This window comes from Myzus persicae, unplaced genomic scaffold, assembly GCF_001856785.1.
Source record: "Myzus persicae strain clone G006 unplaced genomic scaffold, MPER_G0061.0, whole genome shotgun sequence".
NCBI lineage: Eukaryota > Metazoa > Arthropoda > Insecta > Hemiptera > Aphididae > Myzus > Myzus persicae.
The window spans coordinates 1-249,466 of record NW_019103868.1 but is presented as its reverse complement, the minus strand read 5'-3'; the positions used below and the strand labels follow the sequence as shown (position 1 = coordinate 249,466).

The 249,466-nt window shown below is 29.2% G+C and overlaps 9 protein-coding genes, 2 long non-coding RNA genes and 1 pseudogene across 12 annotated transcripts; 9 read left to right on the top strand and 3 right to left on the bottom strand.

Annotated features, from left to right (window-relative positions):
* Positions 1-9,282: 9,282 nt before the first annotated feature.
* Positions 9,283-11,159, top strand: LOC111035665 (ras guanine nucleotide exchange factor P-like). Of its 2 annotated transcripts, none has more exons than XM_022317362.1 (2): positions 9,283-9,441; positions 9,602-11,159. In XM_022317362.1, the coding sequence occupies exon 2, from the start codon at positions 9,604-9,606 to the stop codon at positions 10,177-10,179; it is 576 nt and encodes a 191-aa protein (XP_022173054.1). In that variant the 5' UTR covers positions 9,283-9,441; positions 9,602-9,603; the 3' UTR covers positions 10,180-11,159. The 2 variants fall into 2 exon arrangements, with proteins under 2 accessions (XP_022173054.1, XP_022173055.1); XM_022317363.1 differs by having other exon boundaries at positions 9,283-9,505.
* A 51,660-nt stretch (positions 11,160-62,819) lies between these two features.
* On the top strand, positions 62,820-65,227 carry LOC111035658. Its single transcript, XM_022317355.1, has 4 exons — positions 62,820-62,974; positions 63,400-63,468; positions 64,245-64,406; positions 65,013-65,227. The coding sequence occupies exons 1-4, from the start codon at positions 62,918-62,920 to the stop codon at positions 65,073-65,075; spliced, it is 351 nt and encodes a 116-aa protein (XP_022173047.1). The 5' UTR covers positions 62,820-62,917; the 3' UTR covers positions 65,076-65,227.
* Positions 65,228-67,814: 2,587 nt separating this feature from the next.
* LOC111035663 lies at positions 67,815-69,850 on the top strand (annotated as a pseudogene).
* A 1,717-nt stretch (positions 69,851-71,567) lies between these two features.
* LOC111035660 lies at positions 71,568-74,762 on the top strand. Its single transcript, XM_022317358.1, has 4 exons — positions 71,568-71,691; positions 71,807-71,992; positions 73,904-74,113; positions 74,206-74,762. The coding sequence occupies exons 1-4, from the start codon at positions 71,641-71,643 to the stop codon at positions 74,266-74,268; spliced, it is 510 nt and encodes a 169-aa protein (XP_022173050.1). The 5' UTR covers positions 71,568-71,640; the 3' UTR covers positions 74,269-74,762.
* A 5,362-nt stretch (positions 74,763-80,124) lies between these two features.
* Positions 80,125-82,536, top strand: LOC111035662. The gene is made up of 4 exons (XM_022317360.1): positions 80,125-80,239; positions 80,349-80,540; positions 82,168-82,377; positions 82,453-82,536. Exons 1-4 carry the CDS (start codon positions 80,189-80,191, stop codon positions 82,498-82,500), a joined length of 501 nt encoding a protein of 166 aa, XP_022173052.1. The 5' UTR covers positions 80,125-80,188; the 3' UTR covers positions 82,501-82,536.
* Positions 82,537-84,087: 1,551 nt separating this feature from the next.
* Positions 84,088-86,303, top strand: LOC111035661. The gene is made up of 4 exons (XM_022317359.1): positions 84,088-84,215; positions 84,295-84,483; positions 85,446-85,664; positions 85,756-86,303. Exons 1-4 carry the CDS (start codon positions 84,165-84,167, stop codon positions 85,795-85,797), a joined length of 501 nt encoding a protein of 166 aa, XP_022173051.1. The 5' UTR covers positions 84,088-84,164; the 3' UTR covers positions 85,798-86,303.
* A 26,923-nt stretch (positions 86,304-113,226) lies between these two features.
* LOC111035655 (bone morphogenetic protein receptor type-1B-like) lies at positions 113,227-131,844 on the bottom strand. Its single transcript, XM_022317353.1, has 8 exons — positions 131,386-131,844; positions 115,969-116,153; positions 115,547-115,888; positions 115,288-115,480; positions 114,922-115,219; positions 114,695-114,853; positions 114,434-114,605; positions 113,227-114,369 (listed from the first exon to the last, which is right to left on the bottom strand). The coding sequence occupies exons 1-8, from the start codon at positions 131,456-131,458 to the stop codon at positions 114,229-114,231; spliced, it is 1,563 nt and encodes a 520-aa protein (XP_022173045.1). The 5' UTR covers positions 131,459-131,844; the 3' UTR covers positions 113,227-114,228.
* A 5,613-nt stretch (positions 131,845-137,457) lies between these two features.
* Positions 137,458-139,470, bottom strand: LOC111035659 (ubiA prenyltransferase domain-containing protein 1 homolog). The gene is made up of 2 exons (XM_022317356.1): positions 139,092-139,470; positions 137,458-139,005 (listed from the first exon to the last, which is right to left on the bottom strand). The coding sequence occupies exon 2, from the start codon at positions 138,984-138,986 to the stop codon at positions 138,003-138,005; it is 984 nt and encodes a 327-aa protein (XP_022173048.1). The 5' UTR covers positions 138,987-139,005; positions 139,092-139,470; the 3' UTR covers positions 137,458-138,002.
* Positions 139,471-147,779: 8,309 nt separating this feature from the next.
* Positions 147,780-150,009, top strand: LOC111035664. The gene is made up of 2 exons (XR_002604669.1): positions 147,780-148,167; positions 148,252-150,009. It is a non-coding gene; the product is annotated as an uncharacterized LOC111035664 (long non-coding RNA).
* A 10,133-nt stretch (positions 150,010-160,142) lies between these two features.
* Positions 160,143-173,738, top strand: LOC111035668. Its single transcript, XR_002604670.1, has 2 exons — positions 160,143-160,301; positions 171,708-173,738. It is a non-coding gene; the product is annotated as an uncharacterized LOC111035668 (long non-coding RNA).
* A 5,446-nt stretch (positions 173,739-179,184) lies between these two features.
* On the bottom strand, positions 179,185-184,848 carry LOC111035667. Its single transcript, XM_022317364.1, is given in 2 exon segments — positions 179,185-182,693; positions 184,762-184,848. Coding segments are annotated over 2 exon segments (3,438 nt in total). The 5' UTR covers positions 184,815-184,848; the 3' UTR covers positions 179,185-179,308.
* Positions 184,849-192,496: 7,648 nt separating this feature from the next.
* Positions 192,497-235,914, top strand: LOC111035657. Its single transcript, XM_022317354.1, has 4 exons — positions 192,497-193,011; positions 215,181-215,801; positions 231,387-231,612; positions 234,438-235,914. Exons 1-4 carry the CDS (start codon positions 192,867-192,869, stop codon positions 235,105-235,107), a joined length of 1,662 nt encoding a protein of 553 aa, XP_022173046.1. The 5' UTR covers positions 192,497-192,866; the 3' UTR covers positions 235,108-235,914.
* Positions 235,915-249,466: the final 13,552 nt, after the last annotated feature.

Here is a 249,466-nt window from a genome sequence, read left to right as displayed (position 1 = left end):
ACTCTGTGCGGTGACGCAGGGACCCGTATATTCTTTATATTCTATTACATTATTATTATTATTATTATTTTATACACATCTTGTACCGTTTATATATTGAATACACACACACACACACACACACACACACACACACACACACACACACACACACATACGCGTGCATTACGTTATTATCTTCATTGTAATTACTTCCGGTCTGCCAGTACCGTTTTTTGTATGTGGAGTTGAAATTACAATTTATTAAGGACTGCTTGTTCGCGCATGTGTTTGTGTGAGTGGATGTTTTGATCAATCGCCGTAGTCGTGGTTCCGGGATATTCGGCGGACGCCAAAGCGATAAGAAAAGAAAGACAAAATATTGTTTTTACAGACGACCGGCGACGGAGGGTTGACCTAAAAAGAAATTAATTACGGTTTTATGGAACCAAAAACCCTTGACATTTCTTCGGAAAAAGTATATTCGTTCGCCTACACCCACCCCCCCCCCCTCCCACGACAACAAATAAATATTATCCAGAGAACATAAGTATATAATATTTGTGTATACATCAACGAAGTTTATGTATAAAACCGTTTATTCACGAAAGTTTGTTAATTTTCGGTAGTTCACGCTAAAAAATGCCAATCGTCTACACCACAGGGGAATTTTACCGATAAAGGCCAAAATAGTATTTACGACTTGACGTATAATATAAAATATTGTACAGTTATTCTACAGCATTCCATTACGGCTGCAGGCTTTAGAGTTAATAATTGATTTTTACGTCAGATTATGTATTATTATAATAATTATTATGCGAAAGGTATTCTAGTTGAAAACACGGCAATAGGCAACAAATACAATGCAAAGAGCTAATTAAAAATGTATTTTAATATATTTTCTAGCACGGGATTTGGGAACAATGGTTAAATTTAAATAGTAATTAACCGTACAGTATAAACAGGTTACAGCTATCAGCTATGTGGTTAGTCCGTTTTCATATTAGGTATATATGCCATTATTTCCAATTCCAACAATAGTAATACGACGTATGTAAACTATTAAGTATGCCCACCTACATACAATTTACAATATCTACTGTTTTTTGTGCTATAGATAATACACCTGTAGCATCATCAAATCTTACTCAGAATAAATCTAACTCCTCTTTAATATACACGAACAACTACATAAAACACATTTTTAATATTCGAGCGTTGAATACATTAATTCTGATTAGTGATTATTATGCTTTGAAAGCATGTTATACAAAATAGCCAATCATTGTGACATCAATCGTAGGTGCAAATAGTGAATATTTGGGTGGCTGAAGTCCTACTAATATTGAATGGGATCAAAAAAAAAAATTACTTAATATTTTTGGGGGCTTAGTCCTCCCTTTAGCACCTTTGTAAAAAATTGAAAAAAGAAGTTATTGTTTTATTTTATTACGAACATTTTTATTTTGTTTTGAGTAATATATTGAGTGGTAATATTAGTATCTATACTAAATAAGTAACGGAACGACTATGTATTGACATTTTGACTAAATGAAAAATATTTGTGCTGTTGAATTGAATTTGGCAGCGTGTTTCACTTAAAAAGCATAACTGATGAAAATAAAGGACAGCAAAATTGAAGAGCCAACAGTGTCCAACAAATTATCAAAAATATTCAAAAAATTATTATCTATGTGCAGCAAATTAATAACAAATGTATTTAATATGTTTCATATGTGTCTTTTCTGACTTATGGATGTTATGCTCATTTTAAGAGGGGCTTATAAATATATTATAGGTGAGTATATATTATTTATTAAATATTTTGTTCGTATATATCGTAGTTTTCAGTCTTTTATACAATTTATATACCTATATATAATATCGGCATATAGCATTGTTAGCTCAATACATATATAATATAACCTATGCATATATATACATTTTTATATATTATATATAATATTGCGTACTTGTATAGCAAAATAATAGTTATTTTCTAATTATTAGAAAAACGTACTTTTTTCATACTGTTGTGTACTCTGTGTACATGCTTGAGAAATAACCCTGTATTATTTATATTATTTTTTGTTATGTCTTACACTCACATAATATTTCTATTGCTTTTAAATTTGCAAGCAATATGTACCTCAGTTATAAAAACGAAAATTAAATTCAACTAGTATGCGCATTTGTATCCGACATAATGTCGTAAAGTATAAATAATTCTATAGTGTCTAGTGAGGAAATATCCGCAAAAATAGTATAATAATATTATGTTCATTTGGGATGTAAAATCATTATAATATCATGACTGACCCTTTTTTCCGTACAGATCACAATATAATTTATGCTCGTACTATAAAAATATAAAATACAATACTATGATAATGTATGGTAACATTATATAAGATTACATTATATTATGCTGGTTATTCCGATTTTGCATCCAAAACGAGCGTCGTAGACATTTTTCACGGAGATAATATCTATAGAATTATTTATATACTCTATGATAATAATCGTAAATACTATAGTATGTTATGATGCTATCCTCTTTTAAAAAAAACTTAATTAAAATCTTTAGTGAAATCATGAGTATTTTGTTCTATATACAATGCATATTATACATCTAGTTTAAACACTTTATTTTAATCTATTCGTACACAATGCGTAGTAATAAATTTCAGAATTTCACTATTGGAACACAAATAAAAGCTATCACGAATATATTATTATATACGTACTTAGTAAATTGTACTAATTATAGCGCAGCACTGAGAGACCAAAAAAGTACACGAAGACAACACTACAGCGCCGTTTTGTAATTCCGTCTCTTCTGGCTGTAGCTGAGAAGAACAACGGTAGTTATACGTGGTTTATAGCCAATGCGAACACTCTTTAGACATTTGTAGAATTTAAAGGAATTTCTAGCACTAGTTTTCTTGTTTTGATTTACGACCGGATGTACAATATAATATGCTATTTTAAAATAAGAGCGTTGTGGTATGCGCGAGAAAGTTTTTTCATTGCATATTTTAACCTTTTCGTAATATATATATATATATGTTGTATAGGTTAGGTTGCATGATAATAAAATTTGCTAAAATTAAATTGTTTATTCAATTTATTATGCTGTTTTGAATTTTTGTCAATTGACGTAGGTACCTTTTTTTATTCTAACAGATAACAATAATTAGGTAGGAACAATAAATTTTAATTTATCGGGCTTCATTTTTTGTTAAATATTTATAGAAGTAAATGTTCATAGTTACAATAATTCAAAATTTTATTAAGTACGAAAATCACATTAAAAAACATAATATAAATTATAAATAGGTCGTAGACTCGAAGATATTTTTATGATTCAGCAAAAAATGTTATATTCATTATATCAGTATTTTTTTTAGTTTTATCAGTCAAAAGTAGAAGTTATCGAAGATAATAATATCATTATCATTGTTTTTTTTCATATGTTATTAGCACTTATACTTTGGCTTAAAGATAAAAAGCTCCAAGGTAGCCTGGGCACCGATAAAGTGGCAAAAATATTACTATTTAAATATTTTGAATTATTAATAAAATGGATAAAATATGGAATACAAATTTGAAAAAGTTTTTGAAAATACCATATTATACGATTTGTGGGAGGTTTTTACTTTTTTCATTCTATAATCTTTTAAGCCCGTTTTATGCTATATTATATTATATTATATTATTATATTGAGAGTCATGACACCCCCCCCCCTCCTTCTCATTCCCACCAACACACACTCACACGCACACTTCCGGTATTATATCACACAACACCATCGCCGCATTTATGTATCACCCCATTTTGGTCGTGCAAAAGTTCAAAAGTTAATTTTTCATTAAATCTGCCTCGCGCCCGTCGTCGCTGTATTGTTCGACGTTGTTCCAAGCGTATACATACTATATACACACAAACGGCTGATGAATGAACGAAAAACAGATTTCCCGGGGACTCTACGGCGGCACCACTGGCAACTGTTACACTTAATTTATATATAGATATATATGCATAACATTATGTATTTATGTGTATATATAACGTGCGCGTTAACCACGCGTTCCACCGTTTTGTTTTCGGTGGAATTTTTTTTCCCCCGTCTGCCTAATAATAATAATAATAATAATAATATATTATTTCGGCGCGCCGTTCACCGCACGCGCCTTAGCTTCAGCGGCGGTGGCGGCAAAGTGTAATATTAATTATTAACGTCGGAGCCACACTAAACTATATATGTAATAATAAAAAACGTGTTGAACGGCCTCCACCGGCGTCAGGAGGAAATAATAAAAAACCACGAGAAATTAAAAAGTCGCGAGGGGGTCGGACGGGCGCGCGGCCGAAAAGAATATGGCTCGCGTTTAAAAGAAACACGGCTGCGGCCCTCGTATAATAATATTTTCGGGTGCGACCGCCCGTACTACGACGACAGCGACGACGACGCGTAATTTGAATCGTAATTTATCGTCTGATAATAAAAGTAGTATCATATTATTATTATTATTAAAAAAAAAAAAAAGACAAAAAGAAAACTTATTTTTCGAGAAAAAAAACTATACGGCATGGTGTATACTATACAATATTTCACTCTTTTACAGTCAAATATATTAATGTAAAATTCACATTATTAATTTATATTATTACCACTATTATCGTTATTCCTTGCACCATTGCGCGAGACGTGTCGCGTCGGCCGCCGTTCAAAGGTGAAAATTATTATTAGTACCTATAATGTATACCTATACATTTTATATAAATGCGTATAATATTATAACATCGTGAGGTGTATAGGTACAATCCATTAAGTGCCATTATGCGCGTTGTGCGTTTGTGTCGTTCCCCGAGCGCCGCCGGTCACATCAAAGGAACGGGTGGTAAATCAATTTATTTGTAGGTAAAGAGCACTACGCGCGACCATTAATGCCTTATTATTATTATTATTATTATTATTATAGTCATCATCAAAAGCGCTGCGGTTTTCGACGGACCCCGCGTGGTTTTCTTTTTTTTGGTTTTATTTATTTTGATTTATTATGTTACCACTTACCGCGGATGTGCGCACGGTACACGGACGATGCAATTCACGGCGTTGCAGTCTCCCACACCGTCGTCTACATTTGAGTAGATAATAATATATTAAGCATAATAATGAGAGATAATTTGTCTCGATCGGTAATAAATCATACTACCTATACAATATTATCTTATCTGGTCAACTAGATAATTAAAAAAAAATGTTATCAAATGAATTATTATCTTTACATACGTACATAAATGTGTTATCTTAACTAACTGTTCTAGATAAATAAATGTTAAGTATCTACATTTTTTTGCAAGACATTTAATCCGAAAATCGAGAACTGATACACTGCTGTAGTTTCACTACTTTTTGAGTTTAGGACAACATATGAAACAATAATAATACCGTTGGCGTGGTTTATTAACGTAGTTAATAAGCATGCCGTAGAAGTCGTGTAAAGACTTCTGCGGCATGCTTTTGTACTAACTCAAAACTCTAACTTTCATACTTGGATTTGGAAAACACACGTTTATCGAACAAACACTTAGCATTTCGATAAAATTGTTATCGGCCACGCGCGGCGTTTAAATGTGATTGATGATAAATTAAAAAAAAAATTAAACGTGAATGTTATAAGTTATAACAATTGCTATAATTACATTAACAAAAACAAAAAAAATTCATTATTATTGTTGTCTATAAAAAATGAGAGTCAAAACTATAGCCCCGTTGTTTTTATATTTTATACTACATAATTGTAAGGCTTGACTTTTTAAATTTAGTTAGTATCCTATTTACTATAGACAAAATACTTTGGTGTATTTTCCAATGTCTCTGTTTAAAATATTTGTTTTTATTCTATAAATACCTTTGTTACATTAATATTTAATAGTTTTTACAGTCATGTAACGAAAAAGTATTTCAAAATATGAAAAGTTGTTACTCGCTTGAACCATATTTTAAGTCTTGTAGGGCATAATATAAATAATATAAAGTAAAATTTTTTTTTTATCAACAGCATTTCGAGTTTCATGTGGTTTTGTACAGTTTTGTTGCAGTAAACATTTTTTTTTGTTCTACCTATAAGTTCGTAATAAAAAAAAAAAAAAATAAGAAGACAATCCTGTCAATTCAAACACTGTGCTCTACATTGGTTGTTTAAATATTTAAGAAGTTACTACTTCTACCTGTGTTTGGTTGTTTTCTTTTAGTATGATTAAAATTATTTATAGCTGTTTAACACTCAAAATAATAATAATAAAGTCAGATTTTATTTAATAGCGTTAGGTATGATTTGTATAATTAACAATTATTTCTAAGGAGTCACCAGACAATAGAATAATTTCCAGTTTGTGAGTTTCACAGGCTACTTTAGTATAGTAATATTATTGAGTATTTGTACAGTTTATAAAATAAAAATTAAGCTAGCTTTGTGTTGGTACCAATAGTTTTTATTTTAAAAATATTAAATGTTTACTGTTTAGGTATAATTATTCAAATATAAACGAGGGGTTTTTTTTAAACTAGAAATTATCTATTATTTAGATAACAATTTATATTCTAACCATCTTTCATCTTAAACTAGATAATGTATAAGTTATATTTTTTTGCATTTCTGATCATATAATGACATAAGTCAAAATAGTCGGCTGCAATAAGCACTATTCGCCATAGATAAATTGATTTTCAATATTGTTGCAAGAGTGTACGACATCCGGAACTGCAGTTAAATATGCAAATTTTTATCACATGAAACTTTTCGTTGTCCAGAACACGCCGTAGAATTTATGCACAATTTATTAGGTGAAAAGTCGAAGTGTAGTTCAAGTATTCGAGTGTTGTGTATGAGAAAACCTATTTTTTCAGTATAATATTTAAAATGCATTATAGTTTGGAATATTGCAAAGTATCTCTTAAAGACGATACATTCACATACACATCCACTGCAGAAAAATATGCATAATATTATATAAGTACCTATATCGTGTAATCCATTAGGCATGAATGCAGAATTGCAAAACATCTACGATATTTTCATGATTCGAACTATTGTGAGTTCAAAAATGAAATGAGAATATAGAAGAAAGTAGAATATTACCTATCAGTTATTATGACGCCAATATACAATACCTTCATTTATAAATTATAAGACAGGCAGTGAAATGTAGTTGGAGCTAAATTATGACTTTCCATAGTTATATCCTAATTAGCTCCATCATACTATTACATATTCCGATATTCGTATATATTGTATATTATACAAACGAGACACAATAATGAACGAATTAATTTCATCGTCCGTCACTAGATAATTAATCTATTTCTGATATTTTGCGTACTTATTGCACGTACGTTCACAGTGTTCCACATATAATAATTATTGTAGGTACTATTGACAAAACGCTCCTCAAATTCCGACACGCAAAATATTTCCCGAGAGGCCGACGTGTGGCCAAAGTCATTCGTGTCGTGTACGTTTTTCCTTGGAGTATTGAAAATTTTTCGACTTGTTGTCACTCATTACTTGTCATTCATAGGCCAAAACCCATAAGATCATTTTTAATATAATTGGTAGCGTGGAATAGAAAATATACAATAAACGTAAGATGAAAATTTCAGTAGATATATATTTTTAAATTGTTGTCAAAAGTTTATGTAGAGAAACTATGAAGTTTAAAAACTAGATATGTTTATTCAGATAAAACATAACATAATTAGGTAGGGAAAATTGTATAATTTAAGATTATTTTTTTCAAATACGTTTTGACTATTGTCCAGACAATGGTGGTAAATGTTTTAAGGAGCACAGCATAGGCAATTTAATCTAAGCGTATGTACATAGTAACTACTATATTACTAGCATTATGATAATCACTATTCACTGAATGGTACCATTTTTTAATGCTTGTTTTGTATATTATACACCTTGCGTGTATTTGAAAATTAAATTTATGTATATAACAAATAACGATGGAATTGTTGTCATTTGTCTTACCCTTAATTATTGGTTTTCAATTGTTATTTGGTGTAAATGGTCCATAATAAACCTTTATACACTTCTATTCTTGAAAAAATTGTTTTTGTTTGTCGATGATTCTGCAGTAAATATGCTTGATTTGTTTATTTTAATTTTTAATATACCAGTCCACCATATTTATTGATTTTAATTTGATAAAATTAAAATGTTCCATCTCTGTTACAATAAAGAAGTAACACTTACACTTAGTTTGATTGTAATCAACTTACTAGTATCACAGCACAGGGAAACAGTGACTATCTTATACATATTATTATTGAAATAAATTTAAAAAAATTCAAGAATAACTAAAACATCTTTTATATGGTGTAAAAATAAGAAATCCATTAATACATATTATAGACTAAATTATATAAATTGTTTTATCGTATTTATTTTTCTCATTAAATTCTATTTAATATATGATATGACATATTATTCGTTTTCCTTAATTTGTTACTAATATGTGTAATTTAGTAAAATTGAAATACTTTACTATATTTTAAAACCATTTTGTTAATCTATTTTTAAAAGATAAAATATAATTTTATCGGTGTCATTAATATTGTACCAGTGTACCACATTATAAAATAATAATAAGAATAATAATATTCTGTCAAACTACTATCATAATAGTAATCACTTCTAAGTTCTAGCTATCATAAACGGAAACTAAAACTACATTCAACAAATCGATTTTCATTGTTTCTTCAATATTGCTACTTACTTTACTAATCGTGATAATATATTTTATTATGATAAAATGATACTTAATACTAATGATACTGTAATTATGTATTTTTTTTTTTTAAGCCAATAATATACCTTAAATAACTGTCCCAACTTTTTTTCACTAATAGTCTAATGTCTACTCTGTCATCATTGATCGTTATAATAACTACAATATAACATTAACATTTTAAATAGCATAAGAACTAGTTTTAAAAAACCATAATAGCTAGCAATTTTGATAACTCAAGATAAATCAATGAAATGTTTGTTGCCTTTTTTTGTAGCAGTATTAAATTCATACGATATAAAATATTAAAATAATAATCTGCTGTCAAATTAATAAATTATTAAAATAGTTATCTCTTCTCAGAAGTTATCTACAACGGAAACGAAACGAAAACTACATAAGAAAAAAAATCGATTTTCATTATTTCTTCGTGATAAAATAATTGCCACATTAATAATCGCGATAACATTTATAATATACTTTTATTGGCTTAAGACTGATATTTGGGAACATTTCCGTTGTGTGCGAAGATAGAAGACAGTCCGCCGCGCGCTGGTTATATTATTATTGTTTCGCTTCGACCGGCGCACGGGCAGTACGAACGAAACATAATAATAAAGTCGTCTCGTCACTCATCAATATATAAATATTAGGTACCTATGTATTATTTTAAAATATATATTCTTTAAATATTTCTTCTAAATTAAATTCGTTCTCGTAAGTTATTCTGTCTCGTACAAATTAATTATCAAAGTCCTACCTAACCTAACCTGATATTGACAATCGTCGTTACAATTTTTTTCACACTGACAGCAATGGAAGTCAAAACCGAAATCGCCGGGTCGGACTATACCCACGCCACCGGTGCATCCAAGGCCGGTTCGGCATATATGGTGCAGCGGAAATATTCCTACGACATTGGTAACGGTAACAGAAGCAACAACGGTCGCAGTTACAACCACATAGGTAAGGGCTCCAACAACAACAACAACAACAACAACAACGTCGTTGACATACTCGACTTGGCCGTGCCGCAGTCCAAGGTCAGGCCAATCGACCGGCTGTTGGACAGATACGACTGGTCGTCTGTGTCGATGATGCCACTGCTGCAGAACTCCGATCGTCCGCAGAGGACGCAGGACGACCAACCGCTGTCTCTACCAGGCCGATCAGCGCCGTCACCGCCAATTCGACCACAGGCTCCAAGACGACCACTGCCGCCGCGCCCACCACCAACGCGACCACCGAAAAAATGTGCCTTGGAATTTTCCGACCTCGAGCTACCTGTAGTCAGGAAGTCTCCATGGAAACGCACACGTGAGTTGGTGAGCAGTTTCTTCGTACGCGCCGCCGCCGCTGTACATAAGGTGAATTGCTGTTGGTCACGCTAATGAGATAAAATCGGTAAGACCCTGTCCAATTATTGTTATAATCGTTTTTTTATTATTATTTAACGGCCCCTTCCTAAAACAATTTGTATTTCCTGCAGTCGTTCAAAAAAAAAAAATTGTAATTTTTAGTTTTAAAGTATGCGTCAGGGTATCTATTAAGCTTGGGAGTGGAGTGAGAAACTTATAGGCTTGTACAACTCAAAATATTTATGTATATATTATAAGTTTATGTAATTTTTTAATTAATAATAATAGTCGACGGATAACTAGAATTCAACAAAAATATTATTAATATACACGCGGTTTGTGTACAAATTAAAAATAAATTATAGGTACATTAATGGTTTTATTATTTTTACTCAATAAATCTATATCATTTTGTTTGTGTTCGCCCCGTGCGACAGTATATTTTTATAATTCATAAATTCCCATTGAACGCATCAAATCTCACGCACAAATCTCATCGGACTTGTATTACCTACATGATAAGATAATACAGGTGTAGTATTATGTTATATGACTTGCAAGCATACTGTTGGCATACTGAATGTTTCAATCGAATTTCGCGGTTGTCCGGTATACTCTGTATATTCAATCCACGTGCAATATACAGAGTGGGCTGCAGTGTTATCTACACGTCCTATAGCCTCATAACTCATATCATTATTATAGAGCCTTTGAAAAAAAACCTCCACAGTTACCGCTCTGCATATTTAGACTCGGCGTGTATACTCGACTATAGCTGAGTCAAGTCTCCGACTGCGCGCAGTGCGTCATCCGCCATGATAATTCAGTTCGTAAGATTCTTAAATACTCCATCTCCGCTTCATTCTGTTCCATATAGCCACTTAGTTTATCGGTTTTCATCGTTTGTTTCAACCGTGTTACCAATTTTTTATTTTAAACATTTTTATTTAAAATTCTACATCATAATATTATTATTATCTCCCGAATGGTTCCGAGTATTATTTTTTCAAAGCTTTGCGTATGATTAAATATAATGTTTAATAATAAAGCAGAAGTAGAATATTATTCAATGTCTTATATAAATTGTATTATGTATTATTATCATCATTAAATTAACTTTTATGACAAAATGTTTTATACATTTTATCATCAAAACTATTATATTGTGTATTATTATTATTATTATATGGACTTGACTACTTCAAAATGTTTTATACAATAATTTTTTTGAACTTATTTGCATACCTATTATTAAGTATACACATTTATATAGTATAAATAAATATATATGTATTTTAACATTACAAGAATTAAATTACGTCTTTTTAATTTTTATGTATCAAAGATTGAGTAACATCATTGATTTTATAAAATAATAAAATCAATGGTAACATACATTTAAACTAAAACCATAAAATATGCTAAGTGATTTTGTATCAAGAATTCTCTTAATTTACTACTGTACGTATCAAGGTTATTTAAATAAAAACTAGAAGCTAGTAGCAACGATTAACGATCAATGTAAAAAAAATATATTTTTATTAAAGAATCAATACACTAAATATGCATTTGTATTTAATCGAAATACGTATTAGCAATTAGTACAATAATTACAAACAAGATAAGAAAAAGCGAACGACACGAACATAATGATACATCAACCTTTTTTTTTTTATTTCCATACAGCGAATTTTAAGTTTGAAATAATTAATAAATTAAATATAGCTATACTGATAAAATATAACCTAAATCAAATTCAATAACATCTACAAATACTAAATTTGGTCGATTTCAATAAATTAATCATGACAAATACTGACTGTTGTCAGTAAATTAAATATTTAGTCGGCTATATTATATTATTAATATTAAATTCTGCGATATACGTAATAATGTTGGATGAAGGTTTAATTAATTCGATGTTATTGCAATATTATATTACCGTTGATAAGTATCATCGTAGAACAAATTATTATAATTCTATGGTATCATGCTATTCTTAATTAATACAATCCATACTTCGCTACCAGCCAACCGGTAACTGCTACCTACCTGTTTACGATATATTTTACCATAGGAAATGGTTATGTAAAAAAATAATATTGATACAGGATAAAATATATTAATATAGTATACCAATGAAAACGATTTAAGTATATTGTATATTATAATATTTTATATTTATATTTATGCAATATGTGTACACATTATTTTGTTTCTTCTAATCGCTTTTAACACTAGTTATTAGTGATCTATAAATTAAAGCGACTTTAAAAAATGAAACAATGAATAATTAAAAGTATATAATAATAAATCAATTTCAGTGGCATTATATACTTATATATTTTAATTTTTATCATCACATCGTGCTTCATGGAACTGTATGTAGCGAGTAGTCACAATTTCAAATTCTACTATATTATGGTAGTACTGAAAATATTCATAAGTATCTTAATCCTTAAATATCCTTAATTGTATTATTAGATCAATAAAAACATTGGTGAGTTGGTATCTATCACTGCAACGATAGCAACAAGAGTCGTGACTGACTGAGTGACAACTGTATTATTATTTGAATAATTATGTATTTTATACACGTATAGAAAGTTATTCTTAAATATAAATATGGAAACTTGAAACAAAAAGTGTTCCGGGTAAATTACGTGCGATACATCATGCATTAGGGATTTTGCAAGGGTCAGAATGTGGTGGTGGGAGTTCAAAAGAAACCGAAAGGGTTAAAACTTAAAAACAAATATGAAGAAACAGTGTTTTTTTAATTAGTTTACAAACGTGACCATACAGTTAGTGGTCATAGCCATCCAACAACATACTACAATACACACACACATATACACAGATTCGTGTGGAAACACGTTTCCGGTGCTGTAATGCCGTCGACAATTGGAACCGGAAAGCGGTCAAAAGGTTTTTTTTTTTTTTAATCGATTTGAAGAACATAATAATTGTTATAACTATTGTCGTTGTTGGGTAGTCCGTGTAATTTCGGCGTGTCTCAGGTGTTGGGACGGTAAGCCCTACCGATTACGCTCCTACAAAACGCCACTGGGTCCTTCCTCGACCGGCGACCGACCCTCGTTACTACCTCACCACGTCCACGTAGCACGCACAAAAGTCTTTCTAATCGATAAAACAACGAGCACTTCCACGCACACACACTCACACCTACACAGGCCTCCGCTGTTTGGTTAGCTATATATTCCTATACCGGTCCCCGCGTGGACCACCCCACCGATGGTTTGATATAATATATGTATAACGCGTTTTTAGTATAGTCGTGCCACACACGGACGCGTCGTATATTGTTTCGTCGTTTGCGGCTCATTTTTTTCCTTTCTATTTTCTATAATATTTTTCTTTGTTTTTCGTTTTTGCGTCTACCCGGATAAACTATATTATTATATTATATTATTATGTTGTCTGTACGCCGCGCGAACGAACGATAATATAATACGATCCTTTGTAGGACAGCCGTGGCCCTACCTTAAAAAACCGTTTTTTTTTTTTGTACCCTTTTTCAAATATTTGTTTAACGACGAGGGGGGACGCCCGTCATTCGCTTGCACATCTAGAGGGGATGGGAGGTCAAAACGACGGATATCTCACCGGCATCCGTATTCTCTATCAATTGACGGTTGCGGACACCGTGCAGTTAGGTTTCGATAAAAAATTAACAAGATCGATAAGTTCCAGAAATATAGGGTGGCCATTGTATCATGTTTAATAATATTGTTGATCATAAAGTATGGTTAAATCGATGATAATACATGCAGGTATACGACGTACAAATTATGATTTATGATTATTATTATGGTTTGGGACTGATTACTTGGTTTCACAATACATCTTAGGTATATGTAGGTATATGTATGTATACCAAAATATCTATAGGGTTATGTATTTATTTTATTAATTCATATTTAAAACGTGTCGGTCCATTGTTATTATAAAGGCCACGAGTTTAATTATTTTACTCAATGATGCAATTATGTTCAGCATTTGTATACTATAATGGTACAAACTACAAATACATGTTTGGTGTATACCTGCACAAAACGAATTAAATATACTATGTATACACTTTTACGTACTTTTCAACCGGAAAATTAAATAAGAAGATGACATGAAAATGGCCCTTCGTGATTATTGTGAGTACATAAGTTTGCATGTAAAATAGCATAACTAACTGCTCGTTATGAGTTTGATTATTATTTTTGTTTTTCAATCACGCGATATGCGATATTATATTTAAATAATCTCATGATAATTAAATACAAATATAAGCTGTACAGCGCGTACTTTACTTTTATAATAACTCCGTATTATTATCTGTTTGGGATTATCGCTAAATGAATATGTATGTTATTTATTAATATTTACATGTTAGACCTTTTGATAAGGATGATTTGTGATGGTTAAATATTATTAAGTTGGGTGTAATTAAATTATATTTACAATTTTAGTACACGAATAATCTACATGAATGGAAAAACAATTTATATATATATTATACAATAATTACACAATTAAATACAATGATAGTTAATACGACAAGAAATATTCAAGTTAGTGGTGACGCTGTGTCAAAAAAGCCAATTTCACCAGTATAATAAGTAGAACATATAATATTGAGTAAAAAAAAAAAAAAATGTAAGTATGCTATAGAGTTAAGAGTTTCACCCTTGAAATTGATTAATGATTGGGAAATTGATTGCACTAATTGGTTGTATATTTGGATATTACGAAGAACTAGGTAGTTAAATATTTTAAATTTTTAGAACACCTCAATTATTAATAGTTCCAGCCAATATAAGCTGGTTAGTAAGAAGTGAAATAGCCATGTGTTAGCGGTTGGGTAAGAAATTTAAGTTATCTAACAAATTTAAAATGCGTCATTGTACATTATGATACAAGTTGACTCAAATTACTCTTGGTAGTTGGTATGGTTATAGCATTCCACAGTGAGACACACAACCACATACAAACGTACATAATGTACTTTAACTTTATGTGATTTAGATTCAGACACATCACAAATATTGTTTCTTACTGATTTAAATAAAATTCTCATATTTTTAGAGTTCTTAATATCTTATATAAAATTGTATTTAAATTTTAAACTCATTGTCTAGTGTTAAGATGTAATTCGAAAAAAAGAATACTCTATTTATAAAACCATAAGTATCGCCAATGGTCTTTAATTTGTTCTTAGTTACTAGTTTACAGCCAAATATATAATAGCATACATTTATACGAGAATAAGTCAGATGCCCAATATATGCGGGAACGCTGCACGGTACCTATGAATATTAATCATAAAAGTTGAAAACTTGTCTGAATCAGGCATTCAGCATAAAGTAAACCACTCTACAAATTGATTTAAATCACTCTAGGGTTTGAGACAATCGTATAAAGAATGTATTCACAAAAATAATTACACGTCATCAGCAATGCATTTAAATACAATAGTTAAATACGTTCCTACTAATATAAAATCTCGTGTCCCGCGTGCGTGTATTTGACTAATAATACTTACCAAAAATGTTTTCCCAGAGAATGATTAATACCAAGTTATCATAATTGGACTCGTTCACGATTTGCACACCATGAACATATTAATATATTATTATTATTGTAAGAGGGTGAAACGATAACGTTTTAAAGGGGTTTATTGTATAATTGCTAACATAAATTTGGCTGGCACGACTTGACATACGACGTATATATATATATATGTACTGAATATAGAACATGGATATTATAAAAAATTTAAATAAAACTATGCTATATTATGGGCGTAATATAATTAATATGGCACTACTGGCACCTTCCTTGATGAACAATTTGGTGGCTATATACCTAATAATTTCTATAAACGAGCGTCTTAACGTATATACTATAGGTATACGCGTAGTTTTAATCCATTTTCTTCGTGAAAGTTATTTGTTATGGTGATTGGTGAACATATTATAAAGGGTTTAAATGTATTATATTAAAGTTATTACGTATGATTAAGTTATCGCAATAAATAATTTCAAAATGTACACACTTATAATTTATAATCTGCAAAATAAGCCAGTAAAGAGGATTAGTATATTTTGTTCTTGTTATGAAATAAATTGATTATTTAATTAATTTTTGTATGGAAGTTATTGCTTTCAAAATTAAATTGTTTTCTTTCTACTCTAAATATTATCTATGTGCTTTTAATATAATATATCAGCACTAGAGAACATTTAAATCAATGAAAACCAATTCTATTAAAGTCCCTAGAATTAATATTTCCAGAAGTCCGATAAAATTACCAAATTTGTAAAAAAAAACATTCACTATACTATTGATCACCGCTGGTTTAAAATTTGCATTGAAAAATTAGTATGCAAGTATTATTATGATTAAAACTTATTTTATTTATAAACATATGACCACACGGCGTTATGTATAGTCAATTTGGGTACACCATTGTCGTGGGTTTGTTTTCCAGTAGGTAACTGATAAAAATATTTTATAACATGCAATTTATTATTTTGTCAATGTGTTTCAATAATACAGTAATTGTGATGATGACAATGCATTGTAGCTATTCAGGTACAACTCAAGTAGGTACACACATACAAGTTGAATTGATTGTTTAGCTGTAACATAATAACAAATAGGTATATATCAATGTAATATAATATAATAACAGTACAATAATATTTGATGTATTAAATGATTTAAATACCTACCTGAAAAAGATCAAATGTCTGTTTTTATTTTCATAGATTAAAAACATTTTTTATTTTTTTTTAAATGGTCAACTTTTATGAAAGACCATATTATAATAATATTTGACTGGTGCGTTATTTGTCTCGAAAATGTATACGTATTTAATGGAATAGGTTTAGCGAACAATTATTTCTCTCCCACTACATAGCACAGCTGCACGTGTGACGCACAGTAATATATATTTTATCAGTATGATATATTTTAATATGATTGTCGCATTATTCATAAAACATTTGCCGGTTTTGACGTATAGTATAATTTTATTTCCTGGAAATGGATAGCACAATGATAGCGTTTATATATTGTCCTTTATGAAAAACTACCGACGAGCCGGATCATTATTACACAGAGACTAGAGAGATATTGTGATAGACTTATGTAGCTAATTTTTTTTTGTCCATAAAGACGAAGAGAATTTTTTATTTTTATGTATGGTTTATACACGAAGGATATTAAATATATTTTTAAAATTTCTTCGCGTTTCTAAACCTCATAAATAATAATAAAACCACAGAGTTTTTTTTTTTTTTTTATTCGCAGCATAGCTCACGGTTTGTGCGAGAATCCGTTAGTTATCGTATATTATACGATAACTCATTAAACGTTGAATATAAATCGAATATTTTGATCTATTATTATTTATATTGCGTTCGGGTTTACGCAATGCGTCCGACTAGTTCTCGTTCGCGGTTTATTTGTGCGAATATACTACCAGACGAATCATGCGCAAACCTCTATACGCATTACTGCGCCATTACCTACCTAATATCGCAATCATTGCCGCAGTTGGTACGTGAGCTATAATAAAATAATACCTTTTATCAAGAAAAAAGAGTTTTTTATTTTGTCCCAGTTATTGTATTGAAGTACCTAGTATCAATGGACACCAACTCCTTTAAAGTAGTCTTGTCTTTGTAACTCTATTAAATGTATTACTTATTATATTGACTGTACAATGATTGTAAGTATTCTTAAAAAAAGAGGTTGTGATACAAGTTGAAAAAAATAGTCTGACAGCACACAAATCGCTACATGTTTTTTTTCAACGTATTATAGTGGTGTATTCGCGTATTTGTTGTATCTATTACGCTAAAGTCTAAGATTATTTTATTACGCAGTATTATCATAAGACTATGTAAAATGTCTATTTTCATGTATGTAGATAGATAGTGTTAAAATATTTTGAACATTGATTGAATTTAGTGATGAATAACCATGTATTAAAATATAAATAAATAACAAAGTAATATAATTTTAAGAACTTTAAATGTGGTTAAAAAATATTGATGATTTGTGTATTTTTTTATAATTTTAATTAGAATAGAATAATGTACAGTTAGTGTGTACTATATATCAGGTGTTGAAAAAAAATGTGTTCATACTTAGTATAACAGCAAGACTGAAAGGAAATCTGGTATTGAGCTTTCAAACCTGAATCAATAAATATTTAATTAATTCATTGAAAAAAAATCAAGCATTAATGCTTATTGCTTACTGAGTAATAATTTTTTTCTGGAGCATAAATATGAAGTTTTATTTTTCATTCAGTTGCTCATTATTCTAATACCAAAAAATGTATTCAAATTACCTCCACAAAGTATATAGGTACAATATAGATAATACCAATAGGCAATAATACTAGCTTTTAGAATATCTGCTCTTTCTACTAAAAAAATAAATAAGAACAGGGAAACTGACAAAAATGTATAATGTAATATAAATATATAACTTGTTTTAAAAATTTAGAAGTAGAAACCTAATAATAAAATAATTAAGTACTAAACACCAAGACAATTATAGTAGAAATGACACTTTGTAATTAATAAAATAATTACAGTATAAAGATTATCTTCTGATTATTATAATAATAAGTTCAATCTTCAGAAAAACGTCTTATTCGGTCTATTTCAATATTAATTGGATATCATTTAATAATCATAGGGTTTTTTTTGTATAGAAGTATTGAATATTTGTCTATATTCTACGACGGCTGGAGCATTATAGATACAACGTATTGAATGAGATAATATAATACGAGTGAATAACGTTCGTTTATAAAATATTTTGATGGGTCTATATATTCTTTTGGATAAGTATATTATGCCACTTCAACAATCAACATGCATAATTGTCAAACTAATATTATATTATTCAATCACTACTGTTTTGCTCAAAATCTAAAACTCGCGTGCTTCTTTACTTCAACTTCAGTGTACACTATAATATTATTCTTAGCTCGCTCTCCGATATTATGAAAACACAATATCGGTTAATTTACAAAGTGAATATTTTGCCGCGTTACAGCCAAAGCCGCTTCTCTTATTGTTACACTCGAAACTTAGTTCAAAATATAAATAATAACATTCATTATTCTTTATTACGCGCGTATTGTTCTAACAAAGTGCGCGTAGCATATTATATTAAATTTCAATTTTAATATTCCGACAAACTTCAATCACGTGCGCCACTTTAAAATTACTTTTCAAAAATTATTCGTTCGATATTAATTTTAAAAACTGTTTAACGTAAAAAACGTACAATGTTTATATTACTCTGAACAAATAACAATGATATCGTTATTTCGGCGTCAGAACAAATGAAACACGGCTAAACAAAATATAATAAAAACGAATATCTGTTGAAAGTTTATAATATTGTTGTTGTTGGCGCATTTCATTAAAAATACGAAGTAATTACGAAGCAATTGTAAATTATTTGTTTATAAAAGCAGACGAACATTATAATAATGATGGTAATAATAATATTAATGTCACTGCAAATATTCGCGAATAAAAACGTTCTATGACCATTGATCGAAATCGTCTTTTAATATAATAATAATAATAGCGTTTTGCAGTCCATCGCACTGTTCGTGGATAAAAGGCAATATTGCACTGTATATATTATTATTATTATTATTATAGTCGCATGCGGAGACCTTTGAGTAATACAAAAAACCTTATTACCGATCTACAGCGGTAGTGGTATATTATAAAGGCATAGTGTGGTGGCGTGTACCACCAGCGATTTCAATTTATACGGATCTTAAAATATATAAATATATATAGTATAAAATAAAAACCAATACCCGACGTACACGGAGTTTCTTTTGTACTCTACGCGTGGTTATTGACACGGAAAAAAAATGTTAAATTCGTATTGAAAAGAACCCACGTGTACCTACTAGAAATATAATATTTTGAAAAAAAAACTCTTTATAAAATTGTGATTCTGTGTTGTTGTATAGCCTGGTTGTTCAGGTATTAAAAAAGAAACAGACGGCTTCGCCGCAATTTTATTCCATAATATTTAATAAACTCCCCAGTGAATTCTCGGACGAAATAATATAATAATATATTTCGCGTTCGCTCTTACTGTAGGTAAACATAATATTATAGTGATTTTAATTCACCCATGGAATTTGTTTCTTAAATATTTTCCTTTGCTTGTACACGAGCTCTCTTTGCCTTTGCACGACCTAGACGGCCGGCAAGTGAACAGTGTACAAGTTTTTATTTATACGTCATGATTTAATATAAACATACAATTTTAAATGACGATAAAAAAGCGACATATTATCCATTCCTTCCGATTTTCAAGTATTTACGTATATATATTTACCATTTCAATTCTAGCACTGCACCAAGTGCGCCATAGTTTAATGTGTACGTAAAAAACAGTAAGGCTTTTGCCTTCTTGTTTGTGTATAGGTGCAGATGGTACAGTATACAGTACACGCTATGTGTACGCGCAATTCAAATGTATTTTTAAACTATAATGACAGCTAAATACTTCATGACGAGTAATTTTATTTGTAGTATCGGTCAAAAAGATACCTGCAGTAAGTTGTATTTGCCTAGAACAGTTATAGTTATAGTCGTAGTTGTAGTTCGGACTCGGAGATCTTATAACAAAAGTTGGAAATTTAATTTACCTATGTTTAGACGGGTATTTATATTGAATTACAGCAACACGCGCGTGTTTCGTTTATACTGTATAGTATATATGTTCTCAACTAGAATGTTTTTTTCTCTAATAATAAACTTTTTCCTCTAGTAATTCAATTGACAGTTTTAACATTTATGTTGGCGAAACTTGTGAGAATAATAAACACTGTCTCGAGCGTCCAAGTAAAACAAAAAAGTAGAAAGTGTCAACTGCGATATACCAATAGGTCAATGTAATAGGAAGTTTTGTCGAGAAAGGCCCTGCAAACGTCAGAACGATGGTGGCGCGCGGGTGTCTGATAAGTGTCTGGATCGTAAAATTGAACGACGTTAATGTGACATTCGACTCGGTCGTCGAGTGCCACATTGAAACCCTTTGTTCGAAAACGAGATCGAAATATAATACGCGAATGTTAGTGCAGAGCAATCATATTTTATAAGGCCTACGTCATGCGTTATTCCCATATGTGAAGTGAGCGCCAACCTGATTTCAGCAGTAAAAGGTATACAGAATACCGGTTACCGAAATACAAATAAAAATATTGGTAATTGTCTTAAAGGGTGGATGCCATACAAGTACCTCCTCGTAATAAATAGTTATTGTTTTTATCCGCGTGGTACATGGGAACGTACCGTGACCACATTCAAGAAATATAGTTAAACCCGTTTTGCGTTCAACACACTTTAGAATTCTGCCTTTTGTTAATTAACGAACTCATTAAAATATATCTGCAATAAAAAAAACCGTTAAGTAACATGGTATTAAAATGCAAATCATTTTTTTTTTTACATAAGTAAGTACTTTGATACCTACGTTACTGTTCTAGTGATGATTTATTTGAAAAATGTATTATTATTATCAATATTAACGAAACTCAAAATTGTATAGGTTAAGATAATCATGTTTTTAAGTATTAAAAATATGAGGAACTATTTCAGAGTTCTGACAGTATTTGCTTTAAACAAATAGGATAGAGCTAATAGTCGATTATACTGAAACATTATTTTTCTTTATCATAAAAATGTAAAAATATTTTTGCTGTTGCCCGGTTCAGTGCGCGGGGGTGATGATATTTGATTTTTAGTATTTACTCGAAACACAAAAAATCCAATGCGTGTGATCTGCCGCCTTAAATGTATTATTTCGGTATCATTTTTGGTTTCGTTTGTTCTGTGGTTGCAGCTGTTCGACTGTATACCGTGGTGACGCTGTCCGTGTAACCACTCTTCGTTTTGTACCTTTTGATTACGTTCCGTCTGTTTTTTTGCCGGTCGTTTATCAAATCGTAACGGGTAGTATAATATTATACACTATAAATTACCAATGTGTATGACGCGTATATATACGCACCACGTGCACACATCACGTGACGTACGGGTGAAATTGAATTCCACAAAACATTATAATGTAGTTGCGAATAACACTACGCGTGAGTATTATACACCTATAATAATATGCTTTTCCGCACACGTGAAATAATAATAAAAATTGCACATCCAATGTCTGTTGTAAGTATCCAGCTGTAGCAGGTTTCAGTCCAGAATCCAACTAATAATTCGTTTAAAATTTAAAAGCAGAACTCGTATTATTTTGTTTGTATGTACTTACTCTAAAGAACTCGCAGAGTCTTATAATTTGACAAATTTGATGATTTCTTGAATTATAACATCAAAATATATAATATTAAACCTAACAATGACGTATTACGTGTAGTGATAAACTCTAGAATTGAAAAGAGAAATAAAAATATATATGTATGTATTATTAAATTATGTTGTTGTTGTTGTTGTTGTTGTTGTTGTTGTTGTTTATTACTTGGTCGAGAGCATGAAAGGGACGCTATATAGTTAATTAAACAAAAATAATCCGATCTGGCTTTCGTGACTTTTTAAGTAGGTACATTTGTGTGTGTGTGATTAGTTTGTGAGTAAATAGCGCACACGCGCACCACGCTATCCCACATATTATACGAATACAAACTTAAAGCCAGATTTAGGACTTTGGAAGACATTTTGTTAGAGCGAATAGACAAGGGGAATTTCTACCACTGGCTTGGTTCCATCGACGAAGGAGTTTGAGGGCTATAACGACCAAGCCAAGTTCTAGATAATCGCGATAAACGTGTCTCCAGAGAAATAATTACATGGGGAGTGGATGGTCGTCATTAAAATGCAATGACTTAAAGCCTCGGTGGATACCTTATACACATACTCGAGCAATAATTATATGCACTTCATTAATCCTTAGGTCCGAGTCGTCCGCGAAGAAGTCATCGCATAGTCTCTACTGAACTAGTAACCTCAACTGATTATATTTTTTAGTTTATCATGTTATGAAGGTTACCGCACACTTTGATCATCGTCGTTCATGAAATAAAATTCCTAAATTATTATTATTTAGAATTTTTTAAACGTCTAATAATATAATATTTTCTGTAAAGACGAAATGCAGATTGTAAAATGTATGAACGAACATTATAACAATTCATTTTTAAAGCCATCTAGATTAACACATTTTAAATTTACTAAAAAAAAATATCATGACTTAAAGCATAATACCGATTTAAAATTTAAATAAACATTAATTTGAATTTTACCAGATTACAGTGTAACTATTATAATTTAAAAAATTTAAAAGTAACGAATCAAAACGTATGAAGCCTTAAAATCATAATTTGAATTTAAAATTCAAACCAAAACACATTTTAAATCTTAACATATGCCTTTATAAATAGACCACTAGACCAGACTATACAAAATTATTCAATATATTATCAGCAACACTGTTATGTAACGCAATCTATACCATACAAATGTCATATTTTTTCTTGTCTTATTAAATCGGTCATTAAAATGACATAATATGCTTATAATGGATGATACATGCGAGTAAAGGGTATATAAAACGGGACATACCATTATGTCCTCTGCAGTGAAGAGCTCAGATTACTAACGAATTAGTGAGGATTAAACGTTAAACGAGTTTTAAGGAGGTTAGCCCTACTTGTGTATTATTCTTGTACCAAGTAATAACAGGTCCACATAAATGATAAATCATAATTAAATATAATATTAATGTTTATGAAGAATCCTAGTCCACACGAGATTATTAATTTCTGAAGAATCGTGTGTAAATTTGGCTTTGGATATTGTGTTGAAATGCAGCTCACTATTATTAGAATTAGTATGAAAAAAAAATAATATCCCTAGGTCATACTTGACGATCCCGTAGAACATCGAGTCACTTGCCCACGAGATTTCATCACGACGAATGAGTGATTCCTTCTGTAATAGCACAATAATTAAGTCAAAAAACCAAAACATAAAATTAATGATAGGTTAATAACTGGGACCATTAATCTGCCGACACTGCTATCTAATTTCATTAAAGGATACTCCTACGAGCTTTTACGGTAATATTTTATGACGGTTGTCGTTTGCAATAAATTCTCTCGTTTGATCACTCGGAACTGGACTGTTCGTGAGATATTAATATTATTTACATTTTGTATTTTAACACATGTACTTCAGTTCCATAGGATACCAAATTATATATTTGTGTTCTAATATATAACACCATAACTGTCGCCTGTCAATTTACATAAGCTGTCAATTTACATAAACTGTTAATTACACAATTAACAATTAAACAAACTTACTAATGTGCTTAATTCAAGTGTAAAAATAATAATATTAATAAACAGCAAAGTTATTTTTAGTACCTAGTTAATACGATCATAAAAAAAGAAACTTTCACATTATGTGACTCCCCAACTTGTAATATAATTACCCTCTGACTTAACATAATTAATAACTAAGTCACGCTTTTGTTTTTCAGACAAATAAAATAAGTTTATAATTTATTTAAATCAGTGTGTTATTGCGTTAGTATAGGCATACAATATTACTTATATAAAATGCCAAATAAATAAAATATGTGAAGTTTTGGTACAATCCACAAAATTCAAACATTTCAAACTGATAAGTATAGCGTTTCCTTAAAATAAATATTTATATTATTTTTAAATATTATATCAATTAGTGTTGAAAATATACCTAATACAATTTGAATGGGTTATATAAAAGTCTAACATGAATTATAATAATATATCTAATGTTTGGTAGGTATACTTGTATTGTACATTGTATTATTATGCCATGAACTCACGGAAAAATAGTTAATATATACACCAAACAAGTTACTTACCTGTATTAATTGAACATATAAAATATAATTTTCAGAAGACAAACATCAGTGCATTTTAATTTTTTAAATCACTTAAAATATTGGTCATATTATGGTTAGGTTAGGTGTCTATTATAGAACCTCCTTATAGTATACATAAAATTACTATTAATTTGTCTATGCTAAGCCATTTCAAGAATAGATTCTATAACAGGACTTGCGCAAAGGACAATAGTAAATCATAGATATGCTCATTACTGTTGGAATACTGTGAATAGATAACTCGACAATAAATATCGTCGATCGAGGAGCGCTTCAGTGCACATTGGAAATTACAAATACTATGATAAAGAAAAAAATTTGAATTCTATAATAATGTGTGAGATAAAGCTTATAAATATTTATAACTCATGTGGTCTCATACAAAAGCATTAGAGGTAATAAAAAGAAACAACATTTGTTTTGCAAAAAAACACATGGAGTGAGCTAAGATGGTAAAAATCTTGAAATGAAAAATGTAGAGAGCATCAGTTTACAACCTACAAATTAAAATGTTATTCTAAAATAAAACAGTTGTTTTTAAGTTAGCAATCTTTCATTAAATTGATTAAAATAACAATTTAAAGTTGTCCACTTTGAATACATATGCACCTAATTATTATAATGAAATGAATATTTCTTTTGGAGGTACATTTTCTTATAACTACAAAATTGAAAAAATAGTATGATAAGACAGGGGTAAATTTTACACAATTTATAATATAATAATACACAGTATACTGTGTACTAGTTTCAATAAAAGTTTAAAATTTTCAATTTTTCAAAAAGAGTAAGCGAATCTCGAAGATCAAACTCCGATTACAACAACAATTTCAAACTATGATTACATGGATTATTCTGAAGATGACATACAATTGGTGGTAGTGGAAGAACATACCGTCGTACCTGTCGTGCATTACTAGTCACGACAAACACATAGTATACGTATACGATATACTAATAAACACTGTGATGCAAACAACTAGTAGACGATGTGGTGGTTGGTTGGTAAAAAATGTTATCCATCGAACAACCACAACAATTATTTTGTTTAATATCTCCCCACACATACGACGACGTCCAGGCCATATTTATATCTACAAATAGCGGTATGTTTGTGGATTGAACGTATCAATCACTCCAGCGGAGACGGGCTTCGAATATATTAATCACGTTTAGACAACGCACGAATCTTCATAGAGAAAGAGAAAGAGATATTAATTAATTTTTCCTTGTGTTTGAGCTTCGCAGGTTGTCTGATGACGATGGCTCGTGCGATGATAGCTCGGTGTATCGTATATCGTTGATGATCTAATCGAATTCTTCTTTGACGTATAATACTAATGACATAGTAGATATACCAACTCAATTATTTATTTATTTATTCTGCTTGGTACTATATTAACCATAGTTATTCCAAGTATTGTTTTAATTTAATATATTAGGTATGTATATTGTTGTTGTTACATTCACATGCGTATCTGGGTCTCCACTATCGGAAAATTCGTGTGTATAAAATATTATTGCGATTCAGAAAGTATTTTGTGTAGTGTACACCAATGGACAAGTAGAATAGACCGGTACAATAGATTATTTAAATTTTTGTGCTCAAAGAAGTTTAATTGTTGCATTGAAATAGTTAAAGATTTATGGACTTTTCTCGTATAATAGTTAGGATGAAACAAATAGTTTGTTTTTTAGTTATAGGTATGTATATGCATATACTAAACGGTTATTGCATCATTTCGAAGACTAAATGGTGGAAATATTAAATTAAAGAGTACTTTTTAATCACTTGTAAATGGAGGACGTTTTTAAAACATCTCAAGTCTATACGAATGAACATTATAATGAAAATTGAAAACTATAATTACAGTATGCAATGCATTCAGTTATTGTCAAACTAATGATTGTAATGGTGGTTCATTAGATATTCTATTATTCGAGAGTTTGAGCATCCTTCTTGAATCTAAACTCTGGTATTCATATCCATATTAACATAACACTGTCGATTAGAAATTATATTGATTAGTGTTCAGTACCTATTATAAATTTCAAGATTTTTTATCACATTATGATGACCATCATACAATATAATGTTATGATCGTTGAAGCTAGACAAGCCTCTGTACATAAACTAATAAAAATTGTTTTAAAAAGTACGTCAATTATGTAATTTATATCTCACGTCTGGTGTGTTATCAAATTGTAAAATAAAAATATTTACGGTAGTCTCCTTAATATTAATTATAATGCTCGTTAGGTGAGACACATATGCAGAAATTTGACATAATTTTAGAGGGGACTGATATTTAAAAACACACGCTATGCTTACAAAAATCACCTCACCTTAAATACCAAGACACATGTGTGTATTATATTAGCATTTGTGAACTCTAACTTTAAAGAGATAAGAAAGATAGATGGATAGCTGAAAGATTGATTTTTTGTTGTTTAACTATACATATTTTTATTGAAAGTCGCTAGGTATATACTATGCATATTATAGTATCAGTGGCCATTTAGTATGATTTACGGGGTTCCTTCTTGCCCCCCCCTCCCCCCGTGAAAATATATTATCCTAACTGCTTTCACATTTGATACTTTATTTATTTTGTTGAAATGGCAAGTATTTAATATTATTATGCAACCGCAAATACAATAAAAGCTCTATGATTTAGTTATTCGGTATTTTTGAAATTACTATAAAATGACAATGTTAGAGCCGTTAGAGGTTTACCTGCATAAAATATCACAAAAGCCAACCAGAAATGACAAAAATATTATGTCTTTAAATTTGGAGAGAACAATACCACATGGGTAACTATTACGTACATGAAGTCCCCCCCCCCCCACACATTGACCTATCGACTCCGGACAAATTGTAAAAAATTGTAAATCTATTGTTTTCACAATTATTTACATTGGATTTAAAATTTTTTACAATTTGTCCGGAGTCGATAGTTCAATGTGGGGGGGGGGGGGACAACTTCACGTACGTCACGGTAACTGTCCGAAAAAAACGTATTTCGAAATACGAGTATGTTTCGTATGCTTCGTCAATTCGGTTCATCGATCGTACTGTATATTATTTCCGAAGCAGCGGTAACAGAAGCAAAACGAATCACCAAACGAAACATTTACAAATGAACACGGTCGGTGACGTTTTGTTTTTCGATTCCGACCATTCGGTATTGTAAAATGTGTATTAATAATCCTATGGCCTGTGGCGCAGAGTGCACCAGCCATTATAATATAATGTAATAATACATAGCGTACGGTATATATAGTGGTCGTCGTTTAATGCCTTTGGTCTTTGGATATCCTCGAACGGTACGCGAAATTAAAAGAAATAAAAGTGAAAATCGGGGTAAACATTCTTAATGAATCGGCGGACCCTTTTGTTTAGAGCCGTAAGTCCCGAGGGGCGGCGTGAAACGAACGCATAAAACCATACCCCGCTCCCCCGTCGACAGTCACCACCCCACTAAAATGCGCCACTGCTTCGGCCACGGAGGCATCAATTGTTTTCAACATCTCCCTCACTCTACAATATGCAGGGAGTTTCACTGCATTTTCCTTCTTCGATAATTTTCATTTTAATAAATATTTTTCAAATATGGTTTTACAAAATTATTATTTTATTAGACAGCCACAATATTATCATAATTATTAATAGCCACTTTTGTTTCACTTAGTCACTCAAAACAAAAACTGTCTTTTTATATTATTATTATTTTTAAAGCATTTATGTTTTATTTTAATATTGTCTATGATAATAATTACTAAATACCATTAAGTATACAACTAGTTTTGAAAGGATTATAGTTTAGGCGGGAGACTGAAGAGGAATGTAAGTATAGTTGACATAAAATGTACAGTTGTTGGTAATGTCTTTATTAACAGTGGAATACCCAATGATCAGAAATCGATACGACGACCAATTTTGAAAGGCCCATTTATTTTTAGCTCAAATGTGAATCTTATTAATCTTAAACATTTCAAAAAAGTGTCATTTTAATTTGATATCTTAAAAGTAATGAAGTTTTGAGTTTTCTATACATTTTCAAGTTCATATAATATACTAACAATTTATAAAATTAATGCTCTGAAAATAGAAAATTAAAAAAGAATCTAAAATTAGTAAGCGTTCAGTAATATTGTCATCTAATATTTTTTGTTCCTTACAATTTAAATTTTAAATCATCGTTTAATTAAATAAATTTCAAACATATTTAGCAATGCAAAAACACACAAATTTAAAATCTACATTTTGTTTTAATGGATTTTAATGTATATGACTAAGAATAACAAATGAGTTATTTAAATCTATCTAAATGTAAATTAACGTTAAAAGCTTTTAAGTCTTAACATTTTTCCATCTATGATTAAATAAAAAAAAACTAGCAAACAAATCGTTAATTTTTAAAATTATGTAATTAATCGTTTTAATGGTAACCGATAGAGTTCTTGTGAGTATTATTTAAATATAAGGAAGTCAGTCTGTTAGTTAACATTATTTTTCTACTTGGTGCAAGGATAACAAAATTAGTAATTACAGCACATGAAAGCTACAACTATTGATGCCCACAGCTTAATACAATTTACAAAGAAAATGACGTAAAAAAATTAAAGTCTTTAATAATTACACAGCATTATATGCATTTTTCATATTTATATTATAATTCATATGGTACATTAAAATGTTAATTTTCAAAAATAAGACATAGTGTTGTACCTACCTATATAATTTTTTGTATTTAAAAAGATAAAAACATTTTTAATTATTTGACATTATGACTACTGTACATTTTAAATTTTTTGATATTCTATTAAGACATTGATTTATTTAATTTTCATATAATTAAACAGTATGTTGGACTTCACTTATACTATCAAGCATAGTATAATATTGAAAAAAAATGGAGTACTTTGATTTTACGTTTGTATAAATGAAGTATGGAAACGAACATTTGAAAGTTACTTTTACCTTTACAAAATATATTCAATAATTTTACCTTAACTTTATTATTTATGAATAATAATAGATATGCTTTTGGCTCAGCGATTGAAATAATGATTAACATTTAATAGTAAGTAAAAGTAATAAGTATGCCTGTAAATATTACTACGGTTAAAATGACAAATATTAAGATTTTTTTGCAAATATACACCTAATGATATAAATAAAATATTAATTCATGGGTTCCTAAACAATTATACATTACATCATTGTGTTCAAAATAAATTAATTTAAATGTTTAACATATTAAATTGTATTGTAGGGCCACTAGAACCGAATAACTCGATTTAGGCATTTCAAGGAAATTCGTTTATATGACACGATCTGCGTTTTTCAATAGCCTCAATAGTCTGTTTTCGCACACATGTTCAATCAATCCCGATTCCCTCACGATCCATATCAGCCAATCGTACATAATTATATATACCGTATAATATAATTACATTTTATTCATCCCTTCTTGGACACACATACGCCCAGAAATTCACCGTTCACTTCTGAAGACCAATATTGCAATACCCGCTGGTTTATGTTCCTCACCGCAACTCTGGTCCTTCTTGTTTTCAAACCTTATTATTATATATCAGTTAGGAGGTCCCCAAACTCCCTTCATTCCGCTTAAAATCACACCGTAAATAGCACTCTCCACCACTGCCACCACTCGATCGCGATATGTTCGCAACCCTTTCATCGACCCATTATCACTACCCAGGGCATTTCCATTTCGCCCCGGCTAAACTTCTCCGGCGAGCTCCTCCTGCTCACCGACAATGACAACAATCGGTAGGATCCATCTTAATACTCTTTCGTGTATTTCCATGCTCTTCTGCCGGCGAGGCTGCACGCGCGTGAATCACACGCCCCATTTCCATCGGTTCAAAACGATTTCAGATAATACACGCACGCATGTTAATAACGTTAATATATGCGCACACCACGCAAACCACCAGAACATATTATACTAATATTATGTTAAATGTAATCTGTTTTGAATTTAAAATATTTTTTTTTTTTTTTTAACAATTTATGTATTTGATATATTATATGTTGGTACTCAATATGTTTTTTTATCGAATACCTGATAGCGTTTATACAGTTAACAACAGTTAGGTAGTATACAAATTTGTTTCAGCGAAAAGAATCGATAACATAAAAAATTATATTAATGACGCGTTTACCATAATTATCGGTTATGGCACTTATAGCTAAATTTATACATTTGAAGCGTGTATGAAATATTTTTTCCCAGAAAAAATACCTTTATTGACATTTTATGTAAAAACTGAAAAGTAACATAACTTAAAAGCCAAAGCCATAAAAAAATGAAGTATTTTCTTAGTATTATTTTTTTATAGAAATTATATAAGATATTTGAAATATTCTTGATACAAAAAAATCCTGTTGTACACTATTATGAATATTAAAATATTAATCCTATAATTTTTGTCTTCGATTAAAGTTTTTGTTGTGATATAATATATTATGAAGAAAAAATGAAATCGAAATAAAACTTCGAATATATACGATTATTCGTTCTTGGATTACAAGAAAATAACAAAACTGATTTTGACTAGTGTTTTGTAAATATTTCCATTTTTTTAGTAATTTTCCCAGATTTTTTAAATGACTGCGTTATTTTCACTTTTTACACACCAAAGTACAATTAAATTTTCTACTTAAAACCACATTCTATATTGAAGATTTCTGGTATACAAATTGGAAAAAATGACAAAATATTGTCAAAACAATAAGTCATAACTCATTCAATCGACAATCACATGTGAATATTATATTAATCACTAAGTTCTGAATCGAAATATACAAATTAATCAAAGTACATAATTGTTTACTACCTGATTTGATTTGATTCTGATTGTATCAGGTTTTGCAAATATTATATTATTGACTGGGGTAACTATATTTTCAGCATCAAATAACATGTAGTAGAATGCTGAATACAATTATAAAATATTGATTCAATTATATAAACAACCTGTTTAATTTCCACCTAGTAATCATATCATTATTATAATTTAATGTTTAATTTTAGATTAGGTTATGTATTGGCTTTACAATGATGTGACTTTATTTTTAGGTTTAATTTTTCTTTGTTTTTTTTTTTTTTTTTTAGTTCAACATTACCTTTAGACTATTTGTTCTAGTAGTAAATTTTCGAAATACATAAGCGCAATTTTTTTTAATGAATTTGAAGTTCAAAACTTTACTTGAAACGTTATTAACATTTTTATATTATTCGGTAGGAAGGCACTGAAAAACAAATAGCATATTACATTTTAATAGCTGAGGCCTCAAAATATAATCAGTATAAGGTTTTAAGTTCTAATCATATAAAATTACGTACTTCAACATAAAATAACATTTTTTTTCATTGAACTATTTTTGTTATTATGTTGTACCTAATTCAAAAAATATTTTCATTGGGTCTTGAAACTTTCCACAAATACACAGTGATACTTTAAAATATATTGACTAATTATATACGGTTCATTGTTTATAGCTTATACCATAAACATAGTTACTGCTTTCTACTGTACCATAGTATTGACTATTGAGTATATTGACCTATATTAATTAATAAGTAATTATCTAAATAAAAACAATAATATAATATATTAATATGATGTAATTTAAATTTTAAAACAGTTACTGCGATGTTTTAGTCCAAAATTAGTTCAACCTACCGTATCATGAAAAATAAATTACTAATAGTAATGAAAATTAATTACAAAATATACTTAAAAAATAGACGATGACATACTGTTTCGGTTCAGAATTTTCGAACTTCAAATTCGAAACTTGCAATATAGCAAAGGTATTTAATAATCGCCTGAACACCGGAAAAATCATCGAAAATTCATGGAAATTGGTCAGACAGGTGTAGGTACTTAAATTATCGGACGAGCGCGTTATCTATCGCTTGCACTCGCGGTGTCCAAAGACAAATTACACAGACACACAAGCACATTCGACAAGGTGTACACACGTAAATATTATATACATTTTATATGAATAAAATGTATATATTATATATACGTTTCGTGTGAATAAAACCACTATGGTTATAAGTTTTATCATCGTTTTTAATAGGAGTTTTCTCGACGGAGGTTTTATAATATTATTTATTTTGAGGGGGGGAAAGGAAATTGATTTATGAACGCACACGTGGAACCTGATACGCGTGGAGCAGAGTAGTGGAATCGCTCTCCTCTCTCTCTCACTCTCTCTCTCGGTGGCACTTAAGCCACCAGCGTTCGGATGATTTACCGACGACCGGCATTTGCATAGTACACTAGTTAAGCTCTTAACGTGTCAGTCAATTTGCCCATTCCCGCCACACTTCCAGCAGACTCGAATGGACCACGAAGTGGGCACGTGCGGGGTGGCATGGATACACGGGGCAGGCTGCAGGCACTTCTGGAGCACGAAATTTCGCGAAAACTCACTCTTTTACTACAACAACAGCACCACAAGCTGTGCATACACACCCGGATCGCACAGGACTTGTGGGTGGACTAGGGTATCGCGAGAACAATTTACTAATCGTTTCGTCCGAGCCACGACCGCGTGAAGACATGGAAACATATTTTATCCTTATTATTTTATTGAACATTTAAAAAACTAAAATAGAATGACAAGGTGCATGTTATATTTATGGAGGATTTGACCTTAAAACATTACTCAGCAAAAATCATCCTTTTCAAGTACTTATACATTATGGCAATTGTTGATTTATTTCATACGATTCGATTAGATAAATGTAGATTGCTTAAAATAATTTGTACATGACCAAAGAAAATCATATATCTTTAGATAATGTGGCATTTAAAAAGCAGTTATTAATAATTATGTTATACAGCCATATTAAAGGTACATATTTTATCACGAAACATTTGGCTGGAAAATTAAAAAGTAACTGTATTTAAATTTACCAGAATACAGGTAAACTAAATTGACATAATGGTTTAAAAGAAAATCGTAAAAAGTTTAGGTCTAAGTTTAAAATAAGTAGAAGTTTAAATAATCTGACCTAAGCTAAATTAGTGAAGTTTTCAAACTTTGAACCCTTTATTAAATATTTAAAAATAATACATCCAACCATTTTCTGAGAATCGAACGAATATCGTTTATTTATTTTTATTTATTTGATCAATATAAAATATAAAATCGAGTGTAAAACTCACTATAAGACCCCGGAGCCCATTGTCACCGACCTAAGGTCATAATGTAATCCAAATGGAACAAATTACGATTTTCTAGAGACTGAGTTAACTCCATAAAATATTAAACGACTACTTCATGGAACTGTAAACTGCCGTATATTTTTGGATGAAAAAGAAAAAATTCAAACTTTTAATATGCACTAGAACCGAAAAATACCTCAAAGAAACACTTCCATCCGTTCAAAATAGAATATATAAATATCATATTATAAATGATTTTATGTATACCGTATAAAATGAAATCAGTGTCTGATTGATTTTTCTGTTTCTTTGAACATAATTATGTTTCTCAGTTTCCGCTATGTCAATTGATTAATTAAAGGTTTAATTTATAGACATTTTAGCAGTAGGTAGTACCGCCATACAATATATTTGACTCGATGGTATGTTATATGAAAATGAAAAAAATATATATCGACGAACTAAATGGTCCGGAATGGTGTGTTTCCGATATTACGCATTTCGTTGGAATTCCAACTGTAATTTTACCCACCTCGTTACACACTCGTAATTGAAAACAGAAATACAAGAGAGCAAAAATAAAATATACATTTACCGGGATGTCATATTTTATTATTAGTTGTATGATAAATTGTATGGTATTATAACAGTAAATTGAGTAAAATATAAAATAATATACCTATATAGTTTACCTCGCTATGGGCTGTGGGTATATTATAAATTATAATATATACAATAATATACATTATTTTTCTCTATAAAATAATATATAGGCCAATCTCGTATTATTTTGAGATCAAATATCATGTCTATAAACAACAGTAAAGATACTCCTTCGTTACCTAAGGTTTTTGTTTGATGGAGGTATAAAAGTTAATTTATATATGCACGTGGAGTTGGCTCTTCCATTATGGTGATGTATGTACCTACTTATATTCTTATTACCCAGTTACTTTTAGAACAAATTATGTTCTGCAGTGCACTATTATAATAGTAGGTATACATCAGACATACAATTATTGCAAAAACATAGGAAAACAAAAAAATCTCTAAAAAATAATTTAAAATAACGAGATGACTTATTTATTACTAAATGATTTATTAACAATACAACTATTATTTATTAATATTGCGCTAGTACATTTTATTAGTTTTATACATTCATAAACTTTTTTAATTTTGAGATTGAAAGTACAAACTATAATACTTAAACATATAGCTTAAAAACATTATGGCCTATAACTGTAGCAAACCACCTTTTTTTATTAAATTGTAGTACATTCATTATAGTTAATATAAATTTTAAGCTATCTTTCATTTTCCATTTAATTTTTTTCATGATAATTTTAATTTTACATCTATTATCTTAGATATAACTACTTTTAAAGTTACACGTCCTATTGATTATTACTTAGATCAGTTTAATTATTTAAAAATGTGTGTTGAGTTGTATACCCATACTCATACTGTTATTGGTTAATAATAAATGAGGCAATACGCATATTACATTTTATCTGTTTAGTCATTTTTTCATCTAACCAATATTTTTAGCTCCTCAAACTAAATATAAAAAGAAAAATGCCCTAAACAACCCGAATTTACGGTATTTATAGTATAATATTATTTATTAGTACCTAGGTAGGAAGTACCTAGACTGACCCCTATTATCATTATTATTCACAAAGTGAAGCTACTTAAGAGTTAAAACAATTAAAAAGCTACCTGAAAAAGTTATTAAATGTGATAGATATTATTTCACATTAGGTATTAAAATAAATAATTACTATTAAAAGAAATAATGAAATATTGATAATAGATAGTGTATTATATACACATTTTTTGTTCTTTTTATGGTGAATGTGTACAATATAATATTTTAACAGATACATATCTATGGATTTTGGATGTAATATGTAATGTTTATAACTTTATATCCACCTACGTGACACATGTTCATAATCATTAAATTAATTAAAACTAGCAATTTTCTAATTGTTTTTTTTTAAATTACCTATTCATAGAAAGACTACCCTGATAAATGACATGTATTGGACCTAATCAGTATATTATAAATTGTATAATTCATTACCTAAATCTATATCATAGCTTAAGCCATATTATTCTTATACCCAGGCTTAATAATGGGGGGTTGGTTGGAATTTCACGAATCTGGGTAAAGTGTCCAAAAATAAAATGTTAAAGGTAGAAACACACAGTAGTCACTTCACGTGAAATCACACATTGTCATGTGAGCTCACGTGACAGGGAAAAAGTGCGGAGTGCCATTTTACATATTATTTGAATTCATCAGAAACACACTGTTATCATGTCATGCTTATCACGTCACGTTACCAAACTCACGCGTGAAATCACGTCTCTATTTTAGTATTTTCACATTTTTAGTATCATGGAAATAATCTGTTTGTAAAATGCATGTGTTATTCAATTTTAGATATAACTTTAACAGAAATAAATATAATACGATAAAAGTATAATACTTTTAAACTATACTAAAATGCCTTAGAAACAATAACCATTATAATAATATATAAATCGATAAGTTCAATTAATGATCAGTGATCACGATATAAATTGAACATGTCAAGTTTATCAACAGTAGCTAGTACATTAGTACTTATTAGATACTACCTTTGTCGTGTCTACATTGTTGTGTTTTTTTTTATCTGAAACTCAAAAAAGGTAAATTAAATGAGTAATCACCATGTCCCATGTAATATAATACAATATAAACATTCGAATCACGTTTTTTCTTTTTACACAGAAATCGTGCTTAATTACGATTTTATCGAATGAAATAATTATGTTTTCAATTATTTATTTATTTTATCACGAGAACACACGCGTAATCTTCAATAAATACCTCCATTTATATCGTGTACCGTTCTTATTGATTATAAAATTGGTATATTCAAGTGTTTTACTATTGACTGCAATACTTACATACCTAGGTATGTACTACTAAGCTGTGCAGGTCATTGAGCACGGTATTATTTTAATAATTTTACGACGAAGCACGTTTATCAAGTTAAATGCAATCTTGATGTTGAGAGATAGGTTAGTAGCTTAGTAAGAAATATTATTACTTGTAAAGAACTGAATACTTACTTTAAATATGTAAAAATATTATAGCACTCCAGATTCCTTGTGGCATATTATCATTGTATCTATATTGTTATAATTGTTGTACTCGTATAATTAATATATTTATATTATACCAACCTAGGTATTAAATAATATTTAATATTGTGTTTTATCATAATTGATACATATTACCCATGGTATAAATACATTGCATTGAAAATTTAAATAGTCAATGTATTTTTTGATTTTACCGTGGCTCCACCACTACCTCACACATAAAAAAATCTTGATTTCACCAACTGCCATTTTATTATTACATTTATGTAAAACTTAATAAGAATAAATTGATATTATCTTCAAGCTGGGAATGACGTTGACGTAGAAATCCACGGTTATGTTAGTATGTTACCGATTGACATTTGTATTCCAACGACAAACATAGAATGATAGAATAGGTTCTAGTCTTGAGGTACTTTGACTATCCTAAATAAAACGAATAGGTACGTGTAGTATTCGAATTTACAACTATCATACAATGAATGTACTAATTTCTTATTCACGTTTATTGCCCAAAAATGATGAGGATAATGTTTTATTTTCAATAAATAAAAAATTGACATAGTATAAACATTTTCAAAAACTCTTGAAAAAGAAATAAACTATCTACCTATGTGAAAATTGTGCTGTATTTAGTGTTTAAAAGTTTTGTGAAGTATAAACTTTTAAGTGAAACTTATCAACAGTAAATATTAGCTTATAAATATATTACGCTTTAAGTTGGATTTCTCAAACTAGTAGGTATTGCTTCATATAATATCAGAATATTTAGTAGGCTCTAGATTTTATATTTGATTTGCTTATGTTTTTATCAAATGCCATGTAGGTTGCTAATTTTCTATAATAAAAGTCATAAGAACCAAGCTCAAAAATCTTTTATTCCTACTTATGACTGTTGATATAAGCATATTAAGCTATTGAACATGTTATTATATAATATTATTCTATAATGTTATTCTATATACTATTATATCTTATACGTAGTTTGTATGTTACATAATATGTGAGTACCAATAATACTATTATTCAAGTATCATTAATTTTGCTCAAATTGTTAGGTTTGTAACTTTATTTAATTATAATATACACATTATCTATTATTCTAAATAAAACAATTTTTTTGATTTATATTGTAACAGAAAAATCGAATACTTATAAAATTATTTTCAATCATATGCGCACATTTTACTTCCACCACATATTATCTTACAGCGCAAAGAACAAACACTACAAACATGATTTGTTTGTATCAAATAGTACCTAAATCTCATCTGTACGAAAAATTATAAAATACATACTGGTATGCTAGTTCGGTAATTAGACAATTTTAGTAATAGGTGTAATATTTATTTTAGTGTCTTAAAATGTTTCTAATAAATTTAAGGGATAAAACATTTTTATATTTTTATAATCATTGTTTTTTAATCAACTGTAAGATTTAGTTTCCAGCATATATAAACATTAAACATACTTCAGAAAATCTATATTAAATGAACTAAACAATAATTTATATAAACTATCTTCTCGTATAATATAATGGTGGAAGGGAGTATAGGCACATAATTTTATTACTAATTTACAAACAGCTTATATCTCAATATTTGCATTTCGTCAACAAATAAATGGAAATGAGTTTTTTTTTTAATAATAAATTATTATTTTAATTTGTGAACTTTAATTATTGTTAACTCAACTATTATTATAATTTATTAATGTCTTAACTGGTAAAGCCATAATATATCTATTTAACGCTATAAACATGTTAAATATCTCGCAGCTACTAATTTTTGAATAAAACAAGAATATATAAATAATAAATATCATTATAATTACAATATAATATTAATTTCTCTATTTAATTTTTTAAACAAACATCCACATTAATTAAGTTTAAAGCTCCATCATGTGTATTCATCATTATTCAAGTACCATTTTACTAAAACATAAAAGTCATTTATTCAAATATGTACTTTGTACCTTTAAATTAAATATTCATATCGACATTTTAATACTCAAAATCTACCTATCCCTTGTTGTGTACACTGTATTTTATTTAAACATAATTTTATCCTCACAAAAACTTAATTAATAAATGGAGTATTTATTTTTAACTTTATAATGTTATAGATTAAATTATCAGTGCATTGACATATTTTCATAACATTTGTTGAAAAAACAATTAAATAAACATGTAACCAAAGTGTAAATCACAATTGTATTTATAGTAATATAATAATATCTCATAAATTATACATAGAGCAAAATTAAAAAAATTAATTTCTAAAATCAAAGTTAATTTTAGCAACAATTTTTTTACGAATAATGCATGAATAATTTTATCGTCAACCAATAACCATAACTTATAATATTTTTAATATAATAATGATACTATTCAAATTAAGACATAACATTAAACTCTAAGCAGAGGATTCAGGCTTTTGCCATTTATATGAATCATATGAGAGGCTATGATATTTTTTTCAGTTATATTAACAAAGAATCTAAAATATTGTTGTGCAAGATAGATTAAGAGTTCAAGAGTATAATATGTGCTGATCATCTGATATTTTTCAGATCATTTGTTCATTTATCAATATTGAGTAATTTTGCCCAACCACTAAAATACTAAATAATTTAGTGTAAAAATTGTTTCAAAAAGAAAGATTTTTGTATTTAGTTCATGAAATATTTAAAACTTTATTATTAATTTGTCTTATTCGTTAATAAATATAATATTTAAAAATTAATTTATAAAAGCAAAAATGTTTTTAGAACACAGCATAAATGAAACATGAAAACAATAATTAAATTATTCTTCTAAGATGAAATAAAAAACTACGAAAGAACCTTAGAAGTGGTTTGTTAATAAATACAAAGTAAAAAATAATTAATATAGCATAAAATAAGAATACAGAGTCTAAATAATGTAACGTTTATTTAAGTTATCAGAAATAACTTATAATAAAGAAAAATTATTGAGTAGGTTCATAGTCTCTAAACAATTTACTTTTAAATAAACTTTAAATAGGTAAATTTAATAATAAATAGTTCAACGAGCTTTGATTGAGCATTGAAAATATAATACTAAGTAAAAAATTAAATATTTTTTTAGGTATTAAAATTATAGCATTTTAAATGCAGCTATATGATAAAGTTATAACTTCTGTACTTCTGTTATACTACTATTTTTAGAGCCTTAAACTATATTGGAAAATTAAAATGATCGAATACTTATTTTATATTCTTAATAGTATAAGTACTGTTATAATAATTATGCTGTAATTAATTTTTTTTCTTTTATAGTTATTAAAATAAAATTAAGTACAATCGCTATGCTACATGTATATATTATATAAAGTATACAACTGTAATTAAATAATAAATACTATGTTATACTATTAAACGAAAGATTACTACGTATGAAAACTTAATATTAATAGTTATAATGTGAAACTAAATTAAAAATAACACAGCAACAGAGTAAATGCGTGTAATATACTCATCTGCTAAATGTATACTTAGGTCGTGAATACCGTATGGTAGTGTATAATATTATAAATCGAAACGCACACGAAATCCAAATACCTAACCATAAAAACGCGATCCAGTGATCTCGGGCGAGGGTGAGATATTTGTTTGTCGGGTTACATAATATTATTATTATCATTATACACACACACGAGATTTATCAATAATAACAATTATCCGCCTTCGTCTGGTCCTGGTGTGTATTTGATAGATTTACGAGTCAGGCGACGCCATAATACAACAATATCACAACGTCCGACGGTTAGGTCTTACGATATAACATAATAACTCATTATTATTTACACCGGCAGTGCCATAAGCCACAGCGGTCCGTCTTCCGTTCATTATTACGTTATAATATAATATTATTATTATTATCATCTTTTTTTTTTTCGTCGGTTGTTATTATTATTTGGTTTTAATACTCGTTTGGACTTTATACAAACATTTATGACATTGTTATAGCGTTATGTAAATCTCGGTCGGCAAGATAGTCCCATTTTAATGTGTTCGGGTTTGCGATGACGTGATAAACGCACATCCATCAGTGGAAACGAGCGGCGCAGCGGGAGAGGCGCGCCACGTCCACTACAACCGGTTGTCTCGCTCTGGCATCGCGTGTTCCTCGGGAGCCCGTTTCGTCCCGGTCCCGGTCCCACATCATCCAAGTCCTGGACCGTAATAATAATAATAATATATAACTCGTGAGGAATAATATACTACGAGTATTGCGTGACGACTGCCGCGCCACTAACAAGTAACAAGTTTACACGTCGTCCGGCGGCGAGCACGGATCGAATAATTTATCGCCTCATCAGTCTCCGCCGCAGACTAAAAACATAGACAAAATATTATTGTGTACGTTCGAGTGCACTATACGGTTGAAATATTATCAATGCGGCTTAAATAAACACCATTGTGTCTTGTTTAAATTATTAGGCCTGGATGAAATTTGAAACGATTTTAAGACCTACGTTTTTAGAAGAAATCGACACATAGAAAAAATTGATACCGAATAATTAAATTTAGCGTATCATGTTATTATAGACGAATATATGTAAATGCGGTTGTTGAACCATAGAAATACAGTGCAATCTGCCATGCTAACTAATCGTTATGATTAGGTATATAGTAAACGACGACTCGTGTACGGATTTTATACTTCTATATTTCCTTGAAAAACCTGATAAAGTTTAAATACATCGTTCAAATTACTCCACACAAGCAACAATAAGATGCGTTATCCATTTGTCAAATGTCTTCAAAGTTAGGATTATCTATACTATTATATGTAATACACACATATTGTTGATAAATTAGATTGATCAATAATTGTTTTTATTATTATTCAACTGATATACCTTATCTAAATTTTCCTCAATAATGTTTAAAAGGAATAAGGTTCATACAGAAATTAGAAGAATACAAGTAGACGAAAGTTTTAAAATTATTATATTCAGTATTTAGTAAACTGTAATGCAACTTATTTCCCGAAGTTTATTCTATTTCAACACATGTACATAATTAACATTTATGTCGTAAAAAAATTTAAAACATAAAAATGTTTAAAAATATTATTTTTTTTAAAAAAACACCATTTTCTCGGTAAAAACTTCTCGACATAATTACTGTAGACACTTAAATGGATCACTTTGTAGTTTGTAATTTATATAGGTATGATATATATAAGTATATAACACTTTTTTTAAATAGTAAATACTTTCGTGACATCGTTTAATCAGCGTATATTAGAACAGTAATATTTACTTATATACATACATTACTTATTGTACATATTATAATATATAATATAATAGTATACGTCGAGGGATAACCTCGAATAATGTAATCATTGTATATTCCAATTTGTTTTAAACCCGGTTCATTAAGTACCGTGGGTTTCGGGTATGTGATGACGACGGTCCGTTACACACGACTGTGATTGAGTCGTTGGATTGGTCGCACCACTCACACTGCACTCACTTACAGGTAGTAGGTATGCACAGATTATTATGGTGTGACGCGTCCCAGGACCCAGGTGGACGTGGCTTATACGCAGCTTGACCCGTGTCCAGAGTCACAGGTGCCGGACCGCAGCGGAATCGTGCGTGAGGGATTTGTGCGTTGGTTTTGGGGGGTGGTGGTAATCGTGTCTTCCAAAAAGGAGGGTTGCCAGTGACCACGGCAAGCAGGGTGACGCTCGACTGGACATGGTTTTGGTTATTTTTTGTGTCGTCCGCCGAAGAGAATACAGCATGTAGTCAAACAGTTTCTGTCCAATATAATATAGGTACGCTGTAAGTCACAATATATATTTATATAATATGATCCGGTATACTACGTGGCTTTAAACGAATGACCCCTCAGTCCGTCCACCAGGCATTGGCTGTCACTTCGCCTTATCTTGTAATATTATTATACACATTATTTAATCGTATAATAGAATTGTTCAACACTTTTACAGTTGTACACTCAGACATTTTATGACCTACATATTATGGCACATTTTATGCACCTACAATCTACATGTTATATATGATATACAAAATTATAAATAGTATACGTTTAAAACCTTACAACTATATTATACAGCGAATTTGATGGGAGTAACTTTCAAAAACAAATTATTGTCTTTCGGTCTGCTCTATAATGTATCAGGTATCTATTCTGTAGGTCATACCACTAAAGCGATATTCTTTCAAGTTAATCTCGATAAGTGTAAACTGTTAACATTAAACGACCACAATACTTATCCAATGGACACAAAGGAAGACATTGTTTCGAAACAAACCACTTTAAAGTGCTGCAGCTGTACATATTATACAACATATATATATATATATATGCTGCTTGAAAACACAAAAACTACGTTGCCCTTTTGTATTTATACATTATTTTATACGGTAGCCACTCATATAAGTTATATAGGTATACACAACCATACAACACAAGCAGAATATACGTGTACCACGTAGAGAGATACCAGAAAACCATTCAGTGTGATTTCTACGTCATTTTGGCAGGTGGGTGGCAATTTGTGTACATTGGCGGTAATTTTTCTAATCCGGTTAGCGTGACTATACCCGACGGTGGCTCCCCAGAGAGGCCATCTTCCGTCTCTCCTTTTTTCTCTCTCTCCGCTTTGATAAACGACTCGGATCCAACGTTAAATGTTGTTAAATTAATCTTTTTTTCCGATTACACGCGTATATATATATATATAATATATACAGAGTCAGGCGCGTGAGTAACGGCTATCGAAATAACTGTATAATAATAATAAAACGTTCTCCGTGGTAAAAATAAATCCGGACATATTTTATGACATTTAGATACCTCTTGATATTTGTACGACTAATCCCACACACAACCACATTGTCCGAGTACTAGAAATCGTTTTTCTCAGTTTTCTGCCGTTCACTGTAACATCAGCGCATACCAAAGCCTTTAAAGCTGCAGAATAACGCCAGTGATCATCGGCATAATAATAATGATCCACAACGTGTTCGTCGGTTCAGATTGAAACTTTGCCGTTGTCACTTTTTTCAGAATTCGATAACCTTTACGAAATCCATGACTATACCCCAACCCCTTCACCCACAATACACCCTCCGACATTTACCGTATTGTTTTAACACGTGGACCGTAGTGTCGCACGTATATCGTAAGCCGTTATTTCGTGTACATGACGTCACGCGTATTCGCTTAAGTGCACCACTCGGAGAGTAAGAAAAATCACATCGCGTCGCCACCGATCTCTGGAGCGGAAAACCCCTTATTTCTCCCCATCGAGCTTACAAATACATAATGTTCAGGGTGTTTGTAATTTTTTTTTTCTTCCGTCTTAATTTCACAGTCCGGTACGCCCGGGGCCGGATCGCGGTGTATGTAATTTGTACGAAATATATTATATTATATTATACTGCAGCGGCTACAGATGTCTCTAGTTCGTTTGGGAGAACTGCAACTGCGCACTGATGCAGCAACATATAAAATAATATAAATCAAAACGCATAATAACTATTGTGACGGTAAACGGTCGCCGACTTTACGACTTTCGTGGAGCAAAAGGATTTCCGTACACGCTGTTAATAATAAGGTATACCTACCCTCTTCCGAAACGGTTTCGCAATGCACGGCCGTGACTCATCTCTAGCAGCGGTGTGTCCCTCGGAAGGACCGACTTATGGTTTGTTGATATGTCGTATTATTTATACATGTATGACATATATATATACATAATATCGAGGGGTTTAAATGATTTCAGTATCTTTCTAGGCTTTTTTTCCAACCCTCCCTCCCGGCAATCCCTTGCGGGCGCGCTCCGTATAATCTGATTTGGAAGGACCGCGCACCGAGAATGTTAATCAAGAGGACCCCAGTTGTTTATTTAATTTCGGACCGCTACACCACGACGACACCACCGCCACCGCCACCGCCACCGACTGTCTGTCACGGATAGTGTCGCTCGCTACACTTTCGTTCGGTCTTTTTTTTACGAGCCCCATAAAAAGAATCCCTTTCTTTCTTCCTACGAGGAATCATTTCAGCCAGGGTTCCTTTTGAAGTACCCGTATATTGCATTATTTACGGGTGCGATAATAATGTGTATAGCGTTATTTTATACGAGTATAAATATAATATATTCAAATAATAGATTTTGGAAAAAATATGTCTACTGTCGAATGCATATTATAATAACTGAGTATATATAAAACGCACTGCGTGTTAAATTGAATGTGAAAATAATATGAAAGAGAGCGTTGCAATTGTACACTGACATTTTTGCAGTAAGTGGTAGTTCATTATAAAAAGTATTTTGTTTTTAACCAAACGTCGTTTTGCGAGAAACCCGAAATATACAGATGCTTGCTGCTGTAACCTTTCGGAAATGTATTCATTTTTTTGGAGGGGGTGTATTTATGTATGTGGGTGGAAAACGTCATAAGGTATTAAAAAACGATTTTCGCTGTAGTAAAAATCTACATATTATTATTCGGTGGAGTCGTCGACTTATCACCATAAACACAACTCGATGGCCACACGACCGCGGTATAATGTACTATAAGACTTTAGGGAATTAGACTTTAGGGATTTCCTTTCGCATCGGAAATCGTACAAAACAAAATTGTTATAAATCGGCTGAACGACCGTCGGTCGGCTGGTACTGTATAGACTGTAACGATAACATATTATCATTATTATTATTATTATTATTATATTGTTATACTTAGACTGTATTATAGAGAAACGATGCTGTGCGTCCAGACTAGCTATGATTAATGCGACAGCGTCGGGTGGAGGACGTGTTTGCGTGTATGACAAACTGGCTTAAAAAACGGCGGCGGCGGACAGTGTGCGTCCGCGTGACGATGAACCATACCGGAGGATTATAAAGTACATATACATAATACACACACACACACACACACACACACACACACACACACACACACACATATATGTAACGTGATAAGTCCCGCAAGTCACAGTTACAAAAAATAAAACACAATAATATATTATTTCATCGGGTTTCTGACACGGGGGCCTGACGACCGACTTTTAGCTACGTACAGTAGTACATCAAAAGTATTACGTACGAATATAATATTATCAAAGCAGCATAGCTGGTCGAGTGGACCAGTTGTTTTCGACGTCTTCGTGCGAGTTGTAACATTTCCTGGTTGGTTAGAAACTTCCAGTTGTACCTCAGTCAAACTAAGTGTGAAGGTAGAAATGTCATCTGATTTCTGATGTGTTTATGTCATTCAATCTTTTGGTAGCACAACTGAAATTAAATTTATGTATTTACTCTGGAGAAAATATTAGCAAATATCAGTTATAATAAAATATAATATATTTCGACCAACATTAAATTATTATATTTTAAATTGTATACTGTATAATTACTCATTATAATTTAAATGTATAGTATTTTTATACTTAATAGTAGGTAGGTAAAATCAAAGCGAAAGATAAAAAATATAATTTTTCTCCACGAGTTAACAGTTAAATATTCCATGAATGGAGAGAATTAAAAAAAAATAAGATTGTTTACTTTATCTGAACTAATATTAAATTAGGTATTATAAAGCGACTAAATAAAAAAATATTATACAAGAAAACGAAAAAGTAATAACATTGTAATAATCTGTTTTTTATTAATAAACGTTTTCACAATTTCGAGAACGAGATATTAAAATATTTATAACAATAGATTAGCAATGCAGTTTTACGTTTAATTATCGAAAATCGCTGTAATTATTAAAAATACTTCTTAATTTAGTTCTTTTGGAATCTGTTGGACGTAAAACAAAAGCTATTTATTTTACGATTTTGTGTGTATAATATCATTGTTTTCGGGATACACTTTTTCGGTCTATGTGAATGCTCCAAAAGTTTTTTGTAATCCTTCGATTAAACAGAAAATATAACCAGGAAATAAAATAAATGTGATTTTTATAGATGTCCCTAAAATAAAATCTCTGGATCAGATTAACTTAAGTAACTTCCTTTTTTTATCTTTTAAGCTTAAACTAGAGTGGTTATTAGTTAGAGTTAAAATTTCCATTTTTTTTTTTTTACAATTGTTGTTTGTAACATAATTTTTAGAAATAAGTTTATTTAAAGAAAAATATTTATTTGGTTTGTTGAATTGATTGGTCAGTCCATAAGATTTTGTGTAATTGCTCAAGCATATTGATTTCTTTTCATTTTGTTTCATATTTAAGCCTTTCAGCTAATAACTAAATATTTTATTGTGTTTCACCGTTTTTACTTTCAGATTATTCTTTAGCCATCAAGTAGCCACGAAATACAAAATTATTTTAAAACACATAATGATATAGTTGAATCTATGTAAAATTATGTTATAACACAATTTAAGTTTAAACGTGATTTAATACAAAACAAATATTAATAGTATTTGCAGTACTTAGGTAATAGAACGTTTAAAATACTATAATTAGACACGTATGTGATTATTATCATTACAAAATTAAAAATAAAAAGAAGATTCCATATAGAAATTTGACTCACATTTTTTTTTTTATAAATTATTCATAAGATTTTAAATACTACAGATACCTATATCTATTTTTCACTGTGTTATGTTATTTTTACTCAATTTAAAAATAAAATAATTTTTTTCCATATTTTATAAAATTACAAAACTTTAAAATTTTAGTAAGGTTAGTTTTTGTTGATATTATTTATATTACTTTAGTGGTAATATTCCAATATAATAATTATAATCACTTGATGTGTAAGGAGCATGAACCCAGGTGTGAAACGTGCCTCAGCGAACTCACCGTCAAACATATATTCTTAGAATGCCCCAACTACCAGAACGCCCGAACAAAATCAAACCTAAACGCAATTTCACTCAAAGGAGTATTCAACTACGGAGAAGCAAAAAGAATATTAGACTTCATCAAGATAGCCGATCTTACATCTAACTTTAAAACAATTGATCAACAATACTACACACAAGCTCAATCAAACATATCATAAAAAAAATAAAAAAATGTAGCCTAACTTTGTAAACCATTGCAGGCTAATAAACGTTGTATTTGAAGCCTTAAAAAAAAATAATTATAATATAAAAATATATTTTGTTGATTTTAATTTTTTATTTAAATGATTTTAATTTTGATGTTTTATCCCCTGTGTACAATGTTGGACCTTGCTTTACATATTATTAATATTATGAGCTAATAATTTTAATTTGGTCGAAAATAATGTTTTTATAAATAAAAAAAGTTAACCATGCCTTGTTTGTGTAATGCTAAAATACTTTTAGTCTGTACCATCCACAAATTTGTATTTACCCAGGCTTAATTATTTTTATATGTTTGATTAATTTCACAGTATTAAACAAACAATATTTTATTTCATCATTAATCAATGTATTTAAACAATAATATTGGTTTCAACTTACAGTCATTGAACAGTACATTTAATTATATAGATGAATTTAAAAAAAAAACAATTATATATATGTTTGATTCAACTATATCAGATTTAAATATGGAATATCATAATATTTAATTCTTTCAGATTCTGAATAAAGTGATGATTACATTGGTTTTACATTGGTTTGATTCTGTGTGTTTTCTCATCTTTATTTGCTTGATAATGGAAATCATGAATAATATAATAACATAATATAATAATTGTTTCCTTTTTTTTTTTAAGTCAGAAATAAATAAATATTATTCTTAAAATATTTGAGTGAACCCTAAAAAACTTGTTGATAAATTTAATATTTATTTTCTAGTATTTTCATTCAAAATACTTACTTGTTCAAATTAACATTAATATCAACACATTTTAATAATTTCAATTTTATTTTTTGTATGTTGATTATATCTACTAAAGTAGCATATGTTAACTGCATAATTATAAATGTATAACCTTGTAATTTGTTATTAAGTCTAAAAAGTAACGAAAAACATGTTATACATAGATAAAAAAAATAAATTGCCCATAAAGACTGTAATTATCTGATAATAGATAAAAATAATTGTAGCTTTATTAGGATTTTAACAAAATGATGAAACATCATCGGTGGTTTATCGTGTACAAAATAGTTTTTGTCACCATCTAACAGCATAGATAAAATCTTGAAGTAATTATATAATAAATATAACTATTTACAAAAATGGGTACGATATTATTTTTGCGTCGAAAAACTTGCGATATTATCAATATTTATAAATATTTATTCTTTGGTGCGTAAGTATCTTTTGATAGATATCGTTGACTATAACTCACATGTCTTTGAAGGAAATGTTTTTTTTATCGACAAATTATATAAGTCAAAACATTACGATCTGAAGACATTTTAGATAATCAATGAAAATAAGAAACATATTGTAATATATCAGCTTATTTTAAGTCCACTCGTTTTAGTGATCTCCATATTAAATAATAAGGCACAATTAACAGTATTAACTGGTAAATATTCAATACTTGCACAAAATATATAAAAGTCTTCATCTCACAACGGGCAGTATAGTCGTATAGATAAAACCTTGCTTAGTATCACTGCGGCTTGCAGGTTTCATTCAAAAATTATAAATGTAATTATTTCATCCATCTATATGAGTAAAGGGTACGGGTTATGTATATAATTAATATTGTAAGTTTCAAGTATTTACTTCATCCAAATTCTTCAGCTAATCTACTCAGTATATCATATAGAGATATAATGTAATCGTTAGATAATTTTGGGCTTCAGTATAAATAAATATTACACTAAAAGTGTTGGTGACGTAGTCCACGGTCGAATTTCCAATCACTTAACCACTCCGACAGAAAGTAAAAGACAAATGGTGTAATAATAATAATAATATAATAAAAAAAAAGGTAAAAATGCTTTTTTTCCTGAAAACTCAACGTCATTGGCCTCTGCAGTGCGTCCTTTTCGGGTGCCGCGAGGGGGTGCCGTTTTATTTAATTGCTGACCAGTGGTTTTTACGGACCTTTTCAATCGGATGATTTCCCACGGGCCGTTTACAAAATACACCAAAATTCCCTATGCCACTGAGCCTTCGGCATCTTCCTTGTTCGTTTATGAAAACCTTGAAACTTTATCCAACGCTTGAGGCTATATGATGGGCATGTGTATGTATAACTAATAATGTAGTTTTGCTTAGAGATTTCACCACAAAAATACACACGAGAAAATGAATTACGAGTCCTTAAACAAGGAATAAGAGTGGGTATAATAAGGTAAAGTGCTACGTGCTCTATCCGCGGAACGGGTTAGGAAGTAATAACTAGTAACTAATATCAGTTTACGTGAACAAGTTTAGCCGATTGTTGTGGTGGATAGGTACTATGATATGATTGATACCTTCGGTGAATGCTGTAATTTATGATCGCAAAGTATTGAATGACTACATACAATGTAACATCTCTGCTTTAGGAAGTTTAAGATTTTATTTCAGTCTTGCCTGCCGTATTCTTGGTTCAGAAATAATGCCTTGAATGTATGAGTAGGAACATTTTTACACATCTTACAAATAGTGGATAATATTGACATTTATAATTAAGATACACAATAATAAAAACATTATGGGGAATATAACGAATCAATAATTATTCATTATTACAAAATACACAATATATCATTTGCAACTTATAATATGGGCATAAAAATCACCTAAATACTTCATTATCGAAAGAAACCTGTTATTTGAGATTATAAAAAGAGCTTTTCAGTTATATGTCATATTATTATACAATGTAGATTCTAGATCTAGTTATCACCCTCTACGTAAATAATTGTATTGAAGTACGATGCATGATTGTGTATATGTTGTATAAATATATACCTAATTTCAAGTACACAGTTGGCTGCAGTAACTACACACACAGCCTACATACAATATTACATTTTTACATACAAAAATTGAGTGCAATTGTGGATGTCGTTGTTCTATACCTTTGTAATGATTATTACAATTATTATTGTTGAATTTTATTAAGGAAAAAACTGTATGCATATATGTGTGATGTAATGGTTAATTAGTCATGAAATAACTTTTGTGTTTGTATCAAGTGACAATGTAATTCAGTTTGATTTAGAATAAAATATGACTAAAATATTTAAAAGATAAAACTGTCTTTATAATATTGAGAAATATAAATGTGTGTATTGTGGGATATACATTTACTACATATACCTATTATGTATTATATTATAAATACTTTAAAGGGTTTAAGCCCCTAAATTCTTCGTGGAAAATAATTCATTAATCAAAACCTTTGATAATATATGTCACGCGAGACGTTATATTAGTTATTCGACGAGGGTTGTATACACTTATAAAATGGGTGTTCTATTGAAATTATTTGTTAATCATTTTTTTAGACTGAAACGTGTGGAACAAGGAACAATTACGTATATATAACAGTATTATATTGTTTTGTTTTCATGTCGGGCCTTTTTCGTAGATGCCACCGCTGTCGTCAACCACAACGATGAAAGAACATTAAGAGCAACAATACAATAATAATAATGATGATAATAACATAAAATACACTATCATTTTTTTTTCTTTTAAATACGTATTCTAAGTAGGTACTGAATTTAATAGATTATTGAAATTAGCATTATTTCTGTTTTTCTATTAAAGAAGATATAATAATATGTTGAATCTTTTTTTTACTCTTTTACTACTTACTATTTAATATTACCAAATACAAATATTTAATTGTATGAACATAATATTTTAAATATTGCAATAATTTTACCCAGTATCATTCCATGTTATCAGTAGGTCTATATCAATATTTTGAATTTTCGTACAGAACTTTCTTATGACCGTGTTTAATTATTTAATTATTTTTTTCCGTTTTCACTTAGTCACCTGTGCTGTGTATAATATTGTATAATATTTATGTAAAATAACAATCAGATGTTGGAAAGTAAAAGTATTAAGAAATCGGTGCAATATTTATACTTACTGAGTCACGGAAGATGAGTTCGTTGCATTAGGACAGCGAGATTTAAACAAGACAAATTCCTACGATGGGATAATATTAAAAACTATATACGCATCAGTGAAGACCTTTCAGCTAAACTGGGAGAACGTGCCCTGACATTATACGCAGCACTCGTGTTTGTTGAACGACACTTCGACATATTTTAATATTTATAATGTATAAAAGATGATGATCGAGTGCCCAAATCATGGACACGAATATTATGATAGTATTACATAAATATTATGGCGACAGAGAGGAGTTTTGTATAGGCAAATAATTTAACAGGGACGCGTATAACAACGTAGTATTTGCGATAAAAGAATCGTAAGCAATATCAAGGAAAATGAAAAAAATCTCATAAAAATATAATAAATAATATATTTGACTAAACAAATCAATTTTTTTTTACATATTTAGTTGTATTAAATATAAAAAAAACAAACAATACATTCATTGCGACATCGCTCCGTTCAGAATTTTAAAAAATCTAATAAAAAAGATTATAACCGAGGTTCGTATGAACCAGTATAAAATAATCTTAAAATGTAAATATTATGAATTTAGAAATTATAAAAGGTTTTCAAACATTTTTTTCTTGCTTTTTGCATCCACGCATACCAAAGTTGAGAACCTCTGGCTATTTAGAACATAAAATAATTAATCATTATTCACTTTCACCAAAAAATATAAATTTTATTCAATCACACGCAGGAATAAAATTAGAATATACCGTGTACGAAAATAACGAAAAACATGTGGGTCGATGATAAAGTTTAAAGCAAGTTAGAATACACATAATATTTAATACCTAAAAAATGCCAAAAATAAGTATAAGTTCTCGGTTGCTGTTGTGAAACGAATTTGTATGATAATTTATTCAACCGTTTCGATAAAAACACGCAAACTTCTATTATACTTATAAGTCTATACTTAAGTCTATATCTAAGTCTAGTCCCTAAATTAATAATTTGCTTCCTCGGTAGTTAGGAGGATTTTTGAGTCGGTTTCGACCGTTTCAAGTGCTACCGCGAATTCGCTCCAGAGACACGACGTTCGGGCATTATACGAGTATAACAGTGGCGTTATTGCACAAATATTTTTCTTTGTTGTCTAGACATCCCCAGTACGGCAATACGGTGGGTAGTTTTACGCAGCTGCCCTAAATAATAATAACATAATAAGAAAAAAAAGGTATTTGAACGAAAATTCAAATTCGTTTCGTAAGCCAATATTTACGTCTTTGCGTCGGCCACGAGTGGTTGCAATGTTTTTTTTCAATCAATAACGTATTTTTTTACCCCCTTGGCCACAACCACCCACTGGGTGAAAGCGAAAATTATATTTGTACTTTATTACATCGTTATTGTTTTATACTTGTACATTTTAAACAATTATATTATTATTATTCAGTGTTTTTTTAGTTTTCTATAATATGGTTTATTGCCATTTGTTAAGAACCCAATATTGACAAACTTTATGACGTTGCAAATAATACACTTGAGACATAAGCGATTACTTTTACAAATATTATTTCTTCTTCGATTAGTATAGTAGGTACAACGAATATACTCGTTCAAAATGATATTTCAATAATATAAAATTAACTGTAAAACAAAGTAAAAACAGAAGAATTTTTTTACTTCAAGATAGAGCAATAATCAAAAACTGTCAAATTAATTCATTCTCTTTTGGTTCTTACCAATAGTACTTAATAGAATATGTTTTTCCCAACGCATCTCCAAATATACTGTCGCTTTCAAATGTTTTATAGCGTTTTGCACGTTGGCGAGTTTAACGCGAAAACTATTATATTAAAAATTAATTTAATTTGTGTTAATTTTAAACCAGTGAAGAGTTCAATACTCAACACATCTCGCAAGTGTTATGCAATTTCACCAACTGTGTTAAGCGGTATGCTTTTAATATATCATATTTATTTTATATACTCCCTCAACTTGCATGTACCACCAATGGCTGTTATAAAATGTACTTACCACGTAATTGTTATAATTTCTTTAGTAGACTTTCAACGTTTTGTGAGTTAACTATTCGATTTGAATGAAAATGATTCCATATTTAATCATGCTATTTCATTATTTCGGAGAATAACGAGATTAAAGTTTCATATACAAATTCGTTCGGTCCTATTGTTTTTATTTTTGACAATAAATCAACAACAATCAATTTGCATATTATTTGGAAATGCGCACATACAATATTTGTTCGCAATCAAGTGAATCAGTCATCACTTCATTAGCTCAGCTGAAAATAATCGTCAATACCTATATTATTATTATATTAATGGTTTCTATTTTTCGCCCAATATTTCACTCCAACAGAGTTTTTAGTAATCAGCCGTCATTTATTGTACATTATACATTATATATTTTGATGGGACTGCCTTCGTATCAACAATTTGAGCCGACCGTAATTTTCAAAACTCTGAATCTATGATTATATTCACTGTACTGCTCATTTGGTTGACGTACAACAGTAATATTTTGGTCTTTCATTTAATCGATTTCAATTTAATCGTTACAACCAGCAGTATATAATAACATGTATGTGTAGCCAGGTAGGTTTAATAACTAACTTATTGCAGACCAAACATATTGTTTATTTACTTTAACGATGCAAACTTCTTCCCGAACGCAAACTCTTCAACTCGTCCGCTGTATACCAAAGTACCGATATTATAGAAATAAATATAAATTCAGAGGAAAATTTAAGTGCCATTTATTTTTATTATTTATTTATTTTTCCGAAGAGAGAGCAATCAAGAAACTCGATGGTGGTATCGTTTTACGCGAATTGTCTATTTGTATGGTCGGAAACCATGTATATACTCACAATCGTGTATAGAAACACATTAAGACGAGAACGTTTCCCGATCAACAATTAATGTTTGATAGGACGTGTTCAATATAGTTAGCTCTCCCTCTCAGTCCATTCGCCAGCGATATTCGTCTTCGTTTACGCGTTCACGCAGAACGTTTTAAACTCATCTGGAATAAAATCATAACAATGTCTGAACAATAATATATATACAGTAATTAAACTAATGTTTATCTTGTCGATCAGAAAAAAAAAAATCAATCTATGAAATAATTTGAGCTGTAGTGTTACGTCGCAATTAATTATAAACATGTATTTCATCGCCCAGCATCAAAAGTTTGTTCATACCAAGCGCGTTCGTGTTATGTGTACACGTTTTATAAATATTTATTTTCGCTGCTGGTGCACACTGCAGATAAATACTTTGCTTGTAACACTCAAATAGTCGAATATAAATAAGTATTATTAGCTTAACCAATTAAATGTGACTCTGCCGAGTGTCTTCCATCCGGGTACAAGGATTGCTTCACAGTGATTTTATAATTTTTCACAAATATTCTTACCGTGCAAAACCACGAGTTGTAATAGTATTCGATAAACCCATTTTCAGAAAAAAAAAACAGAATCTCACAAAAGCTTACGCAGACCATTACGATGGGTATGTCACGGCCATAAAAAAAAACAAATAAAAACAACAAGAACACATCGGAAAAATAAGATCAAAGCGGTAGCGGACGGTTACTGTGGTAGCCGTCACGTGGCGACCGCCTGTTGTCGGATGACGGATAATCGTGTCTGATCTCGTCAGCGTTCTCGTCGTCAGTTCTTATGACGGGTGCTGGAGCGGCCGCCGACTATGATTTACACAGTTCGTATAGTCAGTCGTCATTGCCTCCCGCCGGGACCCATCTTGCGCGTGCCGTCCGAACGGTACAAATGGTGAACGTGAAGTGTCGGAGCGCAGTAGGTACCGGTATACTCGTTCAGTAGTTACGTCTTGTCGCCGAACAGTTCAGCAGCGGTCTGGTATTGTGTCTGCTCGCTGAGTTGAAGTCATTGAACGATGTGCGAAATGATTTGGGTTCGATGACCAGACGTGGGTCCATGCACCTCGGTCGCACCCATCTGCCGGCCACTGTTTTGTGACGCGACCTCAGCGTCCACGTGTATGCGTTCACCAGCGGCTTGTTCGCTGCTGTGTTACATAATGCATTCTATCGCCAACCTAGTTTCAACGGAACTGGACGAGACGTACTGATGGTGATCCTGGACGTTTTGAACGTGTGCATCGGATCGGAGATAAGTAACGTCAGTCCGCACAGGCAGTCGCGCGGGGTCGTGGGACACTTTATTATAGACGTCCCATCCAAACCGGGAGATCGATGCCCAGCTCGCGTCAACACGGCCGGCCGGCCCAAAGCTGTACACTATCAGCACAGACCACGGCCGTAATATGTATACGGGTCACCATCGGCATGTTAATTTCGGGTCACAGCCATAGCGGCAGTGCTGAACAGGCTGTCCCGGCATGTGAGAAGGTTTGCGAGATCATTAATCCGTTCTGGTACGGGCCATCGATGTCACGGAACATGGTGGCCAGCGGCGTGCATCACGCGGCCACAGGCACAGACTGGTAACCGCCACGCACTTGATACTCGGCCCGGGTTACACGTCTACGAGTACGCCCAGCCGAGTTGGCCCTCTAATCGCTGTGCTTGCGACGGTTGCCTCGCACGTACATCTTGGCCAGACACTACAGGCTGTCACCGGACGGCATTGGTTCGATATCTGTTCACCGCCGATCACCATCACTATGGACAGTAGCGCATCAAGCGCTAGTCTAGCTGCGGGTGGCCTGCACTGCGCGTGTCCACCACAATTAATTGAATTGTTTTTCCAGTTGCGCCTGAAACATCATAATCAAATTACACCTTAACCTTAACCTAAGTCCAATCATTTGAACGTTTGTTGATTTATATTAGGTACGTATAACAATATTATGTCCACGAATCGGTTTCGCGTGTAATGAAACATTGAAACGTTCATCGATTTGGCTTATTTTCCTTCAGTTAATTAATGATATTATTACTTCGTGGTTAATAAAACATTTATTAACAATTGACAGTTGGGTATTGATAATTAGCTATAGAAATAGTAGTTGAGTTTATAATCATGACTTGTTTAATGTAGTCGAATAGAAAAATATATTTTTTAATTACCTAGATTGCAGTTAGTTTATATAAATACTTGTAAATATACTATTATTGTAATAATAAATACTTAAAATATTTATAGAATATTTTTATATAATATTTAAATATATGTAATTGGTATGTATAACCAGTATTTCAATCAAAATGTTTTTTATAGTTTTTAATGATTGGAGGGCCGTAGTTAATAAAGAAGTGAACCATTGGTGATTTAACTCTTAAAGTTTGCAGAACAAAAATCAGTACCGGAATTGATTAAACAAAAATGAGTTGTTGTTATTTTAAAAAATAAAGTTGATTTTAATATTGGCACGACTGAGAGCTTACAAGTTGTAAGCTCATTACAAAAATATTGAGAGTTAATGAGAAAAATAACGCTGTTTTTTTAATTCAATTCCTATTGTGGATTAAAAAAAAATACCACGCGTTCAACGGTACAATAACTTCTGGTACAGGCTGTAGAGTTTACACATACATTTTCGGAAACAAGGACTATAAGTCTACGCGGACCAACTATGACACATACTAATATACATGCAATACTGTAGTTATATATTAATATTATAACTGTGTCCGATGGAAGTATGAACAGATATATAGTTGATGAAACTTACTACTACTACTATTACTAATAATAATAGTTAATATGTGTATGTCGTGCGACACACGTTTTCATTTCGTGTACGAGTAGTGGGCATACGTAACAATAATTTCGAACCGAGAGTATGAGTTCATTGTTCGCATAAAGCATAAACTAATATTTACGTGAGTCCAAATCGAACGGCTGATGTGAAGAACTTTAACTACAGATTCTACTTCACAAGTAGTGAGCACGACAATAGAATTAGACAATAATCGGACCATATAATATTGAGAAAATGAATAATATTAAGATGTTTAACAATTGTTTGAGTTCTCTATTCCGGCCAATGGTCATGATTATGACTCATGAGTCATGACTTACTGTGATAGCACCAATGATAATTATTTTATTTTTATAATAATAAACGGGTTTGAAACTCATTTAAAAACGTTTTCAAATGCCAAATTACATCATTACAATACTTACAATAAGTCAATAACACTCATAAAAGATTATTAAATTAATTTTAAAATTATGATAAATATGGTAAATTTAAATCATTAAGGTTGATTATTTGAGATTAATATTTAAAAATATTATGAGTACCTATAATATTGTTTTAAAAAGAAATAATTTATACTCATTATTCAAAATTTCAAATGATTCCTTCAGGCAAATTGCCTGACAACAAACCTACATTTTTAATAATAGTTTATTATTATTATATTGTGCTAAATGTTTTCAATAATTCCACGATCGAAAATTAATTAAATAGGGTGCTGTAGATTCTTAAATGTTTTCATACCACTGTTTAGTCGTATACTATAGTTCACAATTTATTTGATATTTTTTAAAATGTATTCTACGTCAACTACATCAAATTTATTACGAGGAGACTGTTAAAACATGTCCATTTCCTCGTGTCATGCTCGTGCCCTCCACCCGATATTATAATATTATAAATTACTATAGCGGACTTGGAAGCACCTGATAAATAATTTTAAAACAAAATTGTGAAAATATATGTTAGTAAATACTAAATATCCCCAAAATTTTTCGGTTTAATCGAAGTTAGGCCATTAAACAAATTGTGTAAATGATGAAAAGGTTCGAAAAATAGAATACTAACTATGTGGACAAAAAGCAATTTCAGATTAAAAAAGGGGAAGGAGCAGTGAAATGGATACGAATTATTCAATGTAGGTATCAGAAAAAAATTTGTTTTTCACAGATCTATGAACTAACTTTATTAAGAAAAAGAAAATGTTTTAATATTTTACTGCAAGTTAACGTAAACAATTAAATACTACATGGAACCATTGTTGTATACTGTATTACTGTGGGTTAAATGTATGGGTACCTAATTTAAATTGTAAGAGCACATTGATATATTTCTTCTAAAGAAGTCAATAACAATGTAAATAAAATATGTTTAAATGATATGTAAATCAGATTTATAACATTATGATAATATGGTAACTAATTGGGTTGTATTAATTTTATTTTTAAATGTTCACTTTATAAATTGTAATGCAGGTAATATTATCCATAGTGTATATTTAATATTTAATAAAAATTATATCATTGTAATATTGTATCAGTTAAGTAATAATACACAATGACATTAATTGTAGATAATCATGACGAACGCATATTGCGAATCTGGCCGCGTCTTAACCTCCTTCAAAATATATCATATTGTAAGTAACATGTAACCCTATTATGTTACTGGGAGAAGAGCTATTATTATTCTCTTCTCGACGTAGGTACTAGGTGTATACCTACATGACGTGGAATGAGTAGGTATCCAGTTTTGCTCTTTAGTCTAACATCATGCCCGGCTGTGTATGTACCTTTATAATATATATTATACCTATACGTTGTATTTAATACCCTGGTATAACATTATAAATAATGGGGACTGCTACTGTAATGTAGGTACAGACGTTTACATCATAATTAGACGAAATTACCCTAGCCAGTGTGATGGGGATGGTCGAGGGGTTGAGTCAGAAGACTCGGGTTATTATTTTACAGTGTAATGAATCCCCAAAACTTCTTAATTAAACGACCCTCAAAAAGCAACGAGAAGGCAGCCGCGGTGGCAACGGAATCCTCAGAGACCTGACTCGGCTCGTTATAACATTCGTAATCCGAATGATACGGGCGCGCTAATGGAATTCAAAACTGTTGTCTCGTCTTTGCGGCCTTTGTTCTGTAGAGAAAACGAGTACAAAATCTGTCCTAATATTTCATCACGACGACGTCACTACCCGCAGTACTGCAGTAGTATACGGATCTATGGAATTAGTGTTGAGTGAGGGTTGTGGGGAGGAGAGGGGGGGGGGTGAACTAATGAACGTGTAAAATGTTTAGCTTCACAATAATTTAGAAATATTAGCCACAAAAAATAGTTTTCACATACCTACCAACCTCTCAGAGTCCCAATTTACGTATAACCCATTTGTACGATTACGACTATGCACTAGCGAGTGTTTATCTTTGTTAGCTACTTAGGTAGATAAGAACACGAGAACGGTGGCCCGTCATGTATCACCAACTATGGTGTTGGTGAGTACCGGTCCCTGGTGGACGTTTGAACAGCCGTGAAGAGGTTCATCTTTTATACTTTCGGGATATATAATAATAATGAACCAGGGAAAGAGAGGAAAATAAAATTGCGAAAACCCTTTCCGTAAGCGATTTACGTTTGTGTACACGCGTCATGTGTATAAAAACACAGTTCGGCTTTTAAACCATAAAACGGCAAAGGGTACGACGACGTATATACCTATAGTGCTGGTGTGTTTAATGACTTTTGCTACTTAGCGATATTCTCCGCATCCACGATCCACTGCGTATAAATAGAGGAAAACTATATACACACACACGGCGTCAAATCCAATCGCGTTTGGGTTTTAATTAAAATCGAACAGCTCCTAGGGAGAATAGCAAAAATAAACTACAGCAGAACAAAACAAACGTTTTTCGCGACAAAGCCCGTTCAACGACGATTCCAGTCTATACATAGACCTTTGATGCCCTGGTGTACAGTTATGGATATGATAATGTGAGCCCGACTCATGATGTATGGGCATATATGTATGTTGTATAGACACGCAAACGTCATATATTAATATTCTTCAACGCGCGCCAAGATCAAAGGCATAATATATAATAATATCGTAATGTATCACGCTCACCACTCCTCAATGCCGTTTTTCGTCGGCATGCCAAAAGCTTTTTTCCGAGTCCCGTGTGTTATGGTCTCGTAACCAAGACGACGACCGCGACCGTGGTATGCCAAGCCTTTGCGACGTATAGGCCCATTTAATTCGCCCGTTTTATAGTGTGGCACCATGTCGGCGTGTAATTAAATAAGGCATTTTGTATAATAATAAAATAAATAATTTACGAATATAGTAATTAATGGTCTTTTGTGGGGGGTGGAGCATTTGCCAATGTTTTAAAAATGCTCCTCGCTCCCGGTCAGCACGATAAATCTTTAACGGGCTTTATTATAACAAGCACTGATCTAAAAAAAACACGCTAGACCCAAAAATATAATCGTCAAAAATCGCCACGTTTGTTGATAGTTACAATCATAATTATTTTGTTTCCGTTTTCTGACTTAACCGTCTTTAAAAATCAATACAGTAGTTACCTACGATTTGCAACGTGCCTTAATATCTCTTTTTCGTTTTTGGTATTTGCGTTTTTAACATACAGACAGTTGAAAATATTTAAATAATTATGATTATTAAGCTCATTGAGTTGTATGCACATTGCACATAAGATACGTAATAAAATAATGCAATGGTGAATGCTGGATTACAATATTTTTATTTCATTACACCAGATCATACTTATTCAATACTACATTACCCGGCCTGCGTTCATGATGCGAGTTATCAAATATTTAAAAACTTACGAGTATTATGGCCTTTGTCTTTATGCGGCCGGGTATACGAATAACTTAGTATTCGTTATTATAACTGAAAAGTACATATTTGTTCGGAACAATCTGGTTATAAAACAGAAGTATAATATATTTGTTTATTTTCATTGATAAATTAGGTCGTTGTGTGTTTACAAATATTCACAAATGACAATAATTGGTTTTCATATTACATAATGAACTACTATGAGCAATAACTATAATGAGCATAATATTCTGAAATTAAATTTCTTCTCAATGATTAATGTTGAACAATTTTTTATCTACCGAGATTTAAATTAATATTTTTTGATAATGTGTTAGGTAATTTCAGTTTTTAGTACAAACAGTATTAGATAAGATTAGTAATAAATACGAAAAATGTTACAATTTTGAAAATATAAAAATTTAAAATTATAATATGGGTACTATAAAAAAAATTTGGGGTCAACGAAATTTATTTATATCCATCCAAAAACATATTAGTTGAAATTTAATTTAACCAATTTTTATTTTTGGTATGTGTATTATTTGTATCCAATTATTTTTAATTTACCATATTTTAATAATATTAAATGTTCACTTCTAAGTTCTAACTTTATTTAATTCAAGTAATTGAGTATTAATGCTATAAAAATTCAAATTGTTATCAAAAACATTGTTGTTGTAGAGCCAATAGCTTCTAACTCCCACTAAAAAAGTTTTTTATCTACTGAATAATTATATTACCTACATAGTATAACAATGTCAACACATAAAGCATATTGTGTTTAGTTTCAGTACAATTTAGTAGACAATTCGTATTGTTTAGGTGAAACTTCAAAACCATTAATCGTCATGTCATTTATATTGTGGTTGGCTCTGGTTTCCACTGGATGTCTAGTGAATTTAGAGGTAAATGTTAAATAACAATTCACTATTAAATTTGTCGTCAATATTAAATTAATTAATAAATAATTGATTCTTTTGAGCAATGAATATATTGACTAGCTATACAAACAAACTAAAACAACGTTTTACTCATAACACAAAAATAATATGTTTTGAACTTACAAGACGTATTACATTTTACGGAATATACGTTTTATGAGATACTATACAAGATAATCGCTGGGATTTTATATTTTTGTTTGTTTACAATTTGATATTCTATTTTTATTATAAGCTTACATTTGAAATATATGATGTCAATGTGACATGTTTTCAATACCTTACCTCCTTAACTATAATATGATTGTACAATTTAAAGAATTTATTGATTAAAACTCAAATGGATTATATATAATGTTTTTTTAATAGATTTAATTACATATTTGCAGGCTGCGGAAATTGCTGAAAACCATATTCTAACGCCAGAAATACCTGTGCAAGACAATTCAATCATCGAGGTAAGGAGCATGAAGTTAATGACAAATCATTTCCAAAGAATTTTTTAAATAAAAAAACGAATTTCAGATAACATTTCATTTAACATAGTTGTAATACTGTACTATTTCATTTATTTCATTAATATTTGAAAAAAAACATCTTCGTGTCAAATCATTGTCGAAAAACTTAAAAATAATTGCATTGTTTGGTATTATAGGCTATAGATTAAAATGTTTTATTGTTTTACGCACAACACACATAATTCGAAATACTTCAGTATTATAGTCTATATAATAATAAATTCATATTCTTTTGAAGTATATTTACTTTTTTGACTTTTTTAAGTGTGTTTAATTTATGACATAAATAGAATATTATACATTTTATATCTTTTTTCCATGCTCATATTAATTTATGGACCAGTTATGGATTTTCCCTAACTTAATATTAGGTGACTTTAGTCTATAACATTTGTTTCTAAATTGTTATCTTATTATAATCTACTTGCTATATGCCTATATGTATTACAAATGAACATTTCAATACTTAAAAATATTCTTAATTATTATGAAATGTTTCTATCATAGTGATAATATAGTACCTAAAGCGTTATAACGCCGTGTCTAATATTATGTCACTTTAAAATGCAACTATTTTGATATTTTGATGCCTTAACAAAAATATACAAACCAGATGTTATAACAATATTACATTATAATATGTTGATATATTTTTTTTTTTTTAAATATGAGCAATTTAACAAATTAATATTTCAAAATAATTGTTGTGACTATAGGTGCCTAGGTCAGTATCTAAAAAAAAAGGGAGACAACTTTCAGATTTAGATTCACTATTCAAATTCATTAATCTTACTACTGAAGAATTCATGAGAGATTCATCAAATGGAGTTATGGACTATAATTCGTATTTGGATACTTTAAGATATGCATTTGTTGAAGTAAAGTAACATTATTTTGTACCTTAAATCATACATGTGCATTGTTCAGTGTTGTCGCATACTCGAATATAATAAGTATTCGAATGATTTTGTTTCAGTGTTTAATACTTTTTAGCATCAAATATTTTTAATGGTATTTGAAATACTTTAATTTTGTCAAAAATACTTTTAGTTTTTCAAATATATATTTTTTAAATATTAATAATTGTTCGGAAATGTCTTCTATAAATATTATTATCCAAGTAAATATTATTAATATACTTCAACCGAATATGTAGTTAGTAACTATGATAAAATATATAAACTAACATGACCTAAAAGTTTGCATACGTGTTTTGGCTAATAATAAAAAATGTATTACTTAATTCTTCGATATAAAGTATTATAATGTAAATATTATGTATTTAGTATTTTGAAATAGTGTTAAATTAAATCAACAAATTGAAAGCTAAAAGTATTTTTAAAAAAAGTATTTCAAATATTTTTTAAAGTATTTTAGTAGTATTATAAATTTATTTTTTTAAAGTACCTTTTACAACATTGTAACAATGTGTAACATAAAAATTATTACTCTAATGAGATTCTTTTTGTTTTGTTTTTTTATAGTATAAAAAGGCCAATAGGGTTGAAACCACCACTGAGCACAACTTTGTTAGTTACGGATGGTAAATCAACCAAAAAATTGTCATTTATAAGAATGTGTGTGTGTTAACTTTTGTTTACAATTTTTAATTTTAAAATATAAAAATGTATCAATAGTTTTAAAAAAAATCATCATCCCTTAATTTTCCATTAAAGAAATAATAAAAGTAGTCATTTAGAAAAATATAGTGTTTATAAGTTGTTTTTATTATTTATTGAACGTACCTATTGATTTTTATGATCAGTTCTTATTTTCTATTAATATTTTTGTTTCAACATTTCAAAAATTAATAATTTGAGGTTCCTATAATATTAGATGTGTTAAATATGTATTCACCGTTCATAAACAGAATACAATACCTATATTTGTTCAATTGCAAATATTGAAATATTTATCCAAAGGTTAGAGTTGAAAACGAAATTGTGTTAATTTGTAAAATAATATAATCTATTTTATCTTCGTAAAATTATATATGAAAACAAAAACGAAATAATTCTACATCATGGGTCTGAAATAAATACAGGGAAAATTGTTTTTTTTAGAACATGTATTTATTTATTTATTTAACAGGTGTTTATACAAATAATAATGTTAATGGTCAATTAAATGATTGTAGTACCTATGAAAACATCTTGAACTCTATATTTTTACATTGACCTATATCGTTTAATTCACTCAGTTAATTATTAAGCCTTGTTATATATAAATTTTCATATAATCTACATGATATATATAATTAAAACAGTCCCTATTGTATTTAAATAAATTATCGTGTACTTGAAATAGTAATGATTTAGATACATATTTTTATTTTTAATTAATTTAAGGAAGTACCCTATAGTAGACATAATACATAATAGAACTACTATTTTGTAAGTTATCACAATGTACATGTTATTAAGGTGTTGTCAAGATTAGGTATTAATGAATTCAAATATATATATATGCATAATGAATTATGTTACATTTAGAGATCCTTATTTGTATTATTACTTATACATTATAAAGTTGATTTTCTTATGTATTTATTAATTTCAATTTTATTTATTTAAAAGTACATACATTTAGTAACATGAGAATTTTTCTTTTAATGACGTTTCTATGACGTCATGATAGATGCGTACTCCAAGATCTAAATTCCTATTACTATCATCGACACGAATTTATCTAAAATCAACTATTCGATTACTTTTATCGCTGACTATAGTGATTAGAAAATATCAAATATTGACTTTGAATTAGATTTTGTTGTTTTTACTTCTTAAGTAACAACTAAAAAATATACAAAAGTAGGTTTCCTATTTTTATCTTACTATTTTCTAAATTATTTACTTACTCATCAAGTTAAAAAAATATCTTAACTTTCCCAGTCCTAGCGGTATTGTTTGTTTTAAATTACATGCATTGATGCATTCATTCAGAGAATAAAATATTAACATAAATGAAAGTAGGAACAACATAAAATGTATGTTAAAGCTGTCATGATTATAATTCAAATTTAGGTGGCATGCCTATACCTTAGGTATAATAGGTAGCAGGTAATAGGTACTGGTTATTGTAATTTGTAAGTAGTTAATATAGTTACTAATTAATATCTTTAATATATAAATAAATCTTATTTTAATTATTTTTTTATATCGAAAATATTAATTAATATCCAATCTAATTAATTATAATTTATAATCAGACGAATTAACTATGCTTAAATATTACCTATCTACTCGATCCACTTTTGCAATTAATGATATCATAATTAGTGGCAAATTCGTGGTAGGTATAGTAATTTTGTTAACAATCTTGCGACTTATATTTAAAGTGTACACAACAAATCCGTATAAGGGGTTTCGTAACAATTAATCCAATCAAAAATATAGGTACAAGGATTAAATATAGGACTAACATTAAAATGATTTATAAATAGTTCGTCCATTTTATATTTGAATCGAATTTTAATAAGAATAGTGTATCTTTTGAAGAAAACAGTGGCTACATTTTTAATGATCAATACACTTCAAATTTCCATTCCCAAAAAAATATGGATTTAACATTGTTAAATTAAAAATTATTATTACCACTTTATCCTTAAAAAAAAACATGATTTATTATAGTTCCGAATACTTTCGCACCACAATGCCTGAGATATAGATAGTAGATACTAAGTTGTGATTTTAAATTCATAGTAATTAAGCAGAATGGAATTTAACTAAACGATATGATAAAAATAAAAATGAAATAAATTATATTATGGTGTAACTGAGTAAAGAGTAAACACTATTTTTGAATTTCACTTTTTATCGTCACCGTTTACGGTATACTAATATTATTAATTCTGATGACTAGCTCATTCCAAGAATACCAGGTACTCATGTATCTCTTACACTGATTTCCAAACTCCAAAATTATGTTAGTTCAAAATCTAATCATTCCAACGTTCATAACTGAAATTCATCGTCAACGGGCAATAATTTTTCAACAATAAATATAAAGCAATGTATTACAACATGATAATTATGTAAATAACCTACGCTGCAGCAATAACGCAGTGCGTGCTACGGTTTGAACGATAGAAAGGGGATGAGTGCCACTTTGAGAACACATGCAGTAAAATCTGTGAAATATACGAGTATTATGTGTATTACGGTGTTTTATACGATATTTATTATGTGAACACGAGCGGACAACCGTCCGTTACAAAACCAGAAACAAAATAACAGTACCCAGTAAAAAGGTATATAAAAAATAAATACAAATACATATAGGTACACCTATATTATATTATACAAGTTTAGTCTTCAGTCTGTTTTAGTGAACTGTACACATTGGTCAAAGCAGATAGTTTCTAACCGTCATGGAGTCCGTACTGTGGTTAGCCTTGATTTCAGCTGGGTGCATGTGTCTGGCTAGTGTCGCGGTAAATATAATATGTTTAACTTAACTATTTATTTATAATATACCTAATTAATTAAGTATAGTAAATTAATTTGAGGAAATGAGTTCACTTAACAACGAAATTACTGCATACAGCATTGTAAAATAGATTTTATAAATCGCGTATATGATTTGTATAACTTTGAGAATAAAGAACAAACATCCTCTAACATAGATTAATGTTTGTTTTTGTTGAAAAAAAGCGTTAAAACAATATTTAACTGTATCGAGCATAACATAAAATATAGGTTGGTGCAACATTTTTTTTACATTACCTAAACTACGTTTGAAGATAACTATAATGTGGACTATTTTAAACATAAAAAATGTTTGGATTTGAATTGTTATTGTGTCATTTATGTCACAACATATTATTTAACATACTGTTCAAAAATATCGGCCGTTTTAATTTAAACATATGTTAAATTAAAAATAAATGAATACTACATACTTCAATATTAAAACGTGTCAAAGTACATTTTAGACAAAACCAATGATTTCTACGCAATATTATTATCCTTTCATTTTAAATTACATATTTTTTTTGTCTTGATATTTTAGAGTATTTATTATTTTTAATTGTATCGCTGTTATATACACTTTTAGAACAATATATTCTATTATTAAAACGCAGAGCACGTTTATTTCGGTTTCCTTATAGAGCTACCTATATAAATTCATAAATAATCATTTTGATATGATTTTACGACTAAATGTTTCAATAATTTCCTATACGTTTATTTACGAGCCTCGCATATATTACTTGCACATAATATGAAGTCTAATTTAATACCATACGTCCGATATGGACACTGAACCATCATTTCACTGAGTAAATGTATGGCAGAAATACTCATAAAATGATAATCGTCTTGTTTTTTAAGAGAAAAAAATTAATAAATTCATTAATAATTAGTAAACATAAAAATATTAATTCGAGTGTTTGATGCAGGCTGGTCCAGTTTCTAGGAAAAACACATTCGTTGAACTAGACGCACAGCTACTGGAACGCATTGAACTGACCACTGAGGAAATAGCAAGGAATTCAACAAGAGAATTCGTAGACCACGAAATTCAAGCTATGATTGATCTGTTCATTGGAAATTTAAACATCACGATCGTCGACGTATGAAGGCTTATGTGCAGTACACTGCGGTGTAAACGTTGTTTTTTTAATCTAAATTTAGAAACTTTCAATTTTTTTTTTTTTGTAGTTAGAGCAATATTCCATTCACCGGAATAGTTCCAATTTTAATGATACGCGAATGAAAGAATTTCAAAAAAAAGGATTGATAATGTATGAAAACACTGCAATCACCATAGAGTACGTAGTATACAAAACCGGTGTTCTAACAAAGTCTATCGAGGAACTTGAACAGCTCGAAAAATATATAATCGACGAAGAAAAAGTAAATATTTCTACTTAAACGTACTATATTTCATTGGTATTTTGTAATCTAAAAAATTCTGTTACTATTTATTATTTTTTATTTAGAGATTAAAAGATATTTCTAATAATTTACTACAAAAAAAAATAAAATCAGTTTTGGACAAAATACAAACAACCAAGAAATTCGTCGGTAATCACGTGGACCATTTAAAAGAAGTCAACGACATATTAAAAGGGCTTGGTGAAAAACTGATGACAACGTTAAAAGTTTCCAATCATTCAAAATAATATTGATTAGTCTAGAATAATCTAAGAGAACATCACGTTATGTGTTGAACGTAAACTTTATACTGCTACATTTAATTATAATTTTGAATAACATTAAGTTAGAATAATAAGAGATACAATAATCAATAACAATGATTGAAATATATTTTTTTACTGTATGTTTAGTAATGATACAATATTTAATATTTTAAATTTATTAAAAAATTAATGTTTATCTTATTAAACTTCATGATTTTAATAAATTCTCGCGGACGCAATACTGAAAAACAAATTAGTAGGTATTACTATAGAAATTAAATATTTTTTATTTTAAATCAATATTTATATAAATATATCATGAAACATACTTATAATAATTAACTTAATTATAGGGCATATTATTAAGGATAAATAGTATACAAATGGAGAAAACTTTATTAATTTTTAGGTTTATGTATACGAGGTGTAACTATTTTTCTGACAAATGAAATAGCTTATGTTCTAATCAATATTACATTTTGTTATTATTTATAGACACTTGCGTTACAAATAAGTACAGCATGGAATTTTTTTTTTATTTTTCAATACTGAAAATTAAAATGTTTAAATTGTGTTTAATCTTTTTTTGGAAAAATTCAAAAAAGCCAATTTGTGTATCTAATTTTTAGAAAAATATTGATGGTCAAAACATTTATTTAAGTAATAGAGTTTAAATCTTATAATTTTTTAGAATATCAATATTGTTTTGAAGTAAATTTATTCAAAAAGTAATTACTTTTTCATAATATTCTTTTTTGGGAATTTTCAGGCACAAGCAAATGTTAAATTATTTATTAGACACAGGCACGCTTTTCAAAATTTTGTTCACACGTTTTATTAAAATCAATTTTTCGGGTTTTTCTGTTTCATCCTGTAAATAATGTATATATAAATAGCTTGTGAGTTACTTTAAATGTAACAAATTAACAATTATTGTAAGTTACTACTTATAGAAAATGTTGACCATTATGTATATTTATGCAATTTAAATTTTAAACATAACAGTTATATATATTGAAAAACATATGATAATTATCCATTTTCTAATAATATTGAGTAATATAAATAATATAATAATGTATAGTTATCATATTGTCAATAACGACTGCTGCCATCATCGTTGATATTTGATACGTCATTATGCGTACCAAATGATAACTACTGTACTCTCTAAATGTGTTAGGTATATTGTTTAATTTCGTATTACTTAAATACCATATATTAATATAGTAAATATATATTTTATTTTAATGAAATATATATTTTGTAGTGCTAATTGTTCACCAAAGCCAAAAATATATTCATGGCCATTAAAAAAAAAACTAGTTTAAATGCATTAATAAGAGTTATGGAAATCGACTATATTTTTATTTGCATTATAAACTCAAATTATTTCCATTTTTGAGATCGCTATAAGTAAACATGGTTTATTTTTTTTTATTTAAGAATTTTAATCAATATTCTATTTTTAAATTATTTAATCTAATCTACTACCATTCCTTAACGCAATTGTTGATCAATTTTTTTATAACAAGATATTTGTTTAATTTGTAATTTTTATACATACAATGTTTTTATCAAGAATTAGCGATATACAGTGGTCTAATCTTATGCAACTTTGGTCTTGTATTACTATTATAATATTTTTTAATATAACATAATAAAAATATTGTATTATTTACACATTAAAGTTTCATTAGCACACATTATGAATACACGTGTAGGTTACATACCCATGGTAAGTACAAAGAATATTAATACGACTAATGATATTAAAAAAATATTTCATTTGTATCTTAAACTACTCAGATAAAATTTTTATCTAATTAAAATAATAATGAACATTTTAATCAATTAATATAATAATACTGCATTATTTTTATTATTTAAGTGATAAAAAGGGGAAATAGTATAAATATTGACTTCGTGTAGCTTACGATTATCATTCAAACTTAGGTGTCATCAAGATGAGGACGTCACATCTCTACGTTATCTTACTAACTGCATTGGTAGTTCAGGAAAGTATTTAAAAATAAATATTTAGTGTTATAAAATAAAATATATTATAATTTTTTGTTTTTATTTAATTTAATTTAATTGCATAGTGATAAATAATGATATTTGGTACTATAGATTTCCTCTGAAACTACTGCTAAACCTGCTGAACTAGATACACTGTTTAAGAGTATTCTATCATCTTCATTTGAGATTGTAGCAAGGCCTATCGTGGATTTTGTAAATATAATACCAATCGATGTAGAAAAATACTTAACAGAATTCACTTGGAAATTAAGGGACTTTATAGAACAAGCCGAAGAGGTAATTCGTAATATTTTATAACCTAAAGAGAATAGTGTACCTATGTATTGTCTTGATAATTTTTCTGTATTTAAGATAAAAATATATTTCTAAGCCTTTATCTAAATAATTTTTTCAATGTAGTTATTGTGAATACTTCAAATGCACTTTAAATTTGATCAGAGTACATATTTTTATGTTTTTAGAACTCATCCAAATTGTTAAACTATTTAAAATTGTAATATACGTAGTAGATTGTCCCGAATATATTTCATATTTACATATACAGGCATAGTATGGGCGTATGGTATACAATGCATTCTCATATATCAGTCATATCGTATTTTCGACATGCATTTTATTTAAGGGAATCACCGGACTAATTTATATTTTTAATCTTATGTTTGATAATTAATCTTTGTATTGGAAATGTTTTACAAAAGTTTGAACTTAAAATATATATTATATCAACGATATTTTAATATTGATCATTTGAGTGATAAAAACTTAAATACATTACTGTGAATTCATAGAGCAAAAGAGCAAACGGTGGCCTAGAATGTTTAACACTCAAAAGTTGCTTGTCTTATAAAACGATTTCAATTGCTCGTGATAATAGATTTCTTATTTGTTTATTTGAATCGGAGATGTTTATGTGTTTAAGATGATAGTGACATTTTAATTTTAGTATGACCTAAAACTTTTCCATAACATATAAAACTATTAGAATAAATGTAAAAGCGCGTTGGAGCTCATGATAACTCGGAACTATGTGCAATCGATTTTATAATATTTATACCTACTGTATACTAATCTATAAAAAAAATTGCACAGTTTGTAGGTACTACGTCTCATTTTAGTTCTCGCCGTTGTCTCAAACGAAAGATACGTCTAAGATAGAAAAATAGTTTAAATTATAATAACAAAAGTCATATAGGTACTAAAATTGTTAAATATCCAAAGAGCATACGTAGAACGTAGACCACTCCCGGCATTCTCTCTTCGTCTCTATCCTCTATTATCAACTCAATCATGTTTTAAAATACTCAATGTCTCGTTACTCGTTGTCATAATGTAGTAAGTATTGTTCGGCTTCTGATTTTTACAGAAACGTTTAGAATATCTATAATAATTAATCATTTCACTTAAGAATATAATATAAAACATTATTTTTATACTTGGACTACCTTTTACAGTACATGAATTAGGTTTATATTGTAAAGTGATGGATCCTTTCCATTGTAACATTTGTTGTTGCACAAGGATAATTTTTATGATTTTTCTAGTGATACTTTAAGTTGTATATACGTCATAGAGTGTAAGATGTACACTTAAAAGTTTATATATTATATAATTTTAAATTTTTTTTGTCATTTTTATATTAGAATTTCTTCCAATATTTGATTGCCATTCTAATAATGTTTATATTATTAGATGATTTGTACCTACTAACTGTTGTGAATTTCACAATTATAGTTTCTATACTATAGAATCGTTAATTTCTAGCCAATATGTACCCAATTACAGAGTCTACATAGGTACTCAATTAAAGAATTTTTATTAGATAATAGTAGTATTGTTATACACAATTTTTTTTAACTATTGGAAGGATAAATTATTTTCATATTTCTGTACTTTTTTTGAAATTTGTAAGTGAAACATCTAATGCGGCGTGTGACACCGGCTGTTGGCGTGGTGACGAGTCATCAAGCGCGTGTACTCACACACGTGAAACATCTAATGCGAATTAAGATTCAGAACAATTTTTTTTTTTATTTGAATATTTTGTTTTTTATTATGCCATATTTATTTCTTTTAATAAACCATCCCTCTCAATTGATATGAATATTTACTTTATAAAATAGTTTCACATCTGCCAGCTAGAGTACTATAGTGCATGATGGACAAACATTAAATAAAATATCTTTTAAGGATTTTTTGAATACGATACCAAAAGAAGACAGACAAAATAAAAAAAAAATGATTGGATACATCCAAATAACATTGTCAAGAGCATTATCAAAAGTAGAAAAATCTGTAACAACCGCAACGAACGAATCTTTTGACGCATTACCAGATAATATTAAAACCAAATTACTTGACATAGGAAATGAAATTGATGACTTCTTAAGAAAAATATGGGTAAGTTTAGATGTTTAAAATATATCATGGTTAATATTTAATATTGTATTCAATTATTACATACCTAATAAAATATGTTTTTTCGTGTACAGATGAAAAATAGGAAAGATTCAAAAACGTCACAAAAAACCCAAAAAACACCCGAAGATTATTGAATATTTAAAAGGTACCCGATAAAAAATAATTGAAAATCTAGTTGATACAACAAATAACAATTCAATGTTCACTTTTAATTATATTAGTAGTAATGACAAATGATCTATACAAGTTAAGACTATTAAAATATTTTTCTTAACACGGACATTGTATATATTTATAATTCATATGTTTTTAAATTATATACGTTAACTTTATTTGTAAGGCAAATGTTATAAAAATATTGATTAGAATACTTAATTATAAAAACTTTTTGATTGTTTACAAAAAGCTTACATTATATTTAATTTCAGCTATGTGATGAAAATTGCAACTTATAACTTTATAAGAATATTATTGTTTTATTTATTTATAATTATAAAAATTCACAAGAAAATAATAAATATACATTATGCAATATTTTACATTTGTTAGTATTTTCATTAGAAGAATGTAATTTGTGTTGAAAAAATAAAAATATTTAGAATTACTGCCTGGTAGTAAGAACCCATTATGTTCAGAAACTTTATGTTTAGTTATATTTTGATATATATATATTAAATTATAAAGTTGAAAACGTACAAATTATATGGAGGTTTAAAATGTATAAAATGTTTTATTTGTATTTAATTTGTATAGCAAAGGATTGAAAATTTAAAACTAGGTCCCACATAAGTAGAACATTCGGTAGCCAAAGAATCTAAAAAAATATATAAAAACAGTTTTTCTTATAATTATTTTTAGTTCAACTTTGGACAAAATAACATATTATAACCAAGAATAACGATTCTAGTCATTTTCTAGAATTTTAAAAATACGATCATGGGTAGGTACATAAAACTTTTAGAATAGGTAGGTATATTATTATATTTTATACACACAATGACATTTTTTAATGAAATTTATTCGGAAAAAAATGAATTTAACTTACTGTAATACTAATGGGTAGTAGTAAAATAAATTAATTTACTCACAATATTATCATGAAATATACCTAGGTAGGTAAATACTGAATAGTAATATTATAGGACGACAGACCGTCTTCGCTCATAATCGTTTTTCGTATACAATGATTTTATATCATTGAATTCAATTTTACCACATACATTACAAATATAATGTATTTTACCATCAATAATACAGTAGGTGGGGGATGAGGTGACCGAGTGGTCTGACGCGTCCGCTGCGACGCAGCCGGTCGCGTTTCTATCCTCGGCTACCGGGCGGCATTTTTCTCCGGACAAGTCGCGGTGACCGGAGAACAAGTGCTGCCATCCCCCACCCCCGGGGCATGGCAGAAACCTACGGGTGCCCCATTCGAAATTCTGCCAAAAAACAAACACACACGTGTTCCCCCCTACCGTTCCAAAATATATATACAATACAAACTACAATACAATTCCTACTACAGCTAATGGCCTCAGTTGCCGAAGCTTAAGTTCAATAAAAAAAAAAAAAAAATACAGTGGGTAAGTTAAATTAATTGTTACCAAAATATTGCATTTGAAAATTATATTATATGTGTATAAAATATAATAAAATACTTACGTAAAATGTTCAAGTACTCACGAATATTAATTTTAAATTACAACAAAATAACTAAAGTCGTTGCTTGTTTTTTTTTAAATTTTAGTTTTTGTTTAAATTCCTAAATAAATTAAAATAATTTACCAATGTTCGTGGTTCTGACGATTTTTATCAATATTTGAACTTCAATGCGTATAAAAAATAATTGTACCTATATATGTACCTTTAAAATTGTAGTATTGCTGTATAACAAATTTAAGGGCATTAATAAAAAAAAAATCAGTCTTAGGTCTGTACATTATATAGTTTATACAAATAATAGGTAGACAATTGTACTAAAAAGAATAACAGAGGAATTAATCAATAGAAAGATAATTGATAATTGAATATAATATACATAATTCTACTGTACGTGTGTATGTCACTGAACTCCTCGTAAACGGCTGGACCGATTTGACTGAATTTTTTTGCATGCGCTTGGGTGACGACCTGGATGGTATAGACTTACAATTGGACCCGATAGGTCCGACCCGGGAAGTTGCTCGAACAGGGATTTTAAGATTTACGGAAGAAATATTTATTTTTATACGGTTGCTATTGGTTATAAGAGAAATATAAATATATTTAGTAGAAATTGGTATTTTTTTTTTTTTGATTTGTTGGTTACCTGCAGTGGTTTATCAGGCAGATCAGGTATAAGCATGCATACAATTTAATTTTCGCACATTGCCTTCCAAGGTGGCTGAGTTGCACTTATCGCTCATATGCCGCTCATCGACGTGTTCGCAACCCACATCAGGTAGGCATATGCTCGCATTATCACCATCGAGTTTCATATAGAGTTGGCATTTTTAACGGGCAACAAAGTGCACGGGATCAGCTAGTTTATATGTATATAATAATATATTATCATAGTAATATGTGTATTGACAATTGTCAATCATGAATATTATATTATACAATCACCCAATATATTATGGATCATAATTAATACGTGTTTCATAAATTTCACTTATATATAACACATGTATACATAAAATATTTTATTATAATTTATACTATAAATTATTTTATATTGAGTAATTTTTAGTTGTTAATTATATATATATAGTACAGTTAAAAAACATAAGACATATAGGTGCACAGCCATATAGGTACAAAATTTATACAAAATTTACATAACTATAAAAATAATAATACAATAACTCAATACAAAACAGGTTGTTGTACTTATAATTTGTCAATAAAAAATATATGGTAATATAATTAGTTAATAAAAAAATTATTTGTTATAACGTTGCTTATATCTTTTGGAAAAAATGTTTAGAAACACTTATACATTTATTACTTGCCCATTGGGAGGTAACTAGTAGGTACTAGACCTTTTTTCGTTTATGGTAACATTTCGGGTAAGTCGTACTCGTATATTCGGGAGGCAATTGCCAATTCGTGTATGAAATATTGAACTTTTTAACTTCAGGAGGTAGTAAAAACCCCATCAAAAGCTTCCAAAATGATGAAAGAACTGAATAAGGTAATTTATAACATTTGAGTAGACCTTAAGAATTATGATTGTTATAATTATTATAACGTAAGTATTATTTTCAAACATGAATAACAATATTTTAGCTGAATTGAGTATTACATAACACATAGTTTGGTGTACCATTTTCTTACATCATTTCAAACACGTTTGAATAGAACAATACAATGTGTATTATTTTTTATCATAATAAATGTTTAAATTTATATTGTTATTGTGTCTCTTACATCACAACATATTTTTTAAGTAGCTATTCAAAAATATCGGCCCCCTTAAATTTAAAATTTATTAAAAAAACATATTTTAATATTAGAACTTGTCAAAGTTAACTTTGGGACAAACCCAATGATATATCATCATTATTGTTGATAATGCAATATTACCAGACTTTTTTTTTATTAGGGGGGGGACAGGTGGCAACATAAGCCATTGGGCGAAGGGTGGTTGTTTTTGGTAGGTTTTGTAGGTTTTTATGTAAGTAGTGAGGTAACAAGTGTTTGTGTGTCAATGGCAAGGATGTGTTGCTAAAAACCTGGGTGGTCACCCATCAGGGAGCAACAGCAAAGCCGGCTGGTACTTACACTCGGAGCGTTTCCGCAGATTGAGTTAACAACCGCGTCTTATCAAGCCACATATAATACTTTATCGAGGAGGTATCATATTATTTTTAAATTACATTTTTTGTCTGTCTTGATATTGGAGTATTTATTATTTTTAATTCTATCGTTGTTGATATACATTTTTTGAACAATATGTACTATTAAATGTTTAAATTCTCATACATTTATTTACTTGCCATGCATATATTATTTGCACATAATAATATAAAGTCTGATATAACATCATATGTCTGATAGTGACTCCGATCCATGACGTTATACCTATATGATATAAATATATACATAAACGTTTGATAACTATAAGATCAATTTTTTCATTTTTCAGGTCTTTTTGTTTCATTCTGTATACATAATACAGTAAAACTCACTTAAGACGCTTTTTAAGGGACAAACTCTTTGGAGAGTCTTAAGCGGAAAAGCATTTTATGCAGGAATGAAAAAAAAAAGTGATTGAAGAATGAAGTTAATTTTTTCAACACACTTCTTAATGTAGAAGGAGGTATCCTCAGCTCATTAGCAATATCCTTTTGTTTTTTTTCTCGATCAATCCTTTGTCACATTTTTTCAAAATGTTGAGTTTGTCCAAAATCGATAGCGCATTACGTTTTATACCACTAGCCATAACGAAATAACGATTGTACACTTGTGAACGATCTGCACTTACTAAACCTCATAATTCGATAAAAAAACAGTACAATATTTATAATAGGTAATGATTGCGATAAAATAAAACGATAAGAACACGTCAACTAGTAAAAATTTTTTTTTAGTATAAAAAACCTACTAAAATTTATTGTAATCTACTGAACAAAAGAGAGTTTTATCCGATGTGATAGACAAAAATCGAGCGTCTTATAACAGGTGGTTTTTACATTGCTAGTATAGGAAATGTCCAGTTCTATACTATTCAACATATGATAATAATCTATTTACTTATTATATGGCGTCATATATATAATATTTATCATGTTGTTAATAACGACTGCTGCTATCATCGTGTTAAAGATGGGTAACTGCACGTGTTTGCCACCTTCGTTAGGTATACATTATGCATTTATTTTATGTGTATAATAAAATGATCACAAAAGCTTCGTAATAACATTGAACAAAATATTATGTTTGAGACGTCATTACGAGTACTAAGTACTATTTTTTTTTTTTATATCAGATAACTTCTATGCTTTAAATTTGTTAAATTGTTTAATTTCATATTACTTTAATACTATTAGGTTAATATAATAAACATATTTTTTTTTATGTTAAATATATACATATATAGTGCTAATGGCTCAGTCACCAAATCCAATTGTATTTACTGTCAGTCATTCAAAAAAAAAAAAAAATAGTATAAATGCTTAAGCTGATTTTATTTTTGTTTTGCATTATCAACTCAAATTATTTCTATTTTTGAAATAGCTTCAAGTAAACATCTTTAAAACAATGTTTTATTTAAGAAATTAAAGAAATATTTTAGTATGCAATTTTTAGATCTCGTCAAGTACCATTCTTTAAAGCAATTTTTGATTAATTTTTTTGCAACCAGATATTTGTTTAGTTGAAAATTTGTATACCTCCAATGATTTTCCCGAGAATTGGCGATAAGCAGTATTTTAACCTTTATGCAATTTTAGTCTTTTATAAATTATTATATTATACATATTTTTATTATTATTCATGGTTAAGTATCAACTTTAACTAAAGTTATTAGCTTAAAACGATACAAATATTAGTGATATAACAGTAAATACATAGGATTCACTAGATTAAGTTGTTCGTATAAATTTATTTGGGAAATGAAATAATTCTATGGCTGTTGTCTTCAATAGGGCACAGATCTTCGAAGATACTGTCTGAAATTCCTAGGCTACTTATAGTTTCCACGTGGTTTCGACAGTGCAAAATGACGTGTTTGTTTGTAAGCGGTTCTTCTTCTCCGTATTGTATTTCGTATATCAGCATATGTATATCAAAGTTTCGTCAGCACACATTAGGAATACCCAAGTAGATTACATACCCATGATAGGTACAAAGAATATTAATATGACTAATGATATATAAAAATATTTTATTTGTATTTCACACTACTCGGTTAAATCGTTTATTATCTAATTAAAATAATAATGAACATTTTAATCAAATAATATAATAAAACTGCATTATTTTTGTTATTTCAGTGATAAAAAGGTTAAATAGTATAAATATTGATTTCATGTAGCCTACGATTATCATTCGAATTCAGGTACCATCAAGATGAGGACGTCACATCTCTACGTTATCTTACTAACTGCATTGGTAGTTCAGGAAAGTATTTAAAAATAAATATTTAGTGTTATAAAATAAAATATATTATAATTTTTTGTTTTTATTTAATTTAATAGTAATTAATAAATAAATATGTTTGATACTATAGATTTCTTCTGAAACTATTGCTAAACCTGCTGAACTAGATAAACTAATAAGTAGCATTCTATCATCTTCGTTTGAGATAGTGGCAAAACCTATCAGCGATTTAGTAAAAGAAATACCAATCAAATCAGAAGTAGAAAATTACTTGAAAGAATTCACGTGGAAATTAAAGCGGTTTATGGAACAAGCCCAAGAGGTAATTCGTAATTTTTTTATAGTATAATTATAGAATAGTGTATGTACTGAATTGACAATTTTTTCTTTATTTAAGATCCTTTATGAGCCTTACAAACACTTCACATAGGTACCATAAAATAATACACTTATTGTATTTTTAATAATTTGAAATCATAAAATTATTTATTACATTTAATTTATGAATCCCAATGTACTTTATAAAACTAAAACAAATAAATTAAAACACCATACTGCTGCAGCATTAATTATGTTATTTGTATGACATTTTCTTTACATTTTATCAATACACATATTTTATGTTTATAAAAGTCATCCAAATTATTAAACTATTTCAAATTATAATAGGTATAAGTAGTAGATTGACCCGAATATTTTTAATTTTTATGTATACATTGCATTACAGGCAAAGTATGAACGTATGATAGAGGTACAATGTATACTCAATAAGTAGGTATTTACTCATATCATATTGTTGATGTGCATTTTATTAAAGAAAACCATCACCAGATTAATTTATATTTGTTAATCTTATGTTTGATGATTAATCACTGTATTGAAAATATTTAATTTAAGTCTCAAAATAAATACCATTCAACGGTATCTTAATATTGTGTATTTGACTTGTCAAAATATTACTGTGACGTCATACAACCAAACAGCAAACAGCGGCCTAGAATGTTTGTAATTCTAAAATTAAAACAATTAAAATTTTTCATGATAAGATTTCCGATTTGTTTGATTAATATGAGATGTTTATACCTCAGTGACCAGTGTGTTTATATGTAAAGTATATGATGATATTGCCATAATAATTTTAATACAACTATTAGTGTAAATGTTGTAAAAGTGTGTTTGTACTTTGTGCCCACGAATTTGGCTTGTAATAAAGTGATGGGATTCTTTTTGTGGTTGCATTGATTGCAGAAGTACCTATAATTGTTATTATTTTTCTAGAAATATGTGAAGTTGTATTTTATACGTTATAGGTAGTGTAACACATTCGCACTTTTAAAATATTATATACTTTATAAATTGCTTTTTTTGTCATTTTTCTTTATATTACAATTCCTTCAACTAGTTAATCGCTATTTGTAGACGGATTATGTTATTAAATTATTTACACGTACCTATGATTGTAATTTTCACAATTTCGATTTATTTACCCTATACTAATAAGTAATAGGTACCTAATTAAAGAGCCTGTACTCTATAACGTATCTATGAAGTTAGGTATCTATTTAACTGGCTATACCGATGTTCAAAGTTTTCTAAATCTTATCAAGATAAGTTTCTTATTACATACCTGATTAAAGAATATTTATTAGATAGTATAATGTGTATATTAGATATAGCTTATTTGTTATGTATCATTTTTTTTAACTATCGGAAGGCTAAATTTTTCTTATATTTCTAAATTGATTAAATTTTATTAAATTTTTGATTAGCATGATTAAATTTTTATATTTTGAATGTAAATCAACCGTAGTTCTAGACTATAACGTGTATAATGTACCTAATACAATATATAGACAGAAAATTATAAAATGTACATTATAAAGTAATTGTTTTAAATCTACTATAATGCATAATGGATATATATTATATTTAATAAAATATTTTTTAAGGATTTTTTTAATATGATACCAAAAGAAGAGAGAGAAAATAAAAAAAAAATGATTGGATACTTGTCAATGTATATGTCGGGAGCATACTCAAAAGCAGCAAAATCTGTAGCAACCGCTACGAACAAATCTTTTGAAACATTACCGGATGAAATTAAAACCAAATTACTTGATATAGGAAATGACATTAATGACTTCTTAAGGAAATTAAGGGTAATTTTAGTTGTTTAAAATAAAATATATTATTATTAATATTCAATTCAATTATGATATGTTTTTCATGCACAGGTTTCAAATATGAACGACTCAAAAACATCACAAAAAACACACGAATAATAACGAATATTTATAAATACACAATCAAAAATAATCGAATTTCTAGTTATTATAACAATTCAATGTTAAGTTTTTATTATATTGGCAGAAATTACAAACTATCTACAAGGAAACACTGATATTGTATTTATTGGTGTGTTTTTAAATTATATACACTAATTTTATTTGTAAAACAAATTTTATAAAATATCGATTAGATACATCTTACATTATATTTCACCTTAGCTAAGGGATGAAAATTGTAACTTATGATTATAAGTATTATTGTTTTATTTATTTATTTATATAAAGTCACAAGAAAATATACATTATGCAATGAATAATATTATTTTATAATTGATTGTATTTTGTACCTAAATATTTGCACCTTTAAATTTAATAATTTTAATACCTTAATATTTAAAATCTATTTCTGAATGTCTATTATCTTCAGAAACTTTATAGTTACATTTTGATTATTTTTAAATGAAATGTTATACGGTTATTTTGATCAAAAACCAAAATTGAAGTTAAAAAAATTACGATTACGTTTGGTGATGTGAGAGCTGTATTTTCATTGACTTAAATTCTAATGGGGAAGTTGGTTAATCAGTTCGTTGCCACTTCTGTAACATTATGGAGGTGTCATACCACTTTATAAATCTTGTACTGTACATTATTCTAAGATGTGGTTCACAGTCTGATGACAAATAATATAGTTATATAATTACTAATTATAAATTGAAAATTATATTTATATTCGATTCAAATATTGGATGGAACCATTTGGTTATTTTGTTATGTTTCTCAAATCAATATGTCAAATACAAAAATTATATATTAATGCCTTTTTTTCATGAATATTTACTTGCGCATAAATAAAGATTGCGCAAATAGCTTATAAAAATAAAAAATATAATATATTTATTCTATATTCAGTTAACAACTTACGTTTATACTAGAAATGTACTACTGAAATTCAATACTAGATATGAAGAATAAAAAACAAAAAGAAGTAGTTAAAATAATTAAAAAGATATAAGAAATATAAATAATTTTGTTTCACTTTTTCATTCAGCTTTAATTATATAAAGTTTAGGTCTTATAGTATTAATAATTTCAAATTGTATTATTTATAAAATGAACTTAAATATATATATATATATATATATATATATATCGGTTATTCTCATGTTGTTACATTAAACACGTAGAGAATATTATCACTTCTATCCATGAAATCACCTAGTTAAATAAAGAAAAGGTTAAATTTAAATATATATTTTAATAAATACTACTAATATTTATATAAATACTTACTAACTATTTAGTTAGGTCAATATGAAAATATTTTAGGACATCATATCTCTCAAAATCTTGAATATGGCGCAATTGAGTATATTGTCGGGGGAGGACGTAAACAATTTAATAAAATAAAACGATGGCAGAGGAAGTAAGCAATATAAATATAAAATACAAAATAATACCAACGGCGGACGTAAATAATATAAGATTTAGCAATGCCATCGAATGTGTGGCAGGTATAAAAGAAGACATTGATTGAGTTAAAATTGGTGGATAAAAAAAAAAGTTTTCAAGGTTGTTTTTATTGAATATATAATATGGTGGGTACTCTTTTCAGTGAAGACGTTTGAGCAATTTATTCGTTCGAATTCGTTACTAAGATGAAGACATCAAGTGTTTGTGTTCTCGTGATATCGGCATTAGTGGCCCAGGAAAGTATTTTTGAACTTTTACTATATGGGTAAAAATTTGATTTTAATTTTGTGAATAATTATAAACTACAATGTATAGGTTTCTTCTGAGGTTACTGAGCTCGATCAAATGGCACTCAATTTGTTCCATTCTTTGGTTGATATTGTTGAAATACCGTATAGAAAAATTGAAAATATTGTAAATCCATCTGAAGCTGGTGTAAAAAAAGAACCATTTTTATATGATCTAGGAATCAAACTTAAACGGAAGAAGGAAGAAATTGAAAGGGTAATGATATTTTTTAAGTAATTTACTTAACTATTCAACAAAATAAAATACAATAGTATAATTTTTTATTTAATTGTATTCATAGCCATATTAGAAGGCCCAAGTTGTACTCTTTGTTTTTGTTTTTTTTAAGAAATCGTTAAAACCAAAAATTATTTGTGAAAAATAAAATGTTTTGGCAAAGATTTCCACGAGTAATTATAAATGTTCTATTTATAGCTATACCTATTTTAATATGCTGAGTTGTTAGTCAAATGAAACTTATTGTAATATTGTATAATAATACAATTATTTACTATGTAAGATATAGTACATGATGGATTTATTTCCATCATTCAGATAATTTGTTTTTAACAAATTCAACATTAAAATCATCAAAAATCAATACTATTTATAATATATTGTAAAATACTTCAAATTTAATAACTGATTTTTAAAACTGAAAAACTAAAAAAAAAATATTTTACTTTAATTTATGAATACAAAATATTTAATTATAATATTTTTCGTACCTATTACATATTTAGGTACCTACATAAAATATGAAATGTTAAAAAAAATGTACAAGGTATTGTATTATTTTTTAATACCTCGCCATGTTTTTAACCGTCATTATTTTTTTTTCCAACTCATTATTTTAAAAGTTGATATTTATAAATAATTGTTGTATGGTTGTATAATTGTATTTATGTTGTTTAAAATATTATACATACTTGAGAGAAAATTTAATTTAATTTATAAGTGCTTCATCATATCAATATACTGGCATTCTTAAAAGTTTATAGTATAACACCTAAAAAAAAAAAATGTAATGTAGCCAGCCGTCTTACACATTATTATTCTGCAAGATCCCAATTAAAAATAATATAGTTATTAACTATGAAGTATAAACCACTGTAATAGTAGATAGCAGATTTACATAAGGTCATAAATATTAAATAGTATTTAAATGTTATTTTAAGAAATACGTAGAATCACTATCACCGGATACTAGAGAATTGCAAAAGCAGAGAATAAGAGAATATAACGATATTTTGGATAGAATGGTTTATTCAATTGAAGGTTCTAGCAAAAAGGCCAGGAGTATGGTGAATGAATTTTTCAACAATCTACCAAAAAATGTTCAAAGCAAATTAATTGGATTGGGAGGAGACCTAAATAATATTTTACATAAAATAAAGGTAATTCAAATAAATATCTTTAAGCTTTGAATATTTAATAATCCGTAGATGGCTGGTAGTTGAAAAATAATGCATACAATTTTTGTTACAGGAAATGTCCAAAAATGATTCTCCAGCTGCAAAAAATAAATAACTCCTCTTCAAAATTATTTGTAAAAATCAGCTGATTATGGCGTCAATATTATAAAATCATTTTATTACCCATGACAAATGATTACTGATTCATATTTATATCATGGCTTTATTTATTTACCTACATGTACTACACATAACTAATAGTTCGTTTTCTTGGGTAGAAATCAAAATTAATGTGATAAAAATAAGTAATAAAAAGCAGATGAGCTTTTTGTAAATATTTCAAGCAATAATGTTTCATATTTAAAGCAATACGCTTGAGAATGATTAGAAAAACTGATAATAATTTTTCTTTTTATACATTTAAATAATTATTTATCATCTGTAATCTATATGTACTAAAATAAACAACGTATTAAATAAAAAATAATTGATTTATTAAATTTGTTTTTATATATTTGCGTAATACAGTAACACGCTAACACGGGGATCTAGAGGATATGTAATAAGGCATTGAGGCTAATGTAAACAATATATTAAATAAATAAATGATTAACCATTCAATCATTAATTTTTTTATTTTCTACAATTATGAGATTGTTATATTGTTCAGGAAAGTATTTTTAAATGTTAATTTTGTATGACAAACTAAATCTTATTTAAACATTTTTAATCATTAATAATAGCTTATACATTTTACTATACTTAACCTATATTTATTCTGAGGCTACTGAGCTTGATAAAATAATTGTCAAAGTGCTGGAACCTTTAGTTTACCTAGCGCAGATATCTTTCTTAGAGTTAGAAAAGGAAGCTCCTGTAAGATCGCTAAGGGATAAAATTAAAATGTTTTTATATGGGTTCTCATCAAAAAGTGATAAGATAGCAAGATAACTTAATGAGGTAATTATTTGTAATATTTGAGTGCAGCTTAGTAACTAATTATGATTGTTATAAATATTATAAAATAGGTATTATTTTATTATTATTTTTTTAGATATGAATGTACATTCTGTTAAATTTTAGTTAGGCTTTTAAAGTTTAAAATACACAATCCAAACAATGTATAGAAATAATATTGTTTAATTTTTTAGCCATGCTAATTATTATTACTTTTTGATGATATTAATGTAATATACTTATCATATCAGTATATCACTTCTTAACAATTTAGTTATGAATATAATTATAAATATTAATATAATATATTATATATATTATAATTATAAATTTAATTTATTTATATTTAGTTATTTAATTTTTCATTATCGATGTGATAGAATCAATTAATTCCAAAAAATCTATTTTCAAGACTCATATTACACAAAAATATTTTTTTTTATAAAAATTAAACGTGTATTGTGTAACTATACACATTAATTTAAATCAATGTATAACTGTATACATTTTTAGTAATAGTGAGTAGGCGAGTGGCATAAAAATTATGTTAAAGAAAATCACATTTTGTGTCTTGTTACCTAGGTGGCTTTATAAGACTGTAAATTAGTAAATTAAGTATTTCCTCTTACAACACATTTTGAAGTTCAATGGACAAGTTTTTTAATTAAGCTGAAATTTAAACTAAACCGATGTTCAGGTCAGGTCTATTAGGATGACGATTGCAGACGATTCTTCGTAGATTCTCGAATCGCAGAAAAAAAAAAATATTAGAAAAATTTCTGTATTTAACATACCAAATCAAGCAAAATACTTATTAATTAAGAAATCTTTCAATACATTGTAAGAGTATATGCAGACCAAATTATTGAGCATACGGGATACAGGACATCGATATTTTGTAAAGAAAATGACAGTATGTCTTGAAAAAATAAATGTTTTAGTAATTAATGTTTTTGAATATTTCTTGTTAAATACGTAAAATATGATAATGGAAATTCGTCGAACAGAGAAATACGGTGAGAAGCTTAAGTTCGAAGTAATATTGTATAACATTTTATGTACAATTAAAAGGTATATTATAAAACTATAAGTTGTTGTCATACAAATTTATAAATATACATATATATTTTATTAGTAAACAAATGTAAAAAATACAAGAAATAACAAAACTATTACTATGGAGAATTTTTGAGATTATGTTATTCACCGGTTGGTGGTTTAATACGAATATTCAATATATAATATTGCTAATCAATAGCCGTTTAATAATAGATTTTTAGGACCAATTTCTCCAAATTCAGAGCCCAGGGGCAGTCCAAGGCTTCGACATTGGTTCAGTGTCGGCTTGGTATATTAAAGGGCTCCAAAAGGTCCACCAAAAATGTCATCTCATCAAATTATATGAATAGCGCTTGTAAGTAGTACAATATACTGTATTTTAAATAAAGGTTATATTTTATATACTATTTAAAATACGCAAAAAAATTAGGTTGACTGCATAGATAGAGAAAATATTTACGCTACAATTATATGAATTGTGAATAGTATAAATAATACTTGATATACAACATTACAATTTAATATTTTATAATCCTATACAATTGATTGTACAATTGACTTTCTTATTTAAGTATGTTTTTTTAATTGACTAGGTGAGTTTACGATATATTAAAATTAGAATGCTTATTTTTTAAATTTTGGGGAATAAGATGGCACTTTACACAAACACGGCCGTTGGATCCGGCTGCGTTCGCAACCTGGGTACTAAGTACAAATAAGACACAAAATATTGATGGATTCACTAATCACTAAATATTATATGATATAAATTGTCCTCTATAGTTGTATCTATGTACATTTTATGTTAAGATAATCTAATGTACACTTAACCAATGGTAATAAATAACAATTGACATTTAAGCTAATATTTATATATTATATTGAGAACAATATTTTACTATTAGGTATATTCATTGTTTTTTGCTTATTAAAATTGATTGTAATTATTATAAACAGTTTTTAAATAAATTAAATTGCGTTTTATTTGGAATGACATACTATCTATGAATTATAATTATTTATGATACTGATTCATTAAAATATTTTCATGGAATCTTGTAGCATTTAATATATTATAAGACCCAGACCGTATAGTATCCACCTAAGGCATATTGTGGTAAATATATGCACTGTTCGATATACATCTAACCATGTTTGAGTGACCAAAATACCATAAATTAACCGGTTTCAGATTGGACTTTAAAGTAAACAATTGAATAGTGTGACTACTCAGGAAGAACAGATAATACAACACACAAAAATCTTTATTAATATAAAATACAAACACAATTTACATATTAAAAAAAACATTCCCCGATCGTCATGTTTACCTGTACCACGAAGGACTCAATTTGTTTTCGACATCCTAATAGCCTCAAATATTATTTTACATTGTCCTGCCTGAGTTTCTTTGCTTCATTGACCTAGATTGACAATATTTATTATTACTATATTTTATAATTTTAATTGGCCCATACAACAACACTTAACTCATTTCATTGTACATAGTAATATTTTTTTAGTGATTTTAATAATATTATATATTATTCACTTATTTATGTTTTATAATACATTATTTTATGGTGTGTTAAATAAGTGAATGTGGACTGTTTGTATAACATTCTTTATCTTTGTATAGAAATGCGTATTTCATCTTATACGCTTTCAACCTTTAAACTTGTAAATAATGATTAGTAAGTAAGTTATGACTCGAAATTGTTAGTGCCTAAGTTATAGACTATAGCTACAAGCGCTTACAAATTAATCTAATATTACTACAAAAATAATGAGTGAATTTAATACGTGTATTAATTATTGTAAGTGTACAGCAGTATATATGACAGAGTATCATGAATAAAAAATATAAAACGCAGTAAGCATCCATCGCATCCCATAATGGAATAAAAATAAACAACAGTCAACATTGTTTTGTGAGAATGAAATTTCTGATTAATGTGCGTTCTATATACGCCAGTTATCTCGATCCACATTCAATGAGAGCTGGACTGCTTAAGATTTCCAAAGTTTGGGAACACATAAACTTGGTGAACTTTAAGAACTCCTTTTCGCCACAGCAGCGGTAATTAAAACTTATTTTCATAATACAGATTCTATTAAATGATAGCGGGAGACGGATGGAATATCTGCTGAACTCTTTTTCGACAAAAGAGACTGAAAAGACCTTTGTCGATCTTTTGAACGGGACGGACCCGATTACAAAACCAAAAATCCCTTGTACAGCGCGAGGCCGAGTGAAATGCGTCGCTGCTTCGGCAGAACCCCCTAGAGGTTCGTACACACCACAGGACCGCATCAAAGCAATGTGGACATGGAAATTAATTTCCAAAATCCAAAAAGTTTCTAGAGACCGAGATTCATTAGTTTGATTTTAATTGGTGCCAGACAGAAAAGCGCGAACCTGCTAAGATGCAGTTATGAGAGGATTTTCTGAGATAGAAAAATAAACGTTAACAAACCACATCAGCCGGGGAGTCTGCTTATTTTATGTATATTTGCAATCTACTATATATTATATTATATTGGTACCTACTTAAATGGTTGAATTCAAAAATAGACACATACACACATACACACAAACAAATATTTATATATACACGTTATTACCATAAATCGATAGGACCGTTCAGTCGTACACAATATACTCGACAACTGCCGTCTGTCTGTATGTCTGTAAAGATATTCATTCAACACTCGAAATGCTCTCTTCGTCGTTGTGTATAATATACGACAAATTCGATGGTGCGAAAGAAAACCCTCTTTCACCATTTATATTATATTCGTTGAAAATCCTGAATTTAAAATAAATCAACATATTATATTATGGTATCAAATATATGGAATGTCCTTTCTACATTGTAATATGCTCGATAATATGTATATTATTCCAATTTCGTTTTTTCGTATTGTTAATAGTCAATATATTTTTCTACACTACTAGCATCAGTAGCAAAACCAGAATGTTTTCAAAGGGGGGGGGGGACGAACTATTACAAAAACGTTATTAATTGGTAATTTGTTCATATTATTTATCTAGATTAAATAAATGTACATAAACATAAATTATTCTATACAGCCCAATGGTAGTTGAGGGGGGAGGAGCTGCTGGTAGCGTTTCTACAGTTTGCAAGTAGCAACTAGATATTGCAATACAATAGTTTCAAATACTGTTATAGTACTATGACTGAAATTGTGGATTTTAATATCTTAAAATTCTATAAAATATATTGAATATACAACATTTTATCCGATATAATAGTAAATGAAAACCAGGTTATTAGATAGCTCATTTATAATTGCTTTCAATTAGAATGAAGACATGTAGGTAGGTTGTAGGTACATTAGTTTGTTCTTACAATAATTATCACAGCTGCTTTATATGAAGTTATAAATACATTACGAACAGGAATTTATAATTTTGAAGCTAATGTTTGCAACGGTATAAATCAGTTACTTATCTTATACAAGCACTGTACGAAACTATTTTACAAATTTAATTTAATTTTAAATAAAATGTTTCATAATATATTATTAACATTACATGTATTATTGAATACATTAACATTTTACAACCATATTAATATTATATTATTATTTGCATAATATTCAAACTCTTGGAAGTTGTATACTATTAAGCTTGTGAATAAATTTATGTCATTTGTATATAATTACCATTTTATTTTATTAATAGTAAATAATTTAACACACTTTTTTTCATTCAATTTTAAAGTTTCCATTTGGTAAATGAAAAGAAAGAGATTATAATATTTAAGTAATAAAATAATTAATCAAACGAATTACTTAAAAATGAATAAATAACTAATGGGTATGATTTTAATTTAACTGATTATGAGTTGAATATTATCAATATTTTTTTTTTTTTTTTTTTGAGCCCGGCAACTGTGGCCATTAGCTATTAGTAGGTACTGTAGGTTTTTGGAACGGTAGGGGGAACACGTGTGTGTTTGTTTTGGCAGAATTTCGAATGGGGCACCCGTAGGTTTCTGCCATGCCCCGGGGGTGGGGGATGGCAGCACTTGCTCTCCGGTCACCGCGACTTGTCCGGAGAAAAATGCCGCCCGGTGGCCGAGGATCGAACCGCGACCGGCTGCGTCGCAGCGGAAGAGTCAGACCACTCGGTCACCTCGTCCCCCATTATCAATATTTTATTATAACATATAATATTAAAATCGAATTACTATCTTTACATTGTTATTGTTCATCACATAAATATTATTGATAAAAAATATCTTTTTTTCTCACCATAAACATAAATCATAATAATTTTTTTGAATATAGAAGAATAATTTAACACATTTCGACCATAATCATTAATTTGGATAAATACTTTATTATTTATAGTCATAAATTGTGGACTTAAAAGTCAAAATTCGTGTATTGATCTATTGATTTAGAATTTCCTAATTATTAAAAATGATAATTCTTCAAATAATGCGCTTAAATGGTTCTTCTCTTGAGATTTAATTTTGAGCATTATGGATGGCTACATTTGCGTGCATACAAACATAAATTTTCAAAAAAATCAAGTAAGCATCTTATGATTCTGAGCTCAGAAAATATATAGCACAAAGATTTTTAAATGTTACTATATTAACATTAAACATCTTTGGTACTTATTCAAAACCTAATACCACACTACCATGTATTATATATATTGTGTATCAGGTAAAAATCGTTTTTATTCGATGTTTAGAGATAACATTTTACTAATTCAATTATTCAAGTATTATAAATACTAACATTTAAATAGAATAAATATTAAATATTCAAATATTTAGCAATATATTGAGAAAGCAAAAGTAGGTTCAACAAAAGTTTCTTTAGTCTGATGGCAATCTAAAATTAAATTATCTAAAAAATTAAAATATATTATTATATCAAATAATATACCTAATTTAGTTTTTTTAACGTAGGTAGGTAGTAAGAAAAAATTTACTTAACTTAGGTATTCATTATGATAAAGCATTTTCTTAAAATTTTACAATCCTCTACTAAAATGAATAATACATCTGTACCAAAAATAAATTATTGTTTTCTAAAATAAACTTTTTTTCATCATAGTAGTATTGGTTTTTATAACATTGTACTAAGTGTATACCAAATAAACCCAAGTTGTAGCGGAAGTTTATTTGGTACACATTAATAACATTTGGTAGTCTTGTTGAATGTGTAAATATAGTGATATAATACACATGTACTTGGATGTAATCATGGCCCATAAAATCTTCCTGACTAAACAAATATAATATAAACACCGGCTTTTCATTAAACTGTAACTAAAATAACATTTCGATAAAACGTAAGATTTTCGTAAACGAAATAAAATCAATACTTTTCGTCTAATGTCTCAAACTTAAGTGTGTTATACACCAGTAAATAATAATAATAATATATTCAATACCCCATACAATTATGTTAACATTGACAATTATTAAATATGATTAAACATCTATTTCATTAATTATTAAACATTAACACATTCACAATTATTATTAATCAAGGTATGTAATAATTACACATATTGCAACACAGTACACACCAAAAATATAAACTTGTGAAATAGGTTTAACAATAAACTATAATAAAAAATGTTTATTCAGTCTCAATACAATATTATGTTTGATATGTCGTGTTTCACAAATCCCACAGACCAAAGACACGAAATTATATTTGTCCATGATCGTATTTTTTAATAGTGTGTTAAATGTTGATGGAGTTAAAACTGTAGATACCATGACCGATGACGACTTGTCATCGTTATCGTGCCTTTGTGAAAGTTTGACTGAAAACCAAAAGAAGCGCCCGTAAGCACTTTGAACAATTTAGTTTCTCGTTGCGTATCTACGTGTTTTTTCTCTTTTTATGTTTGTGATCTGATTACAATTTTTGCGAAATGACATCGACATCCCACCTTATAGATATAATCAATGGATCATACACGTCCGTTATTTTCTCTCGGTACTGTTATTTTTTTTCTCCCATCGGCCGGAGGTGCAGTAATGAAAAATCGTCTTTCGCGGCAATTATTATTCTTAAAAACGTCAATCACGTTTAAGTATATTGCAAATACCTCTCGGAGTTATTAGGAAAATTGCTCTCGGGTGTTAGTGAAATATTTACACGGCAGAAACGGTGGGAGGGTTGTTTTCAATAACGTTTAACATTTTGAGAAATTAACGGTAGCCCTTTTACAACACTGACATATACACATGCACACTAGTGCACACACACACATATATACACACACACACCCCACACAAACGCGATATTATTATATAGGTACATAAGCGTACGTGAACACTAACACACAGGAATATGTATAAGAGATGCCACGGGGTTGGTTTTAGTGGAACCTTTGGGAGTCGATCATTTGTCAAAGTCTTTTTGCCTCGTGTCTCGTTCTTGAAATGTTGATAAATCGACACGACCACACCCTGTCTATCATGGTTAGTATAGAGTGTAATTTCGACCCACCCACTCACCCCTACCAGCGCACCACAAGCCCGAATTCCTGGGCGTCGTCACTCTCATATTATTATTATTTTCTCGGTGTTTACAACGTTTTAAACATCTAAAACGCTATATACCGTAGGTATATCATATTTTGTAATGACAAAGGCATTATTATCATTGCAGTTCTCGTTCAACTCGTCCAAATTCTTCATTTATTGAAAAAATTGTCGACTTCCTCACTGCTGTCATAATAGCATGTTGACGGTGTTATTAATTTCCGAAACATGGATTTAAAGATAATAAACACGTGACCCGATTATATATAAGAATATTTTAATGCTTGTAAAAGTAAAAGCTAAATTTTTTGAGATTCAAAGATGTAGAAAACTGTAGGTACCACTAATACACAGTTTTTATAAAATAGAAATAAAATATTTATACAAACTCAGAACTACGAACACATTTTTCTTTTTTTTTTTCATAGCAAGTGAAGTCGTGATATAAAAGCGGGTAAGTGAGTAACCCTTTGCTGTACATTATGTGTCTATAGAAATAATGTAATGGATAAGTTAAATTTGAATACAATGATTTAAAATAATTGTATAGGTACGAAAAACGATTATGTGCGAAGACGATCTGTCAGCCTATAATATTACTAAAAGGTATATTTTATGATATTATTGTGATTAAAGTAATTCGTTTTACCATTAGTCATTAGTACTACAGTAGGTTATATTCATTAATGTCGAAAAAATTGCATTTAAAAACATCATTGTGTGTATAAAATATAATAATATACCCACTCTAAAAGTGTCAAGTGCCCATGAATAGTATTTTTAAATTACAACAAAATAACTGCAATCGTCAATCTCGGTTTTATTATGTAATTTCGTTCAAATTTTAACTTAAAACAACATGCATGAAAAAGACTTTTTTATATTTTTTGGTTACAAAATAGACTACTTATGTGGGACCTTGTTTTAAATTTTCAATCAAAAAATTTAACATTTTAAAAATGTTTTAATTCTGATTTGGTAAATGTTGTCAAAATTTGAACTTTAAATAATTACAAAAAAAATATTACTTATGTATTCTTAATGTTTTTACTTTTTAAGCTGATGATGCAATAATGTGTGAGGAGTCTTTTGTTAATTTGTCAAGCTTTTTGACCCAAAAAATAAAATTGTATTGACATTTAAAAGGAAAAAAAAAATTAAAAAATTGTTTTACTTTAAAACGCAGTGTACCTATACACATACACAAAAAACACATGTAATTGTAAAATTGCATACGCATTGTTTGCTCCGATCAGAATCAAAAAGACTTGACCTATAAAATCGATATCATTTTTCGTACATACAATGATATTATACCGTTGAATGTATTAATTGTACCACTGAACAGCAGTAAAACCCACTTACCCGCCTTTTTTTGTTAACTTTTCATGGCCCATCACACACTCACACCAGCATAGTTAGTGGAGCTCATTATTCTGTTAAAATAAATAAAAATGTCAATACAAAAACTATATTTTGTTTCTGTGGAAAATTTTAGTTTTATTGAGTGTATCAAGTGTTAAATAAAATGTAAAAATGTATTAAACTATTATATCAAATATAATTATATTAAAATTTTTTTTAGTACTAATGCACATCTACAAGTACATTTTTATTTTTATACATTTAATAGCCAAAAATAATCAAAATATGTTTTTTAAAGACTTTAAACGATTTAGAACAAATTTAGAACGAAAATCGTTGGAAAAAATGTGGCTTAAACTGACCTAACAACTTTAAAAAATGAAAAAAAAAAGTAGGTACGGAGAAATAATAACAAAAACAAAAACACCAGACAACAGACAATAAGCAGGGGGAAAGTACGTGACGGAGAGATGCATACACCATCGGTTACCTCATCACGGCCGAGTGAAGTCGCTGGAGCGTTTCATCGACAGTCATGACCAGGCCCGATCGCCGTGGCCGCTGGAGACGGTTGACTACTGTGAGCGGTTCGTCCTTGTACTCGTCGACCATGTGCTAGTGCTGAAGACGACTGATGTGACCGGTCGTGACGGTGACCAAAAACACAAAGCAAGACAGGAGCTATGGGTGCTGCGGAATCGTCGGTGACCGGTGGGCGGCAGTGGGATTACCACTGGTCAAAAGAGTGAGAGAATCGGCGGACCTTACCGCAACGTACCACGGCCCTGATACTCCGCGATTTTTACCCTGGTATCCTGTCGTCTGCGTCCCCGAGGTAACCGTGTCACTGAAACGTTATCAGTTTCACCGAGTGACGCTGACGTCCGTGTTCCTAGTTCAACTATCTATATAGCTCACTCATTTTGCTTTGCAGTCCCCATCTCTGCGACTCCGTCGGTGCACTCGGCCATCGCAGTGGTACCCTATTCGGTGAGATATCGCTGGGGCTACGATACTTTCATTAAAATTATATAATACGTAATAGCCAATAGGTACTTGTAGTAATTGCTTACAACGAATTTACAGGTTTTAGAGGAACTACGACATTCCCGTGGTGCCACACATCCCAGATTCGCAGCATATTATGTAGGTAGGTAGTCTATTCTCTAACAATATATTCGTCGAACATCGCATTCGCAGAGACCGCACGAGGGTGCAATTATAAATGTATATATATATATATATATATATTTATGTATACTTGTGTATTACGTAGTCAATTTTTATCCCACTGGGTTTTCAAATAGCATTATTTTGGACGACGACTAAAACAATTTGCATCTACAGTAGCAGTCGCAGTGGCACGTAATTGCAGAACGACGTGAGTAGAGGAGGTGTCCCGTGTTTGTCTTGGTCGGGTGAAAGAGGGGACTTACTTGATTGCGTTAGCCCAAAATTATGACGGGTTTTGTCGGCAAATCGAGTTAGCATAACATTATGACAATATTAACCAAACAACCAAGGCCCGTTAACATTTTCCACTACCGTCCCCAAGAAATTATTATCTGCCTCCAGTATTACCCTTTTTGAAAGCCAAATTGATATTATTTTTGTTCGGGTCTCCGGTGTTCAAACGCGCTCAGTTAAAATTAGTCACTACTCTCTATATATGTATATATATAAAAAAATGTATAATTTGAAAATGGTTCATTATGCAAAGTTATTACATTATAGTTAAGACGTGTAATATTTTAAATAATTAAGTACATTGTCCCCAATTACTATCTAGTAAAAACAATCCCAAATCTTAAACTTGCAAACTTGGTTAAGCGAATGTGATTCTGTACGTCGGTATACGTTTGTTTTAAATTTTAATCATTTTAATCAATTTTAAAAATAAAAAATCAATCAGCATTTAAAATTAAATATTTTTTTTTGTTTTAAATGCCTTACAAATTTCAAACATTATAATTACCTACCATAAGCATTTTATACTCACAAAACGTTAAACTAAACAACTAACCCGAGTTTAGTTGAAATTATAACTCAAGTTTATACATAAGTATATAGGTATTACAGTGTTATGCTCTACAGCAAGACGATTGAGTAAACTTTTAAAACGTTCCATAATTCATAAATAGCCCGCGGCCATAAGAATCAAAAAGTTGATTGGTATTCAATGTAAAATTTAAAACAAATTAATAGTTCAAGTTTAGTTTTAACACAATTCCCACGTTTCAATTACAACCGTAAGGATATTCGAACACGGGGCTTTGAGTTTTCAAGATGAATTAATAATTCAAATTGGTGAGAAAATTAAACCTATATAATGTATATAACCAAGCCGGCCATTTTAAATTATTTAGTCATAGCAGGGAAACCCTGTATTATATAGTTACATCATAAATACATAATGCGTTTCGAGATATTATGAATTGTATTTATATTTTATTTATTGATTTAATTGTCAAGCATAAAATGCATGTACTTTAGAAAGATTTTTGTATAATAAATAAGTATAATTAAAAGCACATGCATTAGAAAAAAAATATAGTACAAATTAAACAATTCCGGTTATAATTTGTATAGGACTATAGTAGGTACAAGGCTAATAACAATTTTCTAGAATTTTTTTTTATATTTATATATTACCTACATGCATAATATGATATATATTTAGATTTTTTACTAAAACAATTGAGGGTCTACTAAAAACTATAAGTTTAAATTTCAAGTAAATTTGTTTGGTGCGTAGTAGCTACATTTTTATATTTTTACAGTAAATATTTTGATACAAAAAAATTAAATTAATAAATTGTCAATTTTTAGTTCAATAAATGTATTCTAATACCTATTATATTATATTATTATGAATTATAATACATTAGTTCTGCTATTTAGTCACAGCATTAAATAATATTAAATTAGCAAGTTTATATATTATTTTATCTACTACATTTATTAAAGTAAGTACCTACATGGTTACATTTTCTATACTCAATACAAATAACAAATACCACACATGTGTTACCTAATTAGGTACTAATTAATAGTTTCTTAGTGGTATAGTAAAACAGTTATTTGTATCAAAATGATATATGCCTACGAGAATCATATTATTCATATTAATATATCATCGTATGTTATCAGATTAATCAGTATAATATATAACTAGTTATTTATCATTTATTTCATACTTGCGTGTTATTCTCCAAAAACATACAAGCAATAAAAATATTGAGTCATAAAAATATTACTTAAATATTAAATTGAAAAAAATTATCTCTTGTATTACAATTGAATCGAGCAAATTCTTTTCGTGGATGAAAATGCTTTCATAACAACTGTTACAGTTATATTAAAATTGATTAACTGAAAAATATTAGGTGGTAAATATAGGAACCACTAACACTTAAAGGGTTACGAACATACATTTTAGAAAAAAATACTTGTATCTAAATCGAAATTGCTTTGGCTTTTTTGTCTTCTACATCCTTCTGTTACTTGGCTTAACCCTCTCTTCGGGACGACATGAATGTATGTATTTACTGGCAGTTAAATTCGTCTGTGTATGTTATACTTACATTTTATACTTCCAAACCCATTCCAAAACTTATATATGGATATGAAAGCTATTTTTTCTCATAATTAAATTAGATAACATGTTGTATTGATTACAGAAATTCACTAGCGATAAGTGAAATATTTATGAAAAATAAAATAAAAAGTTTTTTCTAATATCAAAATGTCGACGCATAAATAATTTAGGAATGTGTCATTCATTATCGGTCATGATATGGCCTGAAATTTATTGAGCTCGGATCACTGATGTAGATGGTTGTAAAGTACCTAGTACAGTGAATTAAAAAATACAATGGCGTTATTTTACATTTAGTTTGTGATTGAACTATATTTTATTTAAGTATGGGCTAAAAGTAAATCGTGTACAAAGTTTTTACAGGTAATAAAATATATATTGTATCGTATAATATATAACATTTTAGATTTTTCCGGACTTATAATAATACTTATAGTTGATGCCAACAACACGGTAGAAGCTGATGTGATGGCTGCCAGTTTCTCTGGTTACCGTAGTAATTGAAATGTTTTCCAAATTATCAACATTTTATTCTTCTTAAATTGCTTTGTTTAATAACAGTGTTATTTATTAAAATTTAAAATCAGTCTTAAAATGCACTGGCGTAACTGGGAATATAAATAACGTTAGGGGGAAGGGGTTTAGATGACCTTGTTTGATAACAAAATAAGATATGTCGATTGTGTGGAATAATTTTTTTTTAATTTTCAAATTTTCCTTAGTTATCAAAATTGAACTACAAAATGTTTTGTATATTTTCGATATTCTGATGAATTTTGTCAAAGTTTTAACTTAAAAAAATTCGTACCTATAAATCTTCAATATTTCACAGTTACTAAGAAAGCAACTTCTTATGAATCTCGTATTACATTTCCAAGCATTTCGACCAAACGAACAATTTTTTATTGACATTTGTTGAAAATTGAAAAATTGAAAATGTCTATAAATAGCTTAAAATTAGTCAAAATATTTTGAAAATGTTATCGTGTATAGAAAATTATACAATAAACATTTTGTGAAATTTCACAAGTTTTAAGGGAAATAGTAACTTTATAAGAACACGAAGGCAACGTTTTCAATTTTCATAGATGTAAATATGTAATTATGAGAGAAATAGTGAAATAAAAAAATACAATAAAGTTTGCAATGTTTTAAATGTAATATTCGTTGTCATAAAACTACCCCATGTTCAATCAAATAATAAATTGCATGCTTTGAGTTCGAAATATTATTATTTAATATTTACTATATTTCTTCCTCTTTTTTTGTTATAATTTATTATATATATTTTACTATTGTTAATTAGAATGAATAATTTTTACATTATTTATATAATAATATACTTTCCTTCGATCAACTTTTTTTATTTTTGAAAATTTCTTTCGTTATAGGGATGTACAGATTACGAAACAAGTTTCGTATTTCTAGCTTAGTTTCATTTTTTTTTGTTTGTTTTTTTTAAATATTTCGGGGGAGAGGAAACATATAATAATACATCATATTTGTTGTTCAAAACATTGTATTAAAAATAATAGTTGTTTCCATATAATATAATATTTATATATTTCCATATAATATATACCAATTGCCTTTTCATTTAAATATATATTCATATATAGGTTGTAAACTAGAGCGCTTTTATTCGATTTCAAAACTGTATATTATTTACGAATTAAAATTTAAAAATGTTAAGAAGTGTTTCAATTTCTGAAATGGTGTAAGTCTTTTATACCTAATATTATATTCAGAATTTTTGTTTTAGTTTATAATTAAATATCTAGAATCGACTGAATGTCAAATGGTTAATCATTATTTTTTTTTTCACCAAAAAAAATTCAATGGTAAAATCTTTAAGAGATCGTTGTAATTGACACGTCGTAGATTTAATATGGGTAATACGCTGCTGTATGTTATACGAAAATGACAACTTGTTCTAACTATGTATTATAATATTATACATACAATATAATAGTGTGTACAATGTACATAGCATACTTCATGTTTTCTACAATATCACTATATAGATAGGGTCGTTATAATATTATGGAATACATCATTTATTGTAATTCCCGAAGTCACACTCAATCGGCTCGCGGAAACGTCTTATCAGTATAATATTGTTGTCAAAGGAACCCGCATATGGGTGGTTTGGGAGTGGGGGTACGTGGCAAGGAAACAATGCTGCTATACATGCGTACAAAGTGAAAAGCTAAAAAGCTCCTCTGAACTACTCCTACCATATACCTACTATGCGTTTATGGCCGATAGGGAGTCGTATACAGAGGGTGTATATTTTTTCACGTACTCACCTATACCACCACATGTATATTTTTCTGTGCATGAATGTGTGTGTGAGCGTGATATCGATTTGACTCTATTGTCTTCGGCGATACCGACTTTGCTATAATGTATATATGATAGTGAAACAAAAGAGGCAAAAAGCACAGTGGACGGAAAAAAGTTTTCACTGTGTGGTTCGTTAGGGCCTCTATTGAACGTTTCTTTTATTATTATTTGTATTATTGTATACGTTATCCCTCTTTTCTTCCACCATTATTCAGATCTATATATATATATATATATATATATCGGAATTTCCCCAACGGTTTAATTGATGTTAAATTGAGCGGACCGGAGGGAGGAAATCGTTGCTGTATACCTACTCGTAGCTGCGAGTCGGAGGGGATTTGGATTTTCAATTATACATTTATACAGTGCCTATTTTTTTAATTTATGTTCAACTTCGTTGACAACCGTGATTCCCATTTTAACAGGTCTGGTAAACGCCCGCTTCGCAATATTTACCATACATAATATTTTAATAAATTGCCATTCTCTCGTTTATAAAACCACACTGTGTAGCTCAAATTAGACAGAGAAGGTTTGATACACGCGCTCTGAAAGCTTATTATAATTTATAACTAAAATTCTTTTGCATCTCACTAAACAGCAATAATTTTAGAAATACCTATGCTCTTCGTGTATACACTAATTTAGAACCAAAGTTGAAAATAACTTAAAGAAAATATCAGAATAGACTCAGAATATTTTACAATATTAGATATCACATAGTATCTAATTGGCCAAAGAGAACGCTGCGGCGACTTCTGTGAGGTTCATATAATAAAACAATGATCATCATCATTGCAAGTACATTTTCTTCGATTTGACGACTCCCATCATCAGAACAGAGAAAGTGCAAAGCTTCCGAAATCATTGACCAAAAGTCGCTCAATCAAGATTCCGGTCCAAAACATCAAATTCAATATCACCATCAAGTTAACTACAAACCATAATGTCTGTTAGGGTCTTAATTCATAACTGATTATTAAGTCGCTTATAACATGTCTTATGTGAATTTTGTAACTGTATATTATGTAATCCATACATAAATAAATATCTGCGAATCACTCAAAATTTCCACTCTTCACTTGCTTGGTAAAATACAATATTTATGAACCGTTTGCCAAAATCTAGGAAGGTGTATATGGTATGATATGGTATGTAAATGGTACATCAGTATAAATAACAATTAGTATCTCACTATAATGAATGTAAGTACATGTAAGCAACAAGATACATTGCAATTGCAATTTTTATTGCTGGGTACAAAACACTATTTGTTTACTATTAAAAGGGAAATATTATCATATATTAAACTTAAAATTGGTTTATTTAATAACGTAAAGCTATTGGGTCTTGTTAAATAAAAACTTTAGTTAATCCTTTTCAAAAATGTTGGAAAATATACCTAGTACATTTTAAAGTAGTGTTCCAAGTCCCACAAGCTTCCTGTATATAATATGTAAATAATAAGTACGTAAATTCGAGATTCGATCATATATCACTTTATTTATTAAACAAATTAACCATAGGACTTATAGGATATTATCAATTTACATTGTTAACATTCGTAATATTGTTAAATTATCAGTTTAAATATTAATTTAATTTTACTTTTGAATTCTCATCTATACTTCTTTAATTTTTTGATATTATGCAAATTCAATTACTTTACAATTAATTATCATAAATTATTTCATCAAATAATAGGTATAGCTAATAATATTATTCTGTCCTGTTTTTCCTACATATTTCAATTACTTGTAACTACAATTTGTATTTGTTTTTCCAGTACAACTGTACTATTTACCCATATAGGGCATTATCACTAAATGTACATTTCATACACTTAAGTTATTATTATTATTAATACTAATAGATTACTAAAATTAAAAATTTTATTAATTATAAGTTTATGAACTATTTCACATACAATATTTATCTCACTCTCACATAAAAGATGTATAATGTAACGTACCTATACATATCATTTATAGTGATTAATATTAAGATATTTTAGTTTATTTACTGATTATAAAACTAAAATAAAAATATTTCTGACCATATGAAATAATACCTTATTGTGAGGAGATGGACCATTTTTTGTTTTGTAGGTATTTAAAACAGGAAGATAACGGAAGAATTCGATATCTTTATAGTGTTAGGGGTAATTATTATTAACGCGCTGGGACGCATTTAGGGGTGAAATGCCCATTTAATTAAACGGTGGGGGACGTGTGAACTCTGTGGGTGAAATAATGCTTCTGGATGAAATTTATTATGAAATGCTTACGAAAGAAAATCAATACTAATGATTAACATTTACCGCAATTTTGCAGATGAATGAGTTTTCTGAATGTTTAATTTGATTGTATGATGAAATTCATGTTGACAACAGTCAATCGCTTTCTGGTCATTTTCTATAACACTTATATTACAATAAAATGATATTATACCAATTAGTTAAAAAATTAAAACATTAACAATGGCAATTTGTTTGATTCATTCAAATTTACAAAGGCTATTTTAATTATTATTTTTTTGTCAGTTCAACATCATGAGTACAAAATGACTATATTCACATTATCTATTAAATTATACATTATACATAATAACGAATTTGTAGTGGCCAAAGGGCGTGCCCGACGGATGAGCCTTAGACTGGTTTTTATACCACCTTTGATGAAGGGCTAAGATAATGCAATATTATAACGAACAATAAACAGTTACTATAAACAGTTACTATCTACTAAAGCATTATTTTTTTTTACCTCAAACTCTGTAGTATAATAGTGATTAATGATGATTTTAAACTCTTATAGCTATGACGATGATTTTTCATTGAAGAAATTTTTAAGCTCGTTTTTGGTTAACACTTATAGAACATAAAAAAACTTGGGTAGTTATTTTAAAAACTAAACATCTAAACTGAAAATTCAAGACAAATAGTCCTTTTTTCATTTTTTATTCCTCGTTAAAATCTACTAAAAACTGTAAACAAAATGTTTTCAAGCATCCGTTATAGGAAGGTAGTTGGAACTCTTTTTAATTTTTAAATGAATGAAGTTCAAATCAGTATAATTTTTGAAATGTTTATCTTCACATTCAAGTAAAAAATAAACCATAGCAGCCAAATCTACTATTCCTGAAGAGATTTTAGTCTTCAATTAAAATTACATTCAGTTTATTTGCAAATTAACGGGAATATCATTTTAGCCATACTATATTATGCCATACATATAGATTATTACAGAAAATCTCATAGGAAAAAAATACTTATTCTACCTAATTTTCACTATAAATGAGTATAAGATATTAAATTTTTTATCTTTTAATTATCTTAAATAATGTATACGTATAATAAAAAATCATTACATCTCTCAATACAAGAATGATACACGTAAAAGTAATGTTTATGACTTATTAATTTTTACAATAAACCGTCAACCACCAAAAATATGAGACTAGAGAAGTCGCTTTGCTGTATACGAGTAGTACATTTCTAGTGTACCTCTTCTTGAGTATGTCACTGTATTTTATTCATGTGTTAAATTTGAATTCGATGATATATCATTGTGTGCGAAAAACGATTTTAATATTATATATTAAATAATTTCAAGACATTATCGTTAATATAATATTTGTAAGCACAAAAAATAAATCAATTAAGCATAACATTCATTATTTAATTTTACGATTGAGTACCAAAAAATAGTTTTAATACGAAATTTAGCCCCCACGTATTTTATGTTTGGTCATATTCAATAATGGGGTGTAGCACCTATATCGAATTTTAAGCTGGAATTCACAGAACGCATTCTCGAGGCCTTAAGGTTTGATTAAAACCGGTAATTCTTAGTACAATCCAATAATTTGCTGAAAATACCAAAAGCATGCATGGAACGTAATATTAAATTAAACCTGAATCATTTGAGTAGTTTATAGCGTAGCTTCGGAACATCGTGTTTGAGTTTGTATAATACTTTATTATATATAGTATTATTGCTACTAACTAATAGACTATTGTGCATTTGTACCATCTTGTACCACGGGCCAGCGAATGACATTTTCCGTCATTTACCATGTAGAAAAATGCTAATTAATTTGCGCCACTACCCTCTAGTACAGTATAGCAACCAAATATTAATAAATATCTATGTCAAAGTATGACACACTAATAGCATAATTTTTTATAGAATACAAGGAGTCCAGTATGCAGAAAGTATTTTAATAATCATTTTCAGATTGTGTTGTGTTGATTGTGTATGTGTGTGTGTGTGTTAGGTACATTTATTATATATATGAAATATGAAAAAAGATTAAAAACAATGTTATGCATTCCTATTATTTAATACTCGTAATATACAAATACAATAATGGTTCAGAGCCGTGTGTACCTAAATTAAACACCTATACAAATTAAATGTTTACTTACACAAGGAAAGCTTGAAGCAATTATTTTAATACATTGTTAAATGTTACACTGTACTTAAGCAAAATTATAATGAAACGTTTCATTTTTAAATATTTTAGTATTATAGTGTTTCAAATGTGCAGGGTCCAGGATATTCATGAGACCTCACGTACTGTTTGTGTTATTCAAATGTACACACCGGATATTACCTCCTTAAGTACATAATATAACAGTCACAATAATTCTTTGGAGATGAATTTTAAACAGCAAATTGTATTTTAAAAAAGGAGTATTTACTGTTCAAGTAGGTACCGTAATCCAGTGGATAAATAACAAAAAAAAAACCAAATGGCGTAGGTAGCTAAAACTATACCATATAAGTATACTCAATAAACTAGATAGTAGCAACGTGTAATGGTGCAGGTTTGAACTGAATCAAGCAAGTAGATTTTTAATTGTGTCGCTATTGTTAATTTTGAGACTCACAATATAAAAACATTAATTTTAAAAGATGGCTTTTTTCATTAACAAAAAAAAAAAAAGAATAATATTAGTAGCAGTAATAATAATCTGTAAAGGAAGTGGTTAAGTTTGAGAAAAGAATGTTTTAGCGAGTGGACGATTAATGATACTAAGGTTTCGAAAACGTTTTGCCAAGTTTGTTGAATGACGGAGCAAGCAGAAAAAAATCAACGTAATTAATGAACTCAAGTCTAATCGTCCGAATAATTCGGTGCAAGGTAAAATGAAATAGAGAAAAATACACAAGCAATCCATCAACGAGACCGGGTCCAATCAATTAAATTAAACATTGATAAGGGATACCGTTGATGCGTAAACACGTTCGATTCTGCAAGGTGATTTTCTAGAAAAAGCTTTTTCAACTAATTGATTGGTGGATTATTTATTATTAAATTCAACTGACGGTATCTTGTACTGAAAGCAGGTAAGTAAGTGATACAAAAGACGATTTAACAGAACTGATATTAAACATTTAACCAAAGCGTGAGTTTCATTTTAAACTGTTTGATTTAAACTCAAGATATTATTTATCTTAAAAACGGTTTATTTTTCAATTGTTTGCCTTGTTAATAAGGCAGCAAAGAAATATGGTTTTTTTTATGAAAAAGTATACAGTATACTGCAGTCCAAAGAGTAGTATATTATTTTATTGGTATTTTATTTTTACTATTTTATAATCGGGCTCAAGAAGAAGAAAAAGTTATGTCTCACAAAAAAGTGTGAGCACAATTTAATTTATGTATTTATGTAATTTTGTAATTTGTGTAAAAAATTACAAAAATACAGTTAACATTAAATTCAGGAAAATGTTTATCAATGAATGCAAAATATAAGTCAGGAGATATTAAGGCATATCATAAATTGATTGTAAACCATCATATTAATTGTTCTTTAAATTCTGCGTAGTCAATGACTATATATTCTATATACTATATACCTATGTCAGACTCACACAAATCATTATATATTTTCCCATCTGATCACATTAATTCTTAGGTTACATTTTTGTTTTTTATATAATAAAAACTAATACCTACAATAATAATGAAATTATCTTATTTAAATATTCAAAAATCACAAAATATTTTAATGTTGTGTTTTTTTAATATTGGATATTTCAGATATTTTTTATTCATTAAAATTAAATGATCTTACATAAATAGACAATAAACTAAGGCTTGAATACTAAATAATAATTCTAATGTTTCTACACCACTCATAATAAACATTAAAACTTAAACATACAACTTCTAAATTGTAGTTTTTAAAAAATCACACTGTCAACATAGTTGTATTATATAGTTTTTAGTCTCCAAACATTGACATTTAAATAAATAACTACTTATTTATTTTACTCTTTAGATTTTGATTTATTTAAGATAAAACAAATATTTTTGATGATTCTGTCAATGTATTATGATATTTCAAAGGGTTTCTTTTTCCCTTTTGAAATACTCATTTGGAATAGTAATTAAGAATGCGACGGATTCAATTAAACTGTGTGATTAACTTCTGGACCTTCAAAAGAATTTTTTTCATTTGTCGACCTTTTAGGTTCTCTCCTAACGGATAATTACAAAACAGTACCTAGTAAAATATTCTGTACCCTTCTCTTTTAAGTCAACTGAAACGAAAATTCAAAAAGATTTAATGCAAATAGGACAAAATAATGTGAGTAATTTGTATGTTTAAAGAAACAGTTATTTTTTAAATTTACTTTAGATAATGCATATATCATAGTACGTAATATTTTTAATAAAAATATAAATGTGAATCAATTGTTATTATTTGATTTACGTATTATTCTACATAATACTCTATATAAGTTATACGTATATAGGAAAAAAGAAATAGGTAATTTTAATATGAACAATAATACGGATAAACGTAATTATAGATACCTACTGAATAATGAACTTCATCGTGTATTATAAACATTTTCTATGATAAGCTTTTTGTTGAAGATGTTGAACTATAGGTAAGTACTATAATATAAATATTATAATGAAAAAGTAAACAACTACAGCTAGGTATATAGCTAAAAGTCAAAACGAATGCGTTATTTTTTAACTATGTCATAATGTCATATTGTAATTGTAATGGAACTAAGAAACTTTAATAGTATTTTTATCTTTTGATATTTACCAATTGGTACTAGTTTAATACCAGTAATTTAGCTATATTTCAACATGAAATTACCATACTAAGCCCTGCAAGAATTAAAAGTTGTATACAATTTTAACACCAAAAAAATTATGATACTATAGGTTTATAGAAGTAGCAATTACTAATTAGTACTGAATATTAGTGCGAATACCTACCTACGTATAATATGAATGTGACACAAATATTTGTATTTTCAAACAATCATAGTTCTAAAAATAAAAGAGACTGCAATTTAAAATTTAGATGAAAGAGTATTTAAGTTACAGATATTTAACTTAAATAAAACAGCAAATAGATATCTACTTACAAAGTTAGAGACTTAGAGTTACCTTAGCTATCTTCGTTACTACGACGTAAACATTTTCAACAGATAATATTCTGGAAATTGGGACATTTATGTGTCAAGAACGTTCAAGCCAAAATGCGAAAAGGATAAATTCCGTTACTCTAAATGTCTAGTTTGTAAGATATTTTAAAAGCTTTTTCTTCTGTTCGTTTCTCTAATGGTCATCACAATTCACAGATAACCTCGAGAATAGCTACCAAAAGCTTAAACCTATTTTTACTTTTTTTTGTCCACCACAGAAAATTACATTTATTTTATATATATTTTGTATTTATCCCGATACCTACTAATAGGACCTACTTAACAACATTAATTCATCACCTAAACACAAATTAAAATTACCTCTTCTTAATGTTATGACGGGCATTGGGATTTAGTATCTAATTTTTCCCTGTAGGTTACTATTTTATGATTTATTGTTTCCTGTGCAATGGCTACCTATTAATTGTGTTATAGCATATTAAAATACTTTATACAAATACTGGAATACACCATATTAAGCTCAAGAACAGACAATGTTTTTAAAACTCTTTCTATGTTTATTTCCAGTTGCCAGTGTGTACTAATCTACCTATTTTAAAAGGTTAACACAAAATGGAATTATTTTTATCTGGGCGGGTATTTATTTAAATGTGAGTGAAAATAGACAGTTGGAAATATAAATGAATAAAACGCTCTTTATCGTACTAAATTTAAAATACATTAATTTATTCTTATTTAAATCATATGTTTCTTTGTAGATGTGCCAAAATATATAGGCAGTAGGCACGAGGTACCTACTAAAATATTTTGTTTTAGTGGCAATAAATATTAATAATTTTTATTCGTATATTGCTCGTATAGGTATAATAAATTATAATAAAATATAGCATACATATAAATTGCCTCTTTCTACGAGACTACATATATATATAGGTTAATACTACTATTATTTAGTAACATTGTAACTGCCACATAATACATTTTAAAGTATTAAGATATTCAAAAATTATTCAAAATGTCAAAGCCAACACGTAAAGTGTAAAAATACGTATTTGTGTTCAATATTTTTCAAATAATCTAAAAAGCCTCACTATTCATGTTCTGCCATCTAGCGTTAAATGTATATCTTTAAAAGAACGCCACACCCTTATAAGTTGTCTCTGTCTTACAAACTCGTAATGTAACAAATTTAAGCTCAGCAGGTCACTGTTCATTCAGTTAGTTTGGAATTTAGGATGAATCGACTTATTACGAAACTTGATGATAAGAACATTATCTGTATTCCTATGTTGGAATAAATAAATAATATTTTACCTACTAGGTACTAGTACTAGTTATAGTAGGTACCTACTACCTACTGACCACTACATTAGCTTTGAGACAATTTTGTCACAATAACCCTCTCACTACTGATTGTGCACAATAAAAATATAAAAGCAATTTTTGGTTGGTTTACGTGCAGTTATAGTTAGTTATAAATATAGAAATTAAGAAGAAAAAAGTATTATAGTTTGAAATTTTTACATATTATTAAGCAATATTTCAAAAATATAATAAAGTTGTAAAATCTAGAACTGCTTGTTGACACAGTAAAGCCAATGTCAAGGTTACCTACAATTTATGTTCATTAAGTTGAGTGGGATTGGGGGAAGTAGCAGTTACAAAAAAAAAGAGCTAACAAAAATATAATAATACAATTTACTTTTTTAAATATTAGTGAGGTTAGCAAATATAAAAAGATATATCATTTTTATCGGTGCACCTAATGTCTGACTTAACATTTTGAACACAGTGGGGCTATAATAGTACTGATATAATTATACGAATGTATAGGTATTGTGTATGAATAAAATTACAAATTATTATTTGATTAGAAATCCATAAAAAATTGTCTCTTTGTAATCGAAATTTAAAAATGTAAAATAATTGTTCTACCAATGGCAAAGAAAAAAGTTTTCAGAAAAGTCACTTCAATTTTTGAGTGTTTCTTAAATTATTGTGAATTTAAGTTCAACTTTTTTTTTATTATTACACCAATAACAAACTTTGAGGAACCTTATATTAAATTTTAAAGTTGTCCAAGTGACAGTTATTTATCAATAATAACTGAAAAATTCAAAAATGTCTTGTATTTATAGTTACTTAAAATAAGTAAAAATATTTTGAAAATTTAAACAAGTATGAAAAATTCCCTTATAGTATACGTTTCGTTTAAAAAAAATCTACCATATTGCTAGCACAATTTAATTTTAGATAAATCAATTGACGTACATATGTGGTAAGTATTTTAAAGGAACAGTTAAAAGAATCATGAATAAGTTATTTGCAAATAAATTGTTGAAACAATTTTAATACCTAATCGGAAAAGAAGAATAAATAAATGTTTGCCCCTGAGCGTTTAAATTATATTGATCAGTATAGAACAAATTGTAATGTGTATAGTTTAAAATATACTGGTTTCAGATGCAGTAAAATAACACACGTAATTTAAAAACACTGTGTCTAGTGGAAGATGTTATATTACCTATGTATGTATTGGCACAAGTGACATTCAATATGAAAAAATGTTTAATAGGTAGGTACCTACTAGAGTTTGAAAATCAAAATGCATCATACACATATTTTAATTATTCATTAGTTGTATTATTTTAAATTAATAAAAGTTAACTAATATTAAATAGTTGATATTTTTAACCTATTATTTACTGGTTAACACCAAAGTAATAATATGAAGTTATTACTTAGTATTAAAAAACGACATTGACGTTTGTATTATTTTATCTCATGTATTTTATGCATTTTACTCTCAAAATTAAAATATGTGTCTACATATCGCTTTCAAGTTTCGGTGGAATCTCTGATATTGTGTGTGTACTGCGGAATAAATCAGATACCTAAAACTGAACTTAAGTCTGAAAATATTGTGATTTATTATGAAAAAAACCGTACAGTCGTACAGATCACAGTATGTTTCTTGTTCACGTCTTATTTACTAACTGACATTTTAGAATCTTTAATCGATTGTGTCTTTGCAATTACTTCGTCAAATGCCAAAAATTGTATTATAATTTATGCTATGTAAATATGATAAAACCAGAGATATATAAAATAATACACATTTTTATAACAAAGAGGTCAGTGTTTGCGATTTGTTTATTGAGTTAATGAAATGTGGTATAACAATAACCAAAATAATTTATAATTTTAAATTTCAATTACAATAATATATAAAGTAAGTAATATTTTAATTTTTTAATTGTTTATTGATAAAGATGTGGTTTAAATATTAGAAGCACAAGCATATTTTTTCATGAACTATTAAATAAAAATGTTTTTGTAAATAAATGTAATTGTTACTATTTAGAATGAACATAAAAGGGATAAAAAACATAACAGGGATACAGTGCATAATGCATCACAGTTAACCTACCCATTATACCAACTAGTTTTTAAAATTCTAAGTCAAATATGTATTTTCTTTGAATATACCTGTCGAGCCCGAAGTTAATGAATAATATATTAGGTATTAATTTTGATTACATTGAGTAGGTATATTTGTTATTTTTAGATTTTAAGCTATACCTACAAGAATATGCTCATATGTCTTCATAATATATTTTTAAATACCTATATTGTTAGTTTCAATACACAATGCAATTTTTAAAATATTTCAATTAATTATCAGCTTTTAATTCAATAGAGCTCTCGCTACACCTTACGATTCATTTTAAATATTTTTTCAAAAAGCTTGTATTATAGAATGAAGTTTTAAAAATATTGCATTTAAAATTAAATTTAAATTTTTAAGGATGATCGAATGAAAAATTATTTATCAATGCCAGAAGTCTGCATGTACTACATTGTCTTATTGGCAGGCGATAACTATACACGGTATTATGCCGGTCGTCAATATTTAGTTATAATAGTCAATAACAGTAATAATATATTATGATAAAAATAAATTATAATAACATAATAATATAATGTACATATTATATGTGTATGTTTTTGGCAAAAGTTAATTCAACTTACTGTATATTACTATATTAGGTACTATTATACTACATTAGAGACTAACCAGCTTTCAAAAATAATTTTATGTTTAATAAATTACTTTGTCGTTTTAATTCACGATTGGTTCACAAGCAGACGTCAAAGTAGTATTCATATATTTTACTATTCATTCATTATTCAATTCGTCCAAGTCATTAGTTATAATAAGTAGATAAATAAATATGACAATATAAAAGGTATACACAATTTATTTATAATTATATAAAACAAAAAAATTGTACAAGTCTTTTACGGGCAACACAATTGACGTTGCAGTTTAAAAAATGATTTAGTCTTAAAAACACAAACGTTACTATCAAAAATAAATTATAGGTAAAGTATATTGTATACATCTATACATTTTACATAAACTTTATAGGTTGACTTGTAATCTACTAGGTAAGTATACATTTAAAATAAAAACAATTTTATTAACAAAATATTATAATGCAGTAAATAAATAACAATGATTGTTTAATGTACATAGTAAAAAAAATAATCTATAATGTATAACTATATTGTATTAAAATTATAATTAATATATATCATAAAATTATAGAAATTCAATATTAAATAATTAACCGATCTGAATTGGTTACACAGCTTTGGAAACCATCTATAACCACAATTAGTTACACAGAGAGTACATGTCATTTGAGTGATTATAGGAAAATGTAAAAATTAAATTTTAATTGAATAGTACACAAAAAAGAAAACAATTAAATCAGACACATGTATAGTCGACATTTTTATGAAATTTAAGTGATAATAAAATAAAATTATGAGGAAGTAATTTCTTTTAGTGATTTGCACACTGTTTACTATATAAAACAGTAACAATACATTTTCACCAAAAAAAAATGTTATAGTTAAAAAATAATTAAAAACGCCTATTGAAATGTATATTAACTGTAAAATCAATGTCTACTGTATAACAGTAATATAAAAAAAAAAACACAAAAATAATCTTAAGGATAAAAAAAATATTTACACTGCTATAACACATTAATGGCACACATTTAAAAGCTAAATGTTAAGTAGATCAACCGATAAAAAAACATCATTGTTGTTCATTAAAAGTCGACAATAGCAATTTAGTAATATTAAATTTAATTCTATCTACACAGTCTTGGGCAAAAATTTAAATTTCTACATTTCAGCTTTTATTGCTGCAAAATTAAATTTATTCTGTATTATACATGATGAATACCGTTTTCTAGGGTTTCACTATCTTCGAGTTTGCGCAGTGTCTTCATAACTCTCAAAGCTGCCAATCTTACATTTGGATTTTGATGCCAACAAAATTGTATGATTTCTGATATCACTCTCAATCTCTGAAATAAAAATTATGAAATAAAAAAACAGTAAAAATAGTATTTATATTATTTTTAAACTTACATTATCACATTTCCATCGAATAGGTATGTCTGGTCTAGCTCCTTGAATTATCAATACTAAGCGCATATCATCCACAGAAGGATCAGAGCCAACTAGATTGGCATAAGGCAACATGTATTCATCAGCTTGAAGCATAGGTGATCCTCCAACTGGCCAACTTTGTCTGCTTCTTCTATAAATTAGGGAATTGAGTACAATTTTAGATTAGCAAAATGGAATAATTCAAAATCAAAATTTAAGTAAAATTGTAAAAATACTTGCCTACACAATTCCCAAAATACTAAACTTGCTGAGTACATATCCGCGGCTTTAAATGCGCTAAATGAAGTCACATCAATAGTGTCATTGACAACTTCAGGAGCCATATAACGTCTTGTGCCTACTCTTGAGTTGGGAGCGATGTCAATTTCATTTCTTCGACTAAAATCATATAAAAAGAATTAATTATTATAGGTTCAAAATATATGTTGAATAAAATAAATAAATACCTATCATATCGGACAGCTAACGCAAAATCAGCGATACAACACTCTCCATCAGTCTTGACCAAAATGTTTCTAGATTTAATATCTCTATGGGCAATACATGGCTTGCCGTGAGTACCATTAATTGCCTCATGTAAATGTGCTAAGCCACTTGCTATTGATCGTGCCATCACGACTAGCTGAGAAGTATCAATAGTATTCTCTTTCAAAAAATCATGTAAAGAACCACGTTTATGATATTCCGTGATTAACATCATCTGAGCACCTCCAGCACTGACTTTCAAATCAGCCGCAATGAAACCTTAATTTTTTTAAATAACATAATGAGTTTACACAATTGAAATCGGTAATATTAATTGAATAACTTACCTAAAATGTTATCATGTCGAAGTAAAACAGTTTGGTATATTTCTGTTTCTCTTAACCAACTTTGATCATTAATAGTAGTAAAAATTTTCACAGCTACATGTTCACCTCTCCAGTTAGCTAAACATACTTTACCAAATCTACCCTCTCCAATTTGCCGTTCTATTACAATTTGTTTGGCAATTGTTCTTTGAACCTAAATAGTAACATTTTTTTAAAAATAATATTCAATGTTTTATTTTCATCTCATATTGATTCTTACAAGTAGTGGAATCCCGGAACCAGAACCAGATGAATGACCAATAAGTGTTTGCAACAAGTTACTGTTGCCAGTTATATAGCTGTCAGTAGATGTCAAAGCGTACAGCCGATTTTTCTCTCTTCTTCTATACCTAAGGTATATCCAACCTATGATGATTGCAGATACTAGGAGACAGATAACCATTGATAACATAAATGCTATGTAAGGTACAGAATTAATATGAACTTTGGGTGGTACTGTTGTTGTACTGTGTGGTATATACGTGGGTCTTATGTCTTTATTGCACATGTCTGAGTTGCAACACTGAATCGCTAGGCCATACAAAGAATTGCCACCTTTGCACTAGAAAAAATAAATAAATAAGAACGTAACAATTGTTTATAACAGTATGTCTGTACACAGCAATTTTTAAAAATAATTACTTGTAGGAAGCCTTGTTCACCAGCTGCAAGACACCCATAAGATACTGTTGGTTCATATTCGCCGGTTTCGTCGTTAATTTCCTCACGCACAGCACTAAAGCATTGGGAATAGCGTGAAGTCACACAAGTTCCATTTGTCTGGCCGTCTGGGCATTGGTGTTCGCAATAACACGTCAATCCGTGGACTAAAAGTTTAAAAAAAATGTCGTTAATAAATATTTAAATTTAAACAGTTGAATAAATTAGGGTACAATAAAGTATTTGTTAAATGTTTCTTCTCATTAAACATCATGTTGTACAATAACAGATTTATTTAGTCGTTTATGCAAAATGTATTTGAAAATAAATGTTTGCAAAAAAACTGTTAGTGTTTGAATTACAATTCAATTAGGTACCTAACAAATTAATGTGTTAAATAAGAACAATAAAAATGTTATGAGACGATCAAAGAAAGAATCAAAAAATATTTTCGTATAGTGTCGGCGCCATTCGTTAAACAAAGACTAATAAAAACCGGTAGCCCAGATATTTTCATTAAAATTCATCTGGACATTCATTCCGTTATACAGACAATACATTAAATATGATATATTTATTTTTGATCTCAAGTTCGGTTTTTTTAATCTTTATTATTACCACCTAAATGGTTTATAGTTCCAAAAAAAAAAACAACATACCTAAGTCTTATTTATAACATAAAATATAAAACAAAATAATGCATTCGCGTATTCTTAAGCTATTGGTAATTGATATATGTTTAGTGATGTGAAATAATTAAATTAAAATAATTTGTTTATTTTAATATCTACGAATCAATCAATTTTCATGACAGTTATTTTTCACATACAAAATTATTATAAATTTCATAAAATGTGAGATTGAAATATATTACAACAAATGTTATAAAAAAATTAAGTTAAATTACTTAAGTTAGACAATAAATATTATAAGCCTCGAAATGTACATTTAAGTTTTTCTGAATATTGAGCCACAAAAAATGTATTTAACTATATATCTTGCATTTAAAACTTAATATACGAGCAAACGAACGATGAGAAATCGTTTTTAGTAGGGATTAAAATATCCTATTCAAATCCTCCCCCTACTTTAAAAATAATAATAAAAAAAAACACCTGTTGCTTAGCCTTATAAATATTAAACATCATAAAAGGTAAAGAGAGTGCAGGTATAAAACCAGACACAAAGAGCTGTTAACCAACAACGACGACGTTAGTGCTATATATAAAAATTCAAAATGGATACGCAGTATATGCGTTTGGGTCAATCCAACTAACCCCTTTTACATAAAAACGTTGAATAATAAAAACCTGGTCTGTCTGTACAGTGTACGCACTAAGATAAGCGATTTTAAACACCACACAGCCATCCTATGAGATATTACAACAATGCAACTAAATCTGTCACACCTAAAAAAAACCATTTAAAAACTCATGTCAGAAAAATATGAATACGTGTTATTCATATAATATGAATATTTTATACAGTAATTTACATAATTTATGATTTATGTGCCAGTGGGCGGCATAATGGTGTTACCGAGACATTTAATTATTAATCGGTTATAAATCGCATGAGGGAGAGAAAAAGGAGAAAACGAGAGAGACTTGAATGCTCGCATAATATGATTTTATATTATATTAAACACGTAGGAGTCAGTCGGTTCGGCGGATGATGCGAGAGCGAGCAGGTAATTTTTTATTATAAACCTTAAGACTAATTAAAACTGATAGGTTTTTCGTTACCTGCGTTTAGGCGTTTACGATTTTATTACTCTAGGCTCAGTACATAAAACATAATTTCGGGTGTGTCTACGAGACCCACTGGTTTTTAAAGAAAATAATATACCGTAGAGACTTGAGCGTTTTGTTTTAATGCTTATAATTGAACAAAAAATATAATATACGGGTTTTAAGTACATTTTGCTTCCTTATAATAACGTACACACGCCAAGCCGAATTGAAAAACGATATATAAATGCCTTATATACCTAAATAATATTATGTATTATACTAGTATAGTCGAACACACGCGGTCAGTTATTTAATTTAGAAAAAAATGTAGACCTAAATATTATTAAGGGAACAATTGACAACAAAATATTTGATTTTCGAAAATACTATAGGAACACACGCAACTCGTTTTTAAGAAAAATAATATACCAGAAACTAGATCATTTTGTTTTATTGCTTATGATTGAACAAAAATATAATATACGGGTTTTAAGTAGATTTTGCTTCCTTATTATAATAACAACGTACACACGCCAAGCCGAATTGAAAAAACTATATAAATGAGTTATATACCTAAATAATTATATGTATTATACTATTATAATCGAACATAGTCACTTATTAAACTGGAAAAATATCGACCTAAATATCATTACCTATATATTGATAACAATACCATATTTAATTCCCAAAAATACTATTGGTACACACACTTGCGTCAAAAAAATAATTTTAATAATATTATAATAACGTATTCGGACGGGAGCGGCCGTCCGGTTTCTGGGGGTGTCAGATTACGGTCGTTGTCGCATTATAATAAAATCATAATATTAAAATACTTTATAATATTCTAATGTAATAACAAAAATAATAATATTAATATCGTATGTTATTATTTTCCGGCAAGCCGACACGCGACGGCTGGACGCGTCGTCGTCGTCACACGTCGGAGGCGTCGAATCCCCCGGCCGAGGAATAAATTCCAATCCGTGGACCGTGGTGGCAAAGGTGTCGGGTGTCCAAGAAACAATCGCGCGTTACCCCGCAAACACCACCATACACCCGATGCGCACCGGTTCCCCCTAACCGCCCACCCATCCATCCACCCACCGACCAGCCAACAAACAGCGGCTTACGAGAAAAGAGCGCGCACGCACACATGCACACAATGAACGCAATCGCCCCCGCCACGTCCCTTCACGTCCGCTGCGTGATTTGTTGCGTTGAACCCTGCCCCCCCCCGCCACCGCTACATCAACGGTGGGCCCGCTCAAACACATGCAACACCAAGACGGTCGTCAACGGGTGACAGCGACGGCGGCAGCAGCTGCGCCGACCGACACGACCGGTTTCGTTTTTGTATATACGTTTTGCTCTCTCACTCGTTCTTGCCGCCTCTCTCCGTCTACGTTTCTCTGTCCGCACGCACAACAATCTGTTTTCGTGCATCGGAATCACGTTCGACGGGCGAGGCGGTGAAGACGGGAGCACCGTCGTCGCACGCACACAAGCAAATCTTTCTCTCGGCGACCCCTCTCGGTACGACCAGCGGCACAACACATGTGCACCACGCCGACGACGCTACGCTGCGCACAAAGTACCCTTATTATTATATTTTATTATAATATATTATACTACGTATTATTATTCCGACAATAATAAGTGTTCGGTACCTGTTTAGGAACGTCATGCAACACCCCAAGCCGGTGTATAAACGCTGCACACATGTTCCAGTGTTCACACAGTTTATCTGAGAAGTCCTAATAATATAACGCGACCGGGTACGACACGTACCAATTTAAAATAATATTCAAACGAATAGCCAAGTTTTTTTGCCGACGACATAAACCGCCCCTACAAATCATATAATTAAAACTATTGCTGCCGGTTCGAAAATACGATAATGGTTTTACTTTTTTACTGTTTTACTTTTCTTTCGTATATAACGAACCCGGTCGGGTTTATTTCAGGTTTCATCAATGTTTTCATGCTCCAAACCAACAAACTAACATACATTTTAATACTGTGGGACGAAACGAAACTATTACTTTAACCGTGTAAAAAATGAAATATCTTTGTTTCTCTTAAATCTTAATGCATATAAGTTAGATTAACATAAATACAAATTTGACAAAAATACAACTGTTTTTAATAAACTTTTAGCTTAAAAGTAATATTTTCAATAATAATATGCAAAACCAGTAAAATAAAACTAAATAATTAACAATGCAGTCTGATTTTTGTTTAATGAAAGATTATTCTTCGACCGGTTAAAAAAAGATAACAAAATTATATTATTTTAGGCACAGTTCGCGCTTAGCAATCGATTTTAATTTCCACCAACCTAATTAAAATTAGTTCACCAAATACTTGTACGATTTGTACCTAATAACTAATACATTATAATGCTATAATAATTAACGTACAATATGTAATATAATACTTTTTATATGGGTGCTTTATTTATATATAGTAATGTTATCATAATTCATAATGATCAAAACAGAAAATAATATTAGGGTTATCAATCCAGTTATTATTTAATAATAGTATATATTTTCCATGTACAAAAGTACTATACGTATTTGGCCCAGGAAAAGTTTTTTTCTTGAAACAAAAATCGATATTAATTGATAATCAATACAAAGATGGGATTTGAAAAGAAGTAACAACGTTAATGTAATAATATAATCAACTGTTTTAGGGGTGGATAAAGCTATTAATTATACTATACCATACTTAATACATATCGTAAACAATATGGGACATTATAGTAGACCAAGTAAAATAATAGTGTTAAATAAGAGCATTTAATATTATTTCAAGCAATTACACATCTTAATCAATTATTTAATTTAATATTTTTTCTTAAAGTATAAATTACAATTTAGTATGTTTAAAGGACACATTTTTCATGATTTACAGAAATAAAATAATAACTAGTAAATAGGTATTTATGAGTAATGATTTTGGTTTGTAGTTTTAGTGAAAACGTACAAACCTGATAATTATAATATTATGAGATAAAATTGAACATAGTACCAACTACCTACGCATAATTATTTTTTTTTTATCAAGAAAATTATTTCTATGTATCGTTTGGTAAAACTTAGGTATAGTATAAATTAACAATAGTATAATTAACAATTTAATGACATATTTGTATTGTAAAATAAATATTTTCAATATTTATCTTAAACTAAAATAAAATTCCAAAATACCGTCAAAACCTTTAAAAATTCAGAAACGTGACAAATTCAATGTAGTGGCTCACAGAATCGCGTAGGTATGTGTAGAACTCGCAGTGTCAACGACACCTGTATTTTATCAGACAATAGGATACTATGTACGGCCAGGTGTGAGTACATTATCAAAAATACAATACCTGCCATCTTCTCTAGAGAAGTCTCGGTCCATCAGCGTCTTGGTAATTTATTTTGATGTTTTTTTCGATGGAAAAACGTTAGTTTACGGTCACGCTTTGTCCGACAAACTACCGAGTGTTCTCATCAAACTCCGTTTCATTGTCATTGAAATATCATTATAAAGGGTATTTTTTGTAAAAAGATATATTAGTGTTGAAAATTGGAGGTAAATCCAATTACAACTAAAGGAATACGTATAGTGAATTTGTGTTATATACTACTTATAGTTTATTGGCCAATATTCGCCACACAATTTCAAAAGTAGAGAATGTTTACTATTCAAGAAGAAAATTGTGTCAATACTCAATTTACGGATACAAAACATGATGAAGACCATAACAAAATTAAACTTTTAATATTTTTTACAAATAAATAAATGATTTAAAATGTAACAGACACTTCATGGTAAAAAAACAAAGAATTCAATATAAAATAATAAACAATAGTAATTACTAATTAGTAATTGATATTTACGATATTCAGTGGCTTATTTTCAACTTTTTTCCAGGGAGGAGGAAGTTTAAAATGTTTACACATTTAAGTGTATCGACCAATATGCATATTGCCTATATGGTTATTCGCTTCATACCTGTAATATTATTTATTATTTGTACATGAAAATAATATGGAATAATTTTTTTATACCTAACTAATATCCAAAAAAAGTATCTGAAATAGTATCTCATTTTCTTATTGTTTTGGTTCTGGAGGTCCAGTAATCCAGGACCCCTTCAGCCTTCACCAAAAATAGAGCACAGGATATTCAGTATCTTAAAAATATAATTTGAAAACCAGTGAAAACGCTCGGATGTATATAGTCCAGGTGTACCTCATCATTAGCAGATAACTGCAATGAATATACTCAATTTGAATTCAATGATAAATATTATTGCATACGAAAAACAATTTTGTCTATCAGCCTATATATTTATATGTATATTTATTATTACATATTTATTGCTTTTTTTCGTAAATTATTTTTACAATAGTATAATAAGGTAGGTTTAACTAATTTTTCCATACACAAATCGCATATATTATAAATTATAATATTATATTATATAGTATCAGTATATTACTACCTGTTATTTAACTGCGTAGAACAGTGAGAATGGGTTCGTGGTTTACAAAGTTATTAAAATGAATCTAAATATTTTAAATATCTTATTGTGTATAGTAAATAATAATATACAATATACATAGTGGTGAAAAGTTGCAAGTCCATACGAATAATATTATTTAAATTACAAGAAAATAACTAAAACCATTATTTTTTGTTTAAGTATCCGATTTTGTTGATAATTAATCTTGAAACTTCTATAAAAAAGGTGTCTACTAGACGGCTTTAAGCTAAACTGTTTTCTAATTTCTTCAAAATGTATCTCCGTATAATTATAGGTTGCATAAACAATGCAAAAATACGTTGAATTTTATATCAATAATTGCAACAAAAAAAAATCTTTGTCAAAAGCCGGTTTTAGAGTAAAATTACCATTTTTAACTCATTTTTCTTTTGATTTTCTAGCGATAACTTTGAAAACTACTTTTTACTTTTAATCTCTCAAAGTATCAATAAATTCCAAAATTGCTATACAAGAAAGTATTTAAAATTGAAAAAATAATTATTTTTACTTCTCAAAAAGGTGATGACAGTCAATTTATTTTTGTGAAATCTATCAATAACTAACGTGGCAAATATCTATAATAGTTATAACTTATAATTTATAAATATGAAATGAAAACCATGTTGAAAAAATACCTACTTTTAGAGATTAACAGGATAACATAGTAAAAATAGCGATTCTAAAATTGAAAATCTATGTTACGAGTTACGACAACATAAGGGATTACGCTTTGTGAGTTTTTTTTTGTTTTTTTTTTTTTTTGAAAATGTTCCAAAATTATCCCGAATACGTTGAAAAAGTCACGTATTTGGCTAACGATCACGAGCCGATTCTTTGACAAAGAAAAAACCTTTGATATTCATACCTATTAAATAATGTTGACTATATACATGGCTATTCTGTACGATGACCTTATATATTACCAGAGCAAACCTTTATAATCCAATTTAAACCGAATACGAGGCGTACAGAAGAGAGGAAAAAATCACGTATTTGCCGACACCTCATTTTTATGATAAACAACGGGTTTTTTGGGTCAGCCATCTTACCAATTGTCATAAGCACGTTCGAAACACGATGGTGTCATACATTCATACCACACACGTACTATAGTAAATTAAAGTATTTGTTTTTTTTTGTACAATTTATAATATATACATATATATATATATATAACATGTAATTAAGATATGGAATCTTGTATTGGGGAGATTTTTAAGTATTGGCTGGAGGCTGAGTTAAAAAAATAATAATAATAATAATAATAATAAAGACGAACTGTAACGAAATGTTACATTAAACGTTTGGTTTTTATCAAATTGAATGCCCGGCAGCAGTTTACGCAAACGGTTAGTTGACCATAACGAGACAAACGTGTGGCCGACCGGTTTTCTATGTACCTATTATACGCGAGTATATAGTATATTTCTCGGACCATCTGGCACCAACTTACACATTCGTCTTCTCTTTTCTTCTCTACGGCATCACAATTATTCAACGGCAGCCGGCCTAATCCCGAGCAGTGTGCGTGCACACACGTACGGCGGCGAGTCATACACATATAAATGTTTTGTGCGTGTGTGTATGTCATTGCAGGCGTTTTCCTCCCATTATCGGATGCCACATCTATCGCGCGCATCACGTATATATTATATTCACGTACGCATATAAAAGTCCTCACAGTATTACGATCGGTATAAAAGATCCACGGCCCGCGAGATGGCCGGAGAGAGGAGGAAGAATAAAATAAATAAATAAATAAAAAAACACATATTATATACGTGTAGCCGCGTAGGCATACAACGTGTGTATGGACATATATATATATATATATAAAATATAATAATAATACTCGTTCGGAACAATTCTCACATTGTCACGCAACGACTTTGTATGCACAAAAGGATTTGTACGGCTTCGTTTTATACATATATATATATTGTATATAGATACTACATCGTATTTTTAAACAATTTTTTATGGCAAAACTGATTTGATCTGGTCTCCTGTGAATCCGGATTTCTCAAGGATCGCGAAACCGCCGCCATCTCAGAGAACCTAACTGCAGTATTGTGGATAAATAAAATGCATACGCTATACGGTATATATTACATCTCCGTGGATGAGAATATAAGATCCTATCCTGGACGCATATGCTTCTCTCACGTTCAGTCACACACACGCACATACCCCATATGGAATTATTTACTAACAGCTTTACACCGTAGTCGTTAACAAGGCAGATATTTTTGCAAGCAAAACGCGGCCGTCGGTTTTAAAAGTGTGAAATATTTCAATGCACATGTGACACATGTCCGTATTTGGAATTTGCGTGTCTTTTTTCCTCTTTGTATAACAACCAACAAATGTTATTTGTGTTATCGTGCAAGACGTGAAATATTATTATTAAAGAAGAATAACATTGAGAATGTTCTACATCGAAGAAAAAATACCAAACTCCGTAGTACATAGAAACGGTCGAGACTGCAATTTAATATTTAGATTACAATATACGCATTTACTTAATACTATATAATTACACACATTCGTATAATTACGTTCGTTAATCAAAATGATTATTGAATATCTTCTTCGTCGATTGATTTATGAGTGTAGATTTATTAAATACTATTATATTATAGCTACACTGACGTCGTATGTGTATATTATATTATTATATAGTGATTACTACAGCCGCCTGCCTCAATCTGTCATTATAAACACTTAGGATTTTGACACTTATTAAACCCATTGTACATTAATTGTAGACGTTTAAAAAACATAAAAATAAACGTGAACCCGTAAATCGTGTTGTACAACACCTGCATGTACAGTATACACGTTTTACAGATGGTCTATCGTGTGTTTTGAATGCATGTACACGAGTCGTAGATTTAAATTCCAAATGTACAATGACGACTACATCAACACCGCCAACCGCCAGCGCATATTATAAAATATAACAACTATTAACCACTAATAAATTGTTATGATTACCATTGCGCTGGGAGTGCCAATAACTTGGGAGAACAACCCAGCGCGAGTTCTTAATTATTGTTAATCATCTCTCCGAATGATTTCAAGTGTGTACACACTAACATACTGTAGCCTGTAAGAGCATATACTTTGAATAAAAACATTAGAGCTCCGTGCTCGTGCAGATATTTTGCAAACGATGCCGCGTATGTAGTTATAACAAGACAAAAGGTAAGCACTATGCAGTATACAATGTATATTTTATAAATAACTTTTTTGAAGTATATCGCTACATTACACTATGTCATAAAGGCATCACGCAGCGATTTTTCGTAGATCGATAACAATAATAATATGGTATATTCGTTATCCCCCGGTGACAACGATTTTTGCGCGCCCGTCCGTGACGGAGGCTGACGACCGACGGTGCCTGCAAGCGCGCGTGGGCTGGCGGGGTTCATCGTGGACCAGACTCAGAGCCCGTCGTGCCTACACGTGTCGACGAAGTGACTTTAGGGCGCGGAAGTCGTCGTACGACGGACGGATGCAAATCGTTTCTCATAAATTCCGAGATCCAAATCGTACATTTTTTTACCATAATTTCCTTTCGTATTATTATTATCGCGCATACATAATGATACATTACATATTATTAGCCCCGCGGAGTCGTGACGGGCGCGCGTGGTAGGCGTGAACCGCCCAACACCTCGACGCGATTTACGCCAGGCGTACACGGTGCGTGTGCACGTACATAATATTATTATACACGACACGATGGTGATTATTATTATTATTATTATTATTATTATTATTACACGTAGCGGCGGCGGAGAAACCACGTCCGCCACCGAGGGCCGGGTGTGCGTTGCCTGAGGGGAGGGTCAAGGACACCGTCGTCGGCTGTGGTGGTGTTGTGCTGCTGCTTCGTACCCGACACCGCAGACTCCGACGACTCGTTAAAAAAAATACGGCGCCGCACGTTCATATCATATATCCAAAAAATCCTTCAAACCGCCGCCGCCGTTGGACCCATCGAGCAGTACGCGCGTCTGCCGCCCAAATGTATAGTATAATTATTACAAAATAATATACTGACTAACGAGTGTCAACAATAACAAAAAACTGCTCTTACCGAAATGCACCGTACTAACGAGTGAAATAATAATAATATCTAATAACATTTCGTAGGGCTCGGAAGTACTATATGAAATTTAATTAGCCATATGAATGTAATCAATAATTTAGCAAACGCTTAAAACAGAATAAACATAAAATATCAGTCAGCAAAATAAATATAAGGCAAACAAAATGCCTTAGAACTTCGTGCAATTATTGTCTGTTCATTCTTAAATTTTTGTAATTTTCTTGTTAATTATTATTTCATACAAAACAATATGATTGAGCTCTTCCCTTATTTAATATAAATAAATAAAATAAAACATCTTTTTAGAAAAAAAACAAAGAAAAATTCGATATAAGGGCGTAGGTATACCTATTATAATAGGTTATCGTCTATTTGAAATTAATGATAAAAATATTTAACTTTTAAAAATTGACATCATGTTGAAAATAATAGTTAAAAATTGAAATGGTTATTTTTTTAATTTGCTTATCCTTATAAAATTTTAAAACGCAAATTGAAACTAAATCAACAAAATGATTTAAAGACGAAGGACCGTTCTAGCGAAGTCCGGATTAAGTTAACGGACCCTTAACCGGCGGAATTCTGCCGGTACCTAATAAAATCTGTTATATCTGTTATGTAGTCAACATGTAAAATATAATATTTTCGTTTTCGACTGAAAGGATGATGAGGTTAAAAGATATTGTTATACAATCATTCCCAAAAAATATAATACCTATGCAAATGTTACATAGGGGACGAATTATTAATATGTAAGTCTATCAATCTGTATTCTACGTGTGTATATTTCGAAGTCATTAACCATATTATTGTTATTGTATTTCACATTCATCGGGTTTATTGGAACGAACATCTCAAACACCAAGGAAACCCTATTACTAAAGTATAATGATCCGTTACATAAGAAACGTATCTACGTCGATCTGTATGTAGTATGTTCTAACGCCATACGAGTGTAAGCGCAAGCGTCCGCACTCTACGTACGCCAGAAGAATATAATATTTTGTACAAAGACAACGAAACAATAACGTCGTTTTCCGAGATAAGCAAACTTCGATTAAATTACAATAATATAACCATATATTATGCCTATAAATACACAAAACAATCGTATTCATTATAAGTAAAAAGAGACTAAACTAAATAATTTTGTTTTTACTCATTACAATAAATTTCGAATCTATACAAACATAACAATTTTTATAAAACTAGTAATTGATGAAGGATAACAATATATTTGTCTATTAAACAAATACCTATAGGTACCTATGCTAATCAAAAAAATAAATAAGTACCAACACAACTAACTGAAATTAGTGTTAAATACTTCAATACCTACATAAAATAGGTAAATTCAAATTTGAGATGTAGTCATGTTCATGTAGACTAGTTTATTACTTATCAGTTATCAGTAATAACTAGGTACATAAAAAAAATACAAGATACTACATAATAATTTAATAATTAAGTGTATTGAAAAGTCTTAAAATGTATGAATATAATAAAATATAAGGTCATTTTGGTCTTAACATGTTGTATGAAATAAAAAAATAATACAGATAAAGGGCATCAGATCTACTGTTAAGCTCATAATTGTTTAGAGATTTAATTTAACTAAAACCATTTATTTAGAATACCATAAAACCAATTCTACCGATTTTATTCTATGTTTCAGTTTTAACCTGGTTTTAATATATACATTATATGGGTATATATTAGTGATCTTTATCTATTAGTTTTGACTTTTGAATAATAATAGGTAGGTAAATATATTAATACCACTTTAAAACATTCGCCACAGAGATGTTAATAATATTGAAAATACATTTGGTAAAACATAAAATATACTTAAATATGTATATATTTACACATTATGTTCATATATTCAGATATAGTTTTTAATGAAACGTTAAAATTATGCAAGTTATTTTCAATATACTAATCAATTTTAGATCAATAAATATAATAAAAGAACCAGGTAATAATATTATTTGCCGGTCAAATACAGATATTAAGGAATTTGATAAATAGTCTACTTAATACACAACTAGAAATATACTATAGGCAAATAATTGATTTAATTAAATGTGTTTTATATGTTAAAAATATAATAAAAAATAAGGTTATTCTGATCATAAAATTATAAATGCATAAGGATATTAAAGTCATGTATTATAATTATAAAGTAGATTATTCATTGTAAATATTTAAAATTAAAAAATTAAAAATTTGATACTTATAAAAATAAAATAAAAACCGAAACGTTATTACTGTATGATTTAGTGTTGTATGTTTTTTTGTTTAAATAGTGCCTACATTTTTAAAAACAAAATATAATATAAATATATCGCAGATTCATATACACAATATATTAGTCATTCTTAAGAGGAAAAACTTGATGTAATGCATATATATATATGAAAACATATATACAAAAGGGTCCTATTGATTCAGAGATTAACATACAGGGGGAGGTACATTTTATAGTTGGTGTATACTCCACAGCGCATAGTATGTTCCCTACTTCCAAAACTAAATGACATTTTCTTGGAGGGTGAGATCTCAATAGCTTCAAATAAACATAATTTATGACTGCTGGGACAGTTACGCAAGTTTAGAAGGGCAAAAGTTTAATGGATAAAAATACTTGGGGTGGTAGTCCCTGTTTTCTTAACATTGTCAACTTGGGAGAAATGTAGCTAGTTATGGTATCTATCTAAAAACCTTCAATGTTATATAAATAAAATGAAATAAAGTCAAAAGATAGGTAATATTTTATGATATTATGATATAATCATAATTTAACTAGTAATATGTATTAACATTATACTAATATCTTATATCAACAAGTATTACTCCCATTAGACACATATTTCATCATTATTTAAACATAAATCATAATACTTAGTACAAAATAAGATAAGGCAAATCAATTAAACCCATTCAAGTTAACTATTACTTATTATATTTATGTATAAAATAAACAGCTATGGAAATCATAAATATTATTTAGGTAATTAAAATTTAAAGTATAAGCATAAATTACTAGACTAAAGGTTTTCTGAAAAAATCTAGGTAAACCTAACAATTAAATGTTAATTGTAAAGGCCTACTTTATATAAATGTGCATTGGTATTGTATGTGGCATACTTCTGAAGTACATAATTTTTGCCACAAGAAGGGAGGGCATAACTACTTTTTATAGGTGTGAACAATGTAAATTGATTAACAGTACCTATACAATGGGCCTAGAGTATTAACGACTATTATGTTTAATATACACAGTTTCTAATCATTTGATAGATTATAATATTAGCATTAATATTTGGAAACATAATGAAATCTAGTGGTGATCAATCAATTCACATTTATGTATACCTACTGACAACTCAACTCAGGTACTTACATCATAATATAAAAACTATGAATTATTTTGACAAAAATAAAATTGAATCAACAATTTAATAATAATTGTACACTAATTATTGGCACACAATAATAATATAATCAGTACATTCAGTACATTATATTATATATTGGCCATAACCATAAATAAGGGGTTTATCAGTATTGTACAAGTATCAAAAATATTACTGATGAGCGATGACAATAATAAAATATAAATATAGATAATTAATAAAAATATAATTATTTAAGTAAGATGGGTACTTTGTCCAGCAAAAGAACATGCCATAGCCCGACATAAATTAGTTTTTCTGTGCATCTTCACACGGCACCCTGCCAGAGTAGAACTGGTCTTGATAGCAAAATGTCACCATGTGAATATCCCTGTGCCAAATCAACATGTTCTCTCACTGGATAAAGTATAAGTACTATTTTTTCCTATAGATATTATTACTGAACGGTAATGAATCTCAAAATACAGTAAAATTTAAAAACTGTTAAAATATTCTTTCAAACATAGGTACCATTCAAATTCTTGTTTTCGGGTTTATAATATTTTAGGGTGCACAATTTAAAACTTTAAACAAATAATTTACCTGATAGGTACCTACTTTTATTTCATTTTTATTGGGTTTCAAGAATTTCTTACACACCTAAATACCTAATAACCTAATGCTAGGCATATTATATTTATTCAAAAATTGTTATTCATTTTAGTTAAGCAAATGATTATTACAGTTATTATAATTTTCAATTTTTAGATAATTAAAACCTAACAGATTTTCTTATTTTTTACACATCAGTTGAAATATTTCATCTAATATGTTGCGGTTATTTTATTATTATCATATAATAATGTAGTTACGTATTTATTTGAAATTATATAAAAAGAGAAGAACTGTGTACAATATGTTACTGCTTTACTTCCTAACCATAAGTAACATAAAGGATAACATAATTTGTTGGTACCTAACACAATGTACCTGCCTAAGTATTAAATATATTTTTGATGTAGTCACACGGTATTGCAATGTTATTGTAAATGAAAACAGTTGTTTTTGTTGAAACTTTTTATAGAAACTAAAGTAATGGTTTAAAAATTGATTTTTTGTGCTTACATTTTACTGAATGACAAAACAATTTTGTATGCTCTTCTTAATAATGGGTAGCTAAATTTGTTATCTATGTACATTAAAATACATAGTCGTGACATATGGCTATCTACATTTATCTAAATAAATTAAAAATACAAGTGGACGACAAGTTGAACGTCAATAAAACAAATGCAATTGTATATTAATAGATTTTTATCATTCTATAAAATAATTTTAGAATCACTTGCAGTACCTAGGTACATCATATGTTAGATGCCGATTGATAAGTGTAGAAATCTAATAAAAATGACTTATAAAAAGTACTTTATATGATGAGAACTAGAATGAGATTAAGTAAATATTATAAGTATTTGTACATAGTTGTATAAAGTCTCTATTCTGCTATGAACAACAACCATACATCAAAATAATATTATTGATAAACGTATGCCAATTGTCACTTGTAACAATATAATTAATAATAATAGAGAATTTTACCTGATTTAGCAGCAACTGTTGCTATTCCTAGTCCGATAGTTAACGCACCACCTAAATCTCGTTTCAGCAACATGATCGAAATCTAAGACACAATGGGCCCCAGACGTTATCCGCGTTCTTGTTCCTTGTTATCAAACGAATATTGTTCTCGTCGAGCACAGCAGCTGCATTTCGGTTTGCGGCGTTCGCACGCTCGCTTTGAAAGAATCGTCTGTGTAATAAATACTAACCGAACCACCACTGACTGTAAGTACGCGGAGAGTGCGATAAGCTCGATCGGAATTCCGGATGTTAATGAATTTAAAAATATAAAAATGACAAAAAAAAGATGATTAGAAACAACCAGCACCACGAGACGAATGACGGAGATAAACACTGGACGAACGCGAGAACCAGAATGATGCTGACGGCAGGCGGGGGTTTGGTGCCTTGGTAGTTGGTAGTCAGCGCTCCGTGCTGGTCGCTGGAGAAAATAATAAAAATATGGTATCGGTATGTACTCGATTGTGGTCGTCTGGGGGGCATGGGAAGGAAAACAAAATTAATTAGAAAACAGCTGATAAGAAATAGCATGGAAGAAAAACATAAAACTACGACGCCACCGGGTGCTATCTGTTCAAAATTTCATAAACAAAATATCTCTTCATCATGTTATTATCTATTATTATTATACTAATCATTTGATATTTTAAATTGTAATATGTTATGCAGCGTGACATATTCATGAACATCAGACTGAAGTATTCGGAACACATTATACCGTATACAGTATGACCAGTATTTAAATGCAAGAAAACACACAACCCTTGTAGACTCAATAAATAATAATAATTTGTGTCCTCCCCGCAATATCCCGCCTATCATCATCGCCTTTGTCTAAAAGAATACTATTTTATATGACTTTGGTAAATGTAATTGTTTAACGAGTTTAGTACTTGTTTATTAAGTACCTCCAGTACTTTTTAAACAAATATTTAGAGTAATCTATAATATTATATAGCCATATAGGCATAACGATATAAGTAATATATAGGTATTTAATAAAAACGAAAAATACTAATAAATATAAAAGATTACCTATAAGTACGTAATTAAAAAATGTTTTGTATTTAAGTAGTTTTGGCACGAAAATGTGTTAGCCAGAAGATGTTGAAACATGAAAGATGATCAGCGTCATCGAATAGATATATAATTATTATTAAATAATTTATTCAGGTGGTGAAACATTTTTAAGGAGTATTTGATAGGCAATATTTGAATTTGGTGATAACTCATATTTTTGTTGCTCGCTTGCGTGAGTTGAGAAATGAACACAATTTACAATTTAGAATATATTAAATTATGTAGAAAACCATCTTTAGTATGAGCAATGGATTACCCGGGGGGCTAAGGTAGCTTCAGTCTCCCCCCCATTCCACAATTCGACCGTGTATTATGCCTATTACGGTATAAATCGTATGTAAAAAAGGCTAAGTATAAACCATGATATCTCTGAAAACGGTTCACGGTCACAGGATATAGCGATAAACTAATAACTATTCCTAGTATAAGGTAATAAATATTAAATTCTGATGTTTTTTGTTAATCCCCCCACCCATTGAAAAATCCTGGGTATTCCACTGAGCGTGGTGTTTTCATTTCCACCACAGTCACAATACCCGTATCATCACTGTTATACCTACTGCAGCAAGTTGTGCAGCGCCATATTTGCAATATGTTTGTATTAAGCAGAAGTCAAAATATTATAAAATTATATTTTCATTAAAAGCCAATACCATAAATCACAATAGTCATCGTCATCTGCTCACGTCTATATTATACTTGTTGCAGTGGTGCCCCTATATTTTCAACTAAGCTACGACTGGTACGAGTAAAGCATAGATATCTATATTATACTATTTTACTATATTATAATATAGATATCCGTCTAGTTACTTTAGTATTCAGAGCTAAAACACAAATGGTGATCTCTAGCTGTATCCTATCTGCAGATTTCATTTTATTTTAATATACCTAAGCTATACAGCAGAGGTGTCCATTTTTTTGGAAAGACAGCCACATTAAGCGAGTAGAAGTTGTCGTGGGCCTCATACATTTTTATAATCACGCAGTTTATTTAAAATTACAATCGTAAATATATGTATTTTTATAATAATGCATTATATTCTATTAATTATATACAATAGAAATTCACTTAATCTAACATAGAACAACGAGTTTCAGAGTGATTCTTTTCTTTTTAGCCGATCGCCATAAAGGATAAACATTCAATATTAAATCGAGATTTTAGCCACCAGAATGAGAATAATCTATCTATGAATTACGATGTCGAAAAAATATCTTAAATCTTTAATATGATGAATTTGGATAGGAATTTTGAAAACCAATTGATTAGGTAAGGATTTTGCTTAGCTTTGTAGTGAAGATTATTTAATACATTTCCTTTAAAGAACAGGAAAGTTCATAAACACATCCGAAAATATAAAGTGTAATAAATAGTAATAGAATAATTAAATATTGTTAAAAAATTCAGTAATAATTAACTTCCATTATCAGACTTATAATAATAGTTATTAAAATACAAAATATTTTATGATAATTACAGTAATAAAGTTTTTATCTAGATAATGTTTTCCTAGTTAGTTAATCATTTTATGTCATCTGCGCTATTATTTACTTATTAAATATTTCACAAAATATCTCACATATTGAGATGTTGAGTGGAATGTGTTATCAAATGATATACGGATCATGTGTGAACATTTGCAAAAAAAGAGTTTTTTATTTTACCATTGTAAATAATCAATATGAAAGAGAAATAAATATGTATCACTGGTAGCTTGAAAAACAGTATTATCTTGTTTTCTCAGAATTACCTTTTATGAACTTATGTCGTTTCTCAAATAGGTGGTTCATATAGAAATGCCTTTTAAGTGTAATACAAATACAAATCGTTGATTATTTTTAAAATAGTTTTGAATACTTTCCTAGTTTTTTATTAAATGTCATACAAATTGCCTATACCAAACCCCTTGTACATGTATAATGTGGTACTTATTTTAGTTAAAATAATATTATACTACAATTATTAACTCGCTTGAAGATTGCATACACCTATTACATAGAACATAACTATAGACCAGTGGTTTTCAAACTTGTATTAAACATAATGGCACACCGTACCTACACTTCAAACAATTTTCATGGCGCACTGACCTTTTTTTTAGATGAACAATTCAATGCAATCGGTAATTTATGGAAAAACCGCGGCATCCAGTTTGAAAATCACTGCTATAGACTATAGTGTCTCTCTTGAAATTGAGAAAGTACCTACTCCTAGTCAGTCTAACACTCTAACTTACTGCTGGTCACTGCAATTAATATATTAATATATTCAGTGCTCATATTCCCACAATTTTTATGGGGGCACACTAAGGTTTCGAATACCATTTTTTTCTTCTAAATAAAATAATAACATATCAATTACTTTAACAAAAAATTCTTCTAAGATGGAGGAGATTCTAAATCAAAGATATTGCGATATCGAAAGTTTTTCTAAATTGTGACTATAGCAACTTTTCTGGTGGAAAAACTAGTAAATCTATATAGTTGGTACATTCGAATTTCAAGAGGTATTGCATATTGCATACATAATATTTTTCAAGCATCACTGATAATTTAATAATAATATTAAATCAACCTATCGTCGGTATCTACTGAATTAATTATAAGTAATAACAATATAAAATATCCTAGAGTCCTAGACTAACATATCGTTTCCACTCAGAATTATTTATTCACAAACAATGATATTATATCAATAAATCATTAAATTCAAATTTAATATCAATATACCATCCATTACAGTGACCATGTAGATACCTAATGTACAGCATAGCGAGTAGCGACATCCACTAACTCGAATTTTGTAATTTTTTTATAAAAATCGATAAAAAAATTTCATTTAATCAAAAAACATAAACATTTAATGCAATATTCCTTTTCTATTCGTATTTAAAAATATTAAAAATACAAAACCACGATTTTTTTATAATCTTTTGAAGTACTAAGTACAAGCTTTGACAAAATCAAGAAAATTTGTAAATTATTTTTTATTTAAAATACGTTACATTTACAGCTGATGCTTGGAAATTTAATACAATGTTTCTTATATCTAGATCATACTAAAACAAAAAATCTAAAAATACAAACTAACATAATTTCATTTTTAAGACATTTGAAGTTAGAATCTGGACGAAATTCTATATTCAAACTATGAATATCAATTCAGTTACCTATTTGTTGATTATTGAATACTATTTTTCATGGGTATTCAATACTTTTACCTGCATTATTATATTCTATGTAAGTAAAGACTTTTTCAAATAATTTAGATTAATTGCATGCTTTTTCTTGTTTATAGTTCATACCGTATTACTAAATTCTAATAGTAAAATAAATTACTAAAATAATTGATAGCAATATAATATATTTAGTATAATAATAGGCTGATCGACCGTCTCCGCTCAGAATGGTTTTTATTGCGCCAAAAATGATTTATCATTGAATTTAAAGTTTGAAATATCTGTAATGGATGATCCACTTGACACCTACTGTAGGACTGTAGGTGCAGTAGAACGGTTACCTACTTTTAATTTCGTATACCTAAATCGAAAATTATTCGGAGTCTCGGAGCATTTAGATCTATAAAAATTAAATTTCGGATAAGTAGACAGTCTATAAGTTTTAAGTAGGTCTTACAAGTTTAGATGAGTGGAGAAGAGTACCAGCATTTTGTGGGATACTCCTATAATAGTTAACTACCACTCTCTTTCGATCATAACTACTTTAACTACTTAGTAGGTACTATAAGACATTTTTTACTTCATAATAAAGAATTAAAAATGTATGTTGTCTTTAAAAAAAAAAAAATAAAATATATATATTTTTTTAAATAGTTCACCCAGTATATCCACTAAATGATGATGGACAATGGATACATATGGGATATGGCATGGACTGTATTATACAATGTACTCATACATACATGAGGTACCGCTGTTTTTATACAGCAGACAATAATTTTATTATAAGGAAAATACAAACTACATTCTTTTGAATTCTATTTTAGAAGGCACTACTCACCGCCACCATTGTATTTTATGGGGTTATGTGAATCACTTTGAATTTAGTGTAAGCTAGTTAAATAATTTTACAGATCATACACTTAAAAATATATTTAATTTTTTATTGTTTTCGACTACATATTATATATTTATATGAAATGCTGTAAAATGTAAGCATTTGTTACATTTAATATTTTCTGACAAATAATACATCTTACTATCTTAATAATATTAATAACAACATTTGAATCACCTAACAATAAACATTTATTTCTTAAGTACTACATGGTTGCATAATTTGGTTCTTTCAATATTAACTATTACATCAGTTAATCAATTAATAATCTTAAATTTTATTTAAAATCTATTAAAATATTTAATGGCCAATTTTAAATCTATATTAACAGATTACTTTGGTCAAAAACAAAATTAAATTAATAATAATAATTAAAGAAACCCAATATTATAAATTATCATAATATATCAATGAATTGATTGTTCAGTTGATCAATTATTTACAAAATTTAAAATTCAGTATATTATATTAATATTATACAACATCATATACATGGGTTTATTTAAGGAAGACTTGGATTTTAAATATTTTAATTTTGTTCTTCTTAAATTTAAAATTAGAGAAATATTTAGCTTTTTTTTTTATTTTATGAGTAGATCACATTAATTACATGATATTGTAATTTATATACATAAATAATAATTACACATATATTATATGGGGTCAATCAATGTTTATACTACAAAAAACAGCCGAATTTGCATTAGAATCTTAATCAGTAAGTACTTAATGACTGTATTCAGAATAATAATAAATATTATTATGTATTATTATCAAACTACATTAAACTGTTTAATGTATATGCATATTGTATATAAATTAATATAAAATATATATTAGTAAAGGAAAATAAAAAATAATTTTGCTAAAATTAGATAAAAGATCACATGCTATTATAATAAATCAATGATAACATTGAACTCTATATCTTGATTTACCACAATGATTATATAATATTTATTTGTTAAACAAAGAACAACAATTTGTGATACTTAAATTCACATATTTAAGGAATTGTAAAAAAAAAAAATAACCAGTATTCTAATGTTATAACTTAGGTGTGTTTGTACAATAAAGATTTCTATTAAGCAAAGTAACAAACATTGTAATTAAAAATAGAATATTCAGTACATTTCAGGCAAATGAGCTGGATATTTTAGCTAAGATTTTATCAATTACATAATATAATGTATGTGTACATAGCTTTAACATTTCTTTAAACATTCATTTTTTAATACATTAATTTATTACTTATAAATTAAAAAATATAAAACTGTTACAATAATAAAAAAAAAATTCAGAATAATGTTCTCGATGCATAATAACTATACACCCTAAGGAACGTTGTTAGGACCATCGCAACCTACTGTAAGAACATTCGATACTAATAGCCATAACATTTAAATATTAGTATCTCAATTAATATTAAATGGCAAATTCGATTTGTCAGCTGCCATTACAGCCAATATATATAAAATTCCAAAAATACAATTTAAATTAGCAGTTCGTTTAGGTACAGACTGAATATTTATACCATCTCTAAACTCTCTTTCTATCTTAAACGCATAGCTCATTGTAATTAATGGCAATAAAAACCATTTAGAATATCTCACTGATAAAACAACAAACATAATATATGGAGTAAATAAAAGAAATCCATAAAAAATGATTGAGGCTGTTCGGCCTATTAATATTGCCAATGTAACAATACCAGCTTTTCTATCACTTTCTAAATCTCTTGTGTTATTACTATGTAATATAGCTTCAGTGTTTAATGCTAATGGTATAGCATAATATATTGGTTCCAAATTAAGTTGACCGGTATGCGATAAATAAGCAAATAAAACTGACGCAGGCCCAAACAGTATCAAAAATATTAAGTCTCCAAGAGCAATGTACTTGAAACCAAATCCACCGGTGTATAGAAATGAGATGCTCAAACCCCATAAATAGGCAGCAGCTAGATGACCCATTTTAGCTTGAGATATGATGGCGAGCCAAAAGAATGTAACAAAACTCAAAAAGTATAATATAGCACCTAACCTTTCAACTTCATTCTCAGACAAAATTCTATCCACCAAGGTTCGGTCATCGCTATTACGGCCATCAATGCCACGGACATAATCATAGTAGGTATTCACCACATTTCCAGCTCCATGAACCAAGGCAACCGTTAGTAGAGTCAACAGCAACGTCAGAAGACTAAATTCTATGTTGGAATTTAATTTCTGCGCTATGGTGCAGCCTAATAAGGTTGGTATTATTGATGCACTCAGTGACCAGGGCCGAATGGCTAGTACGTGAGACGGAAGTTTAGTGCGCAGGGACATAAATATTGAGGGTAGATGAGCAGCCACATTAGGCAGTGAATCAGCAGATGCAGTTCCACTGTTTGGCATTGTCTCAACACCTAGTCACCTGTGAAATAAAAGAGAAATTAAAAAGGAAAAAAAACATTTATTAATTATTAAAAAATCATTTTACCATTCAAATCAAATACTCACGGAATTAAAATTTCTCGAAGCCGAGCCAACAAGACCGGCGAGACTACTTGTCTTCGTAAGTGAATTATGTAATTACAACTCTAGTACCATGATGAAACTAATTAACTGAATATGGATCGAATATTCTATTGAGTACTGACTAGTGTATAATGTATATCCATCGGTCATCATATCAATAATCATTATTATTCATTATCATATAGCAATGTTATCAACGATAGTAACGTCATGTGTTTGTTGTACGGTTAAAACAATAAACGTGGTTACAGAAAATGAACGTCGTTTGGATGGGTTGAATGAATACGATTATATAACTACAACCTATCTATACAGTTTCTACAAAAATTATTGATAAAATAATATTCAACCTTCGTTCCAAAATATCTGAACTCTGAAGATTCCGTTTATACATTTTTTTTAAATAAAATATAAATATTGTGGTGGTCCTGTCACCGTATCAAACCATAATATTATGATCACTTGATTTGATTAATACATTTAAAAAACTACGAGTGATAAGGAACTCACATATGATGTACTATGCGTCTGCGTAGTGTGTAGTAGGAGGCCGTATGTAGTTAGTAGCCAATAGGTACCTTTTTTCTGGATCCTAGATTTAAGCATTGATTATATATACTAGTATAGTAGTATATACTAGTATATATAATCAATGATTTAAGTAATTTACTCACTAGCATGGATTATTATAATTAAGATTACGGAATTATTATATTATTAAGTATTTATAATCAATGTTACTATACATTATTTACACTCAGTACCACTTACCAGTTACCAAGCCACTGAGGTGACAATTTGGATTACTTGATACTTATGACTTATGAGGCATAGTTTTAGTATGTAGGCACCTAATTTATATCTTTATTCTTTATTATGAGTACTAAGTATTTTGTAAGTACATACCAACCTAATAAGGTTGGGTATTGAGTACATACTATTACTGTTGTTGGTAGGTACATAATATTATGTACCTATTGTAATTTATTAGCTTGTGCACATGTTTGCATTGTTCATGCACCATAAATGTATACCTAGGTACATCAAAAAAATTTGGTCAATAAGTTTGGATATGCGTTCTGTACATTTTCAATACCTATGTGATGATTTAAGTTTGTCACAAATTTTACTCATTATCAACTCTCACTAATTCCATTATTATATTATTTTACTTTCGTGCTTAAATGATAAGGATAACTTTTAAGTTTTAATTATTAATACTAAAATCATTTATAATTTTGAATATTTTTATTTCAGTTTTTGATGCTTAAGATTGACTTATTAAAAATATAAAATAGTAGATCTCAAAAAAATTTCTTGACAAACTTGAATCTGTTCAGTTGGTATGAATAAGGTACCACACTATTGTGATTTGGGGTGATGGTGCCAGAAAGCATTACAGGTATTAGGTATTAGGTACCAGGTACCTACTTAAAAATATAAATCCCCTTAAAAATGTTACTAGTTCACATATAGACAACAATTTGAATTTTAGTCATGTCTCAAATTCTCAGTCGAGATTTTAGGTATAATACCTATAATCAAATTACATTTTTCAATTTCTATATATTGCTCATGAGTTATTAATAGTTAATACTTATTAGTTATTGCTTATTAGATATTAGTTATTATGGAACAAAACCATTTTACCGAGTAACCTATTTTATCGATTGTTTATATGGACTAATGCCCTCTTTCCTAAATTTTCCTACTTTTTTACGCTTTTGCCTTTTTTGCTCCTAAACACTCGGAATTTTAGTGTCGACTGCCTAGGTTATAACGTTATGAATATTTAAATTTTCCGATTTGTTTGCACGTGTAAAGTATTATAACGTTGCCTTTTTAGTATTCACCCAAAATACTGCAGTTTACCATAATCATGTGTTATAACATTTAAAGGCTATAATAATGGTACAAAAATATAGATGTATATAATATTATGTTAATAACATATTTTATATTGATTTTACGTAGTTTAGATTGCTAGTAATACATTTAACTGTGAGAGTGAACTGCAGACACGATACACTTAGACTATATCGGATGAATAAATAATCAATTTTTTCATTTATTTTAAAATTATTTATCATTAGGAAAATAATTATTTTTATTTGTTACTACTGATGTGTGGATAATCAATAACGGTTATGTTGGTAATTGCAGCCAATGGGTATTAACGAATATTTATTTTATAGGTAGGTACCTATCAAATGATTCAAATGTCACTTCAAAGTTGCCAAAATATATACGTATTGCCGTACAGGCAAAAGTAATTCATATACTCATAATGCTCAAATTAAAAAATAAATAATAAGTATATACAGATATACTCTCTTTTATTAGGAGAAAACGACTAGAATGGTTTGGATATGTATGGTAAGCAGATGGGCAGTTAATTAAAAATGTGCTAATCAACAGAATAAATAAAACTTGGTGGTGTTGAATTATGGCCCAATCCCTAAATCAAGTACGAGTTGAATTTGTGGCTCCGTCTATGATACAGATGTACAAACTGCTCCCTCATAATAATTATCACTTCAGCTATTAGCTTATTAGAATATTTGTGTGTTACACAGGAAGAAGCACATAGGAAGGTTGAATCAGTCGTCTCCCAAAAATATTTTTTTTTTATCTGAAACATCTTATGTGAAGGGCGAGACCGGCAATTGGCGCTGCCACGCTTACGTGGCCACATGCGCGAAACATTTAATGAGTATTCAAAACAAAGGAAAATTTTTCTTAAAAAAATCTGAATGTTTTGTTTTTGATTGTGCCATGTTTATTTCTTTTAATTAGAAGCGTTTTATTATACCTAACCATCCTTTCAATTTTCATGCATATTGTCTATATACAAAATAATTTCGATGTTTCACATCTGTCAGGTATCCTGCGCTGGCTCATTTTTTTATTATTTTTTTTTTTTGTCAATGGTGTGTTTGTCCTAATTTTTTTTTAATTTTTTTAAAATTGTACATAATTGGTTATGAAAAAACTTAAATTTTTTTGGTTTAACGAAATTAAACTGCTTTATTTCATTTTGTTTAAGCTTTGTGATTTATTGTCTATTAAATCCTTCTTTTTACACATTTTCTTCGTTTTGAATCCTGTTTTCTGCATTTTATGTAAGTCTCAGATTGAACTCCAAGTAACATATCAACCGAGTTGTAGGGTGTTAGGATGGCTATGGTGTAGAACGCTGAACGACATATTTCTTTTTGAGTAAATTGTTCACACTTCTGTATTAGGGTGGCGAGTGGGTCATAATTTTATTTTTTATTTACTTCATTACTTGCATAGGCATGTGCTATACGCATCACAAAATAAATAGTGAGTCAGTTTTAATAATATAAGATCCGTTTTAAGTATCATAACATTGATATGCGTACATACTATACCGTTATATTTTAGTATTTTTTGTTCAGTCGTTGTGAAGTGTGAACTGTTTTTTTTTTGATACTTTTTTAACCTTGATAATTTTTTTAACACATGCTCAGCAACCCTACATTCCTAATATGTATTAGTTTGGATTGTTTGGAATATATTATCTATTATCTGAATACATAAAAGTACCACTGTCCACTACCACACATTGTTGAATAATACAGAATAGGTAGCTGGATTATTTTTTGGGGAAGTAAAATAATAATAATTTTTTGTTAAAAATAATTACGTATTTTCGATACTTAAAGCTTATGTTTTATTAGTTGGGCCCGTAGACTTTATTCAAAGAGGTTCATATCCTTCGTTTGGAGTGTTCCACACTGCTTCTTATCTCTTTCATAAAATGCATTACCAACTATAAATTACCCATAAATAATTTTGTTATTATGAATTTAATATGATATTGAATAATATCACTAACATTTTATATAACCATATACATTTGAAATATAAAATATTTATTAAGTTCATGTAACAGTGCAAAATAGTATAAAGTAGTATTGAGTAATGACATGATGTGAAGCATAAAGTATACGTCGAATAAAACATTATCTTATTATATGTGATTTATTTTTACACAGGTCCATATAAAAACAATTATAATATATATAAACTATAAACACCACATAAATAAGTCATTTTAACTATGATATAAATATATCATACCTACATATTATAGGTACAATATTTTAATAAATATGGAGTTATTGATAACAATAAATAAAAATAATTATTAGATTATATAATAAGAGTACTATATATGTCTACTAAATATGATAAAATTCTAAATAATTTAATTGACTATCTTAACTGATATTCACCACAATATTTAACATATTATCACTAAGAAATATTATGTAATTTTGTAGTATTCGCCCTGAATGATAATTTATTATTTAAGTACCTACAGTAAGTTATTGCAAAAAGAAATATTGTTATTACCTAATTAAATTAATGAGTTAAATCCAGACTGTAAATTAAAAAAGTGCTTAAATGTAAATTAGATATTCATATAACTAAGAAAACAATTATTAATGTATATGTATAGATAAAAAATGTAATATTAAGTAATTCAAGTAGATGTCTAGTACTGGAATGTAGGTACCTAGACATTGAGTAGGTCACTGTTATGGATGTGTTAAATTTGAATTCAGTGATAAATACTTATATATGAAAATTTCCAGTTGGTTCTATGCGGAGTCGCACTGTCAGACTAAGTATAAGTTTAAGTATATTACTATATTTTAGTGATATTATAAATACAGTGGAACCAGGATAAGTCATAAGTCACTTAAATTTCGACTTATCAGTGTTCCACTGTATATCGTTATAGTTCATTTTAACCATTCATCCATAGTCTATACCTTTCTTTACGTTCATCTCTGTATTTTTAATTTCGAGTCCACCCTAATTAGGAAAAAACTCTATTTTTAGGGGCTTGAATGCATTTTTGAGAGCTCGATGAGGCTCTTCACGCCACTCAAATGTACTCATACTACCTTCATACTTAACTACTCAGTACACACTATTACCATTTTCGTTTTTATATGAATAAGTAGATAAAGCTTTGTAAAGTCATTCATCATAACTAAATAATCCCGTAAGATCATGTACATTTGTATAAACTTAAATAGGTAGGTAAATATGTATACTATTATAATAATATATTATGTAGATACCAGACTGTATGGACGCACAATATATAAACTACTAGACACTAGAGATATTTAAACCATATACAAACTAAATGATTTTAACATAAATGCAATCATATCATTACTAAAATTAATATTTTTATTTCTTTATACAATTATTGTTAAATCTACGAAGAAAAAATTATTGTATAGCTTACAACTGATATGTTATACTTATAACATATCATTTGTTATTTAGACAATAAATTAGGCGTTTTATTAATAGCTATCAATTATTAAAAACTAAAATTTTGAAAAATCATGGATGATATATATTTTATTATATTTTACTATACATATTATATTACCTATATAACTTATACACTTATAATTACATTTTAAATAAAATTGTATTAAAAATGTAATATCTCCAGAATAGTAATTAATTAAGTATCTACCATCTACATTAGGTAACATTTATTTTGTGGTTAAGAAAAAAAAATTAATATTTAATAATAAAAAAGTGAACACTCTGAATTCAACTATTATGGTTAATTGGTAAACAGTTTAAATCAGAACCAAACAAAAATTCATTTTTAATATGAAGAAAAAAATTAGAAGCCATGACAATTGATGACATATTGACATACATAAATATATTTTATAAGTAAACAAAGATGGCTTGGTGAGGTGTGGTAGTACGTTCTGAGCTTACGTACAGGCCGTCATTGCTAGCACTCGGATGGGGTGGTCATCTGGGTTTTAAGCAACACATCCTTGTCACACATATAAACGTGTCCCAACCAACAGAGTTGAAGCCATAATCCAAATTAAAAAAAAAAAAACTAACAAAGATTAATCATTGATTTTGAAGAATATACATGTAGTCCTTTTTTCATATTATGTGTCTATAATTTGTAAACTTATCAAGACTTTGAAAAATAAAATCGTCCCCATATTCACACAAAACAAGAAAAAGTGTTGTACATGACAATAATTTATTTGGCCGATATTAATTAAAAACATTTAATAGCGGAGTTCCGATTTGTCATAAATGGTGATAGTTAAAGTTAATACAACTATTTAAATAATTATCATTAAAATAATTAAATGTATAATTCAAATCATTCATTATTTTTTGTTAAAGGAGTCATTAAAAATAAAAAAACTTTTTTTTTTTATGTTTTAATTCGAACAACAAAACGCATGGACGAAAAATATACTTTAAGTCTTTAAAACAATATTCACACACTTATCAGTATAAAGCATACACTATACCCACTATATATTGTTGAATGTAAATAATATTATTTTATTTAGGTTACCAAATTTTTTAGAGATTAATAGGTACTATTGTAAATAAAAAGATATTCAATACCATTAAAATAATATTGCGTCAATACGAATAACCGTAGCAATATTAACATCGTTAAGACTAATGGATATCTTAATCAGATTCTCCGTGTTAACGGTTATGTAATTAATGTTTCCTGTGTAGTTTGTGTAGTAGGAATTATAATTTATTGATAATTAATGTTAATTATATATTCACATCTCAAGTATAAAATAATTGTTTTTTTATCAAAATGTTTATCAGAGTCGATTATAACTTATAAGTAGTTTTTGTGCAATATCGATTTTATTCATCTATAATTTATTATAGTATTATATAATAGCATTAATTAGTTCTAATATTTTAATAATATTCATAAATAGAACACCATTAATTGTATAAATACTATTTAGAAGGTATTTATGAAAATTGATGATAAAAGTCGTATAAAAAAATGTATTAGACCATGAGAAAGATACAGCACTGATTTTCATTTTCTTTAATCATTAAATTAAAAATAAAATTACACTTAGATTAGTTATACTTTGATAAGTTGCCAAAATGCCGTCAATCAATTTGTCTATATATATTTTTTAAAAGATGACTGTAACGATTAACATAGACCTGCTTAACGCCGTATATTGTCTGCACTACAGGAATGTATAATAAGTTGTTTGTTGGAACGCCTAAAAAAACTATATCTTCCAGGTCAGTCCGATCGATGTAGTTAAGTGATACGAATTTAAAAACAGATTTAAATTTAGCATTAATTGTATATGAATCGGTCAAAATACATTCAAAACATTTTTATATTTTTGGACATTAGTAACTGTGAAAAAAATTTAAAGGGAAACTTATTACGCTGACTGCTCTTGGTGAATTCAAATTTAGGATTCTTTTCACTTCAATACATCGATCAGACTGATAACAAAAACTATGAAATGTAGTCTTTTAGTTGGTTTTAATAAATCAGTTGGATGAATAGTGTCTTTTTCTTTTTGTATTTTGAGTTTTTTTTATACACCTGGTTGGTGAAGGTTTTTTGTTACACATTACAATAAAATGTATACATATAATTTTAATTACTTATTATAATTAAAATGTCAGTTTGAGCGTCACACGTATTTTGTACGGGTTCTTACGCACTTATATTACGCGTCTATAACATCTCCGTAATCAACCCTTTTTTTATTGAAAAAAATGCTTATATTTTTGATCTTTGATTGAAAAATTAAATTCACATTTAAAAGCTTTTGTGTTTATGTTAATAGAAAAGAAATATTTAGGTAACCTTAAAAAAAATATCGTTATTTAAAAATAAATATAATGCAATGTTCTTCTACCTATAGACCGCTGGTGCTCGAAAATATTAATTAATATAGAATTAATTTATTACTTTTTAAAATATTATTTTCATAATTTGTATATCTTACCATTCATGTTTGTACTACTTTTTTTAAATATATATTTGTCATTCAAACACATGTTCCAATATGTAACTAAATTTATTCACATTTTAGTGATTTTACAGTGTTTAAATAATATTATTCATTACGTTGGAATTTAAAAACGGAAATTTTTATAAAAACCACTTTCGATATTTAATTATTTTAACACATAAATTGAAAACAAATATTGGAAGTTGATATCTTAAAATATTGAATATTGTAATTTTGCAGTAAATTATATTAAAATGAACAAATATTCTTATTGTTTAGATTTTTAGTAATAATAATTAATAAACTATGCATCACACGACCGTAATGTGTTAATACAGATTTATCTTGTTTTGTGGATATTGGACGTTTTACTGATAGCTGATAAGTGATATTTCAGGTCATAGATGCGTCTGTGATTAAATTTGCATGATTTCTGAATGAAGCGAGTATATTATCTAGTATAGGTAGTAGGGTATTTTATCTCGTTGGCTCTTTTTGAAGTTTAAAGTTGGTATTGGTAAAGATTTGTAATTTTTATTTTTAAGGTCCAAAAAATAATGCTGAAAGTTAATCCAATCATACTAATTTAAAACAAAAATTATTTATGCTATCGTTTTTATACAATAATAATGTCATATTTTGAGATTTATTTTAATTTAATTTAAATAAAGTTATTACTATAAATTATATTATACAACAATGATTCATAATGTATTTAACCATTAACATTTTTATGAGTAACTTAACTAGTGTTATCTACTTATTCTATAATTTATAAACAACTTTTTAAATAGAGAAAATCTCAATGAGGTGTTTTTTTTTTTGTATTCAAATTTATATTATTATTTATTATATAATTATATGACAATCTTGTACCGTGGTGAGGTGTCTAAAACTTATTTTCTGCTATTTTTCATTAACTGTCAGAACATAATACAATCTACAATCTACAATTTTCCAAGCAAAAGTCAGTCGGTACATTTATATTGAATTTGTTTATGTCGTACAACACATAGTTAAACCGTTTTGTCAGTTTTGAAAACCAATGGATCTTTCATCGTTCAGCTTCAGAATTTCAGCTACAAGTCTATTGAAATGGCCAGACCAAAGCGAGTGTATATTATGACAAGTTTACTACCATACACCAGGACTGGGAATACATTAGATATCTATAAGGCCGTGCCCGGGCGTATAAGGATGTTTCTGGTTTGGTAAATGCACTACGTGCGCTAGTCGTTGGATTTGAATATATTAGTATATTATTAGAAAATTATAAAATACGTTTTCATGTGTAGTTATCGAGTCTCGGGCAAGATGTCAAGAAGCTTGGAGAGTCCACGCCCTTTTTGGTGACGAAAATACACACAGCGTCTATAATTTAAATATCCGTTCTGCTTTGCTCATTATAATATTTAATTGTTTTGAGTGACTGTGCGTTTAATATATGCAACCAACTGCCAGCCGCCAGAGGGAAATGTTTATCTACTGGAAAACCAATTGCAGTTTTGACTGCACTACTGTAGATGTATTTATAATAATCATTATTTTAAAGGCTATACATCAATTATATACTTGTGTCAAGCGTTTCATACAAAATAAATACAAATTTTGCTTTGTATTTTTTTTCGATAGGAAATAGATACTTATTTGTTACTAGAATTTTGTAACAATATGCCTAATTATTGTTACTTGTGTATACGCCAGGTTTCGAAAAGTTTAAACGATAATTGTGAACAAGTGGAATTCCAGCGGTTTTAACGCAGTAAATAGTTCTTACAAAATATGTTCTGTAAAATATGTTTCTGAGGAAAATTCATAATAATTAATATTAAAGAGTTAAACTTCAATAATAAAATTATCCCAACACCGTAAATAATAGATTATAAATATATAATTACATTGAATACGTCAATGATGTATGATGCAAAAACATAATAGTCACTTTATATTTACTTATAAAAATGTTAACAATTTATCAATAATATGTAAACACGTTTTATAAATATTTTAGTTGGCCGTTAAGTATTAAGTTGGTATTATTTTCAAAGACTAACATGTTTAAGGTCATTTATTTTTTAACAATTTTTCTATTTTCATTTCTGACCTTGTCAAGGACGATGCATAATTAGACTTGTAGTGCAGTTTGTTATTGATTTAAGATTTTCCTTAACAATACATATTACAGTACGATTTAATATAACCTCGTACAATATATTTTAATAATATTAATAGAAGGTAATTTTCTATACCTATACAAAATGTACAAAACAATATTATAATTTTATATTTTTACTTAATGAAAACAATGAATTGTCTACGAGGGACGTATATTTAGGAGTATAAAAGTTGACCTCCCCCTCCCCTCCAAAATGTTTTAAAACAATATTATTTTTCAAGATGCAGCTTTATGTAAAATATAATTTTGAATTTGTTTTAAATAATATTTTGTATAAACTATTCGACTATATTGACTATGTTGAGCATAACATAATAATCGTGTAGCGTTTATACTGCAGGTATATGGTCATTATACTTTGTATAAATTAATTCTGGTTTACATAAAATTTAATTTTTACGAATTCTGTACTAAATATTTGCAAAAAAATCCATTTGATGGGAAACGGAGGCAGAGGCCTAAGGAAATGTATGTATTTTATGCTTAGGAGAGATTTGGCAACAAAAAGTTGAACTGTTTGTGACGCAAACTTAAAAAAAATTAATCATGTACATATATAGTCCAACAAATTCGGGGAATTCTTCAACAATGTGTAGTTAAATGAGCTCCAGACTTTTTATTTGGTAAAAATTCTCAAATATTAACATACAACAATGATATTATATTATCATGTAGAAATATTATGATGTCATGCGGAAATATTTTATTTGATGTACGTTTAACCCTATGGAAATCAATAATCTAAATTAAATAAACAAGATAAAATGTGTTAACCACTTGAATATAACATGTAATCAGTAAAAAATGGGTCGTCGGAAGTCACAACAACAGTGAATATACGCGTCATTCAAATAAACATCAGTCGTTAAAATAATTCTTCCACCTACAAGAGACGATGAAAATAAACTATATAATAATATTTTAAGAGCCTTAGGCTGGCAAGAGCTGAGGTTTGTCTGAGAGGTGTGTCGAAGTCATTATAAATTAGGAGACGAGTATTTTTCTTTTTATTTATTATTTACGTAGGTACCTACTTTAATTTGATAATGTTTCGTTTGATTAATACAATCGATCAACATTCAGCGTGTCCGTAGGGGCACGACTTCTGTTTGTGAACTAAAAAGTTACATTTGAAATTTTTGTTTCAAATTTACAGCGCTTTTCATTTTTAATTGGCCTTTTTCAATACATTTTTACTGCTGTTTGTGCATTCTTGGATAATAACATGCCCATTTAATTATTATATCGAAGCAATTATGTACCTCTAGTGTATACTGTATAATATAGTAATTGTTATTATTTTCTCACATTTTTTCTCAAATGTTTGAAAACATGTAATTCTATATCAATAAATTATAACACGAAAATTCACATAAATATTCTTCAATTGTTTTCTTTTCGGATGTAACAAATAATCCATCATTAGTTTCCATAGTATGCTTAAAAGATGCCCAATATGTACTATTTTGTATTAAACCCAACAAAAAAAGTTAGGGATCATAGATGAGAAGTGATAACAATTAAAATTGGGTAAGACGACCGAAATTATATTAAAAAATAAATTTTCCAAAAAATTATAAATCCTCAGACTTAAAGCATATCGAGGGATATTCAAACTTATACTACAAGTATAATGACTACCGAGTGCAACGTGCTTTGTTTTTTGGACCTGTGCTGGTACACACGAATACTAGACCAGTGTTTGGAAATCACGCGTTTGTAAACGTGCGTTCGACGAGAACAATAATAGCAATATCATAATGATGTACTGATGTTAAAATATATATAAAAAAAATAAGGTAATATGAAATTAACAGTATTAAGGCGTCTCCTGTCTTCTAGTGAAACGACTTGTCACCAAACAGTTTCGTCAAACGTCAGACATAAACACTAAACCTAGTATAATCTGTCTAAATCTCGTGGTTATTAACTTTGCACTTGGAGTATAGATCATGTTATATTCATTGGTTATTTTATTAAAAACTAATGATAGAATCGGTACCCATTTAGCAGCGTACATAAAAATGTATTTTATAATGTAAAATTGTGCACACTATTATAATATAATATTATCATACAAAATCATCGTAATATCAATAACTTATTGCATCGATTTTTATTTTTTTTCATTTGGATTGAAACAACGTTATCGACCCTACAGGCCTTCCAAATTAATAAAATATTATATAATATAATATACAGGTACCTACTACACGCAGCGTTAGGGTTTTTGTGAGGTATAGGATTTTTCAAAAGTATAATAATACATATGATATGATATTATATAACATGATATTATTATAGTTCTCGAGTTATAAATATATGTCACCCTCACTTTTAGCATATTGTTATTCCGTGTATTAACGACTTACTGTCATTTCCATTTTGAAGTCCATTTTAAAGAATGGCTTATGTAAGTAGGAGCGCAATTTTTTCAAATTTGTTGCTAATATAAAACTGAATGATTTTGAAGACACATATTTCTTAGAACTTACATTCTTTGTTCGCTGCTACATTCAAATTGTATAAACTATACTTATATTTTGACATCTATATGTTTTTATTTTCTTACCTTTCTCAAAAATTCGATTTTTAAAAATCAACATGATGATTTCATAATTAACTATAGATACCGATTCACACCAGAGCATTAATATTCAGATTAAAAAATAAAAAATAATATATAGGAACTGAGTTGTGGTTTAATGCGTGATAAAGTACATATGCTGCAGTGATATATATAAACATATTTTTCCCTCAATCCCTTGATGTAACTATTAATTATTGAAAACAAATTATCAAGCTAAATTTTTGTATATTCATTATAATTATTGTACTATTATTATGGTTGTACTATTGTTTACAGATAACGGAAGATCTACCAAGTGAATAGGTATCATGAGACTAAAAAGTTCCATCGGTGTGACAACATTTCTAGGAGAACTTGAACATAAGAGCTTTACATTGAGCTGTTTGCACCCGTAGCTGGCAGGGTCATACGTAAAATACCCGCTTGACACCGTCCGCCGAACAAGAAAAGTTTGAGAAACCGGAAACGCGAATGAAGTCGTTATATTTGGGTAAGCTGTCGGCCGGGAGGTGCATAGCTCAATAGCTGTTATTGGTAAGGGAAGCTGTGCATCATCAAAATAAAGACAGGGACTCCTATCCACATAAACAGGGCCGCTTTGGTCTATTTAACGGTTACGCTACTGTGTATTGTAGGTAGGTTAGGATTTTTTTATCTACATGGTCAATATTTATCTAACCAACAAAAAGCTTCGTGAAAAGCATATTTCTACATTTTATTAATAATTATATATTTTTTTTTACCCGCAAATACCGAGTTAGAGTGTTAGTAAAATACATTTTTTATCAGTAAGAATAATATAATATGTAGTGTAAATTAGTACTAGTCGTAAGCAGTACCTATAAGTTATAACACCATTACACCAATGTAATAACACGTGTTAGGTATTAATATAGGCATTTGATCGTTATTGATTACGCTGACAATATATAAAATTATTAGTAAAAAAAGGTGTGTAAGTATACATATTACATTGTATGCGTACACTGACCTCATGTATGCCTTAAATATTTATACCTACTTTATTTTGTTTTATTAAAGAATACTATTATATCTACTACATTTTACCAAGCGAATTTCTAACGTTATTGACAAATGTAACTAATGTAAGTGTGTGACCATCTTATTCGTAATTTAAAAGAAAAATAATAATTTTAGTTATTTTGTTGTAAATTATTTTAAAATACTGTTCATAATGTAACTAAAAAAACTAAAAAATATAGAATATATAGTGTTAAATAGTAGCTCTGCTATTAATCATTTGTGCGTCGTATTATGTATTATTTAAAATTTTATAATTTTAAATCTATACCTTTTAATTCTTTTTAGAATTTATATGATTTATATATGTATTTAATATTATACATCCATTTCTTGATAGTTATAATTTATATTACTTTACTGATAACTATTATGAGAAACATTTTTTAAATTTATTGAGTATTATGATGGTATCGTTAGAATTTTTAATGAAATCATGTCCACAATATTTATTAATTAATTTTTATTTTTCCATGATCATACTTTTACATAATTTGTATAAGTAATATAATATTATTATATTACTTAGGAAAAAAATTGTTTATGTTAAAATTAGCCGTTATGTTTAAAAAATGTGTCTTTTAAACTGATGAATAAATTAAATACATTTTATTTTTAAAAGCTGTAAATACGTTTGGATTTAGAATCGAAATTTAATATTAAAACATTTCTAGAGGTACATTATTGTTGGTTATATTATTATTTTAATGGATATACATATAAGATATATTCTGGTTTAATAAGTCTCCATTCATATTCATTTAAAGCACTATTTTATTAATGTATAATATATTTCTATAGTTACTTTGTAGTATTCTTTTGTTTCTATTAGATACTCTAATTGTTGAACTATTATAGCTGTGGTCTAGAAGCTAATAATAATAAAAGATATATATTCATTAATTATTTCTTGAATAATTGATAACATTATGAAGATTTGTCATTGCCGTTTTTTATAAAATTACAAAACATTACTTGACTTTTTTACCTTGGAATAATACAGTAATTATTAATTGATAAACTATACTGGGAGGCCCTGCATTCTCAATTATCACTAGTTTTTTTGAGCATTTTTTATCAATCTTATATAATGTATAATTTACTAAGAAAATATACCTATAAACTCTAATATACCTATTACACTTGACATTCATCTTGATGTTTTGATTCATATTCGGCATCTGGAAGTTATCACACCTCCACAATCCAACCATACCTAATGAGTGCTACAGATAAAAACATTATAAAAAAACTTGAAAATGTAAGACTAACCAAACCGATAGATATACAATTATGACAAGTGACAACGGTTATGTAAATACGTTTATATTATGGAATACAAAATTACAAACACATAATTATAGATAACTACATTTAAATAAATTAAAAATATGTATTAATGTACTATAAATATTACCAATATTAGCTACCTAATCATGCAGTATTAGAGTACTATATTCAAAGCATTTAAAACAATTCAGAATAGTGAATACATGTACCCGACGCTTGATATTCCGTTGATTTCACAATACTTATCAGTGATCATTATGTCCCACTAGTTGACCTTATCTTCACATGAACGAAAACTAACAAATCTATTTTTTCATTTCATTATCAGTTATTAAATCATATAATATAATAGTTATGTCAACTATGGGTTACTAACAACCTACAAACAAAGGGTTTTCGTTTTTAACACTATTGTCTGAGATCAGAGCACAATTTATTTGGATAAAACAATATTTAGAAAATTATTAAACACGAAATAAGATCTACCATTCAAAAAGTAGTTGAAGTAAATTTAAATATTATCAGTACCTATAACCTATCATAATTCGAGCAATGCCATGAGCATATTTTGTATATTACTGTATGATATATTTTATGACACTATGTTAGCTAGTAGTCTACACTCGAGAATGTGGTTAAACCTCCACGTTTTTTTCAAATAAATAATAAACATAAAAATATTTTTATAAAACATATTATAATATATTATATTAAGTATAATTGGATTTATAAATTCGAACTTTTCCTAATGTTGTTCAAACTTTTAGCAAAATCGAATAGTACCTACTACGTATACGTAGTATATATTCATATAAACCGTTTTCAGAATCTTTATAACTTTAAGTGTACATTGACATAATAATATACGAGTATTTTTGTAAAGTAAATTTATATTGTCCTGTAAAAACTTTACGGGCTAAAGAAAAAAATAATCCATTTGGTTGTTAAACTTATAAGCGTCATGTGGTAGCTGGTAAGTAAGTTTTGTGACGTTTAGTATAATGATATTTTGTCGTCTCTATTTGAAACATACTAACATAGTAATGATAAGTTCCACTCATTGTACTCTCTTCCGATTTAATTTCAATTAAACGAACAGGACAGGTTCATTGGTTCAAGGAAGGAAGCTGGTTAATAACCCATTGTATAATGTGATTTATACGGCATTATTATATTAATATTATTATTACAATAAGAGACGCATTAATAAAAGTACACGATATTAATAACGTGATATTATTTTCTTTTGTGCTTACTGCTTAGGTTTAAAGGGTTTTAAAGGATTGAAGGATATTCGATTTGCTTCATATGCAGACAAAGACCGATGCTCGAATATAACGGAGTATAAAGTGAAATAAATTATATAAAAATGATCTTCTCTTAAAGGGAACAAAGAATAATTGAAAAAAAATCAATAAAACTATGGACTGAAAATAAGTAGTTACAGGTAATGAAATGTTACATGTTAATCTGTAGTGACCTATTTCCCAATTTATTATCTATATAAATGTATAATATTTTGTTTTTCAACTGGAGCGGAATATTTCAGTTTACCATCGTAATAAAATGTCGAGTTCAATGAACCGTCAACCGCCTGCTGTTCGTGGCATTTACATGTGTCTTTTTTTTTAATTGTCCAATCCAGGAAAAAAGCATACTTTACTTCACGGCACGTTATATTTTAATATTTTAATAACATTAAAAAAAAAAACCTGTCGTTTTAGATCGAAAATTATCCATTTAAACGACACCGTCTCTCGGCATAATATGCAATTCATATTACGGATCCGTCTGTTTAAACACAAATAATATTAAGTCGAAGACACGGAGGTGGAGGTCGTGTACAAATTACAAATGCCAGAGAAAAAAATATGAAATGACAGCAAACAATAACAAAGGGTTCGTTTCGCGTGTGGATATAATATCGACGTTCGCACTTATATATAATCGAACAGCCGCGTTGTATGAAAAAGAATAGCAGAGCGCGCGTGCGTGTAGGTACATATGAATGTGACAATCAGACTTGACAGAGTTGAACGTAGATGTATTTCAACATACATGGTGTCAGTGTCTTTCAAATTTGATCAAGATGGTTCTCACGAGATTCCCAACAATTTTATTAATTTATAAAACATACACATACAATAGCAAACGAAATATCGAGATAACTATAATATACAAATTCCTATTACATTGCATTTCTACAGGTATTAGCTGACTTACTACTCAAAATTTCGCAGTATTTTCGTATTTTCGTGGTGCAGCTGATTATGAATAAATCAATTCATAATGTAATATAAAATACGTTTTGCCGTCGCTGTAGAATAAAAACAAACAGTTACTAACTGCGGTTAAGTAATGACTAGGTAATGGCTATAATATTACTGTACAGTTATGATTTAAAAATGATAAAAAAAAAAGGTCACGGAGGGAGAATCGAATTCGCCCCCCGCCCCTTGACAGGCACACGATGACTTGGGTGAACACAATATTATGTCCTATATTATACCGAGGCGTACAATAATACAATAATTAATAACCAAAAATATTTAATTATATAATCATTGCAATATTATAATCGTAATATCAATTATTGTCTCTGCCGGGCGGCTTTTATTGTTTGTTTTTGTTTTCGTCCAAGCGACCGTCGCCGTCGTCGTCAGCTGTTCGCTCGTCCCGCGGACGGCAGCTGCTCGGCGCGCGGCTCGATCGATGCGTCGGGGGTGGAGGGCATAATACTCGCGCACGCGCGTTCTTCCGTTGCCGAAGCCGAGGAATTGGGTCACTCCGCGGCCACCATCGGCGCGCGCGTGAAAAACGGGACGCACAGCTCGGTCCGCAGGTCGCCCGGCGGTAATAGCCGCTGTGGCACAGTTATTGACACGCTGCGTGTGGACCGTATTATAATGTTTATTTTGCATAAAATGTAATTAATAACGGATAATATTTAAGAAGATAATATTATATCGATGCATTTTTCGTATTATCACATAAGAATACTATAGTATCGACGTATATTATATAATACGACCTGTTTTTAGGTAATACCGTATACAGTGTACACCTATAATACCCATAACCGGGTAATCGGGCTTAAACTAGGATGGCGGCTTACATGCAGTGAATTCGGTGCCTTGTTCGAAACAAATAGTTATACGCCTCCCCACCACGTCACTCGATCACCCCCGTGGGCTCTCGAATACAAATTAAACGCGTAGGACGAACATAGTTATATATATATATATATAATATCAGATATTAATACAACAATCAATATACCACCACTGAGTGGCAAGTTAAGAAATTAATACCAATATGTCATTAACACAATTATATAGTGTTCACCCGTTTGGCCGTCTACATAACTTATATAGTAATAATAATAATAATAATAGTTACTATAATTATTGTTATTACCTATATACTTTACAATTATTGTAATTTTTAAATCAGTGGGATATGTGTCGACTTTATATTATATTTTGTTTAAAAAACAAAGGATTTCTAAGGTGAGTTTTTTCGAAACTGTAATCTGTCGTTTGCTCTAATCCTCATTTACATCAACCCTATTATAATAATTTGTTAATATAATTAAATACTTACAGTTTAATACCATAATTTTGTAATATTTTTACCCTTAACTTCTACATCCCCAATGCTCCACTGACCGATTGACCTTCCAGTATCATAGATATTACGACAAAGAAAATAAGATTTGGACGTTTTGGTACTGCTATATTATATTTTTACTATTAAGGTTTTGCTAATTCAGAGCAATTCGCTTACATTAAAATCGTTGACAAATCATCAAAAATTATTTCACTAGATTATAAATTAATTTAATAGGTACCTATTACGTATGATTTGTGATAACTTATAGAAAATAATCGAGAACAATAATATTGTTTTTGAAATTTTCAATGGTAGATTCATAGGGCACATTGAAAATATTGTCCTACCAAACTAAGAGCTTAAATGTCATTTCTTCTTATTTAATTTAATTTTACTACACTACTGGTAGGTTATATTTAAAAGGGACCTTATCCAGCTCTTGTTGTAATCACTAATGTATACGACTGTTAAAAAACTATGTAAACGCATTGTGTTAGTAAGGGCCAAGAAGGAGTGAAAGAGAGTGATGTCTTTCACAACTTATTATCAAATGATTAAAAAATAAGATTAACATATATTTAATACATTTTGTGCAGTATATTGCCCACCCCACTCCTAAATTTAGTTCCGAAACCGCAACCGAAAAGTATTATTAATTAAAACATACAAGTCGAGCATTGTTGTAAGAGAAGTAAAGCCGTGTAGGTATGGGAACCACGAGCATAGTTCCGTCGACATTATGTTATATAATTATTATATTATAATCAGTTTGTGTTAACGGACGTGCTAAAATATTTTGTCGACAGTCGAAATGTTTTAATCTTGAAAAAAAGAGAAAACCCGTACGGAGACGACACAATTTTTGAGAAACACGATTGGAAAATTATAAACCGTCACGCGTTTGACAACAGTCATGGTTCAAGAACAATTAAAAATTATTACATAATTTATCAACGTACATTACATTTAGGTATAATACTATTATATTAATATACCTACATAATATTATATTATAATCGAGTTAATAGGTACTTGATCAGATGTGATGTGGTGGTAATAGGTACACACAAACAGGATGTCTAAATAAAATTAATATTTGTAGGCTCGATGGTGAGGAGGTTGTGGTATCAGTGATGATGGGGGTACCGGCAGACACTAATTCTTAAAAAAAAAAATGCTTACAGGTATACATATAGAAAATTTCAGGTTACCTATACTTGGCGCTCAAGTTCGTCAAAGTGTAACGAAAAATTAACATAATATATGTAAAGTGGAAATCGATAACGTTTCCGTGCTGAACGGTAGCGCACGCGAGTAAGCACCAGAATTGTTTATGTACCCGCAAGAGGCATTCTTCTTTAAAAAGATTCGACAAAAAAATATTATATCATTTCCTACGACATGATGATATTTATGTCGAAAACCGCATTAAATATTGCAACAATATAAAGGGTTCAGTTAAAAGGAATTGGGACCAAGGGAATGAACCAATTTTGGGCTATAATATACCCTATACTCTATATAGGTTATAGGTACTACCTATCTACATCCAAATTTGTGTTTATCTACTTATCAAAACATCTCTCACTAAATTTAAACTAAAGTAGAGGAATCGTTTTTAAATAACTTTAATAATACATAATGTATAGTTAATTCACGTTTCACACAGTTCCGTTTATTTGAAAACGTTAATATGTATAACTAACAGGTACAATGATCGTATAAACACCACTGGCGATAAAATAATCAAATAATCATCATTGCCTTTTGATTTATTGAACACTGAATTTAATTTATAAACATAAATACAACCGATGTATTAATATATTAAAAAAAAAACAATAATTAAAATATTTATAAGCGAATATGTGAAATATGGGGATCCCCAATAAGTTTTGAAGCCAAGTGCACGTGTACCCATGTGCCATTGCACTTACGTAAATCTGGGCCTGAACAATAAACGTACTTCGTCAGATTTACGAGGCCGTGTGCAGAATTCATACCGCGAGTTTGGTTATATTCGTTTTAATATGTTTTTTGTTGTTATTAATCACGTGTGGCGTCGATACTCCGAGTGACGACAATGGTTATGGTAATTAAACACTAGCGATTTATATTAATTTAGCTGTCGTCCGTTCATGTACGCGATTTAACGATTACGATTTAATTCCGTTCCATATTATATTATACAAGCGCACGTAACCACCGTCCACCACACTTGGCTCTGTCGCATCTGGTCCGATATCCACTCAGTGTCGTAAGTCCGTATTCGTTATCGTATACATCAACAATAATAATGATCTCAGCAATAATAATACTAATATTATTCTAAACACTTATTCGGTTACGTACGACCAAAACTCTCCGTCCGGGCGCTCGCTCCACGCGTGTACAAAACGGCAAAGCTGTGTGAATTTCTACACGCGCACACACGCTCGACCCGCAAGCACACACACACACACACATACACACACGCACTCTGCCGCCGTCGTGTCGTCACCGACGTAGCTGCCGCCGCCGTTCATTCTCCGGTCGACCACTGTCGGTGCTCGTTTGTGTTGCCGCATCACATTACTTTAGCCATCGGCTTCCGAAGATCGATTTCCGACGACGAATAACTTACTTACCAAATCACAGTGAGTATATTATGTACTGTTTTATAAGTACGATATTTATATCTACTTTGATTCAATATTATTATTAATGTAATTATATTTGTATATCGTACATTCGCGACTATACGTGCGAGTCGATCGTATTTTTAGTCGATCTGTAGGTATATGTAGAATACCTACTATAATATGATGATGATTGTTATAAGTTTCACATAGGTTTGAATAATTTTGTTTCTGGTTAATTGTATTGATTCGTTATTTTTGCTTTTGTAACTTTTTACTTCATCAGGGCTGCACTAGTCGTTTTCTAAAAGATCGTTAATACGATTTTGAATTTGGATTTCAGCACATTATAATAATTCGTGATATGTTATAATAGTGCCTGTGGTTGTATTACATAGTGTTGTCGTCTAATCGTGCTGCAGGGTTTTGAGGAAATCTATAAAGTTTCCCGCAGAATGTTTTCCAGGTCACCGTTTTTGGTTCAAGTTAAATTCGGTCTTGTGTCGTCGTAAACGATATTCGTTTTGGATTAAAAATCAATCCTTATGACGCCATTCACGTAATAGCTTTACTTCACATTAGGTATGTTAATTTTACTAGTTTGTTTGTATTTTCTAATCGAGTATTGTATAATAGGAATCGTGTGTCAATAATCGTTTAAGGAAAATAGTTTAAAACAATTACCGATCGTTAGTGACCGGTTAGTTGAATTAGCTAGAGTATAATATAGAAAGGACTTATTATGCAGTTGCTAACAAGTAATGTTACTTTCAGTTTAAATATCTTAATCACCGATTATGGTTTAATATATTGGTACAATAATATTATATATATATATACTTAATACTTATAATATAATTTGATTCTTGAGTGATATGATAATTTCCAAATATTTATATTCGATCGTTAAAGTTCTTCACTTCAATGACGATCTTATTGCAGGCCATACGTAGATATATACATTTTTTTTTCAATTATCTTAACTTCCTTATGATTTACAACAGTTATTTAACTGTGTTTTTTTGTTAATCATCAATTGTATTTAATTCGATGAATTCCTGGAATTTATGCTCTGTTGAGCAAAGGATTTCATTTCAATTTTTTTTATTTATCCGTGTATTGGTCTGCTCAAAGCAAAACATGTTTAAAGAAACTAAAAATATTTAAAAACTGTTAAGTATAATGAGTCCAACAAATAAAACTAAATTCATAGATTTACTATAAAAATAGTTTAATCCATAACTATATTAATTAGAATATAGATGAACACATCCATTTAAACGTGTGCATACAATTCTTTTAGAGGTTATAATATATTTCATTAAGTATTTACAAGGAAATGTCTTCAAAAGGGCCCAGATATTCATTCACATAAAACAATTTCAAATATCACACACATGTAGGTGCAGATTGCTTAAATACTTACATAAAATAAAGAAAAATAATTATTAAAAATATGTTGATATTGCTATTCATCCGTTATTTTTTAATCGTGGAACGTTTAATAGTTTCATGTACAATATGAGGTATGAAGGTATATATTATGCCGATTGATTGACTTTATTAAAATGTTAGTTATCAAAGTCAACGCAAAATAATTTACTATTTGCACTTGACATACAGTATTGAGTATTGTCTGTTATAAAATCCATACACAATGCAGATGAGCGTTTTTTTGTCATAATTATGTATTACACAATTTTATAGCCGACTTGTATGACTGTTATACATAAATAAAACACAGAAAAAATAATAAACACATACCTACATAAAGAGAAAAAAATATTGAAGTAAATTGCATAATTGTCTACAAAATATGCAATGATTTAAAATAATATTTAATATTTAAATATTTATCTAATAATAATTCAACTTTTAGCAGTGGAGTTTGATATTGGTTTCATGATTTTTTTTTAAATGAGCTATTCAACAATTTTGAACTTAAAAAAATGTGTTATCAAATACAAAAATAAATAAATAAATCACACTCAAATAATGCTTTGTAATCTGTAAGACTTTCCTTTTTTATCAATGTGTATAAGAGTATAACAAAGTATGTATGAAATAAAAACAGTTATAAAGCACAGAGTTTTATGTATCTCAGTCTGGAGAAATAGACATACAATAGTAAAATAGAAATAATGAATATAATGTTACGATATTTTATTTTCGCTAGTTCATATCGCTTACTGGTTTTTTTTATGGCCCGTACAACGTATGTTGCAAACATTGTCCCCGATATTTTTACAACTCGTCGATAAAACACTGCGAATCTCATATCCGAAGTTACTGCGTACTATTATTATATGTACGTAGGTACGCTTAATGTACATTGGGTCGCACAAAAGAAATGCTTATTTTACACGTACAGGTGACCTCCACGGCAATTAGAGGTGTGTAGTACACAAATATTATTTACGCATAGTTATACAAATATATATATAAATAATTATAGGCGCATTTTTTTTTATGGATGTCTTGCACAATACCCGTATAAGGTTATCTGAAAATAAAATGGTATAAGTTTTTGGACGTATAAAAACCACAACGTGAGGGTGTCATCTTATCACCTTGTTCCACATATTGTTTCGGGTAAAACAACGCGACGTTACACGACAGTAATCGGATAAGAAACTCGAAAAGACGTGCTGCGTGTTTTTCCATGGTACATATGACGCTGCAACACACACGATGGGTGGAAAGAAAATAATATTACATAAAAACAAACTGGTAACAAGTGTCAGATAACGAGCGGTACTAATTGGTACGAAACAACATATAACTATATACAATAATATTATCATTATGATGACATTATACCTACGTATTGTATTTGTAGGTGAATAATGCTGTACATACACGAACGCTGGATGAGTATAATTGTACGAACGATGTTTTCTGCTATATAATATAATACATATATATTGTGCTGTGTGACTAATATAACATTATATATCACTATTATAGGCGTGTATTATACAACACGCGGACGGTTACGGAAACGCGCGTTGAACTTTTGTCTTACAGACGACACAAAACAATTTGACACACGTGGTTCGAGTTTTCATGGTGCAATGCACCTAGAGCTATATGATATATCAGTAAATGACACGGAGGACTCGGGTCGCACGTGTGTAGGTGACAGGTGTTGTCGAAATGTTACCATCTACTCCCGAAACGCATTCTAGTTCGCCGCGAACACACAACCGTCAACCTCTGTATTGTACATATCATATTATATTGTGTATAGGTAACATATTATAGGTACTGTTATAATAATATAGGCACAGCCCGCCAGCACAACAATGAAAGTATATAAATCGGCTGTAAACATTACATAATATGCACAGTGACACACACGCCCGAATTTATAATAATCGTGTTAATCGTGTGCGTACCATGTATTGTAATTTTGCATTAGCCTTTTATCCGATTGATTTGATACGGTTTTAAGCGGACGGTCAACTGGACATAACAATTGTCAATTAATAATGCAACTTTTTAAATTGATATAATTACATAATATTATACCGTTTATGGTGAGATGGATAACCGCGACTCATGAGTCATGTTCTAAGGACGAGTATGTATAGGTTATATATATACCTACGTGTAATACTTAATGTTAACGCAACGCATTTCTTTTGTGCAAATACCGCTCATACCTAAAATATTTTCAGTGGTGTTTCCTCACTAGAAACAAAATAATATTAATAATAAACCGTTCTCAACCGGTGATTGTTGTATAAATTCTTAGTTTAATATTGTACAATTCATATATATTTTAATACCGTATTCGGTGCATTTTAACGTTTCATTACCTATTTATTTTATAAACATCAAAGGTACCTTGCTTCCTGAAAACAATAATTAATTTTTTTTATGTGTACCTGCCATTCTGATTGTTCGGTGATGCGTAGTGTTTTTGTTACGGCGGAGTAAAAAGCTTTCTCGTTGAACGAAGATTGTTCGTCGAATGGTCTTAATTATAATTTATCATATTATATTTTATGGCAAAGCTGGATTATTGTAATTATAACGCATGGATAGCACCCTTTTAATTGTTACAAACGTCAAAGTTGATTCAACTACTTACACTTTATAGCAGCATATTATTATATTATTATAACAGTTTATAGTATAGGTGTATAAAGTCGTCACAATTTAATTTAAGTATAATATAATTTTTTTTTCACTTCTATTATTATTGTAGTCATGTATAAATTATTTCAAATTCTGTGGCTGATTTTTTTTTTATTCGTATATATATAATAAAAATAAAATATATACTGAAAATAAAATGCAATTTAGTTGGAAGTATTTGGCTTTAAAAGCTTCAAAAAATCTCGTTCAGCGTGTAACGACTCCATGCTATTATTCAGAGTTTAACAATCGAATCACGCTCACGCATTTTGACATTTCAACATCCGTCTAAAACGTTTCATTGGAAGCTTTCGTAAACGCTCTGTAGCGTTATTTTTCACAGAGTGGTATACTTTGCGACGAAATCGAGGTGTCAAGATACACTTTTCAACTGTTTCGTATACAGAACATATACTATTATAGGATTAATAATAATATTTGCGAGAGACGCAGACGCGCAGTCTTTTTGGGCTTCGTCCAAAATAAAATATCCTCACGACAACCGCCGTAGTAGGAGTTAAAAGAAAAAAAAGGTCGTCAACCCCACAAAAAAAGAACACATCCATATCAAATATTATTATATACACACTTTCCATTGAAACAACGGCAGCAGTCTTTGTCTGGCAATAAGCCCGGATGCACTGTAAATAATAATAATCGTCCAGACACAATATTTAAAGATGCAGCGTACATTAAGTGGTTTTTTGTTTGGATATTTCGTTATAGATAACAGTATAATAACTAATCACTAATAAAAATAACTAAGAATTATAATATATAACGTAGGTACAGCGTCGTTTGTCGATGGCTGAGCACTCGATAACGGTTTAATCGTTATTCGTATATGTATATATACTCAAACTTTTAGTGTATTGTAGTATGTAGGTATATACTATATTGTATAGCATATATAAACCTAAGATGTTTAATGTTTATATTAAATATTATATAACCGTGGAAAAAAATACTTGTGGTCATTGTCGTTTCGGACATTTTTTTATGTATTATTTATTTCAAAATATAATCCAAAGCTGTAGCTGATAATATGTCGATAAGGACTTATAACAATTTTAAAGACTATAATAACACGCGGTGTCGGTGATATAATTGAAGTATTTGTAAAAACTACAATAACGACTATAGTTTAAACTACAAGAGCACTTTCGGTGTAAAAAATCTATCAATATTTTACGTCTTTTTTTGTTGGTTTTGTACTTTAATTTTTAGTACTGATATTGTATAGGTGCTTGTTTATTATAATAGAATATTTTCATTGTTTGTAATAAAATATCACACAAATACACAAACACAATTAACACTCGAAAAAACAATTCCTATATATGGTCTCATAGAAATATAGTTACAACAATACAACAAGCATGTTACATCACAACCCATAACTTTAAAATAATAATACGTTGTAATTAGTTATAATATTTTGATGCACCAGCAAAAAGAGGGTAAATATTATGTTTAAATTTGTTTACCTATGTATGATATATATCCCACTATCACTGCTTGAGTACCGTTCACAAGTCGAGCATAGTATGAGTATATACAGTGCTTTGATTTCACTATATTTTTCAAACCACGATGAATTCCAAATCAATAAATCATAGTTTACTACGATTTCAAAATTATTTCTATATAGGTGCGAATCACCCTTCATAAAAAATTTACGGCACACTTGATAGACCTACAGCTTACATATGTATATTATAATTTATATTGTATGGATTTATGATGGAAATTTAACGAATGTTGTTTTACTCAACGAGCATAAAATACACTATACTGGCAGAAGAATTTTTTCTTTGTTTTAATAATATTTTCTGATGAGTATTGACTATTTATGTGTAAATCATAAATGTAAACCAGAGTGGTTGTTATATATATTTTCTTCGCAGTAGGTACATTACCATTACATTTTAAAAGTTTCGGAATACTTTTGAACAACATTTTTTGTTTCTCAATAGGTAACAAATACTTTAAGGCCCGGGCAAAACAAACACCAAATGCTAAACATCATCAAATATTCAAAATACAATAATGAAATACACATTTGTTCATTCTGTGTGATTATTATTATTATTATTCTAAAACAATTATAGCTTGGTGGTTACAACATACTTTATGCTGTTAATAATTCTTTATTTTATTACTTAACATGTCATAGGATACCTACCTATATTGAATCGTTTGATCATTTTAAAAGCTTTTACTTGCTTATCATTGGGCTCGGAATTATAAATATGACAAATCTAAGTAGTTAATATAATATTCTTAAACTTAATTATTAGACATAATTAACTACATTTTGATTATTTAAATAGTTGCTCGTTATTTTGAGATTTTATTTAATATTTAAAATGAAACTTAAAAATATTATTTTCAGTTTAAGATTTGTTAAGTAGCTGTTCAATTCTTTTAAGTTTTAATTTAATTTTAATGTGGGTTTTCTCATTATTGTATTATAATAAAGTAGGTAGTGTAGAACTTAATTAAATTAAAATAATCCAATTAATGTTTCTTCATTTAATACAGGTCAAAAAGCTTTTGTGGTTCACTTATTGACTAACGCACTAAATTGTAACACACCGACATGAGTAATATAAGTATGCAAGCATTACTACGACAATATAAAATTCATGATGTACCTACCTACCTATAAGAGTTCTTAAGCCTTAACACATAAATTATAATTATTGCTCGAGCGTTGAATTATAACTACTTAGCAAAGTAACGAGTAACACTTGATAAATAACATCCGTTGTATAGTCCTTGTGATGTTTATTTTGTAATTAAACATATTGATACAAACGTGTAGTGTGTCTTCATAGGATGCATACATATTTTTCTTCTATTCTTTTATTAATTGTTTTTTTATGCTTGAAATATTATTTTTTTTACTCTAAGTGAATAAGGATAATCTAATAGTTAGTAAAATATTGTTCTATAATAGTTTTAGAGTATCTATATACCTTAATACCTATCATAATAATTTTTTATTTTAATGTTATGCCTAATAATTGTCATTCCATTAGTGCAGGTTACTATTATATTTTGTTGTTATTTCATATATAAGTAGATTATATTTCAACTTAATAATTATAGCTAAGGTACAAAAACCTGATGATGGATTTCCTATATTTTTTTCAACTGCATGTAAACCTTTGACACGTGTTTATGTGATGTAGATGCCAAATATTGTTATATATACTATGCATTAAAAAAACGAGGGTCGTTGTACTCGGTATATTTTTATTCATAATTAATTTACTTGTTTACATCTGTAAAATGCAATAACTTTTTAATTTTTAAAAGGGAAGGTTAAATACAAAAGTTACAAGCAATCAAGTGCTTGAATATTTATTGGCTTTTCAGGTATAATAAATAATCACACAAATATTTACCTTAAATTTAATTAAAATTTAAACATTCCCAATTACTTAATAATTCTGAAGCGCTTCGTACTTTTATATTTCATCAAAAAGATAATATTACAAAACTCTGGAAATTCAAAAATGTGTTAATCTTTTTTTAAATTTAATTTTGATTTAAATTATAAACAGTCTGTATGACTGATGCTCTCTTAACTCACACCCAAATTATTCATATTATGATAACAAAAAAATATATGAACAGTTTTTAAAAACTGACTGGTTGATCATATTATTCAATTGTTTAACTATAAAATAGTTAAATTTATAAAATAATCATTAAAAAATCATTCACTAGATATCCTGAAGATATTAGGATTCAGAAACAAAGTTGTCAGACAAGTTATTCGTTTTTTAAAAAATATTTTTAGTTGATAAATACAATTGGGTACGTTCTATATTTTATAACCAGAATATAAGTCAAATTTGGTGATTTTAATAATTAACGTAAATATTCAAATATTCAAAACAGGAAATAACCCAAGATCGATTTTTGTGTAGTTATATTACCTATCATGGACAACTATAATATAGCAGTGTCCATCCATCATCGTATCTCTATTGTACGAATTTGTGTGCATTATATACGATATATACGTTTTAAAATATGAATCTTCAGAATGATCCATCAATGTCAACGGTTAGTGAGGCTGTGAAATGTATACGAAATGCTTAGGTTTATTAGACATACAACTGTTCATGATTTGTCTTTCAACACACTGAGTTTATAAGATATTTAGGTAATATCTAATGATGGCACAACATTAATTTTTATTTTCATTTTTGTGGTTACTTGTACTTTTGTTAAATCTTAGATTTTATGTTGAAGACTAATAATTTTAATATCAATAACTTTTCTTAAAAATTTGATAAAATAAATAGTTTTTATTGATCACTTTATTTTTACAGTCTACTGCAACGTGTTAGCTTAATAATTTGTTGTGGAATCAGTATTTAAAATGTCATCTATAATCTGGGATCTACATCTTTTTTTGACATAGGTACTAAATTGGGTATGACATTGATACTATATATTATGACGAGTTCATAGAGTAATAATATTTTAAATACAATATTGCTTTTTAATAGTCGCAAAGTAAAAAAAAAGTTTATTTGTATATTCATTGTTTCACATAATTACATAAGTAATGTATACAAACAGACAAATTAAATAATTTGTCTACAAAAGCTTCAGTTGAAGACAATAGTTCTAAATTATTATCTAATTAATTTTATATACAAAGTAAAGAAAAACATTTTTTTAGACACTACATTATAATAAAGGATAATTAATAAATAAATATAATGTAACAATTCATTTTAAGAGTACAGAATTACGACGAATCCTCATCCATATTAATGAAGATAAATTATACTCAGTAATCAATGTTTAATCAAATATGTTATTAAATCATTATTGCTTAGTCAAAAATACATTTTATATTACCTATGGAAATTGTTATTATATTAATTTATGTATTCAATACTTTTGAATTTCCTGATAGAAAAAGACACAAACATATTTTTTCATAGTTAATTTTGAAAGAATTGCTATCGAACCATTTATTAATACGATCCATAATTTGATTTTCTTTAAATGTACATTTTGATTTTTCAAGATCAGTTAAAAACAATGGCCCCAACCCAGAGGCAGATTTTGAGGGACACCAAGCTTAAGAATTATATCCTCACTAAATATGTGATTAATTGTTATACTCGTTTCCAACGATTTGTCAAAAAAACGTCTAAGATTATTAGCCACACCACGAACACCATAGTTAAATTAATATTATATGTACAACAAATTAACAATTTTTTAAGTATATATGTGAATGGTAAGGCAGTCACATATTTTATAGCATTCTAATTTAAAATGAATTTTGTATCGTTAATATAAAATCCATCAACTCGTAAGTGTTTTGGACGAATTCGCCTGCGAGAACTCTTCGGATTTTAAGGAATGCATCTTTAATTTAGTATCTATTTTTAAAAATGGCATTTCGAGTTTCAACATTTCAAGCCTAAAACATGGGAACAAAGATAGGCTGTACATCACCTGCAGACTGTAGTTTTAGTGATACATATTCTATATTGTCATATATTTTAATTTTGAACTACTATTGTTTTAATTTTAAAGTTCATTAATCTTATGATTTAATTATGAGTCAATGCTTAAGTGTGTATAAATGTTTACTAATTAATTTTTGTATGGATAATATATAATTAGCAGGTAGACAATTTAAATAGGGATTTCATATTTTAATATATTAAATTTTACTAATGCATTCATTTTTACTTCCATTATATCTGTTACCACTTACCATAATTGATAAAATAACTGTAACCATAAAAAATAATGTACATAATTAATTACAATGATAAACGAAAATTATAAAATATAATTTTTTGATTTACTATGCTCATTTACCTCATTGTTGACTAAAATATAAATGTTAAGTGTGAATATTATAAAGTATATCAAGCTTACTTTATAGTATAATTGATATTATCAGTATCATAATTTGTGTAACTAAAAGTATGAGGATTGTAAGTGGTTACCCCCGAGGTTTAAAAATGTACACATTTCTTTATAGAAATATTATAAATAATATTAAAGAGTTATTTTGTTTAATTATATTCTTAGCTGAATTTGACATTTGTAATTTTAAAAATAATTATCTTAAGAAGCATTGAATATTGGAAAATAATTATAATCAACAAAGATCTAAAAATAGTTCTGAAATATAAGAAAATCCATCACACATAGCACATTTCATAATAATATCGAAAAGGCGACAGCCAAAGACAAATTGGTTGTTAACAGTAATTTAAATGTCATTTTTGGAAATTATATTAATTTAAACATAATATACTGCATGAGATATTGATTAAATTTATATTTTGCAGTCTTAAACTAAGCACTTTGATTGTAAGTCAATATAATAAACATGTGATTAATAATTATGTTATACAATTTATAAACAGAGTCGTTAACACATTATTTAGATTCAATTTGTTAAAAATTAATTTTTGAGTTTTAAACGAACCATTTTATCATTTTTGTAAAGCATTTTTGAGGCATGTTGATTGATCCTGAAAAAAATTAAATTAAATTAAAGAATTTAAATTTAAATATTTTATTATTAAGAAAAAAGGATATCAATTAAAATGTGTAAGTGTATGACTTTATGAGTAATGACACTAGGTAAAGAAATTCACGTTGACTATTACACAATTGTTAGTGCAATTTGTATAGTAAATACAATTATTTTTATAATGTTTTTTATGTGAAAACACTTTTTTGTTGACATTTTGAGTTAATACATTTTTTTGGCATTAAATATACATTTTATAAAAAAAATATTACATGGTTAACGTTTTAAAAATATTATATTATGCCGTGATCATGTTAAAATGCGTATTTACTCATCGTAAATATTGTTATTTAAAACTTTTTATAATAAATAAAAATACCTTTTTGTAATGCTATTCATACCGGTAAAACCCTCTATCCCAAGAGAATATCTGCACCGGTGGGATAAATTATATTTTTTAATAAAACAGAATGAAATACAGTATACCTAATATGAATTATATAATATGATACAATATCTGTTGTACGAAAAACAACGCATTTGATAGGAAACTCATACATATTGACCTATATAATAATTATATTAATAATGATGATAGTCAACAACAATATACAATGTAATCGTTTTTTATAAGTGTAAAAATATATTCTTAATGATGTATATTGTAAAATGCATTGAGTTGAAAATTTAAAAAAAAATGTAATCACAATTAATATTGTTATTAATATACATTGTTTTTTGTCTAGACTTAATCATGACATCACCCGCCGCATCACCACAAAAGCCAGCCATCACCAATTCCACCGCGTCTCCAGTCCGCTTGCCGAGCGTACAGCCGACTCCCACGCACAACTCGCAGCCCACCGCCGCACAGTCCGTCCAGGGTAAATGGCAGTGCGCTCTGCGGGACAACCCTGTGATCGCCAGCGGAACTATGGCTTGGACGCGAGTGTGGAGATTTTCCAAGCTCCTGCTGCAGACTGGATGTTAAAAAAATACAGCGACGGATTTTCACGCTAAAAAATTATTACTCTCTCTCTTTCACTCTCTATCTATCTCTCTCTCTCTCTATCTCTCTCTTTTTCCGTGTCAGCAAGACGACAGCATTTTTATTTTAGAATAAATCATAAAGTCGTATATATTATATATGTGCGCATCATTTTCACTATAGTTCGGAATAGTTATTATCGACGTGTGTGTATAATAATATTTTAACGACACGGCCGTAATGTAATATACGACTAATAATATAAGACTATACGATAATGACGTATTATTATATATTATATAATATATTATGGACTAGTGTGATGTACGTTAAGTTAAAGTGGTTAGTTATAACTTAAATATATCATTATATATTGTATGATCTACACCGAGGCGTTTGTATCGTGTTCCCTGCCCACGTTGTCTCGTACCTTTGTAATATTATGTAGACTTAGTATAATAATGCCACACAATTAATTTGTTAACTCTCGAATTAATGATTTTTATTATACCTAGTAAGCGTTTTTTATTTGTTTTTTTTTTAGGATTTCTTTATGATAATATCGACTACTATAATATCGCGTCAACCAAAGTTAGTTGTTTTTAATTGTTAAGTATTATGTACAATCGCACATCCGAAATTCGATTCATCGATTGTAAATTTGTAACTATGTAACGTGTAATAAGTGTATATTTTATGTAGTACAAAAATATCAAGAAACAGCTAATCGTCCATATTTTGCGGTTCATCCTGCAATATAGTTGAAAAGTAAAAGTCCATTGCTAAGTCAAGAAAAACACTATTTTCTCATTGAATATAGCATTTATGTTTCGAATAAAGACTATTGCCACGTAGACAAGCTACGTGTTGACAGCAATTCATATGGGCATAAGAATATTCGAGATAAAATACATTTGTTAATAAATATGAAATAATAATAATAATAAGACCAAAGTAATTTATTGTTATGAATGAAATCAAAATGTACCCACAATATTCCTATTTATTTAATATAGATCTATCGAATCAACAATAGCACGATAAGTCTGTTAAATGATTTCGAAAATTTGTAAACGTATGGAATGTAACAGTGTTACAGTCATAGATGAATACATTAATGTCTAGAAATTCGGATGAATAAAACAATATGACGTGAAGCGTCACTGGTAAAAGTACCACTAACATTTTTTTGGTCCCTTTGCAGGCCCTACAATAGTACGTAATTTTATTGGATGATAAAACAACAATAATTATTATAGGCAATATTGTAATGACAGGGACGTATCATATAACTGTACTGTGCAATTACTAATCATAGATACCTATACTATAGATATACAATTGTGAAATTAGACTACTGTTTTAAGTTGTGCGCTCCTATCGTAGCAATAAAATTAAAATGCAACCGTTACCCGTAATTGTTAGTGTACACGTTAACGATTTTACTTCTTTTATATGCCGGGTTGCATACACAATTATTAAACATTTATTGAATAGCTAGAGAGCTAAAAGTCCCTTATGAATGCTTTAGTATAGCCCGTGATTGGTTTGTTAAAATCAAGTGATTAAATTCAATTAAATCATTAAATGAATCAATTTTTTATGTAACCCGGATTTATATTAGCATAGATAAGTGTTTTACGTAATTTGAAAGTTTGGATTTATTAGTTGTTTATCATATTATTATACATTGTTATCAATTTGACTAATCGTAATTCGTTATTTGAACTTACTAAATTATATGACATTTTACTCATATTATTTAATATTTTAAATAAGCACGTTTTTTAACTTCGATACGTAGAGGGGTACGTTGAACATTTCAGGTACCCCCAATAATAAACCAATAATTTGACTTCGTTAATAAATTCCCGCCAGCTTCTCCGTTTGGTTGTAAAATTTAATAATACTATATTCTTGATTATGTGATGAATATGTGCAAACCAATTCTGTTTACGACTGTCGTCATTTTAGACAAACAAATTTGAATTGCAATTTTAATAATAAATATCGAAGACGCGTACCAAATATCAAATTTGTTCATTACTTACTTAATACTTGCCTCGTATTACGATTATTGTTGAATTGTGTATCTCATAATTAACTTAAAGGAATAATTAATTATTGTTATAATTATAAATTATAATATTTGCTAATATTGGTAATGCATTTTTACGTTTCAATGTATACTAGTTTAAGTGACGTTTTGTATTTTTAAAAGACATTTTGTAGAGTGTTTCTTAAATATTGTTTATCATATGGATTGTTGTAAGTAAATTTTTACAATTTATTATTATCATTATTAAAATATATGAAAATCACAAATATATTTTTCTGTATTTGAATGCCAATCACCTTGATTTACACGAAATAATTTAGATCAGCGAATCTCAAACTTTTTTTTCGCGTACCACTGTATATTATCAATCATTCACTTACCAGTGTACCACTGGTGGTTAAAAATAGAAAGATACAAACTTTACATAGTTAAATACATTTATTTTAAATAAAAATGCAGTAAAATACTACATAATAATTATAAATTATTTATTAATACAAATGTATTAGTGTTTAAAAATTAAGGTATGAATCAAATAACAAATTGTCAATGAAAACCATGGATTTGTAGATTTGATATTAGCGATGAAATATCTGGTTCAGTGTTACTTATAAGGCCATTCGTGTACCAACATGTAGTCTTTCGTGTATCACTAGTAGTACGCTTACCACAGTTTGAGAACCGTTGATTTAGAATCTAAATTTTAGATAGATACTTACACGGTTTATTATAATATAATATAGTATTACGTTTCGTATGGGTACTGTATAATAATTGTATAATGGTGTGACTTGATGATGTGTAGATTTTTCCAAGTAAATATCTCGCGGTAATACTAAGGACGTTTTTCACTAATCATTATTCAATAACCTACTTTAAAAACCTGTAAATTGAGATTTGTGATGTATCGTGTGCCTACACCTCGTACCCGACTTGTTAAATTATACAACTATTGAACTACATATTATGTAGACATGTAGTAATTCTAAATACGCTGAAATCATCTAAAAAATAAAACAAGAACAGTACAAATCAATAGGTACAGTAAACTCAACTAAATGTGTTGATATAACATTCATAATTCATATTAATATAGCTAATAGAATTAATTATACCAGGTTACTGGTTAGGTTATATTTTATATGTTTAACATAATATATTATATATTTATATACTGGTTGCCTGACTAGTTCATAAGACAATGGACATAGAAAAATAAATATGATTATAATCCGAAGGACCGACAATAATTATGATTTAAATATTGTGTCTAAAATCAATAAGTATAATAATTAATATCTATCATATTAATTTTGTCGACTGGCATGACATAGATACTATTCACTGCTATATCATAATATAATGTATATTATAAAATACCAGGGCCATGATTAAGGTGGTGATGAGGAGGATAGACGACCCCCCCCCCCCCCCAGAGCTTTTATAATATATATTATTTAGTTATTACTTTGTAGCTTGTTAGGTTATGTGCTGACATCACCGAAAAATATATTAAAATAGAATTCCTTAATATAATGAATACAACAAAGTCTATAAATAGGTATTCACATGGTATAAAATCTCTGCCTCTTCTCCCCGCAAGAAAAATTGCTAGTTTATTTCGCCACTATATGATATATAGGAACAGGAGGGTGTCCATGGAAGAATTAATAATAATTCTATATTTCATAATAAACAAACCCGTATATCACTTTGATTTTACGTTATCCACTAGTTGCCACATATTGGAATATCATATCATAATGTATATTGTAACATTTCCCTCTAGAGTTATAAATGTATGTTTATTATACTTTACCATCGGTATTTAAGATAATCCAAAATAGATAGATTTGTGATATTTTTAAAATTAACATTTCATCAATTACCTACATTGAATGTATATTTTATTGCGGTCAATTCATCTCACTAATTAAATACATGTTTGTGTCCAAAATAAGTAGACTTTGATGAATCACGATAAATGTAATGAATACATTTTTTGAACGTGTCTATTGTTATACTTGTCAGCAAGTCAGCAACAGAAATGTATCGTATTTATGTTATACTCGAACAAAGAAGCTATACAAAAATAATTACAAATTAAATTAAACTATACCCTAGAATCATCTGTTCTATTGTAAAATTTAGTTTCAGATTAAATCTCATTTATTATAATTGGCCTCAAAATACTTTTTTTAATTAGAAATATTGTTAAAAAGTATCCTGGAGCATATTGTTTTAACGTTCTATAGTAATATTTACCATGTTCGATGTTTGTATACACGTGTAATAAAAATAATAATTGACACTAATAGGTAGTGCTCGACTTTAAAAAATAAAAGTAAATTATTTACTTTTACTTTTGTTTACTTTTAAAAAAAGCATCCAGGTCACTTTTTATATCTCGCTGTGAGATTGAAGCTTGAAGCCACACTCCTACTGCCACCTTTTCGTTCTATAAAAATGTAATATAATTCTTACAACTTTAAAATTCAAAATTTTAAGATTCTTAGTGTATTACTTTTTTAAATAATGAATGTAATTGTTTAAATGGTTTTAATTGTTACAATTTAATTTTATTACCAAGGTTCGCTTACTCGACAGCTGGCTGTAGACATATATTTAAATATATATGATAATTGATAATTAATTAAATACAGTGTTATCCTGGTACGTGGGTAACAAACAAAAAGTTCAAAAACGTATACCATGCGATCTACTCAAAACGTAATAGTTGAGGTACGATAAAACTTCTGAAAAGTTATTTGAGATACTGAGCCCTCCGTATCACCTTAATTTGAACACTGCTATTAGGTGATTTGGAATATTTATTTATTTTTTTTATACTCATACTTTATTAATATTTAATAATATCCATAATATGACGTAAGACCCAAATATACTATATGATAATATTATCATTTCAATAAAATAATATAATGGTGCGTGTGTTAACGAAAAAAATTCTTAAGACTTAATACTTCTTACAATTCGTTAAGACTTTATATGATTGAACAATTAATGAATTTAGTAATTTAGTTTCCTCGGGAAGTCTAACTTTTACACATAAATGTAATCTTAATCATTATATCTGCACCTACAAGGTACATGTTTGACTATATTTATTAATATGACTATAGGTATACTATTGTATGTATATAAAGGGACTGCACTTATTTTGTTTGTGCTAGATAAATTTAAAGACTACTGAGCTGATTCCTATGATGGTCTTCACTATTGTTTAAAAAATCTAAATGTGCTATGTACGGGTCAGTCATATACCCATATCTCCTTCACTCTTGAAAATTAGCAATGAAGTAGAAATATATACTCGTGGCGCTATCTCTTCAGTTTTTCCACAGACATTTTTTTTGTAATTATAAGTAACACATTTCACCACAAGGCATAGTCATAAACAACTAGTCGCGAATATCGAGTGTTAATAGTATGCATGGCTCTTCAATATGACATTTTATCCCAATAATAGGCAGTGAGTATCGAGACGTATTACAGTAAAGTACAATGTACCTATCAGGTGAGAAAAAACAAAGTCACAACTTAGTTATGTGCCTAACTGCGAGTTATAAAATAAAATAATAGACGGACAAAAATATTTATATATTATATATGAGTTTTTTGACAAGTAGAAAACGAATACTGTAAAAATTACAAACGTAAGAATTATGGTTATTTAATGTCCATAAAGTTAGTGATTATATGTTTGTGTGTGTGGGATGCTTATAGCCAAATCTACAGAAGATTTTTAAAATAAGTAAGCGGAAAATGTAGAGGGTCTGAAAGCACGGTGATGAAATATGCATTTTTATATCCCTTGTCAAAAATGAGATCTTTAGCGCTAACTGACACACATCTACTGTATACCATATCAACGTGCACCAACTAAGCTAACGATAATCATTTTTATATGTTCATTATATATGTACATTATTATACAATGGTTAGCTAGTAGGTATTTAAATAAATCCTTTTCTTATTAAATAAATAAGCCTCGGCGTCTATGGCCATTGCCCATTGGTATACAAGGAGTTTTAAGGTTAACAATTTCTTTATTTAAACATATAATATTGAAATATGTGTAAATTTAGATTGCGCAAACGAATAACCTTGGAAGTTAAACCGTTTTATCTTTAAAAAAAATAAAAATTCATTAAGTTATAAATATAAAAAAAAAAGGTAAATAAGTTTAATTAGAAACGTACAACAATAAATTCTAGAATTTATTAATTTATTATAGTTTATTATTTTAGTAGTATTCTTCTTTTTGGTACCTACCATCATTTAAGTCTACTCAAATAGTTTGATTTATAAACCTGATTAAAGAAGTTTTAAAATAAAAGAACACAAACACAAGTGGAGTGTCACTCTGATTCATACAAACTGGTGCATACAAATGATGGTTAACTATTTATGATGAATTTCAAATCCTTAGTGAATCATCATTGCATTGAAAAAAAATATTAAATTGTGTGGAAAATAAGGTAAATAAGACGTTAATTTAATACTTAAAATCATAAAAGAATGATAGAATTTAAAAATGTAATTACAATTTCCATAATTTGTTAATTTATTGTCCGGAAACTTCCATAAACAAAAACCAAACCTAACCTTTCATTACCTAAACAACATTCCAATCAATCTCCCAGATATAATTATCTCTGTTTCGTAGTGAATTACTCTTAAAAATCTACATGAAGACTTAAAAATATCCCACAGTTAACAACTAAATTGCACTACTCTAATTTTCATTGTAATCTAAGCACCCATTCTAATCCTTTTATTAAACTACAATCCTGGGCCTCACTTCTTGATAATGCACTTAGAAAGCTCAGAATAAAATGCCCTTAAGATATTTTATAAATATTATTTTAAATTAAAAACTCAATAAATTACATAATGGACCGTATAAATGCTATAGTATCAGGAATTATACTTCTATTTTCGTCATTATGCTTACTTTGTATGGACTCGGAATAAAAATACTTAAAAAAAAACTAATTTATATGTGAAACCATTCTTAATAATTAAATGTAAAAATGTATTTTACTAAAGTAGTCAGACATAATTATTAAGACCAAATAACATATCGATATGTTTTTAAATAACGAGGAAATAATTATATATGAATAAGGTTACCCCGAAGAAAAAAAACAAGTTTAATGTGCTAAGTATTTTATTTCTTTTAGAGAACTTGATTCCTTCTTATTTTTAATGATATCGTAATAATGCTAACACAGTGTCTTAAATTCTAAATAATATTCAATTGAGTAGTTTGGATCTTAGTTGTATTTACTTTTTATCATACCATATGCCCTTTCAGCGACCATGATACAAGGCACATGACTGTAAGCACTAGTAATCAATGGCAAAACAGATCGACCCACTGCTCGCAAATTAGAAATACCAATCACATTCAGTTCACTGTCAACAACAGCATCTTTGTCAGTTTCTAATCCCATACGACACGATCCAGCAGTACTGGACGTTGTAGATACCATATATTTCAATAAGCACTCCCAGTGTTCATTGGTCTTTTTGGTGTATTTTGCACATCCGTCGAGATCAATATCTTCCAATTTCGCGTTTACTAACTTCATTCCATCAGATTTCTCAATTTTGGAGAGTAATTTGATGGCTTCGATGAAACTTTTAACATCATGCTTCTCCGTCAACATATTGCCAACAATAATCGGACTGTCTAATGGGTTCTTACTTCTTAAAAGAATTTTGCTGGTACTTTTCGTGTTTATCAAAGCTATTGTAAAGATAGAAATAGCACGTTCGTAATTCAATTTAGCATACACCGATAACGAATTATCACTAAATCCAAACATTGATTTTAGTTGGCATAATTTTGAATAAGAATTTTTAGGAATGTAAAATTGATGAACTTCAATATCAGCGAATGAAGATCCAGACATACCAGTGTTTAAAAATCCACCAAAGCTCATACCGTTTGGTCTGCTTAAAGGCCCTGAATGTCTTGCTAAGTATTTGAATGCAATTTCTTCTTCTGTCTGGTTGCAAACAACTGATTTGTCGTAGGACATAACAAAACCAGTAAACACTGGAGTAATTAGGAAATTCTCACCTACTTTTAGGTCTTTGACTACTGGGACTTCCATTTCGGACAAATGCTTTTTAGGCCCAATACCCGAGGCCAACAATATCTGAGCAGAACCAACAGCCCCAGCACAAAGTAAAACTTCTAATTTAGCTTTCAGTGTTAGAGTTTGACCGAATTTCGTCTGTACTTCAACTCCGGTCGCCTTCATTTCTGTTTTGTTAACTATAATTTTTGTAACTCTAGAATATTTCATAACTTTTAAGTTTTCACGACCGAAAATTGGGCTTAGATATGCCTTAGCAGTGTTAACAGACCTACCGTTCTTTATTATTCCTTGCATTGATACAAATCCAACTTCAATGTCTTTTTCGTTGATGTCACTTTCTTTTTTACAACCGATATGTTCAAAACCAGAACATACAATTTTTTCTAAAACGCTCACTTCAGTTTTTCGGAATTTGCTTACAGGGATAAGTCCACATTTTCCATAAATAGTAGTGTTAGTTTCGGTTTTTGTAACTGAGCGAATTCTTTCGACCTTTTTGAAGTAAGTCTCCGTTGTATTATAAGACCAATTCTTTAAACCTTTTTTAACAAGTGTGTTATATAGTTGTTCACTTCCTCTGACATAAAGTTGAGCACTCGTGGTGCTGCTTCCTCCTAAGCATTTTCCTTTATGTATTTTCATGTTACCTTCAATACCAAATCCGGTTGTACTATCAGGTTGTATTTTTTACTGCCAGTCTGCAACACTATTTAGTGACCTGTCCCATAAACTAGGAACTTGAGTTATAGGGAAGGGGTCTCCACCTGCTTCAATTAATAATACTTTCCATTTGATATTTTCAGATAGTTTGTTTGCTAGAACACATCCAGCATTACCACCACCGACTATGATGAAATCGAACTCTTCATCGTTTATGACATAACGTGTGGAATCTTGGGGATATATACTATCATCCATTAGTTTGTAACGTTGATAATCCAATTGACTTAAGACTTCTCCTATTATACCAACAGAATTTAAACCATTATCAAATCTGAACTTCTGGAATGTATTCAAATATTCATACACCGACACTTCGTCTTCATCTTGTTCTTCACTGTCATCATTTTCATCGTCGTTATCGTCAGTTTTATCATTTTCATCGTCTTTGTCCTCAGTTTTATCATTTTTATCGTTTTTGTCCTCAGTTTTATCATTTTTATCGTCTTCATCCTCAGTTTTATCATTTTTATCGTCTTTATCCTTAGTTTTATCATTTTCGTCGTCTTTATCCTCAGATTTATCATTGTCATCGTCATTATCATCAGTTTTATTATTTTGATCGTCTTTATTCTCTACGATTTGTTTAATAATTGAGTTTGACTTATTATTTTCGTCACTATTTGAGTCATCAGAAGATTTTGATTTATCTGATTTATTACAATTGAGTTTATTAGATTTTATAGTATTGATTTTAGTGCTACTATTTTGAATATGTCTTGAATTAATTGTATTACTGCGTAGGTGATTAATTTGATAATTATTAACACTCTTATTTATTTGATTATTATTATTTGATGTTAGTTGATTAAATCGTCCAGAATTTTTAACATTTCTATAACTATTTGTGACACCAATTTGTAGGTTATTTTGAGTATCATCATTACTTAAATTATCTTCACCATAGTTTGATTTTTTAAGTTGATTAATTTTATGTTGCAACAAATTAGTTCTTTTTAAATTATACAACCTACCCAGATTTTGTTTATAATTTGTATGATACATATTATTGTTCATATTATTACGCAATGTTGTATATTTACTAAAATGTTGCGAATTTCCATTTGTACTTATTAAACCGTCTGACTTAGCAATATTCCTTGTATTACTGTTTAAATAATATCCATTTCTGTTGTTGTCTAATTGGGTCATCTCACTATCGGCAGACTTACTAACATTGCTTCCCGTTGAACTAAATTGTTCACCATTTTGATAAGACGAATACGTTTGGCTTCCACTAAATAATGTGTCACTCAACAGTCCCATACGAATAGCTTCTTCTATAGTTAATAACCTAGTTGTTGCTGTTGTCTGTGTGCTTGCCACATATCCTGATGGTATTGTTATAAGCATGTTTCCATTGATACCCATAGTGTTTGTGCTTGACGTAATTGTTGAGCTTCTACTTTGCTGTATAGATTTTTGAAAGTTATTACTAGTAGATCTGGACATGGCAGAACCAATAATTTTGTTCGCGATTAAAGGAACAATCTTTTTCCTTAAGATCTTTTTAGCCGACTTTTTTAGTGTTTTTTTCATCTTTTTAGAAAGAGCACGGCTATGTACAAATGTTTGTAATTTCCGTGTTGATTGGCTATCCCTGTAATCTAAGTCTTCACAACTTTCATCATTGTACTCACTGCTGTCTTCTTCCGAGTTGGTGCTAATTTTTTTAAGACCTTTTTCAAGATCTTCAAGTTTAGCTTTTGAATTTAAAACATTGAATTTCGATGAAGTTCCAACAGTAGTCGAAGAACTACTAGTTGAAGATAAGCTGATTGATATTTTTTTTTGTCTTGGTTTACTCCAGTAGCATGTTCCATCGCAAAGCCTAAAACAATACATATAATATTATTTGTTGTTAGCAGTATTATTTTGTATAAATAATTTCACCCAAAATTTAGGAATATAAGTATAGAAAGCATGCTGTATAGTATATTTGTGTATTTTTTTAATAATGTTATTATTTTTAAATCATATATTATATATATATAAGTATATATCTAATATAGATATATACATATATCAACAACACTAGATATACGGTAAATAGATAAATATATTGGTTTTACAATCATCAGCTTTGTTTTTTTTTGCCTGACATCTATTTTTGGAGATTGAAGAGCATTCAATTTTTCACTCTGAGAGTAGTGTCTGACATCAAATTAGTTCTCTCTGCTACTTTAGAAAGTCAAAAATTAAAAAAATATATCAGGAGAACTAAAATATTTTTACGAAATACAAGTTATTGACAAAATCGATTTTGTTCCTTTGTTGTAAATCAATAATGAATAACATAACTAAATTAGAAACTTGAAATTTTCAAAAAATATTATTATATGAGCTTTTTCTAAGCATTATGTAATAGTCGAAATACTTTTAATGTTTTAAGCTATTTATAAACATTTAAGTTTTTGATTTTTGATTTATGTTGATAATTTTATATAAATCTATGAAATTGAATATAAGATTACTCACTGTTGATAATTAAGCAAATAAATGTCGTCACATTTTTATTAAAAAAAAACCTTTGAAGTTCACATTTTGTTTGTTAGTAATATTTATTTGTGAGCACTACACAATAGGTACTAACATTCTCCTTCCCATATTAACAGACTAAGGACTGCCTATCACCTATTTAGACCAAAGGTATGGTTAAAAACGTTTTTTACAGTTTCTTTGCCATTTAAAATATACATTTTGAAATAATAAAAAAAATATAGGAACAATACCTACCAAGGATAAATATTAATAATTTTTTAAATAATGATTTTAAAAATACATATTAGGTATATTATAATATGTTACCAAAAATAAAATATTTTTTGAAAAAAAACAATTTTGTGTTTGTAAAAATAATTACGACATTAATTTGTAAAAATGTTAATAATTTATATTTTTAATGGCAAACTGTAAACAACATTTTTAACTACGCCTTTGATTTAAATAGGATATAGACAGTCTTAACTCCTAAGTTTGTTGAAATGGGAAGGGAACATTGTAGTATAGTGTAGTACTTACTAAAACAATTTAAGGGACCCAACTAGTGTAATACCTGAAAAATCCGGAATCCAACTAGTGTAGTATCTAAAATAATCCCTAAACCAACCAATATAATTAGGTTAGGTATAAATTGAAAACCACAATAAATATTCATAGTTCATGAACAATTTATTTAATATTACAGTTTATCTATCAACATTTCTATGACATATGTGTATCTATAAACAAAACTATATAGTATCTACAAATTTAACATAATACAAAATGTATTATTAACATATTAAACAATTTATTTTAAGAAGTTTAATTTATTTAGTTTAAAAATTAGAAGTATATTAGTATATATTTATACGGAGAGTTGGGACAGAGGCGTATGTTATATTACCTATAGTACCTGTGTGCTGTATGTGCACATACTATTATAATGTAAATGTATTCATGTATAGGTAGTAATAATAATTATATTGTATAGATGTATAAAATTGCTATTATAATCCATGCAGTAAATGGATAGAGTTGTATTCTATCTCAATTGAATTATTAGAACGACATAAACTAATTTATTATGCATTTATATAAAATATTTATTAAGTCTAGAAACATATTTTTGTTCAGACTTTATGATAAGAAAATATGATTTGAGTTAAAAATTAGTTGGTTTAAAAACTATTTATTTTTATAGTTTGAGTTATGTTTCATATAAAATTAGCATATAGTTGAGATTATCATACTCGTTGCTTAAATATTTACAATCGTAATCACAATTTACCAAAATTTTTTATTAACATACATTAAAATCACATTACATTACATTATTAATCATCTAATAATTTTTTAATAGTATTTTCACAGTTAAAATTTTAAAACAATATAATGAACAATATAAATTAACTTACTGAATAGCCAAGCCGACGATGATCAAAGAACGAAGCAAATGGCCCATTGTCATTTTTAAGGATGACGATACCTAATACTTACAATTGTGGGCAATGCTAGTATTTATAGTACTTTATTGAATTAAATGTAATTATTTTAACAGTTGTCCATACTCACATTTTATGTAAATATGTCCATTTAGGTGTTGACAATAAAAATAAAAAAAAAGATTAATGCACATCATTAAACTGACGAAAGTCGAACGAATGATTAATGTGTTTTATCAGGTTTTTCTAAATGAAAACAGTTTTAGTGAAACAAATCCGTCGTAAACCATTCCAAATTGTATATCGATTGATTTGTGAAATGAACGAGTAAATAATGGATAATGGACCCGATTTTCTACAAAAACAAATGAAGTAGTGGAGTACCTAAATTAATGAAGTATCAAGTTTAATTATTTTGAGCAACAGGAATAAAAAAAAAATGATTGAATAACGTCGTACTCTTGTCGTTTTAATATTAAAGCTAGTCAATAGAAATACTTACACGCTAAACGTTCCTTATAAGAATTTATTCAGTATCATCCTCGGCTCGGTAGGTATGTGTTTAATGTTTACATATTATCACTTAATAATAAGTGCCCTGTTAATGTTTCAGATATATTGTCATAAATTACACCATGTGAGTTTTTTTTCCCACGGCTAGTGTGTTCAGCTATAGAAGAAGAAATGTTTTTCATCGACCTACAATGGTTAACAATCGAATAAGTATCCATTATAAGACTATAATTTTCGAAGTCAATAAATCTTAGGTGAAAAACATTTTATGACTGCGATCGTTACACTGATCTTTTCTTAAAAGTCCTGGGAAAATGTACACATAAACTCTTGTTGTGGTGTAATTTCCAAATAAACGTACCTATACTAAATGAGTTATACAGTATTCGATGCTTAAACGTATTGGATGATAAATGATAATATTATAGGTATATTATAATATTAACTATTTAATTTTAAATTTTATTACGAATCAGTAACTACAATTTAATCTATATTATCAATTATCATATACATATAAGATTAAAGATATAACACTGTGTATTGCAATTTCATCAAGTTATGGTCAGTGTATTAAGGTTTATTATATTGGACATAAGAATTTTGTTATACACTTATACCAAACATTTTATTACGCAAAACCAATTTTTTTTTTTTATTTCAAAATTGCATATCTAGATTTTATTTTTATTACATGCAAATTGCAGTGTGCACTACCTAATACAGTTTATATGTTTTATTAGTTTTCGTGTTTTATAATTTATACATATTACTGAATATTTATTTTCCTCAAAAAAAATCAAACGCATATAAATATTATACAGTTCATATAACGTAAATATATGTTTTGCCTTTTATTTTGAATTAACTGTTCCAGGTAACCATGCGTGACGAAATTTAGTTAATGAGTAATGAATATAATTCAATACTAAAAAAATGTGTTAATTAATTTTAAATTGATCTTGGTAATTTATTGATTATTTTCTTGATACTGAATTTTGATCGAAAAAGTTATTAATTTTCATTCAATTAAAATAAAAAATCATTTGTAAATATATTTAGAACATAATGTAATAATGATATAAAATATATTTATTTATATAAATAAGCGTGTTTAAAGAAGTTACTCATTAGTATAGGACCTCAAAAAAAAGGTTATTTTTTAATTAACCGAATTATGTTTATCAAAACTATTCATAAAAAATAAAGTATCCATTTTTTAATGATTACATTTTGTCATTTTGAAAGCGCAGGTTAATAATATAACCTAATACAATATAAAAATAGAAACTATAAGGATTTATTAACATATATTTATTTTTGTGAGTATATTGATCTTATTACCACCAGTGAATACTGCTCATGTTCGTTAAAATTGTTTAAATGTTTACGTTTATAATTTGATTTTGTGTCTTATTAAAATAATTATAGGTTTTATGTTTATTCTGAAGATCATAATATGAAGTTTCAAGTTTAAGAGCCTTGTGAAAATATTTCTATTCATTTTTGTTGCAAGATTCACGCCCTATCGACTACATGTACGATGTACCTACCTATCATGTTATGTATAAAATACAGAATACCTACGACTTATTCATATTTCATGTGGTTTCATGTAATAAAAATAATGGATTTCAGTTTCATTAACTATAGGTTCATTTCTACTTGCGTATGGAACCAGTACCCAGTATTACGTTTCTAAAATCGTTTAAAAAAAGTTTTAATTAAACGTTGAAACATAAGAATTTCTAATTATATATTAACCATTAATGACCGATGACGGGCAATGTAATGTATATTGACTTTATATAATTGTCAAATAGAGTTTAAATAAACGTTCGGAAAAATAATTCTTTAACTTTAATTTCATCATGACTTGTCAATTGACTATTATACGTGACTGGCTTTCTATGTGCGGGGTATGCAATTATAATAGTTAATATTATTAGTAAGTATACGGCGTCGTGGATACGCAATTAAACCTACACGGAAATTATGATATATGTATTATATTATAACGGCGCAGCGGGATCGGTGTAAGTGTGTAACACACCAACACGGTTTGGATGCAACTTGATTTGGGTGTATATAGTTGCAAGAAAATTCAACGTAAATTCAAGATTTACGCGATTACCAATATATGGTTAAATTTGTATAAAATTAAGTGTCATCAAAACTCTGCTTATGTACGTGTTTTAAATAAATATGTTAATTAAGAATTTATTTATTACCATTTAAATGTCTAAATGTTAACGATAAACATAGATTGAATGAATTTAAAATCGTTTGCGTACGATAAATCGTGGTCATTTACTATAAATAATATATATATACATATATTCGATACACAAATATAAGTAATAATGTGAAAGTTGTACCTGTTTACTCGTACATGTTGTAAATGGTTATTGTTTATAAACTATAACTTAACTGCCGGGTAATTAAGAAAATATGGCTAATTTTGCTTTCCCGCATCAAGACAAGTTATACCTTTGTTTCTACTAAAGAATTAATACCTACTTAAATCAAACATTTAACTGTACATAAAAAATGTATTTAAAAGATAATTTAAGTTTATTAATTGTACCATGATAACAGTGGTATTTACTTTTTGGTGTATTGTTATACATAAAAGAAACCGGTTACACATAATATTAGTCATAAGTTAGTCAACATCATCACCAATCATAATTTTCTCAATCTAAATCGCAAGTAATAAATCAACAAGACAACAAAGTTATGAGACACTTTCAAAAATTATTTATTTTTTCTTAAACTACTACCTAATAATATTATGTTTGTAAATTATATTTCACCATTAATTACTTAAAATTAAATATTAATAATTATCTTAATAAAAATAAGAGGACGTCAGAAGAAAGTCGCTGTTGGATGTGTCGACTCTGTCAATTTTAGGTTTAGAAGAATCTATATTTTACCCTGTAGTTTTAAATATTAGAGTTGATCGATTTAGATATAATCTAACTTATAAATGTAATACTATTATACAGAGATTTACATAGGAATTTTTTTATGTTTTTATTTTAAAGTATTTTAAAATTGTATGTTTTCAAATAAGTATATTCATTTTTTAACACTTTCAATACCTATACTAGGGTATCCACAGTCCATATACGTTGCTGCCAAAAATTAATATTATCAGTACCCAACTAATAAATGATAATCTGATACTCATATAATATTTTCCCTGTGTGGTCTGAGACACTGAGTAAAGGTGGATTCACCTTGTATATCCCAGTGGGCATATAACAAGTATAGTTTTAGTTTTATTTTTAAACATTTTTATTCGATACATAGGTTTAATAAAGTGTTTTGTACACAATTATTCACGTGTAAGTTTTCATAAACAAATTTTTCTACAACAAAATATACGAGTATAACAAAAACTTTTAAATTAATTGATACATAAGCAATAAGGTACCTTACAAGACCTTATAAGGTCCATTAACCATAGTGTAGTATTTTTCAGTCAATCGTCAAAAATCTAAACGTTGAACATGTTAATATGTTGAATATAAGTGTGGAATTATAATGAAATTTATTTATTTGGAAAAAAATTAATGTGCCTATATTATGTTTGTAGGAATGTTAAAATAATAAACGAATATATGAAAGAAAAAAAACTGACATGAATAATATTACAAAAATATTGTGTAGGTAGGTATGTAGAACATATGTAATGAAGCGTGTAAGTGCCCAGCCTAATTTGAAGACACATATCATCGATTCAACTACTTGTTATACGAATTGCGAGTGGTTCTTATTTAAAGCTAGTTTTTATGACTTATCGCTAGAAGAATAAAATTGATTGTGAAAGTTAAAAGCGATTATTTGTTTAATAAATTATACATTTATATTCATCAAATTAAATGTAAGTATACCTATTATAAATTACAATACTATTTACCTACTTACTAGTATACATTTACAATAGAATAGATAAATATTGTTTAAAGAGTTAGGCAGAAGGTATTTTAATATTTATATTAGATACTTTTATTCACGAACTAAAATAGTCATATTAGTAAAAATTGAAATAGTAATATGATGATTCCTGTTATTTAAATTAAGTACATTAATATGTTATTTGAAATTAAAAGACATATATTTGTTTTAACATTTTTAAAGTTTTACCTATATAATGTACAATGTCTTAATATATAACTGTGTTTAAGTGATATTTCTACATTAATCTAAATTCTATTACAGAAAAAAAAAACATTTACAAAACACATTTATTTTTATTATATATAGGGTCAAAAAATCAAAATTTAAAATTAAGTTTACTTGTAGTAAATATTATACTAGGTGTCATACATTTTATGTATAGGTAAATAAAATAACATCAGTTCGTAGTTTAAGACCTATAACAGACTAAAGAAATAGGTATGTAGTTTTAAGTTTCCTATATTGAGTAAAACGAAAAATATAATTTTTATATATGATTGTGATTGTGAGTTATTAAAGATTTGATATTCAATCATTGTTATTATTATTAAGGTATGTCTTATAACGTAATAAAATTTAATTGGTCATTATTTTATACTTTATGTAATGAATTCTTACAATGTGCTCATTATAAAGACAATATACAATTAATTTTTATTATCGCCAAAAATAATGATATAATAGGTACTAGTTTGATGTTTATCGGCAATTATTTTATTAAAGAAATCAGATTCTTGTTTAATTAAAACTATAACCGAAATGTTCATATTACAAATACAAAACTCGGGTAACCCTTAACTTGTGGCCCTGTCGGCATTTGCCATCCATAAACGAATGTTAAGTCCTCAACTGATTATCAGTTATCACAATAAAATAATAAGTACTTCATTTTTATTATACTATTATAAGATTTTCCCTAACGAATGTCGAGTTAAGTTATACTTCTCAAGTTTAGCTATAATATGACAAGTTCTAAAAATCATTTATAGGCTGTAAGGTCACTAGTATCTGTGAATCGGTGATCTATTAAAGGAACGTAAATCACAGTTCATCTTAAATTCAATTAGATTTATTTATTTTTTAGTTTAGGACGTTTACGTATGCCTATATTCATATTAAAATTCCTAAATTATTAGAAACGCAATAGTTTTATCTCGATTCTAATGGGAATATATTTCATTTTACTGATTTAAAAAAAAACCTGTGCGTTTCAAAATAATAATGTTTGAATAACAATGGAATAATGATGGTTGCATTTTTTCCTTTCATGTGATATTTGATCTTTTTTTTTAGACACTAACCATATAAAAATATCAAATAATACAATATAATTCAACAAATACAGCGAAGACCGGACCTTAGGAAATATTATCAAGAAAACAATTATATATTATTATATTATAGAAGTGAGTAGGTGGTAGGGATACACATACAATATACTTTTTATTATTATAATAGTATAATGTAAATTAAGATGAAATGGATTTTTGGACATTTTCTGATATTGAAATTATATACACTCTTCAGTTTTTTCATAATATTATGGACCATACAATATTAGTTGTATACGCACGCAGTTTTTACTTAATAGTATAATAAAAAATTATTATTTTAATGAACAACAATAATAATATAATTAATACCTTCTCCAAGGATTAAAACAATTATGCACTATATTTTAACTTGTATTCAACGAAAGTATATTATTTATTAGGTAAGATTAAAGTTAAACATTTACTGCTTTTATCGATAAGTGTATTAAATAATTTATTTTGAGCTTGATAATATATGTACCTATAGGTAGGTAAGTATACTTACTACGTCGAATTTGTATATCATCATAAAACACGTTATAATTGTTACCTATACATTATAACCGTTACTGATTCGTTGGTTGATGTACATAAATTCGTCACATAAAATGTAAATAAATTGTTTCTGATAAGTTACAATACATTAATATATTTTACTAGTTACTACGAATACTACCACTGAGACAGAGCTACAGGAAATAACAATTCAAGATCTACTCGACATCACAAGTATATATTAAAAAAATGTTTTATATTTTTTTTTCAAGAACTTTAAGTTTTTATTAGTTATTTTCTAATACGTTTAGTATTTCAAACATTATATTCGTATGAACATACTTTGGTGGTATTATAATAATACATTCTCTCCTCAATCCCTATGAGCTAACTATAGCCGATATCGACTTATGGATTGATGTAGTTGGATGCTTCAGTGTTCACGACTCGATATAGGGTTATAAAATAATATTATAATATTTTGAATACTATTCTGCAGTATTCAGAAATTCAAAATGATTCGTTGGAAAACGATTGGAATTATCTGGATAAACTTTTCGATGTTTCAAATTAAAAACCATGAACTTTTTATCGACGGTTATTCATTGTTGTTATATTATGTATTATAAATATTTATCTCTGGATGTGCCACTCGGTGTTGTAGTCTCGCGTCTTACAGGCAACTGACAAGTGACAGGTAAGCTCATTCCCATGTTTTCCTCTATTGTTACATTTGTTCAAATTCCGATGTTTAGAATTTTGAAGTATAAATACTAAAATTCCATATTTTCAAATACTTTTTACTAATACATACTATTTTTTTGGCGTTTATCTAATTCAGTGTCGTGACCTATTCTTCCGTTGGCTGTAGCAATACCTACAGATTTTTTTTTTTTGCCGAATGGGTATCTCTATAATTTTGGACTTTTTGGTCTGCTTATTCACGCGTGTGATAAAAACATATTATCTTTGCTCCCCCCCTCCGGAAATTGTGATGGACTTCCGAGTTCCGCTTACGGTCGGACCATCGCCACCGAGGCCTAACCCCGGCTGCAGTGGCGGCGGTCACCTGCAGCTCTCGCCTACCCGTACCACGGCTCAAGCAGGATTAGCGAGCTCCCCAGAGGAGTATCTGCACTCTGCAGCCCACCGCCGCCGTTGTTGCGGCGGAATTATACATTATTTTATTATTATCATTATTACAGTTGACCGCCACCGGATGCTCGGGTCGCCTCCCCCAACCCAACCGTCATCTAGACACACACACACACACACACACACACACACACACACACGTACGCGCGCGCACACACGTTTACACACACACACACACACACAAACCTTCCACCGGCGGCGGCGCGCACCGAGAGAGACGATGCGCAGCGGCGGCGGCGGCGGCGGCGATTGTTAGTGTTCGCGCGCCGTAGCGGGTTTTATTCGGTCCGCAACATTTAGTAGCCGTAGTCACGTGCCCCGTGTGTACCGCTGCCGTCTGTCAGTTCGTCGGTGGCGTCGCAATAGTATCATTGTTATTATCTTTATTATTATTATAATCGTTATTCGTAGAGCACTTGCAAGAGTTCTCTCGGCAGTTAACCGACATTTCGTATCCGGTAAAACGGACTTTTTGAAGATATCGAAAAAAAAAAAAACCGTTACACTCTTTCCGGGCGTTAGTCGGTGGAGCGCGCGCGCGCTAGTCGCCCATCAATCCGACGACTTTCGATCCGGATCCGCTACCATAAGTGTAATCTACACGTCCGGCAAACGGAAGCGACGACACCAGTTATGGAGTCGCGTCTGCAGCGGTCGACGTCCCGGTGCGACCGCTATTACTATTGTCGTCGCGCCGCCGTCAACGCTTTCCCGATGACGTCAACGCTTGTGGCTGTCTTGTTTTCGCTGATCGTCTTGCAGATCGTATCCAACACAGGTAATACATATATATTATTATATACATATATGAATATATATATATTCATGTAGCGTATTTTTTTGAAATATTATATTATTTCTATTGTATTATGTATTATAATGTAGGTATAAACTAATTTACCACCTACCTACTAAAGTAGGATTTATAGCCCTTAAGGCTTAAACATAAAAATGTGTGTCTGTTTTTTTTAATTTAAATTTATATACCTACTTATCTAGTTAAATTATTATATTTTGTTTCCGACAATATAAAGTATGTAGGATATTTACCATAAACGCTCGGGAAATGTAGAAATTAATTCAGCAAACATGGGCAATGGGCATTCTATGCAATTTCCAATGTCCACACGGGCAGACAGTTATGTCATATTGTGTGAAATAAAGTACTGTGAAGTTGTCGGTGGTGCAATTAAAGGGAGGAGGGTCGACATTTTAAGAGCAACAAAGTTTTGATGGTGCCATATATTGTGTCAGTTAACTTTTATTATAAAAGTGAATTAGAAAATATAAATTAGATTGAAACACAATTGATAAAACTTTGTACACTTATTAAACTGACTAGATTACAATCGATTTATCCTATAATAAAAATAAGTATTTGTTAACTTTTAATTATGTTGTATAATGTATATTTAATTTACAGTGGAAAAGAGAAAACTAGTAGAATTTTAGAAATGTACCACTAGAAGTCCATAGATCATATTAAAATTGAGTGTTCATATATAATAATATATATTTTATAATGTTGCCTCCTTGGTTACCACTCATACTTTATTGTATTAAGTAGTAGGTAATACAATAAATAAATGTAACGTACCAGATATAAGTACCTTATAAACATTAGGTTTGTACTCAGTCAATCATGTATGTATATATTGATAATTAATATCAGTTGATAAGCATAATTACGTGCTTGCACCTAACCTAACCAGAAATCAGTAAAAACATTTTGTTGGCAAAATTATATTTTTTGTCTCATCAAATGTTTCTAAAATGAACATGCAAATTTGAATTTTCCGAAACGCCCCATCGAAGTTCAAAGCTTAGAAATTAGAACTTTTAAGAATGAGATAATGTATAATACCCAGACACCTGTATCAGACTTAACCTAACACATGAACTATAAACACATACATGTTGTGAACAGAATAACTATAACATAAAAATGTGACATAAAAGTGATTTTATGCCCATAAATTTCTTTAATTTTTTTTTCAAACCATCACTCACGCCGATAAGAATATTAAGTTAAGAATGTATTTTTTTTCCCATGATAACACGAATTAGGCGCCGGATAAGGGTGAAATTCTGTTTAATTTTTTTTTAATTTGTAGGTGTTAATTAAATTGTGAGCTGTAGTTGCCAGGAATCTTATACCTTGGCCGTAAAGTTGTGTACACAAAGCCAGACAGTAATCAATAGTTAATAAAGATTTAGACAAATATAGCACAGTTTGTATTTTTTCTATTTAGATTGTGTAGAAAATATGCTCCATCACAGTCACACCCGTCCTCCAGTGACCGAGAAGAATTTTCTGCAATGTGTCGTGCTTTTCCTACCCCCGGTAAAAACTGTACTTAGTGGGGGTAGATGCAAGTCTAACACTTTTACTATCAAACTAAATTAAACTAATGAATTAATTCATTGCAAAATCACACTATAATTTTATTGTAATAAAATAGAGACGCCATTCGCCTTATAGATTTAGGAATAGCGTAGTAAATACGATAATATCCATATTATGGCGATTGATGATAATTCAGTTAAAAGAAAGGAAAATACATTTCTTAACGTAGTCAGTAGGTGGCACATATTTTAAGTAGGTATTGAATTCATAGTTAAATTGACAAAAAAAAAAACAAGTATCACACCAACATAAAAATTATCAAAATTTTTAAGAATAAGATATTTAGAATTGAGATATTAAATTTATGATCCATAGTTCATAGCGATATGGAATAACCACCGACTACAATAATGTACCATGATTAATCATGCGATCATACGATTATTTTTTTCACATTTTATGGATGAGTTAATTTGGAGATTATTTTAATTTAAAAAACTATCAAAATGTAGGTATACTGTGTGTACACTATAATTACCTATGCACTTTTATGTAGATCTCTATATAAATAAACACCTAATAACGTTTTTAAAGTTCATGTATTTATGTTTATATTTTATTTTTATTTTAATACATAAAATTTCATCATTTGTGTCCAATAAATTATTAATTCAACTTTTATTTTTCAATTTGTTTAATCAGGGCTAAATTAAAGGCTATAGAAGGGGGGGCTAAGTGGGTTGAATACCACAGTTCCTATGCCCACATTAAAAAGACCCTTGGGATTCTATTTTATCAAGGTTATAAAATTATATAAATGTTCTATTTAGCAAGTATCAACATTCAACGTGTAAATATTTAACTCGAACTAGAATGTATATTATAATATTATGCAGGGATTGCACTGATTGCAGTTAGCATTTCTCTCACTGAAAATGGTTTTGAACATCAACAATCACCATACATATTATTTTTTTTAATTCTCCAGTTTGTATATGTATTTCTGATTGTAATTTACAAAGTATACTATTATTAATATTCATGTTTTAAATGTACACACTATATATGTTTTCGAGTAGTGATGACATTAGTGCACCCTACACATAAAGATAAATTCAATTATTATAGTTCGCAACTCCTATAGATATACATCGTTATCTACTGTTTGATTTATTAATCGTTTGGTATCGCCAATTATAATAAATTTAATACAGTAAGTTTGAATACTCAGAGTAAATATTTATTTCACAAGTGTTGAACATCGTTGTACATGCATATATGAAATAGATAAAATGAAACACACCCAATTTAATTTTTGGCAAGATTCAGACTAAGTTGGTGGTTATATGCCAATGAAAACTATCTCATGCAATATAAGTTTTAAATTATTATTAAATACTTTTGTTTGAGATAACTTGAAACAGTTTTTACAAACGTTTTATCTCATAATAGTTTATATTTTCAATTCTTACACAAAATGAAGGCGCACCTTCATCAAAATTGTAATAGCCAAAAGCATAGGAAAAACATATGAAAATTTAAAAAAACTGCGGTTTTGCCAATAACCAATATAAACTACAATTTATACCTTAATTACTAGTTATTAAAATGTTATCAAAGCTTAAGATGTTACTACTTTAGCCAATGCAACCTTATGTTTCATTGGTTAAAATCAAACGATTAATCTTCTGAGTAGGTTATCAAATTATAATTATATAGACATGGACATAAATAAAGGTGCATTCATTTTTGTGATTATTTCCCGATGAAGATATACTATAAATATGATTTTTTCTTTAAAAAAAGCATAATAGCTTAATACCAAATTAGTTTTTTTAAAACAAAATCGAACTAACCATATGAATTTATTTGATTTAAAAATAAATTATACATATAGACTAAAGTAGTATAAAACTCATTCAAAATTTATATTAGTGAAATATAAGCGAATATCATTACTAATCCATATTTTGCTTTATATGTGCAAATATATTTAACTGTACTTTGTTATTGATTTTGGTAAAAAAAAATCGTTTTCTTTACATAAATGAAACAAATATAAAATTATATAAAATTATATTATTTATTCTAGTGTTATACCAAGACATTTATCAAAAGATTTTAACCTTTACTCAAGTCGATACATTTTAAAATACTGTTTTAAAAATCGATTTTAACGTATCTGTAATGTTATGAAATAGTTTATAATGATAATTTAATTTTCATAATTTTCTTAATGTTTTTTTTGTAAACACACACTATAATATTTTAAAAACGAATTAAAACTTTCTCAATCTCTAAATATTGTTAAAACGAATTATTTCTTCGTCAGTTATAATGTAGATTTAAAACTAAAAGCTATTATACTTGCCCAAAGTTTTTTATGTCCTATATAATATTAATTAACATTTCCGTGTAGATTTATGTTCAAACTTGATAATATACATTTATATTAATAAAACCATAAATTTATGACGGATGAGTTGATTGAAATTTTTTTTAAAAATTGTAACAATACATGAAATTTACTACCTATGTTACAACAACAACGTCTATTCGGTATATTCTATACATAGTTACTTTCTAATATTTAATATTTATAACATGTGTAAACAACATATCTCCTGGAATACATACTAGGAATAAAAATATATATGCATAAATTACTCATTTCACTAAATTTAACCAACATTTAGATTAAACATATTTATATACATTGCATTTTAGTACAAATATTGATACATTTTTTAGATAAATACCTATACAATATATAATAAATACTTAGGGGATTAATAACTTCGGAGAAAATTATACACGTTTAATTTGTTTTTCAACGTTTTGATTATATTTGGTGATCTCATTTTAAGGAAAAATAGTGTTTTTTGTTAAAAAAAGTACATAATTTAAATATAACCTATACCTAAATTTTTTTTAGTTTTTGGTGTTACATAAGAAAATTTTTTTGATCGTAGCTAAAAAACATTACCAGTATTTGTCTTATTCAATCATTATAATAATATAGGCTTTATTATATCGTATTACAAGTTGCAACTTTTTTTTTTCATAGTTACCTATTTTCTATTTATGTTATACACAAAGAAGAAATAATAGAAAAAAAACATTTTTTAAATTAAATTTGGTTTTGCAGTTGGGCAGTGATCAAGGAAGATCTATTTTATGGTGATAGGTGAAGCTAGATGGTAGTGAAGGATTGTTTTTATACTTCTTATATTTATGGATACAAGTTTTAATATATGCATTTGTTTAGACATATACATAGTATTAAAAATGTATACTTTTTTATCCATCTGTATAGATATTATTTTTAGCGATGAAAAATGAAGAAATAAAAAAATTAATACTACTTATTAAAAATACAAATTAATAATGTGATTCTAATCCATATATTGCGACACAGTAAAATCATACAAAGTATGTTTTCCACTAAAAATCATTATCAAGCATTTAGAAAATGATATAAAATACACATTATTTTTGTATAAAATTGATAGAAATAGGTTGTGTTTTTTGAAAGAAAACTTTTCCAGTGAATAAAATTATGATTATACTTATTTTTGTAAAATATTTATTTCTATAATTCCTCTTTGAAAACTTGCACGATGTTGTGTATTAAAGGATCTTGATGTTGGCTTACTAATGGCAATTTGAAGTTATGCACGCGTCTTCGTTTTATTTTAATCTTCTCTCGTAAATATTTAATTCGCAATCGCAAACCTCAGACACAAAAACATTATTATTAATTTGTCCTCTCGTTCTATTCGATCAACATACCATATTAAATTATTTGCATCCCGTTTTTTCTACTCTTATTATTGTATGCCGCGGTCATTGTCCATTATCTTCAGATTATAATCGACACATCCTCCTGTAGTCCTGTCTTCGGTTGTTTTGTCAATCAATTTCACACTGATCTCGTTTCTTTCGCATTGACCGGTTTTTTTTTTCATAAACCATATCTACCCAAGCATTCACGTGATTTATGACCAGATCTCTATAATGAACCGTAAAAGCCAACAGGAATCATTTTCTCTGCAAATATTCTGTATGATGAGGACTGAAGAAATATGCTTCTCTCTATAGATATTATAATGTAATAATAAAAAAAAAACAGCTTGTATTTGGAAAGAATGCTGATTATTTAAATTAAGTTTGTACTGAACTATTTACATTTTTCAGCAACAATTAATACCCACTGTCTATAATCTGAAACCAGTATTTTTTAAAGTTTTAAATTTTAACTTTGAAGATAATTAAAAAATGGTTTTCCCGTCTGTATTAAGTATTGATTAATTTAAATTTAAAAAATGTACTTAATTAGAATTAAAATGAAAACTAAATGTGTTTAAATTTATATTTTATTAAGCGATAATACACCCGGTGTACATTACGAATACTTATGAATATTGATTCAAAGTAGTTCGGAGTTTAATGATTTTATACAATGCATCTATTGCAGTGCCGCAACTTGCGGGGACCCCATAGGCTGTATAAAATAAAATGTTAATATATTTATTTATTCTAGAATATACTTAGAATATGGATGAATTATAAGCTAAAAATGATTTTACGATATCAAAAATGATAACATAATTTTACTATGAAGAATATTTTGAAACATTTGGCACACATAACAGAGTATGGAGGGCGGGTCCCTTGAAAAAATGCTGGTTGCATTACTGGCATCAATAGACAATGTAGTTTAAAGTTTAATAGTTTTTTACATTTACGAAAAATCAGCAAAAATTAATTACCGATAGATGCCGAAGAATTGTATTTTGATAATTTAACAATAAAAATAATTTATAAAATTAAAGTAAATATATTTATAAATAAATAAACTTATAAATTTATTTTAAAATAGTTTCAGTAGAAAACGAGATGGAATGTATTATGTTATATGGTATGTACACTATACAATATACATACATATCTATATTTTATTTATCAACAAATAACAATCGCCAAGCTATAGCTCTGTACACTAAAATTAGGGTACCTGATTAAGAGAAATACAATTCAAAGCATAATATATTATTATCCAACATTTCAACTAGAGACTTATACAATATAATACACTGTGCTGTATTGTTATTGGTGAACCGTCCTGTATTAAATTTGTCATGCATCGTAGACTACACCAGGCAGCTGTGAGGTTATAATATATTATAACTATTTCCTTTTGTATAATAATAATAATATGCGCTCGTACCCGAGCTCTGTTGGCCTATCTATTTTTAGACGAACACTTCCACGGTCGATAGCGGACTGGCGCGCATATTAAGAAATTGATATGAAATGTGAAAACAGAACATAATATACCATCAGCCACATATTGGTGCATGGTTGTTAGTCCCAATGATAAGTGAATAAATAATTACTCTCGTATAAGAATTGTAACAGTATATTTTGACATTAAGTGTTGTCTTGTAAAAGCCGGATTGGTATCATATTTAAGGGACTGTCATCATAGTGGGGATTGATCAGTGATATCCTTGAACCGAGTTTCTATAAAATGTTTGAAGTTATATCGAATTATAATACTTAAAATATATCTCATATTTTTAGGAAATATGTGAAATATGTAACTGCAGTGCAATATGTCCTTATATCTACCTACCCGTAGTTTAAATAATTTTCAATTTGAGCTTTGTAAATGTGGAACTTCAGGGACCAAGAGTTTCACGAGAATTTGACGAAATGGTATTTCTATAAAACGGTAAAAATGTCATACATTTCGTAAAAGTCTAAAATGTCGCATGAATGCTTCGCTCGTACGTTAAGTTATTCTCATTAAACATTGTTCACGTTACGAGTGAATATTATACTAGGTATAAATTATAATAATGTAATAAACAATTAATAAAATACGTAGTATAAATTATAATGGTGTAATTTTTGTGCGACACTTCGGGCTTTTAATTAATATTTCCTATACAAATAATAATAATATATACCAGGGCATGTGGTATTATTCGTATCGGCGTAAACTCGATAATAATAATAATAATATTATTATAATTACTGCTATTATGTACGCCGATGAGCTGAAACCAAACAAAGGGATAATTTATGTGGGCGTTTATTGGAAGGGAATATACGCATTACACGTTCTGACGTTCATTTCTCACCTGGAAATGAAGTTTACTGATAATATAATTGTTTGTGAATATAAATACAGGTGCATGTTTTTGAACATCGTGCAATGTGTATACAACAAACGTGGATGGAGGTGAGTTTAATAATATGACATTATAACGCGCGTACGATCTACTGTAGTACATGCAACCCATGCCACAATGGTGTGTTAAATGTACGAGTTTAACCCTGCAACTAAATAATATTATGGTTCGTATTCAACAACATATTTCTATTTTCTAATGTTATATGCTTACGCATTGCATTGGTAATTTTAATGAATCATATATTATATCATACAAACTGGTATAGGTACAGACATTTTATTCATATACGTACTTTACGTTTTAATAATATTTTTTGACATTAAATTTGTTTTTAACGAAATCTACTAGTCTAGTACCAGCTGATATCTATAAAATAATATATGACCAATCTCCTCGAAAGTAGGTATATTGTATTATATACACAACGTCCAGTTAATACTTTAAAAGCTTTTTTTGTTGGTAAAACATAATACGTGTATTATTACATATACCCATACAAACAGCGAGTATAGAATTATTCCAATATTTAGGTACGTGCTTTATTCCGCTGTGGGTGTTTTATAATGTAACTGTCGGAGATCTTGAAAATCTAATTTCTCTTCAATTTTGTCATTATTAAAGTGTAGGCCCCTTTTAACGCTGCAAACTACATGATGTATGAGCGCCCGGCGGTAGTCTCTACAAACTACATTATAACCAAATTACCTAGATGACCGCCGACCGCCGTCATACTATATAGTGTAAACTATAATAGGTTCAGAGGTATACAAAATCGGTCGGAGAGTCCGACCATCGACCATTTTGATATTAGTATATCATTATAAATGCATTATGCTGAAATCATGTGTTATCTAACTTTTACCAGTGTCAACGAAGAACGGGATAAACTTTTGGGTTTAAGCACATATATATATTGATAAATGACAATAATATTATTATGTTTAAAGTCTTCGGACTTACAAACTGCACTCTATAATAATATAATATATACTGTAGACCGTGATCACGACCGTGTCACCTGCACGGGTACCGTGGGTTTCAAAGTTGCACACTTGCACGTAGTGCTGGTTGAGTTTTATTTATGTCCATGGCGATAATATATAATATACCATACACAGTTTACATTAATAAACTATATATAACAGGCGTGGTGGATACGTCATTATTAAATTTGGATAGATTTATTTGCTAAAAGCCTAAAATACATAATTAAAAATAATCTCGTTCACAAACGTTAAATCATATACCTTCCTAATATTTTAGTCATGTACTGTATTACCGTGTACTTTTGTCATGTTAAAATCGTATACGCGCAGTGTTGGTGGACGGAGGGGATCATTGTCGTGTACTCGTGTGCGTACTCTGTCCGCTGCTATGAGGAATGATATCATATACATCGTGCATGGTGAGTTGTAAATACTTGTACAGAGACTGCGAGAAACTGCTAACTTCTATTTTTCACATTTAAATTTGGGTAAGTGATATTATTATGATGCATACCTATTCGAAAGAACGAGCAACGGTGTCCGAGTATAATAATATGTACGAGAAAGAGAAACGGCGATCCGATATAATGAAAATATAAAATATAGGTACACATCGAGCTGGAAGGAAAACCGACCTGGCGCGTTGGACCGAGACGCAGTGGCCGGCCGATGCGGGTGCACACGATACCTATATAATGATAATAATAACAATATCTGCGGAGCGTGTCGCGCGGAGCATACGGCAAACGGCGATCGTAGAGTTCTTACTCACATGATATGGGTACAATAATAATAATAACGTGTATGTATACGTATGAAATAATAATGGTATATGCTATCTGGAAGAGACGAACCGACGACCCGGTAACCGGTATGCGTGACACACACGCACACGTGCTACAGGCGTTCTTACATTATGACGTGTATAATATGGTTTCCATTGTAATATATGGTATGATGATATCGCGCAGAGCAATGCGTATACAAAGCAACACATATATGACGCAAAGTTATTATATTTTCGCGGTTAGATGACTACGGCCGCCGGACCGCAGCCTGCGGAACGAGACTCCAACAACCCGTAACGCGAACGGCGAGCGCGTGTGCCCGACCTAAACTGGTTGCGAGTGGAGAGAGAGAGAGAGAGAGAGAGAGAGAGACAGAGACAGAGAGACAGAGAGATCATATTTTGTTTCAGCCCCTTTCGACCCCGTTTGTGTAGAGCATTGTACGACCGTGTGTGTATGTGTGTGTCGCAATCAGCCGTTGTGCTCTGTTGGCGTACGACGACGACGGCAACGTTTTTTTTCGAGGAGACCGGCGGAACGCGCGTATAATCGTCTCTCGGCGTTTCCGGTAAGCATAAAACGTATAGTTTAACGTACTCGGACTTGAGCAGGTGTTGCTGCAGCGAGCCTGGCTGAGCTCGGGCCAGAAGGTTACGACCGTCGTCGTCGTGTTTCGGATAATAATTGGCCGCCGATCTGATGACGAACGGCGCGCAACGATCGCAACCGTCGATAATATTAAACATAATATTATTATATTATCATCACCGCCGTCATCGTTGTTTGTTGTGATTATTGTCTTTTGGCTAATGATACCCCCGATCGCCTTCGGTCGATTGTGCACCGTAGTAATCGATTCCTGTTGGCTGTTCCGATCAAGACTGTAACGGGTTTTCGATGTTATGTTTACGCTCAGTAAATCGCCCCTGCAGATTTTGCACACGCGTTGAGATCGTAATTCGATACGCACTATTCTTTTACAGTAACACCGTTTACCTCCACCGTGTGCCGCCAACGCGATGTGCGGCCTTGTGTGGGTATGATAATAATATTTTAATAAAAAATGTTCCGAACGCAAACAAAATACGATCGCTTTAATCCTGAGTTCGTCGTATACACATAGCCTATTATGCACATATTACACTATCGAAGTAACTGTTATTGATGAGTCCATCCGGAATCCGTACATTTATTATGCCGATGTCCAAAACTTTTAATTGGCTTTTTGGTCATACCAACAATATACCAACAATAATCTGCATCAGATAGACATATCCCCTCTTCGGTCTCGGTGGAAATGGCACATGAGTTTTCTTAACGTCCAAACAATAAATAAGTGAAAACTGAAACAAGCTGATTTATAAATGTAGCAGCCCCTCGTTTCGTTCATAGTCTGTAAAAAGTCTATTTTCTTTCAAATATTTTTTCAGTGTTCCTTTTATACTGCAAATGGTACAGTGATTTTTTGAACAGTAAATACTCGTTATTACCAAAAGCTTCTACTTTTTTCAAAATTGATGGTCGAGAATTTCTTACATTTTATGGTATTCTTAGTATTTTACCCTTATGTTAAACAGCAATTTATATTTAAATTTCATAATCATTATTTGAAGCAAGATATACTATTCTCAACATTTTTGTGAATATTCAACTATTAGTTTTTTATTTATGAGCATTTAAAGTATAAATATATAAGAAGGAGTAGCAAGTGATATCTTGTGATACTTGTGGTCCACTATTCCGCTATTATATAGGTTTTAGGAATGAAAAAAGGTATCAGTTCAGTATTTAGTATTTATAGAAATAAACATTTTTAGAAAAATATTATTTTTTAGATAATTAAATCAAAAAGGTTGCATTTGAAAACTAAAAATGTTAATGTATACTTTATATTTTTATAGGAATGTGTAGTAGTATTTTACATATATATTAAAACCACTCAAAACTAGAACTTTTGACTTTGATACCGCCGCTTCATGAGTTTTTGATGTTCGTTGATCCCGGGACGAGGGGCTTTCTTTTTGATGGAAGGTCACAAGTATTTTAGTTTTAATTATACCACCCTATACCAACTATAAGTGTTCTACCATTTTATAAGCTCTAAATAACAGCATCTTCTGTGCACGTTGTTTTTTGTTTCATGTTCTACATCCTTTCGACGCCGATTAAGATGTATTTTCTTTTATATCTGAACATTGCACGGGGAGTATTAAATACTCAACAATTTTTTAATTAAAAAAAAAAAAGTTTCTTTATTAAAAAATCGTAATTGAGTTTTAATTGCGATTAATCCCGGCGAACAATTCGGTTAGTTAGCCGCGGCCTCTCCAGGAATATTGTGAATAATTTTTATGAAATCAAATTTATATCAAGAGTGAAGAACTTTTCATTGCTATACCACCGGACTGTGACTAATATTGTATTTGCTGCAATTAAGAGAAATTGAATAAACGAACACGTTAATTAGACGTGGCGATTCGGACACACGTCGATGTATGATAATTGGGTTTCAGCAAGCGTATTCAAAGCGAGTGAATGTAAATAAATTAAAAACAACAAAGCGACATCGTAATTATATCACGCATTGTTACAGTTCAGAAAAATAAACATTAAATGGTTACTAGGCACAATAATATATTGGTAAAACCAAGGTGTGGTGGACGGTGGTTCAATAAAATATTGTAATATGGTGCAGGACGCAGGTTGACGCCACTGGACACATATAATAAATGTATATATTCTAATATATTATTGTTTATTTTATCAACAATAATAATTATTATGTCGATGTAGTATTTTGTATTTAAACGAGTGACCTAGGTTGAAACAAATAAATTATTTCGTGCTTGTAGACACAACACACAAGTGGAATATTTTGTGAAAACCTGGATAAAATTAAAATTAAATATTAAACTACACTCTTTTGTCAATAGTACCTACCTATCTGTATTAGTATATTATATATTATATAAGTATGATTTTTCCATCAATAATTTAACTTTAATCATGCTACAAAATATGTAAATGTATGAATCAAAAGTAATTTAAACGAAATAATTTCATAATATTATAGTACATTCAAAAATAGCCAATAAGTGTACAAAAATAAATATTAAATAACAACCAATGATGTAGAAGCCTTTCTTTAACTAAAAAAAAAAAAAAAAACAATTTGAAATTGTAGACATCAACAACTGTTGTGGAAGTTTCAACTTTCAAGTTTACTGAAAATATTATTTTGAGATTGTGTTTGTATTATTTTTTTTAATTGTATACTTGTTACTTGTATTTAAAGTTATACACTTTAGTGAAGATATTCATGTATCCATGTATATAAAATAACTTATTACCTCCAGGAATTTAATCTACTTATTTTTTGTATAATTTTTTTTAATAAGCTACTAATATTTTGTACGTATTTAACAATCTTAATGACGCATTAAAGTACCTATTATGCCATTTAAGACATATAGTGGTGATACATGCCCAAATAATACAAAATTAAATAATAATTGTTTTTAATTATGCAAACTTTTTTATAAAAATAATTTAAATTTAGTAATTTTAAATATGTATTATTTTAAATTTAAATGTTAGTCTAGTTTTTATAAATAGGCACTCCACTGTGGAAAATGGCAATTGTTGTATTTAAAAAATGTCCCATAATCTCTATAGTCAATCAATGCTATCCATCCTTCCTTCCACATAATGCAGCACTACACCCATACAATAATAAAATTGAAAGTCAAGGAAATAAAATTGTTAACTTCTACAAACATTTTAAAGAAAAATAATTAGGCATCATTATAATATTCTATTATCCTCCGAAGTTCAATCTTTCGAAAAGTGCAACGCGTGAGTACAAATGATACACGCCATTGATGTGCATCCTATCGTACAATAATAATAATAATAATAATAATAATGCATCATTGTGTTTTGTCCACGCTAAGCGGTTTACCAACACTGAACGCCAAGATTGTATTTTGGTTTTTACGGTATGCTGACATAATTATATTTAGGTATATTGCTCAGTTTTGTGCTAGACGTAATTGATCATTATTCTTTAATTCTTTAATTATTTTTTTATGTTTGATTTTATGTTATATACATAATATATACCAGGTGATCAATTTAACGTGAGACACTCATTATTTATGACAGCATGAATTTTTAGTATGTCATTCTAAAGCAGAATATTTTTTGTAGTACTTCGATTTATAAAAATTAAATTTTGAACGAGTACAATGTGTACCTATAGGCTATAGTTTATGAATCATAAGTATTTAAAGTTCTGATGAGGGGAATGGAGTTGTTAATCGTTCATTAAAACTTTAAATACTATTATAAATTTATAACAATAAACTACTCGTCCAAAATCGTATTTGTATAGATTGAAATACTCATCAAAAGAGTAAAAAAAAATAATAATAATTTCAATATAAATATTATAAGTTAGAATTATTTTTAAAAAATGTTGTTTTTAAATTCTTAAAAATTAAAATAATGTGTAAAGAATTATTTTAAAAATCGTTAATAGTAATTAAAATAATGATTGACTTAATAAAAAAACTCAAGGACTCGAAAATATTACGATCTTAAAGTGTATTTAAAAATTAAAAAAAACTGAATTTGAATATATTATTATGCATGATTTAAGCATAAAAACAGGGTGAGAATGGTTAAAATCCTGTATATAATGCAATTTGGCGTACATTTTGTGTCATGTACCGGAGTTATGACAATGTATAAGTTACGAATAACTGTCATAGTATTATGTCGAAAGCTATCCAAGAAACTCAATATACATTTATAAATCATGCAACATAAAAAATATTATAATAATAATTGTCGTGTCGTCATAAAAAAAGGATCCAGCAGCATAACATTAGTACAATATGCATGTTATAATTTGTGTAATCCATTGGTTTAGGAGTAATAATTACTCTACGCGGTGCTCATCATTGTTCAAGGACGCGATGGAAGAAATTACGAATTTCCCTGTGTAATATGAATTTTTATTAATTTAATATATGTGTGTACAACACTGTACAATATTAGATTGCAAAATATCACAATAATATGAAATCCAAAATACTAGAGAAAAGTAGGAGTTCGTTGTTACAGTTAATAATTATTATTTTGCCTCATATTTCATTGAAACTCAACGATTAATGTTATTAGTAGGGCTGATTTTGTAATGTTGTATTTAAGTCAAATATAATTAAATATTTTGTGTATAATGACACCCTGTTATATTTAATGTATTAATCAATTATTAATTATTTGTTTTGTTCGTTATTAGTTTATTACTTTTTCATAAATATAATACAAATATTCATCAATAATTTACGTATTCTACTATGCGTTGACACTCAATGAAACCAGAGGCCAAATGTAATATCCTCCGAGCGAAATTATAAATGCATCTAAACTTATTCGTTTTTATAGTTTTTTACAAATTTTTGACCATGCGCACTTTCAATCAGGAGCCAACTAAAAGTTGTATATATCCATCATTGTACCTTATATACCGTTTCTAAGTTGAGTGTTTTCGGTAGGTACTTCAAAGTTGATATATTTGTTATTTTTATTTTCTGGTTTGTTACTTTTCTGGTTTGCGTAAGGAATAATAACAGTCGTCAAAAAAAAAAAAAAAAATACTGTACAAACCTTAGATAGTTTGTCTTTTAAATCTATTTTGAATTCAAAAGATAGAATGGCTTGGAACTTTTAAGAAGCCATACCAATAAAAAAACCATTAACAGTTTATGGTTTATGCCGTTTATATGGTGATAACTGAACTATGTGTTACCATAAACATTAAACGCACGCATATCAGTGGCAATAATAAATTATTACTTATGATAACTATGTCTATATTCCCAAACAGCATATATAATATATTATATTCAAAAACAAATTATAATTGTTTTGCTTTATACATTGTTGTGCATCCCTAATTTCCCGCAGAAAAATGTGGGTAAATATGAGTGTACAAGACAAAGTAATATTTAACCACAGGCATGTGTTATGTTAACTAGGTATATATTTTATTAGGTTCATACAAAATAGATATTTAATTTAAATTATGGAAGTAATAGTTTGTATTTATAATAAGTCAATAACTGGTAGTTATAACAATTTCAAAGTTGCAGTAACATGATATATAGTTGGGACTAAGCGCCATCACGTTTTTTTTAGTAAATGTAAAGGTGGACTTGATTCCGACCTCTCTCATCACTTAAATTTTTTTTTTAATTTTCCTGTGTGTGATAATGCATTACATTATTATTTATTTAACTTTTATAATAAATTATTATTTTCTAAATTTTTAATGCATAAATTTAGTTAAACATCTTAGTATTTGTAAGTTTGTAACGCATGAAATTGGAAGTATAGTATATATAGTGCATAATATATGTATAAAAATAGCGCGGTTGTCGAAAGTCATTTGAGTTTTGAACAATAATTATTATTATTATGAAAAAATTGTCATAATATTGTTATAAAATTAAATTGTTATTGGTCAACTGTTTTGATAAGTAAGGTTTATGCTTTCGTTGTTCTATCAAATCAAATCTTAGGCGACGTCGATTTGATTTTCTATATTTTTTAGTTTTTGAGACTAAATTCAACATTAATAATGTAACCTCGCGTATGACGGGAAATTCAAATTAAACTGTTTTCTGTAATATTTTATAAAACGGCGGCGGCGGGCCAAAGGATTTCGCGCGTGGTGTTTGCTAAATTTAAACGTTGCGTTGGGTCGCCAACTCGACGACGGCGGTGCAGCAGTTTATATTATATATTTATGTTTTTTTTTTTGGAAGCGCCCGTGTACGTTTTTGTGATTTCGTTGCTAATAATAATATTTTAGAGATGATGCTAAGTATATTATTTTAAACACAGCAAACGCATTATATTTATGGTATACTTACTCATCGAAAGTACACTATTATATATGATATTTTTAATTTATATTATATACATTATGTTATATTTCGATTTTCTTTAAATCATTTGTGTCATAAATTACATTTTTACCGGTCTCTCGCTATTTTTAAGGGCGTATGACATAATTTTTTTATATTAATCACGCTTACCGGCGGAAAATAATTGCTTTTGAAAAATATGATTTAAGATTCGACGTACCTACCGGCTTTGCCCAAGCTCCGTTCTATAGGTATCCGTATTTCGATGGAGTACAATATATTAACAATACGTTTATATTATATAATTTTATTTCCACTTAATATCGCCAAAGTCAGCGGAAGTACCTCCGAAATAGAAAATAAAAACGTTTTCATAAAGACGGGCTTTACTGAATAATCGGTTATGAATTTCGACGTATCAACTTCGTTGAAAAAAACAACATTTCACGAATGAAAATGTACAACTATATAATAATAAGTCGCTAAAATGTAATACTTGTGTACGTCTGTAATGCCATATTGCTATATACACACTGTATTATTATTATAGCTATATAATATACAGCGTGCACGCATATAATGCAATATTGAAACGTCCATTAGTCTTAATAGGATTTGGAAAATAAAAGCTAGTTCCGAAATAAATTGTATTTTTCTCCGGGAAGGCGTATGTAACAACGGAGGTTCACAATATGTGTGGGGGTTGTCGTCGTAGAATCGCTAAGATTTCGTTTGGACGGGAAATATTATATACGATACATCCGGTAAGACGTGTTCGGTTTCGATTTCTCCCTGAAGAAAACCCGTGCACGACCCCGACGGACGCCAACGCTTCATTATATTGCCTCTTTTTTCGCGTACGGCCACTATTAAAACGATATCGGATTACGTGACGATAATAATAAATAATAATAATAATATTATGTGAACGAGGTGCGCTCGTGTCCAGTCATCCGGCCGTTTATTATTGTCTCGGATCGTCTATTTTTATAACACATCCACCGTGATCTATCCACCTGGTACAACCCCACCAGTAAAATCCCGCCTGCACGTATTGTTGACGACCAGTCCCACACCGGAAGTCTATACCACCACCGTTTACCGGAAGGAAATTCACCTCACGCGTGTGCTCACGCGTAGATTTATAATTGCTCAGACAGTGACACAATATATAATATTACATGTTGGCATATAATATGTCATATATATATATATATAAATATTACAGTGTACAAAATATTCCTATACCTACCTATTGGTTATTGGCTGGTTATTGTCGGTTTCACAGCCCATCGCCTGATTTGTCGTTCGTTTAAAAATCATTTTTCCACAACGCGTCCCATTAAATTATAAATAACGCTAAAATGGTATTATTCCCATGTCATTTATTTAGAGTGGTGTCGTTAATACTCGTTAAAGTATGATAATATTATAATGTACAACATGTGTACCATTATTGTATATACTCGTAATATTATGTAATTTCACATTTGCTAGCGCTTTAGAATGCGAATTGCTGATTAACCTACGATCGACACTAGCCTGCATACAATATTATGCTCATAGCAAAGTAACATTTTCAAAATATTGATACAATTTAAAAAAGTAAAATAAAAATATTTCATTTTATTCATCACTATGTATTAAAATATTATGAATAAATATAGAAAACATTTTTTAGCAGGAGAAAAAACGCTTTTCACAACACTTCAGCAAAATATTTTTACATCGTTTCGTTTTTAAATTTACAAAACGTTTTAATAATATTTGATTTCAAAATATATAATAATATTATAGCCGAATATTTTGAAGATATTTGATGAAAAAAAATGGGTCGTCACGGATGCCTGACAGATGTGAAACATCGAAAATTACTTTTATTTTAAAGGCATATTAGATGTTTTGCACGTGTGGCTACAAGCGAGTTGCGTACTTTGAGCTTTGCGTCCGCTGCGCTCGTGGCAACGTTACCAAGCGCCGCTTTGGATGTTTCACATCAATTAACTTATAATATTTGATTCAAAGCGTTTCGAAAAGAATGTTTTAGTTATATTTGATTTCAGATATAATAGGGCGACCGAAAATTTTGAAGCTAATTCAACAATATTTTCAATAACATTTTTGACAGGAAACCCTCAACAAATATTTTTAATATATTAATATTTTCGATTTGCTATGTAGGGATATTATAATTTACACAGAGTGTACCATTATTGCATATAATAGATATGGCGCAAAGTAGTCGTTTCACATTTGCTCGTGTCCAAGAATCCAAATTGATGATTAACTTACTCACTACACTAGCCTGCACACAATAAAGCCTATAATATTATAATAATATAATTCATCCTATCACCTTACGCAATTTTAACATGATTTTCGGGACTTAATTCGCATTTACGAAACGCGTACATTAATTCGCACCTTTAATTCTCTCTACTCAACTGCTGACACGTTTATATTATACATAATACGTATAGTTGTATATTTGACATTTGTATGCGAATACGACTTATAATAAATTTATAAGCCTAAATCCCTCATCATGATATTATAATATAGGTAGCTTCTTAATTTATCTTGAATATAAACGCCGTAATCAGAATTATAATATGTATCATGGGTGTAATATGAAAGGCCATTGTATGTAGTCATTCGTCAATGTAAAACATACGGTTAGTGTTTAAATATTAATACATTCGGGAGTACCCACGCTGAGTAATCTAAGTTACTAAACTATTAAAATGCCCGTTTTGTTAGTGTATTTGGGCAATAATAAATTAATATGATATGATCACCGCACCAGAGGCTAAAACATTTTTATTATTTATAATTTTTTTTTGGTTCTTATAATTAGAGAAAAAAAGCTTCCCAGTTTTAGTTTTATCAAACACATGTTTTTAAAGGCACTTACAGAATTAGTTTTTAAAGTGTAAACAAGATAAGCACAGAATTTGCAATCAGTGACTTGGGAATGATAAAACCAAAATATATAAATACTTAATTATCATCATAAAAAAAATAATATTAAGTTTTTTTTTGGAAATTTGTCTGCAATACTATTAGGTGTATTATATGTATATTTTTTTTTCAAAAAACTTATTTGTACTAAAATAAAATAATATTTGAATTAATAACCATACAAATCTATACTACCGGATACTAGGTATCGGCACTGCCCTACTCTACCCTACCGGCTACCATCAGAGAATAAGCAAAGGGTTCCGGCCGGGTTTCTGTTAAAAGACTTTTAGAAGGTTTTTTTAAATTAGGTTTACGGTATACCTATATGGCTATATGTATACGAATAACAATGTTACGTACACGGCTTTTTTTCTTCTTTTTTTTATTTCTTGTTTTTTGAAATTTGGAGCCAATTAGAAACAAACAACCATAATGCATGGTCGGCGCACGAGTGTAAGCATTTTTTTTTTTTTAATGTTATTTTGACGTTTCGAACATCTGTCGTAACTGCCAAAATGATAGACACCATGTCGAATTAAGTGCGCTACAGCAGATGAGACCACGCGGTCTGCAGCCGTCGATATCGTTACGCCATCAGATATTATTATGTGCAACATTTACGGTCGGCCTATACACCGTTATACTCGGTCAAATTGGTTATAATAATAATAATACTATGTGTATTTTTCGGCATCAGCGGTTACATATAAACAAACACAGGCAGTCAACAATGTGGTCAGTATACATTGTCTACGGAAATACGAATTTTTCCAATTTTGTATTATTATATTGTATTATATTATATTATATTTTACCTCCGAACGTAGGATAGTAAAACGTATGATAATAATATATGTATACACATATTATATATATATATATATATATATATATGAAGAGAGGGAGAGAGAGTGATAATATTACGTTAGAAATTTCCCACGAGAAAACACGGAAAAAACAAATTATTCATATTGTAATATAATATAGGTATATACAAGCAATATTATTATCTATAGTTTTGTTAGAAATATATTATTGTACAAACGCATAGATACGTTTCTCGTTTTGATTGATATACATATCGTCGTAGGCCGCTCAGCTACATATAATGCTGTGCGTGAACCGAAGCCGAAAACAGTAATTTTTTATTCACATATATATTATAAATATTTTTTTTTAAGAGTCCGATTGCATCGCACCTATTGGCCCCATACTTTAATATGTTATACCATCCATATGCCACAGAATACTCTCATGGGCTTAAGGGTATATATCATGAAGTCGGCCGAGCTTGTATTTTTCTCACATAATAATATTATAATATATTGTATAATGTGCATCGAACATCGTACACCTCTTGGTTCTAGTATGCCCCTATATTTTCTTAGCTAGCTATTACTTTATATTTATACGATTTTGATCTCACGTCCCCACTCCTACCCTCCTGAGAAAAACATTTTTCGTCAATAATTTATTTGGTTAAAAACACCTGCACTGTCTACATGCTGTCAGAGCTGTTATGTTGCAAACTAATGATGTTCGACTCCAACGATGTATAGTTTTTGTTAGAATTATTATATCTACCTACATAGATATAAGTTATAATAATAGTTATTGCTTCTATTTTATTTATTATCATTGTATATACTAAATACACCGTTTCACTTATCATATATTATATTACCTATTGTTTGAGACGCATGTGTCTCAGTGACTCAGTAGTGGTATCGTTTATCCGCGGGGTTAATAGTCAATACACCATGTAAAGTGAATTTCATTATCATGTAATATTCTTTTTTCGATGTCTGTACCAACTTGTGTTTGAATTGATCATCATGATATAAACCGTGTTATACTAACCGAGGGAGTTTCAAAATTTTATATCGAGCTGGTGATTTATTGGTTAGTTACGTAATAGGAAATAGTCAAACTTTGCTGTTTACATGTTATATATATCGTATACAACAGCCGCCTTATATAAAGTAATATAATGTGTAATTTATTGTCATAATCTTATGGTAGACCAAGCAGAAGACAATAAAGAATGTTATAATAGAAAAAAGAATACATCGTATGTATAATATATTAAATATAGATCCATTCCATTATATTATTTATATATATAATGGATATTATGTATATTGCATATAATACCATGTCATAATATATCAAATATAGATCTTTATCTATATCTAAATATCAAAGTAGTTCAATTAACTTCAGATAATTATTACTTCAGTAAATGTTTGTTTTTAAACATGATTGTAAGTTTTCCCGTTAATTTTTTGTTGGTTAGGGTAGAAAATTCAAAATATTAATCTATAATAAATATTAAAATCCCTTGTAATAAAAAATAATGAAACACCTACAGCCCTACAGTTTGATAACCTGTTACAAACAATAGATTACACGTTTTTTTTAAAGCTCAAAATTGCATATGACTGGATGAAAAATTGTATTAGGTATCTATATGATGAGATAAAATCATTAATAATATTATTATTTATTAGTAGGTACCTAAACTGGTATATAATTTAACGATAATGCTTAAAGTTCAGTTGACAGACTACACATGTTTATGTATTGTTTGATATCGTAAAAACGAAATCAAATCCACGATTTATATTTGTAATACACAATATAGCTATTTCCGCGTGGAATGAAAAATCTTGGCAATGTGTGAAAAATGATCGTAAACTGATGTGTTTTTTTTTTTGTCCACAGACCAGGCGGCATTGACCGTAAACGTTGTGCGAGTCGTCAGGGTGGACGTGCCGTCGGTGGTTCGGTCATACGATGCCAAGCCCGACCAGGCTGCCACTGCGATCGGCGGTGCACCTCCGCCGCTGTTGTTGGGCTGCGTATACGCGTTGGAGGGTGGAGAGAACGATGACGAGAATGGCGATGTGAAACCACGGCCGGTCAACGGGACAGCGTCTACGGCGAACGGCGCTCGCGACCGGCGGTCATCGTCGCCGGCACCGGACCTGGCCATGGACGCGGCCATGGAGGAGGTGCAGCGGCTACGGGGTTTGGTGGTCAAGTGGTACTTCCGGCGCAACCCCATACCGGCAGCACCAAACGACGCGATGGCCATCATCAATGACAACGAACAGGTGTATCAGTGGATAGCTGGCGGCGGTCCTGAGGCGGGGGGCGGGCTCGGCCCGCTCAGCGGACGAACGGTTGACGTCACCGCAGAGACGCCACGTGCCGACCGCTCGTACTTGCACCGGGTCATCAGGGTCGAGCGGCCCACCGCCGAGCTCACCGGCGAGTACAGGTGTCAAGTGGAGGACTGGAACTCTGAACGCCGGTCTGCCTGGCACCCCATGGTCGTATACAGTGAGTACACATTATTGTGTATATATTATTATAATTTATACTCACGTATTTAATACGTTATGTCGCGTATTTCTACTTACTAGTAGAACTAAAATTTTTACAAGTTACAACCTCTTTTCGTGGCGATTTGGCATAGGCCAGTTTGATATTCAAACACTAGTCGGTCGATACTCATTTGTAGTAATTCTCAGGTAGTTTCTTGATGACCAAATTATTATAGCGTGAAAAAAATATATTTTCATCATGTACGTTTCCGTTCCATAATAAATCCATTAAATCATTGAACAACTTACTACTTAGCTTGTTTTATGATTGATTTATCTTGCTGCTTATAGTTCAAGAGGAAAGAATTATTACTATAAACTTAGAACAGAACTAAGTTTAGGTACCAATAATATTGAACCAATTACGTTACCATCCGCCTCCTTATTTAAAAAAAAATTTTTTTATCCAAAAAAAAATTGACCCTTGGCTACATGGGCCGTTGGGTCTATAGACGATATGATTAATTAATTGTCTCTACTTATTTTAACTATACATTTTTATATAATATTGTCTTGAAGATTGGCTGTGATGAATTGGATGATGTTGGCAATGTATTTAGGGTGATTGTTTAGTACTTCGGCTAGTGATTCGGGCAGGTTTTGGCTTGTTCGGATATTGTAGTGTGTTCGGCATTCAGTGAGAATGTGGCTGATGGTGACTTGGAAACCGCAGGATGTACACATTGGGGATTCTTCTTTGGCCATTATGAAACTGAGAGATTTGCGTGCGCCTGATTCTGAGTCTCGTTAATATATGACTTCGAATTTTCTGTGAATTTCGATAGGAAAAATGAAATTTTTCGGTGTCATGTTTAATATGATTTAATTTGTATAGTAAGATATGTCCACTTTTGGTGCCATCTTAGTTAACATTTAATTGTAATAAGTGTTCGTATGTCTCTGAGTGAAGTAATTTGTGTGGACGATGATAGTGGAGAGGTGATTGTAGCTTTGGCTGGGAGATCAGCGACTTCGTTTTCTTTTATGTTCTCCTCATTTTTTTTGGTAGAAGAAATAATATGTTGACTTAACTGAAAGCACTGACCTTACCGGTATTTCATAACATGTTGAATATAGAATTGTTTTACCTTATTATCTGAATTTTAAACGTTGAGCATTGTAACTAATTTTATTTAAAAAAAAATGACACTAATTTCGGTAGTGAAAAATTCAATGTACAAAGAAATAAGAACGACGCTTGATGGTGAAAGTTCATAATACATAATTTAAAAATAAAACGCATAGGAAATAACGAAAATGTCCTTAAGTATTTACAATATATTATGTACTTACTCATTATATATTTAATATGAAAAATACTTGTGTATTTAATATGTATATGTCTATAAATATGTAAGATTAAATTAGTACAAATTTATTCATATGTACATAAAACACATATAAAATATTAAAACTGGGTAAAAAATATGTAATTACTAATTACAGTTAAATACGTTCTCTACTCTCTACAGTTATGAATTATGACCCTGAATCATAATCGATACTTAGTAATTAATTTGTTATAATTAATAGGTATTGATTACATTGAGTGCTTATATAATATAGTACTATCAATACCTAAAAGTGTAATTACCTAAATAATATGTTATATATATGCGCATATATGATATAATTTACAAACAATGCACGGTAATAGCCACTACACTGTATAATACGAGGATTTGAGAATGGCAAAACTTCGCACTGAACAACAAGCACGATGACGCAAAAACAAAAAAAAAAAATTGAAAACAGTGCTTTAGAATTGGACATTGGAGATGGGCACAGAGAAAACTGCGCGAAAAACGTTTTATAAGACTGACCTATGGAAAATATCAAAGTTACCCTCGAGTTACGTAAGCAATTATAATATGATTGGCGGTTGCATCGACCGTGCTTACCATGGTCGGACCTCGTGAGTGTAGAACCTCACCGGATTTAAACTAAACATTTTTCACTGGCAACTTTATTTCGTACGCGTCCGTCCGTGAATCGCATTGTGACATACCTATACTGAGGTTGAGTAAATCTTACCCTACCCTCCTTGGTAGACTACAGTACACATCTTGATATACTTACGGTAAGTGGGTAACCATTTTATTTTGTCATTAATTCAAGTATTTTACGACGTTGTTTGTCGCGGTTATCGTTAGTTTTTTTCGGTGTATGTTTAGCCAAAAACAATTTTCGATCGTACGTTTGTACTGTTAATATATATAAAGGTTTTAAAAAAGGTCAAGTATCACCTTGGTAAAATTGACATATTATAATATTATATATATTGTGCACTATCGTCCCTTCGTCTTATCCACATATAGATCCTAATATTCTATGCAATATACATATTATTATGCTGTGTATTAGGTATAGATCTACAGCGTTATTAGGTTATTGTGGCTGACAACGGTATAATTTGGTAGGGTGTGAATTTAGGGGAGTGAAAGACAAAAGCGCCCCGAACAACCGCGATAGAACATTTTAATATTTAGTTAACGATGCATATACTGCATTTGCAAATATACCTCGTACATTTTGTCAGAGTAGTTCAGATCGAGATATCGGAATTATTAAGCACTTATTGAAATAAAGAAATTGCTTATTTTTTAATATGAATATTGTAATACAATAGTATTACGTTTGTATTCACCGCACTGAATAATTTATTTAAAAACAATTACCGAATAATGAATAATCTTATAAAAACGATATTTTTTATTTCCCGGTACAAACAATAATTGGCACCAAACGGTTTGAATTTGATTTTTTTCAACTGGTCTAAAAGTACTCTGGCCGTCAAATGAAATATTTATTGCAGTCTGCAAGCACACTTAGATTATGTTATATTTTTAATAACGTATATAATATACGTAGGTATGCATAGGTACTATAGAAAATCCGAAATTTTGAAAGAGGAATAACAATAAAGCATTTAAACATTGGGTATAATACATTATTTCAACTCGAGGTTAAAAAAATAAAAAAGTGTTCTCATTGGCTGAAATACGTATCATCCTGTATATACATATAGGTACTCGTATTGTATTATCAATATATAAGTATATAAAACGGCATTGCATTAAATCGCTGCTGTATAGCGAGTCCTGAAATTGTGTGCAGTATAGCAATTTAAGACGTGCGCACACTGAGCCTGATTTATGTAATTTGAGTAAATGAAAAAAAATATAATTTAGGACTTTTCTATTTTGTATAGGTATATGATACGGGTAATATCAGGTTTAGAATAATTTCGTAATTACCGGATGGTTTACTGGTATATGGTTGAGTTCACCAGACATGAGTACAATGTCTTATCAACAAACGATTTGGTTATTCATTTCTACGTCCCCATTGTGTAACGGAATAACATTGTTTTCAATTATTTAAAAAAAACATTTTACTTATAAAAAATTAAAATCTATTTTTAAAAACGATAAAACGACATAAAATAGCAGGTATAAGTAAAGACATTTTTTAGCTTCATCGTGATTTAAAAATCTACTCTAATATAATGAATACTTCTATAATGAATATTGATTTAGCTTGATATTAAAATTCAGATTGGATGAACCATGCCCGTTTTTGCTGTATTTTTGGTAATTTTAATCTAGTCATAAATCATACATGGAACAAAATATTTAAGCACTCCACAGGTAAATTATTATGCAACGTGCATACTGCATTGCTGCAAATAGATGAAAAATCACATACTCATTATTATTTAATATTCACATAAATTTAAACAAATTAACTATAAAGTATGAAACCTATAATAATTACATAGTATTGCTCATCAAAAATCATTTATTCAAAATTACTGCTGTTTTCTTTTATAAAATCGTAACTTGTTGTCTCCATAAAATAAATAACTAAATACACACAACCTACCGAATTATCAAATATTATTGACTAGCCATAATAAGGCGAAGTTTCATATCCATACCGTTGGTAAACAAATCGATCAGCCTGTGAAATTTCCATTAACATTCAATTCCGTCTTCTTTGCTAAACCCAATGACTATACTATATGTTTGTATAATATATACGAAACGATCAATTTTTGTGCATGGCTAAACACAATCAATAAAAAAAGCCATATTTGTATTGATGTACATAAACACATTATGCCGCGGAAGAACCAGGTGGTGTCAAAAAGATGGAGGTCGTGTGTGATTCAGAAATATTTACAAGTATAAGGTAGTCAGGTTTTTTTATATTCTCCCGCCCGACACATGTATTATTTGTTTTTAATTTCGAATGCTATATTGGTGAACAATGTAAACATGTAAAGCGTGTCGTCGATTTTCAATGGAGTTGCCGTTACCGTGGAATGGGTGTATGGTTAAAAAAATAGTAAAATGAAATGAAAAACAATAACAAAACGTGATGTGTACCTAAAGAGCATCGAATTGAAAGGGGTTATTATAATAATAGTTGTTATATACCATATAATAATCGGATATGTTGTTCTAAAAAAATAATGGTAAAAAAAACCAAAATCGGAATTTGGTCTAAATGTTACTTTTATGCGTTCTACGAAATGAAGTATAATGTCATAATATGCCTATGCACGTATCAAATGTTGTCTGAAATACTACTACATGAACCTAATAGGGCATATTTTATTCAACCGTAGTAGGTTAGTTTTTTGTTTATATTTTACTACAGAATATTGTATGAATCATTATCAGTAGTTTTTAGCAGTTCAGTTTTGAGTATAATTTCCTGTTCCCTAATGCACACATGTTGAGAGGGTCATATATTCAGCGACCGGAAGCCCAAGCACTTCAAAACTATTAAAATATGCACACATTCTGTTTAACGAGCGACCGTAACAATATCGGTTTAAATTATAAACATAATTTATTATTTTCAAATATATGAAACAACGTTTAACGATATTATTTATTTATTCGAGCGAAAAAAATTTATACTTTCAATTACTACAATGAACAATAAAATGTTCTTTTTTTCATAATGCTAACAGTTTGAGTGTTTTAACATTTTATTATTGTTTCTAACCGTAACATAATATTACATAATAATATAACACAATTATTCCTGTCCTGTAAGTTTTAATTAAAAATAATTTAAAAGCTTGCTTGTTGTGTACCTATTACTTTACCTAACCTATATAACAACTATATATTATACAATACCAAAAAACAGTTTATCGCCGTAAAATGTTTTTTTTTAATAATTGAATTTTATGTAGATTTTATTATATAGTACACGGTTATATTAAAAATGGCTTGCAAAACTATATGTGTATGGTATAATAAATAATAATACTATTTTCTTTGCGGATCATCTTGCTGATGTGCGAGGAAAAACCAAAAAAAAAATCTAAGCCATCAATAGTAACAATATAATACTTACCTATATTTTTTTTAGTAATATTATAATTGTGGAGCACACGAAGATTATTATTCTTTATAATATAATCCCCGTAATATTAAGTATGTTTTGTGTTTATTTAAAATAAATATTTGAAAAAACTGAAAATCAACATCGAACGCCAATTATTATTATTATTATTATTATTGTAACGGCAGTAGTCTTGTTTATGCGTTTAAAAATATAATAACGATGGCAAGTAAATGTATGTATGTCCTGAATAATGAGAACGAGCGCTAAAAAAAACTTTAAAAAACTTAATATTATTTTATTTAATGTAATGAATATAATATAATATGCTCGCGATGTCCACCGCGACGGACTACTTCTTAAGAAATCCGATGGCCTAAATTAAAAAAAAAAAATACAAATAATAAATATGTAATAATACAATTCGCCGCGATTGAAAAACATGACCGCACGCTCTTGCTCACGTAGGTAGGTATTGTAATTTTTGTTATAATATTACGCCTATTTATATTCTTCAGATATTCTACTCGTACCTGAGCGTGTGGCTATCGGTCATCATCTAGAGTGAGCAACAAGCATAATAGGTATAGGTAACCATAACATCTGTCCTGACAACAACATAATTATATAGATTATATATTATACTAAAAGTCAGTCTAGTTTTTTATTAGGTATCAAAAAGAAAATTTTTATATTTTATATAATATCTGAAATGTATATATAGTATTAAATTTTTTAAAGAAACATCATATTGTTTATAACTTTGTTTTAATTGTTCACATTCATTTAATAGTTTTATTTCATAATCGAAAATGGAATATTTTTTGAAGATGTCATTATATAAAATACACTAAATAGTCTAATGTAGTAATATGTATTTTATAGAAGTATTTTAAATTAATAAGAATAGAGTATTGTGCCGTAGTACTATTATAATATTACTATAAAAATATTCCCAGACTACCCTACAGCTTCATCGTTCAACTCAATTATCTATGTTTGTAGTAATTAATTATAAACATTTTCAGAAAATGTATTGCTTCAGAATATATTATTGAAAATAATAGATGAAATTAAAAAATTTTAAATCAAAAAAATGATGAAAGTAGTTTACTTTATAACAGCTAGCAAATGTCGTGTTTTCTTATAAATGTCCTAAATGTCCTAGTTACACATAATTCTATCTGAATTATTTATGTTTTTAAAAATAATCTTATCCGTTATACCTCAGCCATACACATACGCTAGTTAATATTGACTGCATTGGCTGCGTTTCGCTCTTGCAATTACATTTAGCTAGCCCTAGAAATAATCACAAAGTACAATATATATCCGTATTATTGTATATTATATTATTCGATAAAGCATGCCATTCAATAAAACTCTCGACTTAAAAAAAAAATAATAGTACGACGTATACACGTTTTAATAACAATATATATAATAAATAATAATATGTGCACACAACGATGGTCGTGTTATTATTGTTATTTATCGTTATTATTATTATCATTAAAGCGTCATCGTTGCCTCCCCGTGTTTATTTTTTGTGTCCCAGCGTGTGGGCTGCACACGCGTTTAACTACGCGTTATTGGACGATTATTATTATTTTCACGTATACGGGGACATTGTATTTGTATTATATATTATACATGTATATATATACTAAATAATGTTATTTTCCGCGCTCATGCAATTGTCGTAGGAGGAGACGGGAGGAAACTGTCTCCGGCGCCGGACAATGTACATCAATACTTGTGGTCAAAGAAAATAAAAGAGAAAAAAAATCGAAATAATTATCACACTTTCGTCACGTTTTATTCGATCTGAATATTTGACATATTTTTTAATGATTGTGCGAATGACACACACACACACACAGAGTACGCCAGTACATACCTACACATACAAAGTAACCTAATTACGGTTCGAATAGAATAATGTATACCCGCGTATATTAATACCACATATAAATCATTTGAAAAACCCTCAGACTTTTTTATAGCAATCCGCAGTGGTATACACTACTTACATAATTATATACAACGTGACACTCACTATGCGCGACTATAGTAACGGTATCGAAAACATACAAAATGAAACACTAGATCATTGGGTTTTTTTTTGTCTAGGATATAATTTTAGGCATGACTTATTATTATTTATTATTGTGTATCGATATGGACAAATCAACATTCAACAGTAAGAATTCGACGAATTGAGAATTTTAGATTTTAAATTGTACGTAATATTTACACCACCCCCCTCTCCCTAAACAAAAAAACATATTTTTTCCATTTGTTCATACAAGTTGTAGATAGTACATTTATTCTATGATTCTGGGTCGAACGAGTTAAGTTACAGATTTTACAATAATATGCCCTATTTTTCGTTGGACACTTTTTGGAGTGGTAAAAATGTACTAAAAGTTTCATAAAGCACATCAATAAATTGCAGGAAACTGAACATAGATTTTACTCTAGAAAGCCAGTATTTGAATTTCCCAATTTAAAAAAATCACGAAAAACAACAACCAAAAAAACAAGATAAATTTATTTAAGCAACTATTCGTTGTTAACGAAATCTGGACATTTTTTAGATATCCAAGTTTTTTCCACTCAGATTCTTTTTATGAACGCGACAATACTTTTTTGGCCCTCCGACAAATGTGATAGATGTAATAAAATAAACTAAAACCAGATTTTCTATCCATGTGGTATTTAAACTGAAACTAAATTATGAAACGAGGTTTTATTTATAAAAAATACATTCGAAAGGTTGATAGATGTGCGATTATATGTCTAAATAATATACATATATAAAATAAAACGTGTGTCCACAGCGGGGGGTTAGCTGAAAAGCTTTTATAAGGGGTATTTGGTTTAAAATTAATTTGAATGATTGTCATTTAATAATAGTTCTCTTAAATGCAATCATGATTTCTGAAGTTCTGTCAATTTATATACTATTATACATTTCTCAGATACATACAACTATACTGAATGAGTGAATAACCTGTGATATACCCTTAGGTTAGTACTATAATGCATCGAGTGTTACATTTAGTATACCTAATATTATTTGCTATAATATTAAATTATAATATGATTCTAGAATTTGCCCAACAGTAACAATGGGCATTGAAGTTAAATGATAATCGTAAAAAGGAAAAGGGAAAAAACAAGTGAACGCTACACTTTCATCAATTGTTTCTATTAACTATATGTTTATTAGATGCGTCAAATAATACGATCACGATTTGCAATATTAAAATGTTTAGTTTTTGATTGATTTTACTTGTTCGAGTCAATTTTCAAAGAGTTTTAATTTATACTTTACCGAAATGAATAACAATAGTTTTATACAATACTACGTCCGTTTGATGTTAAGCACGATTTTTTCACTTTCTATGTAGTTTCTACATTTTCAACTCAAAAATAAAAAAAATTGGTGGATGATAATAAAAGATGATCAAATATACATTTTAAATAGTTTCATAACATGAACGTAGTGTTTATAATTTCCATAAATATCTGTGCACTAGCGATATATTCAATCACGTGGTGTATATATTTTTTTTTTTTTTTAATTGATCCTGAGCCCGGCAACTGTGGCCATTAGCTATTAGTAGGTACTGTAGGTTTTTGTATTGATGGTTTGTAGGTTTTTGGAACGGTAGGGGGAACACGTGNCATACATACATACATACATACATACATACATACATACATACATACATACATACATACATACATACATACATACATACATACATACATACATACATACATACATACATACATACATACATACATACATACATACATACATACATACATACATACATACATACATACATACATACATACATACATACATACATACATACATACATACATACATACATACATACATACATACATACATACATACATACATACATACATACATACATACATACATACATACATACATACATACATACATACATACATACATACATACATACATACATACATACATACATACATACATACATACATACATACATACATACATACATACATACATACATACATACATACATACATACATACATACATACATACATACATACATACATACATACATACATACATACATACATACATACATACATACATACATACATACATACATACATACATACATACATACATACATACATACATACATACATACATACATACATACATACATACATACATACATACATACATACATACATACATACATACATACATACATACATACATACATACATACATACATACATACATACATACATACATACATACATACATACATACATACATACATACATACATACATACATACATACATACATACATACATACATACATACATACATACATACATACATACATACATACATACATACATACATACATACATACATACATACATACATACATACATACATACATACATACATACATACATACATACATACATACATACATACATACATACATACATACATACATACATACATACATACATACATACATACATACATACATACATACATACATACATACATACATACATACATACATACATACATACATACATACATACATACATACATACATACATACATACATACATACATACATACATACATACATACATACATACATACATACATACATACATACATACATACATACATACATACATACATACATACATACATACATACATACATACATACATACATACATACATACATACATACATACATACATACATACATACATACATACATACATACATACATACATACATACATACATACATACATACATACATACATACATACATACATACATACATACATACATACATACATACATACATACATACATACATACATACATACATACATACATACATACATACATACATACATACATACATACATACATACATACATACATACATACATACATACATACATACATACATACATACATACATACATACATACATACATACATACATACATACATACATACATACATACATACATACATACATACATACATACATACATACATACATACATACATACATACATACATACATACATACATACATACATACATACATACATACATACATACATACATACATACATACATACATACATACATACATACATACATACATACATACATACATACATACATACATACATACATACATACATACATACATACATACATACATACATACATACATACATACATACATACATACATACATACATACATACATACATACATACATACATACATACATACATACATACATACATACATACATACATACATACATACATACATACATACATACATACATACATACATACATACATACATACATACATACATACATACATACATACATACATACATACATACATACATACATACATACATACATACATACATACATACATACATACATACATACATACATACATACATACATACATACATACATACATACATACATACATACATACATACATACATACATACATACATACATACATACATACATACATACATACATACATACATACATACATACATACATACATACATACATACATACATACATACATACATACATACATACATACATACATACATACATACATACATACATACATACATACATACATACATACATACATACATACATACATACATACATACATACATACATACATACATACATACATACATACATACATACATACATACATACATACATACATACATACATACATACATACATACATACATACATACATACATACATACATACATACATACATACATACATACATACATACATACATACATACATACATACATACATACATACATACATACATACATACATACATACATACATACATACATACATACATACATACATACATACATACATACATACATACATACATACATACATACATACATACATACATACATACATACATACATACATACATACATACATACATACATACATACATACATACATACATACATACATACATACATACATACATACATACATACATACATACATACATACATACATACATACATACATACATACATACATACATACATACATACATACATACATACATACATACATACATACATACATACATACATACATACATACATACATACATACATACATACATACATACATACATACATACATACATACATACATACATACATACATACATACATACATACATACATACATACATACATACATACATACATACATACATACATACATACATACATACATACATACATACATACATACATACATACATACATACATACATACATACATACATACATACATACATACATACATACATACATACATACATACATACATACATACATACATACATACATACATACATACATACATACATACATACATACATACATACATACATACATACATACATACATACATACATACATACATACATACATACATACATACATACATACATACATACATACATACATACATACATACATACATACATACATACATACATACATACATACATACATACATACATACATACATACATACATACATACATACATACATACATACATACATACATACATACATACATACATACATACATACATACATACATACATACATACATACATACATACATACATACATACATACATACATACATACATACATACATACATACATACATACATACATACATACATACATACATACATACATACATACATACATACATACATACATACATACATACATACATACATACATACATACATACATACATACATACATACATACATACATACATACATACATACATACATACATACATACATACATACATACATACATACATACATACATACATACATACATACATACATACATACATACATACATACATACATACATACATACATACATACATACATACATACATACATACATACATACATACATACATACATACATACATACATACATACATACATACATACATACATACATACAAACATACTTACATACATACATACATACATACATACATACATACATACATACATACATACATACATACAAACATACATATTACATACATACCTAATATATACATACATAATACATGTATATTATATTCGATATATGTATAATATTGCCTGCAAAACTTAGCTCGTAGCTTCTGAGCCGCCGTTACTTTATATTATGCATGCCATTACAAGTACCTATACTGTAAACACATAAATATACATTGGTATACTCATTATACAGCGTAGATCAGTCTAGAAAGTTTGGAAGCCCAAGATTATTCGTATACGGTGGCCTGGTTGATCGCGCACGGTATCTATACCTATGTGATAACATGCCGCGATTAATTTAATTAACCATTTGTTTTATGTAAATATATATATATATATATTTACATAAAACTACACAAATGGGCTTACCTACAACTGCTGCTAAGTATTATTGCGGGTTGACTTTTCAAGGAAAATTTAGCGTCTCCAAACTTTCTAGACACGCAGCTGTTATTGCTTGCTTATTATAAAGTTACCTGCGTATCGCATAATATTACACACTACTGTTTCCGACGCGGATGAATCGATCAGTATAATCCCCACCGATCACGTATTGATTGTTTTTTATTTCTTGTTTTGTTGTGCTGTATACATTTTTTCTTTCGTACGCGTCCCGTCTACAAGACTACCGTAAGACGTACACTGTTTTCACAAACCAACCCTATCGGTTACGGTGCGTTGCAGAAACACTCCTTTCTCTCTTTCTTTCGGTGTAATATATAATATGCTAAAAAAACAACGGACCCCAATGTTTACACATACGCGCGACAGCTAGTAGATAGCAGAATACCTATAATACCCATGCTGCTATTCAAGTATCTATATATATATACTATTGTTATACCCGAATATAATTGGTTTAAGTATGCAAATAGTGCGTGTATATATGTATAGCAGAAACGTTATTCGTTATCCTTAATTTTTAAAAAAACAATTTTTATTATACCTTTAAATGGGCACCTACGAATAATGATATCATGTATTCAATTTAAAATCGCTAAGCTGACAATTAATTATAATGATTATACACCGTCGAATAAAAACAAATAAACGGAGTAAACAAAATTTACTTTATATGGGTATTGCAGGGTATAATAGATATATACGTCGTGTCATATGAAAAGGCGTGTATTGATGTTATTTAAAGATCGTCTTAAGTGGGAAAATCTTAGATCGTAGGACCCAAGTGCGAAATTCTGCGTGTAAAAGATAGTTTATAACCTTGAGTCCTTGAGTACACGGAAATTGTACAAGAACTGTATTTTAATAAATATATTTTCATTGTATATACTTAATACTTATACTTATAATAATATTATACGTATAATATGCATTTTGTTTATTCATCAATATTATAATATATGTACCGAACCTATGTATAAGGTGAAATCCAGCGCATAGATTAATATTGTACACATATAAGGATTTTTTTTTTAATATACAGATCATTACGCAAACAAATGACTTAAAAACACGGAACAATATCCCACGAGCAAACTGATGTGCGTGCACTGTACGCATGAAGGAGAACTATACGATTTTATAATATTATACGTTCTACAACGTTTTAAAACAGTCCGTCATCGTCATTCGAAAAATGCAATATTATAATCATATATTTGCATTTCAGGGAAATATCTGAAATCTACATATCCGTAACATTTGTATAATATATAGGTACAAGTGTATCACTCCTACTTATACGTCCGGATTTGTAAACTTAATATTTTACCACGGGGCTTAGGCCACGAGAGAGAATTTTTTATTCACAATATTATATAAATAACACTTTTTACGTCAAGTATAATATTATACAGGGTGATCCCCCAAACACAATCAACGCTGAATTCTATGCTTTAACTATACGTTTATTCAAAATCTAATATTTGTAATCCCTTAGTACACTTCTGGATCATACGCATTAAATTACTTAGCTTTTTTATTACTATGAAACGGCGGTACATAACATTTTTTTTTGAAATAAGTACGATTTTTAGAATATGTAAGAAGTGTTTCTAAATTCAAATGAACAGTTTTCGCGAGTTATCAATCTTTATTTACTAAAGGTAATAATCCGTGATAACAAATTTGGAATATGATATGAGGGCTAATGGTTATTCTGCATACAAGTATAATACAACATAGAGGTCGATATAGATATTATTTTACGATAAATGAAGAAAATAGAGTTTTTCCCCAGTCATTAACGCTGTTGACCAAAATATCAAATGCATAGTTAATCATCGTTATACACCAGGTACTCACGTGAATCCCAAATAAGATTAATTGAAACATGGTGGAAGGTGTTTATCAAAATTTAAAACGATGTATTATTATTATGTATTATGTTATAACGTCTTATTTGTTTTTGCAAGAAGTATTTCTGAGACATTTACTGTTTCACAACTATTGTCGCCCCGCGGCAGGCACAAGGTTTATTGTTGAAATCAGTCTTGCAGTGACAGCGCAGACACCCTTAAGCCCCGCAACACAACTATACTCCAGGGTGGAAGTTAGAATCCCCAGTTTTCGAGCATGTATACCGTGGAACCTGACTCTTTCAGTCACAGACAAATAGTATAATTATAATTTATAAATATCGGGTATCCAATTAAGCTCGTTATTGTTATCAACATTTCCCATTACATACGGTTATTAACTGTAATTACTAAAAAAAATCACGATTCCCAAATTTGTAGGAAAATAAAGTTAATGACCGATGATAAAAGTTGCACAATCCGATATATTTCAGATAAATTAGAATTTATAAGAAAACTATCCAGTTGACAATTTACGGAAAATAAGAAACTTGTTTTTTTCAGAACGTAACATCAAGATAAATTAATACAAAATCTCAGAGTTCAAAATAACAATATGTCCTTAAGTTGGATTTTTAGCTATTTTTAAAAATATTATAATTATTTTTTAGCACCAGAACGAATATTCAAAATATCTGTCGACGATAACGACGATGACGACGAGGATGATATCGCAGAAGGCAGTGGTGGCGATGTGAATTTCACGACACCGGCGGAGCCGATGAGTAGCAATGCCCCACAGACTGGCCCGAAAAAGTGGCCGACCGAAATCAACATCACGTGCTACGCCGCCGGCATGCATCCCGAGCCGTCCATGAGCATTTGGGTGAATGGAGTGTACGTATTTTGTACTATTTAACTATCTACTACGATATACTATTATTGCTTCTTGTATATTTACACTTTATAGGGTTGGTACTTGCGACTTTGGTTTATGTCGTTTCCTAAAAAAATAATCTTTTTTTAATATGCCTCCAAAGTTATATTCCTACTTCCACAAACCCCAATACTACCACAATTACTCCTCTGCCCTTCTGCTCTCCGCATGTCCTTATACGCCGAGATTATAATAAAATAATATACCACGCGTGCCCGTCGGCGATGTCGACGACAAGACGCGCCCTGCAAACACCCGAAATAATTAAATTCAATATACCCACGGGTAAAAGCACTATAATATTATTATATTTGAGGTCGAGGATTTCTTTGACATTAAGTGGTTTCCATTTTTCGCAAAACAGATCGCTCGAGAATGTAGCAGTGCGTATATTTTATAAATTACTTTACTCCGCCGCCGTCATCATGCGATCAGAAACCACGTTATTTGTTCTGCATTTTATATCTGTGAGTTTTAGTGAAATCGTATAGTGTGCAGATATTTATCTAATTGTTATAATATACCTATGGTGTTATATTATACGTTTATGTTGTATAGGTATTATTTTATTATGCAGATTGGACACACTCACTACGTTTACAGTAAAATGATCTGAAAAAAACACCGTTTAATTCTATTCTGCAATTTTAACTACGAAATTACGCACGTTTTTTTCGAGTTTTTCAACACCGGTGACGTTCATACGTAAAATTTAATACATACAATAGTCACCCGCTATAATATAGGTAGAAAATCGAATAGTCTTGATGTACCGTAAAAAGTTACTTAAAAAATAGCCTATCAATAGAAAGCTGTTAGTTAATGCAAAGGAAAAATCATTCGAAATATGACATGCTATTTCTATGATATATGTACAAAATAGTATCTATTCTTTTATTAGTGTTCATGAAAAATTCAATTTCATAATTTTATACGTGGAAATTACAAATCTATGGCATCTGTTATGTCAGGAGAGTAATGAGTTTATTATTTTATCACTTATTTCCCTACTACCAGTAACAAACGTAAGCGCCAAAACAATATGAGAAAAAAATTAATCGTACAGTGCAAAAGTGCCAAAATCCCAGGTACGTGACATTGTGTGCTTCATTTCTGTTACTAAATTTAAAACTAGGTGTATCTTTCAAAAACACCACACGTATAATCTTAATCAACAAAAGTATTATCTAATTACGATAGAGTGTCAAACTTAGATATAACATTATATTGTTACTAATTTGTTAATATTTATAATAAGTTATAACGTAGTGAGTAGTGAAAGTTAATTTTATAAAACTAGTTGCGTATAAAGGAGTTTTATGCGTTTTCCTTAATGAACAAAAATATAGATGTTGACAATTATTATGTAACGAATTCTTGATTGTTTTCAATATTTTAAAATGTATAAAATATTAATAATGGTGTGAAAGGTGTTTCTTTTTTACTTCTTTGGCGCTTAAGTCATATAGCCGGTACCACCCAAATATCTTATTTACCATCAAAAAATAACTAATACATTTTATAAACGAATCAATTTAAATGTAATTTATTTCAACATGTTTGGCAAAATAATTGTGTAATCAACAATCGCACAGACAATAGTGACTGTATACGGATAATCCAATCCAACCTATCTCTGATGTAGGAAATAACGTTATTAACTATTTGACGTTATGTGAAATAATACTTTGTACGTGTAATATTCAGTCCAGTGAATATAATATAGTTTAAACACCCTTCGAACGTAGATAAAACAATCTACGTAGACTGTGTGGCTGTGTAGATTCGTTAGTCATTGTTGTCGTTTTACCCGGATTATTATCTTTGGCGGCAACAAAATAAACATGGTGGTATATGGCACACACTGCGCGCACGCCACACATTCTCTCTCGCACACACAAACCGTATTCAATTACAAAATACCAATTACGTGGGTTAAACTACTTTGTAATTATGAGGGTAGTTCTTTGAGCGAAAAATACACGTGTCCTGATCGTAAACACGTTAAAAACTAATAACATTTTTTTTATAGAGATGTAAGGTTATTCGAAAAGCATCAGCTGCGTATATTGAAGATATTCGTTAACTTGAAAATAATACCATGGTATAAAATTTCAAGTATAATATCAAAATTGTGTTATAAAAATGTGTAGAAATGATTTCTGGTGAAAGTCGATCTTGTCATGCTGCATAGTTTATACTCTGATTGCGGTTTATTTGATGTGACAGCGATAGGTACACTGTAATAACTACGATAGCGATTTAAAAGGTTGAATGAATATAATGAACCAATGAAATAAAAATTATGTCAGTGGTACTTTTGATGAGTGTCAAATAAAATCACAAAATATGTATTTTTTTTGAGCATGTTTCTGATGATTGTAAAATGTGGTCGTTGATCTATTAAAATTGAACAGAAAATAAAAATCTCGTCTTTTTGACAAAATACCATCGTTCTTTGACTTATTGTAATAATTTACAATTTTATCCATGCAAATATTCTTATAATATATTTGAACCATGTTTGTAAGTTGAGAGGATTTCAGTTCTATAAATTATAGTTTTAAAGTTATAATTTAATAACCGTTTGCTTTTGAACTTGATACTTATGAAATACGATTCCTAAACCATTGTTTAAAGAGAGTGTCAATTTATATGAATAGAATAATTATAATAAAATATTATATATCATAACTATAATGACATAATAATATAATATATACAGAGCTACTTTATATCGATCGATGGTGTTTTCATTCTGTGTTATTGATTTCTTTCCGAGCAGGTCGTTGGATTCAGTGACGTCGGTGGTCACTGAGGACGACGGGGACAACGACGAGAGCAATGATGGCATCGCAGCACAGACGACCACCGCGACGTTGACGACATCGACTGCGACCACGACCACGACGACCACAGCCAAGCCAAAAGCGTACAGGAATCGGTATAGGGGCAACCGCGAAGAAGAGTACAAAAAGTACGCAGTGAGCGCCACCAGCGTGGTGTCACTCAAGGACGCCGAGGAGTACCGGAACAGCAAGTCGCATCAGCACCAGCGTCGGCGGAACACCGTGGACGTGGAGTGCCGGTTGCGCGTGCCCGGCGACGGTGCCGGAAACGGTCACTGGAAAGCTGACCGGTCGCCGGACCTTTACTACTCCGCCCGCAAGTCGGTGGCCTACAAGTACCGCAACGACCTGCCGCCGCCCGGTGACGCGTTCGCCGCCGTGTCTTCGGCGTCTTCGGTGGCCGACGATGACGACGACGACGCCGACAACTACGGAAATGGCGGTGACCGCGGCGCAGACAATGATAACGCACTGAACGCCCAAGGCTCCGACAACGACGCCAATTCCGGCGCCACCAGCGTCACCGAGTCCTTCTCCGCCGTCGTCGTCCGGTCGGCACAGATGATCGCTGCTGTAGCCTTCGTTACCGCTGCCGCCCGACGTTAAGTCATGTGCGAAGTCTTCGCTCCTGCCCCGATCGCCTTCGCCACCACAGCCTCCGCCCCCATCGTGTGTAATGGTATTAGTGATAGTATTGTATAACACTATGATAACATTGTAATATTATTTGACGTAGTGATGCCGCACAGTGTAGTAACCCAATTTCCTGCGTGTTTTTTTTTTCATTTTGAACCGACGACATGGTAAGCTCTGTTTAACCACTACTACCTATAAAGGTACTCCACGTGTCACCATATCGTTAATTATTAAAATATATCTACGATTTTGTTGTTCTCCCGGCCCCCGCAGACGGGATGCTCACAATTGCTTCACTTGAGTGGGCGGCTAAATCCAATTAGCTGGCCCTCGGACCACATCTAATTTTGGCCAATCAACAAGTATCACATGCCTGGTTTCCCGTTCATCATACTGTCAATCACCTTGTTTCCGAGAGCAGAGTGTGCCCGAACGCTTACCTTCCCCTCTGCTCCACGGAGCTTTTCGTCATGCTCTTTACGGCCCATTCCCCCCCCCCCACTATAACCCATCCTATAATTTTATGACTCGGACTTCGTATAGGATGGCGGGTTTTACTCGTTATAATTGCATACACGTAATTATAACACACAACAGTATTAAGTTGTTGATTTCAGATTTTTCGACAGAAATTGAGTTTCGTTTTTATTGCGACTACTTTAGAACGGTTAATCGATTCTTCATTTGAAAAAAACAAAATAGATTCTCTTTTTAATCAAAACTTTTTGTATTTATCCTTTTAAATAAAAACAATTTAAAATAGGTAGTATGATTGATAACATTTAAATGATAATTTTTAAATACAATTAAACTAAAAATGTGTACCTATGCATCATTAATATTATGATAAGTCGTTGAAAAAAATATTTAAATGAAAAACCACACGATATCAAAAGTTTTTTTTTTTAATCGAAATCCCCTATATATATGATCCGGGCATAGCTTTGGTGGATGACATCCAAAACGATTTTTATTAACTGCAAAAATATTACCTCTCAAAAGGAGTTTTTAATATATTATATTTTGAAAAAAAAAACGATCACACAAATCTGAAAACTTATTTCAAACGAGAATGTGTATCGAAGCGACTTTATACCAGTCTTATTAGAATTTTTGTGAGACTCGTCTATATACAGTTAAAAACGAGCAAATCGAATTTATAGAGTTCCGCCTCGTGGGTGGTTTTAATGTGATTTTGTTTCGATGTACGTTTTTTAAAACAAATTTATTTACGAGCTAGTACTCCAATATCGTTGGTAGCTACTAATTTAACCATAGTCCATAGTCAAAGTAATTGTTTAGAAAACAAGTTTTAATTACACTTAGTTGTCGGTTGTAACCTGTAAAGTAGTGCCTAACGTTATAGTTCATCGGATATAGGGGTATACATGCGTGTTGCGCATTCATCTTTCTATTGAGGGTTTGAGACATCGTGACATCTCAAAACAAATCTGATCGTCTGATTTCAATATACAATAACAGCAAAAAGACTCGTCGAAAATCGTCAATTGACAATTAGTTTAGTGTAAGTCAAGTTGAACCGTCAAGATTTATGAGAAACGTTTCCGTTTTTATATGAACATTTTTTTATTTGACTTTTCTGTATTTCATATTTAACAAGCCTCATAATATTTCTTACATGATATTCTTTATATGAAATTAAAACCCACCGAATTTTTACATACCATTATATACCTGTAATGAATTAAATCATTCAACAATCAACAAACATCTATTTCAGATTAAAGTTCTTTAATGAAGGTAATTTTTAAAAAACGTTTATACCTACTATCCATATGTTTGTATTTTTACTGTTGATTGGGGGATATTATACACCCAACTCCATCATTCGACTCAAAAGGCGTTTATCCACAAACATTTTGTTTGTATTTGTGGTTGTTGAACAACATTATTACCGGATAACAAGTCGATTTAATGACTTCGTAGGTTAGATACGTGTTTAATTTCATTACCATCGCAGTGTACATAAAGTTATAATAAATTTATAATTATTTAAAGTTATAACAATCATTGTATATGTACACGTACAAAATATCGAGACACGATCAAAACTGTCAACTGCAGGCGCAGTTGTAAAATGGTTATGACATTTTTATTCCCCTTCGCAGGGAAAATTCAAATAGTTTTTGTACAATAAATATAAAATGTTATATAATATTATATATTATTTAATATATACTTTCGTCTTGTTTGCACGTACGCCCTTCTTGTATGACGTAACTAAGTACACTATATTTCACTAGTCGGTTATTCTTATAATACGTTTAAACGATTCACAATTTTTTTTTCTTATTAAATCACGTTTTACAGGTATAATGATAAATTGTAGTCATAACAATTTCAGTTTTACCTAATGTATAATCGATATTACTATCCACCCATATAGTCTGCGTTGATATATTATAATCAAATCTCTTATTAATCATTTTTACTAGTGTTGACATTTTGCAGATGTCTTAATGTCTTACGTTTTATATTATGTCTTTCCTCCCCGCAGCTTTATGTTATAATGTATAACTATTATTATTATTTATTGTAAATATGTAATTTTTAACACTACCATCACTATTATATACACGTTTCTAGTCTAAAATTACGTAGCGAAAAATAAAAAATCAATTTTTAAATATAGTTTAGATGAAATTTAAGGATATGTTGTGTTAATATTATAATAATTTATTGTAGTGTTACACTACTAAATGATAATATTATATTATTACTATAAGTCGTGTTTGTTTGTTGAATTATTTTTATTATTAATTTTTGATTTCTCGAGATCATTATGGCTTAAAAACCAAACGAGATATTATGAATGTTAATTGTTATTACTTACTTATTATACGTACATCCTATAAAATATTTATTATACTAATACTTACAAAATGCGCATTTCTAATTATATAGAAACTACTAGGCTAGAGATACCAAAGAATAATGATACATTTCTATTGTATTGTAATACGCTCTATTGTAGAATATTATTTATGAATAATAATAATATATGAAATCTGGCATAGAAGTTTATTATATTATACATCACATTTTCAATGTTTAAATATCATTTCAGTAAGTAGAATTAAGTTTTATAGTATATTATACAGTTACATACATTTTACACTTACAATCTTAGTTTTACTATAGTGACGCGAAAACATAATATGGTTTTACCTAAATAATATATTATACTATCTTATTATTACTATAATCGATATTCAATGTATGTGTGTTTTATAAATTAATAAGATTAAAAGAAAAAAATATGACTAAATTTATTATCTTCTCCTGTAAAACAATTATAACAATGTTGTTTGGATAAAATAACTATATTATAAACCTGTTAATCATTTTATTATATTTTGTCGCATAATATAAGAGTTGCGAATAAAATATTTGTCAAACATTTTTTTTCTTTTGATGATGTAGATACTTACTCAGCATTTATAACGAGTACGTCTAAGTGTCTAACTAAGTGACATACAGTGTTATTTTTTATTTAAAACTGTATACTAACGATTGGTATACAATATACATATTTATAATTTTGTGCATTTTACTTTAAATGTTTAGACTATGGTGTTCAACGTGTTGACTTTTCAGTTTTCTTCAACCATCAACATTTAGTATTTAGGAACCTAACTTATAAAAACGTACTATAGTCTATAGTATTACCTACCTAGAAGTTGATATTGTTTATAGTTTCAACCAATTTTTCGGGTTTTTAATTGTAATATACAATTTAAATTAACTAAAATTGTTTGGTCTAGTTGACATTTTATATTTTTAACATAATATTGCAAGTCGTGAACTCTGCAAGTTTTCATAAATTTAAAATTATTTAAGAGATTAAATATTAGTATAATGCATTGATTATTATTGTATAGATAAATAATTTTGCATTCGTTTCATCAATTCAAATTTTACTAATTTGTATTGAATATAGCAAATTGTATTTTAATATTTATTTCAAAAATAATTTTAAATAGCTACATTTATTATTCATTTACTTTATTTTCTTAGCATATTACCTTGTATGATGTCTGTTGGCTGTTATTATTTATTTTATTATTTTCACATCTTATATCAGTAATCCTTTAAAATAATACAATTTATTAATAGTTGTAAAAAAAAAAATGGCCGAACAATTAATTGTACAATTTAATTTATTACCTAAGAAATTGTTGAATATGGATCAAGATTATATTATTTAAAAAAATTTTTGTTTATTCATCAGTCAATTGAGAAAAAACAATAATTCGTAATAATAATACTCGTTTTAATATTAACACGAAACAGAAAATAAGTTGAGCAAATTATTATTTAACTACCTATACAATTGTATCAAGTATTAGTATTTTGTGAAAATGGATGAATTTAAAAAAAAATTATATTTAATTATGTATTTATACAGATATTTAAGATCATTCAATTTCATATGCTCTAAAATACGAGATCATTTTTAGGTGTAATTTTATCAAAAGTACTGGCAAATAAAAATACTTAAGAAGTTTTTTTTTTTTAAATATTATGGATTTAGGTATATATAATTTTACAATCGTTCAATTTCATATTTTCTGAAGGAAGCGAATATTCTTGGGATCGGTTTTATTTAAAGTGCTATAAAAAAAATGACTCGAAAATAAAAATTATATTACAAAATATTCAATTATTATGAAAATAAATTCAAAATCGCTTATAAATATAGGTACATTTTACGGACTGAGGTGAATTTTATACATTATATTTTATTCAAAAGATTCACGATTTTGTGTACTGTAAATAAAAAAAAACGTCTACGACATGAACCTGTAGATATAGCATGTCGTTTTGTATAAATATATATTTTTAATATACATACTATTTATACAGATATGTGTGTGTATATACAGGCTGTACAATACTTAGATGCGATAGTATACAATATATAAATTATAGGTGCTTGGGTGGTATATATTTTGCTGAAAAAATACATTCGTACAATGAACGTGCTCACTGCAGACGTGAAATAAAATAATATATTGGTTTTTTTTTTAAGAGCTAACACAACACTGGGAGAGTAAGTTTGGGATGCACATACCTGCAACCACTGCTAACTTCCTCATATTATAAGATGTAAACAATTGCAGTATTTGCGATAATGTACTTTATAGGTATAATATTAATATATAATGATAGACAAAAATATCTATGGACGTAAATTAGAATTTTTATTTTAAAAAAAATATTTATTTATGTAAATAATCCACGTACATGACATATATGTCGTACCCGCCATCTGCAACTTACGAATGTGACATTACTACATTATACTTTTTATTTTGAGTTTTTGAGAAACATGACTTTTGTGTACATGTAAATTCAGTCACAGACATCATTCTAACTTTTGAAATATCTATTTATATGTAAAATATTTTTTTCCCATAAACTGTCTGATATATAGAATATAATATAAATATATATTTTTTACACTTATTGGATTGTTCATACGCGCACACGCAATTTGCATAAAATTGTGTACTTTAGTTATTTACGATATTAATTTATTCATCGTTATTTTATAGCTTTTATTTTATTTTTTTATGTTCGTTTTATTTTCCAAGCACATACAAAGCGCTTTCACTAGCTAATACCAAAATTGTTCCGTGATGAGTTCAAATCGAATTATTCAAATCTGTTTTAAAACTGTCGAGGATTACGTAATAAATATTAATGATGTCACCGTTCTTTTGTCTGGAGTTGCAGAGATGTTTGGTTAACAAAATTGAGGATTTTGCTAAATACGTCCTTGAATAAATTGCTATTCGTTTCATCATGTTATTTTCTTAACAAAACTATGAATAACATTGCAGACAATCTCATATTATAGGTTTTAAAGCTCTAAATCTTAATTTTAACTGTATGACAGTAAAACGATTTCTTTCCTTAAGAAAATCAAATTATATAATATTTTGATAGTATATTATAACACACAAGACTGTGTGAAAATATATTAGGGCACTGGAAGTCTATCAATTTACTTATTCATAAGGCTTAACAGATAATATCTATAAAATAGATTGCAATATTATATATTCAGACTTGTAGAGAATACATTTATTTTGTATTCGGAATATAGAATATATTATTACCCCTCTAATATTTGTCAGCTTTGGAACGGTTATATATTTACTTTGGTCAATCATATTTCAATGAAAGGGAAAAACTATTGTTTATAATTAATAGCATTTTCAAATTTTAATAGAAAAATATGTTTTGCCACGAGTATAATCTATTTTTTTAGTTAAAAAAGAGGACATTTTAATGAACCAAAAAATATCAAAAAAATTATTCAGGGTACGTATTCAAAAAGTATTTAAAATAGTATTTGAATACTTTGCAATACAGTATCCCTGTATATATTATACTTATACAAGGAGAATTATAAACAGCAATATCATACATTATGCTTAGTAATACACTAATACCTATAGACTGACAGAACGTCTTCGATCAGAATCGTTTTCCGTATAGTATGATATAATATCATTGAATTCAATTTTAAGACATCAATCACACTATTACAGTGACCCACTCTAATACCCGAGGCCTACAGGACAGCAGAGCGGTACCATGCGCTTTACAACCTTTTTTATATGCAACGTAAACAATATACATTCCCTGGTATTATTATTCCAACAACTAATAATTGTTATTCTAATTTACCCAGTGGCGCAGCCAGGATTTCTAAAAGCGGATAGGACCAATAAAAAAAATTATGTTTGCTATAACTTTTATACTTATTATATGATCAGGCATATAATATTATATACATACTACTATAATAAATAGCATTTTTATCAATTTTTTATTTATATTAGTAGTTATTATTATTAACAACTTACATCTTTATGAAATACTTATATTATTATGTTTAATGTTAATGTGTCCTGCAAGTCCAATCTAAAACTTTCATTCTTCTAGCGACCAGAAGATTTATTTTATAAAAACAATCAATACTTCCTTTGATACATTGTCATATGTCATATTTGGCAAAAATGGAGCCAATTACATTACATGCACTTGTCTCCCTGTCTACACCGTTGAATGTACCTAAAAACTATTTTGTAATTGAAAATGTTTTTCATAGTGTGTAATATATTTATGTAATTATGTATAAGACTAAGCATATAAAAATGTTGTTTCCAAATTATGTTCCATGCAATGGAACTGATGGGACTATTTTTCTAAATGCCAATAAGTAAATCTAGCTTTTTAGTTAAATCTTAATAGTTTTATAGTTATAAACGAGTTTAATTAAAACGTTAAAAAATGTTCTATTTTGAAACATTTAGTAAGTTTCATTGTATCGTTCTGTACAAATCTTGAAACAATTATCATATTACTAAACTTCAGTGTCTGTGTCATGAATTTAGTCATCCATATTGTGTAACTACGTTATTTGTAAAACATTAAGTTCGGTTTTCTGAAATGGTTGAAATTTCTATCTATTTCACAAAACGTATCAAAATGTCGTTTGGTATGACATACCTAGTGTATATTATACACTATATACACTTAAGAAAAAAAAGCATCTGCATTCATCGTAGGTCAAATAAGGTAAATAATACTCAACCCGAGATTAAAAGCACAACATGAAACTTTAAATCAGGAGGTACTGTATCTTATTAATTATGCAAAAAGTAAAGAGAGAACTAGTGAATTAGATTACCAGCGGAGATGTATTTACAGAAGCATAAATAAATAAAATAAATAAATAAGTAAAAGCAGAAGTACAAAGTTTGGATTTGGAAAGTAATTTCTACTACAAATGATATAAAACTATAGCCTTCTTGGACGGTATTTAACCGATGAATTGCCCAGCGACTTATTTGTATTTTATTTATAATACCTATTGCCGTTCAGGCGCTCTGAATATTACTTGCATAACAGTGTTAGAGTTGTATTACAATATTTTTTTTTTTTTTGAAGATTTATTCTAGTCAGAAAAATATCAAAGCTTTTTTGTGAGAATGTCAAAAACCATCATAAATCTGTATCGTATAATATAATGTATAAACATATGAAAACATCACAGTAAACAAATATATGTAGAACTTTCACGTAACATTCAAAGTAAAGAACAAATCCCTAACTTCAAAAACATAATAACCCTTTGATGAGTGAATTCTTTTTTACTTTTGTACTTTTTTTATGAGTTACTCATCCACAGAATAAATTTATTTTAAAAAAATACAATAATACGTTTTATCGTTACATACATCCATTCAAACAATTTCTCTTATGTAACAACGTACACAACGTACGTAATTTAAGTCGTATTATGTATTCACGTTCAGGCAGAAAATGCGTTAATTTACAATAATTGTTGTACTTATTTCATTTTATATTTATTATTTGTACCTATATTATATCAATGTAAAATCACTAAATATCGAAGCAACACAACCCACGGATGACATTAATATACGCCTTAGTTTGTAGGGCATACAAATTTACATATTAATTATAATGATGTAAATATTCGTCGATGATAATCAAAAGGTTAATATACAATATAATATTATTATATCTTTTTAAGAAATATTTTCACAGGAAGAGTAAGTTTGAGATTCACATACTTACTGTATCTAAGTTCTAGTGTCTATATGAGCTTTAGTAAACAATACAGTATTACATCACGGGATCGAAATATACTATATAAATCGTCGCTACAGGTTGTTTATAATATAATATTAAATTATACCACTTATGGAATTAAATTACGATTTTTATTTAAAAGAATATTTATTGATGTAAATAATGCGTGTATGTCGTAAATGACTATGACACACGTGAATTATCTGTATAATACATCATAATATATACATATTATATGAAATAACCATAAAAGATAGTTTTATTGTTTTTAGTTTTATGACCGTCTTCGATTCGAGTACTAGTACGTCTTAGCGCTGGCCGGTTCTTACTGTAAACAAGGTTACGTTCGGTTACTCGAATAAGTCTCGAACGACTGTCAGCATCGGCATTCGATGGTCAACGGTTCCTTTGGGACAGGGCTTGTCGGTCTTTTGAGTTCCCATTGAAAGATTATCCGTTCTTGATAAGCAATAGAATAATAATAATAATAACTAATAACTAATTCTCATCACTACAATATATTAACAGTCATATAATGTCCACTTGGTAATTATTTTCAATAAAATGTACGTTTTATATATCGTGAGTTGGGGATGATGGGGAAAACATGTTCGCACAACAGTAGAACACTTGTCATGCCTTAGGGCCGATTTCACCAACAAAGTTAATCACGGTTAACGCTTAATCGGCTGATAACAGATATTTAACCGGCCAAATTCGGCCGATTAACTCCGCGATTAACTTTAATCGTGATTAACTGTGTTGGTGAAATCGGCCCTAAGTTCATATAGAATCATAATATTATATGACTGTGGTTTTTATCAGTGTATTCCCAACCACGATTTATTCGTTTAATCGTTTCAGCTATTCTTCGGTGTGTAGTGTGTACTATGTATCAAGTTATCACACTACTTACCTAATATTGTTTTATATTGCTTCATCGATTTCGATTATTGGTTACTTCACAGTTCCGTTATAGTTTCATTCTCCATCGAAACCAGCTGTCATCAGATTTTTTGGCTTGTATACCTCGATAAGCACCAACGTATCACTTCACTCGTACTTCTGGTTTTCCGTTCATCGCCGATATTTCGCAATCACACTTCGAAAACTCGGGAAGGTGTCTCGGCGGTCGTCATAACCTAACACTTTGAAAAAAAAGTCATCATCGTTCAAAACCACAAACTTTTATACTTTATACATAAATTCCTCGCAGTTTTCTTTAAATCTAACCGAACAATACCACACACACACACTGATATGTATCAATAACGCACACATTGATTTAAAATCACATCATCTGATAGAACCGCAGTTAATTATATTTAATCAAAATTCAAAATCACGCAAAATAATAGTGAACATAACCACGAAAACAAATAAATTGATATAGATTTAAAAGAAATTTGATGTGTCGTTAAACGTAAATTACAATAATATTTACACTTTTTAAAATTGTTTATGACCTTTAAACTATTTCATTACAGAGAAATAAGTTTATAGAATATTTCAAAACACTAGGATGTAAATATATTCTAATATAAGTAATTATACATCTTCTATACTATATGTCTATACTTCATACTTCAATTGATCTATCATTATCTATATTTTTAATAATTTTAATAAATATAAAAACTATACCTATACTATCTCATACCTCTAGGTATTTAATTATTTCTACAACTTTTTTGTATAACAATAATGAATAAATGTTTTACTTTTAACAGTCAATCAAATGTGTGCGGTTTTTAAGTATCAACCTTTTATGTTTCCCTTTTTAACAATAAGAAAAATCTGAGAAGTATTGAACGGTGCAAAATGTGCGGTTATGAATGCATGATAAGTGTGCGGTATTGAACGACTGCCCGATGACCTTACCGGTATAATAATTGTCAAGATGGATACGCAGAATAAGGTTTCCATAAATATTATACACCTACAGACGACAAAATTATGTAATTCGGTGGACAAGTTTGTAAATAGTTAACAACAATTATAATGGTCGAGCGTGGAGGATGAGTGTCGGAACAGCTAGCCGCATCAGTACCAGCGCCGGCGGAACACCGTCGACGTGGAGTGCCGGTTGCGCGAGCCCGGTGACCGTGCCGGAAACGGTCAACGAAAAGCTGACCGGTTGGCCGACCTTAACTACGTCGTCCGTAAATCGGTACAGGCGTACAAGTACCGCAACGACTTACCGCCGCCGGTGACGCATTCGCTGCCGTGTCTTCGGCAACGGCGGTGACAGCAGCGTTGACAGTGATGACACCCTGAACGCCTAAGGTTCGGACGACGACGACGCCATTTCCGGCGCCACTGTCGTCACCGAGTCCTTCGCCGCCGTCGCGAGTCGTCCGGGTCGGTGTAAAAGATCGCTCCTGTCGCCCAAAGCTTCCGCTCCCACCTCCGACTCCTTCGTGTTTAATGGTATTAGTGATAGTCTATAGTGTTATAATATGATAATATTTGATGACGTAGTAACGATATACGAAGTATTCCACTATACCAACCCAGCAAAAACATATTTAATTTTGTTCCTTTTTGTTGATAAACTCCCCCAGTTTTTGCTTTATGAATGTTTTTTTTTTTTAGTACTATTAAAATAATTTGTTGGTTCGATTATTATAAGTATGTCACAAAAATAAATAATTTAGTTATTTTTTTTTTTATATATAATTGGAAGCCGGTGGAAACATAATATGCCATTGGGTGTGGTGGTACGGTAGGGATTTTTTTGTATGTATTCGGTATTTCGGTAGGTTAGTATGTTGGTAGGGTTGAAACACTGTGTGTTACACAAACACATGTGTGACAAAGGCATGTTGCTAAAACGGTCACCCATCCGGTAGTTAGCAACGCCGGCCTTTACGTACACCCAGAACGTTTCCGTAGATTGAGCGTACAACTGCGCCTAACCAAGCCACAATAAAGTTCTATCGACAGGCTTTTCAGTATACCTCTTTCATGTTTATCATTACATAGGTAATAAACTAATAACTAATAATATTATTATACAATACATTGTTCACAAGATTTTCTTTCTTTCGTTCATTTAATATTAGTTTTACTCGTTTCCTTCAGTAAAAACTACGACAAGTTCCATAGTATTAAGCATTTTAAATTCTAATATATTCATATAAATCTATAAATTGTCAACCAATTTACAAAAGTAAACATCATAATGATGTAATGTGAAACAGATTTCTAATCTCATATATATGAGTAATCCCGGCTTGCATAAACAATCATTAAAAGTTTAATGAATCAATAGTGAGCTAAAATGATTCTTTTAAACATGACTCAGTGGCCTACGATTGGTCCCATTCGATTTTAGGGGATTATTAAATTAATCAAATTTTGACGTACTATATCTCAAGTAATACAAATTACATCAATTATTAAATAACAATACTTAATTAGTAATTTTATAAGCATAGGCGCAATTTGGGGGTTCTAAGCACCCCCAATGTCGAAATTAGCACCCCCAATATTTTTCATATTTATTTTCATTTTAATAGTCATTATGCAGGCATTCATAACCATAAGATAATATGAAAAAAAATAAAGGGGCTTCAGCACCCCCACCATTTTTATTGAAATTGCGCCCCTGTTTATAACGTATAAGTAATGCCACACTTATGTAGACAAATATTAATATAGTTATTTGTTCGGAACATCAAAATAACCATCTATTGGCGACATTGCATTTTCCATAGTCTACGTGTATTATTATTTTTACACTAGATGGCAGCACAAATTTCATGCATTCACTTATTCTGAAAATTTATTGTGTAGACCAGCGGTTCCCAATCCATGGGCCGCGGGCCACTTGTGGGCCTCGAGTAGCAGTAATATCTAATATTATATATATATTTTAAAAAATATTATCATATATTTTTAGTATATACCTAATAACATTTCTGGTTATATTAATATTTATCAGTATTACCTACACTCTATAGTGTCAAATAAGTGTATAGTTAATGCTAAATATAGGAATAAACTGAACGTTGAAAGTGATTTAACTATAAAACCATCCAGTTTTCATCCCGATATTGAGTCTCTCACGAAAGACAAGTAATGTTAAAAATCACATCAAATTGTTTAACTTGTGATTAAGTTTAATATGTCTTACTTCATGATGAACAATTGATTTTTTAATTCTTTTTAGTTCTAAGAACTGACGTTTGTTTATACACATATATATATATATATTTATGCATTTGTATGTAGGTGAGCTATTTGTGGGCCTCAAAGATTATTTTTCAAGATTGGTGGTCCTTTATTACAGCTAAAAGAGGTTGGGAATCGATGGTGTAGACTAAAGAACTACTCTGCGTAATAAGAAAATGCACACTATTTGGTAGTATTAACATCCAAATCCAACAATCAATAACTGTTTGTCTGTATAAGTATAGACTTTGAATTTGGTGTTATTTTTGTGTTATATTAAGGAATACATTTTTACACTATGGTATAGGTAACGGTATTGGTCTAAGCCCGTTGGATTATTTGAAAGTTTTAAACATTAATATTCAGATCAAAACATTTTAAAAAGATTTATTTTAATTTCTCTTAAGAGGGCGCACTAGTGGACAAAATGTGGCATAAAAACAAGGTTTCGTACTTCAAATAATACGGCTTATTGAAGCGGTTTATAGTTAAAATACCTATTATAAAAATTATAGAGGAGAATTTTATCCAGAAACGTAAGAAGCCCGATTTTTGATATTTTTATTAATTAGTTAAGTAATTAGAGGATAAAAAGTTTGAAAAACTTGTTGATATAACATACGATATTGGACGATTGGAATACGATATAAAATATTGAGCTTCTCAGTTCTTAAGTTTCTTGATAAAATTCTCCTCTACAATTTCTATAATAGGTATGTTTACTCTAAAACCCTTCAATAAGCTGTATTACTTGAAGTACAAAACCATGTTATATATAACTGATAATTAGTTCGTGATTTAAGCAACACATTAATTCACAGTGTGTGCCATGTGCTTCGCAAATATTGTACACACAAAATAAACGTATAATACTACGTGCCATAAACGTTAATACTGTGAAGAAAATACTAACCAATATTTGTTGTCACCGTAAATTTCCCTATAGTAAAAAACCAACATTTGAACACAGATTATTATGTTTTTACCATTAAGTTTCATGATAAGTTAATAAAAGGATTCACTCTAATTTTTTAAGTGACAGGGCTAAACGAGAACTGCTGAGCTTAAATTTACCAAGTTACGCGCTTCTCAGACGAAGCCACCAAATACGGCTGTGGCGCCCTCTTAAAGAATAAAGACTAAACAATATTGTATAATATGAAAAAGACAAGATGTCATGTTAACCACAATTAAGATTTGTTTACATTGATCTATAGTACAACTACAGCCGTATAGTCATTCTTTCTATAGTAGTGTTAACAGTCAACAAAATTTTAAGAATCAAAAAAAAAGTTGATGGAAAAAAATGTGCATTAAAAACAAATATTAAAGACTGTTGTCTACAATATCAGTTTAACTAAACTCATAGCTTTACGTACAATAATTAGATAATGAAACAATGAATATTTATACTGCCCAAACTGACTAACAAAATGTAATATATGATTTAAATAATTGAACTCGAATTAAATTATAGAAAATAAAATTTGAAGGAGGC

Bases quoted from the DNA above. Each gene is read 5' to 3' on its own strand.
- LOC111035665 (XM_022317362.1), top strand. From the start codon at position 9,604: ATGGAAGTCAAAACCGAAATCGCCGGGTCGGACTATACCCACGCCACC.
- LOC111035658 (XM_022317355.1), top strand. From the start codon at position 62,918: ATGTCATTTATATTGTGGTTGGCTCTGGTTTCCACTGGATGTCTAGTG. The intron at 63,469-64,244 runs GTAAGGAGCATG...TTGTGACTATAG, and splicing joins AAGACAATTCAATCATCGAG to GTGCCTAGGTCAGTATCTAA. The intron at 64,407-65,012 runs GTAAAGTAACAT...GTTTTTTTATAG, and splicing joins TAAGATATGCATTTGTTGAA to TATAAAAAGGCCAATAGGGT.
- LOC111035660 (XM_022317358.1), top strand. From the start codon at position 71,641: ATGAGGACGTCACATCTCTACGTTATCTTACTAACTGCATTGGTAGTT. The intron at 71,692-71,806 runs GAAAGTATTTAA...TTGGTACTATAG, and splicing joins TAACTGCATTGGTAGTTCAG to ATTTCCTCTGAAACTACTGC. The intron at 71,993-73,903 runs GTAATTCGTAAT...ATATCTTTTAAG, and splicing joins TTATAGAACAAGCCGAAGAG to GATTTTTTGAATACGATACC.
- LOC111035662 (XM_022317360.1), top strand. From the start codon at position 80,189: ATGAGGACGTCACATCTCTACGTTATCTTACTAACTGCATTGGTAGTT. The intron at 80,541-82,167 runs GTAATTCGTAAT...ATATTTTTTAAG, and splicing joins TTATGGAACAAGCCCAAGAG to GATTTTTTTAATATGATACC. The intron at 82,378-82,452 runs GTAATTTTAGTT...TTTCATGCACAG, and splicing joins ACTTCTTAAGGAAATTAAGG to GTTTCAAATATGAACGACTC.
- LOC111035661 (XM_022317359.1), top strand. From the start codon at position 84,165: ATGAAGACATCAAGTGTTTGTGTTCTCGTGATATCGGCATTAGTGGCC. The intron at 84,484-85,445 runs GTAATGATATTT...TGTTATTTTAAG, and splicing joins AGAAGGAAGAAATTGAAAGG to AAATACGTAGAATCACTATC. The intron at 85,665-85,755 runs GTAATTCAAATA...TTTTTGTTACAG, and splicing joins ATATTTTACATAAAATAAAG to GAAATGTCCAAAAATGATTC.
- LOC111035655 (XM_022317353.1), bottom strand. From the start codon at position 131,458: ATGTTGCTGAAACGAGATTTAGGTGGTGCGTTAACTATCGGACTAGGA. The intron at 116,154-131,385 runs GTAAAATTCTCT...TTAAACTTTTAG, and splicing joins AACAGTTGCTGCTAAATCAG to TCCACGGATTGACGTGTTAT. The intron at 114,854-114,921 runs GTATTTATTTAT...ATATGATTTTAG, and splicing joins TTAGCTGTCCGATATGATAG to TCGAAGAAATGAAATTGACA.
- LOC111035659 (XM_022317356.1), bottom strand. From the start codon at position 138,986: ATGCCAAACAGTGGAACTGCATCTGCTGATTCACTGCCTAATGTGGCT.
- LOC111035657 (XM_022317354.1), top strand. From the start codon at position 192,867: ATGGAGTCGCGTCTGCAGCGGTCGACGTCCCGGTGCGACCGCTATTAC. The intron at 193,012-215,180 runs GTAATACATATA...TTTTGTCCACAG, and splicing joins GCAGATCGTATCCAACACAG to ACCAGGCGGCATTGACCGTA. The intron at 231,613-234,437 runs GTACGTATTTTG...CTTTCCGAGCAG, and splicing joins AGCATTTGGGTGAATGGAGT to GTCGTTGGATTCAGTGACGT.